A 288,358-nucleotide genomic window follows, 5' to 3' on the forward strand; every position below is an offset into this window, starting at 1 on the left:
TAAGGATTGATTCTCAAATCACACCTTTTCCAGAGTTTTAAAGACAAAACACAGAGGGGTTGTCTTGCAAAGAACATCTACAGATATGGTGGCCATCTTACAGTATATTGCCAAGTCTCTCTTTAGATAAGTAGAGAAACTCTACTTGTGAGTATAAACCATTTAAGTGAGAACAAACCATTTAAGAGTGGGAATGGCTGTGACAGATCACAGCTGCTCACATCAGTGTGGAAGCTTATGAGATCTTAAAAAACGTTTGAAGGAAAACACATTTTATGTGGAAGCAGTGTTCACTGCTCTGTGCCGTGAATCAAACACTGATAAATGGGGATGATTAGGAAATTCCCTTTGAAAGCTCCGTCCTGGTCAAACCTAAAACACTTCTGTAGACATATGCTTTAAAGTTCCATCTGCTGTCTAAGTCCGCAACCTTTTGAACACTCCTGACTTTTAATGAAGCCAACAAAAACTGCTGACATTTTTCACACACAAAAGGTGCTCTAGTCTTTGCAGCTTTGACTCATTAGTGAACTATTGTACACTTTTGACACCTGCAAAAAGGACACTGGAGACCATGGCATCTTAATTGCAAGCCAAAGCCACTACATTCTGCTGCAGGAAGCAATCAGAAAACTGCAATGTAAAACATTGTATAAAGCTGTAAGGAGAAAGCAGATAGGATCATGATGGCTGTTGTTTACAGGACAGAACCTGTAAACGTTTATACGTGATTTCCAAGTTTGCCAAGACAAAATTGCAATATATATGAAAGATGAGCTGAAGCCCACACACTTCCTAAATTCCATTGCAGGCAGAAAGGTGGGGAAAATAGACTTTATTGACCATTTCTATATGAAAATAAGAGTGATTACAGAAGTTTCAAGAGACCTGGCTATGATATCTCTCCATGACTAACAACACTAAAATAAGATGTATTTTAATGTATACTATCTGTATGTGTTTGACACACCACCAGACAAATTCTCCAATTTATCTGCTTTGAGTTGCCATACCTATATTTGGGAAGAATTTGCAAATCTGCATAAATCAGCTAAATTCTGAAGTATGCATGCAATCTCATTCTCTCTGCTGGACTGTCCCCCAACATGTTTTGCTTATGTGAACAAAAGCTATGGTGTGACACCTGCCCACCTCCATTCAAGATATCTGAGTGGAAACAAGAACAAAAAAGAGGAAATAAAGATGTTAAAAAATGTTCATAAGAAGATGACAGTATTTTTCATAAAATGATAAGCCACTGCTGAACATTCTCTCTTAAAACAACTGAAGAAAGTGACTTACATTGCCAAAGTCACCTGGGGCTCTCTGTAGTGCTTTTAGAGACATGAGAATTAAACATAAAAACATAATCTTGATGATTCAAGCAATTTTTTCCTTTCATGTGAAAAAAGGACTGAAGTACTTTTATCCTCTAAACTGTGAGCAATTCCAATATAATCATGAATTCAGAAAAGATCACTTTCAAGAGCTGGACTGGTATATCCCAGTTGAGATTTTCAGTGAGGCTCAAAAAAGAAGAGCTAAGGCTCTTACAATAATAAATCCAGATTTTATTAGAATATAAAATGAATACTTTTTTAATATAAAAAACTCAAATTAGCAGCATAAGATAGTTTATAAACTCTATTTCTATTCTAGCTGTCTTCTGCCCATTATATCCCTGCTTGAGCCCTCTGTAGCCTTCTGAATTGCAGCTAATGTTTCACGGGATGCTTCCTCCATTTTTTTGTTTATTTATTTCTTTTTTTGTTCAGTATTCTTATTATTAATATCTTCACTTGTTTCTAGAAGTGATTGGATTCAGCTATGCTAAGCTGTTTGTTTGCTACATTGAAGGGAGTTTCTGTAATCTCCTGTTTTCAGGGATACATGGCATGGCATAAAGCAACTCTTCTGTAGTGCTATGAACTCAAAATTATACTGCACTCCTTTTACTAGCTTAGCATCATGTTCAGGAAAGCTTGCCTGTGTTGTCAGCCATTCAAGATGCATAAAAGCTTGTTTCTGATATGCAAATATTTTCTTGGTTTTGGAATGGTGTCTCCTCCCCTTTTTGCCTGTTTTTACATTCTTAGAATGTAAACATGCAATCTGTAAAATACAAGATGTAGAAAAGCAGACTAGGAAAGTTCTCAGAGTTGTACTTCACAGTCCTTGGATATTTTGTTGTTAGTGTAGTTGTCAATTTTGAAATTTACATTTGTCTTTGTTAATGAATCTCCTCAAATTGCTTCAGTTTCCTTCATATTTAAGTTAATAAATTAAACAACCCTATTCTTCCACCTGTTATGATATTCTCCATATATTTTATATCATAAAATTCAGTAGCAGTGCAAAAAGTTTGCTGTCTTACAACATTTGTTAAATGTATTCCGTGTTTGAATCAATATTGAGGTTTGCAATGTACAGTTGTGGTCAAATCCATGATAAATGAACTTTTCATCAATGTTATTAAAAACAGTGCTTATAGAGTATTTATCTGTTAACATGCTGCCATCCTGGAGGATTTTATATGAAAGTAGATTATACTTGCATAAAGAATTCCTGTAGTTTCCTCAGATTCTAAAAAATTACTTTTAGGATTCTTTTTTTCTCTTTGCTCCTCCCACCCTTCCCCCAACAACTTTTTCCCTTTCCCCTCCTTCTCTGTTGATATACTCATTATTTTCTGAATGAATGCCAACACTTTAGCAGATTTTTCAAAGGCTCTCATCATAGCAGACATTTTGAGCTATGGCTTTGACAGATTGCACATTTTGAAAGTGCGATACTGTAGCAAGCTTTTTAGTAAATTTGGCAGACTACATACTGTCTTGAAATCCACTGATGAAAAGTGAAAAATCTATTAGATGTAGGTTGGCAGGATACATGTGACCTGCTGACAGGCTGTGCACATATTTTATTTGATTCCAGGAGTATGGAGTCCAATTCTCCAGGGTTTATGAAGAATTGCTGTAAATGTCACTTACAGAATGAAAAAAAAGACAGTCTTGGAAGAGGTAGGTTGTAGGAGATGACTGAAAAAAAGAGTTGTAAAAGCCTTTGTCTTACATAAAGGGGTTTTACTGAAAATACAATTGGTAGAGAATAGATAGGAACTCTGATAGTAGTAGTCATACTGCTAAGGAGCTTATTCAATTCTCTTTTCTTGTTGGAGAAAGAATTTGAAAGTAGAGGAAACCCTTTAATTTTCTTGTGCTCAAAATACAGGCTTACAGTTGTGACCTTGACTCTCAGTTTTTGATGCTAGGTCTGGGACACTCAGCATGTCATGAGTTTTTTGCAGGAAAGAGCTCAGCTTCCTGAAATAAAGGAGTTTCAAAACAATTTATTCACAGACTGAAAACGTGCTCTGATGAATTTCCCTTCTGGCTTCAAAATCTCTTAACTTGCTTGGTGGTCTTTTAAAAGGTGTTTCTGTTACTCATTGCCTTGTGTGAGAAGATATTGAAGGTAATATTCAGAGAGTTTGGATAGAAGAAGCATCCTGTGCATGCCTGTGCCTAACCTATAGTGTCATGAGTTTGAATCCTGAGGTCTTGATGCTGCCCAAAGGGGTTATAGGACCTTCTTCTCCATCCCTGACTACATATTTCACCTTTGCTTTATTGGCATTGGCTTTTGGAAGCCTGTGGTTAGTTGACCTAACTGAAAACTAATCACAGCACACGAAAAAATGATATTGGATCAAGAGGCTTGATGGACATATGGCTACTAGTATTAATGCAAAGAGGTGAGGAAACACACTTTTATAGCAGGTAAAAAGGGCAGAACTACATCTTTGGCAGCAACTTCACCTTGTAAAATTTTAATTCAGTGAAGTCTAATGTAACCCTATGGAGAAATAAATGATTTAGCCAATTCTCTCCAAGATTGTGGTTAAACTTATATGCTATTCAAAGTGTCACAGGTAAAAATTGGAGGCATCTACATTGCAGCTCTTTGCTGTGCAAATGGATCTTAACAGCCACTTTTTTAATCCCGTCATAAAATTCCTACATTAAGTAACAGTTGTGTAATATTAAAACACGTCTTACCAAAATAGATAAATTGGCTATCGGATTTTCAGTCGTTTGTGGAAATATGCTTCAGCACATATTTATACTCATTTCCTTTTTTCAGGGGAATTGGTTGTACTACTTGCATGTTTTGGGATTTTTCATTGCAGAAATAATATGCTTTTCTGAGTCTTCTAATATTCAGTAATTAATATTCAATATTCAGTAATCCCCTGGAAAACATATAGCATTAGAACTGATCATATTGTAATGTACTAATACAGAAACATATACATGTACATATCATTACACGTTACTTATTGATTAACATTTGCACAGGCAAGGCAAAGCAGATGTATTTTTCTTGTCTATTCATTTCTTTATATTTTTTAGGAACAATAAACTGGGGAGCAGAAAGATAAAGAATGAAAAAGATGAAATAAAGATTTTTTAACAAGAGAAAGGAAACTAAATTTTTTTACATATAAAGACTACAGAGTTTGGAGTCTATAGCTTTGCTTTCTAGTATTCAAAACTGATTCTGACTTTTAATACTTTTGTGTTACAGAATATGAAATAAGGAAAGTACTTCTCAGATAAGTAGAAGAAAGTAGTGATTATGATCCATACTGAGTTATGTAAGTTAAGCCTTACACTCTTCTATCTTAGACTTGACTTAGAGACCGTAAGACCTATTCTGTTTTAGCAAGATCAATACTGGCTCTGGAGATAGACAGTAACATGAAATGTCATGTGGGATATGAGATAGAAGTATCCTAAGGGGTTGGAAAGCATGTATAATTTCCATGAGCAGGACAGGATGTCAAGGAGAGAAATTACAGGCTTATAATGATGCTTATAATGATATTCATAAAGCTTTTTGCACAACTGATATGGCTAAATGCTGATGTGCAGTGTGGATCTGTCCCACGAGATAGTTTTATATAGCTGCCATAAATCCGATAGAGGGGTTACACAATTTGTAGCCTGCTGAACAATTGTCTTGGCCATGAGAAAAGAGTGGCCAGATTGTCCAGCCAGTCACTGGCATGTGAAGTCACCTTGCCGATGTATTTGTCCTCCCAGGTTGCCTCAATCCCACATCAGAAACTGCATAATAAGCATGGGTTAGGTAGGCTGGTGCTGATGTCTGAAAACCGGAGAAGGAAAAGAGAAATAGGTTATATAGGAGTAGAGGGGATGTGGGCAAGGGGATGGATGTTTGGAAATAAGGGTGAGGAAATAGTGCTAGATGGGAAGTTAAAGACAGTGGGGTTGAAGTGAAATGGGAAGAGTGCAGAAGAAGGTATTTAGGTTTTGGCACCCTTGACCTTTGAAAACAGCAGCCTCTGAGTTGAAGACAACTAAATTGCAGATAACTGTTGTGGATATGGACTCAGAAAATTGGGTCTGACAAGGTAAATAGGAATACATAATTAACTATAAAAATGAGATGGTATTTGTGTGATTTATGTTATAAAGAAGGCATTTATAAAGAGTTTAGAAAGTATTTTATGTGTTTGCTATAAATAACAGGGTGTGGTATTTTTCTCTGGACTTTTAGTATAGGCCATTTTGAGGGGTAGCATATTGGATAAAATACAACATTTTTTGTTTTTCTCCACTATGTCAGCTCCTAGTTTAAGTATTAGTTTAGAATAACGTACCACCCATCAATCAAAACTTCCATGTCTCTGTACTTTCCTTTGTTGTCATCTTCAATCTTGAACTGGCATGTTCCAAATATGTGTCAGTTTTTAATCGGTGTAGCCAGAATGGCATCCAACCTTTTGCAAGTTTTGTGCACTTTTTCTGAACTGACATCTGATCTGTCAAATTCACACCTCTTGAAAATGTGAAGATGTAGGCAACAGGGTTAGTATAAGAATTATGTAATTGTGAGAGAAAATGTATAAAAGCTTTTCAGTAATTTTTTTTTTAACACCGTATATAAGAACGCTGTCATTTCATCATTTGTATTTTATTTTTTTATTTTTAAAAACAGTCCCCATAATTCAATTATTCTCCAAATATAAATACATGGAATCATCACCCTTAGAACTCAGTCATTAGCTTCAGAGAAAATATAATTCCATTTATTGTGACTCCCTGCTTGTAAGGAACAAGATAATTGTGAACGAGGGTTTAGCACTGATTTCCTAAAGGAGAAAATAGATAACAGAAAATTTTCTGTTAACCGTGGTCCTTTCTGCTTTTTTGTTTTTGACTTTTGCTTTCACTTTGAATACACACTTTAATGTGTTTTACTGAGCTATGAACTACTTTCTTCAGTTCACTAGGGAGGAATTGACATTCTTGTAGATGCATGTGATCTAGCTGTATAGCTTAAGAAGGAATTGAAAATACCTTGCTAGTCACATGCATTTGCATTAGAAATCATATACAATATCTTTCAACTAATCACTTTTGCACTTGTTAGATATACAGAAGCACTTGTGCTGAAGGACTGACAGCACTAAACAGATGCACTTGTGCAGATAGACAGCACTAAAATGTGTTAGGGACTGAGATGAGAGCAGGCACATGGGGAGTACCTGAACCCACAAGTGACTGAAGGTTAAAATTGCATGTGGACTGTTCACTTGCTGTCACGTCACTATTCAGAAATATAAAGTCTCCATCTGAGCTTTGTTGGATCTTGGAGGCAGGAAGAGAAGTGTGTAAACTATGCATAGATCCTTGGAAGGGGTTGATTTATTAAGCATCTGAATTACACGCTGAGAATGATGAATTTAATTCAAAGTAAAGAAATGCTGACCATCTCTTATAAGTGACATAGTGATCAGGGCACTTAGGAAGTGGAAAACCAAAGATTGAATTCATAGTTTTTACTGAAGGCACTTGAATCCTGAACTCCTACTCACAAAAAAAATGCTATGACCATTGGGTACAAGCATGTCTAAGCTGCTAGGGTGGATAATTTAATCAGTGACAGTATTAGTTTCTCAGTGTGGAAAGGAACACTGGAATCATGGGATGGGGACATCAACAAAGATCAAGAAAAAACCTGGGTATGGACACTCCTGTGGATGTTACTGCAGGAGAAGGAATGTTCCTGAGGCTGCCTATGGGTTTTGTGGTAAGGACTAACTGGAAGGAGTGCATCAGGCCTAAAAAGCACCAGAAAGCAGGATCACACCCTATAACAGCACATCTACAAAGGATTGGTTTGATTTTCATATCAGTATAGAAATGTCATTTGAAGCATTTAATTACTCATTTACATCACTCTTGTCCTGATCAGAAGCACCCTGAATTTGCTGAGCTTTTCCATTGATTTTTATAGTGTTGGTTCAAGCTGTAAATTTAAAACTGACAATGCCTCTGTCAAAGAAGTATTGTATTACATTTCAAACAGTGTTTACCAGTGATGATATGAGTTGTCATTTTGATTACAAAAAGAGGCTCTGCAGGGAGTTGCTAATAGTAGCTCTAATAAAGCGTCAGGCCATAAAAGACCAGAAGAACTTGATATAAATTATAATTGTGCCTTAATTTATAATTGTTGTCTTACAAAATGTTCTCTAAGGAATCTTTTCAAAATAAATCATCCATGCAGCCGTTCTTAATGGAAAAGGAATGAAGCATCACATTTTACCTGTGGACAATAGAAATATTCAAATAATTGACGTTTATAATACAGTGCAAAATAAAATATTTGAAATGCCAAATAAAACATTGGGAATTTAAGAATTTGTAGGGACTGTCATTCTAATTCTCTTTTTCAGCAAAATGTGGTTTATTCTTTTATTTCTTCTGCGAGTGATACCATATTAACCCCAGGCAGCATCAACCATAAAGTCAAAGTGACAGGACTATATTCCTCAAGGGAGGAAGTTAGGATGCTTCTTACATTTGCATCAAAGATCAAAGCACAGTTTGGGACGGGTGCTGACTGAATGCACAAAATTCAAGGGACATTTAAGGCTAATAGCTCTAATTAGTGGTTTAACAGACTGCTTTAATGGCAGAATAGGAACTTCATGTAGCATAACACAATGAAGGGAGCCTCTATATCTCAAAGTAAATGAAGATCTGAATTCAGCCAAAACCCTACCTTGATAAAGCTTTTTTTTTTTTTTTTTTTTTTTTTTTTAATCTTTCTACTATGGAATAAGCTTAATAACAAGATTTTTTTTTTTTTTTTTGGGTCAATATATAACAAGTCTCACCTTTCAAAACAATATGAGCAACCTGACAGTAGCAAAGTATTTTTCATATGATGGCAAGGAGCCATACATGTTATCAGATAACTGATAATTTGTCATTAATTAGGTCCTCTTACTTTCTGTAAGGCAGGAACGGGCAAACCATCTTCTGCCACAGCTCATTAATAGTCCTTCTCCCTGGGTGCTGAGCACCAGGAGGGCTTGCTGCAGTCTGTCATCTTGAATTCTCCCCTTCTCTCTGTGTACTGGGACAGTAAACACAGGGATATTAATATTTAGACTGCAATCAAGATATCATGCTGTTTTAAATCATCCTATTATCATATTTATTTCTTCTTGTCTTTCTTTCCTGTGGTGAATTTGACTATCTGCTGTTTATGCAATTTCTTACATAAAACCTCTGTTTTAGTGGTTCTACAACTAAAAGTAAAACACTTAAAAGCACACGCACAACTGGAATGGATAAAATGACCATTTGTTGATGTCTGTTGCTTATACAATTTAAGAAGATGCATGTTGAAAGTAAGGCTATTTAATGCTCTGTGGATTTTCACAGAAGATTGACCCAAAGCTCTATTATATTTTTCCTGTAATTGTAATAAAGCAAAAAATGAGTGTTTGATGACTTCATTGTTTGTGGGCAGTTTAAAACTTATCCCTGAAAATGCAAAAACATTACAAACTCAAAACAAATTTGAGTTAGAGAAATGAGGAAAAAAGGAATTAGACATGGCCACAATCTTAGAACTGTAACATAATAAATATATCTACAAACTTATTTATGTCTTTCTCTACTAACTAACATCTGATTTGTCTTTTTCTGTCTGTCAGCTTTCCCAGCCTCTGTTCTCAAGCTAGGTAGTACTATGGGGATGGAAAAATATGTCTATAAAGGCAACCAGATACCAGATGGACCTGAGAATGTTGTGAAATGAGTGTGTTTCAAAAGAGAAGCCACAAATAAAACAATTGAAAAAATGTGTGTTTAGCACTGGCCTTCAAGTTGGCATGGCAGGACTGGGAGAACTGTACTGCTTAGGCATTTTGAAGGTGGACACATACCATGAACTGGGATTCTTGGTCTGGAACATTTGACTGTTGAAACAAATGGGGTATTTTGCATATTCAATCCATTAAAAAAATGTAGTTTTGTTTAATTTTCACTGTATGAAACAATGAGTCCGTGGTATAATAGGAGAATGATGTGGAGTGACAGCAGTATAGAAATCTTTTCCTGATTTGAATATTCTTAAAAGACCTGTTCTGGAGACCTGGAATGTCCAGCAGAGCAGTTCTCATTTCTAGCCATTTCTCTGCATTCCTGTTACTGGCTATTACCGGATCTCAACCTAGTGTCTGCAATACTTTGGAGCAGATATTGAGGCTTGTGCTTCACTGAATGTTAAATTTTCTTATTAACATCAAAAATGACCTCAGAAAATAATAGTTTTTGGATCTCTCTTGCTCACCTCATTAAAAGCTGTACAGATATTGGAACATTGCTCTTATGGGAGATCTGAAGGTGTGCATTAATCTTTTAATTAATAATTTAAAAGAAAAATGATTCTCTTTGTGCATATGAGCTTATTCTTAACAGGGTGATCAAAATGAAATGCAAGGGGAAAAAAAAGCAGGTCTGAAATAGCTGGCACAGCATGTTATACCTGTGGTTAGAATTCAGGCACTATCTCTATGCAATTAAAATTCATTGTATCTTTGTACAAGAGCTTATTTAGGAATTCTGACATAGAGAAATTACTTGAGAGATTTGACACTGTATTTTTATGCATATAGTAATCTTAGAGAGGTTTCCATTAGATTGAGTACTCAGAATTAACAATAGTTTTAACTTTAATTTCCAAATGTAGCAGCAATAATACAATCTAATGTATTTTTAAATACAAGCCTAAGCATTTCTTATCAATTCAATTCAATTCAGCTCAATGAATTCTTAAAATATGAAAGTTTTGTTTGTTTGTTTGTTTGTTTGTTTTTTAATATTACCTTTAAATGAAGTATTGATGTAAAATTTGGGAGTGGTGCCTCACTGATTGTTTGATGTGAGACATTTCCAGTTTTCTTATAAATGAATGGCTCTTTCCTGTTATTATATATCTTGGATTTCCAGACTTAGTTATTATTTTAGGGAATAACCAGCAGCCCATCACCCTAAATGAAGGATGCACTTCTTCCTTTTGTCCTTTCAAGGTGACTTTATCAGCTGTGTTTCCAGATGCAGATGAGGCAGAAGGGGAGGGAAGTAGGGAGAGGAGAATTATATTAGCCAGCCTGTAAATACCTAGGCCATAAGAAGCAGTCCATACATTAATATATACTAATAGGTTGATAAACTTTAGGAAGGGACAGTAGTTAATTTAATTCAGTTAATACATATTCGATGGCAAATGGCCATGGAAATCAAGATGGTGATACTTTTCTTCACACTAAGTACATTTATTTACATGAAATACAAATATCTGTGATCAAAGCCACATAAGCACTATATTAAGTATGCCTACCAAAGATACCTTACTTAACAGTAGCATCTGTCATAACTTTTTAGGCCAAGAAACTGACTGTGGAGGGCTAAGTGTCCACAACACCCAGATGCTTACTTTCTGGATTAAGAGGAGAGCTATTCACAGCTGTCACAGACAAGCACATTGGAGTGTAACAGTCCCTTCCTCTTTTCCCTCTTTATCTCTCCACCTCCCTCTAGTCTACAAGCTTTTTGTTTATTAAAAAAAGAAGTAATAATGAGAAGCTCTCAGCCCTAAGAAATATGGTCCAAAATGCAGCAGGGCCTAGATCATTATTTTTAGTAAAGCACTCTGACTGTTTTTGTTCTTCTGAAAACACTTATAACTAAGAATTGGCCTCTGAAGTAGAGCCCTGCTGATACCAGATTGATGCTCTCCATAGGAATGTGAGTAGTAGCAGAATTTTGGCCACAAAAGCAGCTGTCATCATGGCTTTTTTTTTTTTTTTTTTTTTTTTTTTTTGTCTCAAGAGCCTATTTGCTAAGTTGGAAGTTAGAAGTTGTGATTTGTATTCAGAGTTGAAGAGAGAAGAATATCTACTAACTTTCAATACAACTGCCTGTGCTGCTGAGTAGGTTGTGTCTGAGGTGTTTGCAGCAGAATGATGGTTCTGTAGCCGATTGAGAGAAGACTGCTTGTACCAATTAGGCACTTCTTCTTTAGCTCAGAAGAGGAAAGAAGAATGAGTTGGGAGAAGAATTTCTCCCAATGAATACAACAAACAAAAACCATGTCTTATGCATCTGGGAGCTATGCCTGAACTGAGCAGACTGGAGGAAACGGTATCAAACGCAACAACAGAACAGCCTGTTCAGGCTTCAGTTTAAAAAGAGAATTGAAATATATTTTTATCATGTGACACAAGAGCTGAAACTCTTACTGGTATTAGTTTTGATTTTGTAGAAGAGCAATCTTATGAACAACCAGCAGCATGGTTTGCTCTTGATTACTTTCTTGACTTCTGAGAAACAAATAAGAAAAGGGAAGAATTGATCTCATTTAAAAAGCTAATTCAATTAAAATTGGTAGAATGGAAATGCAGTCATCAAAAGTGTATTTATAGTTCTTCTCAAATGGGAAAGACAAGAAATTCTTTAAAAAATGAAAATAAAGACCTGAACTAGCAAAATCATGAAGGTGTTCCACTACACATGTAGTTAGAGCAGAACCCAGCATGGCTGGCTGTCATCCAGTTGATCCTAGCCTCTATACCTCTATACCTCACTATCTCCAGTTCGTAAAACTATTTATATGATGTGAGCAATAGCAATGATGTCCAAGCCCACCATATTTTACATGTATGGATGTATTAGGTTACCTTTTTTCCCTGTTTCTGGATGTGAAATGGGAAAAACTTTCTACATTTTGCTCACTAGATTGTACTGAAATCTGTAAATTCATTCTGCTGTTTTCAATAAAGTTTGTGAATTATATAGAGAATAATGTTGTTTTCATAGTAAGTATGCATATAGCCTATACTACAGATAGAAATGGATCTCACCTCTGGGTTAATCACAATAATTTATGACATAAAGGCAAACAGTAGTGGAAACTGCAGCAACAAGACTTTTTTTTCACTGGCCATTTCAATCGGCAGTGCAAGGATGTCCTTTTAGTGCTCCCAAGAGGTTTGTAAGCATGTGCCGGAAACAAACAGCTGACCTAAAGAAGAGAATTCTCCCCTGTGCATCTGCTTGGGTTATAGGTTTATGGCAGTAACGAGCTGTGGAAATCAATCTTCTGTAATCTCTGCCCTTTATGCTTTACTCAGAGGGCTGCTTTCACATATAAATAATCCATTTGTGGATCTGTTTGAAGATAAAAGAGTCTGGCATGCAAAAAAGCTTTGCCACACTCTCCAGTTACTTATCCAAAAAAGAATGTGCAAAAAAAACCCTGGAGTGTTTTGGGTTCACCTTATTGATTTAGATGTTCCTTCCTACAAAATCCTCTTAATGCAGATTGCATTTTCAAGACAGGGCTTGCAGTACAGGCAAGACTTTAAATTTATATTGCCTATAAAATCCTAACAGAATAAATCTGTCCAATTCTATGTTGTAAGCAAGGACCCAGTGAACAGAGGCAGCACAAAGGAAATGTAACAACTTGCAGCTACAACTATTTATGTGCATGTACTTTATTTCCTCATAGCTGTGCAAGACAAAGGAGGAAGGAAGGGTGAGAACATTGTTATAATTCTTATTCTTATGTTGCTAATTTTTTCAGCTTCAACCCTGCTGGCTAATTGAAAACCCTCACAACCTTAAATTGGAGAACTTGAAAAATAGTAAAAAAATCCCTCTTAATATAGACCCCTTTCCAGAATTTCTTACATTATATAATTTGCTCAATGATTTTATGTGTTTTTGTTGTTGTTGTTGATTTTTGTTTGTTTTGTTTTCCCCTCAATGACAACACATTCTTTTATTTTGAAGCCTGTTTTTCATTTACCCCATTGTTCCGCCTTCTCCTTGTGCCCCACTGGTAAAATCACTTTCCCTTAGTACTGGTCTGTCCAGTGAAAAAATCCCCTGGTATGTAATAAACAGGTTTCACAGGTAGGACTGTCTCTTCCTTGCTGCTTTAGTTCTGCTTTCTCATGAGTGTAGGAGTTTTCTGTATGTATCTTGGATGGGGGTTATTATTTATGATTTAGCTACTCCTTATTGTCCCTTGTCTTTAGAGACAAGAGCGACCTGTAGTCAGGCCTCCACACCTTTGCAGTTAAGCACAGAAAGCTGAAGAGACATACAACTACTGATGGAGTGGGGAGAAGACTGTAACACTCCAGCACAATAGCTCTCTCCTTGTGGGTGGTGAAAGGCAGCAAAGTCTTTATCCTGCATTCTCACTGCTGATTGAACTGACCTGCTGATAAATCTGTGTTTTCCTTTGTGTTGTTTTCATTATTCTGAGCATGCTGGATCTCTGTTGAGACAGCATTTGTCATTTTCCTGAGTTGATAGGGACTTCTAACGATGCAAAAGTCCAACTCTTCACCATTTCCTTCACGACTCTGCTTGCCTCTGACTATCCTTGTATTATCATTTCCTGACTTAGGATCACTTAGGAAGATATCCTGAAAGCTACGCTAATATACTTTTTATTATCTGTCACTTCTGTGATTTACGAGCTTGCATTTAAAGAAAAAAGCAACAGACAAAAGCTGTGAAATATACCCCTTTCACCAACAGGTAAGGGCTGGAAACTCCACACGACTGAAGACGATGGGTTCTATGACTCACAGCAGTGCTGAGAAAAGACTGAGTTTAAGGCAGTAATAGTGCTGTGAGGAGCCTCCTTCTGTTTTCAGTTTGATTTTTATCTGCTATTTTGGGTACTACTGCTGCTCTTGGCACAGTTTAGGTCACCATTGTTAATTAAGTGGATGTCCTCAGCTTTCACTGAGGTGGGAGGAGAAGGTCATTTCTGGTTATTTGTTTATTTAGAAATGGAGTGATTGGTCTAGCAACAAGGAGAGAAAGTGCTTTACTGGAAAAGAAGGAGAAAAGAAAAAAGGTGCCTTTACAGCTGACAGTGTGAAAAGATCACATAGCATATTTCTGACTACAGTGAGGATTCAAATTATTCAGGCTGATAAATTGGCTTAAACTACAGCCCGTGCTCTTTGAAAATGTAGTGAAAGCATACATTTGCTTCTATTATCCTAAGTCCTAATGAGAGGTCCATAGAGGTAATTGGACTTGCCATTGTTAAGATGGCAGCAGCACTATCACCCTACATAACTATTGTGTTTAGCAAACGTTGTGTTTTGATTACCATCTTGTGAGGGCAGTCTTTCTTCACCCACAGAATTTTTCACAGCAGGCAACTTAAACCAAGTTCTATTTCAGCTTTCATTCCAGTTAGATTCCTGCCCTTCTTTAACCTTGTCAAAGCCAAACCAGAGTGCTTGACATGGGTGGTTGCCTCCCAGAGAAGAGCATCACTCATGCATTCCAGACTTGGACAAACAATTGCTCTTTAAGAAGAGATCTAAAAATTAAAAGATTGCTTACAGAATTTTAAAGAAAATTTTAGGAACTATAGTTTAAAAATATTTGTGTTATTCTCTTGCTTGTGGTAGAGTCGTTCCTTTCAGTGTTCTCACGATATGTGAGATTGGCCACTGGTCACACAGCTGAGCTGTATCACTTTGATGTGCTGAGCTATGCAACAGCAGTAAAACAAACATTGGGGTCCACCAAAACCCATTAATTATATCTGCTTGGAGTAGATGAAACAGTACTGAAAGAGCTGAGAGAAACTGGATAGTGCAGAAGGAATTTCCAAAGAAGATACTCTCCAAACCTACCTTTCAAACAGAGAATTGAAGGACAGAGAACATTACCATTTTAAGATGCTCCATGTCGTAGAAACTGCCTGTGAGTCTATGTGTGTGTAAGCTTGAAAATGATAAGTGGGTGAATATCTGCTAAAATACTTTCTACAAAAGGCTACATAATGTCTTCATAAAACTCCACCTCCCTGATTAATCAGCTCATCATTCCTACTATCTAAAGTATGTATGGGTAGCTGTACCATGTTTTCTAAATCTAGAGGTTTTTCTTGAAATGCTGGAATTAGCAGGTTCTGCCAATCAAAGTTCTCTGTAAAGCTGATGGGAGGCTTGCTGCTGGCAAGAAACCCTGTTTTTCATCTACAAGAAGTGTTGTATCAATATGTTAGGATAAGCTGCAGATAAGAAGTACCTTTTGTGCTTTAACCTTAATGCTGATTTGTAACTGAAACTCCCACACCCTGCTGAAGTTCATTTAGTTTTTGCTTTGACCTTTACTAAATATTTAGTACGGTTATTGGTTTTAATGTCATACACATGAAATAACTGTTTAGAGACCTCATTCTTCAGAGACTATATAATACCCAATAGTACAATAACATCTGGAAATAGAAGACAACTGTAAAGGCTTTAGACAAACATATCTTGCTTTACTGTTGACTTAATGAAGAAAGACATATGGAACTTCATGTCCCTAAAAGAATGTGTTGGACTGCAAATCAAAATGCAGAGTGGAGAAATCCAGGCAGTTAATTTCCATACTACATTTTGAGATTAGAAATATACTGATCTGAATAGAAACTGTAAAAATGCATAATGCCTTTTGACAGAGATAATAAATCATGGGCTTTTTAAGGTTATTAAAATGAATTCCTTCCACATTGGTAAAGCTGTTTTTAAAATAGTTGTGTTAGCTAATGGCTTGTGCTGTGTTTTCAAAAATACAGTCTCCTTTCCCAAATTATTCAAGTTATTGAAATAACTTAATTCCATACTCAAACCTGTAAAGAAGCCCTCAATTCTCTAATGTGATGGTTTTAAATCAGCATGAAATATTAAAGATAATACCTGTATATGCAGTGATATTATGACAGTATCCAAAATGCAATAAAACAGGTATGTAAAAACAAGTACTAATAGTTATTTTTCTCTGGAATTAATAATGTACATCTTTCAGATTTTGTTTATTTTCAGATGAATTATCTGGGAAGATTACATAAAAATTCTGACCCTTCCACTGAAACCTGTTGGTTCAGTACTACTCAACCTTCATAGGAACATCAGAATTTTCTCTAATGAGGACATCGGACATTTTGTGTGACTAAAGACTATTCACATGAGAAAAGGCTTGCAATGTTTAATATGTTTAATTCCTTCTTCAGGAAATTGCAGGCCTGTGGGTATCCTGAAAGCCTGCTAAAAGCTTCTACAATACTTTTACTTTTTTTTTTTTTTTTTCATTCAAAAATTAAGAATTAAGAAAGTTTTTTTTGCATGTTATTGAAAAGGAGGTGAAGTTTCTTAAAATGGTAGTCTGTTTCTTAATTTTAGGAGTTCATGTCTGTAATAATAAATACCTCACTGAAAAATGAAAATGAAGTTTTTTTTTATTTTTATTTATTTATTTTTAATAATAATAATAAAAAAAGGATAAAACTCTTTAGAGGTTTTAAAATTTTTAGAGGAAAAAGAAAGGACAGAATGATTAAGTTGAATATTTATATATATGAAGATGGCATTCACAGACTTCAATCTTTTCCCCAGAAATGTTAAGGCCCTTTACAAAAGCTGGTATAACAGAAGCCTGCAACTAAACACCCCAAAATAACACTAGTTATTTTGGGATAACACTAGTACCTCTACTTTACAAAAAATGAAAAAATGACAGAGCAAGCACTGATTTTCCTGGTGTTAAACACAGTCACTGCCAGAGTAATAACAATAACCCAAACCACTAATTTCTTGTCCCTGGTTTTATGCATAGGACCATAGGTTCTCCACTGTGAATGAAGTCTGAGGTTAAAAGTGGCAAATGACTAACAAAATAAAGAAAAAATAAATGCTATTTGTATTTAATGAGAATGAATACTCATTCTTTGGGGAAAAATGTGTGTACAAAATCTGTATTTTGTGGTTGGAGTAGTTTTTGCAGAAGGCTATTTTCTAGAGGCAGTGAATTTGTGCAATGTGTTCAAAACAGTACTTCAGTTCCTGAAGGTTGCTCTAAGTAAAATAGTCCATAAATTTATGTGGGAATAAAATAGTCTAAAAGACTATCCTGCATTTGAAATATAGATTTCTAAGATTGTACCTATTTTTTCTAAACAAGAAGAATCAAAGCTTAGCAGACCTATCTGCTGGCTAGAAAGAAGGAAATGCTTCAACAGACAGGGTTTAGAAACCTAGTATCCATGCTCCACAGCTTTATGTCATCTCTTAGCCCACAACTAAGGAAATATTTTCAGCTAGGCCAGGCTAGCTTGCCTATCTTGTTGCCCTGGGTCAGTTAGGGTCCTAAGTCACTCCTGGCAGAGCAATCATCAAGAACTGAGAGTCAACAAGTCTGAGAGTCAACACCTGAACCCCAAATGATCTTCCCTACTTCATCCTGGGCAAGTGCTCCTGGTGCTACAGCCTTCTAGGTCTCTTTTAGCTGTTACTTCCAGACTGGTGAGCTGTCTCAAGCTCCAGTTTGCTTTAGTGGATATTCAGGCACTTTTGGGCCTTAGGGGGAGATTTATTTTTGTCCTTCATTAATAAAGAAATATTCATCTTACTGGTATTTAGAAGGCAAAGGGATGTTCTAAGTCAGTAAATTCACTGGAGACATGGCTGACATCCATATAGCCTAAAAGAACAGGGAATTTTTAAAAAAGGACCTGTTAGTAAATATGCGATGTTGAAATTTGTTGCTAGATATTTTAGTATCCACAAAGGTTCTACTGTTTGACAGTAATTACTTTTAACTCATTAAGGAGATTAATGAAAGAGTAAAATATCTGAGGAAATGGAGGTTTAGAGATTTTATAACACTAACCTGTTATGCTGTTTAATTGATATTACTGTCTATATGTTACCTACCATGCCCTGTCTTCCTTAGTTGTTTTAATACCTCAGAATGTATTTAATCCAGACTCTTGATAATTGAAAATATCCTTAGATTTAGAATTTTAAAATAGCATTTAAATAAGAATATATATTATTTGGAAGGACGGAGTTTTTCTGATATTCTTTGATTATAGTTTACAACTTCTCTACCTTTAAAGCTGATTTTCATATTTTTCATTAAATCTAGTATATTCTTTCTTCCCAAGAGCCCTGCCTCTTCATTATAACCATTTCCATCAATGACAAGATCAGAGAGCATTTTTAATGTTAAAAAGGATAGAAGGGTAGAAATTAGTACTTAAAGGGTGAAACCATTAGTATTTCTGAGTGCTTCTATGTATTCATCACTGCCTGATACAGATCAGTATTAATAATGGGAGCAGCCAGACATAATCCATCTGCTGGATATTCCTTTTCTCTCTATGCACTGACTGCCTTGTCTTCTTTCTCAGACGCTGCCTGCTCCAGTCTCCAGACAGGAAATCCAGACATGGCCATTCATCAATGCTGCTATAATCTGTCTGATTTTATTAGCTTTTGAATTTTATCACCAAAATGAAAAGGAAGGGGTGTGTGTGTGTAGGGGGGAGAACTCAGCAGTATGATTCTCTCATACCTATGTATTTTCCTCAGTATAGCATATTGAGACCAGAGGAAATTAAGAAGTAAAAAGGTGCCAGGTAAATTCCACTTTTCCCTCCCCTCAATCTTTTATTTTTAAGAGGTTGAAGTGTTTTATTTTATTTCCTCTTCAAAAACTACATGTGGTGTGGTACAGTCGGGGTTTGGGTTTGATTGATTGTTTCTCTTCATTTAAGATTTCATGGCTGCATATAGAATATTCTGTGCATACATCATGGGGGCTGCCTAGGATTGCATCTTCTTTTGAGGAGCAGACTCAAACAGCAGTTTGAAATTTAGTTGTTTGGAGCTGGTGTATTTACTGAAGTGCTCCCATGCCAGTTGTCACAGTGGGAATAACTCCCAGTAACTCCCGGTATGTAGTATCTTTGAATAGCTGGTTAATGCAAGAAGTTTAAGACTTAGAGAGCAACCCTCTGACAAGTGGAGAGAAAACAGGAGTGGTCTTTGATCTTTTCTGGCAAAGTGGCACAAGCCATTTCAACTTAGGGGGCCACAACAGGAAATCACTGAAGGAGATTGAATATTTACTCAAAGTGAATAAAGGGGGTTGTATTTACTCATAGCTTTTACCCACAGTTAGGCAGAAAGGGTAACATTTAGGTTGTGAAAAGGGCCCACGTTTGAGCTGCGTGCAAAATACTAGTTTTTCTCAAGGAAAATAGGTTTTCTACAGATTCTAATGGATATTCTGCTGTGGTGTAAATTGCTGTAAATTGGTCACAGATTCATATACATGTGCTACGTGGAACAAAATGATTAAGTTCCCTACTCATTGCCTTTTGCAAGACAGTATAGAAGTGAAGGAAGAGCTAAGAATGTTCTTTTCCTTATACTTCATACTGGATAGAAAAACAAATATAAATACTCTTGCATCCTTTTCAACATTTGTGAGCAATTCACCACACAGACCCTCTCAGCGTAGGGTTCAGGAAAAAATGTTCTAGAGGTAGTGATGCTTTTTAGTTGACATACCTAATTGCTGGTAGACTGAAGAAGAGCTTGGTAAAACTTTTGGCTTGTGCTCTACTTATGGGCCTACCTTTTCTACATGTTGTGTGAAAAACTTTGCTTAATATATAGTATTCTATAACTTTGAAATCTTTTCAGCAATTTTATACTAGGTTTTAGATCACTACTTTCATGCAATCATGCTAATCAAGTATGTGGATATACAAATGTGTGGGAAGTTGAAATTCAGATTATAAACTATTCCTCAGTACCAAGAATTGTTGTACAAATTTAATAACTTTTAAGGTATTTACCTTTCACTTAATAGTTTGAAGGAGGTGACTGACCAAATTTACCTCTGGTAGCCTAGATGGCAGTTTATTCTTTGCTTCTTTAATGAGAGAGCTGCATAGATAGGTCAGTAATTATCATTTTTATTGTTTAGTTCAATCTTTCAGAGTTTGTGCATGTTGATTTTTCAAAGCAATTCACAATTATTTTAATGAGATCTGTAGGTGTTACTACAAAAAGGCAAATTAAACTGCTCTCTCAGAGATATAACTACAATTAAGTATAATTAAGGATATTAACACTTCATTGTTTTAGACCTTTTTGTGTATACCATAGACTTTGAGGCAAGGATTTTGCTGTATTTTTCAGTGCTTGCACATATGGTTATAGGTTCAGAAGCTCTCATACAAATGATAATTTGGGACTTGGCAGGGTAGAATGTATGTATCAGCTAGCAGAGATCTAAAGCTTTCATTTTACTATAGAAATGTTATATGCAATTCTAGTTGAAGGTGATTTAACTATTAGTTCATTTTCAGATGCATACAACTTTTTAAGAGTTGTTTTTCTTCTATAAGAAACTAGAGCTTTTTCACAAATCTATTAAAAAAAAAAGTCAGTCAATTTATATGCTGCTGGTGTGAGAGAAAAAGTGCTTTTATTATTTTTAGCATAGCTGCACTTTCAAATAAGTATCATTATTTCTTGGCATACAGATGCAGATAGAAGCATCTAGATAAATACAGCAGAATAATTAGGCATGCCAGTGCATGTAAATAATAAAACTCATCAGATCTTCTGATATTATGCAACCTGTATGTACAATGTAATCAACAAAGCAATACTTGTCCTATTTTTCACTCAGTAAACAGAGCATGAAGCTGTACATATTAAATATAAATCCCCAGTGAACTGCTAATAGTATTTTAAAGTTAGACTGCTCATACATGCCCCCCGAATGCTTTATTGTCATTTATTTGTATGGCATTTAATATAAATCACTCAGCTGAATGTCTGAACAGTGGAGTAAGCTGGAAAGCCAGGGATGTTCCTCTGGAAATTGTTTACTCTGTGGAGCTGTTCATCTGTTTCATCTGTCAAGATGCTCATTCAAAGTCTTGATCTTTAGAAGCACCATACGAGTAATAAATTCACTTCCAAGAACATATTTATTCAGTTCTCCCTTTGCATGGTATTTGAGTACTAGTCCAATACACATCTGCTCTCTTACATGGAGATTAGAAATGTGAACAATATGGAACAGAATCTGGAAAAGGCATCAAGTTGATGTCTGAGAAAAGGCAGATTAATTTTGGAACTTCCTTGACTCCATGATGAAATTACAGCATTCAGAATTGGAATGGTGCTAATGGTATTTTTCCAGAATGATACATGTATATATCAGTCCATATTCGCAACATTGCTATGTGGTTTGTCGTTTCTTATAAATTCACTTTGCATTACAGTGTTAAATGCCATTACTGTGGCTTTACTTATTTTCCACTTCAGTATGGTATGTGGAACAGAGCAGTAAATATTCTATCAGTAGAGATCAAAGCAGCTTTTGGAGTACTTGATGTGTCTGGCATCTTGGTATATCCGCAGTTCTGTAGAAAAATGTAGAAACTCGTTATAGACTGAAGCATCTGTAAAGAGTTTAAAGTTATATATTGGCATAGCATAAATCTACAAGCAGTGGAATCATACATTTATATAACCCTTGCATAAAATGGAGCCTATGACAGAGAATGCTTTCTGTATTTCCAGTTCATCAGTTTTTGGAAACCCAAGTGTTGCTCTACTGCAGTTTACCAGAACTAGAAATAAAGAAGTTATTTGGAATATTATTCCTAATCAAGTGAACAAGTAAATCATTCAGAAATCCTGCAGTTCAAAGCCCTGGAATTTTAGTTTTATAACAGCCAGCAATGAACTATGTGGCAGAGCCTTTTTATACAATGGCTTTGTCCTCAAAATACTCATGTGGAAGGTGGGAAACCCATATTTGATCTTTTGTCCTAAAGCTTTCAAACCCTCCTTGCTTATCCTTCAGGAGTCAGCTCTAAACTTGTTAACAATCTGTTTGTGGGGGATACAGCCTGCTTCTCTCTTGGAATTAGTGTTTGAAGAAAAGAAGGTAAGATGCGTGGCAGAGGAAGAAAGTGAATGCTTGTGCAAAAGGCAACCTGGCTCTGAATTGAGTTGTCAGTAAAGTTTTCTGTGGTAGAAAAGCAGTAGGTCCTAGGTCTTGCTCCAAAGACTGCTGCCTATAACTGAAGTAGCATCAATGCACTAGCAGTTGTATTTTGAAAGTGCTTTCTAAGAAGCTGAATCTATCTAGGGTATGAGAAGTGTACTCCGAAAGTACCTAACTGTTTTTCTGAATTCAGTAATTGGATAAAAGAGTAATTGTGTTATTGGAAAAGCTTTTAGAACTATAAAAGTACATTAGAGGATTACCAAAGGCTATTTGAAGTAGTTAATGCCTAATTTTGGTTTTAAGCTGTACATAAAGAGAGATGGAAGGTCAAGGTATTACAGTGCACACCTTAGAAAACACTTCTAAAAAATATGACTGTAGTTTTCCCTTTTATTTTTTTTAAGCTAGTTCTAAAAATCAATTGACCTCACTTCATTGAAAAAGTGAAAAACGTATTTGACATGATAGGGAAGTCTTATCAAAACAGATGAACATTGTCATATATGAAGGCATGTGTAAGACTGATGAATACTTCGTATTATATAGTTAAAGGATTTTCTAAAGTATTCTTTCAATTTAAGAGACTGCCTGGTTGTCATGGGTTGACCTTGGCTAGTGGTCAGACACCTGCCCAGCTGCTTTCCCACTGCCCCTCCTTAAAAGGACAGAGGAAGGAAAGAAGATGGAAATGCTGCTGGGCTGAGATAAATACAGGTAGGTCACCTGTATACCAGGTGATACCAGTTAGCATCACAGCAAAACAGACTTGACTTGGGGAACATTAGTTTAATTTATTGCCAATTAAAAACCATTTGAATTGTCAGAAACAAAAGAGAAAAATTAAAACACCTTTACTCCAATCCCCTGTTTTTTCCCCACATTCAACTTTAGTCCTTTGTTCTTGCCTTCTCTACCTCCCCCTGGGGGGCAGCCCTGGCCTCCCATCAAAGAGGCCTTACTGCAGCCCCCCAACTACCTAGACATGGACAAAAACCTAGACATGGACATCCAGTGCACTAGTAATCAAGAAGGAATGTCACAAAAAGAAGAAGAAAGTGAGGACACAGGTATATAAAAACATATATCTAGAAAATCATAGATTCACAGTATAGCTAGGTTTGACTGGGGCCTCTGGAGACAATCTAGTCCAACCTCCCAGCTCAAAGTATGGTGACCTAAAGCAGGTTGCTCAAGATCTTACCCAGTCATATTTTGAATATTTCCAAGGATGGAAACTCTACAGACCTCACACTAAAAGGAGGCTTTTTCTTGCATTTAAATATCATGTGTTTTCATTAAGAACCCTTACTTAAGTCCCGTTGCCTCTTATCTCTGCATACCACAGAGAAGAGTCTGATTCCACCCACTTTACCGCCCCCCATTGTGTATTTGTATGCGTGGATAAGCCCCCAGCCTGTACTGGTGCTGGTAATTCCTCCCTGTATGCAGGAGTTGGATTTTCCCTTTATTGAACTTAATGAAATTTCCATCTGCACTTTTCTCCAGCCTGTCAAAGTCCTTCTGACCAGTAGCACAAACACCTGGTAGATGAAACACTCCTCTCATTTTCGTATATAAGAATGCTTTGTGAGAGGCAAAGAGAATGAATGAGACACAATTAGCTGCCTGGTTGTTCTGTTTGAAAGAATTTGGGAAATGTTGAACTGTGAGCAAGAAAACTTTATGGTTTGGCTTTTTACGAGTGCTTGAAGGCATAGAAGTCTTATATCCTTCATAAGCAAGCAATATTGCATCTCATGACTGTTAGAAATAACACTGAAAATACAGAGTTTTGTTTTACATGTTTTCTTTGAAGGAAGAGGACTTTCTGGAATAATTCCTATAGGTGTTCAATCTCCCAAATGGGCAGCTAAAATGTAATACTATTTTAAGAACTTAGATATAGCAGCTAATGTTTGCAGTTGTGGACATGTATTGTGGATGAATTTAAATACTTCACTCATAAGAGAGAAAAAACTATATTTATTGATATAATGTAGTGATCTAACAAAGCTTAATCATAAATAAGACACTAACTTAAGATTTCAGATAGAAAGGTACACTTGGTTATTTACTGCACAGAAGACAGGGCAAGTCAGATGTCTCAGGGAGACCTTCTTATTGAGTCACAAGGTTCAGAGTGGATTTCCTTGCTTCCTAAACTCCTTGACACAAAGAGGTAAGGAGTTGAAGTGTGATTGAACACACTCCTGGTCCCAGACTTGGTCAATGGTTTATGTCTAAACATTATTTGTGTACAATCTGAGATATAACCTTAAGGAAGCTTGCGAAGTTTAGCAAGCTATTAATCACTTACCAACGTTCTGTTGCATCAAGGAATTGTGAGGAGTAAGGGATCTTTGCAGCAGGCTTGACCTTGACAAGAATCCAAACTCAAGGGGAGATCCTGCCACGCAGCCAGCTGCTGTGTGTAAGAGCTCACAGGCCTACTGGCCTGCCTGAACTTCTGCCTGGCTCCTCCTTGCTCTGCCTTGGGTGTAGCCAGCACATTGGCCACAATCTGCCTGAGCGAGGCCTTTGGTGCAACTGGCAGCATTTGGGCAAGGCAATGGCCAGACTGAAGGTGAGAAGCAGGGTAGAGGGGAGCATGCTGTCACAACATGGTCACTTAAATAATAATTTTGAATCTTTAGTGTTGTGATACTCCTACTGTTTTGCGACTGGAATATACATATCTTCTATATGCAGCTAGCTGACCTTGTCTGCAACCTGTTAAACTGCTTGTATGCAAGGTTATATTGTAGAGACTGTCGTGCTCCATCCTTCCGACTTTTTTTCCAGGAGTACTGGACAAGGCACTACCTGCAGCTAGAACCTGACCCTTCACAGAATCACATCATCTCTGAAGTTAGCAGGGACCTCTGGAGGTCTCTAGTCCGATCACCTCGCTCAAAGCAGGGTCGCCTAGAACAGGTTGCCAACAGCTTGTCCAATGGCTTTTTGAATATCTCCACGGATAGTCCACAGTCTCTAGAAAATCTATTCCAGTGTTTGATTGCTTTTACAGTAAAAAAGGTACCTCAGGACCATTACCAGGTGACTTAGTGCCTCTCTCTCAGTGGGGAACACATCAGGAGAGATGTACATGTATGGTAGCTGGTCACAGTGGTGAAAGTCAGGTGTAGTTCGTTTGCTTGCCTGGCTGCCAGGCTTGATTATATGAGACTCCTTAGGTTACAAAAGAAGAAATAGGGAAAGATGAACATTTACGTGAAGATATAGTTGTAGTAGCTGGCTAAATTGATTATTTTATTGAAAGCAATCTTTTGGCATGGAAAAAATGCATTTTGCACCTTCAGTGGAAAAGCATCTGAGCATATTGATACTACTTACATACCCACTGACCAATATATTGCTTTCATGATCTTTAGTCTTTGCTCATATAGTGGACCACTCACAGTTGTCCTTCTCACTACTGCCACCATAATTTAATTTCCAATTTACCTTGTTGTGCATTGTAGAAGCTAGCTTAGAAAAAGGATAAATCACTTCTTGAAGTCAAAGAGCTATTTTCAGGCATTTCCAGCCTTTTGTGTTTGTCGAGTTCATGTAAAACAGCAGAGTTCTGGCAGAGACTTGTAGCAGAAAAAATTAATTTTACAGGAAACTCCAAAATGACACAAAGTTGGTGGGGTGAGATCTTCCACCAGCAAACTACCCTACAGCAATTCAGCAAAAGCTCTGAGTGTAGAAATGAGTGGATATGAAAATTGATTGGTTGATGTGCTATTGTAATAGTAATTAGAAGAATTAATAGAAAATATAGTAATGTTCTATTACAATCCTATTGGATTCTTGCCATTGCTATTAACAATGGAGGGGCCTCAGTGTTTCAAACATCACACTTTTTAGTGCTAATTTTATAGCACTAGAGTGTCTATATTTTGTGTATTGTGGTAGATACTCAATCACCCACCAGTTTCTCTCTTGGAGGAAGCAATGCAAAGATCATACGCTAGGGCACTGTCTACTACGCCCCATTTCCAGTATGAAGGTATGGTCTTCTAGAGCTTCTCTATCTGCCCATAAATGGTGTGCATCTAGGACCAACAGGACTTATTTTCTGGTTAATACATAGTGTGGACATAAGGTTCTAGGACCAGTGGAGAGCAAATCAACCCATAAGTCTGTAAAAAAAAAAATAAATAATGGACACACCCTGAGTCTAGCATTTCTTATTGCAATCACATTGCTAGACAAAGAGCGCATACAATTTTCTTTCTGCTAATGCAGTCGGAACAAGGAGAAAGCAATTATTTTTGGTCAGAAACTCCAGTCCCTTCATGCAGCTCTCAATAATCATGATACTTTACTTTTATTCTTTCCCAAGCTCATTCTAGGAAATGATTTTCTAGCACTTCTCAGATTTTTTATTTTATTTTTTATTTTTTTCTTCCTACAAGCATAATCCATGTCCTCATCTCCTTTCTGGGTCTTTCTCCAGGAAATTTTTCAGCTTGAATGGCTTATTTTTGCTTAAGGCTATGCAACAGGGAGATGGCTTCCCTTGTTTCAAGTTAGCTTGCTTAACAAAGGAACATAATTGCTTTGACCTACATACATGCCAGTCAGACATGAGACCCAGAAGAAATTCTGACTGAAAAGAGGAAAGCAGCAGAGAGTAACTCAGGATGATTTAAAATAAGAGGAATAGGAGTAAAAGGCATGATTGGGCTGCTTCATTTCCTTGAAACAAGATTGTTTACTTGTATCAGTTAAACTGCATGAATACATGATTCTTAGCTTGAGGACTGAGGAAAAACATATAGCAAAGAATTTTGTCTATATTCTAAATGCATATTCCTCTAGTTACCTCAGTTATTGTCTTCTTACCCATCAAATGATGTGTACAGGTATATTACAGCAGACTCAAATAATTCCATCTATTCCCAAAGTGCAGTAAAACATATTAAGAGGATATTAGGTAGCTCTATTGTGTCTGTATTGTTTCAGGATGTAAATTTAAATAGGAATCTGCTTCAGTCTCTGTTATATTAATTCTGATACTTTCATCCCTGTATGGGGTGGAACTAGATGGTAAAATACAGGATTTCCTATAGACTGACATTTTCCTTGTCTAAGAGGTAGAAACAGTTGCCACTGTACTTGCATATGTGAAGAAAGTTTTGTGTGTGCTAATCTGGGGTGAAAAGGTCACTTGTGTGCTTGAGGCAAGTCTCCAAAATGAATAAAGGTATAATTATATGACAGGTAAAAAGCCCTGCTCCATCTTTAATCTCATCAGCACAGTGTGGTACCTTGTCTTGAATGCAGGCCAGCAACCAGCAAGGGTACCTCACGTGGAAGCCTGTACTGGCAACTTTTCATTACTATTATCTTGTGCTAGTAAACTTAAACTTAGAGCAGATATGTCTTACTGTATTTGAAAGCAGCCTCATCTGCAATGCAGATAAACCTTTGCTGGGAGACATTCATTTCTTCTAACATGCTCTCTGAGAGTTAGCTGTCTCATCTAAGCTTGTTGACTCCTTCGGCAGTCAGTGGAGATGTAATTGGTACCTCCCTAGGGTGGTTCACCCTACTGGGCTTACACATCCAACCTAAGAAGGCTTAAAGCACTCTCTGGAGGGGCCAGACGCTCTCTCTCAGCCATTTTAAGTAGGATTAAGTGAGAGAGTTCTATCTTTGATATCAACCAGAGAGCAAGCATTTTCTGTGTATGGACAAGTATGTCTCATGCCATTCATCAGCTTTCATTGCCATTTTTAGTGAACTGAGAGTACCTTTCTGTCAGTTTTACCTATATATTTCACGTGGCACCAGCCTTTCTTTGCCTTGTTCTTTTTCATTGTGCTTGTTCTTATAAACCCTTTTTACTCCTAGTTAACAGCCTGGAGTATTGTTTAAAATGAAGTGTATAGATTGAAATTTGTATTAACTATCATAAGTCTTTGTCATTTTTCTTCTCTGTAATTCTGAGACCTATTAAAATGTAGATGACAGTCTTGGAAATTAATCATGCCTAATGCATTTTATTATTACTGTGCACTGTAAAACACTGAATAAAATGGTACTCCAAGAAATCCACATACAGAAAGACAGAGTCACTTCTTATTATATGCATTCCTGAATAGTCTAAGCATGGATTAACTAGCTCACATTAGCTACAGTATTATTCATGTCTGTGAGACCTTGTTTATAAGAAGGAAATCATTGTGAATAGATCAACTGATACATGAACTTTTCATGGTCAATATCTTGGCACAGAAAGCTGTTTTAAAATAAATTAAAAGAATAGACAACAGACAAGCAAAATTAAGGGCTTGGATTTATGCATGGCTCACAAAGGGAATGTATTATAAATGACCTTAAGTCATGGTCAATCGCTTTTTGTTTCAGAAATTATTACAGGACTAATCACCTTAATAATAGAACGACATAAATTTGACATATATTTTTAGAGAAGAAAGTATGTGTGTTATTTTGTCAGAACATGCCTATAGAGCATTTTAAATATCACAAAATCTCACCAAACCAAAAGAAAACTAACTATGATAGTTTAGATCTATTTTGAATCCAGACACTAAGACAAAATGACTTACAGTAGTACAAATAGTTATTGTGTTCATTTCTGGAACACTTTAAAAATGCTTCTATTTACAGGCTATCAAATACACCACTATGCTTAATCTTTTTTAAATTGCCAAAATCTGAGTTAGTAGGTTAGTCTTAAAGGGATACATAAAGTAAACATGCTAAATTCATTATTGATTATGTCCTTCAGTAAGGTTAGGTAATGAAGCAGCTCATTTTCTATGGACATCTTTTCACTGAATTCTGTAGTTTAATAGCTGTGGTATGTAAGAGTCAACAGTAGTTTAATTCATGCTCTGTCTTCATGTCACTATTTATATTGTAGAGGAGACTTTCTCAGCAAATAAAAATTGGAGTGAGCTTTAGGTTAAGAAACAAGCAAAACTCAACTATTGACTTCAGCGGGGATCAGGATTTTGTTATTGCCATTTTTTCAGAGGCATTTGTCATGTCGGTACCTGAGCCTTTGGATGCTGAGAGTTTCAGATCACTCTGAGATTAATGTGAACAAACAGCACTGTACATTTAGTAGAACCAGTCCCCAGCTACCAAAATTGATGTGAAAACAGCTATGACAAAACCTTGCTTTGTGCTGCATGTTTCTGAAATGAAATCAAGAACTCCCAGCAGATCACAAAAAAAAGATGCTGAAGACTTTTTTTTTTTTTTCCCCTTTTATTTAGAACACATCAAAAGGGGTGAGGTGGGATGTTAAGTGGTTGGTGGCTGAGTAAAATTAGTGGGGAAATGAACCCAGAGGAGGAAAATTAAGGAAAGCAGAAGTGATTGATTGAATGAGATTCAGGTGGCTGCAAGAACAGAGGAAAAATGGAATGAGCTTATACCATGTATTGCAAATAAAAAAATGGAGAAATAGTAACTGAACAGTAGCTGAATGGTCAAAATTTGTCTCCAATCATAGTAAGAGACTGGCCTCCTCACCACTAAAACTGCAACTCACATCAACTCCGCAGATCCCTGGTCTGAATTAATTAACTCCACATGGGCCAATTAGCAGTTGTCAGTAAATATTGTTTTATGATCACTTGCACCAAACCTGAGTAATTAATTTGGCAATAGAGATGCACAAACTACAGCTTTTCAGGAATAAACTTGGTAGTGTAGGGAATGCAACCTAGACTGACAGGTTGGCAAATTTATAAAAGAACAAGCAAATATAAAAGTGCTTTTAGGTAGTGTAAACTGAGCCAAAATTTGATTAATACATATATGGAAGAATTATGTAACAGATTGGAGAAAAAATGAGTTTGTCTCTCATATAAATATCTATTCCTTCTTTAATAATGATTACTCCTTCGCTGTAGTCTTAAAAGGTCAAGGATGAAAAAGGGCAAGATGGTAAGGTCATCATATCTTCCAGTAGATGAAATATGCATAGCTTAGATGGCCTTTGCCCTGCAAATATAGAGAAGTTTAAAAAATGTCAACATTAAGTAAGACAAATACTATTGATTTTTCTTGTTAGATGAACCATCTGCCTTTTTGATGCTAGGATAAATTATGACTACTGCTTGTCAGTAGCAGTGGTGGTATTTGTTTTTTTTTTTCTGTTGACTGCTCAGAGTTACTCACTGAAGGTTTGAAGGTTTGCATTCCTGGAGCACTAGAGCTTTCTGTAGTCTTGTGACATGGATATACTGTATGGCTTTGCTGGTGGAAAAGGTTACTGCCCCCAGCTCCTTGTTTTGCTGTCAGAGATGATTGCCCCCTTAGATCTGCCTGCAGACTGCCAGACTGCTCATATAAGTTCTTCCTAACCTTTTTCCAAGGAAAATGAGCTAGGGTAGCTTAAATAGTTTAAAATAATAGTTCTGCTAGGCTGTCTTTTTTTTTTTTTTTTTTTGAGTGACTGCAACCTTTTGGTGAAAGCTGCTTGCAGAGCAGCTCTATACATGTGGAAGGAGACGGACACAGGAATTACTATCCACCCATAATTTAACTAGGTTGTTTCTTATCAAACAGGGCATGTCAGTATGAGTTCTGTCAATGTACTTTTGCTATAGTTTTTCAGAATCTTTCTCTTCGAAAAAGACACACTAATGCACCTGTAGCCCTGCATGATGTACATTTCCATCTTATAATTACAGAGTCTATCAACTGTATGTTAGGCAAAGTATAAGTTGTCTTCTGGAGTGCCTTGGCTTTATGCATTCAGAGCACTGCAACATGATTTATATCACTGATTTACTGTAGCTTGCTCAGAATCAATCTGGAAGTAAATGTTGTTTGCTATCAGTTATAAGCACAGTGGTCAGTGGTATCATAACAAACTAGTCTGGGTGTAAATAATTATGCCACTGTAGTATAATGAATAAAGCAAACACAAATAGAGAATTTGATCAAAAGGGCACTTTATAGAATTTTTGCTACCACATTTTCCAGACTTCTGTGAGGAATTAAATTGTTCTGCCTTGCTTGGCTTATAGAAATGCTCATAGTTCTCATACTTTCTGCTCTCTACTGAAGTGGAAAAGTGAATAGAACCGTCACAGTTCTTGGAGCTCTTCTGCATTTGGAATATTCCATGGTGTTTTAAATGATCTCTCTAAGTCATAAACTAGGCTACCATGGGACTTCTTCTACCTTTATAACTTTCTCTTATCTCAATATTATAATTCAAATTATAACCAAACTGTGAGTCAAGGCTACATTTGCTGTAGCCTTGGCTCAGGCATTCTTAACGTTTTATAGCATATTCAAAAGTAAAGTTAATACTTTAAGAATTTTATCTTTTATGAATACAATAATTTAAATAATTATTTCATAGAAGTAGTTCAAATGATCTGAAATTACTCCTTTTCTTTCAAGTCCTTTCCTTCTGTCTGAACACGAAATTCCTGTCATACCGATTGGTTGAAATTAGAACTTATGACCTTGTCTAGGAGAAATGAAGTCTTGGAGAAATGTAAAGGGAAAGAGATGTACAGAACAAACTTCATGATGCCCCAAAACAATTATAACCATTGTCTAAAACCACAGGTTAAATTTATTTATTTATTTTTTTCCAGCTGATGACCTGGGACTTCATAACATCCCTTTATTTCTAGGAAAATTGTTTTAAAAAACTTTCTTTAATCAATTTTCATAAGACAATTTCACTGTAGATAGTATCATATTACTGCAATGAAAACTCATCAGCAAAACACTGTCCTATATTTTCTCACAGATCTGTAGTAGTTACAAAGTATTTTTTTTTCCCCTGGTACTAGATCACTGAAGAAGAGGAAGCATTCATGTTTACCTGTACTAAGAAGAAACAGGTATTATTAATCAATAAAAACACTTGTCTTAAAAAACACTTCACAGACTCATAGAAATAGATCAAATTGAATAATATTGCAGCAAGGAATGTGAAAATATTTCTGTAAACAAAAAGGAATAGAACAGAACTTTTAAAATCTCCAGTCCCAATTTTCTCTAAGTATTTGGACATGTAACATTCTATAACAAAAGGTTACAAAATTTAACTCTACTCCATGTGGAAAACAATATATTTTTTACTGCATGTCTCAGCTCAAGGAATAATATCAGTTTTGCTTTTCCTTAAACCACAGGCATATACAATCAATGCTAAAAGATCTCTGGGTCCAAATTCAGACAGAAGGTTCTACAAGCCCTTCTAATATCTTTTTCTGAAGAGAAAGGTAGGGTGTGTATTTTTACACTCTACCTAGCAGGATTGGGTTATATAGTATGTATGCTAGTGCCTACATACTACCTGAAGGTATGAAATCTCAGTTTTCTGGTTTTCAAGGAGCATTTACTACAAGGCTTTGACATGCTCCAGTTGTTTGAATCAGAAAAGCTGCCAACTGCTGTTCCATTCACACTTTTCCAGACAATTACACCTTTGATTTAGCCTCAAGTTTGGGTACTCCAACTAGCAAAACAGGCTTATGAACTTTTTTTGCTTTATACAGAGGCTCCTCACTATCTTCCTTTATGAGATCATTGCTTTCATTGTAGCAATGAGTAGAGGTATGTGAAGATGTGAAATGTAGAAATGCAGATTCTTCCATTCTCTCCTAGTTTCTGTGGAATGGACTCTGCATATGCACATACACACCTTGTTTTGCCTTCTTTGAAATCCTAATGGTGGCTGCAGGAGCTGAGGTGCTGTATGCTTTGGTGAATGCTCTCCTGTGTAGTCCAGGGCCAGTGAGAGAATGTGTTATAGAGTATTCATGACAGCTTCAAAGACTGTCAATGTGTGAAGTTTCCACTGAAATCCTAGGTTACAGGTGAATAGTGTGTGCCCACTGTTGTGACATTCCATTTCCCTTCATTGATACCAACCAATATACAGGAGTAATCTTGTCAGTATTCTGCTAATCACATGGTCGTGACCAGTAGAGTTTATGTCAGGTGTACTGATATCCTTCTTTCTGGTAGCTACCAAAAGCAAGAAAGCAAACAGAAAATGACTTTGTATGTTACTATACACTAACTGGACAGACATGCTAAAGAATGTCTCTGAAGTAGAAAGTCTGTTTTCGCTTGCTGAGTGATTTTCAAGTCTCTGCAATGCCTACTAGGATCATCTGAATTCACCAGCTGCAGGTGACTTGAGAGAGTCTTTTAAGGTAATCAATGAATTAGGAACAAACTTCAGTCCAGGTAAGATCAATGTGATTTTTTTATTTATTTCCTTTCAAACCACCACTGAAAATTTAGATGTAATGTATTTAGATTAAACGCTTCTGAAACACATGCTTGGATAGTTCCATTTAAGTCAACAGTACTATTTATATGAGAAACTGAAGTGAGTTCCTCTTTATAGTGGCTTTTTGATGACTCAGGCATCTTTTTATTAGTTATGTTAACAATCTTCATTAATGATATTAAAAAAATAGCTCATACTAATACTAAATATTGCTAAATACTAGATTTTACTTTTAAAAGAAGTAAGACTAGCATTCCACTTCAGTACTTTGCTGAAGCTGTTAGAACAAACTTGCCTAAAAACATGTATTTGTTATGCCAGAAATATATCAATTATTTTGTCTGGTCTAGAGTGTAACTTGATGGAATCATAACTTTAACACAGAGGTTCAATTTTGTTTGATAATCTTTTGCCATTTTTATGTGTTATATAATTGATGTTTATAGTTTTGCCAAGAAGCTTAAGTGTTTGTGCCTAATGGATTTATTGTGTAGTGTATTTCAGTAACTAGACAAAAGTAGCTGTAGAGCTCAGTGTGCTATCATGCAGTCTTGAACACCAACTTCCTATAGTACGTGTAATTCTTGTGTTACCTTGAAAGCTGAAAAAGCTAATTGATTGGACGTTTTTATTACAGATTTTAGTAACAATTGCAGTCAGGATATTTCAAGGTCATATTTTAAGTGAGGTGATCGTTGGTCAGGTATGATGGTGATAAAAGGTGGACGATTATAAGGTTTGTCACCTATGAATTAAAATATCATTGAAACAGTTGTGACATTCTGGTTGCCTATAGCTGAGATCCAAAAAAGAGACACCTCTCCAGACCTTGCTCATCTCATGGAATCACAACAGGCTGATGCGTATAGCTCCCTAGATGACCATTTACAATAGAAAGTGACTTGAAACAGAAGTACATTTGGCTTGTCTTCAAAAAACAATACATAAGCCCAGACATATGGCCTTTTGAGATTCAGCTGTGGAATGATATATCTCATCCCTAACTTCAGCTTTAAGCAATGTATTTAGCAATAATTCTAATTTTTAACCTTTCTAAGGTAAGAATAGGTTGATTTAGTTATTCTTTCTTCACCATTTATTTCTTTCATCCCTGCTTGTGCTGTGTAGATACTTTAAAACAAAAGCATGATCTCCTCTTTTTTCTGTCCCTTCTCTTTTTCAGTTTCTTGGAGAAAGAGCCTGACTGATTGTCATCCCTCTTCCTACTAACAGTGGATTTGTGGAAATAAGAAAAAATTCTAAGGGGGTGTTCATTAAAAAAAAAGATTTTTTGGTGATTGTTGTTTTAGATGATAAATTCAAAAATCTTTCCTTAGAGGCCTTCAGTGGCTCTATTCTGCCTACTTCCCACTGACTGTGTTGGATATGCAATAAGTTGCTGTAGAAGAACCGCCGCATTTAAAGTTGCATAACACCAAATGGTGCACAACAGATCTCTGTATTGAATTTTCAGGAGTTCTCTTCTAGTTATTTCCATGTTCCTTTGCTGCTAATATATTTAATCTATAAATAAATGTAGTGGTTCCTGTAATAGTGACATTTATTAAATATGAAGAAGGTGTTTGGAGAGCTTGTTTGGATGCTTGATCTGGAATAAGTGTTTTACGATTGCTTTCCCAAATAAGCTGTGAGTGCATGCCTGTCTTCTTTTAACAAGTGGCTTTGTAGTAACTAGAATGGAACATAAAAACAAGTGCTTGAAGAACAAAGAGTTGCTTATTTTTTTATAAGCACAGCTCTTTGAGGTCCTCTGTCCTTATGGGTTCAACAACCCTTTGTTCTTTTTCTGCTGTAGTCAGATGTCTTATCATCATTTCTCTGGATGTGAAAGGAAACAGGGTTATGTTGCTGGTCTAGCCCCTTCTTTACACACTTTGGAAATGGCATGCTGATAACATACTGCAAATAACTAGATGCAGACAAATAAATACCTTTTTTTTTTTTTTTTTTTTTTTTTTTTCTCCCTGTTGATGTGGAACTAAAGTAACCAAACTAGTCCCTGTTCTGCAACTTGTGGTGGACAAAATTACAGGAATAACAGAGCATGAATATTAACTGTTTGAATAGGAAGTGAGTCAAATGGCTAATTTGCATCAAAATATAGCCTTTATAGGTGTAGGTATAGTGATGGCAAGGTAACAATAATATGTCAGGTACAAAATTGGGCTGTATTGGACTTATAGTGTAAGTCTGATAGTCTGGTATGAAGAAGGAAACAATTCATAAGCCATATAATCATGTATGATAATGCTTTGCTAGCCCTGCCTTGGCTGCGTTGAAGAGTTGTTTCTCAGTTTGGGGCCCATAGAGATGTGTATGTGCAAGTTAACCTGGACTGCATTCAGCTTCTCCATGTAAAATCCTCCTACTGTATGCAGATTCCATTTCAAGAAGACTATGTGGATATAGCGCTGACGTGCATGTGATTACTAACCAATACCAAGCCAGACTAGTGGGCGAGGAGAACAAGAGTCATTGGAGTGGGTATACGGCTATGTTGAATACTGGATGTACTGAAGTCTGGGAATTGGCTACTACAGGGACCAGGAGATCTAGGACATCTCCTGGATGAGGTCTTGGGGTCAGCTGGTAAGGCCAGAAGTTGTGACCATCTATGGAGAGGCCCATCTATATGTGTCATCTGTGCACGAGGCCACTCAGTGCATTGGGTGTCCACCCAGCCTAGTTACTGCATAGGTCCATAGTGCATGTATGTCTGCACGTGTGCATGCTGGGCATGAGGAGCTCTGAGTATCAGCAACTGGAGTGGGGCTGCAGCCCCACTCAGGGACTCAGGGACTTGTATGTCCACGTTCCAGTGATGGGAAGACCTGGAATCCAGGAGCAGTTACTGCACAGACTGAATGTCTGAGCTGAACTGCTGGAGGAATTTGTGCAGTGTATGTGTGCATAGAAATGCATATTTTTCACTAACAAACCTTCATCCTCACCTACCAGTGACAGGAATAAGATAAGGATGTTGGTGACATTATGTTTGTATGAGTGCCGTTTTATTTCAGTGTTGATTTGTGCTGCTGGACATATGTATATGATGTGCATATGGGTATATGTGGGGGAATACGTGCCCGGCATTGCTAGTGGCTAGACTTGAGGACATGGAGATATTGTAAGTTTGGCTATATTGGGCTACCAGATTTGTCTGCTCCAAACACTGCATTTTTCTCAGTTTGGTTACCAAAACGACATACACATTATCTGCACGCATAATTTGTCAGTGGCACCTCCTCCTTACTTTGGCCAAACACAGAGAAAACTGAAATAGAATCACAGAAACACCGAATCATTCAGGTTGGAAAAGAGCTCTATGATCATCTGGTCCAACCTTTAACCTAGCACTGACAAGTCCATCACTAAATCATGCTCTGAAGTTTTACATCTACACATTTCTTGAAGACCTCCAGGGATGGTGACTCAACCAGTTCCCTGGGCAGCCTATTCCAATGCTACACAACCCTTTCAGTAAATAAATTTTTCCTAATGTCTAACCTAAACCTCCACTCGCAAAACTTGCTGTCATCACAGGCTAGCCACTTTCCTAGATTTCCAAGCTGCTTGTCATATGTAGTGAACAGAGGGAACAGCCAAACCATGAAGTGGAAAGCAGTGTGACAGATCCCATGCGGACATCTGCAATTGCTCCAAACTCTCTTTTGGAGTCTCACTACCAAATTATGGCCACTCAAGATAGGGGCATTATTCCAAGGAGAGGTAATAGACAATGTTATCAAATTTTGCTTAGGGTTTCTGTATGAAACATCAGGAAATGTTTGCTACACAGGGAGCAAGGCAGGGTGTCAGCCTTTGCTTCTGTGGGCAGGACCACAGTTAAAAATGTTATGGGGTGCAACAGCAAAGGATAGTGGACACTAACTATGTTAAGGTCCTATAAATGACTTCCTGAAATGCCAATGAAGCTAAATAAAATCTACCTAAAGTTTCAAGCAGATAGAATTTCATTTTCTCTACTTTCAGTATTACAGAGTTGATATCTCTGAATCCTGAATCAGCCAAGAACCGTATCAAAGGAGGGCTTGTTAGGTGAGACACCTTATTAATACAGAAAAAAGCTTTTTGAAGTACCATAGACTCGTTCAGGATGAAAGATGATATAAATGCAAATCATTACTGTTAATTGCAGTTATCCACATTTTTCTATTACTGCCCACAAATTGCTTTGGTATTGTTTTTATAATGGTGTGTGTGTGTGTTTTGTGAGTTGGGGGGAGAACAGGGAGAGGCGGAAGGAGAAAGAGAAGGGAAATAGCTTCTTTTAAGAGATCTGAGACTATTTGTTGTACAGAAGATATGTTTGCAGCTGGTGAAGGGTATATTTGCTAAACAAATTATGTTGTTCTCTTTTCTATAAGTTTTTCATCAGCGAAGAATGGCTTTAGTATTTGGTGACTGGTTTTAGAATAATGTTAAGAGGCATTAATCTTGCAGAAAATACTGCTACTTTAGATGGACAGACATGGAATAAATGGTTTATAGATAATCCCTTGTGAATAGATGTGGCATGTCTGAGGCTGGTTATGGATCTGCTATGTTAATTGGTGAGAATGAAGTAGAGTTCTCTAGGAATAAATCAGAGCTGTCAAACAGTATCTAAAATAATTGTCATTTCCTGGTTGGTATAGATAATAATGCTAATGGTTGTCAGTGGAATCTTTATACAAAAGATATTACATTTCCCTACTATTTTATCTCTTAGTAATGTTCTTATTTTCTTTTCACTGGTTACAATCTTAAAAGATGCACACTATTAACCCTCAGCTATTTGCAACAGAATCCACTACCAGAATCCACTAGTCAGCTATGAATAAAGAAAAGACATTTCATAGACTGGTTTGTATTGTCAACAATTTAAGCACATGCACAGCTGAGTTAGCACACACTTATCAGGTCTTCTGGAAAGCTGCTTTCTCAAGATTTTTTATTTTATTTTATTTTTTTCCTGAGGTGAGTTTGGAAGACCTTATCTGTACTGTAGGGTGCAATAGGTGTGTCTTGTATCTTCCTAAAGTCCTTCAGCAATGATGGAACATTTGAATTATCTCAATGGCAAGGTTACCATAGCTAAAACTGAAGTGAGAAAGGACAGATCCTCCCATTTCACATGGGATAAAATTCTATTTCAGGTAAAGCATAAATTCCATAAAAAATCACAGAATTTAGGCTTCTGTGAGCTTATACTTTATTTGGAATTCTTTCAGATGTAAATCTGTATATATATATTTGTCATTCTTTTCCATTTTTTATTAAAAGCCTCATTCTCTAAGTTTTCTTTACTTCATGATGTTTTGCTAACATGGCATTTTCTAACGTGAATTCTTTACCACCTTCAAATTTATTTATTCTTTTGCACATACCAGGAATACGAATGTGTGTCCATTGACATTGATTGGGCAGACATCCAGAAAAAAAAAATCAGAAAATTTCAGGTTTCAGAACCAAATTTCTTGGGGATTTCAATGGAATTTACCTCCTAAAACTTTAGAGACTCTCCCAAACCACTTGTTGTCTCCTTTCATTTGTCTAAGAGCCTGGATTTCTTGCACTCTTTGCCTGTCAAGTACTGTAATTTGACCTATGTTATCCGATGATTACTAGCACTCAGGCAGGCTTGGCATAATTAAAAAAAAATAGTAAAAAAATCCAACATTAATCTTGGTTATGCATTCATAAATACATATATATTTTAATTAATTTACTTAATTATCTTGAGCTAGATTAAAATTTAGACATTGGTATTTCAAATGTATGTGAAATGCAGCCATATCAAATTTGATAATGTCCTCAGCAGCCTAAAATATTTTAACTGATTGGGAAAGAAGAAATATACAGTGGGTTTTTATCTCATTTGCTATGGACTCTATTCTAGTCTGGCTTAAATGGAAATAATGAGATTTAGATAACCAGTTGTTCAATGTGTGTAGGAGATAACATAGTTAAGGATCAAAGGTTTGATTTTAGATGTCTCCATGTTAGACTTCCCTAATGGCTTAATTTCCAGACAAACTCAGCAGTTTCTTAAACAAACAAATATAAGGAAATGACACTTGACCTAGTTTGCTAGCCATATGTATATGGAAACATGCCCCATACCTATATGGGATAGAGAGGTTAAGATTAGGATACTGCATGCCTGTCTGCATGCATGAGTCTATGTGTAAGCAAGGTGTTCAAACTTCTCTTACAGTCAGTAAGAGACCACATGCAGATGTTACTTGTGAGAAGCTGCACTTTAGTGGAACAGGTGCTAGAGGTCAAGCAAAATAATTCATGCCATCTAAATGAAATTAGACTCCTATGTCGTGGTAATTGAATATAGCACCTAGTCAGTATTGTACAAGGGGAAACTATAAATGGCTCAGCTCACCCTAAAACAGATACCTTGGACTATTACTTTGCTCTCTATTTGTATAGCATATAGTACAATGGAGTCGTTGTCCATCACTAGGGATACTACGTACTATTAACACTGATAAAATGTTAGAATAGTTTCAAATGTAGAGCTTTGTAGATTAGTGTGTTATGAGGATAAATGCGTATTAAAAGACTGTGACTTGCTCTGATACTGTTGTAATGGAGGCTGCATAAATACATCAGTGAAACAGATTTGCAAAAATCAGCTTGTTCATGAACAAAAAGGAGCTACATTAGCTGAATAAATTATTTGCTGAAAATAGTTCCCTTGACTCATACCAAAATTGGTTTATACAAACAATAGAGCATATTGTAGGAAGATGTTTTTCTGTTCTGCCACTTACTCAGGAAAGCATCAAAAAGTGTTTAGAAATTAAGTACTTTTCATTCAAAATATCTGGCTTCACTCTAGTTACTGCAGTGTGATTTATTTAAAGTTCCTTTTAGTGGAGGCTTTGCCTTGGCACAGGGAGATGAAATAGTATTTTAAGAACCTGTCCAGGCTGTTTTCTTCTGATCCTTCTGGGTATGTACTATGAGTCTTTGGTCCTCCATAATTAAGGAGTTTATTATTGATGAGGAAAGCCTATTTTATTCTGAACAGGGAGTGTTGTGTGACTAGAGATTTTTTTTTTTTTTCTTCATATAACTACTGAAAATAAAACCACAATTCTTCAAAGCCAAATGAGATAGTTCTGCAGCTGGGTTTCAGCAGCATAATGTCCTGTTATCATTCACTCATCCATAGATAGCGATCACAGGTATAATATCTTATCATACAATATTGTCCTTAGGGTGTTAAAGATGGATATCATTGTTTTTGCAGAAGTACTTTACTGAAACAAATGAACTCAAGTGACTAGGCTTCACTGTAGGGAATATATGCTGAACTCATCAAACATTAGAGAAACAGATCTGTTTGGACTGTTGTGAAGAGTGTGGGTATCTTAAGCACTATGGGGAAAGCTATAATTACAATGAATTCTGAAGTCATCCAGGGTAAAGTAGAATGAGAATGGAACTGCTTTCTTTGTGCTAGTATTTGTACCTCTTGTGTTGGATGGTTGTCTTGTGAGATTAATCTGGAGAAGTCCCAGGCTCTGAGCCTGCCAGAATTCAAGAAGCATTTGGACAACGGTCTTAGACACATGGTTTGATTTTTTGGGTGGTCGTTTGGGGACCCAGGAGTTGGACTTGATGATCTTTTTGGGCCCCTTCCAACTCGGGATATTCTATGATTCTATGATCTCTTCATGAGTATATCAATGTAATTGTACAGGCTCAAGGAATCCTGGTATTTCACAAATAAATGATTATAGCTAATTGTTCAAACAAACGAGATCCTATTTGAGTTTTCACCCCTTTTCATCCATTTTTATGGCAAAACAACTGAAAGGTCATAGAATGTTTAATTTTCCTTCTTTCTGGGCTAGGAACTTCAGGGCTGAAAAAACAAGAAAATTTCAAAACATAAAATAGAAACTAGAGACATAAATATCAAAATATGCCATAGCTTTGACTTTCTAGTACAACATACGTGAAAAGTAAGCTCCGCTTAGCTTTATGTTATTTCTAAGAGATTATTAAGGTTTTCTTTGAGCAAAAACTCTTATTTATAACTGTCAGATACGTAGTTATAACTGCATATTATTTCACTAGAGCATCCTTTACTTACAAAGATTTTTCATTATTTATGTTTATGAATTATGAAGGTTTTTTTTCCTTTGAATTTTATGGTGATTATCATATGAGTAGATTTAGAATGAACAAAATTTGGAAATATATTCTTAATTTCATGTAGTAGAAATTGATACTCTCAGCAAGGTTCTGTTATAGCAGATTGCTGATATGCCGTTATTCATTTTTAGAGACAAAATGCTATTTTTGGTATTTGACTTGACAAATTTTTGCTTGAATGCCTTTATGCAGTTTTCAGTCAAAAGCTATCCTGTGCTGTGCAAATTGCAACAAGTTGAAAGATAACACACTCCATCAGAAATTGCTGTAATACACCTGATACTCTGAAGTGAAGACCATAAAAATGAAATGTCATTAACCCTAAATCTGTTCAGTTAGATAAAATTCTCATTTGAAGAAATGAAGTTTCCATAATCTAGCATTATTAAATGTGTATCCTTATGCTCACTTCTGTGCAAATATTTCATGTGCATCTGCATATAATTATCCATATAAACTTTATTTCCAGGTACAGATTGTAAAGCTGAATTTAAATATTAGAATATATACTGGAAACTTTAGGGTGTAAACATTGTAGGAAGTCTGTAATGATTCTAGACAGAAATCTTAATGGTTATTCATGGCCAGCGTGCTCAACTCTGGGGAATGTGGCAAGCAGGTGTCAGTCAGTCAGCTTTATAGCCACCGTAATCATAGCTGGTGTGGGGCTGGAAATCCCTCCTGTGCATGCTTGCCATGGGGATGGTGGTCAGGAGGTGCATGACAGATGTCTTCAAGGCATGGGTGGCAAAGTTGGTGCCTAACAGGATACAAACACAGAGCTGCAGATGTCTGAGGTGGAAGGTGTGCCAAGCATGCCTAGCTGTTTCCTGAAGAACTGCATCTCTGGCACAGTGCAGCTCTGGGGCCACCTCATGCTGCTGCTAACAACAGCCTCTGACTACTTGAAGGTCAGGAAGGTGTCTGAGTTGTCGTGCTTTACCCCAAGCATGATCTCAATGGAGAGGGTTTCCTTGGAGGCATTGGTCAGCCTGAGCTTACAGAAGCGGGTGGAAGGCAGCACCGTTAGCTGCAGTTGGGATGACTGGGGCATAGTCACCCAGGCTTCTGTCACCAGCTCTTGGAACCACTTTGCTGTTTTCTGCACATCCAGGTAGGAGCCACAGCAGAGAGTGTCCAGGAGGTTTGGATCCTGGTGTCTGAGCTCGTCCTCAGAACGGTGGAGGAAGCAGAACACGTCCCCCAGCAGCTGCTCCCATGTGCACATGCACTGCAGCTCCACGTGGAGGCGGGAGCTCCTCAGCAGCGTCTCCCTTTCAGTGCCCAGCTCCAGGGGGAAGGCATGCCCAGGGGGTGGATTCAGGGGCATGAGCAGGCGGTAGATGGTGTCGTTCTCAGTGGGACTGAAAGCACTGCCCACCCCAATGGGTGGCTGCAGCTGTGGCATGAACTTATTCCTGGGAAGCGTCTGGCAGACGCAGAGAAGCTTATCCGCCAGTTCCTCCACCAACTTGCATGTTTCTTCCAGGTTCCTCACTGGACACTGCAGGTACCCATTAACAAATCTATGGGAATCCAGAATGTCATTGGGGTCTTCCTCAATGTCATCATCCTCCTTGCTTCCGGAGATGCCCTTCTCATTTCTGCTGCCCAGCTTACAACACAATTTCATGAGCATGTGGCAGAGCATAAAGAACAGGAAAGCTCTCCGGTCAGGGCCCAGAACTGCCAGTGCTGCAGCACAGATAGGAGCAGGGCTCCCACATGTGCCCAGTTGTGCTCCTGGTCCCTCTGCTCCATTTCCAGCAGCAGCTGCATCATGCACGCTTGCAACTCCTCTGCACGCTGCTGCATGCGCTCATTTGCAGCTGCATCTAGTTCGTTGCCGACCTTCTGTGGGCTATGGATTAAACCCAGGAATGTCAAGGCGAAGAAAATTGCCGAAACCATGGTCTGAAGGAGATGAGGGAGAAGGCAGTCAGTGGGGCTGGCTGGCTGGCAGCTGAGGGAGCTTGGGCAGGAGCCACAGGCCCCTGGGGTCAGGTAGGAGAAGGGGTGAAGGAAGTGGGAGGCAGCAGGGACTGTGGCCAGAGCCAGTGGTGACAGCCACAAGCCCTTCCTGAGCAGCTGGGCCTTTTCTGCAGGCTTAGCAAGCCCTCTGGAAAGCTGGCATTTGTGCCCCAGCCCTGGCTCAGCCCAGCCTTTCCCCTGCTGCTTCACTCACCTCTCCAATGGCTCAGGCCAAACTGAAGCAGCACTGCCTGCTGCTGCCCTAAAAGTAGCCCCCACATTGTGACATGTCCTTTGTGGTGTCACCTGCGTCTCCACCCTGCCACAGGCCTACCAGCCCTGCCCTCAGTCCCCACACAGTCCCTGGCATTACCCGAGTGCAGAGGCACATGGTCAGATGGAGCTCCTCAGGCTCCCTTTACACAGCCTGTGGGAGCCCCCAGAGCCATCTGTGGAAAGAAATTTGGGTGAGGTAGCCCATGGATTCTGTGCTCCTCGTGTGCCACCTGGTGAGATGGGTCATCTCCCTTGGTGCTGGCCTCAGTGCCTCTGTGGCAGTGGCGGCTGGGTGCTGGTGGTGTAAAGGGAGCCTGAGGAGCTCCATTTGACCATGTGCCTCAGCACTCGGCAGGGCTGGTGGGCCTGTGGCAGGCTGGAGGCGCAGGTGACACCACAAAGGACACGCACAATGAGCATCCTGCAGTGCTGGGCACCTCCCCTCCCACACAGCCTTGTCCCTGTTCAGAAATGTCTCCTCCAAAGCACTGTGCCAGCACTGCAGGCACACAGGATGCTCATTGTGCGTGTGAGGAAAAATCTCAATAATTTTTTTAGACAGGATCTTCTGTGAAGCTATTTTATTCACAATTGCAATGTTGAGCGTCCTGCATGCAGGAGCGCCCAGCAAAAGTATATCATAAACTTATATTCCCTATTTGCGGGACGAGTTGCATTTATTTTTTGATGAGAGGTCCCAGTTGACTGGAAGCTGGCAAATGTTTTGCCAATTTTCAAGGAGGGCAAGAGCAAAGACCCTGGCAACTACAGGCCTGTCAGTCTCATGTCAGTGCCTAGTAAAATAATGGAGAAAATTATCCTGGGAGTTACTGAAGCACACCTGGGGGACGGTACAGTCATAGGTCACAGCCAACATGGGTTCATAAGGGGTAGCTCTTGTTTAATAAATTCGGTTTCCTTTTATAAGATCATCCATCTATTTGATCAAGGGAAGACAAGGGATTGTCCCTCTCTGCTCTGCGCTGGTGCGGCCTCACCTTGAGCACTGCGTGCAGTTCTGGGTACCACAATACAAAAAGGATGTAAAACTGAGGGAGAGTGTCCAGAGAAGGGCTATGAAGATGGTGAATGGCCTAGAGGGGAAGACATATGAGGAGCAGCTGAGGTCACTTGGCATGTTCAGCCTGGAAAAGAGGAATCTGAGGGGAGACCTCGTCATGGTCTACAGCTTCCTCATGAGGGGGAGTGGAGGGGAAGGAGCTGATCTATTCTCTTTAGAAACCAGCGATAGGACACGTAGGAATGATGTCAAGCTGCAACAGGGGAGGTTCAGGCTGGACATCAGGAAGAGGTTCTTCTCCAGTGGTCTCGCACTGGAACAGGCTCCCCAGGGATGTAGTCACAGCACCAAGCTTGTTAGAGTTTAAGAAGCGTTTAGACTGTGCTCTCAGTCACATGGTCTGAATTTTTGTGTGGCCCTGTGTGGATCCAGGAGTTGGACTCAATGATCCTTATGGGTCCCTTCCAACTTGGTATATTCTATGGTTCTATGGTTCTATACCTGAAAGGTGAAAACAGGTATAGTTATGACACTGGAAGCCACTAGACCTTTATAAACTTCTAAACCATCCTGAGTCATAGTTGTCTGCTCTGTTAAGTGTGGTGGTACACTATACCAGCACCCAGCCAGCCACCATGGCATGGGAAATATATCGACACAGTATCCCACAGTGTGTGGGTATTCCCACAAGCAGTAGTCACCACTGAGTGGAGAGGAAATGAACAAAAGCCCTGTAACACTTACTACATAGAGATTGTCATTTTAGCTAAATTGAGGTTGTTTTAAAACCTTTTTTTTTTTTTTCCAAGTTTTTAACTTTCTTTAAAGTTTTATTTGGAATATAACTAAAGTTTGAGCAATGTAATTTATAGGTCCACAGGTGGATATTAGCTGATGTGAAATGCTTGAATGGTTCATACCCTGATTGCTTTGAAATCTGATATATCATGAGCAGGAAGATGAACAGTTAATGGAAAACCCTGAAAATCTATGCATATTCCTGATTCATGCACTCCTAGATTTATGATTCAGATATGGTTCTATTATATTGTTAATTTTCCTAAGATCAATGAGTAATCAATTTTCAACTGTCATTTCCATAACTGTGCAAATACAATAAGGTAATCCTTGAAGCCAAAGATACAAATTTATTTCAAATACTAAGCATTTAGATATCACTGATTAAAAGCTTTGTACATGATTAAGACTAAATAATGCATTTATCAGTTTTAAAAATGGCTTTAAAACCACATATATTATATAATTAAATTTCTATGTATTAGAAGTCAAGGGCTTGACTTAAATTTTTTAGTCCATAGGTGTTTATGGAAATACGTATGCATATCTTCTAAGTTCCAAGTCTTACTATGTACTCAAAATAGTGAAAGATATCTGCTACATATGTTTTTACTTTTCAAGATAAAAATTAAGTTACATAGATATGCTTTATCTGATTTCAGGTGCACCTATAAACCTGTTAGACTAGAGATCATAAATGAAAATCTCAAGTCTCCAGTTCAGAAGGAAGATTTAATTCCTACACTTTATAAAAAGTTGAGCTGAACTAAGAACTAAGAGTAATGTTGAAGATATTTTGGTACCAGATATTAGCTAAAGATATTAATTATCTTAACTAAATGGAAGTGGAAGCTGTAGCAACTTTCTCAAAAGATGATTCGTAATAGAAACATAAATGTGCAGGGATGAAAAGGACTTTTGCAGCTGACTGTTTCTGGCAATGTTTTGTTTAAAAGATTGCATAAACTGTGCTGTGGTTATATTGCTGAGTTTTCTTATGAATTAAGACATTTAGTTTGTTTTGGATAAAAAATTATTATTTAACTAAAAGTTATGAAAATACTTCCAGTAACTATTCCCCTTAAAACTTACCTGTAACAGAGTAGTGAAATTTACACAAAACTGAGATTAAAACTCAGTGATGACTTGACATCTGCACTTTTTGTTTTTCTCTCAGATTATAGATTTATTATAGTTTAACAGTTTTTTATTATTATTTTTTATTTTTGTTTTGTTTTTGGAAAACTCAATCAGCTTTCACAGAAAATGGCTGAAGTTGGAAAGGACAACTGGATGTCATCTGGTCCAACTCCCCTGCTCAACACGCAGAGGAAGTTACAAATTTTAAATAATAATAACTCCCCCTGCAATGGATAAAAACTTTTTTTTTTTTAATTGATTTGTTATGCAGTGGGATTTGGAAGGGAATAAATTTGTTGTTTTAAGGTCCAGAAGCAAGAGAAAGCAATCTAAATCCTATCTGTATCTCTGTCTCAAATTTATGTGAAATAGGACTCTGCTTCCCTATTTTTAAATACTTTTGACAAATAACTGTTTTAAGGTTTTATTAATTAATATAAGTCTACGGAAATCTTGAGATAACAAGTAGTGTGGAATGGCTGAAGATTATTGTTCCTAATTTTATGCCCAATAGTTTACCAACATTAGCAGTTGCACTTCCAATATTATACGTTTTTGTAAGTTTGGGATTGCAGTCCACTCACAAGTTGTCACTTGAATTTAGAAGTATACATGTATCTATCTATAACTTGAGTGTTGAAACTTCTATTTAATTGAAGGGAAAAGTAGAGCCAAATACAATTTCCCATTTGTGGGTGCCATTTAAGATAATTTAATCTGCTTTACCTTTGGCTGCTGCTATAGAAGGATTCAGGTTACTTATAAGTCCCCTTTCATATCTACCTTGGTAGATATGGTGTGCCTTGAAAGGCATTTCAAAGGCACTAGATATTTATTGACTAACTGCAGTGATTTCAGTGTGGTGCCACCACAATGGTTGGTGACTGAAGTATGTGCTCTGTGAGGAGATGCTGAGGGAGGTAGGCTGGGTCAGTCTGCAGAAAAGTCAGCTTTGGGAAGCCTGACCAGCAGCCCCAAGCACCTAACTAAAGGTCATCCTGAAGATGGAGCCAGGCTTTTCACAGAGGGTGAAAGACAACAGCCATGAGTTGAAACAAAGAGATGTTTGGATTGTAGGGAGAAACTTTTTCACCGTGACTGTAGTTCAGCATTGGAAGAAGCTGCCCAGAGAGGCTGTGCAGTCTCTCTTCATCCCTGTGATTTTTCAGGACCCTAGTGGATAAAGCCCTGAGCAGTGTGATCTGACTTACTCAGGTGCTTTCCAACCTGCATGATCCCTTGGTCAGATGATCAACAGAATTAAGCCTCACCCTTTCTGGTCAGTGGAGCTGAGAGCTATTCAAATCATAACATGGGTGCCTGAGATTCATGCATGTACTTTAGATTGTGAACTTTACAATGATGTCTAGTACCTTTGAAGAGGTACTGACTACAAGCTGAGGGTGATTGGGTCAGACATCTAGCTTAGATGTCTGCTTTTCAGTCATGCAATGCTAGTTTAAATAATGCTTATGTATTTGTGATTTTCATATTTGTGATTTTCTTTTTGAATAAAATATAGAATAAGTACAACTCATTTTACTCAATTTATTTACATAACATATTACCATTTCAATTATACTAATGAGGGAAGCTAGAAGTAAGATGAAGCAAAATCTAGAATATATGAAGAACTGCACAGAGTAAATTGGCCATTATAATATTTTAAAGCTCTGTAGCTCCCTAAAATGGATGCTGTAAATAAACTGTTTTGGTAAGAAAGAAAGTGAAAAAAATGTGCAAAGTAAAACAGAAGTATTGAAGAAATAAGTCAGTGAGCTTCCTGGAATAACTCAATTTGACAAGTGATTTAGAAGATTTGTTTTTATTTAAAAACATAAGTACTTAGAGAAACAGAAATTTAACTGTCTGGTTTCCCATAAAATAAAATACATTCTGAAATGAGTTCATTAATTTTACTGTAATATCTGAGATTATTTGGTTAATTGCAGAGTAGCACTCATTAATTATTTAGTTGCCATGAAACAGGCTCCTGTATATAGAGCCCAAGAAAAGTCTGCAGCCTCATTTAAACTCATTAAAATGCTGTGGTGTAGACACACTGTAATAAGTCTCTGGAGACAAGGAACAGAGGCAAAGGGAACCAAGGAAGTTTTAACCTCTGCTGATGCCATTTCAAGTCTGCGTCTATTAGAGCACAATGGGAAAAGTAACTGACAGATGTATTCTTGGCCTTTGTATCTCACAGTTTGTGTCAATGCAAGTATCGTAGATCCAAAGGGGAGGTTCTGCTACAGATGAAGGCAAGAAAAAGGAGTCTACATGGTATTTACATGTGGGTTGGCTCTCTGAGCTCTCACTCTAGCCTGTGTATGGCTATTGATTGAGCCCAAAAAATTATTTAGGTCATGCTGAAATACAGTTGGTATTGCATTATTTCCCCACAAACAGATACCTAGAGCAGCTTGAAATACCTTAGGGTATCTTGTCTGGCTTCCTCTTGGCACTCCAGAAGGATCCAGACAGCCTTCTATAGTTCCTGTGTCATGTCTGCTAGTCCCATGTGGTATGGTGCTACTGAATGTCTTGGGGTATCTTAAATGCCTTATGGCATGCAGAAAAGGAGCACGTTCTATATATGGATCCAAGAATTTATTACCAGTCCAAGTAAAATAGGATGAAAGCAGGTGCTAGTCCATTTAAATGACACCCATCCACCAATAATACACACTGATTTAAATAATTTATGTGGATTAAATTAACAATGAAATTTAGGATTAATTTTAGGATTTAACCTTTGAGGAGGGGGGTTAAGGAGAATGCCCCAGGTGAGCCCATCACAGGCTGTGGCCTCATTTACAGGTGCCGTCCCAAGTGGTGCGAGCGGTGCTGGGGTGGTGACAACAGGATTCAGACTGTAGTAACTTGACTGCTTTTCAGCTAGAAGGAGAAGAATAAGTTCTTTCAGCCTATGAAGAGCAAGGAATTCCTGGCTACAGGAATGTGTGTGGGCAACAGAATGAAAACTCATTCATGTGAAAATGGCTCCTCTGTAGATTCGTGTATTTAGGAGTCTTTATTTAAAACTGCCCCATCCACTTCTTCAAATACATGTGATGGTTGACATCTCTTATCCAGCAGTATGACTACTACCATTAGTAATACAAGTAAACCTGATATAGTATAAGCAACATGGGGAATATTTGGCAAATGTCTTGAGCAGGCCTTTTTCTTAAACTTTTTTCTGTTATTAGTGATTAAATGGGAAAGGAATTTTTATATCAGATCTAAGAATGGAGATCAAATGCTTGGAAATTTATGCCCTATTCAATTTACTAATAGTCATTAATCTTCAGTGTAATTTGAAAGCCAGTCCTATTTCCTTGTAAAGACAGTCCAAATTCTAGACGAATTAATGGTCTGAGCAGAAAAATGTGATTCTGTAGAACAGTGTAATTATACAGAATGTGAAGTTCAAGAGCTCTTAATTCATGAAACAATTGGATTTTACTTCAATACTTTACATGGGTATTTGATACACAAGCAATATTTATTTGAAAGGGATGTCTAAGAGGTGTATATGTATTTGCATTATGAAAATTGTGTCATGCATTTAGGGAATACAGTTAACAAAAACATTTTTTTTCTGCTCTCCCAGACTTAGCAGGGCATGTATTTTTATAGTTTAACAAGCTTTCCTATTAGAGTTTGAAAAATGAATCTAGTTATTGACATACTTGAAGCATATTCAATTAGTCTTGATTTGGTATATTTGATTTAAAGGTTTTTGATTATTTGTTCCATGTTCTAACTTGACAACTTAGAAATGGAATGAAATTAACCTGTCAGGAAGGATTAATGAACCGATTTTGTTCACTAGTTTAGATGATTCACACAAATTCCACTGCAGCTGATCTTGCCACTGAACCAACATTCATTTCTGAAAATGGATTAAAGGTCGATGTTATGATATCCTATACTTTCATATACTAATTAACATTCATTTAGCAGAGGAATGAAAAGAAAATATGTAAAGCAGTGAGCTGCTCTGTAGTTTAATTAAATCAACATTGTTTTTTGTGTTAAAGACCTAACATATTCATAGATTATTAGTATGTACATCAAATACTGATAAGTGTAATTGATGGACAATATAATTAATTTAAAGTTAGCCAAGCCTATTTTTATTACTTTAAATATCCTGTAAACCTTCTTACATACAGTACAGAACTATTGATTGACAAGGTGTGTTTCAGCGAGAGGCTTAGTGAGTTGTTATTGATATGAGAAAGTACATCAACGTGAAAGATTATTCTGTAGTCTGTTAGTAAACTATGAATGATTTCTTAATTCTGAATGTTCAAACTTTTTCAAATTCAGCTCAAGCTGAATTCAGCCGAGGAAATCAGACAAATGACATCAGTGGAAGAAGCAAGCTTGGGTGTACCTGAAAAATAAAATAACTTCGTTCCTCACCATCTCAGATTCCAGCTGAGGGAGAAGCATGAGGAATACGTGCACTATGAAATCCCTTTGGTTGCAAAACACATTCACTCATATTGCCAAGGTGGAAGAACTTTAAGCTGCAACTTCACCTGGCATAGTTTTCTTCTTTAATATCATACATAAATATGAACTATAATAAAGCACAAAATGTTTGTAATAAATTTCATCTTCCATAAAAAAAGGCATTATAAATACTTGTATTAAATATTAAAGAGTAAATTTGCTGCACCTTCATAGGAAATTTACAACTCCTGGGCTCTATATGCAAATACTGTGTTCCTGTTTATTTGTCTAAATTCTATCAATTTCATGGAATTTGTTTTGCAGTCTGATTTTGATTGAGGTAACTGACTGGTTTGGCTGAGATGTGCCAGTGACTTGGAAATGATTAATGTGAAAAAGGTGTTAGAATCTGTTGACTAGAGAGATGTCTGCTTTTGGTGGATGGACATGGTTAATCAGCTGGAACTAGTAGCTTTGGCTACTAGTATGAGGATTAAAGTCTAGATTCTATTAATGGCCGCATTGATTTAGTTATAGTGTGGACTCAGGTACAATTATGGTGCAGGAAAGCTAAGGAAAGATGACAGAACCAGGGAGAATAAATTGTTTGGGAAGAAAAATGGTGTGGTGCAACTGGTGCTAGAGAACAAGAAATAATAGGGAGTAACAACTGAACTGTGTGGTCTGGCTGAGAAGCCAACAGTGAGACATTTTATGAAATAAAGGCTATTTACTGCTGTTTTCCAGTGCAGGTTTATGTTCTACAACTGCTTTGTTTTTAACAGAAATTATTATTTTTGCATTTATTATCCTGACACAGCCATCACTTGAATCATGAAAAAGCAGGCAGATTTAACTGACTATTTATCTAAGTAATGTAGAATTTTTCATAAGGCAGCTAACAACCTCACACTGAATGTTAAATGAAAGTACCATACTGGTGCTAGAGCATGAGAATTGATCTGTAGGTTTTCAAAGTACTAAGGAAGAAATTTTTCTGTTCTTTAGAAAACATCATGTGTTCAGTGGCTCTTTGCATGTAACACTTTTTGATTTTGCAGTTTCAGTGTAGTAGACCCTCTTCCTTATCCAACAGTTCTGAAAGATATTCTTTTTACTTTTTGTAAACCACTGTGCCTTAAACAGGGCTGGTGCAAAACCAGGGATTTCGTTATTAGGGCAACAGTTGTAAATTATTAACAAACTGTAAGTCAAAAGATTGTAAATTTTTTTTTTTTTTTTTTTTTTTTTAATCTGCATGAGAGTGACTTTCATTTTATGTGCAGCATGGTACATTTTGCATCAGAGTGAGATTTTAGAAAAGATGGTTTGCTAAGTAACTTCACTGTATTGACAAATGGGCAGGATTAAAGACTATTAAAACAATGGCTCTACGGCATATTGCTCCCACCACAATACATTTTATTATTAATGACAACTCTAGTTCTCTAATGGGGATAATTCTTAGATATAGTGATTTCTCCAGGACACTATTATCTTCTGAATTTATCTTCATTGGTAGGATCCTGAAAGTTTTTGAATGTCATCCTGGTTATTTAACTGAAACACACATTAACATATATTAGTAATATTAGGAAATAAAACTTTTACAACTAGTTTAGTGCTGCACATTTTATTTATGAAGACTTCACCCTAAGTCTTTGGCTTTCCTCTAAGTAAGTACAAGTGGAAGATACAAGAAGTTGGTAAGAATTCACCATCGATTTACACGTAAGATTATTTAAGTACATATGTACTTAAATTATAGTCACCTTAATGTTTTAACTTTAGTTACCAAGGGTTATTAAACACTGCTGGACAAGGACAAAATTAAGCTCCTTAGAGCATATCTATTTTGTCACATCATGAGGATTTCAGTTTCTAGAGAATGAATAATCCCGATGTGCAGAAAAGCTGAGCAGAAAATCCATCCTATAAATGGTCTGGATTCTCCCTGGATTTCCCAAGTTACTTTTGTTGTACTGTGGCCAAGTGGCTTCCTCTGTCTTCATGCCCTTTTAAGTGCTGAATTAACAGAAAATGCAGAACATGGCCTCATGCGCTGGTTGCCCAGGATCAAGCTTAGGCAGATGGGGACAGCAGAGGAAGAACTTCAGTTTAACATTTCCCACTGTAAGCCACTCAGGGCTCATCATTTAAAATGTAGCCGTATACTAATATACCTCCAGATAACATACCTCCACAGCTGTATAGCTGTGTAGCAATATACCTCCAGATACATAAGCTTCATCAATCACTTGCCTGTGTATATTTCTGAACTGGCATCTCCCTTTAGTTCCCTTACTTGCTTGTCCTGTACTACCCTAATACGCATCATTGCTATTATGTATTCCCATTGTGGTAGTCCAGAAGTGTTCTAAAGGGAGATTTTATATAAGTATATACATTAACACAACATCATGTTAATGCTTCCTGAAGCAAGACCTGGATAATCCCTTTTTCCATTTACCATCTTACCTTTTCTTTTCAGTCATTACAAAATTTATACATCTTGCAGTGTCTTAATTGCACTGGCTACTTCTGAACTGGTAGAATAATTTGTGTCTGATAACAAGGCTCCAGTAAAAAAGTGTGGATGATTGATTTTGTGCTTATTTTAGTATATTAGGCTGTTTTTGAGGTATATTGGATTTCTATTTATAGCAAATTAATGGTATCAAAGTGTTTTTATTATAGCACTGATTAGATGTATAAAGTTAAATATGTCTGAAAATCTTTTCAGAACCAAGGATTTACTCTGTTTTTTTTTTTGTTTTGGTTTTTTTTTTCCTTTTTAAATAATTCTTTTCCCTATGTTGCAAGTTCACTTAGCATCAGAATTATGAAAATGAGGGTTATGCTTATATATAAGTAGCAATTCCAAGAGCTATTATCCACAGCTTGACTTTCACTGCTTATAATTTGTAAAACAGCAACCAAAAGAGCATCCCAATAGTATATGCTTTTTGTAAAGGGAAATAATCAAAGTGTTTACAGTTTCATAATTTTTCTTCTTTGGGATCTGTAAAAAAGACAATGCACTTAGAACTTAGATAGATAGATAAAGCTCCTTCATTAAAATTGTAAAGGTTCCTGGGGCCAGGAAAGCAATTTGTGAAGGCACAGAGGTAAACATTTTGCTCAAAGGAAATTAATAAAATGTTCCCCAGTGGTTCTGAAACAGGATTGCTAAAATATTTTCTTCACTGTGCATGGAATAATGAGGTCACCATAGCAAACAGAGAATTGCACACTTGAACCACAATGGCACAATGGTTCAATGCTTTCAGCAGTCTCTGGCAGCTTTTTGCACCTCTTCCCAAGTCTAGGATGGCAGAACAATTGTCTCCTGCTCAAGGTCTTTCCCATGAGGGTGCTGCCATAGTTATAGCAGTTGGAATCTGGAGCAATGCTTCATTCCATGGGTATGCACTACCAGAGCCAAATGCATTACTTGCACAAAGGCTGCTGTGGGGAAAAATCTCTATCAGTCTTCTTTTTTTTGCCACTCCATGTATAAGTTTTCCTCCATAGTCCAATTACATACATTTTCAAAATGAAACACATACTCTGCTGAACAGGTGGCCTTTGTTTTTTGCATGCTTTGGAAATATTCACAACAGCACAACCAAGCAAAATATGGCTACCTCTATGAAATGCAACTAGTAAGAAAAATTAAAGAAAAATTGTGGAATAACAAAAAAGCATTAAAAAATTGTCAAATTTCAGGATAAATGAGCTTCAGTCCTACTGGCTTGCTGTCAATGCTTTCACAACATGAGTTGTGGAATTGAGGCTGCTCAAATATGCTTTTAGTCAGTATGCTCAATAAGAAGTGAAGAAACTTAAAAAATGCTGATTTAAAATTATATATCTTACCTTTGGATTAAACTGTGCCAAAATTGATTTTCTTTCTTTCTTTTTTTTTTTTTTTTCAAAAGATAAGTAAAGATAAAATTTGTATTAAAAGTCTCAAAGTTTCATGCATTAATATGTACATAGTATTGCAAGCACAGAAAAAAATAATTTCTCATAAAATTTGCAGTGTTATTACTCTGAAATTATTAAACTGTAGTTGGCTAATACTAGCTGTAGAATAGAGAAGAGAAAGAGATGAATGGAAACTGTAATTTGGATGAAGAGAATTCTACTTCTTTGAAGAAAAAGTCCTCTTGGACAAGCCCAGAGTGTTATAAGTCCAAGCTATTTTCTTTGCAGTCATGATTACTGGAATAATTAGCAAATCACATTTCTGAATTCCAAAGCAGTAGCAAATGACTTTGTTTCCTTTTTTTTTTCTTTTTTTTTTTTTTTCTTTTTCCCCCCCTGTGTCCATGTCTGTGGACGTGCTAAAAATTGCGGGAGAGCTTCAGTTTTTCCCAGAAGTGAGAAACTCATTTGGCTAAGAAATGTTGAAATGTTTACCCAATCATCTTTCTTTTTTCTTGCCTAGCTACAAGCTAAATCAGTATTAAAAAAATAACTGAAAACTGTAAAAAATGTGAAATCTGTTCCTATTCTGCCAAGAGGACACTTAAATGTGAAGAATCTCTGGAGTATGCCCTCCTTCATATAGAATGTTTTATTATTTTCTTGCATTGTCGCTTCATACAAAAACTCTAACACAGCCTTAACAGTGGTTTCTCTGGGTGTGAGGAGAGATGTTCAATACTACAAATCTATTATAAAGCAGCTGTTACATTGCCATGGAACATGATAACACAGTACATATTCTTAATCAAAATGCTTGGTTAACAAGAAAGGTCAAAGGAGCAATTAGTGGAGGAATACAGTTGTATTGTGTGCCACGTACTATTTGACTACAATACAAACTGACACGAGGGTGCAGTCTGCTATTGGAATCACAGAGGTGACCTAGGGCACTCTATCAAGCTTGGTTTGACCCTGACAGCTTTTGGCCAGCTATTTGTTGTCATATCTTTCTGACTGAACAAGATGACAAATATACACAAGACCTCACTCTCAAATGCTGCATTCTGTGAAGTGAGACAGATTTTGACCTTTAATTGGTAGAGGTCCCTGGGTCTTGTGACTCCACATCTGCTCACATCTGCTATCTTTATTGTCTTGTAGTGGACAGAAATTCTGTTAACTACAGTAGCAGCATATGCTCCCAGAATAGGAAAAATGTAGTTGTAGTTAAATGGCATCAGAACATGTTATTCCACTAGACAGTCTTTTTTTTTTTTTTTTTTTTTTTTAATAATAATAATAAAAAAATTACCTTGACTTTACAGAATAAGAGAGATTTTGCTTTGAGTAATAAGCCTCTAATGCTTCATGTTATTCTGTCTTGATGCAGGGACCTAATTCGATCAAACAAAATAAAGTATTTGGGCTGAGTTTGAAAATATGAAAATAAATAAATAAATAAATTTTGTCCTCTTCGTCCAGAACTAGAACATTTGAATAAACATATATGTACTTTTATAAAATAGAGATCTATGAGCAGTTTCACAAGTTAGCCTTTCAAAAAGAGGAGGAAGAAATTCATGATTATTTTTTATGGCTATAATCAAAATGAGAATACTTTTTTTTTTTTGTATGAAGGATCAGACTTTTTTAGTTAACTTTTGAAGATTTAGAATGTGCAGGTAAAATCCTTTAATATATGTTTTCATTTACCAGCAAATGTTATTTAAGCTTTGAAAATAACATTATTATTATTATTATTATTATTATTTTACTTGATTTCCCTCTCTTTTGTGTTTGATCATTTTCCCATGCATATGAAGTAGGTACCAGTTATTTGTGGACTACTGTTCTGCCTTTCTGAACACTAACAGTCTGCAAACTACAAGCTGAGAAAGACTGCCTTGGAGGAATTAAGAAGTGTAGAAAGACCCTTTACTGGAGAGCCAACTGGTAGAAAGAAAGTTGGAAATCAGTGGGTAAGACAGCAGTAGAAGATTGTTTATAGATTAGTACATAGTATCAGTAACTTAATCCTTTGTGGCTTCTCCTTCCTGCCCTTGGACTGCTTTGTGAAGCCTTTCATGGCTAGATGCAGGTCCTTTGGTGATCTCAGTTCCTCTTGTTTTAGCACTTCAACACATAACAGCTCCAGGAAGGCACGAAGGATGTGATTTCATGGGTTCCTGCTCAAAGGGACAAGACATTTTCAAGGTACTACTCAGCCACTGTTCAGTGTCAGAGTTTGTGGCCCCCTGCTCATACCACATCCCTCTTTTGCCTGGAAGGGCCCTCACCAGTACACATTATTTACCTGGTGCTTCTGCTTGCTCTTCCCTGGTTGTGTCATTCAGAGCTCAGCTTTTATTGATCCTGCTTTTAGCTACCCGCTACCTGATTCCCTTCCATAGGTGTTCCTTGGGCATCTGCCTCTAGCTCATGCTACACTTAATCCCATGCTTTTTTTTCCCCTGAAAATCCCCATCACTGGATTGCTATTTTTACCTTGTTCTGGAAGCATACCCTAGGATGGTGCTTCTGTCTTACCGAACCCATTTAGATAGGATGATAGGATTACCAGTAAATTAAAATGTGCATTACAACATAATGCACATTTAGTGTATAGTAAGTATATACTAAAGTATATAGAAGTGTATCGACTTATTTGATGTTAAAATGTAGTTGCATGATTTAGGTTGTGGTAAATCATTTAAGAACTCATAAAACACTGTTTCTGGCATTAATTGAAATCAAGAGAGATTTGAACATTTTCACATTATTTCTTATTTCAAGCTATTTTACAATAAATTATATAATGATTAATGGCAATGACTGATGATAGGAGAATATCTAGTGCACACCATGTAGTCAGCACTAAGTATTTTTCACTTAGGAAACTGTAGCTTCACTATGAAGTCTTTAATCACATAGTTAATTTTAGTAGGCATATACATAAGGACTGTTGTCTAGCTAGGACTTTCAGTGCCAGGCCATTTAACAAAGATTTTAACAATAGAAACAAAATAGAAAATTCTTTGACAACAAACTTCTTTAAGTACCAGACTGAGAGGTATAAGAAAAACTAGCATCAGTTAGGTAATACGAAAAAAAAAATCTGCATAGAAAGATACTAGAAATATAGAAAAAAAAACCACACACCAACAATAAAACCAAACAAAAACTATAACATGAGACTGAATGAATATAAGAAAAAAGTAGTCTAGAAAACAAATATTTAGCAGAAAGTGGAAACCCAGAAAGCAGAAAATAAGGCATTTATTTGCTGCATGTTAAGGACTTGAAACTAGATTTGTGTCATCAGAAATACCATAATTCAATCTCTTATTCCAAGTGAAAGCAGTGGTAACTGTCTTGATGAAGTGTGTGCTGATGAATACTCTGTAAATAGTAATCATTTGCAATTATTGCTAGCAGTTGGATTTTGTGTCTTTCTGTTTTATGACTGCATTTGGTTCAAGAAAGATGTGAAAGGAATCTTCTACTCCAGCAGTTTGTGTTCTTGCCTGAATTAAAGCTGCATGGAGATAATTAAACTCACCAAACTTCATAGAGCAAAATTGTGTTGGTTTGGTTGGTTATTTTATTTTATTTTATCTATTTTTAAATGAATTATCTATGCAATTAGGCAGTTCTGTCTTCTCAATATGCTACCTATCTGTGGTTGCACAATAACAATTTTTGTTCTGAAATATTTGGGGCTGTATTCAATCACCTAAAGATAATTTTCAATTTAAGATACCCTGAGTTAGCCACATAGGGTTGGTGGGTGCCATTGAGACCTATGGGATATAATACCTGTACTGGAAAGGCAGCTAGCATATCTCATACAGTGCAGTGTGTCTGTGTCAAGCAATTAAGTTGTTCATTCAGAAATGCTGAATGTGGAAACAATCACATCAAAAAAGTTTCTGCAAGCAAATTTTTTTTTTTTTTAATATATTCTGATTTGTCTTTCTGTAAAAATGCACACATCGACACAAAACAACTATAGGAGTAAGGATTTCCTGTGTAGGTGTTTACAGAAGAGTGCAGGTCATGTAGTGGGGCAAGCTCAAGTGATGAATCCAAGGTGGGCTCTTGCCAGAGCACTTCATCAGAGTCTACTCTCAAATTGCCCAGAAGAAATGGATCACTGAGAGCAGACTTACTGAGTAGTTTGATGACCTCTTTCAGAGCCAAACTCTTTCACAAGGCAAGGATATTTCCATGCAGCTGCTCTGTGCAGCTGATTTACTTCAGTGGTCCTGAAAGTTACTGGGTCTACAATGCCTGCATAAATAGGTGCTGCTGTGAGGGAGAGGGATAAACACAGCCTCTGAAACAACAAAAAAAAGCTAAACATGTCACATATTTTGGTAAGGCAATAGGTATGAATCCAACACATCTATTTGTTCAAGAAATGCTTGGCTCATATATTCTCATCTACATGGTGCAAACAACACTACATTCAGAGAGCTGTGTTTTTATGCCTTTGTTGCTTAGATGTTCATGTTTGCATAAGGTACAAAGCAACAATAAACTGCACTTTTAGGATATTCCATGACAACCCCTCGCCTTCTAGTTGTAATGGAAGTTAAAGCACATAATTATCCACAGCTTTATATTTCCTCCCAGGTCATTGTTGGGTTTCCTACTATCATTATGGACAGAATTTTAGCAATTACTACAATTTGAACTCATATAGCAAGGGTCCTAGGCCAATTTTGCCAGCTGCTGTTTAATATTTTAAATGTAAATGTATATTTTGCTGATGTTGTAATATACATCTAATTATAGCAAGTTTACCTAGATCCCAGTAATAACCATGTGTTTTAGATACGAAACGGAACAAACAAGTTTTCTGTCCTTTGCTAACTTTGATAGAAAAATCAGATCCCTCCCCACCCCCTTCATCTCCTGTTTTTACATTTTTGTTGGATGTAATTTCCTGGTCCTGATATATCACGTGCCAGGTTCTAAATAGTCTGCTCTCTAGACTGACACTCCAAAAAAAAAAAAAAAAAAAAAAAAAAAAAAAAAAAAAAACAAATAATTCTGCCTTGATGATTATCACAAGCAGATGGTTTTATGACTTAATCTTCCAAAATTTATTTGAAAATATATTTTTCTGAGACACCACTGTTAACTCTTCTCTTTCCCTTTATGTTCTTAACATTCTTGTTCTGTTTTATTTAGCCCATGAAAATGGGTTGCAATTAGAAACTGCCCTTTGACTTACGATTTGCTTCTGCTGCTTATTCCACTGTATCTCACATTTTACTTATATTCAACAGAAATCAGTTTAAGCAGTCCCAAATGGTTTTGATTTAAGATCAGCACTCAGAATAGTAGTGCAGAAACAAATTAGAATATATGTTTCCAAACCAGTTTAATGTCTTTTCTCTCTGCTGCAAGGAGAGAAATGTGGCTGCTTGGCATTCCTCTCCCGACCAGCATTTTATGATAGTGCAAAAACTGAGCAGATATGTTGCAATGCTGCCTGTAGTCAACATATGTAAGATCAGATTTCAGCTAGTCAGGTTTAGATACTGAAGCAAGACACCCCTTTTGGCTGTGACTGTTATTCAGAGAATATGTAGTTTCATATTTATCTTGGTTTTCTTTGTCATCATGCTCCCACACCAGCTTCTTCTCTTTCCCACTTGCTTAAATGTTTCCAAAGCATGAAAACACTGCACTGTGCTCCAAGAAGAGTGACATTACTTCCCATGGTATTATTTCAAAAGAAGCTTCACAATGATTGAAATATTTGGAATGTCTTTGGTAATGTTGTCAGTTTTCAGCATAGGATTACACAAAGGCAGGGCCCAGCTCTCTTTGCCCTGACCAGAGGGAGGGCTGCCCTCAGTTCCCAGACCACCCCCAGCACTGAGCCCCTGGGAATCCCTACGGAAGGCTGCCTGGGCATCTGAAGGATGCAAACTGCTCTTTAAATACTATGCGCAATCACACATATATGTATGATTTATTTGGGATTCAGAGCCTCTTAGGCAGAACTGATGTGGCAAATAAAGAGTAAGACAGGAAAAGCAGATGTTTTACTTGCTCTTTAATACTACTCTCAATCTTTAGCTAATCAAAATCCCTCAATAAACAAGACCAATTTGGTGCATACATCTGTTCCATATCCAGTCTATATTGTCAGTGGCATCTCGCTGAATTCTTTGAGGCTCAATGCCTTCACCACCTGCAAGATCAGATCATTGACTGTAACCAGTTGGTGGCATTGTAGCATTACAGCAGCTTTCTAAAGTTGCCATAATTTCACTCAGGGTAATCCAGAAAGCTATGAAAAGCAGGATCTACATTTTGAAGGGGAAACACTGGAAAATTTTACATGCTGAAATCAGCTGTATCCAGAGCTGAAAGAGGATGCACGAGCAGAAAATTCTTTTAAAGAATTAAAAAAAAAAAAAAAGTAAATATAAATGCTATATTTAAAGAATAGTCAGTGCATAGGAACATCAAAGCAAGAAGTGATAACCCTGTGTTTACAATACATGCACAATAACATCTAAGCTGTTCATGGAGATCTTCAATAATTAGGAGTATTTATGAGCTACTGGTTGTAAAATAAATTTAAGAAATAGGGAAAGAGAGGAATTACACTGCAAATATCTAAAAGTGCCTTAAATCTGAAAATGTCAAATTAGAAAAATAATATAATTTTATTTGCCTATACAACAGATTTTGTTTTTTGAATTATTTTTAACAAGGAAATCCATGATATAGAAATTGGGGCATGGAAGCATGAAGTGGAAACATTAATTCTAACCCTCACTCTAATGTGTTATTTCACTGTCATTTCCTATAAGTTATTAACCTTCTCTGCCTCATTCTCCTCAGTTCTGAAGAAAAGGAGATAATACTGTAATGCTTTCAATACTGAAAGGACTAATTAGTTAATATCTGTAAAATGTGTTGAAAAATGCTGTGTGCTAACAACATTTTAGCATGTTGTTCACAAATTAAGGTTACAGGGGAACCACTGTTAACCCCTTCTCCAAACCAACTATGCTTTCTCATTCCTTGGTACTTGTATGTGGTTAGCATTATGCTTGCACTGGCTGCATTTGCACTTGTATCCAGAGGCTAGTGTTCAGACTCAGACTGGCTTAGACCCATTACTTGACTCTAATTTACTCTCAGAAGAATATTCTCACCTCCAGCTTTTTTTTTTTTTTTTTTTTTTACTTTCTTCCTGATGAGACATGAAAACATACTGTGAATCTCAAAAACCCACATGCAATGAGATGGCTTTTTTCCTTTTCCTTTTCCTTTTCCTTTTCCTTTTCCTTTTCCTTTTCCTATTCTTTTTCAGGTCTGAGAATGTACAAGGGTCTAAATCAAGCCAAGAAACATCACAAACTGGAGGCTAGGCACTGATGACACCACTCATATGGAGTGGCATCTTTCCTAAGACAATTTTCTCTTAGTGTTTTCTAAACAATAATGAATAACCTTAGCCTCTATGTCACGGCTGCAAGCTCATAGAGATTTTGTGAATGGTAGGATTTTGCACAGTGGCTTGATAAGAGAAAAAACTTTCTCTCTCCAGTTCAGCTATAGCCTTATCTGTCCTCTGATCAGCTGGCTGCATCACTTGCCACCTTCATGGCAGTCAAACCGCTAATCAAGGATGTTCAAAATCATCTAGTACACTGGAGAAAAAGGTAGGAGGAAAGTTTTACCAAAAAAAAAGAAAAGAAAAAAAACAAACACCAAAAAACAAACACAGCAGTTTTGAACATCTTAGCCCACTTACTGTTATTTTCAGCAGGTTTTGGGGATGTCTCTTTCATTCCATTCCTCTCTTTATGAAGTGCTAATGGGAAGATGGGGAAACCTCTGTTGCCAGCCTCTGAACACTGGGGGAAGACCACCATTTCTTTTGGAAGGAGTGGGATAGATCTGAGAAAAGGGAATCACTGAGATCGAGGCTGAAGGGATGGGACTGATTTTGATCTTTAGACCTGCTATGGTGCCAAGGACACAGACCTCCTCTCTCAAGAAGTCTGTGAGAATGCAAAATGAAAGTTTTACTTGCTCACATGAGTACAGACAGGGTGGACAGGAATAAAAGGAAAAATGAGAAATGAAATGTTTTATGAAGTTGGATGACCTTGTAATTGAAGCTAATGATTCTGGAAGGAATCCACTCCTCATTATCACCCCTTTTACTTCTGCTCAGGAGCTTAATGAAGTTGTTGAGTGTACATTTACTGTAGTTAGCTTAAATTTGCTCACAGTTGAACAGTTTCTCTCAGGTAATATAAAAATAGAACAGCGTCAGTGTGAAATACTACCTGCCTTCTTAGTGGGACTACAGCCACTAGCGTATGAAGTCTCTGGGACCTGTTGGGTACATCCCATGGCTGTTCTCAGATGCCATACATTGAGTTACTCTAAAGGTTATTTGAGAGCCTGTGCCCCGTGGCTCTCATATGTTCATCCCACCTGAATTTGCACGGTGAACGTAGGGGCTGACTGAAAAACGATCAGGCAGAACTTCTTAAATATCTGACATCTCAGTCTTTCAGTTCTAGCCTATACCCTCTGTGGAGAGAAAGCTTGTGTTAAAAGTGTTATCTCACCAGGCTGAGGAATTTACTATGTGGAAGAAACTGGAAGCAGGGACAATTATAACAAGAAGTGAAGGCAGTCCACAGAAATGGTGATTTTGGCAAGAACCACATTATAAGAAATTATGACAGACCTGGCTAAAAAACTGGTAGATTTGGCCCTACCTTCTTGCTTTAATTGGAATACAGCAATATTTCCTTCATAAATTGTCCTAAAATAAATGAAAAAAAAAATCATCTTTCCATCACTTGAGCAAAAGAAGGGGTTAGCATATGGACTGAGTTTTACCATTGATTTCAGCAGCAGCCCATTGAGCCTATATTACATCTGGAGCTGAAAGCTCACCACTTGTTCAGCTTTTCATCTCTTGTGTCAGTGCAGGACAGTGCACTGTGAAGTGAAGGCGTAGATGGGGACCCAGGTGTTGCTTCTGACTAAAAGCCTCTCTGCTGGAACTTCCTGACTCATTTCCCTGATTACAAGACAGCAGGTGTCAAACACAGCAGAAAAAGAACAAAGGACATTATCTATCCATACTTAATTAAAGGCAGAAATGCACTCAAGCCTGGCTGGCTGAACCAGAAGGCCGTTAGGGTGATAGTGTTTTAATTTATTTTAACTGTGCAGGAAGAAATTTAAGATGATAGCTGAGAACAATATACATTAAAGTATGGAATTATTGTTTTTTTTTGCCTTTTTTTTTTTTTTTTAAGAAAAAGATTATATATTTAAATTTCCTTACAGTTACTTTATTTTTGTAAGTACTTTCTGTGAATACTATACATGGCATATTTAAAATATACAAGGTAACTTGATAAATATGAAATCTTATATCATCTTAGCATTAGTTTAAATGTCATTGAAGGAACAGGTTTTCAACTCCATCATCTTCAATGGTTACATTATTGGATTTTTCTTAGCAGTTTAAATTTTTCTATTACATGAATCCCATCTATTGATCAAGTAAAAATGTGGCTCACATATCTTATGGTTCACCTTGCTACTATACATTCTGCATGAATTCAGTCACCCTTTCAGTTCTGTAAAGATTTTCAGTATAAAGGATTAGGAAGAGAGATGTAATCTGTTTATAATAGGCACTTGGATACATTCCAATGAAAATAACTGTTTTGCTAGTAGCTTAACCATACAATAATTGTAGTGGAATATCAGTGATTTTCATACCTTGCTAGGAAAATTTACACAAATTATCTTACAACAAAAACAGGACCAAGGCTGCCCTAGACATATTCTGGAACATATATAGTTGTAGTGTGTTTATATTAGTTTCTTGTATCAGTGCCATTAAAAGAATTAAGAACACTGCATGTTGCAGTGTTTGCCATCTTCCAGTAAATAAATCAGAACCCTTATATTATAGAATGCTTTTAAGTAAAAATAAAAGATCTGCTAAACAGGATGGATTTACTGGGGGAGCAAGGCAAAATATTGGAACAATAAGGCTATCTAAATATCATGAACTCACGACTCAAAGGCACAGCCATAAATGAAGTTTTAAGATGCTTTGAAAATGACCATTACATTATAAATAAAACTGCTTAACCTTCAGATACATTAATTCACTAGGTTTGTAATCATCCCATAAAGACTCACATTCTCATTCATGTGCTTTACTGAAAAAGTTTTTTATCTCTATGAAACCCTGAGTATTTATTTTCTTCATGCTTTTTACTATGCTAAGATTTTAGCACTTGTAAAAGTCACAGTCTAACATCTCAAAGTTCAAACTTCAATGACCAAGCTGGAAGGGCTTTGAATCAAATTCCATTGCTCTGATATAATTCATGAAAATATTTCATGTGTGTCCTTAAAACTTGCTTACGTCAAGTTCCAGTAATTTATATGGGACTAAAACACTTTAAAACACTTGCTGAGTTTATTTTCCAAAATTAAACTTTAAGTCACAATTATCTCAGTGATATGTTGCAGCATCATCAATGAAAGCTTTGCAATAAGATTCTGCTACTATCAGTTAACATGCAAATCCTGAAGCCTTCGAAGAGTTGGTATAGATTTCATTTCACCAGTCTTCTAAGTTTAGTAAACAGTTGTGGTCATGATACATCAGAAATATTTTTGGTTGTACCTCACTATCACGTATAGAGATAACTAGGAGGAAAAAGATAGCCCCAAAGAATCTACTTTATTTGTAATAGAGAATGTTATGCCCAAGAATAATTATATTTATTTTGAGAACAGTACCGATTGTCTTTTTTTTTTTTTTTTAGAAAATTTGAACAAGCTGGGCTATTTCTGGGTATGGAACATATAAAAACCCCACTGAATTTCTAGAATTTGTGCCTGAAGTGAAAAAGGGTAATGTGAACCACAGAGCTTTGTTTTTGTTTAAATGAATATCTCTAATGGTAAAAATTCTGTCTTTATGTTTTTTTTGGTCTCTTTTAATAAACTTATTATTTAGGATCCTTGATCCAGAGCAAAAAATGCTTTTAAATAGGAATTCACACTCTTATTTGAGTTTGCCAAGATATTGAGCACAAAGTGGGCATGGAACTAAGAGCAACAGATTGCCCTAATGATTGAATGCTACTGTTATCCATATTACATTAATTAAATAAAACCTTAATAACCTACATGTCAAAATAGCAGCACAGATTGCCTAGAGAAAGAAAGTGAAAGCTGTTCCCTGGAGCATGGATAAGAAAAGCAAAGCTAAGTGTTATACTCCTATTCAGAATGGAAAAGCTGTATGAAGCTGCACTGGAGAAAATGGTTGAGTTGCTTCTCACTTGGAATAAAATTCATTCCTGTGATATTTTGGCTGAAGGCAAATGTGGCCACAGTTATTAGAAAGAAAACCCAAACCTTAACAGATTCCCAAAATATAGTTCTACAAGAACAGTGTGAGTCCAGTAAGGAGATAAACAAAAGGCATTAAGCTGTACCAAGATAAAGCTTATAACTAAATTTTCCCACTAGGGTGCCTGTGGTTGGGCAGCTGAAAACATATTTAAGTTAATCTTTAAGGCCACAGTTCAGGAAAGCTCTTCAGTACACACTGAATCAATATCTATTCAGGAAGACCCTATGCACAAGACTAAATTTAAGCATGCATTTAAATCCTATTGATTTCAATGGGATTTAAACACAGACCTAATATTAAACATCTGTTTAAATATTCTGTCAAATAGGGGCATTTTCCCTAACAAGGATTGAAGTTCAAAACTATTAGCTTTTTATGTCCTTTTAATTTGTTTAAATTCAAAAGAAAAACAAGGAATTTTCCTTTTGTGGAGCATTTTATGATCACATTATATCATAGTCTGTTCCAATAAATAACAGTTTAACTGTTTTCCATTCAGCAGTTAAAATGCTTGGTGTGTGAAGCTGAGCAGGACCCTGGAAAGTCATTGTGGAAGTGTGGCTGCCAGCTAAATGATTGACACTTTCCAGTGTGTGCCTGTTCTAAGATATGCATTTCTGTAAAGGAAAATATCTATGTTATACAACTTGGTGAGCGTGTTTCACCTCAGTCACCTTTAGTTGTTGAAAGCTGAATGAAAAGGCTTAACAGGTTGCCCTATGCTCCTTTTGTAACAAATGGAGAGACACGGGTATCCTTAGAGGGTAATTCACCTGATTTGCCTTAGATTAGTGTTTTAGATGTAATAAGTGGCACTTTAGAGGTGGGGACATGTAGCTGTTTTTCTCTGCAAACTGTATGGAAATGTAATGAGTTGCATTTAGACACCTACTCCTTAGATGTCAAAACAGGGTTAGACAACTTGATGAGCGTATATGTACATTCACACAATAATGCACATTTGAAGGGAGGGTGCAAAGAGCCTTTTTTTATTTTTATTTTTTCAGTGGTGCCCAGTGCCAGGGAGAGGGTATTAAATCAAACACAGGAGGTTCTGTCTGAACATCAGGAAGCATTTCTGTGATGCGTGACTGACTGAGCACTGGCACAGGCTGCTTGGAGAGGTTGTGGAGTCTCTTCCTTGGAGATGTTCCAAAGCCGCCTGGACATGGTCCTGGGCAATCTTCTTTGGGTGGCCCTGCCTGAGCAGGTGGGTTGAGCAGAGGGTCTCCAGAGGTCCCTTCAAACCCCAACCATTCTGTCATTCTGTGATTTGAGATGGTCATTAGCTTTATGAAGTCAAAGTAAGAGAAAAATAGGTTCGATTAAATATATATGTGAAACATCTGCCCTCTTTAATTTGCTAGATGTTTTTTGAATGTTGCATGATGATAAATTTTCAAATATTTGGAATTTCTGTAAACCAACTGCATTCATTAAGGGTGTGTAGAGAAACATTTTCTTCTGGTCAGCTATTTCTGGTGAAATGTCAATATTTTTATTTTTATTTTTTTCCCCAGAAAGGTAATGGATATAGAAAACTGGGCAGATCTAAGCAGGTTCCACCCATTTTGCTGTCTACTCTCTCAAACTGTTTGTGCTCAGGTGCTGCAAATTACTCACTCATAAATACTGTAGGGAAAAAGGAATGGTGAGTGTGTGACTAAGCTGAACAGGTAGGGGTGTACTTCTAGCCATTCATAATTTTTCACCTACTAGTCTTATATTAATCTTTCCTTTCTAGGCTTTTCCCAATGTTGTTCAAGATCAGAACATAGTGTATTTGTAGTATATTCCCATGTACATTATAATGATATGACAATTTTTGTACACACCTTGCAGACTAAAGGTGATAAATGTATTTACTTTCCCTAAAGGAATCAATTAATCACAGGAGTCAGAGATCAGTGAATCTGTTTTCCTCACTCTTGCAAGCATGCAATATATTCACTCATAACCAATCCCATAATAAATTTTAGCCAGAAGCCCCAGAGGTAGGTAAACATTGACATATTTGGCAGACAGCAGAACAGTTTGGACTCTTAATGTTGACATTCTTTCAATTAAACACTGCCATTGTCCTAGGGGAATTAACTTTAATATAAGTAAGTAGTGAGAAATATAAAGCTTTCTAAAGTCAAGTTGTGGCTAATCAAACTATATTTAAAAACAAGCCATTTCAATGTTGCTTTTCCAGTATATATATTTAATCTTTATTTTCTGCACTGAGTTTGATGCATTCCTTAAAATAGTGTGCTCCTTTATATATTTTTATCCCTGTCTATATAAATATTAAATGAAACCATAATCCCTTTGATTTTAAGAACAAATACATTGGTTTACTTGAGCAATGTACAATGCTGTCTTACTTTTTTGGCGATGCAATGCCACCTGGCCATTTCTGGCAAAGTATTGCATTCTCCTCTAAGAGTTAAAATGGATTTTCCATTTTAAGTAGCTTATGTTCTACAGGAATAAGCTAGAAGTATGAAGCATACAGGAATACGTGAGACCAAGACTTCTGATAAACAATACATACTTTTTGTCATGAAAAGAGAGCAAAATGTAAACAAAAGAGAGAAAAGAAATAAACAAGCAGTACATGGAAAGAATGAGTAGCTAAGATTAGCAATGGGAGATATTGTTCCTTTGTGTGTACGCGTATGATGCACATATAAAGTCATGGTAAAATGTGAGCAGTTTTATGAGCAGAAATAAAAGATGTTTGAAATCAGTGCTTTAATGAAGCTGCTGAATTTGGCTGCAATTAGATAATGTTTTGTTACTATCAGAACACTGTGCTGGCAGTTTCTCTAATTCTTTTCTCATATGAATTGTCCCCTGCAGTGATCTCACCTTCACAGAAATGTGTTTGTTGTTGTTGTTGTTTTTGTTTGTTTGTTTGTTTTCCAAGATTATGATCATGTTTTGTCTGTTAATCCATAAGTTTTGTGTGTCAGACATGACACACAAGTTCTCATCACAGACCAGTCAGTGCACTCCAGATGCTATATGCTTTGCTGGCTAGTGAAATTGTCCCTCCTACTGTGGCCCCACGATAGGCAATTTTGAAACTAAGTTGTCATGAAGAGATAAGCCCATTTTTTTTCTTTCATATTGAATTTGATAGATTGGCAGGACCAGATATTTTTGGCAGCATCTGTTCTATTGATGTTGCATTGATTACAATACCAACTTTTCTAGACAGCAGCTTGAGAGTTGCTTTGATTGCAGGTAGGTGTAACAGGAGAAAGCAAGATACAGCAGGTCTCTCTGGAAAAAGAAACTGATATGTTTTCCCACATATCTCTATATACGAATTTTTAAAGGATTGATTCTGACATGTCAAGTCCTGCGTTTTCTTGCAGCAAGGCAATTTTTAAATTCTAAAGCTTTATGTAATGCAAAGAAATACTCCTGAGAAGCAGGCAAGCTATGTTGCTCACAGGTGTGTCTGGCTTTCCCTGCCCCTGCTCTGTTGGAATCCTACGACCCAGAGATAGGAGCTGGGATGGGAAGAACATTTCCCATCCAGGTCTGGCAAATATTGGGCTGACTCTGTGGCATTTCCAGGATGCCTTTAGCACAAAGGCTGATGAATACCAAACCAAGAGAGCTGACCCGGGGTTATGTGTAAAACCAGGCATTTCTATATCTTATGGAAAGTATGAAAGAGTGGAGAAATATGTGAGACATGACTAAAAAGGCTGCAGTTGAGGAGGGGAATGGACTTCCTGGTATGGAATAACTTCTGACTGGGAACAGAACCTATTGGAAATGTTATTCTGTGGACACTTAGAACAGCAATGCATCTTTGTGGCATAACATCAAACATTCTTGCATTCTTATTTTTTTGTTGACTGTTGACACACACTTTGCAGTACGTTGCCAGAACAAGCCTGTATCAACTACACAATTAGATGCTACCATATCCTAGGTAAGTCTTTACAGATATCATCATAAATGATCAAAAAATATTTCTGTGTGGATAATCTCCTTTTAGTTGAAACAGTTTAGTAAGGTGTCCAAGATAACTCTAATTGACCTATGTTTTTTCCTCACATGACCAAAGAGAAATTCTTTATGGCAGATCTTGGCTGGAAAACCTCCAAGGACAATGGTACAATTCTTACAGCCTCTAGATTCTTTTGTGTCTGCTTCTACAGTTTCTTTTGTGAAAATTTTCAAGAATTTTAACTTAGAAAAATCTTTTATGCTCCCCTTAAAATGCCTCTGACAATTCACAAACTTCACAAACAAATAACTTTCATGGATCACTGACCTAAAGGGGGAAAAGACTAGATCTCATCAGTGAGGTGATGACTTCCTGAAGTTGTTCCCCAGATAATAAACAGCAGAGCCAATGACAGCTCCCCTTCTCTCCAGACAGATATTTGTATGGTTATCAAAGTTAAAAAGAACTGGGAAGGAGTTTTTATTCTGGATTTTTTCAGGGAGCCTTGGTAACCTTCAGATTTCACCTTTAAAATCAACAACAAATATTAACTTGTTCAAAATTATTGAAACTTTTGATGGAACTTGCAAGATAAGTATGAACACGTTTCAGCAGTTTAATAGTAATCAGGTATTCTAACCACAAATAATCAGATATTTTATTTAGTTTCAAAAATAGGCACATACATAATACGGAGAAATGTTTTCAAGTTAGGCCATCTGATATATATTGTTGTGTTCAGTTAGTGCAGGTAGTTCTAGTATCCCTTCTGAGAAGAAAGTGTTGGCATTGCATTTGAAATAACGTCTAGCTTAAGCTAGCTGATAGTAGGTCTGCTATGCCTTTTTATTCAAGGAACCTGGAAAATATAATCTTAAATGGAAGAACCAATAATGTTATGTAGAGGCATTCTAAGTAGCTGGCTTAAGCTACCGATTACTGTGGATGCTAATTTTGCAGTGCTGCCAGGATTTTATGTTAATGTTATTGAACAAAAGGCTAAAGTATTTTTTAATTTAAAACTACTGAAGTATAAAATTGAACTATTAGACTTTCCATGGGTTTAAGTGGACAAAGAGAATATTATGTCAAAGGCTCAATTCAGTCACCTTCAAGCCATTACACCTTTTGAAATTTGAAGCAGTAAGTTGCTGTGGTCTATTATTTTAGGCTGAAGTTGTTCTCCCATGGTTTCTACTACAACCGTTAAATAAACTTTATTCTTCATTGCATTCAATGCCAAATATTAGCGCAGAAAACTTCAAATGAGTCCGTTCCCTCCTGTGTGTCACTCAACCTGCTCAAAGAACGTATTTTAGAGTAGCTTAATTGCACAGAAATAGAGAACTTGGCCACTACCTTTAACCTTGCATAACCTTGTAATTCTTCACACCTCAGCAAGCACAGGATTACAGCACAGTGTGGAGCAGTCTGCTAACACCCTGTCCTCTTTCTTGTGCTCGGGGCAGAACTGAAGCTGCACTACCTGGGCATTTCACATGCATGTATTGCTTCTGTTCTCTGTTTATTGTTTACAAAATAGAGAAAATACAAAGCAGTATGTTGCAGTTCAAAAGCTTGCCAGTGACTTTATCCCACCCTGTGAGCCTAGTTATGGAATATGTGTGATGGCTTATTGACCTCATTGTGCTACAGCTGGAACAGTGTAAGTGGAAGAGAATTTAGCTGTGACTTGAGGATTGTTGCTGTTCTCTTGACCATGTGATATACTGTTCTCTTGACCATGTGATATACTTTGCAATATGAGCTAAGTCCGGTTGTTATCAGAGCTTGAGTACTGTCCTATATCCCTAGAGAACAGGGCAGGATATTGAGGAGACTTCAACAATGAAATCCAATGTAATCCAATGAAGATCTAAGTCCTACAACTGACTGCACAACAGTAGCAAACATGGAGCTCTCCTTATGAATGTAGACAAGTGTGTTTATGAAGTTTTAAGGAGCTATGGCACACTTGTGGGAGAAAACTGTGCCTCATTACAAGCATCGCCAGGCATCACCCTTCCCCTTCTGGCAGAACTCAGCCATCAGGTACATCAAGTGATTTTTCTGGCCTTTACATGTGTCAGAATTTAGAGACTGTAGCTGCAACAAGAAAGATAGATATACATATGAATTTTTAAGAGCCTATCTCATTTGCTGCTGCACAGTAAGTTTAAAAAGAGACCTAGACGGATTGCAATGCAGTCACCTGCAAAGATGGGACAGTGGACTGGATCAATGCTTTAATCAAAATGTTTGAGGCTTTTATTGCATTCCAATGGAGGAAAAATGCTTTTGAGCACCATGTGTTCAACACTTGCAACCAAACAGCAGATGAAATATCTGATTCATTTGCAGCAGACCTTTGATTACTTTCCAGAAAATGCTTGACTGTTTTTTTGATGAGATCACTGCTAAAGTTGTTGAGAACAAATTGTGGTATAGGCTGTTTATATATTTTCTCCTCTTAATGAAGAGTAGACTAGAAATCTTTTCCTCTTCTCCTGGAGATGTAAGCTGTTAATGTTTGAATTATGTGAAGCGTGATGTAGCAGACAAAATCTACAGGGTACTAACTGGCACAAGGTGGCAATTCATACAACAAATGGATAATCTGGGCAATTTCTGTGCTCCCTAGAGAAATGCCAGACTTATGGAGACTGGGGCCACTGAATCCAGTACTCCATGGTGATAGAAATTGCTTTTCCATTTTCATAAAGGTGTGTCTAAGCCTGGCATTCTACATATTGCTAATATCAGCAAGAATTAGGTGAAGATGCTAAGTGCTTCATCTGACCAAGACTGTAAATAGTGCATCTTGTCTCCCTGTGTGAATCCTACTTTGGGTGATATGATCTCCATAAAAAAGGTACAGTCTCATTCCTTTAGCTGCATGAGCCTGTTCAAGGATGCAATTATGCAATAGGAAAAGGAAGTGAGATAAAGGAAAAGTAGGGCAGCAGAACGTTTGTAGTAGATGTAAACTGTAATGATTACACAAATAATCCAGTTGAGAAGAGATCATATAATATGACAAAATTAAACTAAGCTGGATGGCAAGTGTATTTAAAGAGGCACTTCCTTTGTTTAGAATTTCAAGCAGATAGCTACATGTGGGTCAGGCAAAAATCAGCTATAACCATATGTGTCATATCTTTCAATGATTCAATGATGTTTCTCCATTTCTCTGTGAGAGTATAGATTTTTTTATTTTTTTTATTTTTATTTATTTATTTTTTTTAGGAATGTATTTGAAACACAGACATATTTTTGTAAGATAATAATTTTCTAACTGTGTTTCTTCCCACATGGTTCCTGAGGCAGAGTTCTGGGAAAGTTAGGCTGTGACTTTCTGATTCCTTCCTGGCTTTGTTCTTTCCCAGCAGAGAAATGTTCAACAAGAAGGAGCAAAATGCAATTTTGCTTGATTGTGGGTGAACATGCAAACTACCATAGGCATGACATACTGCTACCTAAGGACTCTTCTCTCCTATATCTCTATAGCTCTGAATTGATGGATCTGCCCTCCTTCTCCTTTTCTTGGGCACAGTAGCTGGTAGGAATTTTCTCGATTTAGTGCATCATGTAAAGGCATATCAGAGTTCACAGCAGCAAAATCTCTCTGTTGGAACCATATACATAGGCACAAGATTCAGTCAAGCTGCACCATGTGGAAGAAGGTGAATAGAGGGATTAAAAGGTATAATGTTACTTCTCCAAATAGTAGCAGATGGCAGGGACTAGCAGGTCAAATTAGTTTCCTATTGGTGGTGAAAAAAAATCAATGAGTCTTTTTACCTTCTCATTTCAATTATGTTTTCCGGTTCCCAGAGAGAGTTACACACAACTTGTTGGCAGTCCTTGTTTTCAGGAGTCTCAGTAATTATGTTGAAGCAGCTCAGCCCCAGGAATGAGGGTAGAGACACTAACTATGACTATCTGAGCAGCCTAAATTGTTCTCGAAATGAACTCATCTTGCCACTACATGTAAAAATCTCAAACTTTTCTCAAAAAAAAATGGGTTCTGTAGTGGAGTTTTGATCTTCCAGGAATATCAGGCCCAGGTTCAGATCAGTGCTGTTACACATCTTTCTGTTTCATGGATACAGTTACTAGCTAAGTACTCAGTACCTTAAACATGTGAAAGTCAGAGACAGGAACCAAAACCCTGTGAACAAAAAATACTTCCTTCCACTCCCAATCTAAAGTCCTTCCCAATCTAAACCATTCTATGATTCCATGACAAAATATGAAAAAAAAAAAAAAAAAAAAAAAAGCTTTCCTAGCAGTCATGAAGAGTGGATAGACCTTGCTCTATAAAGGTGAAGAATAGAGTCAAGGTTGCTAATTAAAACATCAATATTCAGGTGTCTCCACCTGGGTGAGATATCAAGGCTTTTATTAGAGTTAATAGAAGACTACTCAATATAATCCAGGGAACCTCAAGAGCAATTCAAGTGACCAGCTGACCTGACAGTTTCTGTTTTAGAGTGAGCTGAGAGCATAGACTAAATCTCAGTTAACTAAAATGAATCTCATTCTGGATGCTCAGCCCAAACTATGACCTGATCTCTCTTTGCGAGGAGTGATCAGTCTTGTAGAAGGATGTTCTCATTCCCAAAATAGGCTGTTGACCCCTCTTTCAGGTTATCTATCTCAGACCAAAGACTTGATCTTGTTGCTCACCCACAGGTATTCAGATGCTTGAGGTGTTTAAGGGTTTCTTATCTAGTATCCAGACACTGCACCAGAAGGGCATGGGTCTTCTATTGCGGCTGTGTCATATCTGCCAGACACAAGCATTTCAAACAGGACTACCTACGTGTAGACAACTGAACTGAGCATGAAGGTCTATTTTAAACTATTAATTAAAATGAGTTTCATCCTAACTGATCACAATTTGTTTCATGACATAGTTGCTGGAATTATATAGCTCTGAAAGCTATTTTTCTGCTTCCTGATAAAAATGTGACAGATTGACTGTTTATTATAGCTCTGTACATATCAACTAAGAAAAAAAAAAAGCCACATAATAATTATTCTATGGGTCATCCATCCAGAAGATGGTTTATAACAAGTGTTGTGGTAGTAGACACAAATTTTGCGTAACTGAAAATGGTTACTGATCTCAACTTTATGATGGAGTCATGTAAATGTAGTCAATATGATAAAAAGCAACATTGCTACTTGCAAACGTGTCTCAAGACTCAATATAATATTTCTTCAAAGGCTGCAATATACTTTGAAATTTTATTTATTTATTTACTTTTAACATACTAGCTAATATTGTTATAAAAACAATACACAGTTGCAGAGTGGTTATAGGAAAATAATGTAATGTACTTAATGTACTGTAATGTGCATTTTGTGTAGATGGCATGTTTGAGTATGCAGCTAAGGACTACCCCTTGAGAATCTGTGTGCATCCTTGTTATAGAATATTTCTTGATTTTAGTAATGAAAATTACTGAAAAGGTTTTGTTTCTGTGTGCTAGGAAAATATATGGAACAAAAATTATGAAAGTAACATGAAAGTGAGCATCCTATTTTAATTAGAAGGTAATTGCATGGCAACATTAAAGTGACCGGCTCTGTCATGAAACTGAAAAGCTGGCATCAGTACTGGACATAGAATTTATATAGGGAATTGTAGATTATATGTTCTAACAGTAGTTGCTTGGGGAGAAAAAGACCTATTTTAATTGAAGGGACAAATATCACAACCTTAGCATTGTTAGTGTTGAAAGTCTTGACACTGGCAATGGATCATGCTTGTAATGGCATTCTTCAGACAAGGTGGAATTCAGAGCAGGAGCTCTTGTCAAAGAAGTAAAAAACCCACTTGCATCACACAAAAAATATAAATTTCCTTAATAAGCTAGTTAGCTTCAGGCCAAGGAAGGCTTAAGGACATTACTCTGTCTGCTATTCTATATTAGTATTTTATCATATTATTGTGTCTGTGACATAACTAATTCATTTGGCAGAGATATAACACTATTATTCCTCACCAGATATTTCAGAAAGTAAAAGTAAAGGCATGTGGGGAGCTTCTATGTGACAGTTTCAGATAAATCTATAGCCACTGTTAAGTACAAAAAAGAGCTGGATGACAGAGAGGTAAGCAAATTAAGTTATACACTATTAGATGCTCTGTGTATTACACATTAGTGGATAATGAGTGCAACTAATAGATATTTTGAAACCACAAACACAATGCAAACTCACTCCATTTTTGTTTTGTTCTATGAACATATGATCAGATATCAGAAAACACAATGCAGACTGTCAAGATTTAGAAATGACTATGCACTGTCTCATAATTCACAGTGGGTAATGTGATTAAAAATCATTACTTCTGTTAATGACAAAGAAAAGCCATATATATATTTATTATTAGCAGAATATAATTTAAAACATTTTTTTTTTCTTCAGAATTGGATATTCTACAGAAAAAAGACACAATCAAAAGAGAAAAGGAAAAAGCTGGTCTTTTTATTAAACCATAAGTTGGAAGTCATCCAAAGATAACACTTGTATGGTAATTGATGTAGAGGTTATGCGACAGCAAGCTGAGGAAATACACAAAAGGTTGACATATCCATGTGTGAATTGTATGGAGTGTTTGTTTTCTGTGTTAAAAGAAGTCAATGTGCATTCCTCCTGAATGTATTCAGAAAAAATATTTTAAAAGACAAAGGGAACAGAGACCTCACATGCCTCATTACTACACATTCTACCTTTCTGTCTCTTTGTCCCAGTCTCTTCAATCAGACCGTCACAACATTTTCATAACTTTGTCATCATTATACACAAGCAGAATATCAAAGATGAAAGAAGGGATAGAAGTAAGATGACTGCAGAGTATGCATGTCATTTGGTCATGTCTGTAGTTGCTAATTAACTTATCCCGTGTCTTATCACTGTACAGTACGTGTCATACATACAGCCCAGTGATGAGCTGTTCATCAGATATTCAGTTGAAATTAACTCTGGCATCTTAAACCACAGAATCAACTAGCTTGAGAAGAGAATATTGTAAATAATTAGTTTCTTCCTCCATTGCAATTATTCTAATGTGTACCTATAACCACCAAAATTACTATAAGCCACCTCCTATATAACATGCTTATTCTCAGTTTTTCCCTTAATTCTGTCCCAATTTACAACATATCAGTATATTGAATACTGAGCTGTTATAGTGACTGTTTTCCTTTATTTTTTCTTTTTAATGTGTGTACTTTTAAGTAAGCCTTGAAGCATTTGCTCTCTGCTGCCTCCTGAACAAGCAATGTCTGAGATTGTATGCATTTTTTTGTTTTGTTTTGTCTGAAGAGATAAAGGCAATAGAGAGATTAAAATTTTATTAAATTGTAAAATGGGAATTTCTTCCTTATAAGGAAGGGAAAGTGAGGGAGTTTGTAGTGTCAATTGAATTGAATAATCTTTTTCTTACTGACACAAAACAGCATGAACTTCTTAAAAATGTAGATCCACCTAATTCTTCTTTTGAAGACCCTACTGGCAAAGAATGGTCTTTAAAAATTACTCTGAACTGGATAGTTGCCTTTACATGAATAACAACCTGTTAAAATATCACTGTGTTTATGCTCCATGTGATTGTGCCTAAGAAGGGAGCAAGGACTGCTGGCTCTGTACACACCCAGGACTCTGCCAAGCAAATTTGGGTCTTTCCATCTAGCATCTCTTCGCATGTGATTAAAATTGAACAACAAAAAAATCTGGAGATGTTTCTGTTGGGTAATGCTAGTTCTATAGCATGAAATTCTGGTAAACTGTGCTTATTGTGTCAGATCTCTGGGGGTGTCAGCATTTGAGAATCTGAACCCAGTAGCCCAGGGGCTTCCACCTCCACAGCAGCTGTGGTGGACCTAGGCAGCCACCAGCCTGTTTTAGGTTTTCCCAAACTGTAATTTTTAAGGTTTCTGTTAAGTATTAATTTCCCATTTTGCTCTTTGAATACTTTTTTGTTGGTGGTGGTGGTTTTGTTTATTTTTTGAAAAATTTCTCAAGGTATACTTGTCCTGATGGGAGGCACAGAGTTGCTGTGTTTAAAAGGAAAGTTTGCCAACAGCTACCATTAAGTGGTGCATGTGCAGTGCTGGAGAGCTTGTGAATGACTGTCACATCAGGACCTGCAAAGCAATGGTTGTATTTCAATGTTGGAGCCAACACCCAAAAGGTCTGAATCAAGGAATGTTTTACATTTTTCATTATATTATAAAAAAATCCACAATACCACTCACAACCTTTTCACATTGATTCACCTTTTCACTTGCACCTTTTTCGCATTGATTCTCTCTGAGAAAAACATTAACACCAGAATTTTTCCAAAAGGGTGGAGATTCTTTTTTTTTTTTTTTCCTTTTAACTTGACCTTTTCTACCTTAAAAATGTAGGCCTGATAGATGTGGACATGTGGGTAGTAAATAATGAGCAGAATTGTCCCTCACTGCTGGAGTCCCATCAGGAGAAGGTTAGGGTGGTTGGGACATGCTCAGAGGGGAGGTGCTGCCAGGACAATCATGTATGCGGTGGGCTGCCTTGTGCAGAGCACTCCTTTGAGAGCATGATAGTGACAAGCTCATTCATTACAGTCACAAAGAAGTTTTGCAAAGTAGGCTGAGGACAGTTTCTGAGGCAACATCAAATGACTTGGAGGTTAGGAGTGAATTAGCAGCAGACAGAAATCCTTAACAAAAGCAACGTTTCTGCTTTCTTTCTTGTGTGGGCTTGCAAAGCTCTGGAGTCCAAGCTTCCTGAGTCAGATTTGTTTCTCATGGTTGACTGAGGGGGGAGCCTGGGGAACTAGAGGATTATCTGAGGTAAATGCACTCATGAGCTGATTACTCAGATTGTATTCCCACCTAATTGGGTTTTCATTTGACGCAGGATGTCACCCAGCTTCCACTGAAGTCAGGGAAAAGACTCCCTTTGAATTCAGCTGCCATTGGATGTGCTCTGGGTGCGGAGTGCTGGCACCTACTTCAGCTGTCAAAAATTTTGGTTCCTGTCATATAGATGACAGGAGATAAAACAGGATTTAAAGACAGAGAAGGAAATTTAAATATGTTTCAACATTTGCTGCATTTGGAAGCTGAAATGCTGCCAGCAATTTGATGTGTGTTTTCATATGCTGTACAAGCTTGCATTTTTGTTTGTTTTTAATACAATAGAACAATAGTCAACAGACTGTGGCCTTAGACTCAGGCTCTGACAATTCTTTACACTTCCCCTTTACAACCATGTGAAGCTTCGGCTTTGCACATTTGGTATTTACATCTTATCTTATCTTATCACAATTATTCAGATATTAGCTTGGGAAATGAAAGCAATAATATATGTTGGCATATATGATGCTGTGTTTTTGCCTCATTTCTTCTTTTCCTTTCTATTTAATTTATTTTCTATTTAATATTAAAACAGTGGTAACATGTGACCACTTGTTCTGGGAACTACATATGAATATATATGCTTGTGTGCCCATGTCTAGTTATAAATAGATGCTGCAGGAAACTGAGGAATTCACTATGAAATTATGAGATGGGCACAGTGAAAAAATAGATGAAGCACAGTGAAGCACAATTATTTCCTCTTTTTCACTTCAGTGCAGGGAAAAATGATCTAGCTATTTTGTTGTTAGACAGGTATGACATCTTTCAAAGAGGTACAATTCTTCTATCATCTATTGATTAGCAGAAAAATTAGAAAAACAATTTACTTTCCAGAAGCTGGCAAACTCTTCACCTAAAGGCAGATGTTATAGAGTTTTTTGCAAAATACTTGAGGGTTTGCTCAAGGGAAGGCAGAAATATCGACATACTGATCACCAGTGTAGCAATAGGTTAAGGTCAAAAGAGTAAATTAGACAATGAGCTGAACTTCTGCTCTCCTTTGCTGTAAAAGGAGTGAATATGAGTAACTAAGATGACATTAGCTCCTAAATTTCTCCTATAATTGAATTACATTGATAAAACTGTTCTCCTTCTTTGGAAAATGTAGAGGTAGATCCCTGCATAATAAGATTTCTCAATTTGCATGCAGATTAAATTGACCTATTTGCACCCCCAGGGAGCAGAGAATGTAATCTGCAGAAAATTTGGGAATTTCTGTTGTATCTAATGTCAGGGAGTGATGGTTGCACGCTGTGGTACTGTGGAAGCTCCTCAAAATGCTGGGAGCCTTCAAACGACTGCTATAAAATATATTTTTCTGCCCAGGATGTGTTTGTATGGAAAGAAAGAAGACAGATAGGTAGTCTGGTCATATGTCCCTATTGTATCTGTCTTTGGAGTTCTGAAAAGGCCAGTGGCTACTATTTTTTGACAAGGAATAATTGCCTTAGAGCTATCAACACTTTTGCCTTTATTTTCTTAACAGGGATAACTTGCAACTGCCATGTCTTTAAAGTTAAGTCTTCCACTCCTGCTTTAATACTGTGCTTCATTAACCACATGGAAGTGTGGAAACTTCATCTCCAAGCAATCTTTGGGAGAAGGAAAATAATTTATGGGGAATTAAAAATGAATTTTGTTAAATCAAAAATAAAGAGACAGTTATTTTAAAGAAGGTACGAATGCAGGGGTTGACTGGAACTGGTAGCCTGGATACTATTTTAAGAAAATTTTATTGTATTTTTACTTCTGTCTGGAGCAAACTTGGAAAGGACTAGAAATATCAGAGGAATTGGCCCTATGCCAATAGCAATTTTTTTTAAGAACAACACTTTATTGTTTTCACACGCATTGACAGCTTTTTCTTTGGTCTTCAAAATTATATTTAGACACAGATTGATTTAAAATGCTTTCTTTAGAAACTAATGGTAGGAAGCTGGTTTCATTTTGCCAAAAAGTTTGTATGTGGGAGGAAGGGAGGAATCTTGTAAAGTTTGGAGGCTGATGTATTGTACACAAGGACCACCCTTCAACAAATGAAAAAGCAAAAGTTTAAAGCCTTTCAGGCCTTTCTTAGACTGTGTATGGATCTGTCAGCATTGTCAGTACAACTTATTCACACTGTTCAAATCCTTATGAAAGCTACTGAACAGCCTGATATATAAGTGACTGAACAGACAGCACTCTAGAGCTTTGAGTAAAATAAAAAGCCACTGTTTCAGGCTCCATGCATCACAACTAGTGCTTTCTAGGAACACAGCCAGTCTAAATAAAACACAATCTTGCTGTAACTTTATACAATACTTGAAAAGAACATGAAGGCTGTGCCATGCCATTCAAAAATGCTTCACTCCCACATTTTTCCATAACCAAGTGATAATTTGACTTGACAATATGCATGCCAGATTTAATTATGCTTTCACATTCAGCTTTCCATTAACTATTATACTTTCCTTTGTTAGCTGATTATGCTATAACATTTTATTTTCCAGTGCCAGAATGTCCTGATGCCTCATTTACTTGCTTTGAAAAAATAACATCTAGCCTAGGTGTTTGATCTATTATGCATTTGGGAAGGATATATTCTAATGAATACATGGTTGATCCATTGAGTCTGACCATTACTTCACAATATAAGGCTAAAAGGGCAAATGTTTTTGATGGCTGAAACTAAGATGCAAGTGCCCATCCTTGTATCTCTTTTGGGTGCATATGGCATTCTTATTTGAGGCGAGGATAGTAGGAACCACCAAGTGCAGAATATAGACTTCATTCATGTACACTGAAAAAACAACTCTGAAGAGCATAGAATTCACTCTTTCTGTTACACGTCTCTGGCTGGGAAAGCCGTACCAGAAAGGTATGGCTCAAATTGTCTGGAGGATGCTAACTTGGTTGAAGACATGAAACAGCCTGACAGTTAATGAATTTGATATACCTTGGAAGCCTTCCTTTGGATTATGCCCATGGCATATTTTATTTTATTTTATTTCTATTTGAACTGGTACTCTAAAGACCTCACTTGTATACCTAGATTATTTTCTATTTCATGTAATGGAAAATTTCCTGACTAGATACTGTATAAAGCTCAAGATTTTGTTCACTTCTTCTTTTTATGGACAAGATTATTATATTTTTAATTATTTTTTTGTCTCTGCATGGGCAAACCTTCCACTAGACCAGGTTGCCCAAAGCCCAATCAAACCTGGCTTACACTTCCAGGGATGGGGCATCCAGAACTTCTCTGGGCAGCCTGTTCCAGTGCATCGTCACCATTATAATGAAGACTTTCTTCCTTATACCTGATCTAAATCTTTTAATTCAAAAATTCTAAATCTTTTAATTCAAAACCATTACCCCTTGTCCTGTCACTATACTTCATGATGAAATGTCCCTTCCCATTTTTTCTGTAGGTCCCCTTTAGTACTACAAGGCTGCTCTGAGGTCTCACTGGAGGCCTCCAGCCTGAACATCACCAGCTCTCTCAGCCTTTTTTCATAGGAGAGGTGCTCCAGCCCTCTGATCATCTTTGTGGCTCTCCTCTGGACCTGCTCCAACAGGTCCATGTCTTTCTTATGTAGGGGGCCCCAGAGATGAACATGTAAGTTCAGATAGGGTCTCACATGAGCAGAGCAGAGGAGGGAAATCACCTCCATTAAGGTGTCATGTAAATCTGCATTTTCACTGCTAAAGAGTGGTATATCTGAATATTACATTCTTTAGAATAATTTAATTCTAATATCTTGGATATTCCAAATTAATTGTGTCTAAACTGCTGTATATAGTCTTATACTGAATATAGGTTTTCATAATAGTTTAATCTGTGAAATCATTTATTATCATGTCTTGACAAAACAAACAAACAAACAAAAAAAACACATCGATTCCTAAACTGCTGCTTTTAAAAATTGTTCTAGAATAGGACCTCTTTCCAATTGCAATCCTCAGTGTTCAAAAATGATGGTACCAGCTTAAAAATTATAAACTGCAAACATAAATAAATTACAGGGTCTTTTTTGTATTTTGAACATTTAGGTTTCATATTTCCAAGCAATTTTTTTCTTAAACCACAAGTGTGGATGATTCATTTATTTTAACAGAATATAGATGAGAAGAGAACCACAATAACATTACTCCAGGAGAAGAAAACAACAATTCTCATGAGTTTAAAATATAATCATGAAAATTTGCACTTCTGGATTCTCCAAAAAGGCTTATTTTTATTATTATGTTGAAATAAAATTATTTAACTGTAGCTGGACTATAGTTTTCTTTGTAAACCAGATTAAGCTGAAATTGGCTTCCATTAAAGTAAGCAATGAACATCAAGACTTACTGACACGAGAGTTAATATTTTGCTGAGGTAAAGCCAAAATCTACATTCATTTTGAAGGGCAGTAAATCTTCAGTTTTCCACAACATTAAGTCAGTAAATGTCATGTATTAATTTCCTTTATTTATCTTTCTACCATAAATACTAACTAAAAAGAAAATGCACTGCATAATGGAATCAGGTATAAAAGTACTTCAAAAACATTGAACAATGAAGTAAATAGATTGGCTCTGAAACAACTAAACAAAAATTTGATTCTCTTATACAAATATTGCACACACTAGAGCCAGATTTTCTCTACTGTTGCTTTCTGAGCTTCATAGCTATTGTCTGTCAGTGAAAATATATTTCTTTATGCTAACCATTGCATGGCGCTGATGACAGGATATTTCTCAGGTCACCAGGAACTATGTGTGCATGCTGTAATGATCAGTAACACCTTCTGTTATGCATGAGACAAAGCCAAGAGGAAAGCAAGGCAGCCTATGGAGGACTTTTATGATGTATCCCAGACACAACATCTGTAGGTCAGGCTGTATTCTTCGTTCTTTGAACTTTCTGATTGCATAAAGGCAGAGGATTCCTTCTCCAGCTTTGCATCTGACCTGAGTCACAGTGACCTAGTATCTCAACTCTGATGCTTATGATGTAAAACTGCTTGCTTTCAGCCCTCTGGCCTGCAACATGGCCTCCTTCACACTTCCATAACCTAACATGCCCTCAAGGACTGGGCTCCTATGCAGCTTCTGTTTCAGTGCATGAACCCATTTTGACACCCCTTTTTCTGTACTAACTACATTTCAGGTTTATTATATATATATATATATATTATTTTTTTCTGGATGTTTCTAAATCTGAGTTCACCAAATGTCCTTTGAAAATATGGTTAGATTTATGGTCGTTTTTCTCTACATTTTTTTTTTTTTTTCAAAATCAGGTAGAAAATTTTAGTCCAAATGTAATTACAAGATTAGATATACTTAGTTAATAAAAAAGTATAAATGACCCCTTTTTGATATTCCTTTTCCCAAAATAGATTGACTGAAAGTGGCAGTCATCCTTAATTACACAGGCTGTGACAGAAGAAATGCTTTCTAGCTTCTGTTCCCTATTTTTTGTTTCCTTTGGCTGTAAAAAAGGACAAGCAGAGATGGAGATATTTATCTGCAATATGTACCCAAACTCCCATTATAGTCAGGGGTGATACAGGCAGTGTAACAAGTACAATCTAGACTGCGATTCTTAGTCTAAAATGGATATCTAAAATTGCTCTGCAAAGTGCCTATTCTCACTGCTTGTGAAAAAGTCTGGAATAGGTGTCTAGTTTCAGAATCCACTTTGTCTGCAGTTAGTCATGAAGTCACATGAGATAAATCTCATTCCAGGCCTTCCCTTTCTAAGCTTTCCCATTCTCAGTCTTTTTTATGGTTTAAGTATGAAATTCTCCTCAGCAACTGAACTAAGTTGTCCATTAGCTAACTGAGCTAATATCAACCTGACATGGTTGTGTTAGAGCACCAGCTGGTCTTCTGTATTTTCTAGTGTTGGGTTAGAATACGATTTCCCAAGCATTCATTTATTGTTTAAAATTGACCGAAGAAATCAATAGAAAAGAAAATGTATTGAATGTCTTCTGAATACAACCTAATAATAATAGGCAAACAAATGATTACTGATAAAACCCAGAAAATGCTAACATATTAATATAAAATTTTCTCTCATTTATTTTTTTTATTATTTTTTTTTTACGAGAAAACGATTTCCTGTTGATGTTTTACTGACATCTTAATTCCTATAACATGAAAATAAAGGGATAATAGGCATTACTATGATATAAAATTATTCAGACTTTTTAATGAAAATAATAAAAATATTCTTTTCAAGACTGTAATAAAAAAGGAGAAGAACAGAGAATATGATATGGCAAAGCTTTGGCTTTCTAAGTGACATTATATTTCTATTACAAGGAAATTCTCAATAATCAAAAGATCTTATGGCAATTTCACTGATTTTATTTATGGCCTATTACTGATAGCTGAAATTTCATTCACTTCATTCACTATAATTTGTACTACTTGTACACTAGCTCATAGCTAGAACTGAAATCTACTTGTTCACTCTTTCCTTTTTTCCTCCTCCCTAATGGTGTCTAAAACTACAAATTACAAATTAAAATTACAAATTCTGTGAAGGGTATAGGTAATGTATCTGACAGCAAGTCTTACACCCTGAACTTTGATAACAGCTGTATAGCAATATGCAAAGACATTGAAACGGGTCTTATAGATTTCACTGAGGGGATAGGTCATGAGGTGATGGAAATTTTGCTGTTGTCAGTAAAGATTCTATCTTTATTATCTTTATTGACATCTATGGGAATGTGGAAATTTATAAAAATGCCGATGGATGATTATCATAATCTAAGTTTCACCACAGTTGCAAGACCGTAAATGTAAAGTTATACTCTGGATTGAAGGAATCTTGTGGGCAACATCCAAATCAGAATAATGAATGGGTAGGAGGGCTGCATTGTAGCTTTACTATGTTTCATCTCTGAGGCATGTTAGATCAATCTAAACATTTGTCTAAAGCAGTTCTAAGAAGAACCTTTTTCTATTCCTGGAAAAGATGTATGTCCCCCCCCCCCCCCCCAACCATGTGCTTTGTGTTTTGTAGCTGATGTCTGTGTAATCATTCATGAGTATTTTTCCTTCTTAGTACAACAAGTTTCTCAGCTACAGCACAAAATAATTTTATTTTATTTATTTATTTATTTAGAGAGGGTTAGAAAGAAGGAGAAGGAGGTTTGAAACGAGAAAAATCCCAAGGAAAACAGAGAACCTTAGAGGAATAAATGTTTACAGAGAAGGTCTGCTCAAGGGGTGCAATTAAGAACTTTGGTGAAAAGAGGAGATTGACTTAGCATGGGCCAAAAAAAAAAAAAAAAAAAAAAAAAAGATTCTGGAATATTTCTTTCTAAGAGTCCCACAAGTGTTTTTAAGAGAGGGAGATCTTTAAACTGTCTTCATAAAAAAGAAAAGCTCAGATTTTAGAGAAGACACTATTACCTATTTTGATTTGTTTGCTTGGAAGAACGTAGACAACTCAAGTAGGCTTCGTTGAAACACTTGACCAAGCTAAACATGAAACTGCTGAGGCATAATAGGAACTTTTTAAATGCCTATTTCAGATCTTATGGTCTGTCACACTGTACTACAGTCTGCACATTCTGGTGGAAGGTTTATTTTTAAAAAGTAACTAAAAACATGCTGTCCTCACTACATTCAGAGGAGATATACGAGATTATGATTGGAAGTGACTGTCAGCAAACACTCATCTTACATCACTATCTACAGTGAGGCCATGGCTCCTAGTGCCACCAGTGTAGGACTTGAAATAAATATTCCAAAAGAAGAAGAAAATGTTGCAGACAATCCTGTAAACTATTTTGGAATAAAAGTAAATGTGCTAAAATGGGAGTAAATTAATCCAATCAGTCTACTAAGTGATGTGAATGATATGGAGGAGCTAAATAGAGAATGATTACTGTTTCTTGTAACAGGAAAATATGGAGACTATTCAATGAAATTGTTAGCCAGCAAATCTAAAGAAAACAAAAGGAAGTAATTTTTCCCATAATATGTAATTAAACTGTACATCATTTTGCCACAGAATGTTGTGATAGTCAGAATATAAACTGATGGAAAAAGAGATTAGAAAAATTCATGGAATAAATCTTGGCCACAGAATTTGAATGCAAAATCCAGCTCAGAAGGTCATAAACCTCTGATTTCCCGAAAATGAGAAAGCAAATGAGCAGAAGCAGCACTATCAAGTTTCTGAGCATCTTTTCCTATGCATCTGTCACTGGTTACTGTCAGAAATGTGATATTGGACTAAACAGACAGTTTGATATTAACTAGTATGAAAGATATTACACATTAAAAATGATAGAATATTTTTCTCAAAACAATAAATTTGTAAATATAGAAACAGAAAAGTCTTAGAGATTAAACAATATTTCTTTTACTTGGCAACTGTTTTTCACAAAGAAAATGTTCCAGTAAACTTTACTGACCTGCCAGCATACAATTTTTTCACCTCACTTGTGGTTAGAAATAGTAAAGCTGAAATAAGTTATCAATTTAAATATTTTCTATGCATTTATTCTCTGTTGAGAAAAGAGAAATGGATTACTTGTGTCTGTTACAAAAGCACTGGTCAAGTAAGATGGGTAGCAAAAAGTGACCATCTGTCACATGTTATTTTAGTGTTAACCTCAGTCTCATAAAATGGGGCCTTCCCAACTCTCCTGTGGCAGTGTAAAGCTATTTTAATTCTACTCACACCCTCTGGGCATCAGCATGATTTGGAAACCTAATAAAGTAAGTCATCAAAGAACAACCCATGTGTCCAGAATTTGTATTACTACACTACAGGGAACCCAAGCAGTGCTATCTTTTAAGCCATATGTCTTCTAAAGCTCTGTTTAAAGACATAGAAATCAATGTGATTTTGTTGGAAAGTGCCAAATAAGACTAAGTAAGAAAAGGTACACAGAATGCTGACAGTGCACTTGAGTGTTTCTCCCACAGGAACAGAAATGTTGCTAGCTGGTTGTTCCATCTTCTTGAATAAGAAGAATCATCCTCTGTGCATTATTTTTATATTAAAGAATGAAAACAAAACCAACCACTAACCAACCAAACAAACCACAAAACCCAGGGCTTTTCCTAGTCTGTCCCACATTTAAACTTGTTTCTAGGATGGAGAGAAAAAATACTTAACTTCAGCCCTGTCCACATTGTATGAGAGTTAAAAGAGGCTTTGTGCATTATTTCCATGGAATACTTTGGGAAAATTTCTTAAGAAATTTGACATGTAGGCAAGAAGACTGAGATAATCCTGTGCTGTTGGCTCTAGTCATTTAACATCAATACATAGGTTTAGACTTCCTTGATAATCATGTGAACTTAGTCATTCTAGCCCGCTACAACTATTATTTTCATCCTGAATTAACTGTCTAATAAAGATTAGATAAACCACATCCTATCAATGTTCATTTTCTTCTATCAGCTTTAATGGAAACATATGATGACCAGCTCCAATGAAGCTGCATATGCTCTGGATGTGTAAAACTAGGTGAGATGAATCTTGTGTACTGTTCCCTGACTTCCCATGTCCACCTACTGGAGCAGGTGAAAACCTCCTTGTGTGATTACTCAGGGATTCAACATTAATTAACTTGAGAGTCCATAACTGAGCATTGACCCAGTCAATAATGTATACAGAGATATACCTAGAAACAAAACAACTGAGATGATTCTTAAGTAGCCATCGCTCTTCCTTTCTCTAACTATTGCTTGCATTTGTTTTCTTTTATTTGTTGGCATTTAATCCAGTGAAGTGTTAAAAACTTAACACTTGGAAGGCCCTTTCTCTTCCTCTGTGCTTCCTCTGGCACAATTATTATAAATAAGAATATTATTAAATTCTTTTAAGGTAATACCCAACAGTCTTCATGGCTTGTCACTGTATGACAGTCACTATATGATTAGAGGTCCAGACCCACAGGCAGTTCACCTAGGACAGTGATAACAGACATATCAGTACTTAGACATCATCCAAGTATCAAATAAAACTGTAGAGTAATTGAGAATTAAGGAAAAGTATAGACTGAATAAAGAGGTAAATAACCTACATGAACTTTAATTTAATACAATTCTGAAATAGATCTCAAAATATTGTTCCACTCACATTACAAATTCGGCTGTAAATGAAAACATGTGCATCCTTCAGATTACCATTATTAGACCTAGGATCTTTGAATACATTCATTTATACAAAAGATCTAGTTCCCAATGAGAGTGTTTAAGCTCTTGCATTCCTTTTGTATAGTACACAAACATATTAGAAGCAATATATTCTCACTTTTTTTTTTTTTTTTTTTTAATAAGTATTAAAGGCATATGTGGAGAATAGCTAGAGCTCAGTGAAAATGCAAACTCAGCACTTGCTAGTTTTTGTTTGAACTCTCATGGACTGGGAAGTTCAACAGTGATTAGAGTAGGAGACTGAATGTCCAGATTTATAGGCTCTTTTCATTATTATTATTATTTTTTTTTATAAATTCCTATGTATCCTATACATAAAGTTACTTATAAATAAAATTACGTAGTCTCTCATGATAGGCAAAATATAGACAGAAGTGAGCTCTCCCAGTTTGCCTGAGCTTTCAGTCACAAGAAAACCAGGTGAAATAAACCTAACATAGTGCTGAGCTTAAGTAAATACTCTGACTCTCACCGGGGTTCATCATTTTGGTCTTCTCTCATCTTCTCATGTTCGCTGAATCTTAAACCTGTTTCTAGAATGAGGACAGGACCTTCTCCCTTGAGATCTTCAGAGATGTCAGGCTTTCTCTATTATCTGCAGAGAGAACTGAGGAAGGCATTTCAGTCATAGTATCATAAGGTCATGGTATAATAAAATCATTTAGGTTGGAAGAGACCTCTAAGATCATCTGGTCCCACTGTTAACCTAGCACTGCCACGTCTACCACTACATCATGTCCCTAAGCAAAACATGTACAGATCCTTTAAACACCTCAAGGGATGGTGATTCAACCACTTCCCTGGACAGCCTGTTCCAATGCTTCACAACCCTTTCAGTGAATACATTTTTCCTAATATCCAACCTAAACCTATGCTGGTTCAACTTGAGGCCATTTCTTCTTGTCCTGTCACTTGTTGCTTGGGAGAAGAGACCAAACCTCACCTTGCGGCATCCTCCTTTGAGGTAGTTATAGACAGCGATAAAGTCTCCTCTCATCCTCCTTTTCTCTAAGCTAAATAAGCACAGTTCCCTCAGCTGCTCCTCATAAGACCTTATCTCTGGACCATGCTGGACCAAGCCAGGATGCTGTTGGCCTTCTTGGCCAGCTGAGCACACTTCTGGCTTATCAACCAATAGCCCCAGCTCCCTTTCCACCAGGCAGATTTCCAGCCACTCTTCCCCCAGCCTGTAGTGCTGCATGGGGTTGTTGAGCCCCAAGTGTAGGACTTGTCACTCAGCCTTGTTGAACCTCATACAGTTGGCCTCAGCCCATCAGTACAGTCTATCCAGATCCCTCTGTAAAGCCCTCCTACCTTCAATCCTACCTTCAAGCAGATCACCACTTCTGCCTAACTTGTCATCTGCAAACTTACTGAGGGTGTGATCAATCCCCTTGTTCAAATCATTGATAAAGACGTCAAAGAGAACTAGATCTGATTCTTACCTTAAACTTAAAAGCAAATTAAATGTCTATGTAAAATGAGCTGGATCCCATCCCAGAGGTCTACCTCAGTTGGACACTTAGACAATACAGTTAGAGGAATATTATTGTTATAATTGTTAATTCATACCTTAACATGTAACTATTTTTCTAACCATGTTAATCTACGTATTTTTTAGTATTCCATTGTGCAAAATAATTAAATTGAAATACAAAACCATCTAGAATTCCTGAGAATAAAAATAGTTGTCTGCAAAATTACATGAAATAATATTTTAGTACAAATTAGGGATTTTTTTTTTCCCGTGAAAACTATTTCCATCAATTTTCAAAAAAGTATAAAGCTATTTATTCTAATTGGCTGGTATGATATTACTGAGATTCAGAATGGGAGCACTAACACAGAAGAAGACAACTTGAAGATACTTTCATTCCAAGATGGGGAAAAGTTATGACATTAGTTTTATTATTTTTACTTTGAAGCCAGATATTTTTTTTGTGATTATTTTTTGGTGATTTTTTTTTTGGTTATTATTATTTGGTGATATTTGTTTTGTTTTGTTTTGTGATTAAAACAAAGAACATTAGCAAATCCCGTCTATGGTGTTTCTGCTTTTTTATTTTTGTGCCAGAAGACTCACAGTGATATAGGACAAACTATGAAGCTTTGACTGGACTAAACCTTCCCTCCTAAGCACTATGTTTCCTGAGACCATAAACTGTAAATATTTTATAATCAAAGCAGTTGATGTACTATTTGTCCTGGGTGTTTTATCCCTCTCTGTAGTGACAGATTACCAGGAGCTGATTGAAAGGCTACTAAAGTCAACATGGGTCTTTTAAAGGACATCAATAGGCTTGGAATAGGTTCTTACTTCAAATCATTTGTGGCTCAGGAAAATGTTTACACTTTATCATCACAAACACAGAACAAGTTTGAAAATAATATCTGCTCAGAACTAGAGCTTCTGTCTCACAAGATAGAAACAGTGGTTGTATTTTGGAGGAAATCCACAAACACAGACTGGAAGAGAAAGAAAAATGCTTTTCCAGGAGATTATATTTTTTCTTTCTTAAGGAAGGTTTTTTATTTTTTATTTTTTGTACTATCAAAATCAATCTTGTAGAGGTGGAAGGGAACAGAAAATAGAGTCAAATAATATCACAACAAACAAATATCACAACAACTCAACACAAGTATGATGTGTTTGAATGACATTTATGCAGTAGGCGAGGGGAAGAAGGTCGAAACTAAATGATCTTTAAGGTCTCTTCCAACCGTTCTATGATCCCATGTTTCTATAGCAGTGCATAATCAAACAGCATCAGGTTTGTGTGGCTGTGATTTTTTTTCCGACAGAAATGATCAAAAGTTTGCTGAAAATAATAATCCATTTTGGTGTGGATAATAATAGCAGCCTATGTTGATAGGAATAAAACAGTTGAAACTAGATTCATTTAAATATAAAATTTTCCTCTATAAATGAATCCTACTGAGTACTTAAGAGTGCAAGAGAAGATTTTAGGACCCTGACATACTGCCACTGGTTTTGGAAGGCTGATCCATAGGCTTTCATCTGAATCTCTTCTCTGGGAGAGAATGCCTTTTATTCTTGTCCAAGCAAGACAGTCAACCAACTGTGATCTGTTGGATGCTCCAAAGACTCATATGTTATACAAAAGATGAGCAAATTATAGCAAAATCTTAAAATGGTCTCTAGGGCTTAATCATAACAGTGGTACAGGAAGCAACAATCTCTGCTCCTTGTTTTCTAGTCTCCTTAAATCTCTTTCTGTAGTCTGTGGTGTATGACCAACACAAAGTAATGTGTACAGGGACAGTGACAGACAAAACAAGGAGGGAACTCTTTATTAGAGGGGGAATTCTTTCTACCACTTTTAGGAGCTACAAGCAGTGCTGGCAGATCCTGAGAAATCTGCCTAAGTTAAAAATTAAAAATAGGTAGTTAAAATGATAAATGTTTGTAGCTTCTTCTTCTTCTCCTTTTTATTTATTTATTTATTTATTTTTTGATTCTTCATTTAATTAAGCTCTGTTGCTTTAAAAAGATATTTAAAAAGTGCATTATAATCTAAAGCAGACAATTAGTAATATCTCTGTAATTGTATGAAATTGTATGTGGGAGAACAAAAGCTTAATGTTGTTTTGGGGGAAGCAAGCCAATTGTAAATTTAGCCCTGCAGCTGATTCCTCAAGGGCATTGGCACGTGCCACTGTGTATAGCAAAAGGAACATGACCCACCTAATGCATGCATGATCTCCATAATGGAAAAGAAAAAAGAGTGAGGTCTAGTGAGGTCTAACAGAGGGCAGGGACCAGAATTTTGAACAGATGGTATTCAGGGGCCCACCGGCTGCTTGAAAGCCAGGGAGTAGAGAGAATAGGCAGATAGTAATTAGCAGAAGGTGATAAAATAAAAGGGCATCCAGGATCCCCCAAACATCTGTTTAAAAGAATAAAGAGCCTGGTCTGACCCTGAGCCTTAATGATCTTAAAGGATACAGTTTAATTGCTTGGAAAAAAAAATACACACGCACTCCATGCTGAGCTACAGTGAGTCCTGTTTGGGGAGCATTGCAGGAGTTTGTGTAATTATTAATTTGGTGTATTTGTTTTAGAAAGATTATATACAGCATTAAGCCAATAAATGAAGTGGCTATAATCAAAATGCCAACTGTCTTTTCTTTGAATCAGCAGGCTCTTAACAAAAATTTGAATTTCAGATAACATACAAATTGATATTACTTGCTCTGCATTTTAAAATGGCTATTTTTGCCTGTTTGTCTTGTATTTATATGCCTACATCTGTCTCTCTTCCTATTTATTTACATAGAAAGAACCTAGATCCTGAGTTTGTTTATCTGATTTAAAGTATTTTGTACTCCACAAATAGCTGCTAATTACAGCATCAGAGACCTGATTGCAGTTGTCATCATTTACTACTGACCTAGTTACTTAAGAATCACTGCTGAAATTCAACCAAGGAAAACCCTGACTCACAGTGAAGTTTTATTTATTTATTTTCCATTCCAGCAACAATTCAATACCAAAGTTCATGATAAAAGTGTTGTTTACATCCTAGGTAATTCTTTACTTTAAACTTTTTTTTTTTTTTTTTTTTAATTGGTGTTTCCCACAATGAATAGCTTCATTCACTGTTATTAAACAAAACAGAATGAAACAAAACAAGTTCTTTTCAAACCAGAGATAAACAGCAGTTGCATTGCAGTAGATATCAGTGTGAATGTATGTGTTAGATCTGACCCGTAGAATATTTTCATTTGCATTCTGAAGAATAGGGTAAAAAGCACTGAGAAAATCACAGGTGATGCTAAATTGGAAGGTGCTGTAAACATTAAAAAAAGACAGAAATAGGTCTAAAGGGACCTGAAAGAGATGAGAAAATTAGAAGAAAATAACTGTGTGCCCTAAGGAGTTTGAAGTATAGTATGATTAGTAGATGCAGTGCAGGTGAGGTAATTAACTGTGCATAGTTAAAGGCAGCTATCATTATCACTACAGAGGGGTGCTATTTCCCCATTCAGTATGAATGAAGTTGCCTTATTGTTGCACAATGTAATAAGCACATACTAAAATAAGCATTGCAGAGAGCTAAAAAAATCTTCAATAGCATACAAGGAAATTACTTAAAGATCAGGACAGAAATTTAATGGTTCTGTGTTAAAGCACTATATTCAAAATGTCATGTCTCTGAGCTTCAAGCTGAAAGTATATTAGAGATTCCATACAAATTTTGCTTCAGGACTTCTGTGTTAGACTTTAACAGCTAGACTAAATTTAAGCCTGCTTTATTTAAAGTAAATTTTCAATGTAAGCACATCATGAACACAACAACATTATGTTCAATTGGCTGTTGATGACTCAAACACTTTTTATTTGTTAATTGCTAAATTCAGGCAAAAAGCAACCAAACAACTAAACAACAGCAGTCAAATCCTATTAGTTTTTACTAAATTATTTATTAGGGTCTAAAATGTGTTGAGGAAATATCTTTGAATGTGGGAGGCTTGCTTGCAAAATCTTGATCTATGCATTGTTCATTTGGGATTTTATCTCTGTAGTAAATGGAAAAATGGAAATAGATTAATGGTTACAAATTAGTCTCAGCAGAAGTTAGAGAAGACTCCAAGCTTTACAGGGCTCTTCTAAGTAACATCTGATATGAAGTCGGGTGTGGTTATTTTATTTTGCTATGTGATTTTTTAATGAGTCTCCACCACAATCAAATGAAAATAAACAAGAAATTGAGCAATATGAAATGTTAATGAACTGAGATCTGAATTGTGCATCGTTACCTATATGGATGCATTCCTCAGAGCATCCTTTCCTTTCTTCATCTCCTTCCAACCTGGGAAGGAATTTGCTTAAGAGATTGCAACCCTAGACAATAGGTGCTATGAAATGGTGTGAGCCATGCATTGGTAATTAGGTGCAAGTCAGTCTGACAGACTTTACAAAAGAACCTACATCAATATAATTTATACTTTCATGCACTATGCCCTTTGGCTGTGTTAACCAAGGGATGAGGCGATAAATATAACAGCACAGTTTTGCACAGCAGTCAGTGTAGAAGTGCATCTGCACAAAATGCTGAAATGCTTAAAAATTGCACAATCTTTTTATTTTTCTTTTTATTTGTGGCTAATTATTTTGCAATTTTTATTTTTACCCCAAAAGGCTAGAAAAGTACTTTATTCTTAAAAAATGAAAACTGCTGTTCTCATGTAATTACTTGGTTGAGAAACCAAGGCATTATGAAAAATTCCAGGAAGAAGGAAACTCAGAAAACTCAGGAATCTGACCATAATGTATACATTGTACAAGGCAAGAGAAGAACACACACTAGTTTCTCTGTGTGAATTCTTCATATTTTATGAAGTCTCATTTCCTCCATATTTTATTTTTTTCCCCTATTGATTCAAAGAATTATTGTATCTTTGGCCTGCAGTCCTTAAATATTCAGGGTTCATAGCATAAACGTAAAAAGAATATAAAGAATTTGTAACTTTGGTGATATTGCATTTATTTGTTCATAAGGCAGTTCAGTGGTTTAAACATTTTTCAACACTTGAAAGAATTTGCATATAGCTTCTGATTTCTTCTGGAAAATATCGTTTTTGAGATAGGCTTGTGCTCTTTGTTAAAGTGCCACAAAGGCATATTTCTCATGTGCCTGTAATACAGATTGGATCTGCAGGTATAATCTTCATAAACTTTGTAGTGGTTGCATAATGATCAACATTTTTGGTGAAAAGCACTTGGAATATATTTTGATAGCTATAAGAATACTTCAAATGATGAATTGCAAGACCTTGATTAAAAAACAAAATATAAGAGCCCCTGATTTTCATTTACCTCTATATCTCTATAGAGGTCTCTCTATATCACATTAGAAGTGAACTTTCAAGCTTTTTTATAATTCCAATGCACTGGTAAAGGTCATCAAGGTAAATCCGCTTCAGAGTATCCTGGAACTCTTATTTGTGAGTAAATTCATGTGAAAAGGTGAACACTCCACTGTGAGAGGCATATGTCCGTTTGTTGGTATTTTTATACCCACTGTTGAAAAAGCATTCTGTCATTAGGCTTGTGTGTATGACTGTCAGCTCACTGTGGGTCAGAAGACACTACCTGAGGAGGGGATGGGGAATGATGTGAGGAAGGGGATGGCAACCCCAACTGGTACTGGGCCACAGGACTTTTTGGCCTTTTGGAGGGACCCACCTGCTGCTGGCTGGCTGAGGACTGCAGGAGTTGAGGTTTGTTCCTGTGTAACCCCAGGAGGGCACACACCCAAGGGAAGTGCCCAGAGGGTAGCAGGATATTTTCAGAGGAAGCCCAGGCTCTGCTAACTTGTGGAGGGATGAGTAAGAAAGATGCTTTATAGATGCACCCTCTTGACACCCAGGCTTATTAGATATACCTAATGCAAGTAGGCAAAAGCCATCCCAGTCTTAGTGGATCAATTTACTGTCATTAGCTAATAACCAGCTAATGAATCCCCTGACTTCACCCTTTACCTGCTCTGCAGAATGTGAAGGGCCCGGTGGTCAGAGCACCCCTGGCTGGGTGGACAGCAGGGAGCTGACTTGTCAGAGGCACCGACATTAAACATGGTGATGGTACTCCAGACAGCCCTAGTTAGATGAGACACTGTCAGCTTAAAAAGTAGGTTACAAATAATCTGCATTACCTAAATTTATTTAAAATAAGCGTGTCAAAGTCAAATGTGATAGGCAAAAGGTAGAATGACTGTAATTCATAGAGAAAGGAGCATCATCTGAGGGACCCACTACAGCAGCTCACAGGTAGAAGGTGCTTTTAAATGCTGTTTATGCTGCATTGTCTTAATACGGATGGGATGCAGCCTAAACTAGGGTAACAGATGAGAAAGATGCTAGCAGTAAATATTATTAAAACACAGATGCTGTTTGCACTGTAGCTCTACAATTGGAGCTGGCACAGTACAGTTCTGCTGTTGTTTTATATCTATATATATAATAACTATATATTTATGCACAACAGCAGAACCTTATCTTGAGCTAGACAGAAGAAATATTTCTATACATTTTCATGTTATTAATGTGACTAATTCTCAAAAAATTCTGCATTATTAGGCCAGGAGAGATAATCTCCAAGCTTGGCATCAGTTATCTTTTCCCAGTGAAAGACCAGGATACAACAGCATTCCAAAATCCTGCTTAGGAGGTGAGTCACTACCTTTGCATTTCAAATCAATTTAAATGCAGTTCCTGCTTACTTGTTATACCTGGTGCTCGGGCTTCTGTGTTTTCCCTACACCTGCTGATGACAGCACTAATCCATCTAAGAGGAGGAAAAAACACTGAAAAATGCCTGCAATCAGATTTGTTTGGGATGTCATTAGTCATCAAAGGAAAGTGTAAAATCTCCCAGAGATAGGTACAATTTTGATTAGTCCTTAAATAATCAGAGAAAAACCTAATAAACTTTAAGTGCTCTAAACACTATTTTGAGACATACAATGGAGATTTATTGTAGGAATTTCAGTAAACTGGGATCTTAAGAATCCAGTTATATCTTCTATATGCTTATTTTACTCCATCTTGATTTTTTATATGAATTTACCTTGGGATTGTACTTGGTTGTTGGGTTTATGTGAGGGGAAAAAAAGGAAAAAAAAAAAAAACAAAAAACAACCCCACCTGCCCTAGGCAGTCCATATGGAATGATTGAAGTCATGGTCACACAGTTGTTAAGTCTAAACTGGGCATTAGTGACTACAGGCTTAGGTCAGGTATGAATGCATATTTTTATAGCTATGTACACATGTATCTGTTGAATTAGCCAGGGTGCATGATGTGATATTTATGCTGTCTGGCAGTATGGCTGCCCAACGCTCCAGGCTGAGCTACCTCCTAACTTCTGCTCAGTCAGTTGCTGCATTGCTCATATAACTGGGAGGCTGTACACATGCCTGGAGACAAACGAATGTAGCAGACATCTCAAGCTCATGAGCAGCCACTGGTGAGGAGGCCCCTTGTGAACAAAGACAAAGACCCAAGCTCTTTGGCTCTAAGGCAGACCCCCTGTGTCCATAATCACTGCATTTTTTGAAAGAGCTCTCTGGAAGATAACCATGAGGAGGATGCATTTTCATTTGCACTGCACTGCTGTCCACAGAACACCCTGGTCTTCAACTTTCCACATCATTGATCCCAGCTATAGGCCTCAGTAAACTATGTATTTTATATAAATATATATATATACACATTCTACATATATAGGTATGTAGTCCAGTTAAGTCTGATCATGGCTCCCACACCAGAATCTTGCTTGCCATAGCCTAAGCAATAATAGTGTGATCAAAGAGGTGAATGAAAGATGGAAGAATAAAGACACCAGAGCTGCCATTGCCTGTTAAGGACTATTCATCTGCCTCTGAGAACAGGAAATACAAAATTTTAAGGAGTAATCACAAACTGTTTTTGTATTAAGTGCTTGACTGCTGCTTGTGATTTAACTTAAAACACACTTCTGAGCTTCCACAACCTTCCCTCAGGGCTCATCTCTGATTATCCAGCTCTACATTCATTCATTCATTCATTCATTCATTCATTCATTCATTCATTCATTCATTCATTCATATAATTATAGAACAATAGAAAGGTTTGAATTGGAAGGGACCTTAAAGATCATCTAGTTCCGGTCCCCTCCCACTAGATCAGGTTGCTGAAAGCCCCATCCAGCCTGGCCCTGAACACTTCAAGGGTGGGGCATCTGCAGCTTCTTTGGGCAACCTGTTCCAGTGCCTCACCACCCACAGAGTAAAGATTTTTTTATATCTAATTTAAACATACCATCTTTTAGTTTAAAGCTATTAACCCTTGTCCTATCACCACACTTCCTGACAAAGAGCCCCTCCCCAGCTGTCCTGTAGGCCCCCGTTTAGGCACTGGAAGGTCTCTATAAGGACTTCCTGGAGCCTTCTCTTCTCCAGCCTGAATAACCCCAACTTCCTCAGCCTGAAGCACCTAGGAGAGGTGCTTCAGCCCTCTGATCATCTTTGTGGCCCTCCTCTGGACTCATTCTAATACTTGCATGTCTTTCTTGTGCTGGGGTTTCTAGAGCAGAACATATTGCTCCAAGTGAGGTCTCATGAGAGCAGAGTAGAGGGGGAGAATCACCTCCCTTGACCTGCTGGCCGTGTTCCTTTTGATGCAGCCCAGGATATGTTTGACTGCAAGTACACATTGCTGGCTCATACTGAGCTTCTTGTCAACTGACTCCCCTCCCCTAGATCCTTCTCATCAGGAGATGAGAAGTAATTCATCAATTTTGGTAATTCCCCCAGCCCTGCCTGACCTTGGCCACTCCCACTTACAATTCAATTCATAAGACCCTCACTCAAGGAACGGAAACAGAAAATTTTTGGCAAATGAATAATATATTTGGTTCAACTAAAACAGTATTTTTATCTTTGAAGAAGATATTATAATCTACTCTGAAAAAGTAAATCTGTAGGGTTTTTAGCAATTAAGAATAAGAGAAGAAATGCAGGGTAGTAGTGGGTAACAAATAGCATAAAGACAACCCACTTTTCCTGGTTCCTCCTGGAAATAAGTAGAAGTTTTTATTCATCTCTGAAGTGGACTAATGACAATTTAAAAGAACAGCAGATAGCTGAGATGCTCTACAGACCAAGAGTCATTACAAAACTGAAAATATCCCAGAGCAAGAATTAATGCATTTCAGAAGGATGCTTCAGAGAAATCATAAAGTACAGTCATTACTCCAGAATTTTAGAGTCTTTGTAAATTATGTGCTTAACAGTAGCCACTTTATATCTACTGGCTTAGGAACAGAACAATCTTTGCAAGGTTGGAGCTGAAGACCATAGTTCTGCAAATGTTTATGCATGAGTAGAGAGTAAGGAGAGTCCTAAAAATCTCAGTATGCTCTGTGTAAAGAAAAAAATCTTAAGGAAAGGAAAAGGAGAGTCATATTTTTCAACCATAAATAATGTGGTATCCTTCAAGACAACTATTTCATGGATGTTATGTGTTGAAAAAAAAACCTTCTATTTTCATAAGTGACTGGCCTTCTAGAAATATTAAAAATTTGGAAGAAAGAAACCTGCAACCATTAAATAAATTTGCAATGTTATTGAAATAATATTTTAATTTAAAAGCTAGAGCATTCCCCACCCGCCTACCCTACTTCCATCCTGAAAAGCACTCTCCTTGCTTTCGTGAGCACGAGCAAATCAACGCTCTGTTAGCACAAGGTAGCTCTTGTTTGAATTGTGTGCCCTGGAGATGCATAATGAGTGCACATGAACTGTTCCTAGGGGGTTTCAGATTCTGCGAAAGGATAGAAATTAAAGTGCCCTGCATATGTGGTCTGGATCCCATGAAGGGGGTAGGTTAAAATAAAAATAAATCAGTTTTGTGAATTTGAACTTGATACATAAAAGTTGGGCCATAAAACTATAATTTCCTTCCCCCAACATTTTTTATAGCTGAAATTTTCATCTCTGGTGGAGAATTTTTATGGCAAGGAGGTTAATGGCATTCAGAAAAGATTCTATTACCTCCAAAGACGTTCATTCAGAGCCGGGTGTGTAGATCCAAAGCAAGTCTGTGACTCCTCAGAACTAGAGATAGAAGAATATACAATTTTTAAGTCCAGTAAATAAACCAGTAATGAGAATGAATTTCAGGCCAAGATGGGCTGAAACAGAAATTATAAAATAGTTTTGGCAAAATCCAGTATAATAAATTTAGTTGATCTGAAAACATTAATTTAAGCTGAATTACCTTTTTTTTTTTTAAAAAATGTAAATCTGTAGAAAATATGTAACCATTTTTATCCTTTACTTGCTTAGATTTATGACACAGATGGAGAAAAAATCTGAAATAAGAGTTCAGAAGTTCATTTAGAAAGTGTTAGAATATAGAAGCAAAATATGTTGATAATAAAATATAATTTTATTTCTTTTAATTTAGTTATTTCATTAATATTTTTATTTCCCTGAAATCACTCTGATTGTAATCACCTTCTTTTCTGGCAAACATTTAGACTATTGACATTACGTCATATATGTAACATAAACTATCAGCTTCATCCATAGACAGACCCACTTGGCTTAAAGAGTGCATTTCTTCAAGACTTTGTATTCAGTGAAAAAACTACAAATTGTGAAAATGATATGTATGAAGAGTAACAACACATTTCTGATAACCAGATTTAATATTCTAAAATCATTTTACTTTGAAGCAGTCAACAAATGCATGCAGATGTTACTGGACAGAGCTTTCAAGGCAGAGCTTTCAAACTTAAGTGTCATCTTGACCTTTTTAATGTCCACAGCAAAACACTGACTGCTACCACTGCACCTGCACATCTGAGCAAAAATAATTTATATGTGATAGTTAGGCTGATGAAAGGTGACAAAAATTCAGTTAAAGGCATTGGTTGTTGAAGCAGGTCAAGGGAATAGTAAATTATTTGTGAATAAAATAATTAGCTAAATACTGGCAGAAAAGTTGCTATTTGTTTGCTGACTGGTGATGTCTATAGTAGATTTATTGACTCCAAAAGTCACACATTAAAATCTTTACACAGCAATGATACAGAAGTCACACATGATCCAGAAGACTAACTCAAAAATGCCAGAGTGGAGAAAAACAGCACCCATGGGATTCTGCATCCCATTTGTAACAGAACTGGCAAGCAGTTATGTGTCTTCACCATGTTGATGGTTTATTCATTCCACATCCTATGGTTCAGCCTGAGCAACCCTGCTGAGGGCTTCCTGGGAGCTGCAAGAAAGCAGAAACCACAAATCAGCCAACCTTGATTTAATAATCCTTTGGGAGAAAGAGTGCTTGTGCTTTGCTCTGCTTGCCTTTTTGTCTGAAGAAGTTACTTTTGAAATTACTAGATATTTTAAATGGGATGTTTCACTGATAACTACAGTTTTAGGAGATTTGACTGATTTTTTTGTTCAAAGCTCTCTGTTCTGGTTTGCTGTTATTTTTATTTCATACTTCAAACAACTTCACCACCAATCCACTCTCTAATTCCTTTGTTTGCGATCAGTCTGTGCCATTTAAGAAATGAAGCCTGAAACGCCTAGATAGTAGTATGAAAGCAGTCAGTGTACAATATTTACTTTTCAAGGAGCCTGTTCATTGCAGGCCTTATTTAGAATTGTCCATCCCTGCCTGCTCTTAAAACAACCTTATTTCTGTCCTAGGGGCTTGTCGTAACTCAAACAACCCTGCGTATGGCTCATTACATCAATGGCTTCTTATGGACTCCATCTCCCAGCAAATCCAAAGGACATTTAATTACTTTGGCCTGAAAGGTAAGTGTTTGGAAATTCCCTGTGTCCTGGGGATCTGTACTACCTCTAAGTTGGGATGTCTTTCTGTAGTTAAATCCCTACAGCTTGTCCCACATCACACTCTTAAATGTCATGGCTGTTCCCTGGCATGCTGGTAACCTGTTCTGGGTGATGCAGTCACTGTCCAATTAATTACTGAATAAAATTCATAACCAACATACTTGTATATGTAGAAAGATCTGTCATGGATGGAGTACTGAGCATGGTGTACAGTGCTGGAGGCTAGTGCTTTGGTCTGATTCAGCATTCCCATGGCCACACAGATCAAAACTTGGCTTCAGGTATAAGCCAAGCATAATTGTGGAATATATTATGAGAAGCAGATTTGGGATTGGAGACTGAGCAGATGCTCTTACAGGAGGAATATATCCTCTTTTGCCCTGCTTCTGTGTTCTTGTCTTTGGTCATCCTTTGTCTACGTTTAACATTTGCTCTATTAAGAAAATATTTTATTATACATCCTTAATAGGTGACTCAATTTTCTTTTAAAGGAAGTGTAGTAAGTAAAAGTCCCTGTGGTCAGATTCTTAGCATGAATAAACATTCATACTTATATTCATTCCACTTTGGGATTGGCAAGTGCCTTCTCAAATACTCAGCAGCTGCCTTAATGCTCCATGGCTAAAAGTTCAAGGTGATGACCCTGTAGCTCTTAATAGATTGACGTACAAATGACAGTTCTGGCTCTGTTGAAGGTTAGAGTACAAACCACGCTAATCAGTTTGTTACAGCATCCAATTTCTCAATATTCTCTTTATCTTTCTTATTAAAATGTACAGGCTTTTGCTATTCCCTATCGCTGATTTTGTAATTTAAAAACAATTTCCTTGCTGTGAAACCTTGCACATTTTTTATTGCTCACTTGTATGTGGAAGAACCAGGGAAGCTGGTGATGTCTCCAGGGTTTCTGTAGCCCTCAACACACTGGAAAATGTCTGCTTCACCCAGCTTATGGTCACACAATAAACAGTCACTAAACATTTTGCTATGCCTAACATTTTGCTGCTATAGGCAACCACTTAATCTGCCTACATAGTGGAGCTAGCCCTGAGGGGATGCAATATGTGTTGGAAAGGACAGATTTATAATAAAGCATTAGCTTTCAGGACTGGTAGAAAAAAATAGCTGTTCATTTGAGATTTCCTGCTATATTCTCATTTGTTCCAAAAACAGAAGTGTTAAAGATTTCTACAACCAAGGTTCCACATAGATTGCTTCTATAAGCAGATTTGTTTCCACCTCACAATCAGTACTATATTTCTGCTTTAGGTTGTACCCTTTTATCATATAAGCATCCTCTGTATAAACCAGACTTGAAAGGTACCCTTGTGAACCATGAAGAGGCCAAAGTGAAAACCCATGACAGCCAGTTGGAAATGAATTCAGCTCTCATGGTTTGACTCTCCTTTTTGTTTACATTTGCATTAAGTAGCACAGCAGAAGGAGGCACTATGCCCAGGGTAGAGGGGAACCCCTCTCCTTTGGGAGGCAGGGTAGACACTGAGTCTCCATTTAAACCTCATTATGACATCAATTCATGTGAAAAAAGAAAAATCACAGGTTTGCGGTTCATGCCTGTAATAAGCCCTTTAGAAACAAGCTGCTCTGGCAACGTAATTTAATCCTTGCTACTTCCAGTTTTTTTAATAATTATATATTCCTCTGCCGTAAGAGAACCAGGATTTGTTGTGAATCAGGTCACCCTGTAACTGTTTTATATGAATGAAGAACTCACATTGATTCTGAGTCTGTTATGACTCCTCTAATTTAAGACCATTACCTGAAACAGACATATTTTATTTGGCTTTTTCCATGTTGACAGAGTGTGCAAGCTTGCAAAATGATCTCCAAGTGCCTCTATAGAATAAGACTCATAAGGCTCATTGTGATAAGTGAGACCAAAGTAACCATAAAACTTGTCAGGCTGTCTACGCTCCACGTGAGATGCTTGGGGCTCAGTGAAAATGTGCACCCCACTCCTCCCTCCTAATGAAGGAAGAGGGGCTCACTGTGGCTCTTTTAAAAGAGATAGATTTGCCAGGAAAACCTTGTTCTCCCAGAGGTATATTAAAACAGCCATGCATGGCTGCGCTACTGCATTCCAATGTCTTAAGAAGGAGCACGGTTCTTGGAAAAATGAAAGCTTTCAGCTCCACAATGTTTCATTAGTCTTATTTTTTTATCCAAACTGAGTATTGTAGTGCCAGCTAATGAGCATACAGAATGGGCAAGAAAGGTGCTCAATGGCAAAAAAAACCACGACTGATATTATGTTCCTCTGTTTTGGGATTTGAAAAGATCAGGCCTGAGCTCTGAGTCAACTCCTGTTCCTTACTGCACAGGCTGTGATTTTGATTTTTTGTTCAAGCTGAGATATAGCCATTACAAATGAATAAGAAAAAATGTGTTTTTATGCCACCTTTGTATTTTCTTGTATTTGCACTCTGGCTTGTTGGCCTAAACTACAGCCACTCCAATGCTAATCTAATTTACATTTGGATTGGAAAAGTTGTTCTGGCATCTGAGAACAGTGACATCTGCCAAGGGTGCAAAAGCAGTCTGGTTTTTTTTTTTTTTTTTTTTTTTTTTTTTTCTTTTTTTTTCTGATCACATTGCATGGTATAAGTGCATGTACCACATCACCTGGAGTCTAAAGCCTTCGTACTTTTCCAATAAATCTCCATCAACAAGCCTCCACTGACCCAGCCAACTCTTGAAATATCTTTAACAATAGGCATAGTAGTCACAGGATGCCAAGGTCTGTGCTGGCTTTGCTTCATTCAGATCTAACATATATACTTTTCAGAAATGTGACTTGTTATGATCAAAGTTGCATAAAGGTACCATTCAGACATACTCAGCTAAGAAATAATTCTTCTGTCTTGAATCTACAGATTTATGAGTAATGTGACCAGTTCTTTTATGCACCAGTAGATGAAGCTATTTGTATGTATTAACAATACTCTGAACTTAAAAAGAAAAAAGAAAAAAAATACACTTGTTTGTTTAGAGAATATTTTTTTCTCTTCTTTTTTATACTCTTTTTTTTTTTAGTCTTTCCCTAAAAGTCTGGGAATATGCTCTTGCCATGCATTTGAGGTTATCTGAGAGCTTGCATTGGTCACTTTGAAAAGTTAACGCATCAGAGCTCATAAATGCTGCTGATAGGCATGGTTCAAGCTTAGCATATGTGTTAATACAATCATCTCCATTTTCTGAGTTTGAAAATCTGGCAGAACAAATTCAAGTGTAACATGATAGTGATCTGTGAAATCATGAGAGGCATGGAGAATCTGTATTGGGACTAAACTCCTTCCCTTGAATGTACCAGGACTCATTACATAAAATTAGGAGGCAGACACTGATTGAACACCTAAAAGTGTTTTTTCACAAGGTCTAGCTAAGATTGCCTTGCCACAAGATTTGGGTGCGCTGAAAGCTTACAGAAGTTCATGGTCAGCCTGGTGAAGTTACTTGGGAAAAGAGTTAAGGAAATCACTAAGCACATACAAAACATCCATCTTCTTGAGACCTTGTCTTCTTGAGACACTGAACCCTTGGTAGCTAGAGGCCTGCAGGTTACGTAGATCAAATATAACTTGTGTTTTTTGGAACCCCTTCTCAAGCATCTGATTTTGGAGACATGAGAGGATATTGGATTACATGTGCTTTTGGGCTCTTCCAGTGTAGCAGCTCTATGTTACATTATGTTACTCATTATATTACAAATGCCTGAAGTATGTTTGTGAAATACCTTGCATTCCTCTGCAAGTCACATGCGTTCTTCAAAGGGCCTGCATCTTCCTTTAGACACCGAGATTTTAACTCTTAATCATCTAAAATTAGGTGAAGTGAATCATTCCCTGAATGACACAAGCATTTCCCAGAGGAAAGAGTATCTCTAGTTAAAAGAGACTTGTCTAAGAAAGAGATTGCTCTCTTGCTGTGTTCATAAAATTAATTTACACTAATAAAGCTTTTCAAGTAGGGACTTTCTCAAGGAATGAGCTCTAAATCAGTTTGAAAAACCTGGATCAAAACTTATATTTTAGGTTAGCTAACTGTTCATAAGTAGGTTTATATACTACTGTTGTGGTATAAATAAAAAAGTAAAATGACAATATGAAGAGGAAATATAGTGTCTTCACACAGCTGGATTGTCAAAAATGTATGATACTTAGTGTCAACTAAGATAGGCTGAAATGCAGGTATTGTGCTACAACATCATAGCTTTTCCATCATTAACACATATGACTTTATGTGATGAAGGTTTAAAGATCAAATCTGAAACACATCAGTGCTCATTATTAACGTAAAACACATGTCTTAGAATGATTGCAGTTCAGTCACCTTTTAGTCCCAATACCAATTTATCAGAAGGTAGTATGTTTGATAAAAATTGTATTTTCTACTTGTGTTCCTACATACTGTCCACAGATAGAACTCTAACTTGTGAGATTTACATTTGTGATTTACAATGGCTATCCTCAACTCCTGATTTGGCCTGTGTAGTATTATATATTGTTGGAGCATTCTGATATGATTAATATCCAAGAAAAAAATGAGTTTTATAAATGGAAAAATTAAAATGATACATACTTCTCTTATCTGGACTACATGCCACTGTCTTGTAAATAACACACAGGTAGGTCACATAACAGGTTCAGTTCTGAGTTAGACCTTACAAAGTGTCAGCAATATTTTCCTTTCAAGGCAGATAAAAGCAGGTTGTGAATGGGCCCATGTGTAAGGAGCAGATCATTACATCTTAAAGCATCTTAGGGAATAACTTTTCATACATTTGGTTGACCAGCTCTTTGCTGGTGACCTGAAGTAACAGAGGACTGTACTGGGTCTGGCTGGATGTTAACTCTCCCTGCAGCAGCCCATACAGTGCTGTGCTCTGCACTTGTAGCTAGAACAGCAGTGTTATCACGCCGGTGTTGTGTCTACTGCTGAGCAGTGCTGGCACAGCATCAGGACTTCCTCTAACCCTCCTAGGGGGTGGGCAAAAAAGTGAGAAGAGAAACATCATGGGTTTCTCTTTGTGGGGAGTTTGTCATACTCCCAACCGACCCTGAACATGTGCGGGATTTGCTACTCCACCTGGACCCCTACAAGTCCATGGGTCCAGATGGGATTCATCCCCGGGTGCTGAAAGAGCTGGCGGACGTCATCGCGGAACCTCTCTCAATTATTTTTCAACGATCCTGGGAATTTGGAGAGGTCCCGGTAGACTGGAAGCTGGCAAATGTTGTGCCGATTTTCAAGAAGGGTCAGAAAGAAGACCCTAGCAATTACAGGCCTGTCAGTCTCACGTCAGTGCCTGGTAAAATCATGGAGAAGATGGTTCTCAAACTTATTGAGGCGCACCTGGGGGACAAAGCAGTCATTGGTCCCAGCCAGCATGGGTTTGTGAAGGGTAGGTCCTGCCTAACTAACCTGATTTCCTTTTATGATAAGATCACCCGTATGGTGGACCAAGGGAAACCAGCTGATGTGATTTTTTTGGACTTCAGCAAGGCTTTTGACATGGTTTCCCATAGGATCCTACTGGACAAAATGACCACCATACAGCTAAATAAAAACATCATACGATGGGTGAGCAATTGGCTAACGGGCAGGGCCCAAAGGGTTATGGTAAATGGGGCTGCATCAGGCTGGCGGGCGGTCACCAGTGGGGTTCCTCAAGGCTCCATTTTAGGGCTGGTACTTTTCAATATTTTTATAAACGATCTGGATGTAGGAATAGAGGGTATTTTGAGCAAGTTTGCTGATGACACCAAACTTGGAGGAGTTGTGGACTCGAATGAGGGTGGAAAGGCCTTGCAGAGGGATCTGGATAGGTTGGAGAGCTGGGCGATCACCAACCGCATGAAGTTCAATAACAGCAAGTGCCGGGTCCTGCACCTGGGACGGGGAAACCCTGGCTGCATGTACAGACTGGGCGATGAGACGCTGGAGAGCAGACTAGAAGAGAGGGATCTGGGGGTCGTGGTAGACAGCAAGTTGAATATGAGCCAGCAGTGTGCCCTGGCAGCCAGGAGGGCCAACCGTGTCCTGGGGTGCATCAAGCACGGCATCGCTAGTAGGTCAAGGGAGGTGATTGTCCCGCTCTACTCTGCGCTGGTGCGGCCTCACCTCGAGTACTGTGTGCAGTTCTGGACACCACAGTATAAAAAGGACATGAAACTGTTGGAGAGTGTCCAGAGGAGGGCTACGAAGATGGTGAAAGGCCTGGAGGGGAAGACGTATGAGGAACGGCTGAGGTCACTGGGCCTGTTCAGCCTGGAGAAGAGGAGGCTGAGGGGAGACCTCATCACAGTCTACAACTTCCTCGTAAGGGGGTGTCAAGAGGCAGGAGACCTTTTCTCCATTAACACCAGTGACAGGACCCGCGGGAACGGGGTTAAGCTGAGGCAGGGGAAATTTAGGCTTGACATCAGGAGGGGGTTCTTCACAGAGAGGGTGGTTGCACACTGGAACAGGCTCCCCAGGGAAGTGGTCACTGCACCGAGCCTGTCTGAATTTAAGAAGAGATTGGACTGTGCACTTAGTCACATGGTCTGAACTTTTGGGTAGACCTGTGCGGTGTCAAGAGTTGGACTTGATGATCCTTAAGGGTCCCTTCCAACTCAGGATATTCTATGATTCTATGATTCTATGATCACCTGGGCAGTTGACCTAAACTAACCAAAGGGATATTCCATACCATGTGATGTCACACTCAGCAATAAAAGGTGGAAACAGGAAGAAGAGGGGAGGGGTGGGCTCTCGTTGTGAAAACGTTGGTCCTCCTCCTGAACACCGGCTACGTGCATTGAGGCCCTGCTTCAAGGATGTGGTCAAGCATCGCTCATTTGTGGGAAGTAGAGAGTAATTTCTTTCCTCTGCACTTCCATATAGTCTTTATTTGTTTTGTTTGTTTGTTTATTTTTTCCTTTTTTTTTGCTTTCGCCCTCCCTTTTCCCCTTTCCTTTTTTTTTTTCCTTCAGTTAAATTGTTTAGTTAATAATAGTCTTTCCTTAATAATAGTAATTATTATAATTATTTCCCTTTAATTAAATTATCCTTATCTCAACCCGTGAGTTGTTCTTTACTTTACTTCTTCCCCTCCTCATCTAAGGAGGGGGAGTGAGAGAGCAGTTGTGGTGTTTAGCTGCCTAGCACGGTAAAACCACCACAGGACATACTGCTATTATTCTTTTCATTCAAGTCTTTAGTAATAGTTGAATGTTGACATATTAATGGAGTTTGGACGTAGGTGGAAAGACTCAAAATCTAGGAGGCATCATGAAGTGTTATTGGCTAATTAGGGCATGTATTCTCCTATAGTCATGCAGCCTTAAAGCTGATGCGGGGCAGACATGGAATGGGATAGGATGTACTTCAGATTTCTTGGCAATAATGTGCTTTACAACTGCTCCAGATGGTTTACAGCTCTTGCTCAAGCTCTTTGAGTTTAAGAAAGTGTTAGATTAGCAGAGAGTATTACAAATAAAAAGTATGTTAGAAGCCTGTTAAGGATAGAAGCCAGGAAAGGCTCAAAAGTTATTGAAATTCTGGAAATAAGGTTGTCTTGCATATTTTACTACTCTTTCTGTGTGTGCACTTTACACAGCCCTTAATTATAGGAACACATTATGTTTTATAAGATCTCTGTCTCACTCAGTGCTCACTAACTGAACAGTTATTCAGTATATTTTTATCATTCTTCAATGTCTGGCCTCTCATTTATTTCACACTACTGAAGATCCCCCCTGGAGTTCTCAGTTGTGCTTATCAATGTGATATGTAGAGCTTTCTAGACAGTAATAAGTCTGTTTCACCGTGTCTGTGCAGAAAGAAGAGCTATTCTCTATCTCACAGATGAAAAACTGAGCACATAGGCTATGTATCTGAGGTAGCCAATCATGAATGCAATGGGTGCTCTCTGAATGCAATGGGTGCTCTCTAGTTTTGTATCCATGAATTCATATTACCCTTAAAAGGTATGTGACTTCCTATCTGAAAGATACCTATTTATTCATTTGAAACAGGAAACATCAGCTCTTCTAGTAAGACCTGGAAGAAATTGTTGCCACTCTTTGACAGTCATGTGCTATTGTATGACTATACTGTTAATACAGTCATAACCACACTAATAAACCAAAGACAACCACAATATAGAGTCAAGCATTGGTTTGACCTGGCTTCAAATACCCAGTGTCTCAATAGCAGAGGACTGTTCTCAACAGATAGAGAAGTTATCCTATGATGGGAAGAGAAGAGAGTTTAGCTCTAGGGAAGCAAGTTGCATGTTGCCAGTGGGCATTAGGATCAAAGAGTAGACATGTTTTATTTACTGAAGTAGATTAAGACATTTGATAGCATTCAAGTCATCCAATTTAGATGCCTGTAATCTTATAATGTAATCTAGGTTACTTCTGAGCTAATCAGAAATATTAACTCAAAGCATATTCTTGATAGGAGACAAAGTAGATAGTAGCAAGGTAAGTTCTAAGCCCTTAAGACCATTCAATAAAGGCAGTGAATAGATATAACCAGGGAGGCTTGATTCAAAGGGCTATTACAGACATTTTTTTAAATTATTATTATTATTTAAATAAACTTATACAGCTCTAAGTACTTTTACAACATTTTTCTGTATGGAGAGTATAAAGTCATATTCTTCTCAGAGGTGTACACTGACAGGATGAGAGGCAAAGAACAGATTTATTTGACAGCATAACCCTGAGCTGTATTTGCCATGTGATGTACTCCTGACCCTTGCCTAAGAGTGTGGTCCTAAGGAAAAACTAGGAAACCCACGTGTGACTGCAAGCTCTAGGAAAGAGAGTGTTGGGACATACATGTACCTCTTCCAGTAACTCTCTCATTCTCTTATTCCCATTTCCTCAGTTCTCCTCATAGTTCCTATTGTCTAGCTATCTTTATCTTTCCTCTGGGTGCGTGATGAAATAACAAATCAAATGTCTTCTTCCCCTTCCCTGTCACTCCATCACAGCAATGGAATCCTCTATCAATTTCCAATTACTTTCTTTTCATGTCCAAATTTTTCATCTTATTTTTCCTATTTGCCCTCCTGATTTATATATATATAAATTTATAAAAAATATTATATATATATATAATTTTTATTATATAAAAATTTATAAAGTTTATATATTTATAAAATTTATATATATATATATTTTTTTTCCTTCCACTTTCCACACCCTGGACTACTCATTTGATCTCAGCCGCTTGCTTTCTTGTTAGTCCTACATCTCCAACATCTCAACATCTTCTAGGCTGTTCTCAGTGTTGAAGCTCAGGCAAAAGGCAATTTTTCATGGAAACATGAGAAGACACAAGGGGACAGGAGAAGACTTTCTTTGCCAAAGATTCAAACCCTCAGCTACAGAAAGACCCTGTTTAGCAACGTTTTTAGTATAGGTAAAATAATATATTATTTTCCTTTAAGAAATATCTGAAGTACTGTTATGAAATTTCAAGAGATACATTTCTATCCTGAAACAGACACTCATAAGGGAATTTTTCCAATTCAGTGGTTAAAGACTGGTAAATTTATAAGCAACTAAAGATATGGTGTTGTAATGGGGCGTGACTTAAATCTTGAGAAATGTACCAGGGTTTAATAAGAGCTAGCATGGTTTAAAGCATTGTTTACATTATGCTGTAGAAGATCAGAGTCTATTGAATCCTGTGCATTTATAATTTGAGAGGAATTGGTGATGAGTGAAAACAGTGTGCCATTCCTCACTCTGATGCACAGAGAGAAAAGCATGATAAATCATATCAGCAGCTGAAAATGTGCCAGGCAATAACTGGGAACAATATGGCCCCAAATCCTGCTTCAGTAAGACTGTTCACATTTTTGGCAGTTCTGATTGTCTTCTCTTACTTCTGGTTCCAACCCACTGCAAATTGAAACTGTTTGTAAACTGTCCATAATACTGGCGTCTGATTTTTTTTTTTTTTTTTTTTTGTCTGGCAGCATACTTCAGAAGCCAAGTTTGGTACTAGTTTAATTTACAGATGAAATTCATGAGAACTTTCCAGGCTTAGAAGAAATTATTGCCTTCATTACATAAGTTTCCATTGTGGAACATTTATACTTTCTCATGGAGAGGTTGGTACTCCGATTACTAATACAACAAGCTTTCTTTTTTTTTGAATAAGCTTACCAGATGAAAAACACAGCACCCCCAAACATTTCTGTTCTTTCCCAAATTCCAACTTGAGCATCACCAAACAGGACATTTAGTTGCTAATTTTCTATCTGTTTGTGAGCTCGAGGACCTGCAATTTATTCTCCTAGCTATTTAGGTATATATACCTAGCTATACTTCTGAGAGCTAACGATAGAAATATTTTAAATCATCAAGAACATAAAGACTAATGCCACATTTTGTCTTACCATTTTGTTCAGGTAACATAAGCCATCAAATAGAACAGTCATCTAATTATTTTAAAGCTGAATTAAAGACTTTGGCTTATATAAAACACAAAAATTAAATTGCATAGCACTTATTGGATAGTAATGTATCTGAACAAATCAGTATTGATTTTATATAGCCTACATAGAAAATCCAATTTAAGTGTAGTGTTTTTGGATTCAGTTTAATCAAGTTAAAATCTTCAAAGAAGAGATCATTAAAGTAGTTATTTCAGAAAGGATTAAAAATCTATCAAAAAGATGTAGAAATGATCACTCCTACTATCTTTCCTTGAATAAGTTTTTCTAAAATATAAATCTTATACCAGATTAGATAAATACCATGCAGAAAGGACACATCCTGTTAACTTGTGTGTGAAGAGACAGCATTTGTCTCTTCCTGAACAGTCTAAATTTTCTGTGCAATAACTTAAAAAAACTCAATAGTTCACTGAACCAAGAAAAAGAAGGTGGTAGCGTTCTGCTTTATGAGAGTGATGGCAATCTGTTTCTTCAAAGTTTGTGTTGTTTGCATGCTCAGAGACTGAATATGTGAATGTAGTTGCAAAATCATGTACATACCTTTTAACGTAATTGAATATGTCTCCTAAGTTACTTGGCCTTAAAGGAAAAAAAAACACACTATACTTTTGTACATCAGTGGATGATTAATGCATCTGAAAATGAATAAAAATATTTATTAATCTGACAAACTATCACTTTAACTTATCTTTTTGATCTTATCATCATCTCATCATAAATGTTTTTCTTTCTGAGGCTTGAGTGTACACACAGTTAATTTGTGCACCTATTAAAGAGCTAGGCAGTTGTGATTTTGTGGATTTTATACAGAAATGTGGTAAGGCCATATTCTTTGCTTACTCTTTCAGACTAAATACATCAGACATTTGCTTCCGTAGTCAAAAAGCAGCTTTCTATAGTTAGTGTACTCCCTTGTGCAAGCATGTGGAAAGTGGAAGGAACAACTATTACTGAAGCAGGTGTTCAGGACTGCATGAATGATTATTCTATCCACTGTGAAGTACCAAGAACTGAAAGATGAGAAGTGTGGTTATTTTCTTCCTCCTTCATCTAGAATTAGAGTTCCCCTTGCAATGTCAAACAGTAACACAACATGTTCTACCTAGTTCAGATTTATTGATTTTTTTCATATAATATATTGCAAAAACATGAGTTTATGCTGGCACAAAATACTGGTCTCAAACATAGGTAATTTCAAAATAGCAAAACCACATCTTGTTTTGGGGATAGTACTGGTGATTTAATTTTAATTTTATTTTTTTTTCAGAAGAGTACATAGAGATGGTGTCTGGAAAGGAAAATACTGAGCATGTTGGAAAAAATATCTTTATTTTTGTATTAAAAATGTCTAAATCATGTTTACCTTTAAAATTGCTAGCCACTGCAATAATATGATCAGCAAACACCAAATGGATACATTAGTTTTGCAATATTCAGTGATGATATATATAAGGACACACCAGTGCCCATTACCAAATAAGCAACCCATCACTTAAGTGAGACAACTCCATAGAGACGCTTCTGATGGAATGTGGGATATGACATGTAGACCAAATGTACATTGCATTTGTCAGTTTTCAGTGTGGCTTTTGCATCTGACTAAAATGGCAGATGAGGTTAAAAAGATATCTCCCTGCCACTCAGCCTGTACTAGCTGGGTTATTTGTGTTGCAGGCTCTGTCAAGGAAATGCCAGATATGCAGCTCTCTGCGTTGAGTGCTTTGCTCTACAGTGTTTTAACAAAAAGCTTCAGTGAAATTCTCTCTCTCCTTCTGCTGGCCTGTGGTAAACTCTGTCCTCTAAAGAGGACAGCTGTGGATGCATAACATCGAATTAAGAATTTTCCTATGTAAATGGAATTTTGTTTGTTTGTTTGTTTTTCAATTACAAGAAAGTGGCAATATGCCCAGTAAACTGCTTAATAGAAGTTTGACCTTAGTCAAAATGTTTAAATTTGTTTCTGGAAAAACTTAATTGGCTATACTGATTAATGTGCACCCTTCATTCTGTGCAATTGCTGAGTACTTGCTAGTATCAAAGGATATCTTTCTCAGTGGGGGAAAGTCCTACACCTTTTCAAAGCTAAACCAATCATGTAGAAAAAGGTTCTGTATGTGGAGTTACTTATAAAGACTGTACATCTTTGGGGAAGTGATTTAGCTGATTCAGCAGAGATAGTGGGCTTCAACAGATGAAAATTGCTGTAATCCTTCTTTTATTTGATTGTAGGATTGTAGCACAAGACCTGGAGAAATACAAGGAATAAAAAGTCAGAATATTGATAAGTTTCCAGATACTACAGCAAGGAAGACTATTATTCATTCAACATTTACAATTCAAAAAGATTTTTTTTCCCTTATACTAACTATTTGATTGTATTCATTTTAGAGAAAATTGCAAATGCTTTTTTTTTTCTTCTTTGCTTTTTTTTTTTTTTTTTTTTTTTTTTTGTGTCTTCTTTGAATAGACTGATATGTAACCAATGCATCCTAAGGTATAGCTAATTTGTCATCTACAGCTTGATGCACTACCAAATATAGTGACAACAGAAAGAAGATTAAGCATTTCATACCAGCTAGAAGGTGATCATTCTTCATAATTTATCCACTTTCTCTTTAAGACTGACTTCCACAAGACAAATAGATATTTGCACATGATGCAATAAATTTTGAAGTGATTGGGACATTCTTCACTTATCTCAATGATAAACTTCCTTTAGCCTATGAATTTCTACCACTTGCATGTCTTTCAACAGTTTTTTCTCCTGTGGGATCAAAAGATTATTTTGGGGGCATAGAATAGTCTATGTTCCTTGAAATCTGGTTAAAACTAACCAGATTTATTTTATTTTATTTTATTTTACTTTATTTTATTACTTTATTTTAATTTTATTTATTTGTTTATTTATTTATTTATTTTTGTCTAAGAGTTTATAGCTGAAATTATTGAGTTCTTTTTCCAGTTATGTAACATTTATACAACAGTAGAAACAAGAGCCTTAGTTAAGGCAGAGCCTTACTGAAAGATGCTCTAAAACCATTCAGGAAATATTCCTTGCATTAGAGAGCTTGAGCACAGATCTACAAAACATTTAGATGCTTACTTTGCACATGAATCCATAAAATGTTTTAGATTTCACTCACAAATTAAGACCACTGAATTTTTATGCCTACATGTACATGACTTTTCATATGCTAGGTGCCTCCACCTTGCTGTACTTAGTGGTTATTAGCTGTATACTTGGCTGCCATGCTCAAAAGTGGCCATGAAGTACAACTGGAGATGATCTAACATATTGCAAGCAGGCTCCAACTGTTAGTTCAGAGGGACTCAGTAGAAACTACTTGTAGGAACTACCATATTGCCAGTGTATTGGAAAAGCCAGGTGTCTCAGAGGTGTTAGATGCTGCATGCAGCTGAACAAAAGTCTTACCACAGTCAGAGGAGTAATAACAGATATTCAGTGAACTAAATTTTAGTATCTACTTAAAATGCCTGGATGTTAGGCACCCGTGTACCTTTGTGGATCTAGTTCTCTCTGTCTGCAAAATAGATTTGATCCCACTATTCTTTATGTTCTCTTCAACACGTGGCAAGTTTTCCAGCTCTGATAAACACCCACTCAAGGTTAGTAGAATCCTTAAAACAGGTTCACCTACATGTAGAGCAGGTTGATCAGTTGGGTTTTCAAGATCTCCAAGGATGGAGACTCCACAAGCTCTTTGGGTAATCTGCTCCAGTTTTTGATCACCCTTACCATAAAAACAAACAAGCAACCAAAAAATGTAAAAAATGCATTTAAGTAGAATTTCCTGTATTGCAGCTTGTGCCTATTGTCCATTGTTCTCTCACTGGTCAACTGGGAAGAGTTAATCTCTGTCTTTTTTATGGTCCTCCTTTGTACATATGGATAAGATTCTACCCTGAGCCCTCTTTTCTGTAGGTTGAACAATTTCATCTATCTCAGCCTCACCTCATAAGGTAGAACACGCAATCCCTTAATCATCTTTGTAGTCCTAAGTCACTACATATTCATTCTTACTCCTTTTAAAGGATCCGTACTGCTTTTTTTACATTGCACATTTTGATAACCTTTTTAGCCTGAATTTTCCCTTCCAGTGTTTGTGAAGAGCAAATAAAATTTGTACTTCTAATCTTTTAATTATTGCTTATTCTCCCTGAAGAACTCCTAAAATACTTAGTTAAATTATTAATTGGAAGTGTTTTTTTTTTTTTTTTTTTTTTTTTTTTTTTTTTTTTTTTTCCTAAGCCCCATTGGTGAGGTTTGGAAAATAAATTGTTATTGTGCCTTAAACAATCTGCAAAAAGCTTTTATATGTAATTTTGAACTTCTCCATTCACAGGCTCTCTTTCCTTTCCAGACCAATTATTCTCACCTGTGCCACCAAATACACTGGTATTTAAGTAGAGAAAGAAAAAGCAATAAGAAAACAGAGAACTTTCTGATTTGAAATTGAAGAAGAATAAGTACAATTTTTGTAGGTTTCTTACAAAAACACAAATCTTTGAGATGTAAAGACATAGCCTCATTAAGTAACAGTTCATCAAGAGCCATTAATAATAAAAGAAATACATTAAGACCTCACTGGAAAACTTTTATGACCTTTTGATCAAATCACATTTAATCAATGATAAAGAAAAATTGTCGGTTTGTAAATGAAAATCAGTGATATTCCACTGTCCTTATCCCAGGGTGGCTGACAATCTTAACTTGTAACCAAACAGTTTTACTCTGTGCACTTTCAGTTGTTACTTTATTTTAGCTGATGTGCTTCTGATGGACCTTCAGGATCAAGAAATCAATGATTCATCCAGTCTGCTATCTATCCAGGGTTGTCAAATCTGGTTTTCCATGCTGTCAATGGAAAGCAATTGTCACAGCACCTCCCATAGAAACCTACATTTACAGAACTATTTTGAGGTTTTGAATCTACAATACCAGCTATGTACACCTGGGTTTGGAAATAGTTGTTGAAATAGATTCATCTAAAGCTGGCTTGTTCCTTCATAAAATATGGCACATGCAGCTTGAGTGACAGTGGAAAACATGGATTTATGTGTCAATATTTAAAAGAATTTGTTCTAGTTTGTTCTAGGAGTTATCCTGTGCATACTTATACATATGAGTAATTTAATTCCCATGATTAGAAGTGAATTATTATTATTATTATTATTTATTATTTTTAATGGGACTTGGAAGATGAAGGACTTGGATGTCTTAAATTTAGTAGAACAGAAAGCGAATATGAATCTAGAGCTGTCTGGCTTTGACTGTGTTTGTGTAAGCTAAATATGAATTCAGGTATGCTAAATAAATATTAGCAAGCCTATTTAACAATAATAATTATTAACATGTTATTTCCTGAATCTTTTGTTCAGACTCAGCATCACCCTATTACAGAAGAAGTTCTATGTACTTGAATTGGTTTGTGGAGTATGGTGCTATTTACTGTAAGCAATGATCAGAAGTATATTTTCACTTTTTTTTTTTTGGCAAAATTAACCTTTTTTTCATTCCCTCTCCCCTCCCCACAAAATAACATCTTATTTTAAACTTCGTTGTTGTTGGATGCTGAAATATTTATTCACAGTTTTTGTATTTTGAAAATTGAGTTGCTTTCAGCTATCCTGGTGTGACAGCTGCACATGTATACATTGTGTCTTGGAGTCTTCTCTGAAAAATTTAAAATTATGTTGTAATGCTTTAATTTCAAAATGGCTACTGGAAAGGCTCAATGCAGAGCTTATTCCACAAAGATGGGCAGCTGTATTATGTAGCTGCAACAGTTATTGCTAAGCTTTAAAACAACAATTTCACTTTACTATAGCAGACTGATGATCAATTATCTTGGACTCTTATGTCTTCACATAATGTGTCTGTCCTCTATCCACCCAATCCACATTGTATATGTTCTTTTACTTAATCCAAGATGGATTTTGCATTCCACATATTTTTATATGTTGTTTTAATCGGTAGTGCCTGGGTAAGCAGCATTGTTGTACTGTAAGTTTGAATGAGATCTGGTCTGAGCCGTACTTTGTGTCCTTTATAGAAAAAATATATTTAAGAAAGAAAGAAAGAAAAAAAAAACCATAAATGCTGAGAGTCCTTACAAGTATTTATACCCAAATTTTAGTATTATATGATAAGTTTAACTTCCTCTGTTACAATCATATAATTTAGTTTCCAACATCTAGTGCAGAATAGATGTTTTGGTTCACTATTTAATTAAAGGACCATGTTGTGAAGTATTAATAGAAAGATTTTCACCCTCAGATAAACATTATGATAAATTTTATTTATCCATAAAGTTGGGCTATTTATTTATTTTATTTATTTATTTTAATTATTTCAATTGTTTATTTGCTTGTGTTTATGATAATGTGTGCCTATGTTTTATTTTCTTTCATTAAAAGAACAACAACACAACAGATTTCACAGAATAATATTTCATGGACCACCTTATTGTCTTATGAATGATCATTCATGTCTTATGAATACTGAGTGTTTCTTGGACCATAGTTTATAAAATGGTGCAGTATAGTTGATGTTATGATATACAGTGGAACCATTAAAGAAAGCAAGACTTAAGTCATAACAAACATTAAAATAGCATAGTAGATTTGGTATGGAATGCTATTCAGGATGCACAGAGGAAAATCCTCATCTTGGCATGGTCTGACACCCTTCAGCTTGTTACTTCAGAAATTCTAGGTAAGATTTTTTTTTTATATATATGTGATAATATATTACCCTGTGTTCCAAAGAAGAGAACTGGTTGCTTAGAATAAGAAGTAAATGAAAAAATATCCTATTGTGCTGTGATTCTGCTGTGTGAATGACGAAATTTACTATGGCAGGAAAAACACATAATTTTTTTCACTTAGATGCTGGCAGATAAAATACTTTTTAGCCTACTCCAGAAACTTTATTTTCACTCAATATAATTAATTTGAAGCAATCACTTTCAGTCAACACCCATTCATCCTTTCCCACCCCATTTTCAGAAAGGTGCTGGAATAATAGATTCAGAATCCACATTTTGTGTGTGTGTTACACACACAAGCGGTACACAAGCGGTAATGCTGATGATGTCTCACATTAATCTGTGTAAAACATTTTTTTTTTCTTCCCAGAATTTAGATTGTGGATCAGCCTCCTTGGCCTATTCTGTTCCGTGAAAGAGTTTAACTGGTTAGAATCATATAGCCAAGCCAAGTATTTTGGAAAAAATATTGGTATTTTTGGTATTAAAGAAGATTTATTTCCGTTTATTGGATTTCTGAGACAAGAAATGAAAGAACTGAAATGAAATCCTATGAGAAAACCTTGTCATCTTGATATTTGTGTCTTACCTAACTTCAGGAAATAGCAACAACTCCTATAAAACCAATTATATTTAAAACTGAAGAATATTAACTATCTAATACAAACTCTGGACTCTTTTATTTTCATTTATTGTGTCAATGATACCAATTCTCATTCATTTTGGTTGGTCAAGGAAGCATGCATGGAATCGGTACCTTACATGGAGCAGAATCATTCTTTGTTTGTTTGTTTTTGAATCTACTCAACTTCTTTTCTCTGCGTAATTTTGCACAGTGCAAAAGGCAACAACTGAAAATAAAAATAGGCAAACACTACCTAATTTATTTGCCATTGATTTATGACTTTGTGACAGATTGGTGAAGTTTCTTGCATCCTAGAACAGACTCAAAAATGCTTTGATAATCTGTCTTAAATCTTTGGTGGCTGAAAAGATCTGCTTTATGCTTTTGTCTTCAGTTAGTTGGCATAACATATTTGACTGAGGAAAATTCCTCTCTTCATTTCCCATGTTTGTGCCAGTTCACGTCTTTCAGAGAAGGTTTCTTGGGAATCAGTATTTGTCACTATTCTGCTAAAGCAAACTTTGTTCCTGATTATAAATTATAATTTATAAATTATACCTGTTGAGTTTAAAGTAAGGGGTAATATTTTTCTGTTAATTCCTATTTGCACATTTAAAAAAGATGGAGTAGGCGTTTCAGAGAATTTCCAGGTGAAATTCACTAAATTGCAGAAACATTTTAGAAGTTACTGGGAAACAATATAATGACAGTGAATTTGCATGTAATGGTGCGACAAAGTTACAACACTGAAAATTAGGTGTAATCTTATTTAATGATTTTGATCATTTTAAAGGAAAAATATTTAATGACTTGAAAATATATTTTTATTTTGCTGAATTTGATGGTCAGTGAAAATTCCTGGAAGCTGGCAGTAAATATTTATTTTATTTTATTTATTTATTTACTTTTGTCAGACACCCCATGGTAGCAGTCACCAAATCTCAAAATATGAGAGAATGAATGCGTTTAAGACCCCATGCTTTTATGATTTGTCTATCACTTAAATCATAGGTGCTCCAAGATGAGATAAAAATAAATTTTGTAGTGGTATATTAATGAATCTGCCCCAAACAATTATCTTAAAATGATGAGGATATAAATTAAATTCTTCTCTACTGTTTTGGAGGAATCTTCCACTCAATTCAACTGTCAAATCAAGTCAAATGTCAGCATAATTGGTTGCAAAGTAGTCCTTAATAAGTCCTTAGTAATCAGTATTTCATCTGTCAGTCTAATTTAGTGTGACTGCAATGTTCATAATTATAAGAAGTTTTAGAGCTGTAGTTAACAACTGGAGAGGCAGGGGGGCCCACAGAATGCTTCGGTGAGCTGTCAAGAGATCAGAAACATTTTAAAATTTGAATGTGCTTTTAACCACTTTACTGTGTAAAACGAGTATGTTAAATGTCATCTTTAAAGGCATCTCTGTGATAATAGCATGGACCCAACGAGATGTGAATAATACAATAATTTGCTGCCATTTTACTAAGTGATATGATAATAGTGCTGTGCCATTACTTGGAATACTTCTTATTAAGTGCTAGTGGATTAAATATCAAATGCCCTATTGTTCTAACCAAACAACTTATCCATCAATTTTCTGATATTTTTATCCAAAAGAAAAGAAAAATTTTAATGTTACCATAGTGTTCCTATAGTAACAGTTTTGAATGGAACACATTCACTGTGCTGATAACAGGATAAAACAAAATAAAACAAACATTGCTGAATTAACATAATAGGCATTAAATGGCAGGAAGAGTTGCTTGTGTGACCTTGGAATCTCTGAGTGTCTTGCCTCTTATTTTAACTCAGCTCTAATTTGGAGAAATAAAGTGTAGCATTTACAATAATCTTAAAGAAGGTTACAGATGATTAATTTATAGGACTGACTCCCTTTCCTTTCTTCTGGTATTATTTAACATGATTAACAATTGCATTTGATAGACAATTCCAGTAGAACTGTACTTCCTTGTATACATTTCCATGGCACCTAGAACAGAAATATTCAGTTGTCACATTTTGGTGAGATTTGCTAATTTGTACCAAAGCCATCTGGCTGTTTTAGAAGGCCCACTCAGCACACCTTCTTCAGTGTTTTGGATCTGGGACTAGCTGGCTCCAAGCAGCCTGAAAGAATGTTAATATAAATGTACTTCCTACAGGAAGATAGGGAGGATTCAGGAGTTGGACTCAATTATCCTTGGGGGTCCCTTCCAACTCAGATATTCTATGATCTATGTGACCCAACTCAGACCTCCCAAAATCTCTAACCTTTTAAGGTTCAGGAGGAAAAAATGGGTTCTAGGGTATATCTGCCTACTTGCAGATGAAGCAGATCACTCCTTAGAATTACGTGCTCTTTCCATCAACTGGACGTTAGACAGGATGAACTGTACACTTGTCTGTAATCTTTGTGATGCCTCAATAATATCTGCGTTGGTCCAAGTGATACCTTAGTTTGCCATTTGAATAGCTCCAGAGTAGCTACTGCAAAGGTTGCTGGGATCACCTCACAGAAACATAAGGGTTTATGCACATAATTTAGATTAGGCTACCTTTGACTGGATAGAGTATGATACAGTAAATAGAAGCTTGTATCTCTGTTATCATTAGAGAAAGATGCAGAATGGATAAATTAGACACCAGCTTTTGTTTCTGTTGTTGTTTTAATCTGAGCACACTTCGCTGACGCTAGTGACAAAAGCTGGGAGAGCTGGGAGAATTTATTCTTCCAGTTAATATATTTGTCTCATTGCAACAGATTGTGTGATATGTAGTATGTATTAAAGAATTTATTGTTCTATACATATCTAATTTCTTTTCAGCATTCAAAACATACATTCTGTGTTGGAGTTTGATTTTAATCCTCATTGGAATTTCTGAAAAGAAGGAATATTAGTAGATAAATGAGAAAAAAATCTGAAGAGAAAGATTCAACTGAAGCAGGATCATGCTACACCTGTAGTACCGACACAAGACAGATGCTACAACCCTTTCAGCACTTTCTTCCTATAATTTACACATTTTAAGTCAATCTTAAAAAGAACTTTCCACAGTTAAAAGTGTAGAGACAGTGACTTTGCACTTCAGCCACATAGAAGTCACAAGTCAAGAATTACAAGCATAATAGTTCAACTTGTCCATTCCTAGGTTGCAGAAAGACTTCGTGAAGAACTCAACATACGGTATCAAGAAAGTACAAGTGACATATTTTCAGTTATGAGAAGCTGTTTAAAGTGTTCAGTGCAGTGAACTACCACATTTCAAATACAAATCCCTACAGAAAAAAGTGATATGTGTTGTTCCAAAATCCAATAATCACATATCATCTTTGTTTTGAAATATCAGAGGAAACTACAACAAAATCACAGTCAACAAGAACAACAACACCAAAAAACAAAACTACTCCTTACTTTCCTGTAATCATTTCTGACATTAAATATTAGAGGCTTTTTATAGATGAGCAAAAAGAATATGAATTTCTGCTTTGACTCTGGCTACATATGTGAATCACAGCAATGTGAATCATACTGATTAGAGCTATGGATGAACTGTGAAGATATTGAGATGTCCTGCCTAAGAGGAAGAACTTCCCCTTTAAAATCTCATTCAGCTGCTGCAGTATTGATGGTAATGATGAGAGCATACAAATCAATGGTTGGTTTCAAACTAAGGGCATACAAGCAGCATCAATTTTATCTGTTGCAGTCTTCAAAAATTCCTAGAAATGCTTGTTCTAGACTCTAAATTCTGTTTAGTCTCTCTGATTTCTGTCAAATAGTCTGGAAAACTAAAATTAACCAATTAACTACACTAAAATATTATATTGCAATTAATAATGTTTGGGACATTTTTTATGCTTTCCAACAGCAGGTCATGTTTCCATTCGAGAGCTGTCAGAGCAACTTTAGCACATATAGAGAATAGCAATAATTATAGTGCATTGCAGAACTCCTTTTACTCCAAGAAAAAATCTCACAGATTGTAGAATACTTATCTCCAAAAAATAAAAAAAAAAAAAAAAAGAAAACTTTCTGTGCTTTACTTAAAAGATTTGACCGCTTTTTTTAGACATTATAGAAAGTGTTTTATTTTTCCTTGTAAAGCCAAATACAAATGATACAGTTTAGAAATTGAATCAGATTTAATTGCTTTTGGTGCCAGATGGTATAAAGCTGTCAAGTTTATGGCATTTTAGAGTAGATGTTTCTTTCAAGCTGGTAATACTATCATGTGAAGCCATTTTTTTCCTGATTGTCAATATATCTGTGCAGACATTATTGCACAGAAGGTTATTTTTCAGGCAGCGTTGGGCAGAGTCAGTGTGGTGGGGGTCTGTCCATACAAAGAACAGCTGGCAGTTGAAGAATATAATTTCTAACACTGCTCTGACGCTGTATAGGAATTCAGCCAAAGATGCCTACATTGCACTGCTTATTTTTTTGGAGACTAATCTGCAGCATACAATTTCCAGCTGTGTATCTGAGATTCTATCTGAGATGCAAAAACAGGAAAAGAGAACAAGATAGGAAAAATCCTCGTGTGATTTTATATTCATTAATTTGACATGTGGAAAGTGTTATTCTCTAAATCAAAAGATAAAAAACGACCAACCAAAAATCTTTAAAAATCAATAGCAAAAATACCTCCTCCAGGTGTCTATGTTGTTTAGATATGAAAAGTCAAGAAACGATTACTCCTGTAGAGATTGTTATCTTTCTCCTGAACTTTCAGATCAATTTTAAATTTACTAAGCATGTTACTGTTTTGTTTTATTTGAAAAATTGTTATACAAGGGGTTCTTAGTATTCTGGAAACTGTGACACAATTTAAATAGTTTTATGAATGTTGTTCAAACTAAAATATCATCCATTTTATCTCAAACAAATAGATACTAACTAGTTATCTATTACAGTCTATTTTTTTTTTTTTTCCCTGCAGAGGTTGCGTATCTCTCTTGTGGCACACATTTTATTTGCCATGTCTTGTGATTGGAGTGGTTATATGCATTTGCCGAGGCGATCGGCTCCCATTTGCCGAGGCGATCGGCTCCCATTTGCCGAGGCGATCGGCTCCGGGGCAGACGCGTTCTGCAGCGGAGCGGGGGATCGGGCCAGGCAGGGCTACTTTTTCCGGCATCAAGACTACTTGAGGGAGCCGCTAGGACCCGGCAGCCCTCGTGAGGGAGGCTGACGAGGCGAAGGCGGAGCCAGCAGCGCCCCCTCCCCAGCCGTTCAAAAGCAGCCCCTAGGGAGCGCGAGCGACCAGGGCGGGCAAACAGGGCGTGGCGCGTCAGAAGGGAGTGGCACGGCAGTTAGCGCAGGCAGGGCGAGCAGGAAAGGCAGAGCGTTCCCCCAGCCCATACGAACACCTCCTTAATGACAGCCGTTAGCTAGGCGATAATGGTCTCCACCAGGCACGGTGCGCTCTCCAGGAAGTCGGTACACACCCAGACCGACTACCCGTTAAAAAATGCCACAGTTCAGGTCACTGGATGCAGGGAGTGTCTGAGCCTGTTGCTGCCATCGGCGGGAGGCAGAGAAACTGCGTGCGTGAGGTGCGAGCAGGTGGATGACCTGGTCCGCATGGTGGCGGAGCTCAAGGAGGAGGTGGAGAGGTTGAGGGCCATCAGAGTGTGAGTGAGAGATAGACTTCTGGAGTAACTCCCTGCAGGGCCTCAAGGAGAGGTACCGAGGTGAGACGCCCCAAATGGGGGTGGACCCCCTGCCCTGTAGCCGTCGGGCAGAGGGAGGGGATCTGGGAGTTGAGGAGGAATGGAAACAGGTCCCTGCTCGACATCGCAGGCGATGCCCTCCCCTTCCGGCCCCACCTTCCCAGGTGCCCTTACACAACAGGTTTGAGGCCCTCGAGCTCGACAGACCAGTAGCTGAGGAAGAGGTAGCAAGTGTTCCCAGGAGGATGCCTAAGGCGAGGAGGTCGACTCCACGCCTCAGGACTGCCTCCACCAAGAAAGACAGGAGGGTTATTGTTGTTGGAGACTCTATTCTTAGGGGAACAGAGGACCCTATCTGTCAGCCTGACCCTACCTGTAGGGAAGTATGCTGCCTCCCTGGGGCCAGGGTCAGGGACGTTGCCAGGAAGCTTCCCAACCTGGTTAGCCCCTCTGACTATTATCCTCTTTTGATAGTCCAGGCGGGCAGTGGCAACATTGAAGAGAGAAGCCTGAAGGCTATCAAAAGAGACTTTAGGGGGCTGGGTCGGTTAGTGGATGGAGCGGGAGTGCAGGTGGTGTTTTCATCCATCCCTACAGTGGCAGGGAGGGGTACAGAGAGGACACGGAAAGCCCACCTGTTAAACACGTGGCTCCGGGGCTGGTGCCAACGCAGAAATCTTGTTTTTTTTGATCATGGGGCACTTTACTCAGCACCTGGCCTGATGGCCGCAGACGGGTCCCTATCTTTTAGGGGAAAAAGGATCCTGGGCCAGGAACTGGCAGGGCTCATTGAGAGGGCTTTAAACTAGGTAGGAAGGGGGATGGGGCTGAAGCGAGGACTGTTGGGGCTGTGCCAGGGGGAACAATAACAAGGCCGGAGGATAAGGCAATGGTCCAGCTGAAGTGCATCTACACCAATGCACGCAGCATGGGTAACAAACAGGAGGAGCTGGAAGCCATTGTGCAGCAGGCAGGCTACGACTTGGTTGCCATCACGGAGACGTGGTGGGACCAGGCTCATGACTGGAGTACTGCAATGCCTGGCTATAAGCTCTTTAGAAGGGACAGGCAGCACAGAAGGGGTGGTGGTGTGGCTCTCTATATTAGAGAGTCTTTCGAGGTTGTAGAACTCGAGGTTGGGAATGACAAGGTCGAGTCCCTTTGGGTTAGGATCGGCAGGGACAACAAGGCTAGTGTCCTGGTTGGGGTCTGCTATACACTGCCGAACCAGGAGGAGGAGACTGATGAGGAGTTCTACAGGCAGCTGACAGAAGTTGCAAAATCGTCAGCTCTTGTACTTGTGGGGGACTTCAACTTCCCTGACATATCCTGGAAGCACAACACAGCCCTGAGAAAGCAGTCTAGGAGGTTTCTGGAGAGCGTGGAAGATAGCTTCCTGACGCAGCTGGTTAGTTAACCTACCAGGGGTGGTGCCCCGCTAGACCTTCTCTTCACAAATAGAGAAGGACTGGTGGGAGATGTGGTGGTTGGGAGCTGTCTTGGGCAGAGTGACCACGAAATGGTGGAGTTCACTATTCTTGGCGAGGCCAGGAAGGGGACCAGTAAAACTGCTGTATTGGACTTCCGGAGGGCTGACTTTGAGCTACTCAGGACACTGGTTGGTGGAGTCCCTTGGGAGGCGGTTCTGAAGGGCAGAGGAGTCCAGGAAGTCTGGGTGCTCTTCAAGAGGGAAATCTTAATGGCGCAGGAACGGTCTGTCCCCACGTGCCCAAAGATGAGCTGGCGGGGAAGAAGACCAGCCTGGCTCAACAGAGAATTGTGGCTTGATCTTAGGAGAAAAAAGAGGGTTTATAATCTTTGGAAAAGTGGGCAGGCCACTAGGGAGGACTTTAAGGATGTAGCGAGGCTGTGCAGGGACAAAATTAGGAAGGCCAAAGCTCATCTGGAGCTCAATCTGGCTACTGCCGTTAAAGATAACAAAAAACGTTTCTATAAATACATCAACACAAAAAGGAGGACTAAGGAGAATCTCCATCCTTTACTGGATGCGGGGGGAAACTTAGTTATAAGAGATGAGGAAAAGGCGGAGGTGCTCAATGCCTTCTTTGCCTCAGTCTTTAGCGGCAATACTGGTTGTTCTCTGGATACTCAGTACCCTGAGCTGGTGGAAGGGGATGGGGAGCAGGATGTGGCCCTCACTATCCATGAAGAACTGTTTGGTGACCTGCTACGGCACTTGGATGTGCACAAGTCGATGGGGCCGGATGGGATCCACCCAAGGGTACTGAGAGAACTGGCAGAGGAGCTGGCCAAGCCACTGTCCATCATTTATCAGCAGTCCTGGCTATCGGGGGAGGTCCCAGTTGACTGGCGGCTAGCAAACGTGACGCCCATCTACAAGAAGGGCCGGAGGGCAGACCCGGGAAACTACAGGCCTGTCAGTTTGACCTCAGCGCCAGGGAAGCTCATGGAGCAGATCCTCCTGAGAGTCATCACGCAGCACTTGCAGGGCAAGCAGGCGATCAGGCCCAGTCAGCATGGGTTTATGAAAGGCAGGTCCTGCTTGACGAACCTGATCTCCTTCTATGACAAAGTGACGCGCTGGGTGGATGAGGGAAAGGCTGTGCATGTGGTCTACCTTGACTTCAGCAAGGCTTTTGACACCATTTCCAACAGCATTCTCCTCAAGAAACTGGCTGCTCTTGGCTTGGACTGGCGCATGCTTCGTTGGGTTAGAAACTGGCTGGATAGCCGGGCCCAAAGAGTCGTGGTGAATGGAGCCAAGTCCAGTTGGAGGCCAGTCACTAGTGGCGTCCCCCAGGGTTCGGTGCTGGGGCCGGTCCTCTTTAATATCTTCATCGATGATCTGGACGAGGGCATCGAGTGCACCCTCAGTAAGTTTGCAGATGACACCAAGTTAGGTGCGTGTGTCTATCTGCTCGAGGGTAGGAAGGCTCTGCAGGAGGATCTGGATAGGCTGCACCGATGGGCTGAGGTCAACTGCATGAAGTTCAACAAGGCCAAGTGCCGGGTCCTGCACCTGGGGCGCAATAACCCCAAGCAGAGCTACAGGCTGGGAGAGGAATGGTTGGAGAGCTGCCAGGCAGAGACGGACCTGGGAGTGATGGTGGATAGTCGGCTGAATATGAGCCAGCAGTGTGCTCAGGTGGCCAAGAAGGCCAACGGCATCCTGGCTTGTATCAGGAACAGTGTGACCAGCAGGGCTAGGGAGGTGATCGTCCTCCTGTACTCAGCTCTGGTGAGGCCGCACCTCGAGTACTGTGTTCAGTTTTGGGCCCCTCACTACAAGAAGGACATCGAGGTGCTTGAGCGGGTGCAGAGGAGGGCAACGAAGCTGGTGAGGGGCCTGGAGAACAAGTCCTACGAGGAGCGGCTGAGGGAGCTGGGCTTGTTCAGCCTGGAGAAGAGGAGGCTCAGGGGCGACCTTATCGCTCTCTATAGGTACCTCAAGGGAGGCTGTAGCGAGGTGGGGGTTGGTCTGTTCTCCCACGTGCCTGGTGACAGGAGGAGGGGGAATGGGCTTAAGTTGAGCCAGGGGAGTTTTAGGTTAGATGTTAGGAAGAACTTCTTCACCGAAAGGGTTGCGAGGCATTGGAACAGTCTGCCCAGGGAAGTGGTGGAGTCACCATCCCTGGAAGTCTTCAAAAGACGTTTGGATGTAGAGCTTAGGGAAATGGTTTAGTGGGGACTGCTAGCGTTAGGTCAGAGGTTGGACTCGATGATCTTGAGGTCTCTTCCAACCTAGAAATTCTGTGATTCTGTGATTCTTTACTGAAAGGGTTGTTGGACATTGGAACAGTCTGCCCAGGGAAGTGGTGGAGTCACCATCCCTGGAAGTCTTCAAAAGACGTTTAGATGTAGAGCTTAGGGATATGGTTTAGTGGGGACTGTTTGTGTTAGGTCAGAGGTTGGACTCGATGATCTTGAGGTCTCTTCCACCCTAGAAATTCTGTGATTCTGTGATTCAACATTTTACATGGTCTGAATATGAAGGGATCATTTTTTCCAAAATCAAAATAATAAGTCACAGGAAACAGAAAAGCAACCCTCCACTCCTTTGTGGTGATTCATGCAAGTGAAAAGCTGTATTTGAAATAATTCTTACTGAAGCCAAGAATATTTTTATGGTCAGAACATAGCCCACATGGTTCTCAATGTGAGATTGTTTTACTAGATGTTATGCTATATAAAACGACAGTGCTGTAGAAACATGAGCCTCTAACAACTAACACCGTGTAATATTTATATATGTTTTCTTTACCTATGGGTTACTCAATTCCTTCTTTTTCTGAGACAAAGTGATCCATGGTTATGTAATTAAGAATAGTATCAGAATGCAGATCTTGGGGTGTGTGAGATTTCAAGTACCTTTATGACTTACAAGTCCTTTCACTTCAGTCTGAGGTTTTGCATGCATTTCTGCATTGTTGATCTTTGAAGGTAATCAGGATGATGCAGTGGATTACTGATTGTTAAAATGGCTGTCATTGGTAAAACAAGACATAAGCAATATATTTTTAAGGAATGTTTTTGTTCATTCTCAATGTTTATGTACTCAGCTGTAAAACTGCTACAGTGCTGGGATCCTGCATGTGATTTTGTGCTGATCACATGGTCCCACCAGCTAGGGCTATAGAGTGGGCCTGGGGCCCTAGGATATACTATAGCAATTCAAGAATGTGTAAGCTGCAAGCCATTTGTGGGGGAACAAGAAAGGACAGGTTTTGTGTGTTTTGAGGTGAGCATATGAAACTTGACCAGTTTTAGGGGACAGCTTCCAAAGTGGGTATCCTAGCACCTACTGGAGTGACTGTTCTGGACTCAGGCCTGAAAATCATTGCTGCCGTGCTTGATCAAGAGAATGATAGGATCATGAGACAGTTCAGGCTGGATGGGACCTCAGGAGGAACCAGCTTGAAGTCAGACCCAGGTGGCTTATGGCCTTATCCAGTCAGATCTTGAACATTCCCGAGGATGGTGAGAGACTGTACAACCCCTGTTGAGAGCTTCTTTCAATCCTTGACCATCTTCATGAAGAAAAACATTATCTAGTTTGAACATCTCTTGTTCCAACTTATGCACATTGCCTCTCGTTTGCCTACCATGTCCCACTGTAAAGAGCCTGATTTGTCTTCCCACAATCTCCCTGCACAGCCATTTCAGCCCCAGCCTGGACAAGGCCACCTCCCTCTGTCTCTCCTCACAGGTGCTCTAGCTTCCAGCCATCATGACAGCCTTGTGCTGAGCTCACACCTATCAATTGATGTCTGTCTTGTACTGGACAACCAAACCTGGGCACAGTGGTCAAAGATGTGGTTGAAAGAAGGCTGAGTGGGAGGAAATAGTCCTTTGGTATGCTGCCTCTGCTGATGCAGTCCTGTAGGCTGTTGGTGCTCTTTGCTGCCTGGCCACTGCTGGCTTCTGCTCAGCTTGCTGTCCACAAGAGAAATTAAAACAAACAAACAAACAAAAAGTAAGTAAACAAACAAACAAAAAAAACACAACAGAGAAGTGTAAACTAGGTTTCTATTTTTAACTAAATAGCCTATTTTTATTGGGGTCTTATGTTACCCAGCTGTCACTCTTCCCCTGCCTTTGTGATGACTTTGCTGGTTTCAAGAAACCATATGAAGAAAGAGTAGGAACGATTTTCTTTCCAGATCACTCCTAAATCCTTAAACCGCCTCTGATGTTTGGGCCCTTGATCTGGACTCAGCAAGAGGAATATCAGTCATGACAGTCCCCTACATCATTGTAGATTTATTGAGACCAGTTATGTAACTAATGTTTTATATTCCAGTGCAATTAGTAGGAGTATTTTCATTTTATTTCCTACAACTTCTATGTGTGACTGATATGGTTTTCCCATATTTTGTACAGTTTCATGTGCCGTCTTCTGGGAAAATTAACTGTGTAGCAGTAAAAATTGGTAGCATGTCTGTCAACCCAACCAAGTGTCTGGGAGATGATCATTTTTATTGTTCTGAATGACTTGGGTTGTTTATCACAAGCTTTTAAGACTTCAAAGGAAAAATCAATATTAATCCCCTGCTGAAAACTAGAAGCATCCATTTTGTCAATGGGTCTAATCTGCCATATTTGATGCAACTGCCAGTGTAATAAGAAAGCCTCATTAATACCAATGAGGGTGGATGATTATCTGCCTTTTTAAATGATCATGTCCTGAGTTGCTTAATGTTCACATTTTGGAGAGGAAAGTTTACACTATCGTATTTCATGGTTTGGATACAATTAAAGCTCTATTTTTTTAAAATTAAAATTTAAGTTGCATCACAGCACAGAATAAACATTATTTTAACTCTGTGTTTTACAATATTTTAGCCTCCTGAGATTACAACATAACATAGGGTGCAAGCTTCAGATACTGTTTTTGCAGCACACTTATGAAATCTGTTTCTTAAGTTGATGTTTTGTATGTCTGTTATGTCAGCTTCTTTTAGCTCTCCTGGGGAAGGGGAGAGATTTCTTTTAGGAATAACAATACAGATTATAAAGTAATCCATGAATGTTTATGTATTTTTATTTTATCATTTATATTCGCATAGGTCAAAAATATAAAATAAACTTAATTAAACATACACTTAATTAAGGTGTATGTTTCCACTTTACTATGAAATTTCTGATTTTGATGCCTTCAATTTCAAATGAAAAATCTATTTACCAGAAATTACCACACTTAGTTACCTATATGCAAGGCAACTATAACCTTCCAAAATAATTGCACGTGAATCTCATAATTAAGGGAAAAGCTAGAATATGCGTTATGAGCAACCTATGAAGTGTGTGGCTCACAGTGCAAAAAATCAAATCATAATACCTGGAGTAACATACTAAGTTTTGCTGAATTGTAATAAGGTCATTGATCTAATCTCAAAGAAACAAATTCCTTAGCACCCATCTGCATCCTCTGTCTTTGTTTCTTATTAATATTTAAACAAGTTTTAATGAAAAGACATTAAGAAAATTATGGTGAGCTATAATCAAGTCTTATGAAGCATTGCAGTGAAACCATTTTGAGTTTAAGATGAGCTTTTGTCCTTAAAGCATTATGTTAAATACACGTTTTTGTTTGTTTGTTTGTTTGTTTTTTTTGGGGGGGAGTAGGGAGAGGACTATTTTTTTAAATATTATTTATATCTTGAACTATCATTAGGTATCATTTTTAAATCATATAATAACACTGGAAAACAGCACTTACTATACTACTTTGCAAGTAAACTTTTTTTTTTTTTTTATCTTCATGTTTAAGAACATTTTTAAGATCCTTTATGCTATTTTAGGGGCATGAAAAGTATTATAATTTTTCTAGGTTTTCAATCTGCCTTGTTTATGCTCAGCATATGATGGAATACCAGTTTCAAAAACTGCCTAATATGTTCTGCTGGAAGAAAGGACTGTTGCATATTTTCAGTGGAGTAAAGTAGGTGGTAGAAAACTAAAGAAAGCCAGAATCTGATGTGATGCACAGACTCCAAATACCTGTTCAATCTTTGGCACTCTAGATCTATGTATTTTTATCAAAGGAAAAGGATCACACCCTCATAGCCTTTTCTTTTACAGAATTCTGAAATGTTTTTGTAGTTGGTAAGACAGATCATTTGGTTTCATGTTTTTCCTTTTTTTTTTTTTTCTTTTTTTCTTCCCTTTTTCTTTCTTTCTTTTTAGAGAAAGAAATCAATACTGTAATCAATCACAGAGGCACTGACTGATTCCTCTGGCAGTCCCCTAGAACTAACAGTTGATGAGGTCAGATAAGGACATGACAGACTGTCAGTGTTGGATAAACCATTTCTCTTGGGTGGATTAATACAATATTTGTATCTGCAAGGAAAGACTGCCATTTCTGAGTGTTTCTTGAAAGGATTGGGAGGAGGGTCAAATAAAAGTTATTTCAATTAGCTCTATAGTCAAATTACCAATCAGTTAAGTGACCTTAAGTCAGTCAAGATGAAAAAACAAAACAAAACAAACCACCACCACCACCAACAAAAGCATAAACAACAAAAACAAAATCAAATGTAATTGTGAACTTTTGTCTTTAATGGATTCTGTCATGCCCTCCTTTGACTTCTGGTAGTCTGTTTTTCACTTGACAATTGTCTACTTGCCAATTATGAAAACATTTCGGGAACTCACATCAGCTGTAGGCTCCTTGCTTCCTGCCTATTATGCTATAAAATATGAAAAATATATATTAAACACAGTTATCTTTACCATCTTCTGCCTTTTACAAATATTTTACAAATAACAATGATAATAAAAGGGCAGAGTCATGACAGAACTTTCTGAGAAGTCACATAATCTGTTGAGCCCTCTCACAGGAAAAAAATGCTGGAGGGTAAATGGGAGAAGGCTTTTATAAAACATTGGCTAGGCAGTTACAGCTTTGCATTCCAGTTGACCTTTATTTATAACATTTGCCCATTTATTTATGTGTGACAGTAAGAGAATTACACAGTGAAAAGCCAAAACCCTGCACTTGTATATGCTCTATGGAGTTTAAAGGCTTGTTGAGGGAAGGGAGCTGAGCTGAGGTGTTAGGAAATGGGGATTATTGCTGGACTGTTAGCCATTAGATCTGTGGTAATTACTGAGTAGAACCTCATTGTCCCTGGTTCAGTGAAACCTCCTAGCTAGTGGGATATGATTTTATCCTCAGCTATCTAGTGAAACAGGACATAGAAGAAGATCACCTCTCACTCAGTAGGTGTCACAGTTCTGGTGTTGCATAAATGATGTCTGTAAGCACTTCTGATTCTTTCTCATTGGTGAGATTAAAGCATGTACTGAGGTCTTGGCAGAAAAACAATGGATTTAGGCACTTTTTTTTCTGAGATATATTTAAGGACACTGCTGAACTGGAGTCTTGCTGAACTGAGAATGTTTTGCTTAAAGAGGAGACTTAATATATGCCTTCACTATACTATTATAATGTCTCCCACAAATGTTTGTCCACAAAACGCTGCTCTGAATTACCTCATTTTATGCTTAGAAATAAAGATCAAAAAAAAAGCAACAAAGTAAGTGTGCATCTAATCTAGGTGTTTGCATTTCCTTCTCTGGCCATAAAGAGATACAAAGGGAAATTAGATTGTTTGGCACCAGACATGAAGTATGGTGGTGTGGAAACCCTTGCCAAAGTATTGTTGGTGGTGATTTTGTTCTTTTATCAGGAACATCCAAAATGTGGAGGGAAATCTCAAAAAAACCTCTCCCAGTCAACGAAAAAGACACCTAAAGAGGGTGATCTCTCTTATTCTACAACGTCATATCCTAAATTAAGTTGGATGAATCGCTCTGTGAAGATAACTATTTCTCTGATTAATGCAATTAGATGCATTAATCCCAATCTGAGTCTGACTTTACCAAAAAGAAGCATGCTTGGCTTCAGTTAATTGTGGCTAAATATACAATGCCTCCATTATCTGAACATTCCCATAACCATTCATGGTTAGGTATTATGTACCAGTATTCTTAAGTGTATATATGTTGGCTTGATCTATTGTCTAATTATTTTTACAAACAAAATCCTCTGATGGACAAGTAAGTTTGACTATCCCTGGAAAACCCTCTTTGGTTGAGGTGCCTTACTTCAAGGACTGTATAATTTAAAGCTGGCCACACCTCACATTTATCTCTTGGATGCATTTGGATATGAGTGAATTGCAAAGATCACAGAAGTTTGTATGGGAAACCCACGAAGAATCAAGAGCATCTAAAATTCTGTGTCATATTTTATCCCTGAAACCATCCTTTTTTTTTCTCTCTCTTGGAGGGGCAAGATAGATCATTTCTGCAGAGGAGATGACCTTCAGAATAGCATTTCTTTTATATTAAGACATGAATTAAAATAGTGCCTCAAAAGATCCTGCACAGCATTTGGTGGTTAAATGTCTTAACTAAATATAGGGAGGAAACACACCCTTCTTTGTCAGCTAGAATAAGTAGTTTCTGGTAAGTGACAAATTACATGAGCTGATCTCAGTAGCCCAGCAATGAGGAAATGCTTGTTACAATAAGAGAATCTGATTATAAATCAGAAGAGTGTTTTCTGCCTGTCCCTCTTGGTACTATAATTTTGCTGCTGTCAGCCTTTCCTTCAAGAACTGAGCTCTGAGCTGCCCTGGAGAAAAGGGTTTTGCCAATACTTATGAGAAGGGTAGGAATGTTTGGGAGTAACTGGGGAATAATTCCTTTTTGTTTTGTTAGCTAGTGAAATAATGGCAATAGAGATAATGTTAATGAGGTACAAATCTTCCATGCATTAGTCCTATTTGACCTTGGCTAATGAAGAGCAGACAAATCCTCTTGAAAATTGAGATAAAGAGATTCCTGTGAGACAGTGACCACCACTGTGGAATAGCATGAGTGATCACACACCAGGATGCAAATATATTGTGCAAATACACAGACAAACTGTGTGTAAAATCTAAACATTATTTTAAGGTTAGTTACATCACATGTAATATCAGAGACACAAGCCAAAAGCACTCAGACCAACTCAGCTGCACATCACTGTAAAGCAGAAAATCCCCTGTTGGGAGGTACAAAGCACTCATTTCTGTTGTTCAGGATTCACAAACCACTTGGGACTAGATTCGTATCAGCTATCTGAGACATTTAAGTGAACAGAATAGAGAAAAGATGAGAGATGGCATTTTTAATCTTTGGGGTAAGACTGACAGTGCCAGCAGATGCATATGCATTTTGGAGGGACTATCTCAGTGATAGGACTTATCCTTTTGAGTAGCTTACTTTTCTAGTGTATGTTTTTCATGAGCATATCAATCTCAGAATAATGTCTGAGCTGTTTTTGCTGCAGTTCAAGGTTATGGGGTGAAAAGAAGTGGATCAGTTCAAAAATTAAATTACTACACTTATGTATTTGGTAGCAGAGCTGTGTCCTAAATCAATTAAACAACAAATAACTATGTCAATATTTTGATACCTTGGCTGTGTGTCCTTTTTTGTATGTGTGATCTCTATCTTTGTGGCGAGGTAGACAAGTAATGTTGGAGTCATTACAGTGATACTGCATACTCTAAAGATTCCTCTCAACAGATAGATTTCTTCTGATAGGATGTACTGGCTTCATGATTGCTTTGTCTTTTGCAGTTACAGAGAGTCATCTGTACAAAAACAGTTTATTGGACTGGCGCACGCTTCGTTGGGTTAGAAACTGGCTGGATAGCCGGGCCCAAAGAGTCGTGGTGAATGGAGCCAAGTCCAGTTGGAGGCCAGTCACTAGTGGCGTCCCCCAGGGTTCGGTGCTGGGGCCGGTCCTCTTTAATATCTTCATCGATGATCTGGACGAGGGCATCGAGTGCACCCTCAGTAAGTTCGCAGATGACACCAAGTTAGGTGCGTGTGTCGATCTGCTTGAGGGTAGGAAAGCTCTGCAGGAGGATCTGGATAGGCTGCACCGATGGGCTGAGGTCAACTGCATGAAGTTCAACAAGGCCAAGTGCCGGGTCCTGCACCTGGGGCGCAATAACCCCAAGCAGAGCTACAGGCTGGGAGAGGAATGGTTGGAGAGCTGCCAGGCAGAGAAGGACCTGGGAGTGATGGTGGATAGTCGGCTGAATATGAGCCAGCAGTGTGCTCAGGTGGCCGAGAAGGCCAACGGCATCCTGGCTTGTATCAGGAACAGTGTGACCAGCAGGGCTAGGGAGGTGATCGTCCCCCTGTACTCAGCTCTGGTGAGGCCGCACCTCGAGTACTGTGTTCAGTTTTGGGCCCCTCGCTACAAGAAGGACATGGAGGTGCTTGAGCGGGTGCAGAGAAGGGCAACGAAGCTGGTGAGGGGCCTGGAGGACAAGTCCTACGAGGAGCGGCTGAGGGAGCTGGGCTTGTTCAGCCTGGAGAAGAGGAGGCTCAGGGGTGACCTTATCGCTCTTTATATGTACCTCAAGGGAGGCTGTAGCGAGGTGGGGGTTGGTCTGTTCTCCCACGTGCCTGGTGACAGGAGGAGGGGGAATGGGCTTAAGTTGAGCCAGGGGAGTTTTAGGTTAGATGTTAGGAAGAACTTCTTCACTGAAAGGGTTGTGAGGCACTGGAACAGGCTGCCCAGGGAAGTGGTGGAGTCACCATCCCTGGAGGTCTTTAAAAGACGTTTAGATGTAGAGCTTAGGGATATGGTTTAGTGGGGACTGTTAGCGTTAGGTCAGAGGTTGGACTCGATGACCTTGAGGTCTCTTCCAACCTAGAAGATTCTGTGATTCTGTGAAAACAGATCTTCCTGGTTTTGTTTTGTTTTGTTTGTTTTTAGGACCATCTTGCTTTTGTCATCATTTTGGGCAGGTGTATAAGAACAGGTGCAAGAGGACATCAGTGAGCTCTGGCTGTGCTCCAAGTTGCTTAGACAGGACATGAAACCCATGTCCATAATGTGACTTTGGAAACCAAGCTCTGTATTTTCAGTTCAGCTCTTTCTCCAAAAGTGTACAAGCTTTTCTGAACTCAGGCTGACTGAGTAGGATGGATGAGTAGGTATAAAGACAGACCAGAGAGTTCACATTTAGACACATATAAAATTTATTTATTTATTTATTTGGAACTTGGCATGTGGGAATTCTTTCTAGTTGAAGAAATAGAGAGGTTGGATAATCCCTTGCCATATCTCCTAAAGTCTGAATTCCTGATTAAACCTGAAATTATGGGTGATTGTCATTGAAGTGAGAAATGGGAGCAACAAAGTGGCTTCATCAAATTTCCCTAAATTTTGTGGAATTTATCATGAGTACAGATAGTTTTAGTATACACTGTTAGGAAATACTGAATCAATTTTTAAAAGAAAATGTTGAATAATTGCACCTTTAAACCCTTGGGGAAAACAATATCCACTGAAAATTTTAATAAGAATTTTAGTTCCAGATAAAATAAAAGCATTAGCCTATGCCCAATGCATACTTAATTGCTGCTTCTGTTCTTGGCTGAGAAAATAATCTATGTAAAAGGGTAATTATGAGCAAAGAAAAGTAGAAATCAAGTGCTAGAAGAGAGCAAACTTGTAAGTATGTCCTGGTCAAAATGTTTTTCCCTTAAAGTCCCGACTATGGCTTTTAGCTTATTCTTTGTTATTGCCATATCACCATTTAATAATATAATTTTGTAGAATAAGGAATGGAGAAATGCCAATCGACTAACAATTGTATTTCAAGGGTAGTAGTTTCAAGACACCCTCCTAACCTATTTTCCCTTTAGTAACATTAGCCTCTGCTAAATCAGAAATTTCATTATGCATATTCTTTATCAGTGATTAATTTCAGAAAAGGATATACTACAAAAGGATTTTAATCTTTTGTATATGGCTCATCATATATCTTAGTGTTAAAAGGCAGAATTAGGAAAGTAAAGAGAATCTTCCAATTATTGTTTAATAATGACACAATTTGAAGAATGAGTCTAGTGAGAGGAAATATTTTAAATCTATGTGACACTTGAAAATTGCTTTAAGTTACTTCATGCATTTTGACATATGAAATTCTTCTTGGGGCACAACAGATGAAAAGAAATATTACATTAAAAAATTCAAGGAGCTTATTGTTTCATTAAATATTTACCAGCCATTCAAACGTTAGTGGATTTACTCTGCAACTGAGCAAGAGACCTTAGGGTTTACATCTGTAAATCTTTGTGCTAGTGCCTACCAAAAGTTATTAAACTCCAGCCTTTGCCATGGTTGGAAGCTATTTAATAGATGAATTTAGAGTGCAGATATTATCCTGTATGTTTTAATCACTGAGATAATAAAACCAGAACTTTTAGATAAAAATTACTAACCAAATGCTTGAGCTAAGCAAAAATTATACATACACTATATTTACAACATAACAAAAATATGATAAGCTTGTGCATGCAATCACAAACTCACTGTCAGGGTCACCAACTCCTCCTTAGAATGGGAAGAAGAGAAAACACTGGAAAGGAGAGAAATGTTTTCCCCGAGGCAGAATTTTTCAGATGAGACTATCAAAAACTGGTTAAATATCTTAACTTTTTGGCTCAGGATATACTTTAAAACTGTAAATGAATATACCACATTTGCTTCCTTTAATTTACACCTAATTCCTTTTCTTATCTAGAGGCTCCAAGGATTACATTCACCTTGCAGGTTAACATCAGATGGTATGTTATGTATGGGCTGAAAATAGTCTTCAGATGTATCAGCTATATCATGTGCATAATACTACATAAACGAATGTGTAATCCTGGGGCTGTTTCAGTGATGTTAAGAGTGATGTAATTTGATTAACTGCAGGAAATGATATGGACCACATTAGGGTCTAACTCTGAATCTGTCAACTGCAGAACCGTAATATTTATTTTAATAAGTGCATTTTTGTATATGTTCTGTTCTTTTTGTCATTTTCATTATTGCTGCTGGGTCTCAAATTCTGGGAGTCATATGCCATGGAAAAGTCACACTGCTTTACTTATAAAACATAACAGAAGTCTCATAGTAGACCATAACATACTCTATTCTGTCAGTTTTTTGTCTTCCATCACTTCTGCTTTCACCCTCTATTGCTTGACACATTAATATAAAACACCTTAATATAATGTGGAATACTATGTATAAATATTTAAAACGATCTCTAGTTATATAAGCATTTCTTGTTTCAGTTGTTGGAGAATTACTTAGTATTGACTTGAGATAACTATTCTTTATTGAAAAATACGATTTTTCATGAAATCAGACATGATGATGAGTGAAATGAGCTGACCAGAAAATCACTTTTTATTTTGTGAAAAAGTATAGAGGTTTATAAATTCCTTAGATACTTTTATTCAGTCTTTTCCAGAGATTTGGGTTTTCAGCCAGTGGAATTTTGGAGATGAAGTGGTCTGTTTTACTGAAAAAGTTTCATTGGAAACTTTTAAGACAACTTTAGAAATAATTTAATTAAAAAAAAATAAAAAGTGGAAAGAAAGTGCTGCTTTTGGAGAGATACAATTACAGCTGGGACAGTGAGAGAGTATCCAAAGAGGAAAAGAGCAATCGTTACACCAGGACTTGTCTTGTGGCATTGGGGAAAAATAATTCTGTAAGTTCCCTATGCATATGTAGATAAGCATAGCATCCCCATCAGCCATGCACAAAAGTCAGATTAAAATTTGATGGTAACTAGAAGGAGAAAGGAGAGTCTGATATAGCAGTAAAGTTTGGAGAACAAAAACACACAGCAGGCACTAGAATCCTTCTCTAGTCCCTTGACCCTATTTGTGTGTGTGTGAATGGCAGGGCTCTGCCTCTTGTCGCCATGATATTATAGCAAAGAATAGGCAGCTTTTGAGTGAATAACTTAACTGAATGTTGGTTTGCCTTCAGTATCACCTCAGTCAGATGCAAAAATTATCTTGATCAGGATCTGATTCTTTATGTACTCTATGACACAGGCAGTGGCTCTAATCTTAGTGACATATGTGGAGAATGTGTTCACTATTCTGGTGTCTGTTCTGAAACAGTCAAAAGTCCTTTAGCTCTTCAGATATGCCAAAGGTTCAGAAGCACTGAGTACTGCATGGTTTCTCTCAGCCTGTACCTACAGAAGATTTGTCCAGCAGTGATACTGCTCTGCTCATGTGTTGAAATTCTCCGGCCCCTGCCCTGTCTTCCAGAGTTTAGACATGCTGTCACCAGCTCATCTTTACAGTCAGAAAAGAACAAGACACCTAATTTTTACATGTAGTGACTCATCTCAGCTGAAGACACATATCTAAAATATATGGACTGAATCACTTTTTGAAGACATGTTTTTCTTTTATTTTTCTATAATAGGAGCCTGGGGAGACAAATTCAGATCTAGACATCCTACTTATTGTCACCCGAATTGCCTCAAGATGATTCCCATTCTTTTACTGGAACAGCTAACATCTATCCTTGGGTCTTGCCCCCAGAGCACATTAAAGCTTACTATCATTGACTGGTACTCAAGCTCACCACTGGACTCAACTGTGAGTTGACTTAATAGGAGCTTCCTGAGCCGTCATTATTCATTATAAGGGCTGATATGGTTTGGTGAGCTTTTGCCCTGTTTAGTCTTCTTCCGCCTTCAGTCAGAAGTGGCTGAAATCCCACCCAGGTTCAGAAGTTCATTGCTGCCGAGGCAGAGCCTTCCAGATACCTTCCAGAAAAGTCTCATATTCTGGGACATTTTTCTGCCTTGCTGCAAAATGTTCTCTTTTTATCTTAATTAAGTGTGGTAATGATGGCAGCATGTTGGGGGCAGCAGCACGGCCTTAGTGTCCACAATACATCTCCTGTTACAACAGCATTCAGCCACTTTCTCCTAAATGACTCCTCCACGAGTGGCAAGTGGAAGCAGCAGGGTGATGCTGCAGCACTTGGCTTCAGGGGTGGCCAATTGTCTGCAGCAGGAATGGCAGCAAGAACTCCAGTGGGGTGAGAAGTGCTAAGCAGGAGTAGTTATCATAGCTCTGTTTCTAAATCTTTGTTTCACAGCTGCTGTACCAGGCAGTCCATGGAAATGAAAATATTGCGATAACAGTTCTGTCCAAGCTGATGAAAACTGTGTGATAAATTGCATGGATTACTGGCTAGCCTTTATCAGTTTATGTAGTAAGACCTCAGTTTTTCTCTTTTCCCTCTCATTTCAGCTCATTTTTTTTTGCATGCACACAATGATTTTATTTCAATAGACTGCTTAAAATTTCTTGTTGACTTTTCACTCTTAGTTCATATTAGTTGTCTGAATTGTAGCATGCAATTGGTAGTGATAGGGACTTTCTTTCGGGGCAAGTTTTGGAACTGTAATCACATTTTCACCTCATCATGTCTTCATATTCTCACTTTTGCAGTGTGCTGGCCCCTGGCAGTTGATTCATCATGCGTCTCCAAGCACAAACATGGACTGGGACATAGAAAGCAATAATAGAGTTGAATAAATCATATTACAGCCTCATGTCTGGGGGAAAAAGATCAGAGAAGGCATGCCGGCTGTGAATGTAAATGTATTGTATGGCTTCTGGTTTGTCAGCTCAATGGTGTAGTTGTGAATTTATGGAGTCTAGGTTTTGAAAAATGCAATGCTAGCTGCTTTGGTCAAAATCAATACCAGTCAACAGAATGAACCAGATTTAACTGGCAAAATGCTCCGGCAAACCATTTAATGTCTGAACTCACAGAGATACTGTATGTGTTGCTCACAGTAAACCAATATTTACTGATCTAAACTGGATTATTAAGCACATGCTAGTTGCACAGGCACATGTTTAATATTTTTATTAGCATGTGATGGCAAGAATACTTTATTAAAAATTAAATGAATACAAGAAATGAGCAGGCAGTTCCATGCAGTTATTTATTTAATCATTCATTTGTTGTTTTTGTTGTTGTTTTTCTCTCAGACAATTGCATGACAAGACCTACAGTATTTCCACACATGAATAACAGTGATTTACTGAAGAACGCGCTTGTTCTAATCATTTGTGATACATCTTCCAGAAATCCCATATGAAAAATTGTACTTCCAAAGTGTCTTGAAATTGTTCACTATTATCAAAACCCTTTCCTTTCTGTTGAAAACTCCCATCCCTCAATATAGAAGTGTCATAGATGGACTTAGTACCAGACATAATATAAATGCAGGTAGCATGGTTAACAAAATGCTAGTTTGCTATCTATGCATATAGTGCTGTATCTCTCTGAGATGGTAAAAATAAAATCAATGCTGTCCTTACATGTAATATTTATTGTCAAGAGAAAAGATTCATACTATAACCTAAGAATATATAAGAAGTTACACGATTTTAAAAAAGAAAGCTATATTCTTACATCTTAGATGCACAAATTGTTATGTTTTGCTTTGGAAAGCATAAAAAGCAAAGGGCTAGCTCTCCTTTCTCCACACAAACCAGTATTTCATGTAGGTTTGACAGGTAACTATAACACCTAAATTACAAAGGACACAGACTGCACAAAAATAAAATGTTAATGTAGTTGAGATCACTATGTTTTCTGCTTGTGTAAGTAAACATAACTAAAGTCCAGACTTATGCAGAACTAAAGTATCCCTATTAAGAATATTAAGTCCTTTTTTCAATTATAGTATTTATTTATTTATTTATATTAGCAATTTCTTCACTAGTTTGGGTCTCTGAAAGTGCTTATGCAGCAAATACAGAACACAAAAATGAACACAATAGGCTAACAAGTCACACAAGAAATACATGGAGCTCTTGGAGAGAGCCACAGAATAGATTAAGGAGCTAGAGACTTTGGCACAGAAAGAGAGGCTGAGAGAGCTGGGGTTGCTTAGCCTGGGGGAAACAAGGGATCTTATTAATGACAGACAGTTAAGAAAGAGACAGTCTCTTTTCAGTTGTGTCTGGTGACAATAAAAAAGATAATGAGCACAAACTGATGCACAGGAGTTTTCTTCTGAACATCAGGAAACTTTTTATTGTGAGGGTGATGGAGCACTGGCACAGGTTGCTTGGAGAGGTTGTGGAATCTCAAACCATGGAGATATTCAAAATCTGCTGGGGCATGGTCCCAGGCAAACAGTGGCTGGTTGTGCTCTGCATGATCTAGATGATCTGCAGTGTTCCCTGCCAACCTCAGCCTTTCTGTGATTTTGTGATCTGTTCAGCTTTTTCAATTCTCGTTTGTTGTCTGCTGTTATGTATGCAGACTTGAGAGAATTATTGATTTCACTATAATTTCTTTATTACTTTACATGATTACTTGTAGTTATGTAGATTAATTAATTATATATATGTATATATATGCATTTATATTCCCCCCCCGGGAGATTAGATGATACATAGGTCTACAGTATTTCTGTAGTCTCTTTTGGAATCATAGAATCATAGAATATCCTCACTTGGAGGGGACCCATGAGAATCAAAAAGTCCAACTCCTGGCTCCACACAGGACCACCCAAAAATCAGACCATGTGTCTGAGAGTACTGTCCAAACACTTCTTGACCTCTGGCAGGCTCAGTACCACGACCACTTCCCTGGGGAGCCTGTTCCAGTGCCTGACCACCCTTTCAGTGAAGATCTTTTTCCTGATATCCAGCCTGACCCTCCCCTGTTGCATCTTCAAGTCATTATAGAATCACAGAATATGTTTTAGCCCATCTATTTGTGCTTTTTGTCTTTTAGGTGCTTTTAATAATTTGTTAATCTCTGTCATGTTTTGAATTTCAAAATGGATTTATGTTCTATTTATTTTATTTATTTATTTATTTAGTATTTTTCCCAAACAAAGCTGATATGGAACAGATGCTAGAAGCTACAGGTTAATGCCTGAACATCTTTCATTTTTGAGAATTCATAAGTACTTCGTGTTTCCTGAGTTGAACATAAATCCTGTTTTCCTAATACCCTTTACAGTGTTTAAATTATGTTCTGAATGAATTAGAAAATTGTATTATTTCAACAGTTTGGCCTACTGACTCTGAAAACATCACATAAGGATGTTTGATAATCATTACAAATAATTCATGTTTCTTCTCTAAGCAACAACTTTGTCCTCTAGTATGTTTTAGAAGCAAAAATTTCTAACCATTATGGGTACCTGTAAACCTGAGGACCTACTCATATAGAAAACAAACTTTACCATATACCAGATTCTTTACAAAAGTTTTTTGAATTTTAATAAGACAGGAGTTAATAATGCTGCATTCTCATTTTATTTCAACCGAAGACAGATATGACCCAGAACAAGAGTGATCCATGCATATGATCCTAGAGAAGATGTCATTTTGTATAAACATTATACCTGGTCCTTAATGATGCATTCAAAGGTACAAAAAATGAAGGAAGCTGTAATGGCGACAGGGTAGAAGGAAGGGTTCAACAGAAGGAATGTCATCAGTGGAGGAGTCTCCAGCCTGGGGGGGAAGACCCAAGTGCCAGGAGACAGAAGGGAAGCTCCATGTTCCATTCCAGGTGGAAGGAGTGGGGTGCAATGTGAGTAATGTATCTAGATTAGCTGTGCAGAATTTGGATGATTCTGCTTTCTTTAGGATCCTTTCCTTATTTTGTTCCTATCTCACCTATGAAAATTTGAAAAGAAAGATGAAGCAAAATGTCCTTTAAAGCAGGTGTTTCAAGTTTCAGGCTTGAACCTGTGTAATGTTCACTTTAAAATATATGACATCTTACTGGGACATTTAATCTTGGACTGTGCAACATTTAAATTTTGTGATCAGCTTGCTTAACAAAAATTGACTGATCCATCTGTTTGAACACATTAGCTCAGAAACAAAAATGTCTCCTATACAATATCAGTATCTATATACAAAGAGAAAATGAATAGAAGCTATAAATACCTGTTTGGTTTCCCAGACTGTGAAATGTTGCTTCAAGCTCTGCTGGTTTAATCAATGAATGTAATAGATTGCATTTGCTTATGGTGGTGATAGGCTGGCTAATGACTGACTCCAGTTGGAAAGAAGCATAAATATTCAGAACAAGAAATGCCCAATGACACTTACAGAAGGAGCAATTAATCCACCCACATTAAAAATGTAGTGGTGGGATTTTGAAAATGACAGCTTCAAAATTGCCATGCAAATTTTCTGTATTACTTAATGTGCAACAAAAAAGCACATAATTATATTTTAAGTAGTAATAAATAAAACGTGTTCATAATAACAGTTTGCAGAAGTATTAAAAGCATTGTTTTAAAGGGTCTACTCTCCAGTCCCATTTTTTTTAGACATTCAGGTGCAGAAATTTGTATTTTCTATATTATTTATCTGCTGATGAAGCATTATGGAGTTTTCTGATTTACTTGTCAAATGATTAGTCAAAAATTTGTATTATTTGTAGTTGCTAGACTTAGGGAGATAATAATGAAATTATTTCTGTTTTGGGAAACAATACCAAACATTTTTATTCACTCTGGTTCAGGTGCCTTTGAAAATGATGCTGTTTTCGTTAGGATTCAAGCCAACACTATTTGCAAATGGCCAATCAGTCCAGAATTTTGATTTCAAAAGGGCCATGTGGTATGGTCAGGCATGCAGCACAGGTTTTAGTCATGGAGGGATTCTTCATCCCCAATGGGGAGCGGACAGCATTTCCCACCAAGGAGGAATCACAGCCTCTTTGTAGCTCCCTGAGGTCAGTATACAGTGTTGTAGTAGCTGCAGAAAGGTATAGCATTATATTGTACTTGGAATAAACATAACTCTGAAGCTGTAGCAAAAAATAAGGTTAGAAACTTCTTAGACCTTTCTGTCTGTTCCTGCCCTCCCTCCACCCCTCCATTAATTCTTTGCAGAATATAGACGTATGAGATTGTTGGGGTCTGAAGGAGTAAAGAGAGTCCTTGACTTTGTGTTAGCAGCTATACATGGGTGTCTACATTTGTAGAGCTGTAATGAATTGCAAAATTAATCCAAAGGTATTACCTTTTGCTGAAGGTTTTGGCCATGCATGTGGTGAGAGAGACAGATTAGGGGAAGGACATCCCAAAACATGCAGACAGGCTGAGTGGAAGAGGTCCCTCTGCAAATCTTGCCAATCCACCCTTCTGAACTGGAAGCCAGAATATTTTGGGGGGATTGAAGTGTTAAAGAAAGTCTTCAAAATAATGCTTGAAACTTGGTTCAGTTCCAGTTTCAGAAAAAACTTGGCTTTGAATGGGTTGAGAAATTTGAGTCTACTTCATATTCTCATTTTATTTTATTTTTTTCCAGAGGATATACAAATTCTCTTTTTAATGAAAATGGTAAAAATAAAACACAAAGACCCTGTGCCTCTGCTCACAACTTCAAGCCTCTTTTGTTATTATTCTATGACAGCTTTTAGTTCTCTTAATGTTTTTTTTCTCAGGGGCCCACATTACTAACCTATGCCTGGTGCTTCTTTGCAGTCTCTTCCATTTTTTTTTTCCTTTAATTTTATTTTTATTTTCAGTAAAATCCTTCCAAAGCCGCTGGCATATTCAAGAAACAAAAGCCAGTGAAAACTCTTCTCTCCCCATGGACATTTTTTTTTTTTCTGTGAAGAAAGATATGAGTTGAAAACTTCTATATTCATAAAATAGTCATTTTTTTCAGTCATGACAAAGTTAGGTTTGGGTGTTACACACATAATACACAGGTATTCCAGCTCCCTCATACTCATCATAATATGGATAGAGTGAGACACCTCTAAAGAGAGATCACAGGTGTCCATATAGTAGAATCTGTGTTTGAGACTCATGGGACATATCATGAGTGAAATTTGGAATTGCTGTTCTTTGAGAAATGAAAAAATTCCTCCCTCCTCCCACAATGTTGAAATGTTTATGCTTTTTTTAATGGAATAATTCTGTTTGACATTAAACTGTGGTGCTGCGGGAACAGCTCAGGCCTCCTGTGTTCTACAGTCTCCATCTCCCACAGTGTGTGTGAGGAGAACACGGTGCAACAGTGCACGACGTATGTTTTCTTTAGGCTAGCTGAATGGGGACCTGATGTGTATGAATACCGAGAGACATCGTAGTTTAATATCGCACTGATGCAAAACAGTTCAGTTCAGTTAAACAAATAAACATGTTTTTATACTTGTTCCAACAGAATATTGGAAATATGTAATTTTTCTTAAGAACTTTGCAAAATCATTTTTACTAGAAGAATAATTTCCATGAACAAGGTAATATTATTGGGTCTGATTTAAAAGGCAATTTCTGAAACAAAATCACAGCATAAATTACAGTCACATAGGCATACAAAAAACATTTTCTTGCTTTTTGGGGACTTGTAAACTTAGCACCATTAAAGGGCTAGATGCAGAGATAGAATGCTTAATTCTTTAATTAATGACATGTTTTCATATTCTGAAAATGACTGCAGATCAGCATGAAAATCCTGTCAGTGACATATATGATTTTTCAGCTTATGTAGTTCTAAAAATGACTTTTCATACTTAAATAACTGTTTGGAAAAGTTTGATCTAATATTTATGTTTGTTGTGTCTACGAAACTCTAATAATCGCAGCTTTTGCATTGGTTATAAAATAAAATTATGATCTATGGTATATCTGAATAGTCCAATATTCACATTATTGTCATGATGATAAATTAAAATGCTGCTCATCTATATGTATATGGAAAATTGGGAAAAAAACGGAGTCCAAAAATCAAGTAACTTATACATATCTACATATCTCTGTCTTTTCTTGCTGTTGTAAAACAAACAAACAAACAAAAACACAAAGACGTGAGTAAGGCAATACTCAAAGATATTTGCTTTTTTTATAGAATGACAGATTATATGTGGAAACTTGATTGAAAGCCAGGTTAAACAATTGAACTGGCTACAAAACTTAAGACATTCGGAGGGAAAAGTGTGGAAAAGGGTAGAGAAAAACAATCAGAGAACTATGCTGTAAAACTGATTTTTTTTGTTAACAGGGATCTTGTGGGATGCTTTTTCAGCTTTTGCTTTTGATAGCAAGGTGCATTTTATGGTTTTGGTTGATTCCTGTGCCTTTATATTGGAGTAGAATGTAAGAGAAATTTAATGAGAAATCTGCCATTTACACAACGTTGGCAAGGCAATATATTTCAACTTATGCACTGAAATGGAATAATGAAAGGTTACTTCAAAACCACTCCCCACCATTCCCCTCCCCCCAATAACTGCAATTTTAGTTTAGTCTTGGGGAAGAGAATTCAATTAGTTGATGAGGCTGACCAGAGAAGCATTTCTAAAAATAATACAAGGGAAAGAATCAGGGCAGCAAAAGAAGCTGGTACAAGGAAGAGGAGAATAGGGACTTATTTTGATGACATTGTGAGATTGGTCTAACAAGCACAAAACATAACAGTTTCTTTCTTTAATGCTTACTTTTAGGAAAGCCCAAGGAAGAAGAAACCACAAACCATGTTTTCTGTCTTGATCCTTAGTCAAAGGGCAACTCAATCCATCTTTGAAGCCTTGAAAAGTCTCTTAGATATCTTCTGGCAAATCAGAGCACCACACACTTTAGCTTTTCTCATTCTACTTACTGTCAGGCTATATTCCCTTTGCTAGTGTTTTTGGAGGCGCTTTGGAGTATCTTTTTTATTTTTTTTCTCTCTCTCCCCTCCCCCCCACGAAGAATGCAAGTGTAATACTGTGACAAGATGTAAGTAAATATATGAAATAAGTAAATGTAAAAGAAGAGCAACAAGGACCTCTGCAGAAGGATGCTCCTCATACTGTTTGAATTCCTTTTTTGTCCCCAAAGATTGCTGGGGGAAAAAAAAAAAAAAAAAAAGAAAGAAAAGAAAAAAGGACAGTGGTTTCTCAACCATATTTGAATAAAACCTCTACTCTGTGAAATTAGGGCACTGCTGGTAACAATCACCAAGAACTAATCACAACCCTCTGGAAAGCCTGGGTGTACACAGCCCAGACTGATTTCAGTGCAGCTTTTTGTAAATAGTACCAGGAGTGTGCATGTGTTGTGCTCTTGCAAGGCTGAAATAGACAAAAATCATTTCAGTTCAACTAATCAACTTCTAATTTATGGTAAACTGTTTCATGAACATGTCTCCATGTCTCTCTCCCCTGGGAGGAGAGAACATCTTGAAAATACAATATTAAGAAATGGAAATACGACTGGAAAATGGCTCTCTGTAATAACAGAGCATGCTGACTGCCCTCATTTCACCCTTCTTCTGTGCTGCTGCCCTCCTTCTCACATCATTTCAGGTAGTTTCCCTGTCTCTTCAGCTCCACCTCTTGCAATTTTGCTCTTAATGTACTCTGCTAATTACAGCTTTTTGTACTCAACAACATCCTCTCCCCAATACTCTCCTTTTTTTTATACCTGTAGTCCTGATACTTTCCTTTGTGGGATCTTCTCTGATACGAAAATCTTCTTAATTCTTACAGTATGTAAATTTCTTCTCTTCCCCACATGAAACCTGACTCCTTCTCAGAGCATTTTTATTACTTTGATCCTCTCTTTGGTGGCACACATTCCCATCCAGAATTGCTTGAGTACTATACTCTCCTGATTAAAATATAAGCTCATTAGAATTGGCAGGTTATTCAGTTATACATTACACAAAATACCACATAGATCTAATATCTGATTTAGATTTCACCCTCATTTTCCTATCACAATTTGGTTAGCAGAGCCTGATCTATATTTTTTACTTAAAACTGTTATTGACATATACTGACATATATTGACATATAGATATATGTCAATATAGAATAAGAATATATTCTATGAATGTAGAATTACCAGAACAAAAGAGTTTCTTGCACATTTTTGTAAAGACAGATGTGATACTTTGGAGGAATTATTATCTCTCTCTAAGACCTCAGATGAACCTTCACTTTGCACAGGGGAAACCTGAACGGCTCTAATCCTTACAAGTCAATTATCATCTAAACTGTTCATTTCCTGCTACAATTCAAGATTCATAAAATCTGAATGGGATATGCATTTTTAATGTTATGGCAGGAACCATAAATATTGTTGGCCTTGTTTGCCAGAGTCTTAATACAATAATGACTATAAAGCTGCAGGAAGGAAAAATATCTAAGATGCACTGGTTCAGTTTCATAACCCAATAATTTTGACAACCTTTTCAAATGATTAAATAGGCTTGGAGAAATCCAGGCCCTGAAGAATTAGCTCCATTTGTGAAACTCTAAATGTTTTTTTTTTTTTTTTTTTTTTTTTTAATAATGCAGGAGCAGGTGCTGGCATTTCAGTTCAACTAATTAGCTTCTAATTTACTGTAAACATCTTAGAATTCCATGAACATGTCTCAGCAGTATCTGAGAGGAAACAATCTACTGGTTCAATAAATCTTTCCTGAAATACCACTGAGAATTGACTACATAAAGTGCATGGCCTTATTTAATATAACTGTTTCTTTAGAATACACTGAAAAGTGAGAAAACAGTTCTGGTCTTTCCCTCATATTATCATTATCTGTGTAAAGAAATACTCTATAGGAACTTTATATTAATGACACCATTACTTTAATTTAAAAAGCTATGCAATATTGTTTTATATTCAGGTGCATTACTGGAATTCTTCCACACATTAAATGTGTTTGTAGTAATATTATCACAGGAATCTTCAACAATGCTTTGTTACATTTCTACATAGGTGTGGTTTGTGTGTCTAATGTGATTATCAAAATGCAGCAGTAAATATTGCAACATTTCTCTCATGTCTAGGTTATCGTCTTTCATAAAGTGGTTGCATTTACAATTAGAAAATTTAGATGCAACCATTCATGAAAAATAATACAGGAAATCTATCTAAATAAGCCAGATTTCAAAATGTTTATGCACATGTTAAGTATATCAAATCTTAGAATTTTCCCAGCTAATTAAAACTGTAAATACTATTGACTTGAATTTCCATACCTGTTAGTCACATACTGATTATAGTAAACTATTTTAAAACAATGCTGCCTGCTCCTGTTTCTATTTTATTAACTTTAGTTTATTTCTAAATGAAGATACTTCTTTTAAGATACTCCATAGGTACAGAAATGTATGGAAAAAATGTTTTATTTTTTTCTGACTTCATCTTTGAAAACAAAAGACAAATCCTATTGTCTTAGTACAAACTGTAGGATTTGTATTTCCTCATCTGACTGGAGCCCTAATTACCTCAAAGCATATTTGCAAATCTCTTAGGCATGTGCAGAAGTAGCCTTGCTGAAACAGAGCTGGTGAAACAGTGAAATCCATCTCAGTATTGCTACACTTACAGACTTGTCGGTATCAGTGCCAGCCAATGAACATTCTCTGTCACAGATGTTCATAAGCATCATTTGCATTGGTATAGCTTATTGTGGGACTATGCAATGAACAGAACAAGGAACTGTCTGAGGCTAAAAAAATGTTGATTTTGGTTGCAGAGCTTTTTTTGACCCACAGGTGTTCACTGATCTGGTTCTTGTTCTGGAAACAGAAACAAACTTCCCAGAGCACTGGAGGGGGTGATGATGGGGCAGTAATGAGTTGATTAAAGTATTTGTGTCACCAGAGGAAGTGTATTTAGAACTGTAATTTCTGAGACAACAAAAATGTTTCAACAAGAGTCTTGCTGAAAACTTGTTAAGGGCCTGCTAATACCAGACTAAATTAAGATTGTGGATATCTGTATTGCTTATTGAACTTCAAAGATACTAAGTTCTCATTGTATTTGAGGAATTCACTCCAGAAGGAATGGTGTTTTTCTGACATGACACTTCCTCAATGTTTCACGGAATATTTTGTGGGAGAAAGTGAACGTAGATATATGTGTCTGTTTTTGTCTACACCTAATCATTTCATAGTTTGGATTTTTAATTAGTAAAGGAAATCTTAAAAGTAATTATCATGGATTGCATAAGTGGCTAAAAAGCTGGATACCATCTGGAAAGAAAAAAATGATAGAAAACTCTGAGGCAAGTAGTATTAATTCTGGGGATTCTGGTGGATGAAAAGATCGACTTGAGCCAGCAGTGCACACTTGCAGCCAAGAAGGCCAACTGCATCCTGGGCTGCATCAACAGAGGTCAGCAGGACAAGGAAGATGATTGTCCCCTTCTACTCTGCCCTTGTGAGGCCCCACTTGGAGTAATGTGTCCAAGTTTGGGGCCCCCAGCGTAAGAAGGATGTGGACCCACTAGAACAGGTCCAGGGGAGGGCCATGAAGATGATCAGAGGGAGCACATCTCCTAAGAAGATAGGCTGAAAGAGCTGGGCATGCTCAGCCTATAGAAGAGAAGGCTTATTGCAGCTTTTCAGTAATTAAAGGGGGCTTATAAAAAAGATGGAGAGTGACTTTTTGCTCAGGCAAGCAGTTACTGGACAAGGTGGAATGGTCTTAAAGTAAAGGAGGGGAGATTTAGAATAGAGATTCGGAGGGAATTCTCCAGTCAGAGAGTGGTGAGGCACTGGACCAGGTTGCCCAGAGAAGCTGTGGATGCCGCATCCCTGGAGGTGTTCAAGACCAGGTTGGATGGGGCCCTGGACAACCCAATCTACCATGGCAGGGAGGAACTAGATAATCTTCAAGGAGACTTCCAACCCAAGTTGTTCTATAAATCTATGAATTCCCGTGGTTTCTGTAATTGTTCTTTTATTTGATATCTATTTTATTTAAATTAAGAGTGTTTTGTTAAGTAGGGGTAAATAAACATTATAATTAAAGTAGTGTGAGTTGAGAAAAATAAGCTATCCCAGGAGTTAGGATCTGTTTGGAAGAGGGCTAAGAAAAAGTCAAAATACGTTTATGTTTATGTGTGAAAAAAAGATAATAGAAACTGATATTGATGCACATAGTACAAAAACAAATTAGCGTGGAGTTGAAAATCATGTAATTGCAGCCCTTAAGTAACTGGGCTTGACACACAAACTGATAAAACTCTCGGGTTGTTTCAGTAGAGGATTTCTGTCACTCCATTACAGGAACCACTATGCAGTTCAGTGCCCATATCCTTGTGCAAAGGAAGTTTTATTTCTGTCTTAAAATCTGTTTCTCATGGAATAGTTTGTATCCTTGTTTCCAGGTTTTCTTAGCAAGATAACACTTATCCTATACCCTAATATAAATCAGTTTAATTGTATTTAGCTAAGTTTAATTACATTAAACTAAGAGTGATGTGTGTTCTCAATGTACATTCCAGGGTAAAGGAGGCTCTGTCTTACTTCTCAAGGCTTAAACTCCGTATGTGCTGATCTCTCTCTTAAAGGAACCAGAAAATACTCCCTCCATCCCCAAGCATGATTGCATAGATCCAATTGTTTAACAGAAAGGGATATTTAATTTTTTCCTACAGTTAAGATATCGTAGAGATTTTATTTTTAATATCCTGCCAGATTTCCTGAACTGTTTCCAAACTGAACTGAGTTGTCTTCCAAATAGCCTCAGGGAAGTTTATAGCTACATATCTTTATTCTGAAAAATGCAAGCCTTTGGTTTTGAAAGGAATCAAGATTTTGTCTCCATGCTTAAAGGACCAGGCTAGGGAACCAGGTAACCAGGTAACCTAGCTTTTCTTCCTAGTAGTGCTACATATGCTAGGAAGTAATTCCGTATGCTTTTTATTTATTTATTTATTTATTTATTTATTTTTACAAATCTGAGACAGAGCAGGTTGCACAATTAGACTGTGTAGTGTTGAACAAGATGCAGAACAACATCAGTCTTTCTGTCTGTGAACCTGGGACAAACAATCCCCCTTTTTGGGCTAATAGCTGGCTATTCATTAATGTACATTAATGTAGCTATTTCTATATAAGGAAGATATTTTTGACATGAAAGGATATTGTGATCTTCCTAACGAGAATCATAATGAGAATTTCATTTCTCGTACCTGATTTATTTCTGTTTACATCCAGGAAATGGAATATTGTGGAGAGTGATAGACAAGTTATATCTTTATAGAGAAAAGGGCTTGTGATTAAGGAAGTCTGTACTTAAGTAAAGCTGCACTGGTAAAAGAGGATACCTGGATCTTTGCAGCACTGAGATCTAACATAGCCAGTTAGCTGAATGCTGATGGATTGATGGATTGATGCCTGACACTCAACTTTTGTATCTGACTATAGTGTTTTTTATGAATTGCTGGTTGTCATTCTCTCCACATGACCAGCTTTGGCTACCAAGTCTTCTGGTATTAAGTCCTCAAGTTATGCCTTGATGGCAATGGACAGCACAATTCCTTAGCAGAAAATTCTTAGCAAGTACACAAGTGACTGCTCAGTGAAGCATTGTAATTAAAGAAGTGATGGAACACAATCTACTAAATTCAGTCTGTCAAGGTGGTGAGGAAAATGCCAGTGCAGAGTAATAATCTGAACAGTAAACTCATAAAATACTCATTCTTTGTTCTGATGTGGACCATTTAATCTCTTTTTCACCTAATTCAGTAGCTGGGGAGGTTCCCATAAATAAATATAGTAAACATAAAAATGTTTCTTTAATATAAAACTATTGGAACCTTTTACAGAAAACAGCAGCTGATAGTTCATAAAGTACTCAGTACTGCATTCCTAATGATGATGATTACAAGGAATAGGTTACGGTGTTAACCCTGATACGTCACTTTTTACAGGATTAGTGTGGAAGGTATGGAAGGTATTTGTCTTCAAACAGTGAAGATTATTATTTTTTTATACTGGGGTTAGTCTTTATTTATTTATTTATTTATTTATTTATTTATTTATTATTACTAGTAGTATTTTACCTTAAAACATATATTCTTTTCCTAAAAGTATTCAAACATATTCAATCATTTTATTTGTCATTCACAGAACAATAAACCTATTATAATTTTATAATGACTATATATATATATATATCAATATCAGGGAACATATAGAGGAATAAATGAATGTTTTTAGGCTTAATTGTTATTCCAGTTTGTTCTATCACTGTCCACACTCATTTCTGATGTAAGAGAAAGTAATGAGCACAGAGTGGCTGAAGTGATTGCGTCAGAATCTCTGCAATTCATAAGTATGAACACATACTGAAGATTTTTAATCTGTTTTAAATTGATCATGAGTGATGAGGAGAAAAGAGGACATGGTATTTCTCCTTCAGGACATCCATTTGTTGTTCCATGTGTTTCTGTATATTTAAAGTTCTGGGCATTGCATTTTAATCTTTTAACACTATCTTTTAATACTAGGTAAAACTTTTAGCACTTTTCTGTATCATTAAGGAGACTGGTATCCTTTTGGGAGACATGTAGGTTTGTGAGCAGAAACAATTATTAAATGAACGGATAAATTCCTGGCTCCAGCTCCCCTCTGCCCACTCTGCCCTATTATTTTTTTTTTTTTTTATGTGTGAGTTATGGTGACAAGGGCTCATCCATCCCAAATTTTAGTTGTCTAGAAATTATACATATATATTATGTATATATACATGTATATATTATATATATATTATGTATAATTATACATTATCCTAGGATCTAGGATCTATCCTAGGATTCTTTTACATTAAAATCTACAGGCCCCTCTAAGGGCATAGTCACCTTATTTTAAGACTAGAAATGTAGTTAATTTGTTCAGATGCCTGTAAATGTCAACAGCGAGAGAAAGGCAGTTTTAGGGCAAGATTCATCTCTCTTAAAGTAGACATCTAAAATAGATCAAATGAATCCATGTTAGGAGAGGTGAACTGTGCCCTAACACAAGAAAAAATGACTATTTATTGGCATTGAGTATTGGGGGGTTAGATGATTAGTTTAGATCAGAAATCCAGCTTTGAGATACATTAAGTTGATTGATACTTGCAACACAGACTGCCTGTGAACAACTAGCTCTGCATAATGTTAACTGTTTAGTTGACATAAAAAATGTAAGTCCATGGCACTTGAAAGGAATCTGAGTTTACAACAGAGCCAACTCTTTCATTCGCATAAATTGATGCAAGCTCATAGAACAGAAAAGTACCATGCTGTTTTTTAACTGCTGAGAGATTGACTTAGTAGGTGTATTGCAAATTTTGCTTAAGCTATTTAGGAAAAGCTTAGAACATGCTTACTGCACCATCTAAATAACCGTCGTCTTATCGTAATTACCAGAATCTTGAAAATTTTGTGCTGTACCTCCAACATCATCAAATATTCCTTGAAATGTGTAAACGTGCACTGATTTAATTAACTCTATGATAAGGTGTAAGATAACCCACAGATGGATACCCAGACTGGGGAGTTCTGGAATTAGCATAGATTTCCATTTTTTTATTACTGAAACGCACAGAATCCTGTGCTGTCATCCTTATGTAGCTGATAAGGGGATCATGAACAGTATATTTAGCAGGGACTTCTATAAATGAATAACACTAGCCTATGCCTGATCACCATTTCCTCCGTTCCTCCACACTATTATTTCCTCTTTTTTTAATTTTATTTATTTATTTTTTTTATTATTTTTTTCCCAACTTTTCTGCACTGGAAGTGGGTGAGGCTGTCTGCCATCAGTGAAGATGCTGTCTTCCAATGAAAGGTAATTCTAGAAAAATAGCTAGCACATTAATATCATCTCAGTTTAGGCTCCCTAGTTTCTTTCTGGTATTTCCTGGAAAGATGTTCATAGGCCCCATTTAGCTCACTTGTGGTAAATTCTACACATGTGGGGCATACTGGTTTTACTGTACTCACACAAACTACTTGTGTGGTATCTTCTCAGTGCATGTGAGACCTTGGACTCCTTGGGTATCCTGTAAGGTAAATGTGCCCATGAATCATGAACTGAGATTCCTGGGGGTCTGGCAGCCTATCTGGACTCACTGTTCTGATTGTGCTGCCACTCTTCCTGAAGGCCCAACCCTCAGATGCAGGTGTGCATTTGCTGCACTGTATGGCAATTTTCTATTTTAGAATTCCAGTGAAACCTTATCAAGGTCAGTAAAACTTGTACTTCTGGATTTCTGTGCTATAGAAATGTCTGCTAATGCTTTCCTTTCTCCTTTCAGTTTTTGGTTGACGACAACTTCTCACATTACTGTAATTATATTTAGTCAAGCTCCACCCATTTGAAAGCTATCTACAGTTTTGACTAGGAGGCATTGAAGCCACTCGTCCCTTGAGCAGGGTAAATAGGAGTATATTAAACTTGTAATCTGACTGTAGAATGCCTGCATTTTTCTTTTGTTTGGAGAGCAGAACACAATGATATTTACTCTAGGAACAAGTATTCTGGGACTGCCTCTGATGCAATGACAGTTACAGCAGTTATGTTAAGAACCGCACTAGTAATGGAGCAAGGCAACTGAAATTAGGAACTTTAGGCAAAGCTAATTGTTAGAAATCTCTGTTATACTTGGTTATGATTTCTGCCTTGCCAGACCTGCTTTCTTTCATGGTGCAGCATAATAAACTCATCTTTTACCCGCATCGTAAGTAAGAAAGCCTGACTATATCCTTGTCATTTCTATTGAAAATGGGACTCAATTTATTTATACGAGGACAAACATTCACTTTTGTTGCTCTGAAAGTGTGTGGGGGACTAAATTCAACTTACAATTGAGTAAACATATTCCAACTTATTCAATTGAATAAATAACACACAAACTTAAGCACACTGGTGCCTTACAATATTAGGATACAACGTTTGCTTATTTTATTCTAGGTGATACCATATATGACAGAACTGCTGTGCCATATGCTATTGTTATTATTATTATTATGTTAAAATAAATAGTGCCTGTATATTAAAGGACTGATTTTTATTTGGATGATGCATACCCTGAAACATACTGTGCAGCAATTAATGTGTAGAGTGTATACATATGTGCCAAATAGAGAAAGCTTCTCACAGTGTATGCACAAAAATAACACTTTTTTTTTTTTCTAGGTAAATCTTTTCAGCATTATATTGTGTTTATATATTCCATATATTTTAAAATATTTTCACATGCAAAATGGTATGAATAATTCAACTTTCTAGTTGAAAATTATTATATACATTTTAACTATATTTAAAATGCAAGAATTCTTTAATTTAGAGGTCAGATAATTTAGCCAGATGATTTATGTTGGCTACTGATATCTTCATTAATGAAAGTTGTTTTAATATGTTTGTTAATAAGGTGCTTTCTTTAAGTCTATTTGAACATAAAATTGTTCACTCACACCAGCTTCATATAAATTAGCAACCTGGATTATATTCAGTCCTATAAAATTTCCCAGACAGCCCCATAAAAATGTAATAGATCATCTACATGGAAAACACCTCTGCTATTACACTATTGACAGCTAAAAGTGATTACATACTTCTCACTGCAATGGTATTAGTGATGACCTTCAGGAGATAAATTTTCTTTCAACACATTGACACCTGATGAAAAGTTGTTAATATGTTCAATGGTCTGTCTGCTATCTATCTCAGTAGATACACATATCTGTATCTATGTAGCTGCTCAAGTGATGAAGAAGTCAAAATAAAGTTTTATGTTGTAGTATATAACAATATCCAGTACTTCTGCAGGGTAAGATGTGGCCAGCAGTGTAGGACCTGTCCTGTCTCTTAACACATCAGTAAACTTTGTCCTTTATAAATTATCTGTAGAAAATATATCTTCACTTTTAAATGAGATGAAGGATCCTAGTTATAAAGCAGCTCTTTCCCCACCCTCCCACTTTTGTCCTCATGTAGTGAGGAAGGTACTCTCTTATTGCTTTGTCTACCTGGTGAGAAAAAAAATAAATAAATGCAACAGAGAGGGCAAACCCTCTGCAACTATTTTTTCTGCAAAAATCAGCAACTAGTTTCTAATACCTTCTCCTACGGGTGTCCAAATTCTTCAGGGAAGGGACTCTTGTATTGGAATAGAAGATAAAGGTAAAGGACTCCTGCTAGGAATAATCTACTTTGATTTTCCTAAAAAAGCATGAAGTTGTTCTTACTGTTAAAGGCAGATTTACATTGAGTGCATAATGACAACACCTGCTGAATCCACTTAGTACAGTGTGAACACTCCCGTGGACAAGTCCTGAGCACATAAAAGCAGGCAACAGGTGGAGATGACATGCCAATGAGAGAACAGAAGGCAACAAAAAGGCAGCATTGGTCAGAGCGATAAATAGTTGTCACAATGCACCATCTGCTGAAAGAGTACCAAGAAATCTGTTGTCACAAGCACAGAACAGAATATTTGTGTTATATATATATGCTTTTCCTAGTCACTCAAGATCATCTCCAGTTTGGGCATCCTCCCCAGTAAGAAGGGAATTTAGAATATAATTTTAGGTTTTGAACATTGACTACATTTGACATTTAGTACATTGACTACAGTATAGCCCAGACCTCACTCTCACTGCTGCACAATCTGTCTGATCATCGAATCTCTGAAGCTGAAAAATCTTACGCTTATGTAAAGCGGGGAGGTGTTGTATGTGATACTCTTTGTCCATTACTATATGAAGTAGAGTTGAAATTATACTAATTTATTTTTATTTATTTTTATTATTTAATGTCAATATTTATATTTAAATTTATATTTACATTTATATTTATATTTACATTTATATTATTTAATTTTTATTTTTCCTTTCCTTTTTCCTTTTTTTTTTGTGGTCTTTTTTTATTTTTATTTTTACTCACTTGTAAAAACTTGTGCTTAAACCAAATATTTAGCAAAATTAAACAGGGCAGCAATTGAATGAATGGTTGTTATATGTGTCCCGCTATGAGACAAATGTTATAATTAAAGAAGCTAAGATCTTAAGCTTTATCTGAAGTATAATAATAAAGAGGCAGAATGAAAGAACTCTGATCACCTAATGATGGACTGGTCATCTGAGCAAGGAAGCTGCATCCATTGGGGTTATTTTCTGGATAACTGGAATATTCCAGATCTCACCAAATATTCATTAAATGCATCTCTGCCTCAACAGGTTGGATGTTGTTTGATTTCATGAGATTGAAAGGGTTGTACCTTAAAAAGGGTTGTATCTTAATTTGTGTTGCAAGATGTGGAATTTGTTATTTTTATGTGGCATACTCTTACTGTGAATTGGCTGGAGAGTGGTTTTCTGTGCAGCTTGGCAGGTACTACAATGGAGAACATGCCATGTCACTATGAAGCTCTACAATTGCTGCCAGGCTTGCTATCATGAATATCTCTTACAGATACAGATAACATTTCACAGCTGCAAACTGAGTATTTCTCAGAATGGCCATGGCTTTCAGAGACTTTGAAGGCTTGTGCAGGATGACTGCAACAGCTGTGGGAATGTAACGTATGTAACCAGTGATCTTCAGGAAACAAATCTATGACAGATACTCAGCATGGCTTATCATGTTCAAAGACAACATTGCAAACAACAGGGTGAGAATTTTCTTTTTTAACATATAAGTAAAAAATAGTCCAGGCAAACTGAAGAGACTTTTTTAGAGATCCTGGGGTCCTTGCACAGCTAATTCTCTTAAAGAGAATTGAAACTATTAACCCTAAGTGATTATGAAAATTAAATTGTTAGTAAGAGGAGTGATTATTTTTTAACAGCATAGTTATGCTTGTAGAAGTTCCATGATAGACTTAGGTATGCAGAGAAATGATGTCCAAGTAGAAGCACTTTTGCATTGATAAAAATACATAGCCTCATAACATTTGCAGGAACAATTTAACAGCTAACTCTGTGCCATTTGCCTGTGGATGTTAGATAAGATGAGATGAGATAAGATTTTTAATCAAAGTTACATATGAGACTCACACAGCAACTTTGGTCACTTGGCCAGTGGTAGATGCAGTTATCCCACCATAAATATACTTATGATAGCACAGCTTGGTTTGCTCTGAAAAAGTCTGTAGGAATGATTTTATATGGTGTATATGACATGCTTTGCTCTATATTGCAGCAGAGGATCGTATTAGTACCTGGCCTTATTTAAGGCTCTTATGTGTAGATTATAACATATGACAACATATAACAATATGACTGAAATTGCAGAACTCTTTTGCACAGTACTAAGAGAAACAGTGCATGATACTTATGGTAATAAGCGCAGCAACAGTAATGATACTTATTGTAATTTAACTATGTCAATGGGGAGTAGAAAAGGAATGGAATCTGACTTACTTTCCAGTTATATTAGAGTGTTTAGAAGCTGAACTGCATCCAAACTAAAACATTGTATGCTTACCACTTAGTGCCCAGTGTAGCATGGATTTAAAATGTATACTATTGCAGTGATGGTAATGAGAAAATACAGGATGCTTGACCTATAATGTATCAAATGCACCACAGAGTATGTAAAAAAACTATAGATTTTAGACTGGCTTTTAAATATCTCCCCGATATCAAAATGAACATCAACAATTTTTGCTTATATTCATAGATGGGCAAAAACTGAGACTATGAGTGTCATTAAATATCTTTATGATATTTAATAATACTTTATCTTAATGATATTTATGATATTTAGGGTTGTGCTCAGTGGCACTGAGTCTAGTTGGAGACCTGTAGCTAGCAGTGTCCCCCAAGGCCCAGTCCTGTTCAACCAATTCATCAATGACCTGGATGATGGAATAGAGTGCACCCTCAGCAAATTTGCTGATGAAACAAAGGTGGGAGGAGTGGCTGATACCTCCAAGGGCTGTGCTGCCATTCAGAGGGACCTGGACAGGCTAGAGGGTTGTGCTGAGAGGAACTTCATGAAGTTCAACAAAGGCTAGTGCAGGGTCCTGCACCTAGAGCAGAATAACTCTATGTACCAGTACAGGCTGGGGGCTGACCTGCTGGAAAGAAGCCCTGAGGAGAAGGATATGAGAGTCCTGGTGCAGGAGAGCAGGTTAACCATGAGCCAGCATTGTGCCCTTGTGCTCAACAGGGCCAATGGTATTTTAGTATGCATGAGGAAGAGTGCTGATAGCAGGTTGAGGGAGGTGATCCTACCCCTATACATCCTGGCATCCTGGCTTGTATAAGAAGCAGTGTGGCCAGCAGGGCTAGGGAAGTGATTGTTGGCTCTGGTGAGGCCACACCTCAAGTACTGTGTTCAGTTTTGGGCCCCTCACTACAAGAAGGACATTGAGGTGCTTGAGTGAGTCCAGAGAAGGGCGGCGAAGCTGGTGAGGGGTCTGGAGAAGTCCTACAAGGAGAGGCTGAGGGAGCTGGGCTTGTTCAGCCTGGAGAAAAGGAGGCTCAGGGGCAACGTTATTGCTCTCTACAGGTACCTTAAAGGAGGCTGTAGCGAGGTGGGGGTTGGTCTGTTCTCCCACTTGCCTGGTGACAGGACGAGGGGGAATGGGCTAAAGTTGTGCCAGGGGAATTTTAGGTTGGATGTTAGGAAGAACTTCTTTACCGAAAGGGTTGTTAGGCATTGGAATGGGCTGCACAGGGAAGTGGTGGAGTCACCATCCCTGGAGGTCTTCAAAAGACGTTTAGATGTAGAGCTTAGGGATATGGTTTAGTGGGGACTTGTTAGCATTAGGTCAGAGGTTGGACTCGATGATCGTGAGGTCTCTTCCAACCTAGAAATTTTGTGATTCCGTGACTCTATACTCAGTCCTGGTGAGGCCTTACCTGGAGTATTGTGTCCAGTTCTGGGCTCCCCAGTACAAGAGGGACCCTGGGGCTCCTGGAGCAAGTGCAGCAGAGGGCTGTGAAGATGACTGGGGGACTGAAGCATCTGTCATATTAGGAGAGTTTGTGAGAGCTGGGCCTGTTTAGCTTGGAGAAGAGGAGACTGAGAAAGGATCTGATCAATGTGTACAAATATATAAAAAGGAGGGTGTCAAAGAGGATGGTGCCTGTCTGTTTTCGGTGGTGCCCAGTGACAGGACAAGAGGCAACAGGCACAAACTGAAACACAGGAAGTTCTGACAGCATATGAGAAAATATTTCTTTGCTGTAAGGGTGACTGAACACTGGAACAAGTTGCCCAGAGAGGTTGTGGAGTCTCCATCTCTGGAGATATTCAAAATCCACCTGGATATGATCCTGTGCAACACGGGCCAGGTGACCCTGCTTGGCAAGGGAGTTGGACTGAATGATTTCCAGAGGTCCCTTCCTACCTCCACCATTCCGAGATTCTGTGATTCTGTGATGATATAATAATAATATTTTTAAATATTGAAAGTTCATCTAGAGTGGTGTCCTGGTTTCAGCTAGGATAGACTTAATTTTCCTCTTAGTAGCTGGTATGGTGCTGGGATTTAGGATGAGAAGAGTGTTGATAACACATTGATATTTTAATTGTTGCAGAGCAGTGCTTACACTAAGCCAAGGACTTTTTAGCTTCTTCCTCTGTCCTGCCAGTGTGCAGGCTGGGGCTGCAGCAGGAGCTGGGAGGGGACAGACCCAGGACAGCTGACCCAAACTGGCCAAAGGGTTATTCCATACCATCTGACCTCATGCTAAACAATAGACAGGGGTGGCTAGCTGGGATGGGGATGCCGTCTGCTCAGGGATAAGCTGGGCATTGGTCAGTGGGTGGTGGGCAATTGTATTGTGCATCATTTGTTTGTACACATTATTATTATTGTTGTTGTTGTTGTTATTATTATTATTATTTTCCTTTCTTTCCTGTACTAATAAACTGTCTTTATCTCAACCCATGGGTTTTCATTTCTTTCTAATTCTCTCTCCCTATGCCTGAGAGGGAGTGGGGAAGGTGAGCTAATGGCTGTGTGGTGCTTAGCTGCCAGCTGGGTTAAACTGTAACAAGTGGTATTTTTAGATTCTGTGTCACAAAAAAGCCCTGCCTGTTTTCCAAAGCCAAGTCCAAATTAACGATCTTTTCTTCTTCTATCTTGTATTTTTGTTCTACCATAAGAATATTATTTTCTTTCCAGAATAATTAATTTTGGAAACAACTGTTTCCAGAACAGTTCATTTCTCTTTACATGATGAATTGATGTAGTCAGAAAGGGGCTGGCCATTCCTCAGCTGGCAAACAACTGTGTGATGCTGTACTGTAGGTAGATATGTGCCCTCATGCCTGTAGCTGAGAGCATTGAAAGTATTTGAAGTTCATCAGTCTTCCACAAAATAAAATCCTCTTTCATTGAATTCACCTCTGGTGTCACTGAAGACAAATCTGGCAGTTCATAAAATTGCTAAGGTAAGTAAATTATTAATTTTAGCCTTGATTATCTTATTTGGCCTAAACTGCTGAGGTTTTCCCTAAAACTGTGGCCAAGCTTTAGGAATACCACACAGGAAGGCAAGGAAACATCTGAAAGACTGAGAGGAATGTTTATATTGATCTTGTCATTGATCCACCTCAAGGCAAATACACAAGGTAAAATTTGCATTAGCAATGGGCTTTGTGAATCGCACCCCATTTTGCATAGGAAGAGGTCCTGCTTGTCACATATGAAGCAGAAGCAGTTGTGTGACATACAATCACTTCTCGGGATTTTCACAAGGAAACCATAGCTCAGGAAAAGTCTTTTAAACATGTTTCAGAATTATGGATGTTTAAGAGAACTCTACTTTGAAGCTATTTTTAATCTGAATAAAGTGTTCCTGAGCTGTTGATCATGGCAAAGTCTAGTCATTGTGGCCTTTGAGTTTTTCAGTGCTTTCATTTCAAAATTAAAAGCAGACAGTTTAAATGATTCAATATGGTAAAAAGCCAAAAAATGCAGTTATATGACATTTTGTGAGTGTCATGGGCCTTTTAAATTTGAAGTTTGTTTTTTTTTTTTTTTTTCTTTTTTGTCTTTAGCAGCAGAAGCTGTGCATTACAATATCCACAAGTACTGCATGACTTAACAGGAGAAGGTGACTTGCTTTTTTTTTTTTTAATTTTTTTAATTTTTATTTTTAATTCCCTATATTATTTTCTTTATAATTAAACTCCTTTTATTTATTTATTTATTTTATTTTTATTTTTATTTTCCAGAAACAGAATACAGCTTATGCCTTTAAACTTTTGAGCATGGTATCTTACTAATTCAAACATTTAAGTTTTTAACCTTTGGAAAGGATTCAAGCTATACTAATTTTCATACATTTACTTATTTTTAATACTATAATCAGACCTTAACTATTGTAGGTGTTTTTGAACACAGAGAAGTTGTTGAATGAAAGACTATTTTAACTTTAAAAATGGATCTAATGTAATCAGTTAGATACTTTGCCTTTTCTCTCTCTCTCTCTTTTTTTTTTTTTTTTTTTTTTTCCCAGAAAAATATATGGACATTGAGTTGCAGACTTAAATTAAAAATCCTAACTAGAGAGCTGTAGCCCCAGGATGAGTGTTTGTGCAGACTGTTTTAATCTAGGAACTCCATCACTGAGGTAAGATTTTCATGAGAAATTTGCAAATAAAAATAATTCTGCTGCTTGCCATTCATACTTGTGAAGACAGTAGGTAGGACAATAGAATTGCCTTAGCAGGTATTTATTGGAAAATCAGTTCTGACAAAAGTTGCGGAGGTAGAGTTTCTATGCGAATTAGGTATTCCTAAAGTTGTGGGTGGTGAGAAATGCAAATCCTGTTGTTGATTCCCACTCACAGGAATTTCTTTTCTCTGTTTTTATCCCTTTTCAAGAAGCTATAGTCTTGTGCAGTGAGAGCTGATATATTAACTTGACCCTGTCCCTAAGAAAGCTATTATCTATCCCATTGCTGTGAAGCATCTGAACCATGACTTTGGTATAGTACTTTCAAGAAGAATATAACTTCATTATCTTCAGACACCTTGCAGAGCAAACACACAGGCTATATCACCTGTTTTTGTGAAAAGACATGACTTTTTGGAACTCGTAAGTTACAGTGTTTATTTTTATTTTTTTTAATAAAAAAAAGAAAACTTGTTTTTCATATGTAGTTTTAGCATATGAAGCTATTTATATGTAGTTTCAACCCACTGCATGTTACCAATTCTAAATTCCATTTAGAGATTTAATTTTCCAATCTCCACCTTTTTATTTTAATCTTGTTCAGTGTTTTTAAAGCTGTTACTGCAAAGCAGTCTTTTAAAAACATAAATTATCAGACACAATTGCTTTCAACCACATTATCAGCAAATGGCAAGAGTGCAATCAAACTAAGTGCTTCTTCCTGTTGTCTTTCATGCACACACACACCCCACAGACAAAATCACAGTTGAATACATTCAGCTAAAACAGCTGATGAAACCTTTTTTCTGCTTTTCCCATGTGGCAAGTGAAGGGAAGAATGTGTCCCTGCACAGTGGTGTCATGACTTCTGCTATGCCAGTTTCTTTCCTTTGCATGGATCTGCCTGTTGGTCACACTTATGTCACAGCAGTTTGGAGGGGTCATGTTTCCCTCCCACAGCAGCTGCTGTGCTTTTTCCCTTTTCACTCTCTGTGTTCAGTGGTCCTGTCACTACTAAAAGAAGTCAGGCACCCCAGTGCCCTCAGCTGTGCTGCTGTGTAAGAGGTGATATGAATCATAGAAGCTGGCATCCGGTCTCTCCTGCAGAGCACTTCCAGGCAATGGTAGAAGCTGTCCAGCCAGGAAGCTCATTTTCTCTGCAGCATCACAGAGATGCTGCAATATAGAAGCAATCTGGAAAACAGAGGGAAAGAAACCAAACAGTTCTCACTATGTCTGTGAGAACGTAGTATCTGTCACAATACTTCAATTCTGAAAGAATACTCCAATTTTAAAAAATAGTAATATTTCAAGAACAGGCTAGTTTTATTCACAGAGATGGAAGCAGTAAAATCCCTATGTGTATTAGTTCATTCTATTTCACTGGACACTAATTGTTACTGCTAGGTTTGTATCCAGCAAATGGTTTGTCACCATTTATAATGATGTCAACTGAGTGTTCTTCCTGATGATGATGGCACCAATCTGAACCCCACAGAAACCTGCAATCCCCCTCTACTCTGCCCTGTTGAGACCACATCTGGAATATTGTGTCAATTTCTGAGCCCCTCAGTTCAAGAAGGACAGGGAACTGCTTGAGAGAGTCCAATGCAGAGCCACAAAGATGATTAAGGGAGTGGAACATCTCTTGTATGAGGAAAGGCTGAGGGAGATGGGTCTTTTTAGCTTGGAGAAGCTGTCCAGAGGTATTGTAGAGTCTTCTTCTCTGGAGACAAACAAAAACCCACCTGGACACATTCCTGTATGACCTGATCTACGTGCTCCTGCTTTGGCAGGCAAATTGGGCTAGATGATCTTTCAAGGCCCCTTCCAATCCCTAACATTCTGTGATTCTGTGACTGGATATGATGGCTACATCCACAGAGTTATTTAAAAATGCTTTATCATTGCAATACTTAACCACTGTGGTAGTTTCACTTCAGTGTCTAGCTCAGCTTCACCACACTGTTCTCTCACTCCCTCTCCTCAACAGAACAGGGGGAGAAAATATGAAAAAAATGCTCATGGGTTGAGATAAGGACAGGGGAGTCATTCACCAATTAGTCTCATGGGCAAAACAGACACAGTGTAAGGGAGATCAAAGTCACGTATTGCTTATTAATAGCAGATAGAGCAGTGAGAACTAAAAATGAACTAAGAACACCTTCCCCCCATCCACACTCTTCTATGTCTTTACCCTGAGTGGTGCAGGGAAACAGGGAATGGGGGCTGTGTCAGTCCCTGATGCTGCATGTCTGCTGTTCCTTCATGGTCACTGTCTGTCCTTGCTCCATGTGGGGTCCCTCGCATGGGATGCCGTCCTTCCCAAATTGAGCCTGCGGGGGCTGCCCACAGGCAGCAGCTCTTCAGAAACTGCTCCCACATGGACACCATGGTACCACAGGGTCCATCCATCAGGAGCAAACTGCTCCAACACGGGTCCCTGTAGTGGGTTTACGTGGCAAGGTTTTGGTAGCAGGGAGCCATAGGGGTGGTTTCTGTGAGAAAGATCTAGAAGCTGCCCCATGTTTGGGAAGGGCCCCATTGTTTTCCAGATCCGAGCCAATAAGCGATGTTGTTTTGCGCCTCTGTGAGAGCATATTTAAGACAGGGAAAAAACGCTGCGCCACACAGCAGCCGGGAGAGTCAAGGGAGTGAGAGAACAGCCTTGCACCAAGGTCAGTGTAGAAGGAGGGGGAGAGGTGCTCCAGGCGCCGGAGCAGAAGTCCCCTGCGGCCTGTGGTGAGGACCATGGTGAAGCAGGATGTCCCCCTGCAGCCCATGGAGTACCACGGTGGAGCAGGGTTCCACGCTGCAGCCCGTGGAGGAGACCGCGGTGGAGCAGGTGGCCCTGCACCGACGGAGGCTGCCGCCTGTGGAAGACCCCTGCCGGAGCAGATTCTGGGCCGGACCTGTAGCCCGTGGAGAGGAGCCCACGCAGGAGCAGGTGACCTGGCAGGAGCTGCTGCCCGTAGGGGAGCCAGGTTGGAGCAGTTTTCTCCTGAGGGATGGACCCCGTGGTACGGACCCATATCTGGAGCAGTTCTGAAAGAGCTGCTGCCTGTGGGAAGCCCACGCTGGATCAGTTCATCAAGGACTGCATCCCGTGGGTGGGACCCCACAGCACAGGGGACGAGAGTGACCAAGAAGGAGCGGCAGAGAAGAAGTGCTGTAGACTGACCATAACCCCCATTCCCCGTTCCCCTGCGCCGCTCGGGGGGAGGAGGTGGAAGAGGGTGGATGGGGGGGGAAGGTGCTTTTGTTTTTTTTTCCTTTGTTTTCTCACTTCTCTCGCTTGCTAGTTGTAGGCAATAAATCTTACTATCTCCTTATGCCGAGTCTGTTTTGCCCGTTACAATAATTATTGCGTGATTTTCTCGTCCTTATCTCAATCCTTGAGCCCTTTTCACATATTTTCTCCCCATTCCTCTTTGAGGAGGGGGAGTGAGAGAGCGGCTGTGGTGGAGCTCGGCTGCCCACTCGAGCGGAACCACGACAGGTAGCAGCTCCCCCCAGACCCCCTGCTCCTGCGTGGGCTCCTCTCCATGGGCTGTAGCTCCGGCCTGGGGCCTGCACCTGTGGGGGCTCTCCATGAGCCGCAGCCTCCTCCAGGCCACAGCCACCTGCTCCACCGGGGGCTCCTCCATGGGCTGCAGTGTGGAGATCTGCTCCATGTGGGACCCATGGGCTGCAGGGGGACAGCTTGCTCCACCAGGGACCTCTCCACAGGCCACAGGGGAACTGCTGCTGAGTGCCTGGAGCACCTCCTGCCCTTCTGCACTGACCTTGGGGTCTGCAGGGCTGGTTCTCTCACATTTTCTCTCTTCTCTCTCCCAGCTGCTGTTGCATAGTAGTTTTTTCCTTTCCTATATATGCTTTCACCGAGGTGCTACCACCTTTACCCACTGGCTCAGCTCTGGCCAATGTTGGGTCTCTTTTGGAGCCAGCTGGAGTTGGCCCTTACCTAACATGGGGCGGCTTCTGGGCTCTTCTCACAGAAGCCACCCCTGCAGCCAGCAACCTGCGGCCAACAGCTTGCCGCATAAACCTAGTACAACCCTCAATATGACCCTGTCTTTTTATTTAAATCCACAGTAGGTACTCAGATTCCTCACATAACACGTCCTTATTCCTCATTATTTGTGATACTTAACCGTATCTGGGGCAATATTTTACTGCTGTGTCTGTGTCTCTTGTATAACCTCCCCATGCTCTGTAAAGTTCTCACACATCCATGTGTCTCCCAGAGCTCACAGCTCTCAGTGAGGATGTCCTGGCTGCTTTCCTCTGAAGCTGCAGCCATCCACTCCTACAGAAATGTTTCTATCTTTGCTATTCTGTCCTGATCCATACCAGAGGCATTTCATCTCCTCCTCTATTTTTTTTTTCTCCTTGTCTTAACTTCTTTTTCTCCTACATTTCTCCTAAAATTCATACATGAAATTGTGTTTATTGTCTGGTCTACCTTCTCTGCTCGTCATCACAACCCTATCCAGTCTAAATATTAAAATCTTGGAATCATGGAATCATAGAATGGCTTGGGTTGGAAGGAACCTTAAAAACCATCTAATTCCACCCCCCATGCCATGGGCAGGGATGCTGCCCCCTAGATCCGGTTGCTCAAAGCCCCATCCAACTTGGCTCTGAACATTACCATGGATGGGACATCCACAGCTTCTCTGGGCAACCTGTTCTAGTGCCTCACCACCCTCCGAGTAAATAATTTCTTCTGAATATTTAAATTAAACCCAGACACTTTTAGTTTAAAGTCATTAATCCTTGTTGTATCACTACTCTCGCTGTCAAAAAGTCCCTCCTCTGCTTTCCTGCAGGCCCCCTTTAGGTACTGGAAGGTCTCTCGAGAGCCTTCTCTTTTTCAGGATGAACAACCCCAACTCTCTTAGCCTGTTTTCATAGGAGAGGTGCTCCAGCCTCTTGAGTAGACTTGTTCTAATGCATCTATGTCTTCTGCTGGGGGCCCCAGAGCTAAACATAGTACTCAGGTGGGGTTTCACGAGTACAGAGTAGAGAGGGGATTTAATATATTAAAAATTAAATATTAAGTAAAATAATATTAAATGATAACTATATTAAATAAATATCTTGAAATATAATAAATATACAATAGCTATAATATGATATGACATAATGCATAATAACAATAATGTAAGTATATAATTTAAGTATATTTAATTATATTAAATAAAATAATAAGTATTAAATCTCACCTCCCTCTACCTGCTGGCCATGCTTCTTTTGGTGCAGCTCAGGATATGTTTGGCTTTCTGGGGTGCAAACACACAGTGCCAGCTCAGGTTGAGCTTCTCGTCAAGCAACACTCCCAAGTCCTTCTCCTCAGAACTGGACTTAATCCATTCTCCATCCAGTCTGTATTAATGTTTTGGACTGCAAAATCTCTTTTAGTTTCTCTTTCCTTTTCATCTGTTTACTTCCTCCAGTCTTTTTCCATGAACGTATCTCCCATTATACTTTCCCCACTTTTGAGGTTGTTTGACTCTTGACCCCAGTTGCCTTTCCAAGTACTGCTTAATCTCCCTTTATGATTTCATGTCAAAGATAATGTGTAGTTTATACATAGTGCACATAGGTGTCAGAAACTGAGAGGCATAAATTGGTATTCAGAATTGATGTTTGTAATCTGGCTCTAGGTCTTTGTGCTAATGTTTGTTGTATGGAAATGACAGTTCAAAGTACATTGGAGGCATTTCTGAATTAGAATGAACTTGCCACCCTTTATTCCAGGGGAAAGTTTTCCTTATTGATAGTCAACTGTTCAACTCTTTCAAATACAAATTCATCAAGCTTGCAAAGACAGTCTTTTCTAATTCTGCCTTATTTCATTCATCAATGTGGCAGTTTTTTGTTTGTTTGTTTGTTTTTCTTCCCCTCACACCCTCTGATACCTAAACAATTATTCTTCTAACAGATGACTGATTTAATTTTACAGTTTAATAGAACTATTTTGCTGATTTCAGTCCTCACATATGTTTATACCACCTAAATAGTTATTGCTGAAATGTATCTAGTTTCTGAGAATAGTCTTTTCTTTGTTCTTTATAGAAGAACAATAAAAATGAGTTAACACTGTGGAGCAAATCTTCAGCTGCTGTATATTAGTATTATTTCACTGGCTTGGATCAGGATGAAGGAGTCTAAATTCATTACTTTATTTTCATTCTTTAGTTAGTAACATAGACAATTGGACTAGCCAGATGCTGTGCAATGGAGATAACTGTAATGTTCAAAATGCTGAGTCCCATGTTGACACCCAGCCACAAGCCAAAGCTTTGCATCTGTTCAATGGCCTAATAGAAATTCAAGCTATACTGCCAAAAATGGCTCAAAAATGTTTAGATTTATCCACTTTTACCAGGGGACTGCAAATGAATATATGTCATGATTTTGCTTGAGCTAGTGTACACGACACAGTTTTTCTGGTAATATTTCCTTCCTGAAAGCACATATTTGACTGCATCCATGTTTTAGAAGCATGTAAAAAACATTTGTTTATGTTTCTTTATTTTAAATAAGGACCATGGAAAGAGCAAGTCTGATCAGTCTGTCTGAGCTGATTCAACAAAGTATTGTAGAAAAGTGTGCGACTTCGTTTTGGTATTATAGCCTGGATAAGAAGAACGAGTGTAAATTCTGTATGCATGTGTGAATAAATCACCCCAAGATGCTTGAGAAGGGCTTTGCTCCAAAACTGGCAATGTCCAAAGGAAATGAACAAAGATAAACTTTGCTTAAGCTGGCCGTTAGTGGAATTAAACATTAGGCAGTGGAATGCCAAGTAAAATTTGAGAGAAAGTCATCTTGAGAAGCACTTTAGGAGAAAAGTGAAGATCTCTAATGGGATAGAGACCACGTGGTGCAAATGAGGCCAGCAAGGCAGGTCAGATTCCCCTCTCTAAATAGACCTAGCAAGACCATCTCTGTGGTCACACAAATGTGGCTCAATGGAAAACACACATCTAGCTTTTTAATCTCCTCTTTTCTACTCCCAAGGCCATGGAAGATTTCCCTGAGCAAACTCAGCCATGGAATACCTGCCACAAATGGACATTTATATGACATTGCAAGGGAGACACAGAATATACAAGCAAGAAAGACAACAATATTCAGTGATGCTGGGGTGTCTACATGTTTACAGCTGTGAAATGTGCTGTCTTGACAAAGATACAAAGGCAGACAAGTGCACTCTTAACAAAATTGCAATGTTGGCAGCTGTGTCCAGGAACAACAGGTACCACTAAAAGTTCCTCACATGGAATTCACGTCTTTAACACCTCCATATTTACGTTAATTCTTTGTCTGATCATTCATGTTTTTCTACTATTTGTCCTATCCCACTACCTTTTATCTTTTGAGCTCATAGCTGAAAAGAAGATTGTATTTGAGTGTGTTCATTAAAAATCACATCAAAAAATACCTACTGATACTATGTATGTACAGTGTGGTGATTTTAGGCATTACTAATCATAAAATACTGTAAGAAGTTGCAAAAGAACTGAAGTAAAAACAACAAAAAAAAACCCTCAGATTCCTCTCCAGAGACTATTTTTTCTGAATTCAATTTGACATACATTATGAGTTTTGTATATAAGGTGTATGTTTTCTAGAAATTACATTTGTTCTTAATTCGGAGAGTAAAAGAGCCATCATAGCTATGGATATCAAAACATGTTACACATTTTTCTTCCATACAGCAAGAAGCACACCATCAGGACTATATTAATTTCCAGTTCTCTCCTAGAGCTGTAAACAAGTACTATTCTTCTGCTTGTGGCAATCCTGTCTTTTCTTTTTAACTGCATGGTACCAGGCTTTATTTGCTTTGATTTTATTTTTTTTAGAATCTTTTACTTCCGTTTTTTCCCCCTTGTCTTCTACCATTAAGTCATATATCCTGAACGTCTTGTCCCATTTAAGAAGCCTTATAAAATCATTCCACAAATGCATTATATGGCACTGTGGGAGCTGTCTACCCAGCTCTGGAATCTGTGAGCCATTCTTCCACAACTCTTTGAATGCAATCTTTCAGCAAATTTTGTATCCACTGAGAAGTTTATCTGTCAAATCCATATCTCTCTAATTTGGTGACAAGAATGTCATTTGGGACAGTGTCAAATTCTTTGCACAAGTCCAGGTAGATGATGGCAGTTGCTCTTCTCTTATCCACTGATGCTGTAACCCCATCGTTGAAGGCCACCAGATTTGTCAGGCACAGTCTGCCCTTAGTACAGCCATGCTGGCTGTCACCAATCACCTCCTTATTTACCATGTGCCTTAGTATAGTTTCTAGGAGGATCTGCTTCACACAGTGGTGAGACTAACTGGCCTGTAGTTCCCTTGATCCTCCTTTTTTTCCCTTTTTAAAAATGGAGGTTACATTTCCTCTCTCCCAGTCAGTGGACTGCCATGACTTCTCAAATATAACGGATAGTGGGTTAGCAACTTCATCCACAAGTTCCGTCAGGACCCATGGACAGATCTCAACAGGTCCCATGGACTTGTGCATATTCAGGTTCCTTTGATGGTCTTGAACCTGATCCTCTCCAACAGTGGGTGGTTCATCGTTCTCCCAGTCCCTGCTGTGTGCAGATGTGTTTTCCATTTCTACTGATCCATTTTGGTTGGCTACTGTTAAAAAAACAACAACAAATAAACCACCAACCAACCAACCAATCAAACAGAAGAATTTAGCTATAACTCAGACATAGGTAATTGAATATAAGAATCTTTCTGAAATGTAATGTAAAATATAGTGAGACTCAAACACAGTATGAAGCCATTGTGAATTAACACTCTGGTAAAATGCACAGAAATGGATTTTGACCTGAAGTCCATGGCCAGGTAAGTTAGTTGAACATTTTTAACTAAGACAAACAGGTAACTGGTTGCAAACCATTTGTCATTTCTTTAAGAAATAGCTTATCTGTAGAAAGTTTAGGTGATATGTTACAACCATGAACTAAGATTCCTTTACCCCTTCCTTCTTCCCATGCACAAAGTCTCTGTTGGGGATTTCACATTGGTTAAAAGATAGAATTCATAGAAAAAATATAAATCAAAAAATATCCTTCAGAAGTTTGTTTCTACAGAATCCAACTGGTTAAAGGAATCAGAGCTGACAGAGAGCACTCAATAGCAATGTCAACAGCCCTGGTCTCCCTAGCAGAAGTGCTAACACAGTAAACTCACAATCTGAACTGGCTTTTTTCAGCGGAGATCAAATCTCTGTCAGACACCCACTGCAGCTGTAGTTTTATTGACAGTAATGATATTTCTGTTTTCAAATGACAGAAAATATGTTTGGTACTTTCAGATTTTTTTCCCTTTGGGTTAAAGGTCTTTTTCACACCTTTCATAAATGGTGGAAAATATGCAAGTTAAGTTGTCTAAAAAATTAGATCTACAGATTATCTTCAATGTTTGAGTAACAAGTTTATTTTTACCAGAACTTGCTATTGATATATTCTACACACATTTCCTATTAATGGGTAATACCATTCTGTACTTCTCATTATTCACTACATATTTCATGAACTGAAAATTATCTTATTGTAATAATGAAAGATAGCTACCATGGTATTTAGTTGTTATGTCTAATAGTACAGCATTGTTAGAAAAATAATATAAATATTCCTATCTGATAGAATATAATTTTGGATTGTGAAATATCAACATAAACAATTTCCTTAAATGGGGGAAAATAAATGATTATCATCTCACTTTAGATACTAGGGTTTGAGGCTTAGATAAATGTCTTAATCTTGTGAGGTAGGAGTTAACTGGGATCTTGTAGTTTGCAATCTACTGTCTGAAATCTAACTATATTTGTGCATGTGCATGTGTGCATCCATTCATCTGTTCATCCAATCACCTATTTATTTCCTTTTTTTTTTTTTTCTTTCTAGGATACTAAATAGTGTCTGATTCACAAATATATGGAAAGAAATCACATTAGTAAACTTATTAAGGGAAGATGTTAATGACAGAAAAATCTCAAAGACTTTTGAAGTGCACTAGCATTACTTCTTTGCAGGTGCTTGTCTAACTTGTTCCTTGAGTCCTTCTGTGGTGGAGGCTTCATCAACTTCTCATGCTGTTCTGGTGCTCCATTATCTTTAATGTTTAGATCATTTCATAATGCTTTTTTTTTTTTTTTTTTTTCTCTTTCAATTTACATCCATTATTTCTTTTTTATCCTTCTAAATGTATTGAAAACTATTGTTCTTTTTGTGTTTGTAGTAACAGCTTATACAGCTGAAAACAGTTATCATGTCTCCTCTCTGTCTTGTAGGACACTTGGTCTAAAGATGTCATGATATGACAAACACAGCTATTGAAGAGGAAAGCTACTCTTAAAAGATAATAGTATGCTAAAGATGGAAATTTTAAAATATTAAAAAGATAAAACATTTTTAAAAGATCTCTTAAATTACAGTTGTCTATAACAGCAGTTAAAAAAGTATTTTTTGGAACTACCTGCTACTCTAAAAGTGCTAAATATATAGACTTTTCAGACAGCTGGGATAATAAACATGATCCCCAGGCCTTTACAATTGCAAAGACTCTGAAAACATATGACTTTCATCAGTGTAAATCAGAAACAGTGTTTTGGAAGGAGGTGTAAAATGACAGTTTGCTACAGGATACAATGAATTTAGGCTAAACTGCATTATTTGAGGAACACTCCTGCTGTGGCTAACTAAAGAACAGGTCCACAGGCCATTCAAAGTCTACTTTTAGAGACCATTAAAACAATACTTTTATTTGTTTGATTGTTTATTTGCTATTTGTTTAATATTTTTATCCATAATACTATTATGAAAGATATTCAGAGCTTTGAGGCTTGATTCACATGAATCCCATACAAGCATAATTCTACATTTATACTGGGAAAAGAGAAAGGAAAAAATGAGATTTTTATATCATCTTACAACATGCTATAATGTGCTGAAATGATCTATTCTTTGTAAAAATCATTTACAAACATTTATAAAGTCTTAATAAAGTGATATAATAAATAGCATTTTTCAGTTTTAAGGTAACTACACCTGCACAAAAAGAGTTATCTTAATGGTAGAAAACACAACAAAGGACTTGAACAGTGTTTTCCCTTCTCCAGCTTATTTTGAAGTAGAATTGAAATCACATTTAACTGCAATTTTACTTTGGCAGTAATTTAGAAAAATAAGAGAATATTATGAGCCTGAACTTCTAGTTTCTCTGAAGTATTTTGTTTTGAAATGCTGAAGTTCTCAACCTGTGCTAGTGTATACCTGGTGCAATCTGACACTGAGAAATACTGGAAGGATTCCTTAAAGAAGAATCCCTCAGGTCATAGATTGTTCCACTGCAGCACAGCACACTATCACTTCTATTCAACTTTGACCATTTTTTCACAGTAGATCTTACAGAAGTAACAAAACCACACGTTGAAAAGAATTTGATGGTATTTTACCTCCGTGAAGTTTGCAATGATATTGTAAATGAAGTGTGTGTCTGTGGGAAGGCTGAATAAAAAATACAATTTACTGTCAAGAAACAGATGAATACTGGTACATTTGAAACAATAGAAATTGTTCTCATTTACCATTAGATGGCATACATACAGTATAAAATACATGATTAAACAGAATTCCAGTGTACTAGGTGAAAGGTTAAATATTACTTCTGTAGCATAATAGATGCATGCTAAAGCCTACTAATATTTGTTTCCACTCAGAATTGTTATGTCTAAAGAATTTCAGAGTCTTCACTGAATACTTCTACATAACTGGCCAAATAAGTCTATGCTGCTAAAAGCAGCTCAGTGGTTGTTAACACTGCAGCATTGCTGTGTATTCAGCTCCTGCACATATACTTCCTATTTTTCCTGTTCAGTGAGGATTTTCCATTAGTTTAAGTCTTGTAACAGACTCAGAATTTTCTCCATTCCTTTACAGTAGATGTGTGGCAAAAGGAATCACAAAAAATAAAAATAAAAATTTTAAAAAATCTGTAGTCTCAAAGTATATGTTCAGTGAAATTCCAAGTATTTTACTTGAAAAAAGAAATGCCTGAGTTTTTTCTACCAAAATGGGACTGTTCTTAATTTAGAAGTGCTCTAAGACTATCATACCAAAATAGTAGCTGACTATTTTGACTATTCACTGTAGATGCAGCTCTACACTGAATAAGGGCTCTAACATGTTTAATTGTGATCACATGAGATATACACTGCTGTGGAGTTATGAAAAATGCAGTCCTCCTGGCTGTATTAGAAAGGAAGGGATACTGTTCAAGGCTGAGAAAGAACATGCTACTTGGTACTTGTAGTGCCTGGTAGCATCATCCATCTTCCTCTGAAAACCTATGCGCTGGGTATGTTTGTCTGGCTTGCTCATTAGTTGAGCTTCACAGTGTTGCTTATCAAAACTTCTTAATCTCTTGGTTCAGAAGTGGGAAAGGGGTGGAGGTTAATGTACAGTTACAGCCTTCTTTCTCTCTTAAACAGATGGAGAAAAAATATAAACTGTAAGATCCCGTCAGCATACTCTTCCCAGTGAAAAGATAGGTAACTTCTACAAAATTTCTAGATAGTAAGTCAGGAGGAGAATTCAACCCAAAACTTAGAATTGACAACTTGTTCTGAAAACCAAACCAAACCATTGAATTTTTGGAGGATATTTGAGTGCAATAAGAGAATTTTTGTGTTTATATGCCCAGAAGCTTATATAGAGAGGATAAAAATTGATATGTTCCCTCTCATGACCTGATTCACTTCTGCTTCTTCCTTAGTGGTCAGATCATCCTGACTCATAAGATGTCTTAGTAGCAGATGTCTTATGCACAAAATGTCACAATAACTTAAAATCATCTCTAAACTAAACTGTTTATTCCCTTCTTTGTGTTGGAAAGGAATTTGCTGAAAGTTAAGGTAATATCTTAGCAGATTCTTGTAGAGATGCATACAGCAAACTAAATGTCTTACTGATGCTACAGAAACGGCCAGTGTATTATATTGCATACAGTTAATTTTTAGTACATCTTTGTTCAGCCCAAAAAAGCTTTTTCAATTTAGAGTGGGTCTGGAAAACACATTTTTTTTCTCTAATAACATAAAAATGATACAGTGAAGCATATTCTAGACAGGAAGAGAGTCTGGGATTAACATGGAGATGTATTAAGCCCAAAAACATTTTGTTGCTTGCTTTAGAGAATCATTTTTCTAAACCACACTTTGTTTCACTTGATTTCTGTCACGTAGACAAGGATGTTATTACATATAGCATTGCATGCATGTCTGAGGTATAGCACCTGAAGAGTTATAGTCCAACCTTAAGAAGAGGTAAATGCTGCCAGTATTGAATGTGTTAAGTAATGGAATAAAGGGAAGCCCTTGAAATCTGGGAATACAGGAAAACAGAGAAATTTTGGAAAGTTAAAATAAATAACAAGACAGGAAATATTTCTTAACTTTTAATAGGTGTTGTGGCAGGGAAAACTGCTCAGTTCATTTAGTTTATATGAAATCAGTATCAAAACAATTTAGTTATTTACCCTTTACATGAAATTAGACAGTAATCAGTGAATGCTGCTGGATGGAAAGGCAGCTGTTTCTGGCCCAGGCATAAATTGTGATGCTGGGAGCAACTTGTGTCAGTGTTAATCCAAGCTGTGATTTGTGCAGTTTCCAGTAAAAAGAATCTACCCTCCAATTACAGATGTTCACCCTTCTTTCATACGTCTTCCCAAGCTGACTCTTTCTGTTTTTCAAAAGTCTGTTTGTAATTCTCTGGTCACAATTCAACCTGCCTGAAGGGTGTCATCCTCTGTAACATAGTCAGTGTTACAGCAAATGCCCTCCTAGGTAGCTTTTGACCATTTAATTCACTTGTACTGGGTACACTCTGTATGTTAACAAGTGTTGCTACCCAGGCCGTCTGCCAAAGGTGGGCTCTGCAATCACCCACCACAAAGTTTCTAGTTAATTATGATGCTTTTTAACTAAATATTGTGATTAGTGTTTCTTTCAGAGTTACCTGATACTTCTTCTAGGCATGTGTAGTCTTTGTTTCTCTTCAGGGCAGATGAAAGTCTTGTTAACTTTGCCAGTCTTAATAGCTGGTAGTCTGCCACACATTTGTAGTATACTTTAATAAAAAGCTCACATAGACAAGGTTGTTATTACATCATTGCATGTGTTTATTTTCAACTGAGTGGAAATTGGAATTTCTACCTCCTAGGAAATTTTTGCATTTCTGCAAAAAAGAGAAAAAATCAACTTTTTTTCCCAGCTTAAAGCAAAAGGTTGTAAATATTCTTTCTTTTCCTTCATCGGGAGTTGTAGAGACAATGATTGCTTTTTGGGAAACATTGAAGAGAAGAGGAACAGTTTCTTTATTTTCACTTACAAGCTTCCATCTTGGCAGCAGACTGCCTTAGGTCTTGAGGGCCTGCAACATGAGGAGCACAACAGCCCTTGCTCTCTTGAAAGGTCTTATGGACCTGTGTTGTAGAAGAACTAATACTAAGTTCTGAATACTAAGTTCACAGGAGCACACCTGGTAAGCTGCTAAAAAAAAATAGGGCGTTTCAGAGCTTCTCCAGTGTGACAGAGCTTCTCCAGTGTGACAGTGTGATTAGTGTGACTAATTTTTAGTGTCATAAAGTAAATTTGTTATGCAGGAGGAAATTGTCAATGTTCATTAGTTCTCTTATTTGACTGAGCTTGAACCATAATCTTTATATGCATTTCACTCCAATTATAAGTTGTGGGTTTTTGGAGATGGATGGGGAAAGTCGTTGAAATAATATGGTAGCTTTTGATTCACTTCTCACTATACCATGGAAAGACAGGCAAAACAGATTCTGGCCTAATACCTGGTCATAGCTGGGTACCTAAAAGCACAGAGATGTTGGAAGAGGAAAGTGAATGGAACACCAGTCATCACAGGGATGTAAAAGGCACATTGCAAGTTAGCTTTGCATTTGTTGAAGCTGTTTCATCAGACTGTAAAGTAATGTGATATTTAAATGTAATTACCCAGAAAATAAAGAACTCAGCTAGTCCGTGCAGGACAGAGACTGCACTCCAGTCTTCTGTAACCTTTTGTAACCTTCTGCAATACAACAAGCTGGAGAAAGTGTCCACATCTGCCCCCCATCCCCCTCCCAGATTTTTCTGTAGGCTCTCCTCCAAAAATTCATGGCGACAGGAGGAAAACTGCTACCAAAATTTCAGTACTGGATATGGGGAAAGCAGACTTCAGGTTGCTCAGGGAACTAGTCAGCCAGGTTCCCTGGGAAACTGCTTTTGAAGGCATTGGCATCCACCAGTGCTGGTCAGTCTTTAAGCACTGCCTCCTGAAAGCACAAGACCAGGCAATTCCAAAATATTGGAAGTCAGGCCAGCCTGGCTGACCAGGGATCTTCTACTGGAGCTTAGGCAGAAAAAGTGTATGGCTGCTGGAAGGAGGGTCAGGTGACGAGGAAGGAATACAGGGATGCTGTTTGTGTTTGTAGGGAGAAAATTCATGTGGCCAAAGCCCAACTAGAGTTGAAACTGGCCATGTCTGTGGGAGACAATTAAAAAGTATTTTTTAGATATGTGAACAGAAAAAAGAGGACCACAGAAAACATAGGTCTGCTACTTGATGGGGAAGGTCTCCTCACAGACAATGACATAGGCAAGGCAGAGACATTTAATGCCTTCTTCGCCTCTGTCTTCAACTCTGATGATGGGCTTCAGGACCCAGGGTGCCCTGAGCTGGAGGACCATGACAGTGGGAATGACAAACTCCCAACTGACCCTGAATGTGTGCGGGATTTTCTGCTCTGCCTGGATCCATATAAGTCCATGGGTCCAGATGGGATTCATCCCAGAGTGCTTAAAAAGCTGGCTGATGTCATCGTGGGACCTCTCAATTGTTTTTCAATGATCTTGGGAATCTGGAGAGGTCCCAGTAGACTGGAAGCTGGCAAACGTTGTGCCAATTTTCAAGAAGGGTCAGAAAGAAGACCCTAGCAATTACAGGCCTGTCAGTCTTATGTCAGTGCCTGGTAAAATTATGGAGAAGATGATTCTTGAAGTTATTGAGGTGCACGTGGGGGACAATGAAGTCATTGGTCCCAGCCAACATGGGTTCATAAGGGGTAGGTCCTGCCTAACAATTTTGATTTCCTTTTATGACAAGATCACCTGTCTAGTTGATCAAGGGAAACCAGCTGATGTGATCTTTTTGGACTTCAGCAAGGCTTTTGACACAATTTCCCATAGGATCCTACTGAACAAAATGTCCAGCGTACAACTTAACAAAAATATCATATGATAGGTGAGCAATTGGCTGATGGACAGAGCTCAAAGGGTTGTGGTAAATGGGGCCACATCTGGCTGGCAGATGGTCACTAGTGGGGTCCCTCAAGGCTCCATTTTAGGGCCAGTCCTCTTCAATGTTTTTATAAATGATTTAGATGTAGGACTAGAAGATGTTCTGAACAAATTTGCCAATGACACCAAACTTAGAGGAGCTGTGGACTCAGATGAGGGTGGAGAGGCTTTGCAGAGAGACCTGGACAGACTGGAGAGCTGGGCAATCACCAACCACATGAAGTTTAACAAGAGCAAGTGCCGGGTCCTGCACCTGGAACGGGGCAACCCTGGCAATACGTACAGACTGGGCGATGAGACGCTGGAGAGCAGCCCTGCAGAGAGGGATCTGGGGGTTGTGGTTGACAGCAAGTTGAATATGAGCCAGCAGTGTGCCCTGGCAGCCAGGAGGGCCAACCGTATCCTGGGGTGCATCAAGCACGGCATCGCTAGTTGGTTGAGGGAGGTGATTGTCCCACTCTACTCTGCGCTGGTGCGGCCTCACCTCAAGTACTGTGTGCAGTTCTGGGCACTACAGTTCAAAAATGACATTAAACTGTTGGAGAGTGTTCAGAGGAGGGCGATGAAGATGGTGAAGGGCGTAGAGGGGAAGACATATGAGGAGCTGCTGAGGTCACTGGGCCTGTTCAGCCTGGAGGAGTCTGAGGGGGGACCTCATCGCGGTCTACAACTTCCTCATGAGGGAGAGTGGAGAGGCAAGTGACCTTTTCTCCATTAACACCAGTGATAGGACCCGCAGGAATGGTGTTAAGCTGGGGCAGGGGAAGTTTAGGGTTGACATCAGGAAGAGGTTCTTCACTGAGAGGGTGGTCACACACTGGAACAGGCTCCCCAGCAAAGCTGTCACTGCACCAAGCCTGTTGGAGTTTAAGAAGAGATTGGACTGTGCACTTAGTCACATGGTATGAAGTTTTGGGTAGACCTGTGCGGTGCCAGGAGTTGGACTTGATGATCCTTATGGGTCCCTTCCAACTCGGGATATTCTATGATTCTAAAGAATTCAGGAATCACTACATGTTTTATGGATTCACTGATTATTTCAGCTCTTATAACTCCTACTGCCTTGCACAATGAGTCTCCCTGCTTAGTGCCAAGGAGATAATGCCTAGCCTGCAGTCAGGCTATTCCTTTCTCAGCCTTTTTTTTTTTTTTTTTTTTTTTTTTTTTTTTTTTTTTAATCAAAATATGCTATATATGTACAAAAGACCATCAAAATCCAAATGCAACTTATATGCCTTCCACCACAGTGAAGGATTCACTTTCTGAGGCACTACTACCTCTTAATTTTGAATACCAGACTACAAAAGCAACATGAAAAGCAATTGAATGGGAAACTTTGCAAAAACAAGGTCTTGGTGAGATGTACAGTTGTACTGGAGATATACAGTTCAGGACATCACTAATCACCTCAGCCTATGTTTTTATGGTTCTGTCACACACTTAACAAGATTATCTACATTACAGTTGAGATGAAAACCTAATTCCTCTGAGAACATTATGGAGCACATAAGAATAAAATGTTGTTAAATTGTCCAAATTCCAACACAATAAATTGTGTTGCCTTTAACCAGGTTACATGTACAGTTACCTAACTTCCAGTTACCTACTGGTTCTTTTCTTTCTTCGCTAAATGTGTTTTTAACACTGCTGAATGCTCTTCAGCTTTCTGTTTCATTCTACCATGGTTTTCTTTTCTACAGCAGATGAAACAGTGCTCTTGTAAAATAGTATTTTCAACAGTACACTGGATGATTTGTTGTCTAAAAAATTAATAATATATTTTATTTTCATTATTCATCTTTAACTTTTTATGAAACAAAATAAAATCTTCATGATACATAATGTTCTTTTGACATAGCTTGTGGCTAGGTTCTGGTGTGTGAATGCAACTGGTCAGAAACATTCAATACCATCTGTTTCCGTATTTTTTTTTCATTATATATATATATATTTCCAACTTTTGTTGCTCTGCTAGCTTCAGTTAATTTTGCCAATCATAAACATTTCTGACTGAAAGGAATGCCTAATAGGGTGGATCAGGAACTAAAGATGGGGAATGGGGGCTGTGGTCAGTCCCTGATGCTTTGTCTCCACTGCTCCTTCTCAGTAACTCTCTGCCCCTGCTCCACTTGGGGTCCCCCCCATGGGATGCTGTCCTTCCTGAACTGAGCTTGCAGGGGCTGCCCGCAGGCAGCAGCTCTTCAAAACTACTCCAGCAAGGGTCTGTACCACAGGGTCCATCCATCAGGAGCAAACTGCTCCAGCACAGGTCCCTCATGGGTGACAGCTCCCCACAGACCCCTGCTCCTGCGTGGGCTCCTCTCCACGGGCTGCAGCTCTGGCCCAGGGCCTGCTCCTGCAGGGGCTCTTCATGAGCCGCAGCCTCCTCCAGGCCACAGCCACCTGCTCCACCGGGGGCTCCTCCATGGGCTGCAGTGTGGAGATCTGCTCCATGTGGGACCCATGGGCTGCAGGGGGACAGCTTGCTCCACCAGGGACCTCTCCACAGGCCACAGGGGAACTGCTGCTGAGTGCCTGGAGCACCTCCTGCCCTTCTTCTGCACTGACCTTGGGGTCTGCAAGGCAGTTTCTCACTCCTTTCTTTCGCAGCTGCTGTTCCCCAGCATTATTTTTTTACCATTTCTTAAATCTGCTCTCACAGATGTGCAAACAACATCGCTTATTAGCTCAGCTCTGGCCAGCATTGGGTCTCTTTGGAGCCGGCTGAAACTGGCCCTTATCTGACATGGGGCAGCTGCTGGATTCTTCTCACAGAAGCTACTCCTGTGGAACTCCACTGCCCAAACCTACCCACTACAGACCATTATACTATTTCAGACAGATCTGCTGTAGACTATACTTCAGTTAGTGTCCCCACCACTGTGCTGAAGAGCTTAGATCAGACAACCAAATGTCTTCTGCTTTAATCAAAACTATATGTCACTTGTCACAGGAGAAGAGGAAGAGTATGAGACCCCATCAGTGTAGAATTGCTTAACAAGAATGGCTGGTCTGTCACAGTAGTTATTCTGGGTTCATGGGGAGGGAATTGTCTGCCTCATGGGGAACTGAAGCTTTGCAGCTTGCTCTATTGCAACCACCTGGTGGTTCTTTTCTTAGGATGCAGAAAGAAGAAGTAACAATCAAGGTCAAACAGTTAGAGACAACTGAGAGTAGTACAAAGATGGTCCAAAAATTACATTAGAAACTGTATATATATATATATATATTTGATCTATGAAACCAGTATCTCTGCTCAAGTACTGCAAACTCTGGGGATGCATTCACTTTCCTTGCCTTGCTGATACAGTATCTGTCTTTATAGCTGAGATTTTCAAGGCTGAATTTATCCATATTTGACTTTTTTCATTGCATTTAATCCTGCTATACTGTTGTCAGCACGGCTGAGGAGTCCCTCTTTTTGTCAGTTTTTTTTTTTTTTTTTTTTCTTCTACCCAATGCAAAATATCTATGCAGAGCAATAGTCGCTTTCAAACTTTTCTATTCACAAGCTTCTAACTTCTGAAATCTTCCCTCAAAGGGCTTGCTCTTCAATGGCTCTTTTTCTTTCCTTTCTGAACTCTCTCCAATTGATTGTACAGCTTTCCTGAAATGAGGATTCAGGTCTGTACCTAGGAAGATGAGAAATGTCTTCTACTCCGTTTCATTTTCCCCATCTTTGTGACATTGCTTTTATTATTATTTTTATTATTATTTTTATTATTATTTTTATTTTTATTTTTATTTTTATTTTTATTTTTTTATTATTTATTATTTATTATTTATTATTTTCTTATCATAATATTGCCCTGAAAGTTCTTGAAGTAAAAAACAAGTTTTGATATTTATGACTTTGCTTCCCAGAACAGTCTTTACTATAATGAATACAGTGCTCTTACTAAATATTTCAGGTGGGATCCTCCTCTGGTCAACTAGACCCATCCTGCCAGTAGAGAAAACTCTATATACTATGCAGCACAGTTTGCATGCAATAAAAGGAGTGGGTGGTGAGAGATGTTGTGGCCTTTCTTCATCTCCATCTCTCTGAAGGACCACAGAGGTGGTTTTCAGTGGTCCCTGACACTGCTGAGTGCAAGCATGTGCTGGCTGGGAGAACCTCTAGAATTCTTTCACATTTAAAGAGCAAGACAAATGTCAGAAAAAAATAAGCCCCCAAAGGAGCAATGTATTAACATAAGCAAGTTATAATGAAGCAGGAAATGTGTCATACTTCAGTGGCTGAAGCAGGAACTGGCAATGGAGATTCTTAAGCTCTATTTTTGACCTAGTTATCTGTCTTTATGACACTTTTTACTTAACCTTACTGTGCTTGTATTATGTAATATATGGTCATATCTTACCTCAGAGGTTTGCTGCAAATATTCATTTCTCTACAGAATTTGGTGATTCTCAGGGGAAAAAATATTTGAAATGATTCATTATTAACTTATTCCACGTCCAAGATAATTTATTTTCTCATGACATTTCTGCCAAAAAAAACGCTTTGTCTATGATATTTAAAAAGTGTACTGAGGCATGCATGCAAGCCTTTTAAATCTTACCAATTCTGCAGTGTCATGGGTGGCTTAGGGCAAAAGGAAGATAATAAGTATAGGCAATATGAGGCCATTATGATCACTGCTTTCATTATGCATCAATTTAAATAATTATTTTTACAGGTGTGATATTAGAAAGGAATACAGAATTGCCATAAGGAAGAAAAAAATCTTCACAATTTATAAAAGCTTCAGGTTTGACATTTCATTTTCTTTGCCTTCATTACAAGAAAAAAAAAAAAAAAAAAAAAAAAAAAAAAAAAGGAGCAATCTCCCTCTGGAATAAAAGAAAATGCTAAAATGCTAAATGTTTATTTTGCTAATTGATAGTTCTGTCATCCTGTCATCCATCACTCTGTTCTCCACTTCCAAATCTGTAGAAATCTAATATGGCAACAGGAAACCCCACATCACAATTTCTTTCCTTCAGAAAATGCTAGGTTTGCTCCTTAAATACAATTTAAACTTCATATTTTTAGCCTCTTGAATTTCAAGAGCTAGCAAGACTTATAGAATGAATTCCCATATTCAGTGATTTTGTTTGTTTTAATTTTATTTTTTTATTTTTTGACAGAAGACTGAAATAGTCCTTTATATCAAAAGAAAGCACCTTCAGGGATTTGGTGAGATCAGTTAAAGCACTCAAACCTGGACGTTGGTCTATTTAGGGTGAATGGGGTGAAAGTGAAAAGAGAGAGGCTAAAAACATTTATATAAAGAAACTACATATACTCTTTGAAGCTCGTTAAAGGTAAGAGACAAATTTATCAAAATTCTCTGTAAAAAAATACAAGGACTCAGGATAACTCTCACAGTTCTTGGAAAATACCAGATCAAAAGAAAGAAATTAGACAAATTTTGAATGTCACCATTAATTGTCCAAATGATCTGTTTGTTGTTAAAGGGAATCTTTAATTACAATCTAAAAACAGAATAAGAAGATAATACTGACTATCCTTTAGGTCTTTAGAGTATATTTGTAGCAACTTCTGTTTCCAAATGCAGCAGAAGCTGTTGGAGATGACTTTTAGACTGAAATTCTTAACTGGAGGTGAAACTCAATTTTAGGGAAAGTGATTCCCTAGTAAGTTTTTGTGTCTATGAAGAAAGTAGAGTTAGAGAAAAAAAAATACTCTAAATTTCAGGAAAACAAGCAAGCAAGCACAAAAACACAAAACAAACAAACAAACACCTTAGGTCTTGAACCAGTAAATAATGTTCCAAAGGAAATAGATCTACTGAAAAAGATGGCATTTCCTAACAACTAATACTAAAGCACAGGAGCAAACCGTCCTGATGGTCTGCAAAAGAAAAGAGGGAATACAGCTAAATAAGAGAGCTGTGGCTAGAGCTTGGGAAGAAAAAGAGGGTTTGTGACCTTTAGAAGAAGGGGCAGGCCACTCTTCAATAGCTTTATTAATGATCTGGATGACAGGATTGAGTGCACCCTCAGTAAGTTTGCAGACACCACCAAGTTAGTTGTGAGTGTTGATCAGCTCAAGGGAAGGAAGGCTCTGCAGAGGGATCTGGATAGGCTGGACTGATGGGCTGAGGCCAACTGCATGAGGTTCAACAAGGCTAAGTGCTGTGTCCTGCGCTTGGGGCACAACAACACCATGTAATTATAAAAGCTGGTGGAAGAGTGACTGGAAAGTTGCCCAGTGGAAAGGGACCTAGGGATATTGGTCAACAGCTGGCTGAATATGAGCCAGCAGTGTGCTCAGGAGGCCAAGGCCAACAGCATTGTGGCTTGTATCAGAAATAGTGTGGCTAGCGGGACCAGGGAAATGGTCATTCCCCTGCCGTCAGCTCTGATGAGGCCACACCTTGAATACTGTGTTTGGTTTTGGGCCCCTCACTACAAGAAGGATATTGAGGTGCTGGAGCATGTCCAAAGGGCAACGAAGTGGGTGAAGGGTCTAGAGACTAAGTCTTATGAGGAGTGGCTGAGGGAAATGGGGTTATTTAGCCTGGAGAAGAGGATGCTCAGGGGAGACCTTATTGCTCTCTAAAATTGCCTTAAAGGAGGCTACAGTGAAGTGGGGCATGGTCTCTTCTGCCAAGCAAGAAGTGGAGAGATGGCCCTAAATTACACCAGGGGAGGTTTACGTTGGACATTAGGAAAAAATTCTTCACTGGAAGAGTTGCAAAGTACTGGAACAGGCTGCCCAGGGAAGTAGTTGAGTCACTGTCCCTGGATGTCTTCAAAAATTGTTTAGATGTAGAACTTAATGACATGGTTTAATGGTGAACTTGGCAGTGCTATGTTAAAGGTTGGATCAGATGATTGTAGAGGTCTCTTCTAACCTAAATGATTCTATGATTGTATTCAAAAACAAAACAAACAACAACAACAACAAACAACCATAAACCTGATGGCTGAGATGTAAAAATGACAGCAAGGATGACACAATCTGCTCCTTCCCCTGGGAACACTAAAGAAGAGGGGAGACAAAAAAGGAAGCAGGGAGGCAAATATGGAGCTCCAATGTGCAGGAGAGTAATCACTATAAGCAATGTCCTCCAGCACCATGGAACAGCAATATAACAAGATAACAGCATATAAGAGAAAAAGAAGAGGAGGAGACTATGCTTAAGAGTGAGATAAGGTGTTTGTGGGTCTCTTATGCTTGAGGACTTTGCTAGTCCCCAGTGTTGCATGCAGTCTTGCTAAGAATATCTATAGCTGGATGGGTTAGCAAAAGCCCTGTGTAGCAGTAGCTGGGAAAGCAAGAAAAGTAGGCATGGAGAGCAGCTGCCAAGCAGGAGTTGGGCAGGAGAACTGACAAAAGACAAATACAAAATCCAAGACCTAGTTGGTGGAGCGGGCAGTAGTAAGGCATAGCTATCAGGGAAGGCCTGCAGGGCAGGCAAGGAAAAAGTCCAGCTAGTGGGAGCTGAACTGGAAACAGGGAGTTTCATGATGAATGGGAATGAGTGGTGGAAGCAAGTCATACTGCAAGATCAATTCAGATATTGCTACCAAGCAGGACGTACCAATTCCCAGGTGGATGTGATGCTGCTGCAGAAGGGGGCCTAAGTGTTTGTATTTAGTGGAAACCAATGATTAATCAGTTTGGCGAGTAGAAGAAAACAAGGGATTAAATTTATGTTGGCTTTAGTAAGAACACGGACATGATTCTGCACATGCAAATTAGGAAGACATGGTTGGGTGAAATTAGTATGGAGTAGATAAAAAGCTGTTTGAAGAAAACTGTGCAGCTATTATTAACTTTTTGCCAAAAATGGAAGGAGAAATCATGAGGGCTTAGATGCATTTATTACCAGTTGGTATTTTACTTAATCATGATGGTAATAAGAATGATGTAAAAGAAAATATACTTTAAGATGGCAATATGAAGTTAAATGTTGTTATGGTAATTTGGAAGAGGAGGAGAGAGATACAAGTTTAGATTTCAAAAAGTTCTTGATGAATTAGACAGAGTTTGTAATCAATAAAATGAAACTCAATAAAGAATAATTATTTTGTAGGAGAAACAAAATTTAGAAATACAAAATGGAGAATAACTGGTTAATTGGCTGTGTTGCAGAAAATGTATCTTGAGGTTTGAGCTCACAGGTTCAAGTTTATGCAGTGTGCTGTCAGAAGGGCAAATACCTTGCTGGGATGCATCAATAAAATTGTTCCTCTGCACCCAGCAGGTAATTTTCCCTCTAAACAAGTGTAGCCTCAGCTGATATATACAGGTCTGGGCACCAGAGAGGAGGGCAACGAGAACAGAAGAAAAATGGAATATGAAGTACATATTAAAATAGTGAGAAGGGTTGTAGGGGAAGGGAAGACAGGGGACAGACCCCCCAAAAAATAAACACAATGAAAACAAACCAAACCAAAGTAATCACTAGTTTTATTCTTCTTCATGTCCACTGGAGTATGAGCTTACCAATTCCAGGCTAGGAACGATGTTAGTAAGAAACCTGCAGTGTGGAAGTGTGTGTCGTAGACATAGGAAAGAGCTGTTAGGGAAGCACAACAACCACGTCAACTACAGCTAGGTATGTATGATGGAAATATATAGGCTAGAGGTTTACAAAAGGCATTTGATTACTCTCACCTCAAAATGCTGTATGGTCCATTGAAAGTGCAGTTGATGTTGCCTCGGGGCAGGGAATACGAAGTCCCTTTTTGCCTCATGTTGTAATGCTTATTATGGCATTCACACACCTTGCAGGGTGATCCTGGGTGTAGTGCCTTCTACAGTATCTAGTTTCATAATTACTTCTAACCAGAGAATTATAGTTATTATTTTTACAGATGGAGTTCAAATCAAATGGGGATGCCAGGATCTTTCCCTGCCTCCTGGCCAGTAGGGCTGGAGTTTCACTGTGTCTAGGAAAAGTGGAAAACCTGGCTGGCTGCCAGACTGCAGATTAGAGCTGCTGAGATGCTGTCAGCAGCAGTCTTGATGGTAAATATTCATGAGCTAAAATGTGCCAATATTCACGTTTGGTGAATTGCATATTCAATGCTATTGTCTATACCACTTTGTAAAGGTCATTCTGGCATCTAAAGTTAACTAAAATGACTGTTCCACTGTAAAAGAACACCATTCTCTCAGAAAGTGTGAAACCTGTGCATTTTCAAGTAGTCTATGTGGGCCACTTGTAAACACTTCTGTTTCCATTATCAGGTGACAGCCCCAACATACAGTGTAGCTTTAATTTAGCAAGAACAGCTGTTGGTTCTGCCCAGCTTTCACTGATTCTTGCTATGCCTTATTTGACTTTAAGAGTACAAAAACTGCATCTAGAATCTCAGAATTTCATTCACTTGTGCAATGGGTTTTTATCTGCAGTGCTTTCTTCAGCACAAAACAGTCAATCTGATGTCTTTTCAGTTTTTGAATACAGAACAAATTTTATATAAAAAGGAAAATCATTCCACTTAGTTTTACTTCACAAACTGCTTATTTTGGGATGGGGCAGGGAAATCCCATATTAATTTTCAACAACAAGAAGGTATTGCTGTGGGTGAATTTCTGTCAGAGCCAAGGAAATGATTTTTTCAGCCGCAAGAATTCAGTGCTGCAATGTCATAAGAGCATGTAGTTATTATTCTGAATGCTATGCAGACTGTAACATAAGACAGAAAAAAGTGCTCACGAGGAACATATTGAATTATAATAAATCTGTCTCGTCTGGAGACAATGATGAGCTGGCACATTTTGTCAAGTGGCAGTCACATAGGATGCTGTGTGCTGCATACATATTACTGCATTAGCAATAGGCGGAGAGAGGATGGCACTGACAGGGGAACTGCTCAGACAGATAGGTTGATCATTTGTATTCCAGAGCTCAGCAAGTGCTCAATTCACTGATCCAAACCAAACATGTTGAAGTCAAGGCCTGTTTCTATAACATGTTTGATATACAGCTGAGCAGTAACTGAATCAAAACAGCATCTCACTATTTCTGTCTGGTGCCTTACTGGGTGGTGAAAGCAAGTGAAGCTTTTCCTGGCACTAGGGGTATGTTGTATGCAAATGGACCATCTCCGTGGTAAATCTTTAATGTGGCAGACAGAACATTAATTGCATAGCTCCCCAGGATCATGTTGCATGCCCAGTTTCCTTAAGTTAAATTATTCCAGTGATTCTTCTCTTGATGGAGGATTCCAGACATTGCAATCCTACTGTGTGCTGTAAATGAGCTATTCTGCAGTTTGCCTTCAAGTCCTAACTAACTCTTGGGGCAAATGACATTTATATTCACAATATATATCTAACTGAGAGAGCCCAGTGTGTTAATTACAATTCACATTAATATTGTGAAATACAATCTAATAAATAATGTGATATAATATGGTGTAATATGTCTGTAGTTACAGTATCTTTCTATCGTGGGTACAGATTCCCCTGAAGAAAATGAAAAAGCCACTCTTTCAGTTTTTTAAATAACTAAATGGCAAAAGTGATCTTCCTGTACATATTATAAAACTAATTCCTGGCATGCACACTGTGCTGAGGGATCAGCCCTTTGCTCTTTGAGCTGGTACTAGTGAGGCTGTATACTCATGCACGTGCACCCAGATGCACACAGATGTACTCAAAGGCTTTGTTCCAGCTGCTTGCACTGTAGTGACCTCACCTTTTAGTGTGTGCCAATAACTTAGCATGGCTTCAGATGTGCCATGAGCACAGTGATTCTCCAGAGGCAGAGGTTAACAGCATGACATTGCAGTCTTTTACTTTCTTTGAACATTTTTTCTTTCTCTTAATCTACACCCATTTCCATGTACAAGTGAAGGTCTATCAGAAAGAAATTAAGGGCTGCTCAAATTTTTATGCATGTGTAAGTATGGTCCCTTCTATTTTTCCAGAGAGCATTCTAATGTAATATCCTTTTCATTAGAATGAAATTGCACTGTTTTAGAAAGATTAGCCCCATTTGTGATGAAGAAAAGAAGTTTAGTCCTTTCCAAAAATAAAAGCACAACATCTCCTAAGATAGATGTCATTTGAAAGAACCGTCTAATACACCTTGTCCTTTCCCTCATGGTTCCTTATTGCAGTTTACTTTTATTCTAATTTCTCTTCAAGAAGATAGGCCCTCTTGAAAAAGTGATATATCTCTGGTAAGTGAAAAAAAAAAAACAACAAAAAAAACAGGGAAGGAAAAGGGAAAATTTTAATTTACAATGGTGAGGAAAAAATGTGGGTAAAAGAAGGGGAAAGAAGATGATTGTATGGAAAGACTGCTTATTTTCCAAATTTAGAATTCAAACAATGACTTTCTTGTTGCAGCCCTTTTAATAATACATATATGTAACAGGAAGGAGGTGCAAGACTGTCCATAGTAACAAGTAAGCAAGCAAGCTGTATATTTCTGGAGAGCAACTTTTTGCTTAGTCAAATAATGTCATATTTATTTATTTATTTATTTATTTATTTTTAAATTAAAAGAGGGTAGGTTTAGATTAGATATAAGAATTTCTTTACTCAGAGGATGGTGAGGCACTGGAACAGGTTGCCCAGAGAAGCTGTGGATGCCTCATCTCTGGAAGCATTCAAGACAAGGTTGGATGGGGCCCTGGGCAACCTGATCTGGTGGGTGGCATCCTTGCCCATGGAAGGGGGGTTGGAATTGATGATCTTTAAGCTCCCTTCCAATCTAAGATTCTATGATTTCTACCAAGAGTGAGTGTTAGAAGGAGGTGTGTGCCCTCTTTGACCAAATACATCACCAAGGAAAGCGATACTTGGAAAAGAGGAGTCAAAGAAAGGTTATTTTAATGGTTTATTTAAAAAAGCACATAAATAAAACAGCTAGAATACAAATAAAAGGAACACATCATGGAGTCATACAAGTCTAAATCAAAGTGTTTTAGTAGGTATTCCCTGACTACATAGCTTTGAGTCGATCACAATATAGAAGAAAATATATCCACAGTATGTTCTTGTCAGCTTGACTTAGTTAATGTAGACATTTGGAAACACACATTTGGAAGTGCCTTTATGTCTGCAATGTTCTACCTACTGGATTTGGGCTTGCAATACTGAACATGGGTTCAATCTATGGCTAACTTTATTTTTTTTTTCAACAAAAATAAGCAACAGATTAATATTTTATTTTCTGCATTGCTATCTGATTGTAACTTGTCTGTTACTTAGCTCCGGCATGTTTTAATTTGTCCTGATCCTATAAAAGAGAATGCCTGGTAGCTTAAACATATAAAGCTCCTTACTGAAGCAGAATACTTTAGCATGCAAGCCACACTTTCTTTGGAATTTTTAATCTTACATCCATTGAAGACAATGTAAGCTGTGCAGTATTAAATCCTTTCCAGACTCAAGAGAGTCTGGAAATTTCCACTTAGCTTACAGTGGAAATTATTCTAAGGTATATTAAGATTGTGATTAATATTTTTTCCCTACAGAAATAGATTGTCTGGTTTATGTGTTTCAGCATGTCTATGATTCATATTCGCATGTTCTTAGATGGGGGGAAATCTCTGAAATGCCCAATAAGTGATACAAAATGAGATAGTCTGGGGACACCAATGTCAGCTATTTTCCACTTCTGTCCATACTCTTAGAAATAAGAAGAACAGAAAAGGAATTGTAATGACTTTTAAAGTTGTTTGTTTGTCCCCTGGGGTTCCCTTGTGGAGGTGCTGCTACTTGGCCTCTCTTATGCAGTACTGTGCCTGAAGGCATTTGTTATAAAAAAAATGACATGATGTATGTAACACTGCAGTCATTTTTAAGCCTGCACAATATCAGCTTGAAGAGGCTTCTTTATATGTTTAGTGACATGATTATGTAAGTGGAACAAAGTTCTTTTTCTGTTACATGAGTGTGTAATCTCTAAATGTTTACAATCCAAACAACTTGAAAATGTTGTTTTTTTTCCACTTTTAAAGGTTATACACCCAAGTAATCCCCACAAATACCAGACTGCAATAACATGTATTTAAACTTCAAATGTCTTTGGCAAAATGTTGTGCTTTTAATCGTATCCTGGAAAATGTAAATGTAGTTTCAGAGGTAGCAAATGGTTTATGAAAGGCCAGATTCTGCCTCCTTCACTCCTACAAATTGGGTCTTGGAAAAGTGATTCTATTAAAGGGGTAAAGCCTTTCATAAGTGAATAAAAGTGGTAGGATCACTTCCCTTGTTCACTAAGGGCATTTCTATGGCACTAGATATTCCTCTGCTTGGAGACAAGAGCTATTATTTCATTACAGTACTCTGACAAATGGCACAGAGATATTCCAGGGTCTTTAAAACCTCCAATGCAGCAGTAATACTTAAGTCAGACCTTCAATCTTCTTATGAAATAGAATAGACGTTACTGCTTGGAAAAATTGACAATCCACATTAGTATCTGATCAAGCTGCTGAAACTGGGTGATATGCCCCTGAATACTTCCTCGCACCCCAGTCATTGATATATGTTATATATAAAAGAGCATATTTTACAACTCCAAATCTCTTTTTCTCTGAACAACAGTACAGGTAGAAAGGACCGGGGAGATGGGAAAGAACCACATTAACATGAATTATTCTTTATTGCCTCCATAGATCTCAACATCTGTTCAAACTTTGCATGATTTTTATTTACCAGTCTGGTGGTAAATATAATTATGAAATAACAGGTAACAACTCGACATTCAACCATTAGTCTGCGGGCAGTTTATTTCCCTCTGTAAATTTTATTCTTTTTCCCTAAACACATGAATAAAAGGGATCATAAGTGAGAACAGAAGGCATTGAAAACTCCACGAGACTGAATTCTTACACTTTTACATGGTTGTAGAAGGAACTGATGAATAATCAAAATATTTGCTCTCAACACTTATAAAATTAAAATCATGTTTCATGTTCCTGTGATACACATTAATCTGCTTATTGAGAGTAGCTGGTTCTGTTCTTTTCACTGAATCATATCACTGGCTATTGAGTAGACATGGAAGAGAATTAGAGCTTTGGGAAATGAAATATAAGGCATTTTAAATTCTTGGCTCTCCTTTATAACCATTATTTTTTACCTAAAATTTGTTTTTAAGGCTTTAGGTGTAAGTACACTGTTTTGGTAGCCAAGTATGTATAGGACTATATATCCATAAAATATGTATTAAGGCAGACCAAGTCACAGAATCACAGAATCACAGAATTTCTAGGTTGGAAGAGACCTCAAGATCATCGAGTCCAACCTCTGACCTGACGCTAGCAGTCCCCACTAAACCATATCCCTAAACTCTACATCTAAACGTCAACTCTTTCTTTTATCTCGTAGCCGGAAGTCAATTCAGAACTTGAAAAAGAGGACAAGATAATATTGACCACTACTACTACTACTAGTTGTTGTTGTTGTTTATTATTATTATTACTATTATTATTATTATTATTATTATTATTATTATTTCTGAATAAAACATATCTGAAGTTCCAGTCCTCTAGTAAAGCATGTGAAGTGATCTTAAAATGTGCTTAACTGAAATATTCACTCAGAGTATTAAGAGATAGTTAAAAAAATTATTATCTATTTAATATATTTCAGAAATTGATTATTGGTTTTTGAGGCACAGGAAAATCTGTCATACTTTCTGATATAAAGAACCAGACCAGTCTCCAAAACATGCATGTACTATATAGGATATCAATTTATAAAGCTGGTGGTGAAATATATTTGGACTTATTCTAATCTGCAAATATATTGCATCAAAAGAAATTGCTTTAGATGGAGAAAATAGCTACACATAAAGTCTTCAAATACTATTTGTAGATAAGCACTAATAACTTAATGATGACCTCTGTAGATTGAGACTCTAGGCTTCTTTATTTTCTACCACTTGCCAGCTGTCTTGATCAACAGATTTGAAAAGTCAGAAAATTACACAGCTTTGAGATAACAGTGATAGAACTAAATTTTTAAGATTGCATGAAAACATAACATTGAACTTGAATCCTATGTCAAAGGAAATTGAAAAAAAAAAAAAAAAGAAGAAAAAAAGAAGAAAAACAATCTTATATAACAAAAAAAGAAGTCCCCTATCTTACTGAGACTTGTTAATATTCCACAACAAAATTGTCTTGGTGGAATTTTAGTCAAACTCTTTGCTGCAACATCTCTCTTATACGGTCCAAAACAAGATTAAATCTTGACAGGAGAATCAGGCCTGTTCCCATGCATAATTCTGCTTGGACGCATGTGACACCATCAAGGCAAATGTCTCTACCCACCAGCTCCAAACTTGGGACAAATTACGGATTGCTCAACTGTTTCCTTAATTTCAGTGGAGTACATAATATATGCTAAAGGGTTCAAGGAAATAGACAGAGGATAACAGACCCTTTGTCCTGCTGTTTCTGTGCATGATTTGCAAATAGTTGTTTAATTCTGACAGTTTTCTTTTGATATGTTGCTTGTATGGTTTTAACTGTGGCTTTTCTAGTGGACTTTTAAATTGGTGGTACACAACATTCTACTGAAGTTAAATGTTTATTCTAGAATTTTCAACCCATTATATGCAACTTGAAGCAGGATTTATTTCTGTACACTCTCTCAAGTGCATAAATATGTTCAATGGCTAACAGTTCCCTTTACTGGACTAGTGGCCTAAATAGTAAGCTTTTATTATTATTATTATTTATTATTATTATTATTATTACTATTACTATTATTATTATTATTTGGTATCCTCCTGCCACCACAATGGAAAATATTTTCAGGGCAAAAACCTGTTTTGATGTGTTTCTTGCAAAACACAGAATTGCTCTTGGACTCTACACAGATACAGTTTGGAGTTCTGTCACTTTCTACAAAATCTTTGATTAGTCATACTTACCAACAGAAGTTGCCAACTGCCTTCACAACGCGTATCAGATATACATGTAATATACAAATACACACACACATACACCTCATACGTATATAAATTACTGACCTATGAGATTTTTTTATTTTTTTTTTTCTGAAATGCTAAACAAGGACATCTCTCATTGCTTTAAACCAAACACCATTCAAGCAGGACAACTCTTTTTTTTTTTTTTTTTTTTTTAAATATTTTTTTAACAGTACATAGTCAATTCCCTAAATCTATATTAACATAGATTTAACATAGAACACTGGCCATGTGCTTATCATTTGCTATCTGTTAATTTTTACAGTCTGTTTCACTTCTTACCCTATTGATACTTTCAACTTAATAGGGTTTTTTGATGCACATATAATGTATTATCCCTGCCTGTGTTTGAGGTTTAATATCATTTTAGCCCAAGGAGCTGATTCAGAGATTCTCATTCAATTGCAATTTATTTGCATGTATGAAGCACATCTCTGTCATTGACATAGACAACATTGAAATGCTGGTTGTATTCAAATGTCTATGTATTATTATATTCAAATCTTTTTTTTCTCAGACAGGACTCATAGTTCCAATATGTTTTGTTCTGAGGAACACAGAAACTGTTAAGCTTCTGTGATGGTTGTATTACCTCCAGTGTTTGCTTATTTGCTATTTATGTTCATTATTTCAACTGTGCTTGCCCATTAAACATAACCCACAAAATATGCTCTCACCCTAATTAAATTAGGTGGTGATACACTCTGTTGTTGGCAGTGAAAGCTGACTCACTTGATAATGTTAAATTTATACGAGAATACATATGGCTTTCATATCTACTAGAAATCTGCATATTTTTTATAAAATCTAAATTTCTCATAACAATAGTATTGAGTGAACAAAAATAATATTTTTGTATTAGTCTGGGGGGGGAGAACTGCATTTTTTTTCATTATGTCTTTCCTAGTTCGTTAAATTATGGGAAGCACTTTATAACCTAACAGAAAAAAAAAAAAGTAAAATGACTAAAATTTCAGGTCATATTTCAAACTGCAAGTTTTTTTCCTAACATGAAGATAAAAAGCTATCAGACACAACTCCCAGAGAAGGGGTGAGTCTTAGGCATATTAAGTCTTTAAATCTGGGCTGCTTTTTTTTTTTTTTTTTTTTTTTTTTTTCTCCATATTGTTTTATAAGTTACTGCAGTTACTAATCAGATGCAGGAATCGCTGCCTGAAAATAATAATGTAAGATTAGGCTGAATGACCTTTATGATTCTTTCTGGCTTCACCCAACTCTCTCTCTGAGCAAAGAACCATCTCTGTTTTTCTCCTGTGGCCATTTGGTCTATCAATCATTTTGCGTTAGCCTGAGACAAATAAAATGACACGAAGGCAAATTAGAAACCAGTATTTGTACCAGAAAATGCAAAAGATGTTAAAAATTTAATATCCAGTTTACATGCCTGCTTGTACAACATGTGCCAAGTCTTCATGAATCCAGACACTTGAACTTGTCATGATTGAACACAGAAATTTATATAACTAAAACTCAAAGCCCTTTTAAATAATCCAATAAAAGGAGCAAAGCTCTCACACAAAACCTGTGGTTTGATCCTCTCTTCACCCTGCTGGACACTCAATATTTTGTTACCCTGACATATATAGCAATGGTGGTCTGGAGTTACTCACAGTCTTGAAGTTCCTGAAGAACCTTTATCTTGATATTTTCTTCTGTGCTACTAGAGAATCATGACTTCCTACTTGATGCAGTACATTGCTCTGCCATCCAGTGTTTGGTAGTGGGCAGGGGAAAAGAACAACAATTCATCCTTCTGATGTAAAATATTGCTAGTTTTAAGTAACTTTTTTGCACAGGAAGGTACAAGTACTGCTATTGTCTCTGCCATTAAAATGCTGTATAAGCACTCTAATCACAGTTCAACACAGAGTTTGATCATGCAACACACAGTTGCATGATCACATCAAATGAGATAGTTTGAATATAATGAATCTAACACAGTGTCTGCACTCATGATGCAGTATGCATCACATGTGCTTAGCTTTGAGAGTTGGGTAAATGATACAAAAGCTTTTAATCCTGCTTTAATTTAAATTTGTAATTCAGTCATTACAGCTAGAATTTATGTCTCAAAAACAGTATCTGTGAACTTCTTATTGAGAACTTCCAGAGTAGTAGAGAAAACAAAAACATGAGCTGTTTCCATAGACAGAACAATAGCATTTCTACAGCATCTCTGCATAAAAAGAGGAGGATCTTCTGTGAGCAACATGTTTTTAATTCTGGACAGCATGTATTAACAGTCTATCCAATTAACAGTATTAACAGAGTCATGAGGCAGTCATACTAATGAGGAACAAGTGGTAACTTTCAGGTAGGTGACCATCCATTTCATCTCTCTGCCTTGAGCAGACTATTCCTCTACATCTGCCCCTGGAACAGCTAGATGTGAGAAATTGTATTAATTAGCTTAATTGACTTGTCTCCTCTTGATGAACTCTGAAGCTGCAACTTGTCTTGTCAGCTGCACCTGCAGTATGCTAACATCTCAAATTTCCCAAACCCAAACAGGACAGCCTGCCTTCTATAGAAGGATTAGTGGTGTAGATGGCCTGTTCATAGAAGGTGGTGTTTTACATGCTAGCAAAAAAGTGAACAAAACTCCTAACAACTCCATACATCCAATGCACAATAGCTATGACTGCTCACAGGAGTAGTCTCAACATGCTTGCTAGTGCAATTACATCCTCTGCAACAAGAAACATGTAAACAATGTTATGTTAATTTTACACGTCCTTCTCTCCCTCCCGCAAGCTTCGGGTAACACTGGAATATGATATATATATATCATGTATGGTATTCATATATGTAGATGAAATATACATATATTATGTTTTTATATATATATATATATAATATAATATTATATTATTATTATATATAATAATATATATTATAATTATTATAATATATAATATATAATAATATATATATATATTTCATCTACAAGATGGTTCTTTAATTAAAAAGTTGAGAAATTCCATATAGAGGATGTGATACTATTCACGTCAATCTTATTTGTTTGTAAGATGCACCCATTTCAAGAAGCAGTAAGATATGTTCGTCTTAATTAATTTAAATATTCTCAAATATTAAGGGTACTTGTTAACTTGCAAAAAGACCCCTAGGAACTGAGGTTAATCATATAGGATGACCAAGAAGTAAAAAAAAAAAGATAAAAAACATTCTTCAGAGAAGTAACTGGAGAAGTGGAATGGAAGTGCCTGTCAGTTTGACCTCAGTGCCAGGGAAGCTCATGGAGCAGATCCTCCTGAGAGTCATCACGCAGCACTTGCAGGGCAAGCAGGCGATCAGGCCCAGTCAGCATGGGTTTATGAAAGGCAGGTCCTGCTTGACGAACCTGATGTCCTTCTATGACAAAGTGACGCGCTGGGTGGATGAGGGAAAGGCTGTGCATGTGGTCTACCTTGACTTCAGCAAGGCTTTTGACACCGTCTCCCACAGCATTCTCCTCAAGAAACTGGCTGCTCTTGGCTTGGACTGGCGCACGCTTCGTTGGGTTAGAAACTGGCTGGATAGCCGGGCCCAAAGAGTTGTGGTGAATGGAGCCAAGTCCAGTTGGAGGCCAGTCACTAGTGGCGTCCCCCAGGGCTCGGTGCTGGGGCCGGTCCTCTTTAATATCTTCATCGATGATCTGGACGAGGGCATCGAGTGCACCCTCAGTAAGTTCGCAGATGACACCAAGTTAGGTGCGTGTGTCGATCTGCTTGAGGGTAGGAAAGCTCTGCAGGAGGATCTGGATAGGCTGCACCGATGGGCTGAGGTCAACTGCATGAAGTTCAACAAGGCCAAGTGCCGGGTCCTGCACCTGGGGCGCAATAACCCCAAGCAGAGCTACAGGCTGGGAGAGGAATGGTTGGAGAGCTGCCAGGCAGAGAAGGACCTGGGAGTGATGGTAGATAGTCAGCTGAATATGAGCCAGCAGTGTGCTCAGGTGGCCAAGAAGGCCAACAGCATCCTGGCTTGTATCAGGAACAGTGTGACCAGCAGGGCTAGGGAGGTGATCATCCCCCTGTACTCAGCTCTGGTGAGGCCGCACCTCGAGTACTGTGTTCAGTTTTGGGCCCCTCGCTACAAGAAGGACATGGAGGTGCTTGAGCGGGTGCAGAGAAGGGCAACGAAGCTGGTGAGGGGCCTGGAGAACAAGTCCTACGAGGAGCGGCTGAGGGAGCTGGGCTTGTTCAGCCTGGAGAAGAGGAGGCTTAGGGGTGACCTTATCGCTCTTTATAGGTACCTCAAGGGAGGCTGTAGTGAGGTGGGGGTTGGCCTGTTCTCCCACATGCCTGGTGACAGGAGGAGGGGGAATGGGCTTAAGTTGAGCCAGGGGAGTTTTAGGTTAGATGTTAGGAAGAACTTCTTTACTGAAAGGGTTATGAGGCATTGGAACAGGCTGCCCAGGGAAGTGGTGGAGTCACCATCCCTGGAGGTCTTCAAAAGACGTTTAGATGTAGAGCTTAGGGATATGGTTTAGTGGGGACTGCTAGCGTTAGGTCAGAGGTTGGACTCGATGATCTTGAGGTCTCTTCCAACCTAGAAATTCTGTGATTCTGTGAAAGAAGAGTCAACACTTGAATGCAATTAAACTTGTGAGAATGTATGCTTATAGTGCATAATAGTCTGTGTTACACAATGAATTTGAAATTCTCCTTTTGTTAGACATAGCTAGCAGTTGGACCACTTTTTTTTAAATGTATATGGTCTCAGTTACTTAACACTCGGATTTTCACTCTCTTCTTACTTTCTTGCTTTACTCGTGTTAAACAATTTATTTTGGAACTAGATATCACCAGATATTTGTGCAGCAGCTAGCACAACAGTGCTGGGTAAAGACGTAATACAAATTATGGATAAATACAGATGATATTCATGACCTTAGGCAGGTTAAGGGATGATAGGGAGGTCAACATAAAATATTATTTCCACCTGAATTGCTCCTTGAAAATGTCGTATCTACTTCAATAGTACTAAGATTTCATGATAAATTTTAAATTTGCAGTTGAAACTATTCCCATTAAAGTTCATTTTGAGCCTTAAATTTGTGGGCTTTGTAAAGAAAACATGCTTTAATCTCTCAGTGTTGGCTCTGAGATCTGAGACCATCCTTGCTGTCAATAGGAGTAATTAAAAAGAACGGGAAAGGGGAATTACCTGTCCTTGTTTTTTGATCAAGAAAGCAAAGTAAAGATTTTGGATATGATATACTATAATTAGCATCAGTTTTAATTGGAAGCAAGATAATTTCCACAGGTTATATTGTCAGCAGGATACAGAAGCCTTTTGGCTATACTTTTTTTATACTTTTTTTTTTTTCTTGTCATTTAAACTGAACTTGTTCAAGAAAGGAAAGATGTAGTTAAAAAAAAAAAAAAAAACACCAAAAAAACAACAAACAAAACAGAACATACAGAAGGTATATAAAGACAGCCCCAGAGATCAGAAACACACACACATACACACTTAGAATTTAGATTCATTCCAGGCATGGGGGTTGTGGGGAGAATGACTTTCATTTAGATGCTGATAACCCGGGGAGGTTAAAGAAGTCCTAGTCCCCACAACATTGTCTGCTTCTCCCTGTTTCACGGTTTCACACTAATGACTTACATTGTGTCCACAACGCAGCACTGCAGAGCTCTCAGTTTCCCCTAATTAATAAAGCCTAACTGCAACTAACAAATGGAGCTTGCTCAGCTATTTTCCTATACTACAGTTCTGTTGAAGTATGTGTGATGCATTGACACATGCTTTCTGATGGTGAGGCCAAGTGCTATGGCCCTGTTTTTAGGCAATGACTGGAATACAGGAATCTGTATTTTTCACCTCTGTTAGGAAAGGTGACCCTGCTTCTTCCCTCTCATTAAATGTGATTTTTCTCAAGGCAGTAGAGGCTGTACAGTCCCAATGGCTGAGATTATAAGAGCTAAGTGTCCAAAGCAGTGCTAAAACTTCAGTGTTTGATGTTTTGTGTTGGTTTGCTCATGTTTTAAAAAGGGAATGATTCCCACTTCATTTAAGAACTATTTTGACCTGTCAGACTAAAAGAGGGCTACTACTTTTACTTTTCAAGAGGATCTTTGTTCTTCTCTATTTCTTCCTGACTACTTTCTGATCAGCACAAACTGAGACATCTTGACTATTGCCTTAACCATACAAAGCTATGGTATATTTATGAAGCCATTAGCATGGTCAGAGATTACTATTACACATGGAAATCTACCTATAATCCATAGAATCATAGAATCATTCAGGTCAAAAAAGACCTCTATGATCATCTAGTCCAAGCTTTAACCTAGCACTAGTCCATCAGTAAACCATACTCCAAAGTTCTGCATCTACACGTTTCTTGAAGTCCTCCAGGGATGGTGAATCAACCACTTCTCTGGGCAGCCCATTCAGTAACCCTTTCAGTAAATACATTTCTCTTAATACTAAGAGACAACCTAAACCTCCCCTGGCATAACTTGAGGCTATTTTCCCTCGTCTTATCACTTGGTGCTTGGGAGAAGAGCCTGATTCCCCACCTCACTACAACCTCCTTTAAGATAATTGTAAAGTACAGTTAGGTCTCCCCTGACCTTTCTTTTCTCCAAGATAAACAACCCTAGCTCCCTCAGCTGCTCCTCATAAAACTTGTTATCCATTCAACTCCATTAGTAATTTTTCCACTAGTAAGGTTAGGTTCCACTTGCACGTCTTTGTGCAGCAGTCTTTTTTAAATATACATGCATAGAAACATGACACGCAGTCAGACATTACTAGTTAATGTTTCTTAATGAATTATAGCAGTTTTTTACAGGACTATCTTCAGCTAAGGTTATCTCAGAACTGAAGACTCAGGGATGAGTCTCTACTACATGTTGCATTGTGTTTTGTTGTTCTGCAGGTGCTTTTCTTGAGGAAGAAAGATAAGATAGGACTGGACTTCAGCCAGAAAATGACAACCAATGCCTCCTCTTCTCCAGAAATCATTCCTTTCTTTTTCATTTGTCTCTTATTTCTATGACAGAAGCACAACCTTTTCTGCGTACCTGAATATGACTTTTAGCACACAAGCACAAACTAACACAGCATACTCAGTGTCACTGCTCTGGAAAAAAAATTTCCTTCTGGAGTATTTTTTTGATTTTCAGTTGCCTAACTACATGCTTTGCATTTCTATAAAGGCTTGGGATGTACTGTTTTGGTAACTCAAAATAAGACACTACTTACTATGGATAATGTTCCATTATGTTCATGAAGTCTCAGAATGGTTTACGGTCCCCATCTATCGGTAGGTGTACAGTCTCAACTTCTTTGCATTAACTTATCTTGAGCAGGATCTTAAGTCACCTGAAGATAAACACTTTTTTAAAATTATTTATTTATTTTTTTTTGAGGGGGGGAGCGGGTCACACAAATATATAGTCTAGCTCTAGATTTTGATTCATAGAATCACAGAAACATTAAGGGTGGAAAAGACCCCCAAGATCATCTAGTCCAACTGTCCCTCAACCACTAATATTACCCAATAAGCCATGTCCAATAAGCTATGTACCCTTGCAACCATTTGACAAACATAGCTGCAGCTATCAAATTTCCTTGACTTAAATGCTTAAAAATAAAAAAGTCAGAATTTTACATGGCATTGGAAAACCATCTCTTTGGTTTTAAATGTGAATTGTTGGTGAAAGTCAAAGGTTGTTCTCCAGATCATCTCAATGTAAGCTAATGATATATGTGAGTGAAACAGAATTATGGTAATAACTGTTTATGTCACAAAATTGGGAGCCAACATCAAAACATGTCACCAAGATATAAGGATGAAGAGCTGTAATATGTAGAAACAGAACTGGGACAGAGTCTTTTTCTCAAATCGAAGTCTTTTTATAGGCCCCTATCAGCTGAAGATGACTGAAGATGAGAGCTTTGTATTGTGGTCAAAATCACAGGGCTCTTGTGAGCAACACATGAATGCAATAAATCCACAGGAAACTGAAATTCTTGTATTTCTAAGTCGAAGTTCTTCTATCAGAGACATGAAGCCAGAATTGACATCATGTAGGGTTCAAATCAGACCACCCTTGACTGTCATATCATTCACATCCAAAAAAATGAATTCTACCTAGGATGATGTAAAGGAGAGATGACTGGGGAATGTAGAGACCTTCAGTGGAAGGAGAGGGACTAAGGAGACTATGAGGAGAGACTGAGTTCATCTTTCTAGTAAAATAAACTGTAAGATATTATTGGTATGAATAAAAACTCTGGCAGATTACTGCCGAGGTGGAGAAAGGAAATGAAAGTAAAGGAAATGTGGTTTTAAGAGCAGCTAAAATTAAACTTAGAATGGAGATGAGAGGTTTCTTGCTACCAGAAGAGGAAACTTCTGGTCTCACTCTCAAGCTCCCCCTCAAGAGTCATGGTCTAAAGAAACATCACTGACTTTTAGATGGAACTAGAAACGTTTTTTGTTGTTGTTGTTGTTTTCTCTTTTGTTTTGTTTTGTTTTGTTTTGTTTTGGAGGGGGAGGGGATCTATATAAACTTTTGACAATAAATAAGTCAGCTTTTTGGAAAGTTGTCTTCTGGAATTGCAAATCAGGAAAGCATGTAGTGTAGCAAAGTGTCTCCATTACTATTCATTATGCTCTTTTTGAAATCCGTACCTTTCTACATACAGTTTTGTGGTCTTAGCTTTTTGTATGTTTGTCATTTTAGAATACTGTTTGGAAGAAAGATATTCATCTGTAAAAAGCTCCTAGATAGAATTTACACAAAAATGAGATGTACTTATTATTGTGCTCTGTAACTGCTGAACACTGAAGAAAGCTTTTCTTCATAGTTGCTATTATGACTGCATAGTATAAATCACTAATAAATATGACTAGATGTATAAGGCCAGAAAATGTGAGATGATTATTATGATTTATTTCTTTTTTAAAATCAATATTATGTAGTTGTAAAGATGCTTTTTTCTTTCTCTTGTGTCTTCGAGGAGCTCCAGAGCCTAGTTCCTAAGAACATGAGCACAGGCAAAGTAGCAGGAATATCCTTTGGACCCATAAAAAGAAATATGAGTAAGTGGTACTTCATTTAGTCTACTCCATATAACTGCATTTTGATGTCCATGATCCACATGCTAGAGACAATTATATTTCTACTAAATCTCTTCCTCCCCCTTTTTTTTTTAAATTTGTTTATAGATTGAAAATTAACTGAAACTGAACAAATACTGAAGATCACTCTACTGTGTGAGGATTTTCTAAGGCGATGTCCCCAGAGGAAATAAAGGTTGTTTTAACTAGGCAAAATGCTAGTGTAGTCTATCCATGTACCCAGATCTGTAAGTAAATAAAGTAATATTCATCAATGGATCTAAAAGGTTTTTCATATTTCAGAGTTTCTCAGCTGGAAACCCACCCAAATAACAGAGAAAAACAATATGCTTTTTTTTTTTTTTTTTTTTTAATTAAAATGTTCACACTATTTCATGTTGTACTGCTTTTTATTTTAAAAGTCTACTCATAATGTTTAAATGTTTAAATGCTTATAGGTCTATGGTGTTTTAAATCAGAAAATTAATGTCTCTGCAGGTGACAATGGATTCCACTGCATATAAAGCATGTGCAGCTGACAGACACATATAGTTCATTATAGTAGCATGGACTAAAAGGTTCTTCATTTTATCATAGAGACTTTGTAAATGTCTTGTGTGAATTAGAACAAAAGTAGCCAGTGGGCTAAAAAAAATCCAGCTACTATCTTATACTGGTAATATTTGAATTTGGTTGTGTTATGCTGAGAAATGTACCATCTCTGCTAAGTGTCAGCAGACAAAACCACTGTTGATATAAACCATCACCTCTTCATGGCAATTGCTGTTTCTTGTAAAATACTGCTGTTAGAACATCACTGTCACCTACTAAACCCACAGTGCCAGACTGTGCTCTCTTACTTGTTTGATGCTAAATGTCATGGGGTGTCTTGTTTCATAAAATTATCCGTACAAAGGACATGAACTCTTGATATGACCCAGATTTCTTCCTGATTGCACCAGCCGAAGCTCTTCTTCCGTATTCTTCAGTGTCAGCTTGTGTGTTAGGAGTTTCTCTCTGTTCTGGCACTCCATGGCCCCATCCTCTAGAAGGGATGATGAGCAGGGTCAGCACTGCTGAGTTTTCTAGTTACCACTATCTTATCCACTTCACTGTGGTCTTGGGTTAAGGATCTTGAATAGCCTGAAGATCAACAGCCCAAGGGGCTATTTTAAATCTGATTAAGTTGATTACTGACTATTCCTAAATGAAGCAGACCTGTGACTGTTTTTGTTTGTTTGTTTGTTCCTTTTTTTTTTTTTTTTTTTTTTTTTTTTTTTTTTCCCTGAAGCTGTGCTATATCTCACATGCCCAAACTTTACCCCTTCCCAAATATAGTAGTCACACATCTCTAGGAATAGCCCATGTTATGTATAACATATCCCAATGTCTCCCAATCATAATATGAAAGAGTAGTAGCTGAGCCAAAACTGCACTAGGAACTGTGCAGATATTTAATTAATGTGAATGTTTGTGAGCTATGGACTATTTACTAGTATATAGCCACAGAGACTAAGGTCAGTTCTGCTGCTATTAAAACAGATCTCTTTGTGACTGGACATCTGTGTGGTCCTTCTCCCAGAATGCTTGAATAAGGAGAATTTAAAAGTAACCCCAGAGACCTCAGCTGGACAAAGCCTCTATGTACTGGGCCACATGTTACTTTTTTTTTTTTTTTTTTTTTTTTTTTCTAGGCAAAGTATGTCTCACCACAGTGAGTCAAGAGGATCAACTTGTTCTTCTATGTGTGATGGAGCAAAAAGAAACCTTTAGCATAAAAAAAAATAGTAACAAGAGAATCTTGTGTCAGCAGAAACAGGCAAAACCAAAAATGCATTCTTTTCAAAGGCATTACTATTGACACAACAGTGAGGGCAAAGTAACAAATTTCACTTCAACTTTGACCCTGTTAGTTGGTGTTGAGCTAAAAGTCAAAAGAAGTTACAGACTTTCAGTGTGAGGTCTAGGGAAAAATAAAATAAGTTAAAGATATAGGTTTTCTATATTTCCTCCATAAAAAGTGCCAGTAAAGACACTGGAATTCTGAGGACATTCCTGCAGTGGGAAATAAGTTTGTTCAGATTCCTGGCTTGCAAGGGCCTATATTCTGGCCAAATTGGACAATCACCTTTGGGATGGGGAGGGTGATGTTAAAGTTTATGCAGCATTGCTAGCTACAAAAATGCAGAGGATGAGAAGGCACAAAAAGTTTTCTTCAAGGTATTTAAAGAAAGGTTCATCCAAGGGTTCCTGTGGCCTATCATGCTCCTGAACCATACAGCAAATGTATCAACACTTTCATCACATAATTACTAAAAGATTACTGAAAACAATAAAAAGTATAGATAAAAAATGTTCTTCTTTTGCAGAGTTGTTGTTTAATTTTGTCCAATCATTTGCATATATGTATCCATTTGTTACGCATTAATTTCAGGAAGTACAATCAAGCTGGTTAGGGGTAAAAAAAAAAGGAAATCTGAAAAACCTAGTGTGAAGATTTATTTTTCTGCCCTTCTCCAATAGATTAACTGATCTGCTGTCTGTGTTCTATTTAAAACTGCCATATACAGTGAGAAAGTGTACATATTTTTGTATGTGTACTCTAATAAGTCCCTTAAAATATGAGGCTGGAGCTCATAGAATCTTGGGCAATTGTAAATTGAAAATCAAAGCCAATGGGAACAGAGCAGAGATGTTATAGGCAGCAATAAGGACAAAAATAAAATGGGAGAAACACCAAGGATAGACATCCTTATCTTGCCCCATGTTCTTTATTATCGTTCATTCAATTTTATTCCTGGCACCAATGGTAATGTTTGCAGGATAGTAATAGAAGCAGAAATGGTGTACTGCAGATAGCATGTGTTGGAAATTGCCTAATTAAAGCTCTGGGTATGATGTTGGGTAGCACTCTCCCAGTTCTGAAGGTAAGTGGACAACCCAAATACCTGCCCAAGAGAAATGTGAGTTCAAAAATGTTATGCTACTTATGGATGAAATATTTACAATATTAAAAGAACCACCACCACCATGACCAAAAACAAACAAACAATAAACCCCAAAGACTGTCTAGGAAGATTTTATTTTGGTTTTATTTGTCCAACACTTACTTCAGAATTGTGTACTAAACTGACAAATGATAAAACAAGCAGTTTATGACATTTAAAGTGTTTAGTTTGTTTGCTTCCTTCTTTTGTTCTCTTGGCCCTTGGACTATTTATTTACCTGACTATTTCTATAAATTGAGCTAACAGATGTTAAATATGCAGGAAAGCAATTGACCATCAGAACCTGCAATTACTGACTTCTTCGGTAATAATACACCACAGCTTCATTCTTGGAAAACAAGTACTCAGTGACCTAGATCAGCCTGCAAAGACAGCTTTATTATTATTATTATTATTATTATTATTATTATTATTATTATTATTATTATTTTATTTTTTTCCCCAATGATCAGCAGTGAATTGAATGCCAGATTCAAAGCTGGCGCTTGAGACCTATAGTGAAAGTAGACTGATTTTTTTATTGTAATTCAATGCAGTAACTGGAAAATTCCTAGTGAAAATCATTTTTTATTCTGCAGGCATGGAGAACAGGGCAGAAATGCCTATTATTTAAAACCATATTTCTTTGTTTTGAAGAGGATGACATTTGGAGTCATAGTATGAAGACAGTGGCAAACTTCATTCTGTAGAGTAGGTTAGACTACACCATTTAGTACACATACCCCAAACTTTCCCGCTATTTGACTACGACTCTCCTAAGTAAGTGAGGTTGCACCCTGCTTTCTCCTCCCCTAAAGATTTTTCTTCATGCTCAGGTTGAAGAGGAATAAACTTAAAATAAATTTTTTGGAATAGGAAAACGGTGTATACAGTCTGAAATATTCCAGTGTTTTGCCACTTTCCAGCAATATATATATATATTTAAAGAATAACATTGAAAAATAAAACCACCTTCTGCACACTAATACTCTATGTTCATCTGTATTTATTTATTTATTTAATATTAAGTTTGATTTAGCTTCTGAATGTTGATAAAGTTAATACTACAAATTTATATATATATATATTTTAAAATAAAAAAGCACTTTGAATCTAGATTAACATTAAAACAAACTTAGAAAAATAAAATTCAAAGGCAAGTTTTAGTTACATGAGTTTCTTTTGAGAATTCCACATTTGATGTTGATCGTAGTAAAAGTAATGAAAATTAAGGTAGTTGAGTCAATGAGGGTTTTTATAAGGTCATAGATATCCACTTCCAGGTTATAGAAGGATGTGAATGCATGTTTGCTCTGTAGTCCCACTGGAAGATACATAGGATATAGGCTTTTTGCATCTTTCAAATCAATATTTTTGCAAAACCAAACCAAACAAACCCAACACACACACACACACAAAACCAACAACAAACCAACCAACCAGCCAAGCAACCAACCAATCTGCTCAAATTAAATATGACAAACTATTCTGATTTTAATAGAGAACTCTTTCACTAGTGACCTCTCCACATACCCACACAGTGGGTATGGTTTTATATATATGTAAGGCAGAATCAATCAAAGACTTCACAAAGCACTATATGTAATCCATATGGATACCTTGTACATGTTTATGCCCATACAATGATCCTCTACCATAAGATATTTTTCTTTCAGTTCCCTCTGGAGTACATGCAATTTTTACAAAGGGAACAGCATGTGCTAAACATTAATTGGCACCAGACAAACTCATTATTCTCCGAAAGATGTTGTTCATCAATGGGGAACCATCTGCATTATATTTACATAAGTAACTATTGGTTTCTCTGTTATTACCATGTTGGATTCTTGACAAAATAACAAGGTATTCCTAATATGACCACTTTGATTATATATCCTGCTGAACAAATGAGGCAGAAAAGATATATGACTTTGAGTCCAAGATTAATTAAATTATCTGATGGTCAAATTAAGACCATCAGATAATTTTTTTTTATTAAGAATGAAATGGAAAAAAAGTAGTGAAACATACGGATATTTGCTTTGGTGAAGTGAGAAAACGGGCAAGAAAAACTGTTTCTTATTGTGAAAACTAGTTGATATTTAAGGAATGAATGGAATACCAAGGCAGTCCTTGTTCCAGCTTTTGATATTTGGAAGCTCAGTGTTTTCATGAGTGAAGGATCATATGCATAACATCATATTTTATACTCCTTGATGGTCTTTAAAAACCTTTCCAGTATTATTTTTTTCTTTTGGTCTACATATGCTCTTTGGCAGGAAACCCATTCTTTGGTGTTTCTGTTTTCTAGGAAATGTCTTTACTATTGCAGAATCTTCTCCAACTTTTACTAAATCTACTTCCATAGTATTTTATGAGCTTAACACCAGACTTCACCCTTGTGCCTAGTCCTATCAATCATACTGCATAAAATCCAAGAATGTTGTGATGGAGATTTTTGTTAAAATTTTGCCTAACTGGCTTCAGACTTATCCTTCTCTCAATAGTTGGTATCTACAATCACCCCAATGACTTCACCGTTATCTAGACAACCAATGAAGTCTTTCACCTCTCCTCATACAGGTGAGTCCTCACCTTGTCTTCTCTGGCATTACAAATCCAGATAACTAACTCTACAACATTGACTTTGGTATTGATAAGGATCTCTCTGCTGGTATCATAATATAGACTTCTTGATACTTAAAGTAGTCTTCATTTTGTTTTTACAGGATAAAATCCCTTAACTGAAGATTTTGAAATGTAACCTACTATTTCTGAGGTTTCATACTTGATATACAGTGGGAAGAAAATATATCACATCATTTTTGGAAATAAGAAATACCCCTTAAGTACAGGGCTTAATACAGACAATTTCTATTTTAATTTCATGCCAGACATGATGAGAATCACATAGAAGGTTAATTCAATGACATCCTAATTTATTGGGCATTTGGGATCTGAATTAACAAGATTAGAGATTATAAACTAAAGATTAGTCTAGAGTTGGCTAGCAACAGCCTTTTATTTATTTATTTATTTATAGTAAAGAAATTGTGTATGACACCTAATTTTCAATTCCACTGATTAGTCAAAACTATTATTGAGTTCACTGTACTGTTAAAAATAATGCAAACCTTTTACAATTCATTGATTTTTATGCATTTTTACAACAGATCCACACTTATTGGGGAGAAAATATCTGAATAGACTTTCAGAATTTTTGCGTTAATTATGCTAGTGCTGACAAAAAATATTCATAGAAATTTTCAGAGTTGGAGAAGTGGGAACAGTGAAAAGTCCCACTCAATCTGTACTGTGACTGTACAGTGTTAATGAAACAAGTTAGATGCTGACAAATATTAGATTTAATGATGAGTTACATGGCAGAGTCCACACCATAGAAAGCTTATTTTAATTTAGCTGTGTGGGTACACTAACTGTGCTTTATAGGCTTGGCCTGCTTACATTTGCCTACTGTTAAAAGAAGTGGAAAAGAAGTGGTCTGTCAACTAGTATTAGTGACTTTATGAAGTAATATCTGGATGTTATGCGGTTCACACTGCAGTTGCACAAATATTTTTACTGAACTAAAGGAGAGAGATCAGCATGGGAAGTATAATTCCTTCTGTCTGCAGTGCTAAATTACATTGGATTATGGCAACTGTGGAACTAGATCTTCCTACTATGTCTTCATTTCACTAGAAATCTTTAATATCTGATTTACTAAAGAAAGTCGCTTGGTAATAACATCCATGACATAATATTTCCACACCGCTTAACAAAAAAAAAGAGTGTTTTTATTTATTTATTTATTTAAAGTTTAACACTACTTCATTCAAATTTGGGATTCTAACACAAAACAATAACATTGGAGTTTGCAAAGTTCATATAGATCTTGTTTGATAGATCTTGTTTTTAAAACGTAGTAAATGCAAGGCAGTCTCAGGAAATGTCTTTTGGTCTTATGTGTACATACTTTAGAGTCATGACATGATATTAATATAATACTATATGTTGTCTCCAGCGTTAATACTGTGATTATAGAAAGAAGAATTTTGTCCTAGACATGCAGGAAGAATGATATTTAGGAGATGTTCTTTAATTAGGTCATAACTTTGTCAATCTAACTCCCCTGGGGTTCACTGCCCAATGCTGCTTGGAATATAGATCGTTGTCTCTGTCTTGTACATTTCCATCTCCTGGCAGGAGGAGGGTGGGCAGCTGTCAGTCTTCACTACTCCAAACCCAATTTGAATTCTTTAATATGACCCCTACAGTACTCTTGTCTATAGGGGTTAAGAGGTGAGAAAAAGGAGGTCATTATTTCATTTTTCCATGAGAAGTAGGAAGAGTTGCTGCATACTGGTATCTTTGCCTGAATATGAATGAGTTGCTAGAAAGAGCTGCTGCTTTAACCCCAATTTACCTGTTTTAATGCACATAATTGAGAAAAAAATATAGCCTGTTAATAGGAAACAAACTATTAGAAAAATGCAGGACTTTCTTAGGATTAATCACACATGATGATTGCTGCTGCTGTTGATGACTGAACAGCTTCTTCTGAAGCTGTTAAAGTTACCTCTGACAAGCATGTTTGATTAGAAAAGTTTTTAGCATAATTTTTAAGAGCCCATGAATGAGAACATTAAAGTAATAAAATTATCCTTACTAATTTGTTCTCCCATTTGTCTAGTCTTCAGAAAAATTAAATGCAATTTAAAATGTCCTAGAGAAATGGGTTTAATTCTTTCTTAGATGAGAGTAGAAGACAAACACTGTCTACTTTAGAGTTCAAAGAAGTTTTTCATCTTCCTTACTGCCACCTATTGAAGTAAATGGTCTTCAGAAGGCTCACTGTTACAACGCAAGTAGGAAAAGTACATTTGCAGCCATACCTTTGCATTCTTGCTCTGAATATTTTTGGCTAGTACATGTATTTCTATGTATGTAATGGAAATAAAGGATGGGTATGGTGAAGAATTTTTGTGGGAAAGAAGAAAAATGAATTTATTTATGCAGTTTTAATCTGGGGGTCAGATGCCTTAGAGCTCTTTTGCAAAAAAGGGAACTCTAGTGAGGCTATCTGGTTTTGGTGATTGTGAGGAGAAACTGTGTCCCTAAATCTTCCTCATGTGTGTGTTACAAAGCAGAACTAGATTTGCATTTAAGTATAATTGGAATTTGACTGTTACATACTTTTGCATAAACTATGGATTTTAATGATGTAACTCTTTTTGAAATATAGACAAAGATGATAAAACCAGAGAGAAGAGAAATTGATCAAAATGTTACTTTGTGATTTTATTCTGTCATTTATTATTTATTATTTTTTCCTGGAGTTCGTATAAAGTCCATATCAACTAAGTTTGGAGAAAATAATGGGGATTCTTTTTCTAATATGGTACTTTCCTCTACAGACAGTATAACTACAGAATATAAAGTCAGAATAGATAAATTGTTCCCTATTTATATGAGCCCTTTATAAAGTGAGGACTCATTGTGGAAAAGTTCTATAAATTATAAGAAAATATATGTCCCTGAATTGCAAGTTTTACTGGATTCCTGAAATAAAGCCTCTTCAGTTAATTTAAAACTTGATGAACTGCGTGAATTTTTGCCAAATTTTGTTTTTCATGACAAACTGTTTTTTATAAAACTGAAATAATTGAATCCTTATGTTGGATTGTTTGGGAATTCGTGAAAATGAATCCTGATGGGTATGAGTGAGAAGGTTAGCAATCTCATTCAACAATATATTATTCAAGGCACATATGTACTAACCATCTATGATGTTCTACACTAAGACACATCAAATCAGGAGACTATATCATGAGTATCAGTTGTAAAGGTGTTTTTGTGAATATATTTCAAAAGTAGCATGCACATGTACAAGAAGTTCATAGGTTAATTTTATCAACGATGGATCAGTGGAGGAGGCAGATAGCCAATGCACCATTAGTTTTGCATTGGGGTTCAAAGCTTATACTAGGGAACACGAACGGCCTGTCAAATTATAACTGATCATTTTCAAATATACACAATGTTTATGTATCAACAATGGCATTTGTACAAACTTCTCAGAAAAGCACGTGTTGCCCTTGCTGCCTGGACATGAAGTCCTATGCTGGCTAAGCTGATTCTTTATCAGGAAGCAAGGGCATACTGCTGTTTTCTAATATTGCTGACATTTAAGAGCCAGCCTACTGTGACCTTGTGAGTGTAAAGAAACAGAAAGAGTTTTGCCACACTACTTCTTCTTGCAAGGACATATGATTTGTTGCAACTCCCTGTTTCTAAATTATTCTGAGGGGTAAAATGAGGAGATATAAAGAACCTGAATACCTCCCTCCAAATCAGTTCTGGATTTAAGTAAAAAAAAAAAAAAAGTCAACAAAAGCATGCTTTCATTTCATTAGCTTTTAATCACTACTTGTAATGCTGCAGACAGCTCAGAGGCAAAGGGAAATCCCAGTACCTATACCTACTGATTATGTGTCAAAGGGAAGGATTAGCTGCACCAGTACTCTGCTCTTGTGGAATCTAAAACATGAACAATAAGGCCACTCACTGTCTTTGAAGCTGTTTAAGGACCTCCATCCTCAAATTTTCCAGAGGCTATATTTTTTGTTTCCTATTTGCTAGAGACCAGAGAACAATATTTTATCATATATATGTCATCATCTCCTTACTGAACCTTAGGAATTTTGAAATTTTTTAAATAAAGGGTATTTCTTCATAAGCTGGACTGGAGACTGAAGATCCCAAGCACAATTTGAGCTCCCTATCTCCTTCACCTAACAGTTTAGAATATAGGTGCTAATACAAGTTAAGTCTGAGGCCCCAAAACTTCTGGAGATACTTTTTTTTTTTTTTTTTTTTTTTTTTTTTTTTTTTTTTTCCCTTCAAAGTGAAAAATCAGCAAAGTAAACTGTTTCATTCTCTTTGTGAAGAATAAAACAGACAACAAACAGGGTTGGTATATTCCCTTTCTGGAGCAGTGTCTGGTCTATCTTCCCACAATAGCTTGCCCATGTCTATGTCCCTCCTCTCCTGTTTTAGTACTGCTCTTCTTTTTCTTACAAAATCCTTAACTGTTTCCTGTTTCTCTCCTTTCCTTGCCCTTTATTCAACATCCTCTGCTTTCTCCTTTCTTGGTGCAACAGAACCCATTCCCTTTTACCTCCTCCCACTTAATGTGTAACTACTGTACCTGCCACTGTACCAGAGAATCCATACAATTTCCTGACTGGGACACCATGTTGCTTCTCAGGCTGTGGAAGGTCAAACAGTGCTCAGTGTTTCCCAGGTGCTGAGGAGACGAATACTTTGCTCTGAAAGTCATGCAAATACAATTTATATAGGCCTGTACTAGTCTGAAGGCTATCTGATATACAGGCATGTAAAGAATTGAAAGGTAAGGTACCAACTCTTTGTTTAAAAAAGGAAAATGTGTAAGATGGGTGGAACTGTGAATGGATGGATTTGGTTTTCTCTCAGCTGAGGGGTTTGAAATACAAATTAAGGGTAAGATACAGCTCTCAGAGTTGCCCACTGACAAGGGACAGCTGTCAACCTTAGAATTATTTTTTGAACCTTAAACTCCCTTATCCACTTTTGATTAAGGACAGCATGTTTGGTTTTGCAGAACGTTTACCACTGTCACTGTCTTGAGATAAGTTTGCAAACAACTTGCAAACAAAACAAACATACCAACTGTTCTGTGTGCTTTTACACTTGCTGCATCCCACATAGTAATAGAACACATATTAACACCCAGAACATATTAATCTATTAGAATTGAAATATTTTGAAGTTTTTAATGATGTACTTCAGGCCTGAAATCTGACACTGAAATTGCATTCGTGGACTTTAGAGGAGATAAACCAGTTCAATTACTAACAGTCAATTGTGCCACATTTATTTTATTTTATTTTATTTTATTTTATTTTATTTTATTTTATTTTATTTTATTTTATTTTATTTTATTTTATTTTTTGTTTGTTTCTTAGAGGTTAGACGTGTTAGATGTTTAGATTTTATACCATCGTACTTTAACTTTTCAACATAAAAATGTTAATTCAAACAAAGGCTTTGCTGAACATGAACTTTGATATTCACAGTAGTGCAGGCAAAAGAAGTTGTATACATACACACAAGCAGACAAAAAATAGTGATTTTTTTTTTTTTTCCTGTCAAATATAAAGGTATAATATGATTTATATAGTGGGTCTGCTCTCACTTGTAGGGATGTTTCTCTCCATGTGTTACTGCCTTTGCTGCATTCAGAGCACAGACTCTTGGAAAATATTTTTCTGTTAAAAAATTAGCACATGCTTAAATCTCTGGACTGCTTCTCTTTCTCAGATGTACTGATTTTTCTAGGCACTCTGTAAAAGACATCACTGGGTATTTTGATGAAGTATAGGAATATGCTTGGTAGTGATAAAGAGAGCAAGTGTCCAGCTGTGTGGCTTCTTGAGCTTCAGGCTAATTCCTTAATTTAGTTTTACTGTGTGATTAAATTCATTATGTGGACTACAGGCTTTCAGGATTCACATTTCAATCCAACTAAAAACAATTCATGAAACAGAAACTGTGCTAAAAATACATATATATATATATTATTATTATTTTTTTTTCCTCATGAGGAGTAGAACAGGATTATCTTGCACTCTGTTCCCATTCTTGCACAATGGAATGATTGGTATGGAAATTCTTTTCTTCCAAAAAAAGACCTGACCTGTCACTTACTACACATTAAGTATTCTTCAGGACCCTTGTTCCAGTCATACCCGAATAATGCAATTCTACTTCATATTATAAAGCCAAAGTCATTTGAAGGCTGGCTTGCTGATCATTAGATACTACAATAAGCTCCATGGATCTGATTATGAGATACTGAACTTGTACCAGTCAGAAAAAAAACCTCACTCAGCATTTTTGCAATGTTCTCAAAGAATAATGAAAGAAATGTATGTCAAAAGTGTACTTTCTTTTCCCTGTTTGGGGGGGAATGGAGAACACGTTTTACGTTATTTATTTATTTATTTTTCAGACAGCACCCTTCAGACAAGACCTGAGTGTTTTCTAGAGATTTTCCTTGTGCTGATGAATATTCATCCTAAAATATGCTTTACAGAAGTATACACATCTTGATACCTTATAGCCCATCACATAATGTCCGCAAAACTGTTACTTTTTAAAAGGGCACTAATTTTGCAGGCAAACGGCCTATGCCAATTCGGCAATTGCTCATAGCAATGCCTACTTTGTATATGTCAATGAGTTAGAATCTAATATATTGCTACAATATGATTAATTATGTACTTTCATAATGTTGTGCTTCAGCTTTGAAAACTTGAGAAAGCAGCTTTTTTAATACTTCCTTGAATTAAGTTGCATCACCTGAATAGAATTATATTGCTTCAAAAGGATACTGTATGTACAATGTTATTCTCAAAACCCTGTTTATGGGTAAAGTGGAAGCACACCTATAAAGCAAGAATTTATTGAGGTAGAAATAAAATCTTAGCAATCTAATTAAAGAGTCCCTATCAGTCTAGATCTACCCACTACCAAAACAGCAACAACAACCAAACCAAACCAAAACAACAACAACAAGAAAAGAGGAATAAAAATGCAGTTAGAAATGTTAGACGCACTCTTAGTTTCTACCTATTATTCTGGTATTGTGCTCACCCCTCCTGTTTTGTCTTTGTCCTGTTGTTCCTGGTCCTTCATTAGAAAATATATGACCTTAATGGTTTCTCCCTTCTCTCTCTAGGATACATTTGGAGTCTTTTAAATGCTTGTTAGCATACTTTTACAACTTTGTTCTTCTTTCATTGGTTTGCAGCTGCATGTTTTTCTGAACGTACTGTAGATTGTGCCATTTTTGTGTGTTAGATGCTATGTGTTCTCTATTAACTCTAAAACCAGCTTTGTCCATCTCTAGGTCTACATTTCTTTTAATTGTCCACTGGTTATTTGCTTTCAGCTGTATGCTACAATTACTAGGTAAATAGCTTACCGATTTAAAAATATTTCTGGTAGCAGGTATTGATTGAAAAAGTGCTCTTGATATTCTGTTACCATATTTTACCCCAAAATGTTGGATAGGCTTGAAGTCATATCACTTTTAGTTGGTCGAGTTAGTTTCTGCTATTGAGCAACACCAAGAAAGTAAAGAAAGTGGATTCCTCCCCCCCCCGCCCCAACTACAAAATGAAATAGAAAAAGTAATTACAGCTCATATTTTCACTTTTAACAAGTCTTTCTATATTCTATTACTTTTTTTTTTTTTTTATGAAATAAAAATGTAAGCAGTTGCACAGCAAGAAGCTATTTGGGATTCTCTCTGGAGACATCCTGGTCAAGTAATTTTGGTCTGTCTTCACTTTCTGGACTGCAATAAACCCATTTATCTGGGCTTAGATCTCTGCATAACTATCATGACCTATTGCATTCATTCACCTTGTCTTTGCTGCAATCATTATAATATGGCATAAATTTAAGTTTGCCAGAGAACTGTGACTAACAATTACCAAAAATAACTCAAGGAAGGCACCTTAAAAAAAAAACACAAAACAAAACAGACAACTAAATATTACTGTGTAACTCTGCAGTAATTTGAAGACTCATTAAATTCTCATCTCTCTGTTTTTGACAATGCAAAACAACGACACAGAAAAAGCAAAGAATGGTACTGGGGAAAAAATACAAGCCCCGTATCATACCAAAACAACTCATGGTGCTTTTGCTTGGGATCTTCTTACAAGAAAATATGAAATGAGATTTACGTAGTATGTCTTAGTGTAAAGATCCTACTAGGATCTTTATTTTTCTAAAAAGAAGGCAATAAGATACTTCCACTTCCATAAGTAGAAGAGGATAAATAGAAAAGATAGGAAGGGATGAGCTCCTGTTTTTCTGCATGTGTAGAGGTGATCTTTAGTTCCCTTTCCTTCTTGGTTTTATCAGTATGCCTACTGAGTTTAAAGAAAGTCATAAGTTTTTATGTGATAAATCCTTAAGTTCCATTTTAAAGTCCATTATACTTCCATGATTTCCAAAGGTTGCTGCTATTCTGAGATGTTTAACTTGTTCCTTATGGAACAAAAATATCTAAGGAATGATAATTTTGTTAATTATGAGAAGAGTCTGGTAATTTGCAGAGACACTTATCTGAAGAGTGTTTTGGTTTGCTATCAAAATTTTAACCTCCTCAGTCTTAGAAAATCCCAACTTATTTCTCTTAATTGAGTCATGTAATTTATGATATGAATTATGAGTTGGGATTTTAATAAATGATATGAATCATTTATTTCACAATCAAGTAATTTAATACCATAGTTTTAAGTTCAGAATAATCATCTGGCCCTTTTGAAACCAGAAGTCAAAGGTCAGAAGAGCAAATATAAGGAACCGTGTATCCTGGTAGGCCTGGAGTTTTGATGCATCTTTTAGAAATGCTCTATTACTGCATGTTACAAAGGGACACACAAGAATCTGAATATGAGAAAATAGCCACTAATTTAAGTCATTCCAGTCCCTTGGAAATAAAAAATTTCTTTCCTTTAAGACATGTATACCCCAGTTCAGTGAAAAAGTTCAGTGAGAAATGCTGTCAGATAGTTCTGTTGAATGAGACGTTTTCATTCCATTCTGCAAGAATGATAGAGTGACAAGAGAATTCTATTAGCACCCACACAAGCAATCATTTTCATGGACAACAGCAATGCTTTTTGATAAGCAAAATTTTTATACTTATTATTAACATATGCTTTCAGTGTATGTCAGTATATCTTTATTTCTTGAGAATCATCTAAAGCTTCTGAAGAGAACATTGTCCATAAGGGCAGCTAGGAAGACCAAAACCCAGCAAAAATGATAGTCTGGTTAATGATCATTTCTCAGTGGTAAAGAGGGAGCCATGGGGCTCTCTAGTTGCTACTGGGAACCTGAGTTTAAAAAAAAAAAAAAAAAAAAAAAAAAAGTGAAGATCCGAGGTACAACTGCTCTATTACATTTCAGTTGAATTTACAACCCGTTACAATCACAGCAAGTCTTTTTATTGACTTTAATGCTCTTTGCATTTTTATGGATCCTACTTTTAGTACTTTAAATAAGTTTTTTTTTTTTTTTTTTTTTTTTTTTTTTTTAATTGTGCCAAGGGGAATGATTTAGAAAAGAGTTCTTTCTGGTATTGTTGTGTTTACACTCTTCACTCAAAATACGATTTATAATAGTAAAATATTCACTATCTTGCCGTTCTTCACAAACCAAACAAACAAACAAACAAAAATCAATGAAAGATCAATTAATCCCATTAAAGTAATATACAGCAAGAATGGATTTCTTTCATAATGCTTTTATAGCACTGATTGAATACATCGGATTAGACGTGATAACTCTGAAGGTAGTTTTCTTAACTCCTGATTAAGAGTTATGTGGAAAGCATTCATGTAGCTAATGATAAACTAATCTATTCAGGAGGACAGAATGTTTATAGCTAATTTATTGGTGACCTGCAACACAGTGTGAAAATAATTTATCAGTGATGTGCAATGTGCAATGCACAGGAAATGAATACAACTATTTTTAGATTCTTATTAATTTGCTGTGATTATAACCATGTGACTCTTCAGTAGCCAGCGAAGATATGTTTTATAGTATAACTGTATGTTGTTTTTGCATTCTCTGTTTTTAATTATAGTACCATCATGTGAGAGTATTTGGTATTAGAACACTGTAGCTGTAGGCCAGCAATAGTTTAATTGTTCAAGATCCTACGTAAACTAGTTGTTACTTGTGATGAGCTTTCTTTAGAAAAGATTGCATTCCCAGATTGCAGGAAGCAGGAAGCAAGCATGAGGATGCTAAAAATAATATTAATAAGAAGGAAACAAAAGTAAGAAGCTTTGTAAATATATTAATATAATTCATATACTTTGACACTTAACACTGTCCTTCTTGCAACTTCCATTTGACTATATCAATGAAAGTATACATCTTATGATTATTGATGTCTTTTAATATTCCAAACAGTTTTTGCTGACTATTGATATTGGTCCTGAAAATGACATACATTTACTTGTTTTGAATTGTCTAACATATGTGAAATCTCGTTCTTAAAATCATGCAAATCAGGAAAGTATTAAGAAAGCAGTCATTACAGACTTACCACAGAAATTTAAATAGAGAAATGTTCAGCTGTACCTAAAATAAACAATATTACTATGAGAAATCTAATCTCTTTGAATAAGCCAAATAATTGCAAAATATATAAAGATTTAAATTTTGCATTATCATAATAAAACTCCAAACTGTTTACAAAACAATTTTTTTAAGTTGGCATCATATTACACTTACTGAACATTTTGACACAAGGCAATATGCTCAGAAATAATAAAAAAGCAAGCAAACATTTGTTGGGATTACAAAATATTTATATAGCATATCAATAAAAAACAAAAACTAAAACCCAAAAAACATGTTTTTTTATCAAAAAGTTTTTTTATCAAAAAGAAAATCTAAGTGAATAAATAGTGATAATAACTTACAAAGTGTAGAAGTAATGTAAGAAACCATTCATTACATATTGAACATGAAAATGCGTTTTTTCTCTCGATAATTGTAACCTACAAACATGCTGACTGCATTTTTCTGAACACCAGTAGTGAATGCCAGCTTGTGAATTTCTCTTAAAATTATTTTTTTCAGTGAAAAAAAAGTCACAACATTTAATTTAGCTATTGGCCTGTTATTTTCATTGTCTGAACAGTTAATGCTACTTGATTAATTTCTAATTAATTGACTAATTTCTGTAGTCTTGTGATTGGCATGCATAGACAGATATATATGTAAAGATTCTTAACGCAGACACACTCTCATTTGTGGGATTACTTAAAAGTGGCTTGAAGTCCTTCTCTCTTTCACCTGAAGCTTTGTGTGAATTAGAATGCAATGTATGCACTAAACAAATTCCACTAAAGTATTCCTGTATCATTTGGAGAATAAAATGATTAGTTACTGTTTACAGGAAATATTTTGGAAGACCAAGAGAGTTACTACCTCAGGTTAGAAGGGGAGATAACTGACTACACATGAAATATTGGTTTTCGGTTAGACTGTTTAGGTCTCTTTGGGTGAAACTCCATACAGAGTAGATGATCACTAAGCCAAGAAATAGTGGTTGTAGCACCAGCTGATAAGCCAAAATGGAATAATGTGAGAAACCAACATGAAAGAATGGTAGTTTTAATATATTGTGTTAGTGTCATATTTTTGGTATGAAACATCTTAAACTAATGAAATTATTTTCACACTACTTAGGAAAGAAGAGCTGAGGTTTTTTTTTCTTTATTTTTTTTTTTTTTTTTTATTTTTAATTTAATCACATAGAAATGAGAGCAAAAGAAGGGGAGGCATGAACAGACATGAGACAGAAAAAAGGCTGGTGAGAGGGGAAAGAGCCAGGATGACAGCTGATGCACAAGGGATAAGGTAAGAGGACACGTTCTGCATAAAGGTAAACCTCATCTCACCAAAAGTCCTTGCTGAAACTCCTCATACAACTGTTTGTGTGAGAATGCTTGACTGAACTAAAATTCAGAATTAGTGGCCTCTCTCTTTCTCACCCTGATCCACTATCCTTTCTTCTCTGATGTATTTTGCTCCTCTCTCTAAGGAGAGGAATTTATTGCTGATACCTCCTCAGCTGTCTGCCAGTTCCATCTCCATGTAGGTGAACTCTTCAGTAATAAATAGCTGGGCTCACTGTTCACTTGGAGAACAACTCTCTCAAGTGTCAACCACTGCCTCCTTCACTACTATGCATTTTGCTTCTCACAATTTCGAGTTCATTTCCTTTTTTATTTATTTTCTCATATATATTTGTTCTCAAGTTTTCTCTCCCACCACTTCTCCAAGGTCAGGCTGACCCATTCAATTAAATATCAAGATATTTTATTTTTTCATTGTTCTTTGCTTTTATCTCTAGCATATTTGGCTGGGAAAATGTGTCTATTCATGTAGCTCACATCACTGGGGAAGCGGGGTCCGTATCTCTTGAGGGACGAGAAAGGCAGTAGGGCCAGTTAGAGAGACAACATATCCCAGAACAAAAATATGAATGGAGGAATTTTTCCTCAATAACTGCTGTAGCTCAGACTTGTGTCTTCCAGACAGATATGTCTCTGCATATTCTGTTTACACAGTTGCTCAGATAAAAAGTACACAGATCCTTCTTCCCAGTAAGATACTTCTTGTACAGAGACATCTTTCTCTCTCTCTTTTTTCCTTTTTGAGCTGAACGTCATGTTTCTGTCATGTCATGAGCTGAACGTCTCTGTTATGTGCATCTCTATTGCCACTATCCTCTGCATACGATGTTGTATGGTGTGTCTGTGCCCAGGTGCTAGTGGGGCTGCTGAACTCCTCTGTGAGGGGAGCCTTGGGTTGCCCCATGATGGACACAACTGGTTCCAGCTGGCTCCAACAGCCCCAATGCAGGGCATGGCTGGGCCCAGCAGCAAAAATGGCAGTACCTTGTGGAAAATGTTTTTAAGAAAAGGCAGGACAAGTCTAGGTGCCAAACATGTAGATTATATATGACTAGCCCTCATGTCAAATCTTATTTTTAAACTTGTAAGATTTGTCACACTGCTTGAAAAGTACCTATTTTTTTGCTACTCTCCTCTGAGAAGTAGTTTTTCCGTGTTATACAGCTACAAGGTCTTATGATTAAGTACTATACAACTTGCAGCAGAACCAGCATTCATATGGCTAAATTTAGCTATAGTGCTGCTGTTGGCTGCTGATAAGCTAAAATTGCATCCTTTTGATTTGTCTGCCATTTAAAAAATATTTTAGAGGATTATTAAGTTCTTAATCAGAATTATCACTGTCTCCATACCGGATTTAGGTCCTGTGGCCGAAGTGTGATTTCATACTTGACTATCTTTGTTTTCAAAGACAATATGCTTCATAATTTTAACTCCTATAGTATCTTTAAAGGCAGTTTAAAAATGCATTCAGTTTTTTATGACAGTTAAAAACTCTTCAACATATTCTGTCAGAATAGTGGGAAAATAAGATAGACTATAATTAAATGTCTGGTATTTCCAACCTTATGGAGAACAGAGATGATAATTCCTGTAGTATGCTTGATCTTGGAGGCCTGTTTCAACGTATGATTCTGTGATTCTTTCTTTGCTGCTAAAGGCCAAAGTCCATGTATATGTGTATTGTGTTTATGTGGCAAGGTTTTGGTAACAGGGTGCTGCAGTGGTGGCCTCCACGAGAAGAGCCCAGCAGCTGTCCCATGTCAGATAAGGGCCAGTTTCATCTGGCTCCAAAGGGACTTGATACTGGTCAGAACCAAGCCAATAAGTGATGTTGTTTGCGCCTCTGTGATAGCAGATTTAAGAAAGAGAAAAAACTGCTGTGTAACAGCAGCTGGGAGAGAGGAGTGAGAACAGATTTCACAGAATTTCTAGGTTGGAAGAGACCTCAAGGTCATCGAGTCCAACCTCTGACCTAACGCTAACAGTCCCCACTAAACCATTTCCCTAAGCTCTACATCTAAACGTCTTTTAAAGACCTCCAGGGATGGTGACTCCACGACTTCCCTGGGCAGCCTGTTCCAGTGCCTCACAACCCTTTCAGTGAAGAAGTTCTTCCTAACATCTAACCTAAAACTCCCCTGGCTCAACTTAAGCCCATTCCCCCTCGTCCTGTCACCAAGCACGTGGGAGAACAGGCCAACCCCCACCTCACTACAGCCTCCCTTGAGGTACCTATAAAGAGCGATAAGGTCGCCCCTGAGCCTCCTCTTCTCCAGGCTGAACAAGCCCAGCTACCTCAGCCGCTCCTCGTAGGACTTGTTCTCCAGGCCCCTCACCAGCTTCGTTGCCCTTCTCTGCACCCGCTCAAGCACCTCCATGTCCTTCTTGTAGCGAGGGGCCCAAAACTGAACACAGTACTCGAGGTGCGGCCTCACCAGAGCTGAGTACAGGGGGACGATCACCTCCCTAGCCCTGATGGTCACACTGTTCCTGATACAAGCCAGGATGCCGTTGGCCTTCTTGGCCACCTGAGCACACTGCTGGCTCATATTCAGCCGACTATCCACCATCACTCCCAGGTCCTTCTCTGCCTGGCAGTTCTCCAACCATTCCTCTCCCAGCCTGTAGCTCTGCTTGGGGTTATTGCGCCCCAGGTGCAGGACCCGGCACTTGGCCTTGTTGAACTTCATGCAGTTGACCTCAGCCCATCGGTGCAGCCTATCCAGATCCTCCTGCAGAGCTTTCCTACCCTCAAGCAGATAGACACACGCACCTAACTTGGTGTCATCTGCGAACTTACTGAGGGTGCACTCGATGCCCTCGTCCAGATCATCGATGAAGATATTAAAGAGGACCGGCCCCAGCACCGAGCCCTGGGGGACGCCACTAGTGACTGGCCTCCAACTGGACTTGGCTCCATTCACCACGACTCTTTGGGCCCGGCTATCCAGCCAGTTTCTAACCCAACGAAGCATGCGCCAGTCCAAGCCAAGAGCAGCCAGTTTCTTGAGGAGAATGCTGTGGGAGACGGTGTCAAAAGCCTTGCTGAAGTCAAGGTAGACCACATGCACAGCCTTTCCCTCATCCACCCAGCACGTCACTCTGTCATAGAAGGAGATCAGGTTCGTCAGGCATGACCTGCCTTTCATAAAGCCATGCTGACTGGGCCTGATCGCCTGCTTCCCCTGCAAGTGCTGCATGATGACTCTCAGGAGGATCTGCTCCATGAGCTTTCCTGGCACTGAGGTCAAACTGACAGGCCTGTAGTTTCCCGAACCAGCCCTGCAGACTCCAAGGTCAGCGCAGAAGGAGGGCCGGAGGTGCAACCAGGCATGGAGCAGAAATTCCCCTGTGGCCTGTAGAAAGACCCCTGGTGGAGCAGGTGGATGTGGCCTGGAGGAGGCTGATGCCCATGGGGAACCCCTGCAGGAGCAGGCCCCGGGCCGGAGCTGCAGCCCCTGGAGAGGAGCCCACGCAGGAGCAGGGGTCTGTGGGGAGCTGTCACCCATGGAGGACCTGTGCTGGAGCAGTTTGCTCCTGATGGATGGACCCTGTGGTACGGACCCTTGCTGGAGTAGTTTTGAAGAGCTGCTGCCTGTGGGAAGCCCCCACAGCCTCAGTTCGGGAAGGGCAACATCCCATGGGAGGGATCCCAAGTGGAGCAGGGGCAGAGTGTGACTGTGAAGGAGTGGTGGAGACAAAGTGTTACAGACTGACTGTCCCCATTCCTATTCCCCTGTGCTGCCTTGGGGGAGGATGTAGAATAGGGAGGATGGGGGAAAGTTTTTTTTTTTTTTTTTTTTTTTTTTTTTTTTTGTTTGTTTGTTTGTTTTTGTTTCCCACTGCTTTAACTTGTTAGTAATAGGTAGTCAATTACAAAATTACAATAGTCTCCCTCTATTGACTCTGTTTTGCCTGTGATAATAACTGTTGAGTGATCTCCTTGTACTTATCTCAACCCTTGAGCCCTTGTCATCATATTTTTTCCCCCATCTCCCTTTGAGGAGGGGGAATGACAGAGTAGTTGTGGTGGAACTCAGCTGCCCAGCTAAGTAAAACCCCCATGATATGTTTAAGGAAGGTATGATTATGTAGTAATTTCAAACTGAGTTGTTGGTTGAATGAGCACCTGGGCATCTTGGAAGGGAAACTAATAGTGTTGTTTTCCATAATCTGGCTGTACTCTCCTGAACCATGGCACAAAGTGAGAAAAAAATCTCTCTTTCTTCTCTCAGTAGAGAAGTTGCATTCCCCTTAATTTAGTGGTGGGGGAAGGCTTTCTTTGCTTTAAAATACAAGACAGTAATTTTCCATCCCTACAAAGCTATGCTGGAATGGAGATTGTCTTTAGACTTGCAGTGGGCAAAGGTGGATTTCTGATGTGCAAGAACAAAGGAGAAAGAATAAGCTGATATGTATCACCTGTATAAAGGCATACTTTTACAGAGCTTCTCGTTCTTGTTCTGCTCTTGTCTGTCCCGTCCCCTGTCCTTTTCCTCTCCCCTCCCCCCCTTCTGTTTTCTACCATATTCTGTGTAATGGCCTGCTAACCTCTCAAACAAGTGTAGAGACAGATACCAATCTAACAAAACACTCCCTCACCATTTGCTAAATCAAATATGACAGTCAAGCCATATGGTATAAATGAGACTTCTACAGCTTGAGCCCAAGCCTAATCTTAAATGCAGAGGTGTCAATGTAAAGAATTATGCTATGCGTTATCTGATTTAAGGAATGGCAGTTAGTCCCTTTTTAAATTTGTGAATCTGCAGCTGTAGGGAAAAGTACAGAAATATCAATTAAAAACAAAGATGACTTGTTGGTTATAAAACCAGAAAGGTAATGCATATTTCAATCAATATCAAAATGCTGTATACTGTCACATTAGCAAGCATGTTGTCTCTATCAACTTATCAGCTGTTCCAATATGTTAAATACAAAATGACTGACTTAACAGTCCTTACTCAGTGACATTGATAGGTTGGAGTCAACATGCAAAATAACATCAGAGATATCATTCTTCTTGTTCTAGGAAAAATGAAAATCTTATAGATTAATTGACAGAAGCAGAATTCTGGATAGAATCCTTTATTGTTCATATTCCAGTAAGTCCAGTAAGTTTTTGAACATTTGTTCGTCCAAAACTAGGGCATTTCAAAAAATAGATTTCAAGTTAATACCTATCTTTTATTATTGTATCTCTGAGAACTAATACCAGAGAAAAGCACTAATATGCATCTTGTTTGGAAAGCTGAAGAACAGACACTGAATGTCTTCTAAAACAAATCTTGATCAATACAGTTGTTTTCAGAAAATTTGTGTTTGGGTGTGCTCTAAGTTGATAGTATATATACCACTGTTTCATAAAAGGTAAACAAACAAAATTAAACAAAACAAAACAAAATGTTTTCTGTGTTTTAGTCTTGCAGCTGGTCTTTTGGTAGTACCTTCATACTAGTGTTCGCATCTATGCGAGCAGCAAACTTTGTGTTGGAAAAGATCTCTCAGTGAACTCACTTCCCTGATGGAATGGATATCAGATATTTAAATGCAAAGTCCCTTAGGTTAATATAATTTTGATATAAAACATCAGCATATCAAATCACACTCATCTATGAAAAGTATTTTCTTCCGTGCAAGTCTTTTTCCTCTATTATAACTAGAGGATAAAACAGTTGTTGTTGTAGCAAGGAGAAAGAAAAAGTATAGATTGTATTGAAAGCTAAACTATTAAAGTAGGAAACTCTAAAGTAATAAAACTAATTACATAAAAGTAACTTGAGAAGGTTCTTTGTTTACTGTCTCTTAATTTATGTACTAAACATATTGAGATCTATTGTAAAAAAAGATTTTCCCACTGTCAAGCATTATCTGAGTCGAGCAAGCATTATCTGAGTTGAGCTGCATTTTTTTCTGCAAGGATCAATATTTGCAATAAAGGTACTGGAGATAACATGCATATACTTCATGGTGTTTCTGCCAGTTAATTAGTAAATATTTGTAATATTCCTCATATGTATTAAGATCAAAAAGAATTCAGGTGTGATCATTTAAAAAAATCTCGAACATTTTATTTCTTTCTTCCATGACCCTACTTGGGGAAAAAAAAAAAAAAGTGTCTAAGATCACGTGCATCACAATTTAACACAAACATACAAGGTATGCTTAATTTAGAACTGTCTCAAGTCATCTCCCACTCACAGTCCCACTTTGGCACCTATATCAGAGCATGGCATTTTGCTACCTAGCTTACAGAGGCATTTTGCTACCTAGTTTACAGACTATTTAGAAATCTGCATGTAACCATCTGGTTGATGACAAGTGGATGTGTTCTCCAGTTCCTGCTTGAAGGTGAACATGCTCACAAATAGTAACTGCAATTATAATATGAGAAGATGAACAACAAAGTGTTTACTTTTGCTCATGTAGTTTTAGAGTGTTCTCAGAGAAACTTAATCCTGGGTATTTCTGTAAGAATCAGTGGTTGTCAAATGTAAAATATAAAATTCCAGATACACATAATTTCCTTCACTAGACCATTTATTTGAAACAAACAAATAAACAAACAAACAAAAAAAACCAAACATGCTAGTTAAGAGCACAGGGAATAATTTCAAAAACATGCCTTGCAGAACTACACAGAATGCCCAGCTACTCTAGCCAGCAAAGAAAATAGATCCCATGATGCACAGAGTCCTAGCTGAGTCTGGTCAGGAAAATTAAGGCCTTCTTCTGGTCCCTAAAGACTCTGGTCCCTAAAACATGCAACCAAGCATTAGTTTAATGGTAAAATATATTGCTCTGAAAGAATGTAATCTGCACATGCCATGGTACCAGAAAATTTAAGCTAAAAGCACACTTACAAAATAATTGCTGTAGGGCTCTAGGGGCAGCTGTTCGACCACAGAAGAAATCCCAGGTAGACTGAAGGTACAAGAGCTGTCCCTACTCCTTTACTAATTAGCACAGAAGAGAAAACAATTGTTATTGCTTAAGGTACCTTATCCTCCATCAATACAGCATAAACTGAAATGTGGCATAATTAAATATTTGAGGAATCTCTCTCTCTCTTTATAAAGTCAGTGGACTCTTTATAACTATTTACTAGTTAAGTATGACTAGTGTAAGACTTACACTGGGCTGGAACTAACCTTTTTTTTTTTTTTTAGCAGAGCAAACTGTATATTTAAAGTATTAAATTATGGAGAAAGATGTTCTGTAATTCTTTCTTTTAGCACTGAAACTTGAAAATAATTCCAATATGTAACGGTACAATAGATGAGTTTTAATTCATTTTAGTTTAATATTTATGCAGCTTGAAGATGATTTTATTTTATATGTATAGGCCTTTTTAGTGTGGTTACCCATTGCTCTCAATTGTGCATATTTTACTATCATTTATAATAGCTACTGGCTGTCTATTCTGGAAAAGAATAATAATGAGTACTTCTAGATGCTTGGAATAAATTTATATAAATAATCTGTGAAAGTAAGAGGATATGAGTATAGCCAGAGGCAAAAAGAAAAAAAAAAAAAAGTGAAGAAGGGTGGGAAAAGTTTACTTGTTTCTTCAGACCATGTGTCACATGCAGTATTTAATGACAGAAGTGATAAAAACATTTAGTACTGCATGGTCTATGGAATGAATTCAGGGTTTCCATGGAAGGCAGATGAATATTAAATAAAACAGACATGGCTGTTATTTAAAAATGGAACAAGTTTCTAATAAATGTGCAGTATGTTCTGTGGGAGTGCATCGGTGTCACATTTCTTGCATCCAACCTCCCTTCCCAAGCTTACATCTGTTTTGCAAGATATACAGAATTGTGGAAGTAGGTGAATAATTCCACTTACTTGATACATCTGGCCTCTTAAGTACTTTAACTTTCCATCATCCCGTTCTGATTCCAATGAATATATCTGTTAAAATTTAAAAAGTTTTTTTTTCCATACCCATATCAAAATAATGTTGTAAATTTGCAGAGAAGGCTGTTTGCTACAAATGTTAGCATGTAATGCTAGAAATTCAAGCATGTTGTTTCCCTTTTGTGATAAGAATTGAAGTAAGAGATATCAGTAAATTTTATTGTCCTTATGTTTAGAAATAAATAAAATAAACAGAATTTAGAAATGTTAAATTTGTATAACATCCTCTTTAATAAATATGTCTAACTGGTAAAATCAGTGGAAGAGATTGTATTTATACTATCTCTTTATAATTATGTTCTTTTTCCTTACTGCAAAAACTCTAGTCATTCTTGAATTTGTCCTTTCACTCTTTGAGATGTTTGCTATATTCTACTTTATACAAGATGCAAGTCCTCATGATGGAGAGTCAGTTTTCCTCTCAATTTAAAGTGTCTGTCATGTGTATCTTCTGTATTCATCATAGGAACACTGATATCCAATTCTTGGTGTGACTTTTTAAAGAAGGTAATTTACATAATCATGTCTTCAAATTAGAAACTTTTTCAGAAATAAACCATTTCCTGGGGCTACCTTTCAGAAGGGAACAGTGGGTTTTGCTGAGAAGCTGAGACCAGAAGGCAACACAAAACAGAGATGGAGGAATGTGAGAACAGAAGGCAGAAGTTGGTACCAAGGGAAAACAGCTGCTAGATGAGGCTTCAAGGGAAACTTGAAAAGACTGGCAGATGTGCTACACATGTCAGAATTCAGAAAGCCCTCAGTGGACTGTAATGTGCAGTGCTCACCTATTTGACAAGGTCCGACTGCCACCCTGAATGCTTTTTTAAATCTTTTTGATAAGATGCAGGACACCTTTTTGCACATCCTTCCTCTTCTTTTCCACATTTGAACATGTCACAGCCTCAATCTATGGTTTCTGTTGAGAATAAAAGTAAAAGCTCACAAATGCACAGCTACGTGTTCCAAAATACACTATTTAATGTGTTTGTTCATTTGTCTGCTTCTTTCTGGCTACAGATAATATAAGTGACTTTTAAACTTGTTGATGTAAGTATTCCAGCTTCTATAAATATTGAATGCTCATATATATTTGTAAATTGTGAGAAAAGTGACTTTGGTGGACACTTTTATTCTGGAGATGATTTCTAAGCTAGAAAATTAAAACATTGACATTGTCTTAAATTTTTCATCAAGGTAATCCATTAATGGAAAAAAAAAAAATCCATATGTAGTGTGAGAATTCAGTTATGAACTTGAATTCAGTTATGAAACTCAATTTCCTGCTCAAAATGATTTGCTGTATGACATGTCCTGGGTCTTCCCACTTTCTTCTCACACATCCCTCTTTGTCCTCTGTAAAAGAGATATACAATTATATATTTATTTATTTATTTTTTATTTGTATGGGTGCGTGTGAAGTTCTTTAGCTCTTCTGCGAAATCGTGAAGGGTTGAGAAGTATTATTTTCCTCTCCTCTCCTCTCCTCTCCTCTCCTCTCCTCTCCTCTCCTCTCCTCTCCTCTCCTCTCCTCTCCTCTCCTCTCCTCTCCTCTCCTCTCCTCTCCTCTCCTCTCCTCTCCTCTCCTCTCCTCTCCTCTCCTCTCCTCTCCTCTCCTCTCCTCTCCTCTCCTCTCCTCTCCTCTCCTCTCCTCTCCTCTCCTCTCCTCCCCTCCCCTCTCCTCCCCTCCCCTCCCCTCCCCTCCCCTCCCCTCCCCTCCCCTCCCCTCCCCTCCCCTCCCCTCCCCTCCCCTCCCCTCCCCTCCCCTCCCCTCCCCTCCCCTCCCCTCCCCTCCCCTCCCCTCCCCTCCCCTCCCCTCCCCTCCCCTCCCCTCCCCTCCCCTCCCCTCCCCTCCCCTCCCCTCCCCTCCCCTCCCCTCCCCTCCCCTCCCCTCCCCTCCCCTCCCCTCCTTTATCCCAAGCAGCATGTTTGGACAGATGTAAAAATAAATGTATTTCATAAAGAACCTTGTGTGTTGAAGTTATAAGGATAGGTTTTATATTTAATAATATACTCAATTAGGAAATAAAGTAGGACTGAGGCATATACAGTATTTTAGAGACATAACATTCTATTTTTAATTTTGGTCTATCAATGTTTTCCAGCATAAAAGTAATTCATCACCACAGTTCAAGGACTGTCATGTATGTCGAGTAGAAATTGATGATAAGTTTTTGGTGCATAGTGGCTTCCTGCTGATATGTGTTTTTTTTTTTTTTTTAATTTATTATTATTATTATTTTTTAATCACACACACACAAGGTTTTAAGGTTTATTTACATCTGAAAGAAATGTCTTCCCAATCTCAGATATAAAATACCATGTTTTGTGCTTTTATAAAGATGTTCTGAGCTTTTTGAGATATACTCAAGGGTGGTTTGGAGACAATCAAGCTAGAGAAGGATTGAAATTAATATATTAATATAATATTATTATATTAATTATATTAATAAGATTATTATTTATTATATATATAACAATTTAGAATAAGGTTCCCACTTTTAAAGCTTTTGTAAAAAATATCCATATTTATTCTGGGGTAACAAAATTCTTAAAACACCAGCATATGTTGTGATGATTATAAGTATGTGCCTACACAATATAATTTCTCTGTACAATAGTATCTTCATCACCATAATACATCAGTGTATCTACACGTGTACCACAGCTTGAAATGAAGGTAGGTTGGATGCTAAGATGGTCAGAATGCTAACCAACAAAAGGCCATTTTATTTTAAAGAAAAGCATTTTCTCATTCAACCAGTGTATGTGCAAGTGTGTGTGTGAGTGGGTGTTCAATTTTGTTCTGATGAGTTATCATTTTTGCTCTAATTAACTTGTCATTCAACTAAGTACTGCTATTAAATCCAAATGTCTCTAGATAAAGAATGATCCAAGCTAAAGTTTATTTTTTGCTTTCCGTCTTATCAATGGAAACTTGATGGAATTTAACCTGTATGTTAATTGCATATATGTGTAGTACGTAGGTTTAAGCATGTCATATGTAACTGTAACTCTTCACACATTCTGCCAGCCCTGACAGTAGGCTGGTCATATACTACATATGATTTTCAGTGTGAAGCTGCAGGATTTTCTGTAGTCTTTTATCTATTCTTTCTTCCTTCCCTCCTTCCCTCCTTCCTTCCTTCCTTCCTTCCTTCCTTCCTTCCTTCCTTCCTTCCTTCCTTCCTTCCTTCCTTCCTTCCTTCCTTCCTTCCTTCCTTCCTTCCTTCCTTCCTTCCTTCCTTCCTTCCTTCCTTCTTTCTTTCTTTCTTTCCTTCCTTCCTTCCTTCCTTCCTTCCTTCCTTCCTTCCTTCCTTCCTTCCTTCCTTCCTTCCTTCCTTCCTTCCTTCCTTCCTTCCTTCCTTCCTTCCTTCCTTCCTTCCTTTTTTTTTTTTTTTTTTTCAAAGTGGGTTTGGTGCAAAGTAGTGGAATGTGCAGACTTTAGGCTGCATTTCCGGAAGAAGGAAGGAGGCACAGAACCAGTGAAGGGAACTTTATCTGGAGTCCTTCTGTAGTACTGCCTGCAAAGCCAGTCTTTCCAAGACAACCTCCTGCAAGGTTCAAAACTTTGGTCTGGAGATGCAAATGTCTTTGAGGAGGATGGATACTGATAATTAACTCCTGGGCCCTGGTGAGGTGGCATGGTGTCAGATAATGACATTTGACATAGGGTCTGGGAGTGCCTCAGGGTAAGGCTTCAGATGAGTCTTAATGCAGTGTTTGTGGATGCTCCTGTACAGTGTGAGTCCAGGCCTCATTGTGCTTGACTCAGGGCTTTCTCTATGAGAGCTCTGAGGTCTAGAAACTGCCTGTGATTGGAGTACCAGGGGTGTCAGGGTCTCCCAGGGGTGGCAGGTCAGTGGGTCAGTGTCTGGCAGCCAAGGCCCGTTGCATGCTCCAGCCAGAAGCTGGGTGGCCTGGGAGCAGCTGGGCACAGCCCCAGACATGGGCATTGTGAACTTCCCTAAGGATGGGTATGGGCTGAGGCCATCAGCCCATTGGTGGAGGCAGGATCAGGCCTGGTCCAGGGAACCAGGGTCATACACTGCCTCAGGATGGCTGGTCAAGTTCAGATTCCTAGAAGTGAGTATAGTGCACTCTGGACCTTGAAAATTGATGTAACACATTATGTGATTGTGTGTTTCCAGTATCGGACAGTGATTGCTTTGACTGATTTATTTTTCTTTTATTTGCAGTCATAAGTAAAAGGGAAATATCACTCGTGTACCAAACAGGATGCCAATGAGCCCCGATTCACAGACCAAAACACAAAGTGCATTTGGTTATGCGAGGAAAGGGATTTCCACATACATGGAGTCAGAGACACAATAGCAGGTAAAGGAACCTGTGTAGTACCCTGTCGCAGCTATTCCCAGGGCTATTACAAAAGCATGATCAGCCCGTGAAAGGCTCACCTACATGAAGATGAAGGAGCACACAGTTGCAATGGCAGGCAGGAGAATCACACTAGCCCAGTCAGAGTTAACAATGCCCTGCCCTGCCTCCTCCCAGGGCTGTCACAAGAAACCCTCAGCCCCATTGCTTGGGTGTGAAACCTATGAAGATCTCAGGAGGAGTGTTCAGACTGATTGGCATTTTACAATACAGGAACAGCATTTAGGGACTGTTCAAAGCTCACATGAGTTGTTTAAGGGGAAGAACCAAAGGAGAGGAAAGGGAAGGGTCAAGGCAATTTGAGAAGGATCAAATGTAGAAAATAAAGGGGTAAGAGGTTAAAAGGGTATGGATGTGTGTAAACTGGGACTCATCAGTACACTTGCCTCCATGTCCTGAGTCTGATCACTGCAGTCTGCCCTGTCTCATTAAACTCCATTTCTATTTTTCTGGGTGGGGGAGTCTCACCAGCTGGCTGCTGGAAGGGCAAGTACAAGCCAACTACTGGAGAAACCATGGGATCTGGGAATTGATGGAGACAGCCATTTCTACATGTGATATATATGCAGCACGTGTGTTGTTAATGTTGCTTTCTGTAAATCTGCCTTTTTCTTTGAATCAGAAAAACTAATTTGTGTGTTACGTCGTATGTTTATAGCAGATAAAACTGCCATATAGTTCTTTCACTAAGTACCATTTTCTTTGAGATGTAGAAACCTAAATACTTTAAGGCTTCTGTCATCAAATAGTCTCTCCATTTTCTCCGTTCATTCTAGTAATCTTTCTCTGCATGTTCTCAGATTTCAGTTTATCTTTTTTGACCATTAGCCATCCCAGCTATACTGGTTCCAACAGAGGCCTCACCAGTGCTGAGTCAAGAGACACTGAGGTTTGAATTGTCCTTTTTATAGCTTCACCTATGTGATGATGCCCAGTATGGTATTCTCTTCCACAAAACAATATATAATTCCTAATAATCAATTTGCTATTATATTCACAGAGAGAATAGGTGGTAAAACATTCTTTCTCCAACAAAATGAAAACAGTTGAAATTATTGCAGATTATAATACATTTTTTTTAACTTATTATGTTAGAAAAAGCAGAAAGTCAATGTGAAAAGAAAATTCAAATGTTCAAATGTTCTATTAAAATTCTTCATGTTTTCACTATCCAAATAGAAGTAACATCTGTTGTACAGTTTGCATTATTTTTAAATGTCACCCAAGATAGATGCAACCTTTCCTCTACTACCCAGGAAAAATAACCCAGCCTGGGATATAATTAATTAATTAATTAATTTTTTAAAGAACAAAACAAAAGTTACATCAGGACATATCTCTCTTATGTAAAATATCTTAACAGAAATTAATGTAATTTACTTTGTTTCTGCATATGTGAAGAATATTTCTCTTGTGCAGCCTGTGAGGTGTCTTAATTTGAGCTAGAAGAATATAGATTCTTTTTGGGTGTTGGGTCCCAAGGACCACCATCCAGTTACTGGACACGAATTTTTTGGGGGGATGTATACTTGTAGGTGGTCAAGGTTCTAGTGGGACTGTTACACGCAGAGAAATCAAAGTGAACACCATAGGTTGTTCAAACTAATTATTGCATAAATAACAGTTGTTATACAGTGCTAAAGTTTTCAATTCTTACAGTCTCCACTGAAGATTGTTGTTACATGAAGTATTTGCTCACATTTTTCTGTCATCTCCAGCTTATAGCATATTAACATCAGAACACAGATTTTGTTATAGCAGCATTACCATGGAGCTTTTCAATGTTCAAAATAACCTCATACAATATTTCTATTTTCAGAGTTTTGTTGTTGTTGTTGTTGTTGTTTAATTTGCTGGAGAAAAAGAAAAAGGAAAAGAAATTCTATATTTTAAGTGGTTCTGGTGGGCAGACAGAAAGATTTTTGAACCTCTGACTAAAGTTATTTTTAAGAAATGGAATTCTTTTGCTTAGTATATAAAATACTTAGTGTGAATTTATATGTAGTAAGAGATGTTTCAGAGAAAAATATTTACATGCTGGCATGCTCTTATACTAACATTTTTTCCTGTGAGAAAAGGGTGTAATAACATTTCAAAACTATCTTCAGCTAAGCAAGGGTTAGTCAGTTTGTAGTGCTCAAAAGAGAAAAGGAAAAACGTTGTTCATCGAACATATTCTTCTGCAACCCAACAGCTGGAGAAATGACTCGGAATGACAGAAGAAACCTTGATTTTAAGCCTCCTATTTTCATATATAGAAAAGACTTCAGATAGGATTAATTAAGTTAATTAATCCTGTTTCATTCAGCCAAGCACATTTCCCCAGTTCTAGCCCTCTGAAAGTGGAAGCTACCCTTACCAGAAAGCTCATGTTTTTTTAGGAAAAAAAAAACACACAGGATATATATATATATATATATATATTTTTTTTTCCTTTTTAAGGAAGAAATAAAGAGAAGGAAATGTGAAGGAAATGTTTAAGGTGAAAGGAGTGAAAGGAGCTAAAAAAACAAAGCAAAGCAAAACTAAACTAAACTAAAGGGGAGACATCCTTGAAGATACAACTGTTCTCTCAATTTCCAGGAAGGTATGAGAAACATAGAGAGAGTACTGCTTTTTAATTGGACTTTCATACCTTTTTAAGTGCTCAGTTATTACTGTGGGAACTGGTGTAAAATCGATTCCTTCAAAGATGCCACCAATTTATGATATACTTGCTGTTCTTCCTCTTACTTACGTGTTCCAAAACCATCCTTTTGCAATAGCTGAAGTGCAGAATGGAATATATAATGAGAAAGTTTGATTGCTTCTTTTTTTTATTGACCTATGGCTACTCCAGTTTTAATGTGTTCTTGTTTATATGTCTTGCTTTTAGCATTGTATGCTAAGCTGGAGTTAGTACATCATCACTTCTTGATCACAGTTCAATTGCAAAAAGAAAATTATGTACATTTTAAATTATGCAAAGACATTGCATCTCTCTCTTGCCTGCTTAAACTGTACATTTATTCATGCACTTTAACTATAATTACTGTACTGGCTTTTGTAGCAAAATATCGCAAAACTATGGTTAGAATTTAATCGTGTATAAATAATCCTTTCAGCAGACACAGTGTATGAAAATAGAGTTCCATGTGATACTCTAGTACTCCTTGAAGCAGGAGTATTTCTATCACATTAGTCTTACTTGTTTGGTTTCCATAGAAACCTTTTGCAACTGAATGTAATTTCATTATTAATAGGCTCTACATGTGTTTTGTTTTGCAGTTTTGGGTCAAATTGATAAATGCCAACCATGTCTGAGTTCTACAGCTGAAGTTTCCACATGGATTTCCTTTTTACATCTGTTGCCTTAAAAAACAGTCTGTAGTCTTCCCAGAAGCTCCCCTAATACTCACAGAAGATGAGCTTGCTTTACCAGGAGATCTAAAATACTGACTCAGCAGTCTTCATGAAGCTGGGTATGTTACCTCTCCAGTCCAGAATTTGATGGACTGCCAGTGTAAAGTAGCTTCACAAACGACACATAATTTCACCTACTGCTTTATTTTTTTTTTATTTTTCTACCTGCTCTGCCTCTCTGATTCTGTCATCTGAATATGTATATGTGTGTATTCATATGTAAAAAGATTCCATTCAAGTTGCACAGAGGAGTAAAAATGGTAAGTAAAATTGTAAGTGTTTGGTTTCAATTTTCTGTGACTAATTCCAGTGATTTACTTTTAGCTTTTCTTTCAGATGGAATGCTTTTTTAGGTCTTGAATTCATAAATTAAAGAAAAGTTCCATTCTTGGGAACATTTGGTCCTTCAATTTGAGATAATATGATTTGTTAAAGGAAAATGTCATTTCTCAGTCAGAAGATAGCTTTAGTTCCTTAGAGTATGTGACCTTTATTACATCAACTAGGTATGCTCTATTACTTGACATTGTCTATAAGTGGGTGAAAGGTGTAGGCTAAACCCTGAAGCAGTCTGTCACCCAGAACCACAAAGATGAATTAGTAGGAATCAGAACACTTGTAGCTTGGTGAAACATGCCTCCTGCATAAAAAGCTAGTTAGGCTAATGTTGATTTCAAACTTCAGTAGCATTTGCTCATGTGGTGCCACTTAGCCTTCTGCAGCAATAGCAGAGGAAGTGGCTCTGCCTGATACGGGACACATCAACAGCAAAGCACGGATGGGATAGATTATATTAGGTGTATAAGATCCATTTGCAATGCAAGTCAAGGCTTTGTGTATTGTGAGGTTTCCTCAGGCTGGCATCTCAGTGCAAACTGTGTCCATGTAATATGTCTAAGAGGGGAGTCTAAGTTTGAACCCAGACTCAAAAGGCAATGTAAACAGTGCATGTGCCTTGGACAAAGGACAACACATTTTAATTATTCTTCCATTCTTCCTACAGGCATGATGTTTTTTTCCATGTTATATCACTGAAAAAACAATACACAAAGCATCGCTAAACTCTGGTAGTGTGCAAGGCAGACAAAATCAGTATGTCCATTCTTACAGCCCAAAGGTCAACATTCTATGTAACTTATGATAGCTGTTGATTCGGAAAGTATTTATTTTTGTGTCTATTTATACCCTCCTTATGCCTATGATGTTCCAAGGAATAGTTTGAGAGTATACAAAGATGTCATCTCCTGGATGACCTCCAACCTGTTAGAAATACTGTACAGATCTTCATAAGATTTAGCAAATGGATTTAGATAAGCATTCAAATACCTAAGCTTACTAAACCTTTTAAGGCTTTCCCAAGAAGTTGCTTAGAATCTCTTCTGTGCTCTGTCTCCTTTATTTTATTATTTATTTTTATTTATTACTTTTTCTTTGTAATACCTTATCCTTCATGTGCTTTTTTAACCTAAACTATTGGAAAAATCTCTGCTCCTGCTTCTTTCCCATTCTTCCATGTGGTTTGCCTGTTCCAAGTATTTGTCTGACACTACTTTTTCTCACTTTTTTTTTTTTTTTTTTTTTTTTTTTTTTTTTTGGGTAACAGGAATATGTGACCAGTCTCTGAATTTTAACTTCCTTCTAGCCCTATATAATGTCTCCAGTTCAACAGGCTAAGCATAAACAAAAGATTTGGTTCAGAAGTCTGCATGTAGTACCTGTACATAATGATTAAGAAGAATTCTAACTGAAATATGATTTATTTGACAAAATAAACGGCACTTGAAGAAAATGTTTGAAAATGAGATACCTGCATTTCCTCATCTCAGCTTGTTTATGCTCTAACTCATTGTCTCCTCAAAATCATATCATGTTTGTGTACTGTAGCCTCATTAGCCTATAGAAATTCAAAATTTCCTTGACTAAGGCTAGTGCTTTTGTTTGTTTGCTTGGTTTTAGTAACATGTAGAAATTTATCCATGCTCCTAAGATTTGAGTAAAAGTATAGCTTGGTAACTATTAAGTTTGGTTTTATGTTTGAGGGAATGTTCCTTACATATGCCGTTGTTTTAATATTCCTACTTATTTCCATAGCAATGCTTTTTAATCTCACTCCATGTTCATGCAAGGTAATATCACATAGGTACTCTCAGGAGCTTATGACAGTGGTGGAAATTTCTCCACGACATCCTCATGTAGTAGAGATGTTTTTGGATAAGAAGTAGTGTTTGGCCATTCTAATAGGATTAGAAATTCCTTTTTTTTTTTTTTTTTTCAATTGGAAGATTCTTTGCAGCCCCCTTATAAAGTGTATTTATGTTCTGACTTCAGATTGCACATTGGCTGCATGCAAAGTATAGGCTTTCTTTTCCAGCTAATGATCACCTTCATTCCTAATTATAAAACACGGTTCATAGCAGTTTCAACCGTCTCTTTCTAAACTGTTATAATGCAAATTATAACATTTTCAAAGAACTGAGAAAAATAATTTTATTTTTTCTTACTTTATTTTGTTCATTCCTTTCCAGAAAACAAACAAACAAAAAAAAAAACAAACAAAAAAAATGGAGGAAAATAGACTCGAGTTTTAATTTTCCTTATGTTACAGTATAACTGGAATCAGATTTTTGATTATCTGTAAATAGAAATTATAATTCTTTAGGGATCTTGCTTGAATAGAGTTCAGTGTTTTGACGTTATACTGAAATAGGGTTGAGAAAGAGTGATGAAGTACCCAGCTCCTTCAGGAAGACATGAGTCACCCATAGGCCTCTATTATACGCCATCTCTGAGCAGAGGTATCTAATAACCTAAGGTATTTCATTTGGCACTAGGGATCTGTGTGTGGGCCACTTGAGTCTGACCCTCAGTGGCTTTGAAGGCAAACACAGTTTAACATACATGTGCATGTTTTAGAGGTTAAGAATGTTTAAACTCCTCAAAGCTGAACATCCCAGAAAAATATGTTTTTTAAGAACTATTAAAAATACACTTATTTTGGATTCCTTGCAAAGTCTGAGTTCTATTTTAATCGAATTGGCTTCTTTCTCCCCTTCCCATAATTGCTCATACTTCATTAAAACACAAAGTGAATTCAGGATGTATGCCTTTCTAACTTTTGAAATATATATGTGTGGTATTGTCATCCATTCAAAACAGCATCATCTACTTTCCATACTCCTATTTTAATAAAAACAATTCAAAGTTTTACAGTAGAGAAGTGAATGACCTTGAAAGATGATTGTGTTTCTACTGCAAAGGCAAATATTCCCCTATCTCTCACCGACCAATTCATCCACGCACAGTCACAGACAGTATTAAAAGCTTCTAGCAGAGTTTTATATATTCACCCTCTTCCTTTTAATAAACGTGTTAGAGGTAGGATTTTTAGTTTTTGTTTGGTCAGAACCATGCTTGTCTGGATAAAAACACACAGAAGAAGTTTCATCTCATCTATTATCTTAAAGTTTGATGCCTAATCTATACAATTTGTATAGGTTTCCTCAATAGCTAAGAGCTAAAAAAAGAATCCTCAAATAGTGATTTTTCTCAAATTAAATGAGCCTCAGGTGAGACAGATTACTTTCTGGACACACCATTTATTTATTATTTTTTTTCCTTCCTGTTCCACTTTACAGAAGGAGTCTATATGAACCTTTTAAACCAAGCATACAACTTTTGGCTAACTGAAAGTAGATGATGCTAATGTTAGGCAAATGTCTTGAATTAATTTTGATATGTAAACTAGACAGATTTTCTGCATGTGTTGAAACCACAGGATTACTGTCTTCTTCAAATTAATCTCTTCTCTTACTACCACATTCTTATGTAAATATATTCCAAACCTAAATTTATTCCTAATCACAATGAATACAGATCTGGTCTTTTGTATGTCTCCATACGAAATCTCTAGCCTAAGATTGATCAGAATATGGATGTCTCTTGTTGGATCTCTACAGGTACTTGTAATGCTATGATTGGAGGGATGGACTTCTCTGTGCTGCTACAAAACAGCAGCATTAGGGTGGGATTCATGTCACATGGTCTATTCAGAAGTACAGACATTCTTATTGTATGTGTCAAGGTAACAGAAGATGACTGGACAGATTAGCTTCAGTTTAGGAACTTTGTTATCAAATTTGGAAGTAGAGGTCTGGATTCTGCTGCCTATATGGAATGCCATTTAAAATGTTTTTAAATATCTGTGTATCAGATTTGTAATAGATCTTATATGGATCTTTGTGGTTTTGGATTGACAGCTACAAACATAATAGGATGTCTGAAATTCAGATAAAGTCCTATGTTAAGGCAATAAAACTGTCTGAAGAAGTTGTATGTTAATAAGTCCCCCCTTGCAAAAAATAGCAAACAATTGCTATTTTTATTGGGGCGCAATAACCCCAAGCAGAGCTACAGGCTGGGAGAGGAATGGTTGGAGAGCTGCCAGGCAGAGAAGGACCTGGGAGTGATGGTGGATAGTCGGCTGAATATGAGCCAGCAGTGTGCTCAGGTGGCCAAGAAGGCCAACGGCATCCTGGCTTGTATCAGGAACAGTGTGACCATCAGGGCTAGGGAGGTGATCGTCCCCCTGTACTCAGCTCTGGTGAGGCCGCACCTCGAGTACTGTGTTCAGTTTTGGGCCCCTCGCTACAAGAAGGACATGGAGGTGCTTGAGCGGGTGCAGAGAAGGGCAACGAAGCTGGTGAGGGGCCTGGAGAACAAGTCCTACGAGGAGCGGCTGAGGGAGCTGGGCTTGTTCAGCCTGGAGAAGAGGAGGCTCAGGGGCGACCTTATCGCTCTTTATAGGTACCTCAAGGGAGGCTGTAGTGAGGTGGGGGTTGGTCTGTTCTCCCACATGCCTGGTGACAGGACGAGGGGGAAAGGGCTTAAGTTGCGCCAGGGGAGTTTTAGGTTAGATGTTAGGAAGAACTTCTTTACCGAAAGGGTTGTTGGACACTGGAACAGGCTGCCCAGGGAAGTGGTGGAGTCACCATCCCTGGAAGTCTTCAAAAGACGTTTAGATGTAGAGCTTAGGGATATGGTTTAGTGGGGACTGCTAGCGTTAGGTCAGAGGTTGGACTCGATGATCTTGAGGTCTCTTCCAACCTAGAAATTCTGTGATTCTGTGATTCTGTAATTCACACCTCAGCATTATGAATTCAGACGACTTAGGAAGCACAAAGGGAGTCAACCAATACGAAAAAAACCTGTCTGAATGATTAATTAATGATCATAGAATAGTTTGGGTTGGAAGAGGGACCCTAAAGATCATCCAATTCCAACCCCCCTACCATTGGCAGGGACACATCCCGCTAGACCAGGTTGCTCAAAGCCCCGTCCAACCTGGCCTTGAACACTTCCAGGGATTTGTGATATTAACAACTTCTCTGGGCATGATATCGACAATAACTGCTAGTCTTTCTTGGCAGTATACTCAGACATTTGCAGCCTCAATTAGTCCTCCACAAAACAAAACAAAGAAACAAAAAATCAAGGATTTACCAACAGCATATGTTTTGGCCACTGGATCTTGCTTTTTTGCTGCTGAGCGTGTCTACTCAGGGTTTTTTTTTCTATTCTTGCTCCCCTTTTCTTGGATTCAGGAGTAAGCACCTGGAAGTAGGTAAAAGTGATGGACTGGAAATGAGGCAGAAAGAAGACACTTCATGACTGCTCACTATCTCAGACTGCTCACTGGCATTCATGTGACCTCCTTTGAGTAGAATGTTCTCTGATCACACGTTCAGGGCTCACAGGGGCTACTATCCTACAGCAACACAGTGCAGCACTGAGATAGCACACTACAACCCCATCCATACCAGCTTCACACCTATGCTTTTCAGCAGTGTCAGCCTCTGTCAGTGCCATTCTACTTCATGAGACCAAGGCTTGTGATGAGGTGCTTTGCTGATAAGCATGCCCTTACATGAACACTATCTGTGAATACAACATACTTACAGAACATGTCACTTATGATGTGAAACTGTACTTCACAGCAATGACTAGAAAGAGTGCAGTAGCATTCCTTTTTGGAAATATTTTTCCTTTTTTCCCTACAAATTAATTTTGGAAAAGGTTACTATTATATATATACAAACAATTTATATCATACTAGATACTTTGTTTTGGAATGCCAGTGATTCAGGAACATGTCTGGTTCTCTCTCCAGCATGCTTTGATGAAAGATACACTGTGTTTCCCCTTCCCTTCCCTTCCCTTCCCTTCCCTTCCCTTCCCTTCCCTTCCCTTCCCTTCCCTTCCCTTCCCTTCCCTTCCCTTCCCTTCCCTTCCCTTCCCTTCCCTTCCCTTCCCTTCCCTTCCCTTCCCTTCCCTTCCCTTCCCTTCCCTTCCCTTCCCTTCCCTTCCCTTCCCTTCCCTTCCCTTCCCTTCCCTTCCCTTCCCTTCCCTTCCCTTCCCTTCCCTTCCCTTCCCTTCCCTTCCCTTCCCTTCCCTTCCCTTCCCTTCCCTTCTCCCACTAATATGTAGAGGTGCACAAGCATTATTATACTTTAGGGAAAAGCTTCTACACAGTACAACTATAAGAGATGTCCCAACACAGTCAGTGATAAAGTCCAGACTAGAGGTTCCTTACGACCTTATATTCAGCAGAGAAGGAATCAATATTTAGGAAATTTGGAAAAGAATCCCAGGTTTCCTCCATTTTCATATATTTTTTTTTCCTTTTTAGATTTAGCAATGAGGAGAAAATCAATATGTGATTGTTTACTTAGGCATCTAAATTAAGGATTTATAACTTTATTACACAGACAACAAATTTAGTCAGAAAGGTTTATATTCATCTAATGTTCTGGGCAAATAATGGCTTTAATAAACTACATTTGAAAGGAAGGCACAGCCTTTCTTTTCTATATCTTTTATAACAACCCGACCTGGACACTAGCTAAATGCCAGAAAACCTGAGGCAGTGATGAAATCTGGCTGCTTGCCAATATCACTGACTCAACTCACTGCAATGCTGAGTCTTATGTAGAAACCTATGGCGCAGTGACAGAATTGCTTTCAGCTTGGCAAGAACAGTATAAACAGACCTATGGGCTGAGACTACAAGTGCACAAGAGGACTGTAAACAACTTGACTTCAAGAATCCCAGCTGAATAACATATCATGTTCTACTACAGTTACAATGCTACATCTCATGAATGTAAGCTTCACAAAGGATAAAAGCCACAGAGAAGGTTGCATGGTGCACATTTCTTTCTGTATATACATACAGAACATACAGAAGGGAAAAAAATCTGTTAATCTGAGAGCAAACAAAAGAAATCTCTTTGTCATTTAAACAAAACACAACAAAATAGCAAAAATAAATAAATAAATACAGTACTCATTAAAATATTCTCCTATGTAAATCAAAAGAATTAAAAATGCTATCTCAGTTCTTGGAATTATATCTTTGTTATCTGAACCAGGAGACAAAACCGTTCACTGCTTTTTCAAGAATTCAAGAAAACAAGGGGAGCTAATGATGTGTGTTTACTTTCTGTTGATGACCATTGTGGTTTGAGAGCATAAACACAACCAGTTGAACAGTGATACACATTTTTCTTTAATAAGCTTAATAGCAAAATCATGCATCACAAATGGATAACACACGTTTAAAGCCATTTCTCAAGCTGCAAATGAAAGTGTCTACTTTTCTTAATTTTGCCTAAATGTTATGAAACATGTCTGCAAACCATCTTGCATCTCAAAAATATTTAATGAATCAGCACATATGGAAAGAATGATGAATAAAGTTCTTACCATTTAGGAAAAAGTCTTTCCTATTGTTTTCTAATATCAAAGTATAATGATAGAATGTTATTTTTTGTAAAAATTTCAGTTGAAAATATTGAAAACTATTTAATGTGACCTGCATGTTTGTTTATAGTACCTTCCTACAGATAGAAACAGCAGCTGGGAGAAAGTAAGTACTCAGTTGTGCTGGGGCAGGCAGCATCAGTGTGCATCCTTCAGAAGAGAATGTAGGTATGCCCATACATTGTATGAATATGCACATATCACAGAATCACAGAATCACAGAATTTTCTAGGTTGGAAGAGACCTCAAGATCATCGGGTCCAACCTCTGACCTAACGCTAACAGTCCCCACTAAACCATTTCCCTAAGCTCTACATCTAAACGTCTTTTGAAGATTTCCAGGGATGGTGACTCCACCACTTCCCTGGGCAGCCTGTTCCAGTGCCTCACAACCCTTTCAGTGAAGAAGTTCTTCCTAACATCTAACCTAAAACTCCCCTGGCGCAACTTAAGCCCTTTCCCCCTCGTCCTGTCACCAGGCATGTGGGAGAACAGACCAACCCCCACCTCACTACAGCCTCCCTTGAGGTACCTATAGAGAGCAATAAGGTCGCCCCTGAGCCTCCTTTTCTCCAGGCTGAACAAGCCCAGCTACCTCAGCCGCTCCTCGTAGGACTTGTTCTCCAGGCCCCTCACCAGCTTCGTTGCCCTTCTCTGCACCCGCTCAAGCACCTCCATGTCCTTCTTGTAGCGAGGGGCCCAAAACTGAACACAGTACTCGAGGTGCGGCCTCACCAGAGCTGAGTACAGGGGGACGATCACCTCCCTAGCCCTGCTGGTCACACTGTTCCTGATACAAGCCAGGATGCTGTTGGCCTTCTTGGCCACCTGAGCACACTGCTGGCTCATATTCAGCCGACTATCCACCATCACTCCCAGGTCCTTCTCTGCCTGGCAGCTCTCCAACCATTCCTCTCCCAGCCTGTAGCTCTGCTTGGGGTTATTGCGCCCCAGGTGCAGGACCCGGCACTTGGCCTTGTTGAACTTCATGCAGTTGACCTCAGCCCATCGGTGCAGCCTATCCAGATCCTCCTGCAGAGCTTTCCTACCCTCAAGCAGATCGACACACGCACCTAACTTGGTGTCATCTGCGAACTTACTGAGGGTGCACTCGATGCCCTCGTCCAGATCATCGATGAAGATATTAAAGAGGACCGGTCACAGCACCGAGCCCTGGGGGACGCCACTAGTGACTGGCCTCCAACTGGACTTGGCTCCATTCACCACGACTCTTTGGGCCCGGCTATCCAGCCAGTTTCTAACCCATACTTTTATGTAGACATCTTTGCAAAGTTTTTTGGATGCCTTTTCTTATGCCTTATACACCATGAGCAGTCTGTGGACAGGAGGTTGAGAATCATTATTGTATTTATTGCATCTTATTTGAAATATGATTAACATAGACAGATCTGCAGCAAAAAACAGTGAAACTGCTTGTAAAGTGTCAACCCACTAGATAGATTCTGTAGAATTCTAAGGAAGAAGGGAATTGCTTATATAGTATGAGCTCTAGCTTGTTGGTTACTTTGTTCTGATGTCTTTTTAATCAGATATTCATCATAGAAGGTTAATTAGTTCATAAATTCTCAGAGCTTTACTTCACTATTAGAATGTACTCTATGTCCCAATCTCAGTACAACACCATCTAATGCGTTTCTGGCAGGTGTGTGTTTGCCAAACTCCTCCTTTTCCCCTCTAGCCCCTTCAAATTCTTCCAGGGTAAAAATGCCACAACCTTCTCAGACAATCCATTCTGGTCCTTAGCTTAGAGTGAGAAAGTCCTAAAATCAAAGGTCAGAAAACAAAATCATAAATCATATCAATCATTCAGATTGAAAGGAACCTCAGGAGCTCTCTGGTCCATACTCCTGTTCAAACCAGGGTTAAATTGAGGTCAGACCCAGGTGGCCAAAGGCTTTACCTAATTGCGTCATGAGAATCTCAGAACAGACAGAAACTACACAGCTTCTCCAGGAAACTTCTTCCAAATCTTGATGGTCCTGAAAAGGAAAAATGTTCTCATTACACCCAATCTTAACCATGCTTGTTTCAGTTTATGCACACAATCTTTTGTCCTTCTGCCATGGTCCTCCATGAAGACCCTGGATCCTGGTTATTTTCTTGATAGCCTTCCCATAGGTTCTGGGGGAGCAGCTCTTTAGTCCTCCTGAAGCTGTTGCTACTCCCAGATTTAACAAGCCCAGCTCCCTCAGCCTCTCCTCACACGGCAAGTTCCCCTGTCCATGACTATCTTGGCAGCCCTCCACTATACTTGTTTCAGTTTATTCATATCTGTCTTATACTGGGAGGTCAAAAACTGCACACAGTGCTCTAGCTGTGGTCTGATGGTCTGACAAGGTTTGAGTAGAGGAGGATAATACCATCCTTTGATGTACTGGCTCTGCTCCTGTTAATGCAGCCTGTTTGATGCCAGGGCACTGTAGGATCATGCTCAGCTTGTTGTCCGCCAGACCCCAATGTCCGTTTCTGCAGAGTTACTCCCCAGCCCTCTGTCCCCAGATGGTGTGATTCATGAGCAGTTTGCATTTTCTACTGTAGTGATCATGATAAATTAAAAAATAAGTTATGACTTGATTAGTCATAAGAAAAATCATTGTTAAAGTGAGTTTTAGGGTATTATAAATCACAGTAACATATGCAGAAAGTTTTTAACACTACAAATTCAACAGCACAAAATGATGACTCATGAGTCTTTGATGACTCATTTATAATTTCTGTAGGCTTTACTGGCAATTGTGGCTAATAACTAGAAAATTATTAATCTGCTATATAGCCAAAGGGTAAAATGTTGTATGTAAGGATAAATACATTACTGAGCAAATTGCAGAAACCATAGACAAAAGGCCAGTTGTGATTGTTCTGATATTCACTGATAAACTGTCTTTTCTAAATAAGTGTCTCTGATGGTACATACATGCAACATTTTAACAATGCCCTTTGTACAATGATTTCTAAATTATCACACACATTTTATGTCACATGTATTTGGAAAATGGTTATCCTTCTTTTCTCTTAACTGTCATTTGTGGCCGTTACCAATACTGAGCAGGCAGAGGAGGCTCTAAAACCTGGGGGTGGAAAGGGAATAGACGTCAATAGCTTTGGCATATTTTCCTGAGTTTGGTGTCTCACTTTATCCAAGGGCAGTAGCTGAAGGTCCTTACACCTTTTAAGGCTCTGAATATGATATATGGGCTAAATTGTTCTTTTGCAAGAGAAAGAATGTAATTCTGACTTTTTATTTCTTGGGACGCTCAAAAACTTGGGGAGCATCTCTGAAGTGGGGGAACCACTTAGGGGCATAATGCTATTCAGTTGTCAGTGGTGTTCCTCAACCTCTTAGATGCTAACAGATTTTGGCTTCGTTGTATGGTATTAGCTGATAAGATAAAACTGAATTAATAATAATAAAATATTTGGAGGTTCTAGTGAGGTGGGAGTGGGTTAAAATGAAATTGCTCACATTCAAACTCACTTTTCTGATTGTATGTCTAAGTTAACTTTGAGTTACCAATGCTGACACAGTCTTTTGCAAGTGACACTTTGGATATAGGAAAATTTCTCCAGAGAAACTCTTTTCATAAGTCTTTGTTTAATATAAATAAACCGTTTTCAAAAGTAACTGATTTCACAAGTCTGTGTCTTTTTCAGAAATTGGGCAATTTCAAACTGTAATCTACTTGGGGCCCAAATCAGAAAGCCATGAAACAACTCTGCTAAACTTACTTCAGATACACAGAAGCATTTTATGTCCAGTTTGCCAAAATATACATTTTTGTCTGAATGATATCTATGTGTAAATTCTTACAGAATTCCTCCTTCTGGAAATGGCAATATTTTCTTTATTTAAAATGCACTCAATACTGTTCTTGCTATTGTATGAAATTTCATTTGTGTGTTTAAAAACAGCTTTGGAGATGTGTGTAGGAAGCAATAGCTTTGCTTTTTATTGTTTTGTTTCTTATGTGCCACACTGCAGGTTTTGAGGCAAAAATTATTACAGTCAGGGTACTTGAGTGGAACTTATTTTACTCATTTTCTCACTGTATGGCAGAGATATAATCTCAGATCATAGAACCAGTTTAATTTTGCACTTGGCTTAAATATAAAGAAAGAAAGCAGCAAAAGCCAATCTGATTAAATTCATTTTTGTTTTAAATTCTTCTTCATGTCTGCTTTTATGAAAGTAAAAACAAATGCAAAGGTATTGCATATTCTCAATCACAGAATAAACTGCTTGAAATTCATTGTGGAAACCTGAATAGACACAAACAATATTTCTGACTATTTTTTTTTATTAAAAAAAAAATTTTTTTTGTATCCTTCTTAAGTGCCAAGTGACTGGCTACACTGAAAATAATTTCTTTTACAGGGTGCAGGGCTGTTAAAAAAACCTCAAATTTTAGCAAAGAGATCTTATCTTTTCATTTGTTCTGACAGATAATCCACTTTACTGTATTATATGTATGGTCGTGGGAAGTTACATTACAGAGAAATACATATTTAAGGAAAGTGAATTAATTTGTTGCACTTTTCTTAGGTTTCCAGATGTGATTATTAATGCCAAATGTGATTCAAATTTTATTCCAAAGGTACTAATTTTTATTTTGTATTAACATAGCAATTGTTGTAAACGAAATGTTTCACACCATGTCTGTGATTTCTCAATTGGAACTGAAGCAGTTCCAGTTACTCTCAGATAACCTTTGGTGTCTAGAACATATTTTTCAAAACCATGGACCTTAACTAAGATTTGAAAAAAAAGTACAACTTAAAGTAGCTTTCCACCAGGCTTGCTTCCATTGTGCAGGCTAGAAATCTATGGATGCATCAAAGCTGTATAATGAATGATGCTGTTGCCTGTAGAATCTTGTTTCATTCATAGTAGAAATTGATAGCAAGTGTGGTCAGGGACTATACTAAACTGTCCTATAATTACTTATTTTAATTATACCTAATTAAACTTAGGTATAACCTATAATTGGTTTAGTGGGGACTGCTAGCGTTAGGTCAGAGGTTGGACTCGATGATCTTGAGGTCTCTTCCAACCTAGAAATTCTGTGATTCTGTGATTCTGTGTAATTATTTATTGTATAACCTATAATTATTTATTGTAATAAATGTTATATACTTATAAATAGTTGTAAATACTTATTGTAAATAAATGTTTTCTTAAAGACTAGGACCTACAGAAGTCTTGATTTTGCCATAGGATTCCTTTGAATTGCTAAGCAGTTGTACTAAACTCTATTCTGTATGTGTTTTCTGCAAAATCATTGGAAAATGGATTTTGAAAATATCTAACCCTGTGTTAGCATCTTTCTATCTATACAGGACTTCTCTAGCAAAATTATTGGGCACATTTAGTTTGATTTCACACTATCTTAGTTCCTTACCTATAATAGCAATACTCTCCATTTAGCTCACAATATTGGGATGAAAGTATATAAATATTATCAAACTTTCAAATATGGCAGTGGTGATAATGGTAAAAAAGTTCATGAACAAATGAATGGGGCTGATTTCATGGTATGTAGTAACCTGAGCACAGGGCTTCATGAAGGCAAATAAGGAAAGGCAAAAAATTAAAAAGCTGCTCATAAATTGAACACTGTCCATCTTGAGAACTGTGCTTCAGGTTTAATAGAAAAAAATTATATTAGTTAAGCATTTGCTGTAATGAGTATACAAAGAAAAGCTGAATTATTAATGCATAAGCAACCTTAGTTATAGCATCATTTAGGTTTGAAAAGCTTGACTTTGCTATTGTAATGTTAATTTTTTTAACATCTGTTTTGCAGGTGTTACATACATATGGACATATATATAAGACTTTTGTGTTTTTTACTTATATTGCAAATGTAATCTTTTACTATAGAAAGAAGGTGGAAACACTTACAGTAGACTAAATAAAAAATATCTTTAGAGGCTTTAAAAATTACTGAAATATGTTTAGCTATCCAGTTGCGGAGTATTTTATTCCTTCAGGAAAATCTGCCGGTATATACTCTGCTTGAAGTTTGTGATTAATAGACAACAAGAGATTAGAGTGATTCTTCTAGGTCTAAACTCAGAAAAAAATCCTAGAGAAGAAATCGAGACCTATTTAAAATCACTAGGAGTTTTATCGTTTGCTTTTATTTTAGTTTGCTTTATTTTGCTATCATTTGCTTTAAATAGAAACAATTGATTATTCTTGATTAATTACTTTGCAAATAAAGCAAGTAAGTGCCGACTATGTTTTGGAACAGTTGGGTAAAACAGATGCTCATACCAAATAAAAAAAAATATCAATGAGCTCTATATAATTATGGCACAACTTTCTAGCAGCACATTGTGACTTTACTATAGAGACATTATACTTCCAACACAAGTGCTGTGCATTAATCAGTTAATGTGTGTGAAGAATTTTGAAGAGCTGCTTAAGTGCTGATCATTAATAATAATTTACCCAATGTAAAGTTTTACTATATGCCAGACATAAGCATGGTTTCATAGTTGTGTCAAAACTTGCCAAAACTGTAATTGCAGTGAAAGAAGTAAACTGGCCAGGTGCCCAGTTTAAGACATTGTTTAGTATGTGACACTTGCAAGAATGAAGGCTTATTCAAAGCTGGCAGAAAAGAAAAGTATATTTTCATATGCATTGATTGTTAAATTCAAGTTCTTGTAAAATTCAGGGATTTAGAATATTATTCAAAATGTGTTAAATTTAAGGATAAACTGGCAACATTTAGACACTCTTTTCCATAATGCCAGTGCAAGATGAATGACTAGTAAATTAAGAGAAAACAAACTGAAGACACTAAGAGATGACTGAGGTCAAGAATCTGATGACATTTTAAAAAGATGATTTATATGTATCATAACTGTAAGCATACATATTTTAAAAATAAAATATTACTTGTAAAGGAGGATAATCTTGAAAGTATAACTATAAATATTTTATAAAAGATATGTTATAAATCTTTACACAGCATAATCAAAATTCTCTTGATTTTTTTTTCTGTTTTCCTTTTCATAATTTGTTCAATTCTCAGATGATAAAATACACTGCTGTAGTCATGATACTCAGCTGATGCTGATACAATTTGATCTTACATAGCATACCTGTCTATGCAGTAGGTTTGTTATATTTATTGACAGCAACTCTTTCATGCTTGATTCTTCCAAAATAAGCAGAAACCTTTGATTTAGTTGTCAGATACTCATTCATTCACTTGCTTGCCATAGTTATTTAATCTAATCATGATTTATTTTTTTTTTTCATGTGTTTCCGTTTGCTTAATTGAGGTCATTATCCATCAGTATAACCTACATAAAAACTATGATGACATTGGTAATGTTGGCAATATTGCAAAGAGGAGCATTATGTACTGGATGAAGGTATAGAGTGGAAATGGCATATAATGCACTTAGAGCAGGTACACTGGTCAAGGTTATCAGCTTCAATAATGACAAAAAGCACAGAAAACCACAAAAATGCTATACGTTTTGAAAGAATCACAATAAAATTGTTAAATCTACATGGAATGCCTTATTGAACTGTTTACACATTATAGATTGTCATTTTAATGATATACAATTTAATGCCGATGCCTGGCATATATAAAGTGTTTTAAAATACTGATTGTTCTACACTGGTTCCAATGCCTTCAAGCTTGAAATATTGAGCTATTAGGGAAAAAGGAACTGAGAACAAAAAGAAAGGGATTTCATTTGTCAAATCTCCAAAAACTAAAGATGTTTCATGATTACTGAAAGCATATAAGTTATTAACAAATAAATGACATGACCAAGTAATTTTATGAAATATACAGTGCAAATGGAACATATTGCTGGAACATATTTGCTGTCTTTTATAAATTGGGATTTTTTTTTTTTGTACATGTGTAGAATGAGATATCATTAAACCATTCCCTAGACTAGGGCAAGATTAAAAATGCTCTTGCAAGCAAATGTTATTAAACTACTTTCTTTACAAAATGAAATGACTGTTTTGTTTTGTTTTGCATTGTTATTATGGTTTTCAATTAAGTACTGCAGGCCCTGTATCTTGTCAATGTTTGTGAAATATATGAAATTCTTCCTTTGCACTGATGCTTACTGTCTCAAGTAAGTCATAAGTATTGTTTTGTAGATGCTGAAATATTTAAATAATAATAGTTAAAAGCATTTCATAATTCTTTCCAGGGTTAATCAAGTCCAACTCCTGGCACCACACAAGTTTACACAAAAATTCAGACCATATTTATAAAAGCACAGTCCAAATGCTTCTTAAACTCTGAAAGGCTTGGTGCTGTGACTATGTCCCTGGGGAGCCTGTTCCAGTGCTCAACAGTCCTCTCACTGAAGAACTTCTTCCTGATATCCAGCCTGATTTTTTTTTTCAACAAGTCAGATTCTTGGAAATCTAAGAAATAGTACTTCGTAAGAAGCAAAAATAGTACTTCGTAAGAAGCAAAAGTAAGTAAAAAAAGAGAATATGGAACTGGAAGTCTGAATAAGGGAGAACATGAATAATTTTGAAAATGTTTCCTTCACTGAGTTGTAGTCTAAGTCTTATGTCTCTCTTCATAGTCTTTGTTAATGTTCAGCATGTGGAGAACACAAAGAGAAATAACAGTTCCCTTTGCTATTCTAAATATTTCCATACTGCACAGCATTAAATAAATTAGTTATTGATTGTGTTGACATTTATAGCTAATCAATTTTTTAGTGTTTCAGAAGAAAATATCAACTTAACAATGAATACTTTGCACAGTGAAATTTTTCAAACAAAATAATGAAGACTGAAATTATTCAAACAAAATAATGAAGACCCACTACTAGAGCAGAGTAATATTTTTCTCTGGTTGAAAAATTCAGTTTAGTTAAATCAAATATTGCAATAGAAATTTATTGCTTCCAGCAGTACAAATGAAAAACAAACAAACAAACAACAAACAACAACAACAACAACAAGACACAAAAAACTATAATGGGGACACACTTTTGGCCAAATGTGAAAAAGCCAATAGTCTGGTGGTTAGGACATATTCAAGGCTTTGTAAAGGATTCTGCACTTTGTCTGGTCTGTAAGAAAAAGATCCATCTAAGTATTTTACAGGCTGGAAAACCTGTTTCCCATCCAGCTCCATTTGCAATCAAGTATGTTATTACTCCTTATATGAATTTTTTCCTTTAAAGTCTTGAACTATGTTGAAATTGACAGAAATATGCAGGTTTTATTCTCTCACTTTCCAGTAGGTATTGACCCATAGACACATGCTTTTTAATCTAAAGATGAGTACTTTGATCAGCTTTGAGAGCCCTTCATAGAGCCCCATGGAAAACAAAATAAAATCTGAAGTGCAGCTCACTTTGCTGAATAAAGCCTTATGAGGACTGGCAGCTAATTCACAGCTATGTAAATTCTGGGCAGATAAACTGTATGTTTGATAAGACCAAACCCCAACTCTGGTCCCTTCCACAACCACTGTTTTTTTGCAGATGAGCTGATGACTGGTAATACACTTCACTGATAGTGGACCTGTCATTCACACAACTTCTTGACAGTTTTTCCAGTTGAACTGTTGTTTGAAATGAGGCTCTTTGTCATTGCAGGTAGCAGTAGCGGTAGCTGAAAATATTCGCTATTAGGATAAGTGGATACATGTCAATCCTGTGGGGTTTTGCCTACAGTTTATAAATAACTTCTGAGAAACTGGTAATCTACCTGCTTGACATAACATCAGATAAATTATTCCATTTCATCTTTGTTTGTTTGTTTGTTTGTTTTTGTTTGTTTGTTTTGTTTTGTTCATTCCCTTCTGTTTTCCATAAAGAATGAAGCATTTGTTTTTTATTTGGAGAGACTGTGAATATATTAAAAGTATCATTTGTTCAGTCCTGTTGGAAACACAATGGCTATGTTTGTACTGGGAAACTGAACAGTTCAGGCATGAGTTCAAGCACTCACTGTGATTAACTATGCTGTTAATTGTTAGCATGATCCTTAACTTGGTTTTTGTCTGTGCCAACTGTGCCTGGGCACAGCTGGGGAGTCACCAGGGACAGGGGATCATTCCTAACAGGCCATTTCAACTTGGCTACCCTCTTCTGGGAGGGAAGAGGTCTTAGCTATATGGACTAATATGAACGCTGTGGTGCCAGCTGGCCTCAGGACCACAGAAAGACCCATGGACCATATAATTCACTGGTGTAGATGTAGCCAGTAGAACTATGGCCAGCACTACAAAACATGAAGAAAAAAGTTTCAGCAGTTTTTTTCAGTTATTTTCAGTTTGATGTCAGCAGCATTCCAAATCACTTTTTTTTTTTAGATCTGCATAAAAGCTTATTTTCTTGAAAATAAAATATGATTTTTACATTAGAACGAATTATCTCTGCCCTTCTAATTTAAGATGCCCAAGCTAGGAAGTGCTCTAGGGAAGCATTTTCATGGTGCTCTGAGTGATTTCATACTTACCTATTTAATTATCTTCTCTCATAAACTCTGCTATGTAACAGTAGGTAGTGTTCTACCTTGTTCTAATTAATGAATCAGTTAATGGACAACCTGCAGAGTCACAATATGCTAATTTAGAGACATTCTAGTTAATTCGGTGAAGCCTACTGATTCAGTTCAATCTGTCCACCATTTGGACCAATAAAGTAGAACAGCCTTTCCAGATATAAGCCAAAAGTCTCTGTAAAGCTGGAATTGAAAACAAAGAACTGTTTCTTTAAATCTGGAAAAGAATACCCCTTGAACTAATGCTTATTTAAAGACTTGCTCATGAATAATACATTAGAGACGTGAAGAAGATACCTATGGTTACATATTAACATACACTTCTAAGGCACATCCTGCACATGTGGCTCTTCCATGCTCAACCCATTTTGTGTACAAAGAAATGAAGACCATGGGATCCTGAAAGCCTGAGAGGTTAGGAAGGATATACAGTAACTACAAATAATAAACAGCAAACAGTATACTGCATTGGCAAGCAGTCAAAAGTTTGGGTGCCTGCATCTTGGATAGTGCGAGTAACAGGGAAGACTCTTGAGATTACTTCAACCAGACACCTATCAGAACATGCAACTCAACTAATGGCATACATAAAACAGGAAATGAGAAGTCAGAGTGAGAAGATAGATTCTGAGTAGCAAATAGCTAAATGGAGAATAATAACACTTTGTGCTAAACTGTACTAGAAGTTTCAAGGGAGTTAATTGGTAGGTTGGCATAAATATCAGAGAGTAACAATTAAAAAGAATATTGCAGAGAAGATAAATGATTCTACCATTGCAGAGGATCACCCTTTGAAAACTAATAAAGATCACATACTACTAGAAACAAAGACACTCAGAAAAATGAATAAACCAATGAGCAATAGCTCCCAAGCAAAGGAGAGTGTGAGCATCTGAGTTCTGGAGTTTGAGAGTGAAGATGCTGAGTGTAATAGAAAAGTTTGCACTGTCTCTTTAAAGTCTTTTGTAGTTCTGAATCTTAAAACCCATATGAGTGCTTAAGGGGGTGAAGTGTATCTAACTGTCCGTCTAACGTTGCTTTGAGAGAGATCTTGAACACTGAATAATGACAAATATTCTTTGAATAGCAGGTACTCTGGTTGAAATAGTATTTAAAAATATATATATTTTTAAACTTCCAGGTGTGATAAAGATAAACAAGCTTGGCTTCATCCATGAGTACAATGTCTTTTTGGTCCCAAAGATTTGCAAGAATATATAAACAAAAAAGTAGGCAAAAAAAGTTTTGTAACATTTTATCTGGTTTTCAAATCCCACACAGAAAGAGGTTAGGGAAGCTAAGTAGCAACTAGTTTACCAGAAAAATACCACCATAGATTAAAGCACAGGTAAGGACTAGAAAAGGAGTTCAAATTTCATCAAAGAAAAGGAATAAAAAAATAGGTTTATTTAACATAGTGTTAGAAATATCCATGTAAAGGAAGAAGCAATGAAGTGGCAAATTCTGTATATGACAGAGTTACTAACATTAATCAACTCAGGAAAATGCTGGAAGACCTTAGAATATAAGAAGAGTTATGCCGGATTATGTCCAGTTATGATCTGTTTCTTACAGAAAACGTTTAGGGAAAGACCTTATTAAGAAGAAAGGAAAGCATTAATTTGGTATATTAATGCTTTCTTAATTATGTTCTTAATATTTCTTAAGATTAATGCTATAATGGTATATTAATGTTTTCCCTGGTGTATTCTAGCTCCCACCTATCTGCAGCAAAAAGAATTTCTAAGACAGAAGATCTGTGTCTATGTATATAATAGATTCAGGGTATCTAACTAGTTGGATGTAAAGCTTGATGTCAAATGAAATTCAATAATGATAAATGCTAATTAATGTATATTCCAGTAAATAATTTGATTTATACACATTACTGGGTTCAAAATTAACTGAAGACACTCTGGGGGAAATTATTTACACATATATATAAAACTAGGGAAACAATGTGAACGCTTTATTATTTTCCACTTCTCTATTAACCATTTGTATTGCAACAGAGCCTGCGGACACTGACTGAACATCTGTGCATATGCATTGCACAGAGTGAAAAGTCTACAGCCTGAAAGACTTTGCAATCCAAGTGTAACAACAGTCAGGCAGATGTGGGAGAACAAGGAAGCAATGAGGTAATATTGATTGGAAGGATAAGCAGTGGTGTCAGATTAATTGACCTTTGCTCACTATTCATTGGTGGTCAAAAAGGAAACAACATGTTAGCATGTATAATGCCATTACATGAATCAATGAGTTCTAATCTTCCTGTCTCAAAGGCTGGAGTAAAACCAGAAGGAATTCAGAGATAGATGACAGAAATATTTCAGAAAACAGAAATGTGGGATTCAGAATATTTAATTTAGATGGGGAAACATGGTTTCAAGATGTGAAATGATATATGTGAAAGGAATGTATAATAATGACAGGCAAAATGATGCCAAGCGTATGTCCCTCATTAGCTGTTCTACTTATGTAGGACATAACAGACATAAATACGAATGTACTTGAAATTTAATTTTTCTTCACATGCTGCATACTTAATTTATGGAATGAACTGTTATTCTCTGATGTTACTGTGACAAGGCCTACAGTCATATTCAAGCTGGAACTGCATGTTAATCTGGGTAATGCCACATGCAATTGTGATTTTCTTCTTTTAATGGAATGAACATCTCTGGGTAGCCAGCCATTTACCAGCCACTAGCTCATGAATGATAGGAAAATATTTTCCTCATGGACAGTTTAGTCTGTAATTTTCCGGCACTGTGTTTCTTGCTACTGTATCTGAAGCACTTACTGCTAACTAACCACTGTGAAAAATAGGACACAATGTTAGATTGGTCTGATCTAGAGCAGCAATTGATGAGACCATTAATGAGAAAGTCTATTAAATATCAGAATTGAGATTATAATGTATGCCTATACATAATTGGCAACATTTAATTTCTAGTGTGCATTTGGTTCTCAGTTCTGTCTCAGTGCATGCCAGGAGCTGCAGCAGGATTGATATGAGCATTTCAGGGATGTCTTTCCTTCTCCCTCTCTTCTCTAGTCCTAAGAAAGGAGAGAGAGGAGGGAAAAACAGCAATGTCGAGCTCGACAATGGTACTGCTAACTCCAGAACAATTAGAAACTGCACAATGAATAATTCAGTGTTTTGTCACTTCAGGGGCTTCCTGTTCTGCCTTTATAATTCAGAGCCCTTTCTTCCCTCCCCCTTCTCGTTAAGAAGAAATCCTAGCTGGACAGGCAACCTCCAGAGACTGCTTGCCTGATTAACATGCAGGTGGCATTTCCGTGGGGCTTGTGGGAAGCCTCCAGCTGGAAGCATGTTGACTGCACGCATGTGGGACTTCTGTGATATACACATCCTGGGCATGCTCACAGAACTGCAATACATAAGAAGGGATTTTCTGGATTTTTTCTCTTTTTCTTTCTTATTCTCTACATTGTTTGAGGAATAGGATGGAATATGAAATTAAAGGTAAACTGTACTATCTTAGTACCCTAGAGTGTTAATATTTCACTGCAGGGCTCCTTATCTTTTTATTTTATTTTATTTTATTTTATTTTATTTTATTTTATTTTATTTTATTTTATTTATTCTATTTTATTATTTCCTTTAGGAGAGAAAACTGTTACTCAATAACAACAGGGTCTGATTAAAGACAGGAAGAGTGAGTAAGAGATAAGTGGGCAGACAGGCACATACAAGTACAAGAATTTTCTAGCACTTAGTTTGTGTGAGGACCTGTCCTTCAAAGGAAATTGCAGGCACGTTTACATGTACAAACAAACAAATAAACAAACATAAAAAACTTATGTGCAAAAAGTCTTCTCTGCTCTTGCTGCCACTGTCAATACAAGCACCGCTTTCTGGTGACAAAGCATCCAGTGAAGAAAACCTGTATTGAAAGAAAAGCTTTCAAATAGGCTTCCAAGGACAACATATTGTTCCAGCTCAGAATAGAACAGTACTTTTAAAAAGTCAGGGTTTGCAAGCCAGTGTATTTATAGTGCCAAGATTTATTATTGCAGTGTTAGAATTTACATACACAACAATTTGTATTGAGATATAAGGAAATAGCCAATACAGCCAAATGAGAGCTACTACTTTGTTCCTGTTTTTTTTTTTTTTTTTTTTTTTTTTCTTTTATATTTTTTTTATTTTTTTTCTCTCTTTTATGCATTGTGCATGAACTCAGCATATCTCTAACACATTTCAAGGAAGCGTTTGGGCCAAATTGTGGTCCATAACAAAAATGACTCCAAAATCAATGAACCCATCTACTGCAATGTTATTAGTTAGTAGTTAGTAGTGAGCCTGTATTCACTCTAATATTTTTCTATATAAGAAAGAAACACTCTACTCATATACTAAGAAAATACTCTGCCTTGCTGAATGCCCCTTCATAGCTCTTATTGCACAAGTAATAAAATTCAGGCTGATCACAAAACAAGGCAAATAAATTCTCTTAGCACCTCTTTTAGAGTCCTGTCTTTTCAATGAGTTTCTTTAGCGAAGCAGATAGGACAAATGCTGCAAACTGTGGTTTGCCAAAATACCTTAGAGTCATGGTTTCAGCAGTCTGGGTTGCCACTGAAAGGAGAAAACTCTTCCCCCACCTTTGCTTCCAGGTAACTCCCAGATATGCTATGGTGCTTATCCAGATCATAGACCTCATCCAGTTAAAAGCCAGCCCTATAGGAAAGGGAAATGATTTTTAGGAGAATAGTCTCTGGTGTGTTTGATTGCTTGGTGGTACAGTACTGAAATGGAACTGGGGGGAAAAGGAGGGAAGTAGAAAAGGGGGCAGGAATATGGACAGAGGTGGAGTGGTTCAGGGATTTCAGATCAGCTTCTGACGTCAGGCAACTGCACCCTCAGATCTTTCCTTTTGTACTCCTCTCTTCCAGCACTCCACAATGTTCCTAACACACCAAGGAAAAGCACAGGATGATTGTTGTTTGTATTCTTTAGTGATGCTGAGCCCTAGTTTTCATTTGATAAAGGACTAAAAGTCGCAATTTGAATATATACCTGTGGACTGTGAGTAATGCATTTTGTAGAGTGTCATTCTACATAAAAGGGCCTTCTCACATATTCGAAAGGCTATCTGTAATGTGAAGCTGAATCAGCCACAGAGTAGAGAATAACATATGTTTTAAACTTTTCTTTACTGACAATTTTGCTGAAGTTTTGTATTGCAACACTTCTGCAGATAAGGCTATAAGAGTAGGTTTTTCCATGAACCACAGAACAGATGAAATTAGTCATTAGCTGTGACTACCCAAAGCTGTGCACATTTTTGTTTGCCAGTCAGTATGCTTGGCTGGCTGGCCAATAGGTACATGTATTCTGCTGCCAAAACAAGATGTATAACAGATGAATTCTGCCTGTCTTTCCCTTTCTAGCACTCTCCTTAAGCCAGTCAACATTCTTCATGAAACTTGCAGAAATTTCATTATCTTTGAGACTTCAACTACTCTTTCCAATGTGTTCAAAATTAATCTGTAATGAAAATGTGGTAGTTGCAGTGTGTCAAGCAAATGTACCAACAGCTCAACTGTATAAGACTTATGAAACCAACGTGAAAATACAGATTGAAAACTATGTATATGGAAGGGCCTTTCTTCTAACTTAAGGTGTATTCTACATTGAAAAGAATGAAAACATAATGCTTATATCAATCTTGAAACACCTGAAAAGAAAGTTTTGTGAAGCAATCTGGCCTTGAAAGGATATCTAACATCTTTTGTTTATCTCTGTGTCTTTTTTGTTTGTACAGTTTAGTGAAGGTTCATCCACTTTCCTTTATATCTCCACTTGTTAAGTCTTCCCTGCATATCACTTAACTTTAGGCAATGACAATACTATTATGCTAATACTGTTATAATATGCTGTTAATCATCATTATATAAATATTCCATAAGCTAATTGCCTGAAATTGTAAGGCCATAAAAACCTTACAAGAAGAACTTCACATGAATAAAGATAATGTAGTTTGTTCACCTGCTTTGAATGGACTTTATATTCAGAAGCTTGTCCATTGCATCCCATTATATCATTTGGCCTGAGAAAATATACTGCTTCTTCCTACAAAGCCACCTACAACTTACTCACCTACAATTATTTTGGCTACAACACTACTGTCTGATGACTGACAGCGCAGTCAACTCCTATGCTATGCTACAATGTGCAGGGAAACATGTTATCTGGTTTCCTGATTTCCAAAGGTGAATGCATCTTAGGATAGTTACTCTGCACTTAAAATTATTTTAAAGATGAAAATTCCACAACAGGTATTGAACTTTCACTTCTAGCTTTACTATCTCCTCCTTTACTTTCTCCTAGATATATTCCTCTCCATATACATATTTTCAAAAGAACAGTTTCAATCACTTTCATATTGCATCCTACCCTTTGAATAGGTTGCTTATGTGGAATGGGCAAGCTCCCTTAGAGGGCTGGGCAATTGCCAACCATATGAAATTCAACAGGAGTAAGGGTCAGATTCTGCACCTGGGACAGGGCAATCCTCGATACATGTACAGACTGGGGGTCAAGAGGCTGGAGAGCAGTCCTGTGGAAAAGGATCTGGGGGATCTGGTGGCAAATTGGACATGAATAGGAACATGAATCTGAGCCAGAAGGGGGGCCCAGCAGCCAAAAGGCCAGCTGTGTCCTGGGATGCATCAGGCACATCATTGCTAGCTGGTTGAGGGAAGGGATTATCCCTCTCTGCTCTGCGCTGGTGTGGCCTTACCTGGAGTACTGCATGGAGTTTTGGACCACAATATACATGTTAAGAAGACATTGATATGATTTAGCCCCTGCAGGCAGCTTAGCACCATGCAGGTGCTTGCTCACTGTCCCCAGGAGGGATGGGAGATAGAAGCAGAAAGGTAAAAGTGTGAGAACTCATGGGTTGAGACAAAGTTTACTAGGCTAAGTAAAGGCCATGCACACAAGCAAAGCAAAGCAAGAAATTCATTCACTACTTCACATCAGCAGGCAGGTGTTTAGCCACTTCCAGGAAAGCAGAACTCATCATATGTAACAATTTCTTGGGAAAACAAATGCTGTCTTTCCAGATGTTCCCCCTTCCACCTTCTTTATTCCAGTTTTATTGTTAGCATGACACCGTACTTTATGGAATATCCCTTTGGCCAGTCTGGGTCAGCTTTCCTGGCTGTGTCACCTCCTAGTTCCTTGTGCACCCCCAGCCTCCTTACTGGCAGGGCAAGAAAAGTAAGAAGCTGAAAAGTACTTGGCTCTATGTAAGCATTGCTCTGCAACAACTAACTAAAAACAATGTTTTGTTATCACCACTGTCTTCATCAAAAATCCAAAACACAGCATTGTGTGTGTCTACAAAGAAAACTAGCTCTGGCCTGGCCAAAACCTTGACAGGCGTAATGCTATTACGGAGTGTCCAAATGAGGGCAACAAAGATAGCAAAAGGTCTAGAATGGAAGACATATGAGGTCCCTTGGTTTGTTCAGCTCAGAGCAGAGGAGGTTGAGGGGGGGCCTCATGGTGGCCTGCAGCTCCCTCATGAGGAGGAGCAGAGGAGCAGGTGCTGATCTCTGCTGTCTGGTGACCAGCGACCTCTGCATTAAGCTGTATCAGGGGACCTTCAGGTTGGATATCAGGAAAAAGTTCTCCACCACGAAGGTTGTTGGACTCTGGAACAGGCTACCCGGGGAAGTGGTCACAGCACTGAACCAGCTGGAGTTCAAGAAGCATTTGAACAAAGCACTCAGACACACGGTCTGATTTTTGTGTAGTCCTGTGTGGAGCCAGGAGTTGGACTCAATGGTCCTTGTGGGTTCCTTCCAACTCAGGATATTCTGATGCCATTCTACAATTCTATGATTCTCTCCTGTATGTCTGGTTGTGAGCTGCTGTGTCAGTCCTTAACCTGTCTTTTAAATTAGATAATGATTCTGATTGTTCTGTGTTTTCTTTTCTCTTTCTCTTTCTCTTTCTCTTTCTCTTTCTCTTTCTCTTTCTCTTTCTCTTTCTCTTTCTCTTTCTCTTTCTCTTTCTCTTTCTCTTTCTCTTTCTCTTTCTCTTTCTCTTTCTCTTTCTCTTTCTCTTTCTCTTTCTCTTTCTCTTTCTTTCTCTTTCTCTTTCTCTTTCTCTTTCTCTTTCTCTTTCTCTTTCTCTTTCTCTTTCTCTTTCTCTTTCTTTCTCTTTCTTCTTTTTCTTTTTCCCATACCTATATACATTTATAGGTATATATATATATATCTATGTATATTGATATCTCTTGACAGACCATCTTTTTATCTCATATTTGCATAATGCATATCACAATAGGTCTAGGGTTTAGCCATGATAAGGACTCAAATATACAAATACAAGACGGTGATGGTGGACAAAGAAGGGTAGGATAAAAATATAAGCCCTAGTGGTGTTAAAAGATAGAAATGGAAAAATTCTCATCAGTTTTTCCACAGACTTGTATACTATACATGTGTATACATATTACACATTACATATTATATATTATTATATATATATACTTTATATACTACATTATATATTCATTACATATGTAATATATGTATAGTATATATATGTTTGTATGTGTAAGGAAGAAAACAATATCATACAGCCTTCCTTGACTTTGGTTATGGTGATTCTGATTTTTCATTCCAAAGCCATGTGAACTGAATCAGTACCACTGACAGACGGCAGAGAGAAAGACAATGAGATCTCCACAGTAAAATTCATTTAGACTGAGTGGCTGAACTAAGCATGTGCTTCATGAAGTTGGGAGGAGAGAACAGAATGTTATGACTAGCACATTTCAACAATCCATTTTTAGAAATGCCAATTGCTCTGACTTATATAGAAAACAACAACCCCTCACAGTGCCCAGACCCTAATCCTGAGTTTGAAAGATGGCCATGACTAGCATCTGACAACGTGTAGTAGGTGCGATGCCAAACACCTCGGAACAGTTTCTCATACTACATGTAGCTGGGGGAAACCACCACTGCAGGCTATACACCATGTGTGTAGTGAGTCCAGACTGCATATGACATGCAGACTGAGGTCTCACATTACATTTATCTGGAATTCCCTTAATACAGACATGACACTCAGTGTCTCAGCACATCCGGCTTCTTAAACTAGTTCTGGCTTTCCATAGTTAAGTTTGTCCAAATTTGGATCTTCACTTTTCAAATAATAAAAAGAAAGAAAGAAAGAAAAAAAAAGTCCCTAATCTCCTAGTCAAATTAGTATCACACTTTGTGGGTTCATCCTGAGACTAATCTGTTTGAAGTAATTTGGAAGAGAGATCATTAGATTTGGTTATTCAGCTTTGCAGTACTGTTACACTAGGAAAGACAAGTAGAAAGTGTAAATCATAATTTCTTATGTTCTTAATCTCAATGCAGAATCTTTTTGACATATGCTAGGTTTTGTTCTTACAAGCTTTTATCAAGATTTGTAACTCCTTTTACTACTACTCAATAGTTAGAGTATGTCTGAAAGGATATCATAGTGATAGTCACCATGCCAAACACCATGGTGAAGGCTGACTGCTAACATCTATGACAGGGGAACTTTTCTGACTAACCCTGTTGGTCAATGTATACTGGAAGATAAAAAGTATGTATCTGAACAGAAATAGTTTTGTCCAGGTAAACCTCTCTTATATAGGGACTCAATACTCAGAAATCCACCAAAATTTGGACAGCAATTCAGAATGACTTCTCTCACTCCATTCATGAAGGGAAGTTCTGCTCCTGAGTGACATGGAAGGGGTTGTAGAGATTGTCACTTCACTGTCTCTGTTCAGAAACCAGAGGCTCTTGAATGAATTTAGAATGTTCCACTTTCAAAACAAAACAAAACATCTTTACTTACATTAAGCATTAAATTTATCAAATTTTTTGCCAAAGGATGTTGTGGATAAAAACAGCAAGGTAAATTGTACAAAACAAAGAAATATCCTTCAGAGATTATTAAATAGACTAAGTGCATCAAGCTTGATAGATCTCCATAAACAGATAGTGGACAGATCTGAAAACAAAACAAACAAAAAAGAACTGGGGAAAATGCTGTTATTTCCCCATTCTTACTCTCGGTTGCCCACCCTTGCCCTCTTCTTTTTTGCTGGCATAAGCATAACGCCCATAAAGGTGTTACTGAGAACAGGGTAGTGGGTTAGGAGAACTCTTGGTTTGGAGCAATACACCTGTTCTTGCCTTCATTAATTACTTAATTGTGTGAGCACCTGAGTTCTGTAGGTACCTTGTAGTCTGGTGTAGAAGTTCATTAAGTATATATGTTCCTTCCCAGTGCAAGTTCAGAATTAGATGAGCCTCCAGCTCCTTCAAGAAACCCTTTCTACTTCAGGATTTCAAAATCAGCCAGCTAAACAACACTTCTCACAGTGAATGGGAGTATTTGCTTAGGCAGTAGGCGACCTACTGCCTAGACAACTCTGTGTCACTTTGACATTCTTGAATGCTATCACATACTGAGTCTTCTATTATATTCCCAAAGCAATAGATTTCCTTTTGTGAATGAACAGGCTTGCTCAGATGCCAAAAATATTTCTGCCTAGATGGTAAAAAAATCACTGCTTCCTGCCCCTCATTAAGAAGTGGCAATGTCCCGGGTTGTTCAGGTTGTCCTCCTTGAGGCAGTCTGCATGTATCACAGAAACCTGAGGATTTCTGTTCTGTTTTCCTCCAGTTTATAAGCAAGACCACCCTGAGACACTGTATCACAACCACTCTGAGACACAGTATCACAAGTACCAACCTTGCAGCTTTGGAAGATTAACTGAGAAACCCCACAGAGCCTGCTAACTTCTTATAATTGACTGAGGGGTTGCTCCAAAGAATAGTATAAGGAACTCCCTTGCCACCAGACTCTCATGATGAGATTGGGTATTTATTTTTTTACTTTTGAAAAGGCTTCTTTCTTTCTTTCTTTCTTTCTTTCTTTCTTTCTTTCTTTCTTTCTTTCTTTCTTTCTTTCTTTCTTTCTTTCTTTCTTTCTTTCCTTCCTTCCTTCCTTCCTTCCTTCCTTCCTTCCTTCCTTCCTTCCTTCCTTCCTTCCTTCCTTCCTTCCTTCCTTCCTTCCTTCCTTCCTTCCTTCCTTCCTTCCTTCCTTCTTTCCTTCTTTCCTTCTTTCCTTCCTTTTCTTTCAGAGCAAAAACCTCTGCAGTATTCATGAAAGCTGTTCTTGTTTGGTCACTCATCTGGATTGTTTGATTCTGCTTGGAAGAATTAAAACATTTTCAGAAAAGTAATCTCATCACATGAGAGGGCAATTAGACATTTCATAATCCTGTCACCCCTGTGCTGAAATTATCGTGCCCAGCTAGCAATAACCCTGCTTCTAAGAACAGAGTGAGCAGCAGCACAGCATGAATTATTTAACTCAAAGCTGCACTTCCTGTTTTCAAATCACCGGAATAATACAGGCACCACAGACAGTAATTATCCCCAGAATAGAGAAGAAACAGTTAATGTAACCTGCCTTTTAAATCAATATTATTAATTCAGGGAAAGAAACAGCATGTACTATCTGACGCCTATGGAGTTTTGATCTGGGTTTGATGTCACACTGAAGTAAGGGGTTGCCATAGAGATTTGAGCGTATGTCTGCGTATCCCTCCCTGCCAGCAAGCTACAAGGAGTGTTCTTGGAGAGGAAGTGCCCATCTGTAGTCAATCGCTATTGTTCTCACCAAGCCACATGCTGGCCTCGCTGCAGCCTGCTGAACTGCGTCACAGCACAGCAGCATCAGCCCCTCCGAATAAAGACTCCCTGTTGGACCAGATTTATCCACCCTGCCATTTTCACTGTCATTTGATTATCTGCTTGTATTTTCTGGCTGTGTTAATGCAGTCTCTTAGTACCGTTATTGTGGAATCCCTATAGCTTAATATCTCCTGAAGCTGGATGGATCTCCTTGTGTTTGCTTGTTTTCTTCTTCATCCTTTCAATCTGATAAAAGGAAAACACCCTTATTATGCCAGTCTGTTTGCTTCTTTTCTTACCTCTTAGATGTCGAAAACCTTGAAAATCTGAATGTGCTTTCTCACCCTAAACAAATTCATGGCAACTGAAAAGTACTTGTAATAAATACTTGTATTAAATCATCATTATTAATTACCAGCATAAGTTTCTAGAACAAAGACTTGCAGTTTGGCACATTCCACCATGATTATTGAATATATTTTTTTATTAACCAATTAAGTAATGGGATAGTGTACCAGTGGCATATGAAAACATGGTGTTATTACTAATGTGATGATGTCAGACAAATTTACTTTTCCTAACTGAAGACAATGTGATAAGACATCTTGAATAGCAGGTGGAGTTTTTTAGGGAGGGTTATTTTCTTGTACAATATTTAAGATAATGGATAAATTTATGCCAGAGATTCTAGGAATTTAATATTTTGAATACCACATAGAGAAAGAATGAGCTATAATGGGAAGAGAAAAATTATTTAACTAATTTTCTTTGCATTTTTATTCTCATTCTTTTCCCCTCATTTCTGTCTTCTCTTATTCTATTTTGTGTATCATTTATAGCAAGAAAACATGCATTTAAGGTATGTAGACTTCTAATTGAAAGAAATGCAAGAGGTTTTCAGAACATTCAGAACAATTTCCTCTGCTATCATTCTCAGAAATGACTGAACCAGTTTTGCAGAAACACTGAAATGAATCAACTTTGAAAAGACACATCTTAGGACGCTGCAGGAAAAATAGTTAAGTAAGTTAAGTAAGTTCCAATAACAGTAAACATTTTGATTGGAGGAATGTGCTTGCCAGGGGTTCTGGATCCTTACCTAGGCATTGAATATTGTCTAAATTTGCTGCTACCAGTGGTAGGTAGATTACAGTTTGAGAACTGGCAGCCTGGGTACAGGTGTACCATTCATACCTCAGTTTGCATTGTATGCAAACTTTCCTAATTGCATAATGAATGTAATTTCATATTTGCAGTCTGCCTACTACTAAAATTACCAACATTTATTTAGTCCTAGAAAGTATGGCATGAGGAAGGTTGCTGAAGCAGTGTGTTCATCACTGCAGGGATGCATAGGAAGGGACCATTGACTTTCTCCCATCCTCCTGTTCAACAGGTTTTATCTCTCTCTCTTCCATTCCAGCTGGCATAAACACTGACAACTCTGGGATCCCTGACCTTGAACTAAACTGCTGCAGGTCTGAGCAGTAAACTTGGCGGATACTTGTTGAAGCTGTTGCCCTGCAAATGTTTTAATTTCACTAAATCTAAGAATTTTAAAAGAAGTTTCAAAGGGATATTTCTGAAGAGCTTTGTCAATTCTATGAGACACATGTTCCTAGTACTAGAATTCCAAAAGAATGGTCAAGTCATGTGATTTTGGTGCTTTGTTTTATTGTGAGGTGTGACATAATTTTTGAGTCTTGGGGGAAGATAGTTTGGATGAAGATGCTAGCCCACCTACACAAATAAAGAGAATCTGCAAATAGGAAAGTAGTACATCTAAGCCAAACAAGGAAACATAAACTTTCTGTACTGGAGGTGAGTGGCAAGCTGCATTCCTAGTCAAGGAAAACCAGTATTATTATCTAGCTGAATAATTCCAGTGCTTGGAAATTGTTTAAGTTTTAATAGGGAAAAATACACTCTTTGCAGAAATAGGTGAACATAAATATATAGATATTAAAATGTATTTAAAACATCCAAGAGAAATGCATGTAGATTTGTATATTCCCACAGAATATGTACATTCATATTAGTGAATTTTCATTTTGTTAAACTTTCCAGTAGAAAATATCTAAGTAGGATTACTTTCTTCTGTACAAGGTTCTGTATTTTTCACCTGGTTGGCTGAAAAGCCTATCGCAGCACCTATATGACATCTCAGACTTGGTGGTTTTTGATAATTGCTCAGATGGGTATCAGATATCTGAGATTTCTGGGGTTTATGGGATCTCCAGCTTCACTACAACTTGTCAAGTAGTGAAGATAGCTCTGTGTGTTCAATTTGTAAATTATTTTGGTTCTCTCTCTCTCTCTCTCTCTTTTATTTTTTTTTTATTATTTTTTTTTATCAAAGCATGAAATAAATTTCCATGGTGATGGTAAAAGTCAAAAGGGACTCAGGACAAAGATATCCTCTAAGTCAGAGGAATTCTCTCTCTTCTTGCTACATTTAAGCTACATTCCTTGAGTTCAGTTATAAACGCAGTTGTGGCAATGCTCATGTTTTCTACAGTAGATGGCTATTTCCACATATATCAAACTGGTTTGTAGACAGTCTTCAGTCCAAAAGGTTTGTTTCTATTGCTGTTCCATTCTACAAAACTGCTATTAGGAAAGGCATACAGCTGCTAAACACAATTGCAATTTTCCCCATTTAATATGGTCCACTGCACAGAAATGAATTAGTATTTTTTCAGGAACTGAAGGAGTCAGTATGTTGGCTAACAATTATGTTGCTATAAGTCACCAGTTATTAGAAATCTAACATTAGATTTTTTTTTTTTTTTTAATTATTATTACTGTTTTAAATGTAATGCAAAATACTTGAGCACCCTTGTGATCTTATGTCCCATAATATTTCTAAAATCAAATGTAGTGAAATTTAAATTTCACTAGCACACTTGAGTTTTAGAAGCATTAGGAAGTTTTTAATTCAATTTTTGTGGGGTGGAGGGGAGGTCACCATTTTTCCAGACCTCTTAAGCTCTTGACTCATATTATTAATGTAACAAAGCCTTGAAGCTTTGCTCTAAACATGAAAAGAATGAGGAATATAAAGATGTGATATTTTCCTATTTGTGTGTTCTGGGCATTTATTTTTATTTTTTCATTCATTCAGGTTCTTTGGTGTCTTTTCATAGCATGCAAAAGGACATACTGAACCACTGTCAGCAGCCATGTCCTATTTTATGTCCTGAAAAAACTTGCCAGAATGACTCCTGCAAGCAACAAATGGCCCAATTTATTTATGACAGTGCCAAAAAAACTATTTCCAGGATGTTCATAGGTCAAGAGCTCTACTGAAATAGAGAATGCCTTGAAGACCTATTGCATTGTTTATTATTTATTGTGTATGTTGCAGTCATGCCCTGAGGCCACAATCAAAATCAGGGAAGTCAAGGGAGATTGAAAGAATGATGCTCTTTCTTGCCATTTCAGACTATCCTTATAACTTTGTCACTCTATGTCCTGTCACCTCTTTCATCATTAGTTTAGCTTCAAACAATTTTCTTTTTAAACCCTCCTTCTGTTATCCTTCCATTTCTATCTTTGCCTAGCTGCAGCCTTAAGATGAGGCTACTCCAATGAAAGGCTGCTTAAAATGTGTGTTTCAAGCTTTGTCTTAAATTTAGATTTCTTCTTCTTTCACACACATATACACAAATGTATATGATATTTCAGTTTTTTGTTTGTTTGTTTGTTTGCTTGTTGTTTTTTTTTGTTTTGTTTTGTTTTGTTTTTAATGTCAAGGTTTTGCTTTCACAGGTAGTCTTTGGGAATGGGGATACTACTCAGGGTAGCAATAGCTACTGCAACTACATCTGCAAGTCAGTAAAAGATCCAGAGCAGTGTTTATGTAAATCAGATTGAAACAAATATTTGTAACAATTCTAATAGACCCAACATATTTTGTTGCTCTTTTACTTCTCAGTCCTCCCAAACTTTCATGCTGATTTGATCTTTCTTTCAGTCATATAGGAAAATCACTGGGTGACTGAGACCTCCCTACCTTCACTGATTTTACAGAGGTAGTGGAGAAGTCATGAGCAAAATACTGGTTGTGAGAGTAACAAGAAATACTGAGTTGGGCTGGTTGCATTGCTTGTAGGAAAGAGGTTTTCCCCTGTTTTGTAACAGATACATAGAAAACAGTATTTTTACTATAGCTATTCAATTCAGTTCATGTGAATAACAGTCAATTTGTAAGTGGCCAATACTTCACAGAATCCTAGAATATCCTGAGTTGGAAAGGACCCACAAAGAGCATTGAGTCCAACTCCTGCCTCCACACAGTCCCATCCAAAAATCAGACTATGTGTCTGAGAGTGTTGTACAAATGCTGAATTGCAGTAGGCTTGGTGCTGTGACCACTTCCCTGGGGAGCCTGTCCAACCAGCCTCTCAGTGAAGAACCTTTTCCTAATATCCAATTTGAACCTCTCCTGATGTAACTTCATGCTCTTCTCTCAGGTACATCAGGTACTGGTCATCTGAGATAAGCCGATGTTTGTAAGGTGTGATGGTTCCTCTTCGTGCTTAGCTGCCCCAGAACTTTAAAATATAATATTCAGCAGTATAAACAGAATGAACTTGCCTTTTTTGTTCTTATTGATGAAAATGTCACAAAGAATAACAATGAAAATGTGCTTGTAGATTGTATAGTATAATCAAACATACTTGGAAATTGTTCATGCTTCCTGAATTCACACTACAGTTTCTTCCTCCTCAGGAGGAAAAATGGCTTTGAAGAAAAAGTAGCATGAAGGAAAATATTTGAAGTAATTTTATGAAGTTAAGGGAGTGATTGGGCAACAGGAATTAATGTATGGTTTTTCTGGTTTGGGGATATGTTTTGTGGGGCTTACTTAACTTCATGCTTTGTTCATTTCTCTGTACATTCTGTAGAAATTACTGTTATCCTTTAATCCATTTTTCCTATAGAGCAATGCTATAAAATGCTATAACATTCTCTCTCTTTTTTTTTTTTTTTTTTTTTTTTCTTTTTTCTTTTGGGTCAGAGGGATCCAATTACTCATTACAGCAGGAATTTGTATTTCTGTGGTTTAATTCTCTTGTAGTATTTTATGCTTACACTATCAGTCAGGATAAACAGAATGAAGAATGAGACTGTAGAACACTGAGATCAGCAGTGTTTTCAGCATCTGCATGCAATAATGTGATTTTACTGACTTGTGTGGACCTGAGCCCAAAAACTACAGAAAGGATTTATTTAGGCCATATTGGCTGACATGTGGAAGAAGTTCCTACTATAAAAGCTATGCTGATTACAAAATGAAATAATTTTCATAAAAGCAGACAGTCTTGTCTCAGTTTTGTTCCTTTGCTTATGTTGCTCCAGCCAGTTTCCATCCCACTGTTTGTAAAACAGCTTGTACATCTTTAATAATTATATAAAGTTGGTTCAGAAAAATAGCCCAAATTCTATTCATCTGTGTTGCATGGAGGTTTGGTTCATGAGTCTCTGAGGAGAGAGACAAAAGAGAATACAAAATGTACTTTATCTTCAGTACAATTCAGGTTACTACACAGAACCTCCTACTCACCACACTTCGGTGAGTCATGCATGCTAAGTATAATGGTTCCTCTTTTTTTAATTATTTTTTTAATGTACTCCAATGTTAATTTTCTCATTTACAATTATAAATGTTACATTCATTTTAAAAAGTTGACAAAATCAAATGGCCAAAAATATACAATTATGTAACTGTATATTTTTAACTCATTCTCAAATATATTTTTTGATTATTGTACATTACTGTAGCTATTTTACATTACATTTACACAATACGTGCCTTGATAAAATATAGGGAAAGATACTATTGACCATATTTGTCAAAGTTCTCTCATGTGATTAAGTTTTATATTACTAAATTTGAATAAAACATTGATTGTAGATCTGTTGAATGGTAATGCAACTTTTACTAAAATGTTGGCTGAAAAAGACTCCACTTTCAACTTTATCTTATTTTCCGTATTGAAGTTAAATAGTAGATTTATTTATTTATTTATTTTTCCTGGCCTTTTGGATGTACTGTTCATTATCTGTTGGAAATGAGATTATGAGTACACTTCAATCCAAAGACAGATTTCCCTGTTAATACAAAGCCAGTGAGCTACAGGACATATGCTAACTTCAAGAATTTGCAGTTATATACAGAGTTTTAGCTTAAAAAGTAAATAAATAAATTTAGGTTAAAAAGTAAATAAATAAATAAATACAACAAATCCTATCAGCTACAAGAAACTATTAGGTGTTTTTTTATGATCTGAATAAACATTCATAAACATATGAATGAACACATGAATAAACATATACATGTAATGAAATGCTGGTCAAAGGTGCCCAGGGTTCCTGTAACAAAACACTAGCAGTGAAATTGTCAGTTTTCCTGTACCCTTATTATGAAGACATCATGAGGTGTTTAAAGTTATACTGTAAGTGAAGTTTAGACATAAACTTAGCTAAAATTAATGAGAAAGTTTATTTACTAAGTCATTTTTTTTTAGGAAATACGTGAACTTACTCTGTATAAGCTTCAAATCAGGGATGATGCATACAAGTTCTGGTCTGGAGGGTCTGTGCTCCATTTGTTGTGATAAAGTCCTGTTAGGTGTATGGTGCATTTGGCTCAGAGTTTAAATACCTCCTGCCATGATGAAATGCAAGCAGAGCAAGCACAGGTCTAGGCAGCAGACTGAGAATTTACAATGCACTATGTAAGGCCAAAGCTCAAAAGAACAATAGTCCCCTGAAGTGGAGTTAAGAATGTATAAGATAAGGGCTTTTCCTCATTCACACAAATGTGGAAGACAAATAACACAAGCCAAATGAGGCAAAGCAAAATGTCATGGTACTTCTTCGGGAACATTCTGACATTCTGTAATATCTTAATCTTTTATTTGATAGACAATCTGCACACAGAAAAAACACTCTGGATGAGTCTATGTAACTCACAAATCACATTGTGTACATCATGTATTCAGTACCTTTTCTGACAGTCTGTATGTTAATAACAGTCCAATGTTTATTACTATTTATGATCCCTAACAAGTCTGTAATCTTCTGTTCCTGGTCAGTAAGTTCATAATGGGGTGCTTAAGTTGCCTGTTCACAAAGGCCAAGTCAATACCAGTGACAATTCACTGTGCAATAATGCTAGCACTCTTGGACACTTTTAGCCCCCTTGTCACCTGAAAATTGTTTCTTTTGCTCTCAGCAAGTTGTGTTATTACCCACTGTACTCAGTAGTGAAAAAAGTCAGTGTTAGAAAACAGTTTCACTATTTGAAAAAAGTGCCTATGCCTTTCTATTGTCTGGAGAGGAAATTTAACAACTAGATGAGATTAGAAACTGAAGGAAGGCTTCAGATGCCTAACATATGTATTTAGTGTAATTTCTTGCCTAGAGTACTCCAGATGTCAGCAAAGCTGGTGAATATGACAGGTGGCCTAAAGAGCATTCAGGAACTTCTGAAGAAGCAAGAGATGTACTGGTTTTATGTGGGAAAGCAAGGGGGCTGCAGTGGAGGCCTCTGTGAGAAGAGTCCAGCAGCTGCCCTATCATAAAGGCCAGCTCCAGCCAGCTCCAACAGTGACCTGCCACTGGGTCTGAAATCTCAAATCATGCTAAACTCATGGGAATCTCAAATCATACTAAACAGCAGAGGCTATACAACTCAGTTGAATGTAGTTAATACAGGTAGCAGGAGAGAGAAATGTTCAGCTCATATAGCCACCCACTTTTGACCATTCTGGCCTTCTCAGTATCTCCCTGTATTTCATTGGCTCAGTTGACTAGAATAGCAAAGAGTATCGGGAGCATAAACACTGAGCTTACACCTATAGTCCTATGTCTGAATCTGGAGCTGAAATCCACCTCTAGCTGACAGAGGCCTGAAGTTAGGTGAGATGAATCCCATTCCCAGTGTTTGGTACAAGAACATGTGAGAGACGATTCACTCTCACATAAGCACTGTCATTGTCAGTTAGTTCTGAGAGGTTTGCCAGGCTGTTAACAACAAGCTGTTTATTTAAAATGTTGGTTATGTAACTTATGACTACTTAAAAGTCTTCTTTATATTATAATAAATTAACATCATTTAAAAATTACTCGTGCTTGCCATTTTATTCACTATGAAGTTACCAGAGTTCTGATTTTTGTCAGGACATCAATGAATACAATAATTTAGAGTCTGAAATTTCAGCAGCTGCCTTTTCCCTCATGTGCAGTTCTCCAGTTGTTTTGTGGCACAAATACAATGTTTGGCAAAAGCAGATTACTTAGAATAATGTTATTAGCTATGCAGCTTTGGATTGGAGTTCTCATGCAAGACTCTGTGTGTGAAAGAGCCTGGGCATTTCCATGAACTTAATTTCTTAGATGAAAACCTAATGGACTAGATGAAAGCCTTCCACAAATCTACCAGATATTGAACTTTCCATTGGATCACTTCCAAGGAGTAAGATTGTGTGAAGTGTACAGTAGCAGAAATCAATGCTGCGATTCAGTTCATCTAAACACTGGTTAGTTGATATAACTTTACTTGAAAGCTGTAACTTTCATTAGAGTTGCTAGTGGAGGAACCATCATCCCTATCAGCCTAAATGGAAGTTAAATGTAGTTAACTCTGAATATTTTAGGAATCAGAAGAGAGAATATATTCTATTGTAATATGGGAATTTTGGCTAAAGTAATGATAGACTAAATTGTGGAGCAGAACAGTCAAAAGGTTAATCAAATCAACTGGATTTAATATTAAAACTACCTATCCTTAGTCATACTAACATTCTTGCTCAGATATATATCTCCAAAAGCCACCTGTAATTTAATTAGACAGTTAAAGGTTTTATATATACACACAGACATTTGCATGCATATACAGAAGGGTTAAAACTGCAGGATAGATTTAGCTGCACAGTGGCACAGAAGGAAGCAAGAACCTGTCCTTCTAAATCTATATGTGTACTTAAATGATTTGAGTCTTACCTTCCACAAGTGTGTGTTTGCCTTCTCTGAAGAAAGACTGTGTAGGTTTCAAGTAACTTTCTTGGTTCCTTGCTCTACACATCTGGGATAGGGTTGATGTATGTGATAGGCAGCAGCAAATGAGTCCCAAGAGCAAATGGGAAGTGGATTAAATTGTGACTTCTTAGTTTCTTTCCTAAAGCACAAATAGACAAATGCAGCTATATGATACTCCTTTCTGTAATGTACTTACAAAAAACTAAATAATAACAAAAAATTTTACAATTTTCCTTCTGTATTTTGCTGTTTCCTGAGCACCTTGGTCTATAAGCTTGTCCATGGCAGAGTCGACCATGGCATATGCGATAGTATTTGGTAAGGAGTCACTTTTTGATAGCCCGTACAGAGCATTTCATATACAGGAATGCTTTGTAATAATGTTCAACCTGTTAGCTGGCTTCAGAGTAAACAGAATATCAAAGGTGGTAGAAGACACATGTTGTTTATAGATGTAAATTGTGCTAAAATTATCTCTAGAAACAAACATCTTTCAAAACTTTTCCTAGCATTCATACATACAGGTATAAATTACATTTTCCCATTATAACAGCCGTGAAGAAAAATTCTTCCTCATTTTATTCTGAAATTTCTTAACCATTTCACTCCCTTTAGAGCTACCTATGACAACCTATATTGTTTTTAATTTATGTTTTGATTCTGTCATAGGCTCTGGAAGTTCATTGAAGAACACTTAAATACTTAGATGAAACTGACAAAAACTGGTAGAATAAAACCCACCTGTGCAAAACAGCACGCTGATACTTAATATGTAACTATAAAAATGGGTTACATTTTGTCTTCAAAATGTATATTGAGAAAGGATGGAGATGAATGAGATAGGTGAGTGAGGGGAGAAAGAAAGAAGGTAGTTTGAAAGGTCTTGTTCAACAAAGGTCATAGCTCTGCGGAACTGCAGCATTGTATGTCTCTGTATATCACATACCTTGACCAAAAGTAAAGGAAATTTTAAAATTTTAAAGGGCACTCATAACATATGATATGCTATGTATAACATAAAGGAAAGAAATAATTATTCATAAAGAAGAGAAAGAGAATAAATCAGAAATTTAGAAAAAGGAGGAACAGAAAGACAGGGAAGTGACAATTGCCAAAGATTTAATATGAAAAGTGATTCCAGAATCAAAGACATTTGTGCTGGCTGCCACAGTTTCCACTGGTACCATTAGAAATTATACTCAAATATAATAGAAAATACTACAAAGAATCAAGAATTAATTATTATTATTTTTTCCAGACCACTTCCTTTTCTTTTTGAACACCTGCGCTCTGGAAAACTGAAAAAACATTAGAAAAACACTTTGATAATTTTTATGTCCTTTCTAAAAAAAAATAATTGAGTTACAGCTAATCTCTGCAAGCCAATGTAGGATGCGGATCCATGTAGGTACTGTTGGATGGCTGTTAACACATTTCTTTGACTTTGTATCTCCAACAGCACTCTTAGGATCCAGCAGTTTAATAATAACATGCATTGAGAGCATTGCCTGTGATGCAGGTGTCTGCTATAATCACAGAGACAAAAACTCTGCAGTAATCTTGGCCTCCGCCAGTTTCTGTGCACTGACTGAGCCAAAGGTTTTGGCAGAGACCTAGCTCGTTTAGCCTACTGCCTCTTTTTTTTTTTTTTTTTTTTTTTTTTTTTTTTTTTTTTTTTATCTTGCAGATAGGAGTTTATATTTACTGTATCATACAGTAAAGGAGATTACAAAGACTCTCCATGACAACCTAATAACCTGAAGTCAGTGCATTTATGCCTTTTAGCTGAAACAAAATATCACTCATTGCCCACTAAGGACAGTGCCCAGTTGCTTGTAGTCCCTTACTTCCTGTGACATCAGGAGAAGAACATGAAGATTTCTCACCAAATTAATTTCTAAACAAATGCATTCCTTCTCTTTTCGCCTTCCTATCCTCTGGTTCTGTTGAAATGCTGTTAGATGTTCTCAGGAATTGCTCATCTCTATACCTAATTTGGGCTCCTAGTTTTGAAAACCTTGATGGAGGAGTGGTGTGGGCTCTAGGCTGGTTTTCTTAGAAGCATGCTTGCAGCAGTGATCAAGTCTTTCCAATGAACACACACTGCTAACATGAAGGAGGGAGATGAATTACTTATCACAGAAGAAATGAGCACAAGTGGGCACCAGAGATGCTTGCTGCTATATTTAACTTATAATACTAATATTGGAACGTCACAGCCGTGCCCCTGTCCTTAATGGCAGCCCTGTGAGATCCTATCTAGATTTTATGATCTTATATGGAAAATAATTCAGCTATTTGGGGAACTATGCTCTGTGCTGTGTACAAACAGTGAGGCTACTTACGTCTGTTCTCTGTGTTATCAGCAGCGTTAAAAAGTCACATCAGCTGAGAGGATGTTCTGCTTTATAGTTTCTGCTGTTATTGTTTCTAGGGAAACCACTTTATTATCCACACTCACTGTGCTTGCCACATCCTCAATTTACACACACTCAGGGTAAGGAAAAGCAGTACCTTGGAAAATCTGCTCTTAATCACACTATAAATGCACCAGAATTACTCATCTTTATGCTTTTTAAGTTAGACTCTCTGATTTAGCAAGCATCCTGTGTTTATGGAGGCTTCCAGAGGAGTGAGCTAGGATGGAGATACTATTCCATGGTCACATGGACTGTGTCCTGATCTGTGGGGAATTTAACAGTTACTGAAGATCAGACAGGGTAGAAAGGATTGTTTTTTGCTTAGATAGATGATGAGTAGAGGAAAATTTGTAAATGAGGCTAAAGATAAAGTACTCTGTGAAAAGACTTGTTTTCTCTTTCCATCTTAGTTTGACAGAAAAGACTGTGTGTTTATTAAATTTGGGGGCGAAGTATCTATTTATATATTTTTTTAGAATAGAAATGGATACCAATTACAAAGCCAAGACAATTACTATTTTCACTAGAATCTGCTCCTTCTCCATACTTAAGCAAACATCTTAAAATGATCAAAGCAGAAAAACATTGCAAACACTTATGTAGTTTCCTGGTGTAGGGTTAATAGGAAACTTGCATTTGTAAGGTACATGGAAATATAACAGTACATATACGAGAATATTGTATGTATATAGATCACATCAGAAGGGTTTACAGCAATAACCTAATTTGAGTGTGTATTTATTGATAGTAACGAACACTTAAATTTGGCTTTGTAACATTTCGTAATTCCTAGGTATAAAAGCATAAAGCTGATGTAAGGTGAAAAATATGACTTATAAACATATCTCTGAAAAAGTGTTAAATTTGTTTCATTTGTGAATTGTTATATACTATAGGGTTTTGGTCCTTCATGCGGTATTTTAATATGCTTACAAAAACCTACATCTGAAAGCAATTTAGTATGAATGATTATCCGTTTGAAAATTCACTCATTATTAACTGTTTTCCATTTATTATTCCAGTCATACAATCAAAGAACTGAAAAAAATATGGCAAGTGTTAGGTAACCAGTCACAGCAAGATTAGTTTTCAGCATGCAGTGGGAAAATACTTCCGATGGGAAAGTCATAGTTTATCAAGATGATGAATCCCACATTTGTGAATAATTATTATGTTTGCAGAAATCAGGACAGGTATCCTGATACTGGGAACAAAAATGCCTGAAATCATGGTAGCAGTTATTTGTTCTATAGGAATATTTAAAACCAGTTTTATGTTTTAAAATGTTTTGTTCACTTCTCCTGCTCATGTTGCACTGACTATACAGTGTCATTCTGAAGAGTCCTTGGCGGAAGGAGGATGCAGCATCTGGCTTCTCCAGGTTCTATTTTCTTGCTCCTAGACATACTCTGTCCTTACAGGACAAATTTAGTGCCCCAAAGTGAAGCATTTTGCAGACTTGTGTACTTGGGACTCACCACAGATGTAAACAGATGGAAGCTGGTATGGTGCATCTAGGACACGACACAGTCAATATCAACTCTGTAATGCAGAACCCTTTTATAAGCCATAATATCACTGAAAATATGACACCACATATTTTTTAACTAAACCCAATATCATTAGGTGGTGGAGTGAAAAAGTACATGCAGTAACCCAGCACAGCTACTTGATGTTATCTGCCTGCCCTTTTACAAGAGCCAGAAGGAGAACCAGAACATTAACAAATAGCTTCTATTCTCACAGCTTGAAACAGGGAAAGAATAACAATTTGCGTAAATGGAAGCAAAAAGATTAGATTTCATGTTATCTCTCTCTCCCCCCCCAGTCTTCTGAAGTGTTATTAGTAACAGAGGTAAGTAAAAATATTGTAAAGGTTTAGTGCCCTATTACCTACTAATTCCTACATCTACCTCAGTCACTGAGATTTTACAAGCAGCTGTAAGGAGATTACTTCAAATTCTTCTCAATCACTATGAGGGGTAGTTTTAAAGGGACCCTGACAGGTGTTGCGGATCCATATTTTGATTTGCCTTTTGCAGTTATAATCTGTTAGACAGTTAGGTTTTAGGGAGTCTTTTTTAGAAACAATGAATTTTCCAGGTATTATAAAAAAGCACATCCTCCTCATCAGATTAAGGCCTGGTGTGTTTGGGATTTTATATCCTTAGCCTGCAGAAGGATACTTAAAAAAAAATAATAATCTAATGGAGTTTTCAGACTTGTTTTAACAATTAGCTTAAAATAGCTTAAGATACATGTGATGATATGCTGTGGTGAGTACTATATATACAAGTAGCCACAAACACATGTACATGCCAGAATCATTTAACAGAGTTTCTAATAAAGAGATAAGCAATCACAGCGTCTGCCAATCTGTAGTTTCCTGGCAAATATATGCAGTAGAATTGACTTTTGAGTTCGTATTTTCTAACAAGGCATATATATTTGTTTTAGATCTGTGGCAACATGCTGATCAATTCACCTTTTATAAATTATTTATTAATGTCTGCTTATAAAAGTGTACTTTTATTTGTTGACTCTATTGGACAAAACTATAGTGTGAAAAGCCTGCCTTCTGTAAGCCCTTGCCTTTGGTCTGAAAATGAATTCATGCAGCTCCTGGTGAAGTGTCAGCTTTTCTTTTTTTTCTTTTTTAATTTTATTATTATTTTTTTTTAAGCAATGTATACCATATGGCCAGAAATACTGAGATGTAATCTATTGTCATTTAGTGACTTTAGGGAACTCTTTCTCCATTTAATTAAACAGGATGACTCGCTAATGCAAGTGCTGCCTATTATGCATGAGGAGCCTACAGGTATAAATGACTTACAAATGAGACCATTTCTGGAAATTGAGACAAATTCTTCTGACTGGAGAGATGATACTCCCATCTGCAAATATTTTGTGTTTCTACTTTTTGATAGCAAGAGGTGAGTTTATATAGATAAACAGACTTCTCTCCTTCCCCAGCCCCCCAAATGTTGCAAATGTTGTTTGGATTAGATTCAATTAGATTCATGTCTCTTTATTTAAATTCCAAAATTTTTTTTTTTTTTTTTTTTTTTTTTTTTTTTTTTGTTTCAGTACTCCACCTTGGCAAAAATGATAGTCTGAACTTGAATTTATTTGACTGAGACTTTATATTTTAAAAGGTGCTCACTTAAAATATTAGTGTCTGGGTCACATAGTTTTCCTCTGACCTATTTAATGTGATCTCAGGTGAAAAGATGCACTTGGATGCAGGAAGAGTACAGATTTGAGCTGTTAACTTTAATATCCTTACATATTGCCCCTAATCCTCAAATTACGTAGCGTCAGTGTGTATCTGAGCCTGTCTGTTAGCAGAAGAGAATAATGAATTAAACAAAAATGCAAAAAGATCTAATCTTAAATGGACATATTAGTTCAAATTTCATTTGAAAAATCATTTGAAAGGCTTCATTTTCAGGACAGGGTCAGAACAAAATCTCCAGCAGAAGTCTAAACCTTAAAGGGTGCAGCAAAATGAAATGCTTATCATCCAAACAGCTCTAGCTTGGGCAGCTTGTGAGTATCTCTCCGTAATGCCAAATACAAAACCCTGGAATGTCCCCAAAGTGATCTGTGAATCTGTAATTGCTTTCTTAATTTACCAGAAACAAGGCCAATGGAACTGGGAATGCCAAGAAAAAGTAACAAGGCATGTGAACTGTGTTATCTAGTGGTGCCAAACATATTTTTGCAGGAGAGGTTAGCAACTTTGTATTTTTTTTTTACTATGAAACTGCCTCATGGTCCAGTTTATGTACAGAATAAACTGCAAATATTTTAGCTATGTCATTAAAATGTATGCATCCTCAAAGAAAATTACACTTTACTCTTATTTCAAGGAGTCTGCATCTAAAATTGTGAGATGCTTGCAGTGCTCTCCTGAGAGCCCATAATCCCTGCCCCCCCCCCCCCCCCATTAAAAAAAAAAAAAAATCCTCAGAACGATGTCAGCAAGATTTCCATCACTGGGGCCCCATAAACTAGGATTACCCATTTAGGGAGTTAAACAGGAGCAAGTGTTGCTACATCTGTCTTAGAATGAATGCCCACCCCCACCCCAGCTCCCCCCGCCACGGCTCTGACAGCATGAGCGCATTATTTCTCTGTGCCACCTTCTACCATTGCCTTATGAAGAATTTATATGTTTTGAGTTTTCCTTCATGGCAGGCGTCCAGCGGGGCTGTACTATAAACCTGCCACAAAGAATGAAAAAAAGTGCAGTTTTCAGTTCAATTGGGGGCCCAGACTGATGAGCTCAGACAGACCAAACCTCCAAAGGTTAGTGAGGCTGAACCGCGGCTGATTCACTGAGCACCGTCAAATTATGTACTACTAAGGAGCTAGCAAACATTTTTAAAGACTAATTACTTGAGAAGGTTGTGGAGGGTGATTAATAGACCCAAATCCTTTATTGGAGTTCTCCTGAGGAACCCTAATGAAATAACAAATCCGGAGAGAGGACAAATTCTTTTCCTTTTTTGGCAAGTAGTTATTTAAGCCGAACAATGCTGCCAGCTGAATGCATCATTAAAGGGATGGCTTACTGT

General features: G+C 37.4%; 1 protein-coding gene and 3 long non-coding RNA genes across 8 annotated transcripts; 2 read left to right on the top strand and 2 right to left on the bottom strand.

Moving 5' to 3' along the window:
• Window positions 1-20,665: 20,665 nt before the first annotated feature.
• LOC311429859 lies at window positions 20,666-24,725 on the bottom strand. Its single transcript, XR_014688420.1, has 2 exons — window positions 24,559-24,725; window positions 20,666-21,648 (listed from the first exon to the last, which is right to left on the bottom strand). It is a non-coding gene; the product is annotated as an uncharacterized lncRNA (long non-coding RNA).
• Window positions 24,706-209,159, top strand: LOC311429858 (uncharacterized protein). Of its 5 annotated transcripts, XR_014688419.1 has the most exons (6): window positions 24,712-24,825; window positions 32,048-32,098; window positions 97,908-97,998; window positions 103,031-103,141; window positions 208,828-208,909; window positions 209,036-209,159. XR_014688419.1 is itself a non-coding variant. In XM_084506099.1 (5 exons), exons 1-5 carry the CDS (start codon window positions 24,811-24,813, stop codon window positions 150,628-150,630), a joined length of 321 nt encoding a protein of 106 aa, XP_084362225.1. In that variant the 5' UTR covers window positions 24,712-24,810; the 3' UTR covers window positions 150,631-150,731. The 5 variants fall into 5 exon arrangements, 2 of the variants coding, with proteins under 2 accessions (XP_084362225.1, XP_084362226.1); XM_084506099.1 differs by lacking the exons at window positions 208,828-208,909; window positions 209,036-209,159 and adding an exon at window positions 150,578-150,731; XM_084506100.1 differs by lacking the exons at window positions 208,828-208,909; window positions 209,036-209,159 and adding an exon at window positions 112,474-112,592.
• A 17,200-nt stretch (window positions 209,160-226,359) lies between these two features.
• Window positions 226,360-242,192, top strand: LOC311442096. The gene is made up of 4 exons (XR_014696444.1): window positions 226,360-226,419; window positions 238,607-238,745; window positions 241,248-241,392; window positions 242,073-242,192. It is a non-coding gene; the product is annotated as an uncharacterized lncRNA (long non-coding RNA).
• A 23,017-nt stretch (window positions 242,193-265,209) lies between these two features.
• On the bottom strand, window positions 265,210-283,355 carry LOC311429860. The gene is made up of 3 exons (XR_014688421.1): window positions 283,242-283,355; window positions 281,320-281,494; window positions 265,210-265,273 (listed from the first exon to the last, which is right to left on the bottom strand). It is a non-coding gene; the product is annotated as an uncharacterized lncRNA (long non-coding RNA).
• Window positions 283,356-288,358: the final 5,003 nt, after the last annotated feature.

This window comes from Aythya ferina, assembly GCF_964211825.1.
Source record: "Aythya ferina genome assembly, chromosome: 1".
Lineage (NCBI taxonomy): Eukaryota > Metazoa > Chordata > Aves > Anseriformes > Anatidae > Aythya > Aythya ferina.

What these genes read in the sequence shown, in the direction of transcription:
- LOC311429858 (XM_084506099.1), top strand. An exon ending in CCTGTACTAAGAAGAAACAG is followed by an intron (nt 32,099 to 97,907) that starts GTATTATTAATC and finishes CTGCATTATTAG; the next exon opens with GCCAGGAGAGATAATCTCCA. An exon ending in TCCAAAATCCTGCTTAGGAG is followed by an intron (nt 97,999 to 103,030) that starts GTGAGTCACTAC and finishes TTTCTGTCCTAG; the next exon opens with GGGCTTGTCGTAACTCAAAC.